This window comes from Dermacentor variabilis, chromosome 5, assembly GCF_050947875.1.
Source record: "Dermacentor variabilis isolate Ectoservices chromosome 5, ASM5094787v1, whole genome shotgun sequence".
Taxonomy (NCBI): domain Eukaryota; kingdom Metazoa; phylum Arthropoda; class Arachnida; order Ixodida; family Ixodidae; genus Dermacentor; species Dermacentor variabilis.
This window is the reverse complement of record NC_134572.1, coordinates 173,190,536-173,478,893: the sequence shown is the minus strand read 5'-3', so window position 1 is coordinate 173,478,893 and position 288,358 is coordinate 173,190,536. Positions and strand designations below refer to the sequence as shown.

General features: G+C 48.2%; 2 protein-coding genes across 2 annotated transcripts; one reads left to right on the top strand and one right to left on the bottom strand.

The window, feature by feature from the left end:
- The first annotated feature begins 118,418 nt into the window (after positions 1 to 118,418).
- Positions 118,419 to 240,836, top strand: LOC142583340 (phospholipid-transporting ATPase ABCA3-like). Its single transcript, XM_075693761.1, has 5 exons — positions 118,419 to 118,895; positions 134,377 to 134,564; positions 163,852 to 164,025; positions 168,335 to 168,548; positions 240,533 to 240,836. Exons 1-5 carry the CDS (start codon positions 118,503 to 118,505, stop codon positions 240,725 to 240,727), a joined length of 1,164 nt encoding a protein of 387 aa, XP_075549876.1. The 5' UTR covers positions 118,419 to 118,502; the 3' UTR covers positions 240,728 to 240,836.
- On the bottom strand, positions 135,877 to 136,572 carry LOC142582102 (uncharacterized; the record flags this gene model as incomplete). Its single annotated transcript, XM_075691508.1, has 1 exon — positions 135,877 to 136,572. A coding segment is annotated over exon 1 (696 nt), but the record flags the coding sequence as incomplete, so codon positions are not given.
- Positions 240,837 to 288,358: the final 47,522 nt, after the last annotated feature.

Genomic DNA, 288,358 nt, shown 5'->3' with positions numbered 1-288,358 from the left:
AAGGTGCAGTGCAATCGCTGGTGCCCGTGTGCCTTACAGAAACTGCGACACAATTCGCGTCGCAAATGCAATAAGGGGCGCTATAACGTAAAACTATTCCAAACCTTTCTATTCCAATTCTGCAATCAGCCCTCCGCGATTGGTAGGAAACTTTTTTGGACCACCCCCACTTCACCTGTTTGTCACGCGACGTCACGAAAACAGCGATAGCTCAACATCTGGTAAGACGAGCACACACTGATTATGCATGATTTGACCGCACGAAAGAAACATAGTTATATCTGATTCGATGCCTTTTCGCCATTAGCACTCGGCTATTGGTCAAAAGTTTTCGGGCTCCACCCACTTAACCTGCCTGTCACGCGACGTCACAAAATGGCAAAAACTCACTGCGTCGTAGTGACGTGTACGCGTTAAAGGTGCATTGGTATGCCGAAGAAAACTAAATTTTCTTCTGAACAGTCGCAGGCTATCCCTTTCCGAAAGGAATATAACATGTCTGCCGCCGATGGCTCAGGCACTGGCTACTCGCACCTGCCGCAGAGCATAGGTTTATTTGCGCGTAATAAAACTTCTTGCGTGGCCGTGTAACGTTTTCGAGCATTTTCAGCACGTTTACGATCTCGTTCTGCCAACTCTTCTTTACTGAGGATCCGTTTGAGCATCATTCTTAAGCTTCCGTTGCACGCCGCCCTGATTTGTCGACGAGCCACTGCAAGCTATGGAAGGGAAAGCGGACCAATCACAAACGCTGCCACTACCCTCTTCATCCGGCAACCAATTTCAGTGCAATGGCTCGGTCCCATGGAATCCCTCTCCACTTGAGCGTGCTCCTCGCCTCTTGTAAGCCAATTAGATAAGACAAGCCGCTCAGTGTAGGCAATGTTATTGGTTTTTCAAGCAAACAAAAGTGACCTCCAATGAACGAGGAGAGCGTTTGATTGCTCTGTTGAGACAACCTTCAGGGTGACCGCCCGATGCTTGAACCAGCGGTTACACAAATTTGACGTCAGGAGATTGGAATAAAAACACATTGGAATAGTTTTACGTTATAGGGCCCAAGGTACACAACGCTCGTTGAGGACAGAGAACGGATAGAACCATAGATTACGTATGAGAAACTTTCGGTACATGCAAGCGCGTCCTGCGCCCAACGATAACGCTTGATCATTTATCAGCCGCTTTAAAGCGGCTACCAATGACTGCTAAGTAAGTACACGTGTGAATGACTATGAACATAATGGCGCTCAGAATGAGTACTATTGATTTAATACTAAACAACGGCGCGCAAGATGCAGCAGGCCGTTTCTCAGAGATGGTGCCAGAATAATGGTTATAATCTAAGGCACTAGACAAAAGTTTAAACGTTTCCCTGAAGACACAAATATTGCTTGACAAGAAAGTGCATTTATCAGTATCAAAGTGAGTCATGGTTCATTTTTCCACATGGTGTTTACCTGATTATATGACATGTGAAGCTGAGGTCTTCCACGCCCAGGAATTGTTTACATTGACCCTTCGAAAACCTGCGGAAGTTGAACGGAATGCAGTCTGTGGGGAAAACATCCGGAATGCCTTTTAAGCCTGCAAACCACCGAGGGAGCTTGGAAGCCATCTCCACACGGGTACCTACGGTGGTGGTAGGGTAGCGGACTCCGTGGGGCCAAGGAATTTTCTTGGCAGGATGGATAGTGTACGCCGAGGATCCACAAGGACGCACGTCTTACACCCTACGGCTGTCCTTTTGACGACTGCGCCATTGTACTGGCCAGATAAAGGCACAAGCGACCGTCACTCCGAACACTTTGTTTACTTCTCATTCATCTGTCTTCGCGCACGCAGTTCGAGCGCATGAGCCTAAGGAGATTTCGTCTTTACAATATATATGACTTCGGATAGGCAGACGTACTTAACACACGTGTTCAATCCGTTTTACAGCTGACAATGAAAACTTTCCACACGTAAATCCTTCCAACAGAAGGCATTAATGAACACCCGCAGTTTTGCAGCGTGGTTGAATTAGTCTTTGATTACAGATATCCACAGTAAAAAGGAAGACGGACCATGTAACATACCTGATATACATACCAAAAGATACATGCTTCCCAACAGGCCACTTTCCGCAACCACCACATTCAGTAAACTTCTGGAACATATACTCCCAAAGCATATCACCGCATACCTGAAAGAAGAAAGCATCCGATCCCTTTGTCAATACGGATTTCGCAAAGTACTGTCAACTAATACTTATCTGCTACAACTAATCCATAATTTGTCGTTAAGTATTGTGAATGAAAAACTGATACATCTACCTTACCGGATTTGTCGAAAGCTTTTGACCGTGTCTAAATCTCAATACTAAAAGTGTTTTATTATTACTGTGATGTAACAGATTACGCAAATATCGGATGTTGCCTTGAATAATTCTCGAAGTCACAAGCCACTAAGAGCGACGTCACAGCAAAAACACAAGTACGCAGGCGCACTAATATGTCATTGCTCCGGCTTGGAGCGCTGCGCAAGCGAGGAGAAGGGCAAACGGCCTTTGGTTTGAATTTTCAGCGCTCTTCACGGCGCGTAGCGTTGTAATACATAGCAGACACGATCGTTAGCGCGTGTTGTACGCACAGTGAGTGTCAGCTCAAAATGACCAGACCTGGTGAGGGACCCTTTAACCCCTTCTATCAGTGCTAACCGACTCTGCAACTTTGTTTCCTACTTCGTATGGTATTTTTCAACACTGCATCTGCTTTAGTTTCCTGCGCTCGTGTTTGTCACATGGGGACGATGCTTCTTAAGAAGGGGGAATAGGCACGTGTACTCATTTTTAATTTTCCCGGGGATTGGATTTCACCCGCTAACAACCTACAGGTATCGCACAGCGGAAGACCTCCATGCATGACTTCGAACATGCTTTGAATGTTATCGTTGATTCTATATGTTGCGTATGTCCTCGCCGAACCTTGTATAATCAGATTGCATCCGCGACGCTAATTGTGTAGTAGGTTCTTGAAAACACGCGGGCACCAGTGATTACAGTGGAGCCTTGGACGAGTGATTTACAAAATCCGACGCGCTTGAGCAACAAATCAAATTGCGATGATCACCGACTGTGTCAGGCGCTATCTTTGTACGTTGAGCGTCACTTGCTTTTGTGGACCCAGGTTTGCGCAATAGAATTTTAGTTTCGTCATTCACACTTTTGCGACTTTTATTCGCCGTCAGTACCAGGTGACAATATCCTCGTGATCGGTTCTTTACATCTACTTGGTGTAACCATTTGGCTGCTTTGACATCACTGGGGATTACCATTATTTCTACATAAGTAATAAAATAACGTATGTGCGGCCACATACCCAATGGTACCTACTCAGTAAAACAATGCAGGCGTACTTCTAAACACCGTCACGTACCGAGAGCAGAGGGAGCGCAATTTGTGTTCCATAACGTTCCCAAGCAACACGATGAGAGTGACACCCCATGCTAGTGAAGCGTCGCACTATTACAACTGAAGCCTGCAGTCTTAATCAATGGTGCACGCCATTGACGCAAAATAAATTCTCAAGACGAGTAACCTGTCAGCTTTTCTGTCCTAAGTAATGTCTCTATTTAGCAAAAGGTGCATTGGTGTCCCGCTTGTCAATACTCGCAGCCTCTCAGCTTTTCTATCATAATTGATGTGCCTCTCATAATAGACTGTCAATTATGCAGTTGGACGCATTCTCTTTTGGGGCTCAACGCTTTCATTTAATTTGCACAGTAATATATGGTGACAACCGAAACCACGGTTTCCTATTCTTTGCTAGTTGCTTTTAACTGCCTGCTTCTTAAAAGAGGCCGGATAGCAAATACGTGACAGAAACTGGGTTTATTATAACAGAAATGCACCGTATAATGCTCCGCTGGGTTGGCACCAGTGGTCATGGGCAGACTGGTCTTCCTGGCTGCCTCACACCATCGAAGCGCCATCTTGTGGCCGCCAAGCATCGTACGCCCTTGTTACCGTAAGCACGTTGCCAGGAATTGTCTGGGTCAGGCTTGCGAGTATTTACACTGGTGGCCATTGGTGCGTCCTTAGTGCCGGTTCTCGGCCAAACAGCAGTATCCACGACACCCAATTACAATTTTATTTAATGGTACAGGTGTGTAACGATCTTTCATTGCACAGAAGGCACACCAGCAATAATTCCCTCCTGCGCCTTCTTTGCCCTCGCGCGTTGTGAATAATTTTGAGTTGTTCAGGTCAAATGAGGTTCTGCCATATATCTAGTAATTAGTCTCTACTTGAGCAGTCATTAGCACAAAACAAAAAAAAAACCACGGAGTGCATAGCCATGAAACGTGACTTATACCCGAATCAAATAAAAAGCTTTGTCATCTGGAAGTGCCTAGACCTGCGCGATTAACCATGAAATCAATGAACTTCTGGAGGGCTTGTTTTGCGTCCAATGCTATGTACCTTGCTCTAAACTTAGAGTTCATTAAGAGTTCATTGCGAGAGGAGCCAAAGGTTGCAATACGAAGTTTTTAATGCGATAGCATAGTTTCCCCATTACGCGAAAATCCGTCATAGTAGGCGGGGACGAAAGACGACACCACAAATGGGCAACCGCGTAATGACTGAAAGCACGTAACAATGCTCCGATTCACGTAAATTTTTTCAGGGGTGTTCCTTTAAACAAACTAAACTAACGGCTTTGAAAAGGAAATTCGGTATATTTTCGTCTGGATCGCATTCAAATTTGAGCCACTGGGGAGCGACACTAGCATGCTTCACCGACGTCACGGAGGCTGCACAGGTCTGTCTGATTTAGGGTATGACTAGTGCGCTTATTGACGTCTGTGGAAAGATTGACGCTGTACGTACGAAGCCAACTTGTCATAGACGAAGCCATCACGTGCCTTCTCTACTTCTACCACATGGTGACGGTGATAATGTTCATTCTAATGGAAGGTGTGCCTATTGCGCACATTGACATCTCTGGAGAAATTGGCTCTCTACGAGCGCAGCCATCTCCTCAGCGACGATCCCATGACGTGCGCTTTCTACTTTAACCATTTTGTTAGAATGACAATGTCCATTTTGTCCAAGAAGAATAATTCACTATTTGCGCCATACTATGCTGTCGAACATTTCAAGCGTATAGTTTCGTGCATGTTGGAAACATCGATGGAGGACATTTCATCAGAATCTGAATCGGTTTATTAATGACATAAACGGGGATAATTACGTGACAAGAATATACAGAAGGAGATCCCGCGGTTAGAAGCGGAAAGAATGGCGACTTTAACGCTTTCGCATTCTCACACGCAAGCATTCGTGACGCTACCGAATGTATCTATATTTTTTGCATTCTAGTCCATTCGGAACATTTAATTGCCTTACGGGTTGATAGAGCGAGCAATGCTACCTATTTGACGTATGAAATCTGAATTGGCGTCGGGTCAAAGCTATGTTAGGATTTGCGACTGAATGGGATAATAACGAGTGAACTTACATTAATCTGAACTCCCATTTTCATTCTTTCAGGATCTGCAAGAGATCATGGGTCTTTCGTCAAGCCTCTTTTGGCTGGGTCAATTCCTTTCCGCCTGGTATATTTCTGTGGTTGATGCAGCTTTCGCATATTTTGCGACCATGGCTCTAGTGGCGAAACAAAAAAAGGGATATTTGACGTGTGGACAAGAGTGGACAGAAAAATATGTTCAAGTCCACAAGTCCATCTCCATGCGCACTTCTTACATACGACATGCTGACGCCTCTCTTGTGATAGCGTCATTTACTGCCTTCTCGACTTGCCATACGCTACTGGCACTTCTGATTGCCTGCGCTTTCCCGCTGGGTGAGCTCGCATGTGTTTCTAACGGCTTAAGCGTAGTGCAAGGGTCACTAAATTGGGAATATTTTTCTGACATAGAAAACCAATTCTCACAGGCATGCGTATATAAAAGATTGTTGAAAGCATCCTGCCACAACCATCAGGTTGTCAAATATACGCAACCTTAGCGAGAGCATCAGAGGCCGCGAGAATGTAGTTCGAAACGCAGTTGCAGATTCCCAATATTTAGACGTGACCTTTTTTACCTTTTTCCGGATACCACCCTTTCACTAGATAAGAAGTGCAAAACTTGTCGCTCTACGCAGGGCGCGCCCGCAGGTGTCAAAAGATCCTCAATTTTCGTCACCGCAACTTGTGTAATCAGGCTCCATGTTTGACGCGAACAGTGTTTCAGATTCTACAAGGCGTGCTATCACTAAAGATGAGGCTGGAATATTCAACGAGTCTTTTATAAATAGCAGACGCTCTTAGCCCCCAGAGGACCTTTCCACAATCTACGCATGACTTCGTCGCTATTCTATCCGAGTGTGACTTGTTATTCTTTGCATAACTTCTCCCAATGAAGAATTGGTTTTGTTACTCTATCATTATGTCACAATTCACTTCACCGTTACATCAACGTGACATCTCGCGAAGGTGCACTTATCTTCATTTACCAGAAACCGCTTTCAAGCCATGAGCCAAGCTAAGACCCTAAAGACGGCGCCAACCTCAACGCGGGCCACCCATCTAGCCGCGGGCTACAAAACCTGACCCTGGAGCACAGACCCCTACCCGCGCAAGCCACAAATATCAAGGCAGTGTCCGCACCAACGATGACAGCCTAAGTGTCTTCAATCCTGATGCAATCTACAGAGCCATCCATCTTACGCAGATCATCGAGTGCAGACCCGGAAAGCCGGCGGGGGAATTAGAAAAGGACCGCAGTATCTAACAACTGTAAGTCCAAAGTCAAGCTGCGGCATGTTTTTTTTTTTCACATTGGAAGCTCCCGCCACGATTTGGCTAGAGAATTGAGAAGCCAACATAGCGTAGGAGCTGTTCCGCAGCAGCTTCCAATCGATGTTCAGAAACGTCGTGCGCAAGGGATCCGAAGCCCTTCTAGAAGCCAGGAAGCATCAAGGAAATGAGAACGACGCTATTTCACTTGAAAGATTACTCACTTATTTAGTCATACCGGTCCCGTAATCTCCAAAGATAATAGCTTCCTTTCCATAAAACAAGATATCTTCGCCGAACTAATGCACATCCTGCCGAACAGCGTAAAAGTATTCCTCACAGAGCCGTCGTCCATTGTGAAGACCCTGGAATGCGCACCAGAGAATAAAACCGCCGGTCGTTACGAGGCCGTGTAGTAGCCCAGGCACTCTCTTCCAACAACCTGCGGGAAACAATCAACGATGTAGTGCACAAAGAGCTACGGAAGATGTTCTTTTCGTCGCAGCCGATTACTGAGGTATGCTATATGTGTTTTTTATTGTATCATCTTTGGTGTGCATCGTTTTCGTATGTTTTCCCTCCTCAACACTTCTCCTTTACATTGGACTGCCACCTACTCCTGTAACGGGTCCGGTGTTATCAATTTCTTCCCAGCTGTTTTCTGTTCTTCACCAGTACTCTAAACGTCTCTTGTTTATTTCGACTGCTGACCACTTCATGGTTCACCGACTTTAAATTAAAGCGCTTCTAGAGGGTGTGGGTTACCGACGGGTTTCACTGGATCAATTCCTTCGATTTCATTATGCTGTACTGAGCCGTTTCCACAGTTTTGTTGCAGCATATTCATGCCTCGTCTAATCGCGAATATAAAGTCATGCTGCCGCCGGCGTTTGCCCTCTTCTGTGCCACCACAGGGGCCCCAGTAACACCGCAGTGGCGTCGCTAGAAGTTGTCACTGCTGCCAGCCCGAACACCGTTCCGAAAAAGCCGGATATATGGCGTGCCCCCATGCACTGCTTGCTCTGCTATCACTGCTGAGAAGCTGGCCATATCTACCCCCGTTGCCGGTAACACCAATATGTCACTCGCCGCGCCAGTGACATGGCGAACAACTATGTGAGATCGCCAACGTCATTGAAGCCATTGAAAGCAGAGCTCAACAGCCTGTAACGTTAGCCGATGCCAGGGCTCTGCATGCCGCCGCAGCGCCGCCATGCACTGGCTGAACTCCGGGCTGGTCGCTCAGCTTTAACTTGAAGAACTAAAAACAGCAATCGATTACGCTGCGGTTCCTGTACGTCACAATGACGAATAACCTCCGCCAAAGTTCTTGCGATGACGTTGCAAGAAGCACCACGACGCCGCAGCAACCACATGACACCAAACCAACAAAAACTCGAAGGAAACAAGATGCCACCGAGACAGAACATCACAACAGCGCCACATTGTGATGGCAGACATGATCAGACTCCGCTACCTAATTGGAATGCATGATTTAGAACTGCGAACCTCGACGTGCTCATTTACGACAACGAAATTACGGAGCATGCGGATAGAGATGCAGACTATAACAGAATCAGTAGGTCCTTTGCCGCCAACATTAGGAAGTTAAGACTGCATTGAATGGCCTTTAAGTCCGGACAGCTGGAGGATATTAATAACGCAGACTGGAATTTGCGTGGCACGAGTTTGAGTTAATGACAAGGCTTACACTTCGCCCTTCGTTATGCTCGTATGACTTCTCAAGTGATATTTTTTTGGCATTGACCTCCTGAGCCAGCATGAGGCAGTCACTGGGCTATAGTGTATGTCCATAGCAATGCCCAAGCATAAAGCGATACAGCAGGAGAAAACCCTGAGTAGCCTTGGCTTGTATGTGGTCGAAGATCAAGGTAGCATCCCAGGTCGCTCCAACATCATTGATTTCGTCAGCACCGAATAAACTGCAGCCGTAGAAGGTGTCGTTGAGAGTGATGAACATCTGCTGCTTGAGCATGAAATTTATGTTGCAAGGAGAATCGATTGACTGTACGAACAGAAAGCGAAGGTGCGACTGACGAACTTATGTGAGGAGTAAAAACACTTAAACAACAGACTATTGATCACCTCGACAGCCCTAACTCCGGAAGTAGCTCCAGAGAGCAGTGCAAGTATTCCATGCGTAAACAAAAAATGTCTCGAAGTCTTCTATAACAGTACACAGACTGTTTTTCGTTCGTCATCGAAGTTAGACAAATATCAAAATCAAGCATCGCATCACAACTGAATAATGTGCTCGACCACTTTGTCAGAATCGCCTCTAGATTGAGAGCAAGAACGGGAGACATAAAAGAACAAGATGATGAAATCTTGTGTGATGAAATCACTCAGCCGCCGAAGTACCCGTGCCGATATTCTGCAGTTATAGTGAAAAAGGAAGATGGCTCACTGAGTTTCTGCGGAAATGATTGTCGCTCGAAGAATATCACGCGGTCGTATACGCTCATCCACGGGTATATGACGCCTTGGATCAGCTCTAGAAATCTAAGTATTTTCCCTCAACGGATCTGCATTTTCGTTACTCGCAAATAGAAGTCGGCTTCAGGGTTTGCCAGAAGACCGCTTTAGTATGCCGGGCGGCGTCTTGGAAGTGAACGTCACGTCATCTGGCTTTTGCTCAGCGCCTGCGACGTTCCAGCGCTTGATAAAAACAGCGCTGCAGGCCTAACATGACAGACGTTTCTCGACTACTTGGAGCATGTGGTCGACTTTTCTGCAAACTTCTACTGTCACCTGATTCGAGTTGGACCGGAACTAGAAGAAATGAAATCACCCGGACTCATCCTGAAGACAGATGATAGCCGCTTTGAGTAAGAAAAGGTTATATTATTCAATTGTATGGACACTCTAGGCGCCTTTTGGAGCGCAGCTCTTAGGTACTCTTTCATGCTCAAGGGTTGCCGTACCTCAAAAACGAGCGAACGAGTACAACGAAGGAGTAAAGAGCGAAGGTTGAGCGCAGTCAGGGATGAAAGTCAGCGATAGCGAGGAGCGTGCGAGCAAAAAGCGGAGGAGAAGGGTGCAGCGATACCAAAAGACGGAAAGCTGAGGAGGCGAGTATGGCGATGGCGCGACGAGTAAAGCGTAACCCCCCGCAAGACGGGCTCTGCAGCAACGATGGCTAGGAGAGCGTGCCAGAGTAGCACGCGTCGTCAGTTACCAATAGAGAACCTATATTTAGATGTGTATTCTTTTTCAAATGAGCGCTTTTCACCGTCTAACAAATGTTATCGCTCAACGCGGTACGCGCTTGCATGTATCGGAAGTTTCTGAAATGTTATGAATTGTTCTATGCGCTGTCTGTAATCACCAAACCTTGGAAAATCAGATTGCATGTATGTGCGACGCGAATGGTCTAGAACATTCTGGAATACACGCGGACACCATCGACTGCTCTGGTCCATTCGATGGCGCGTGTATAAAAGCAGATGCTTCACCGGTGGATCAGATTTTGACATCGCCGACTTTGTTCGCCGCTTTAGTTATTACTTTAAGTGTAGCCTGTTTTTGTGGGCACAGGTTCGCCCAATAAAAGTTATTTTCATCATTCGCAATATTGCTGTTGTGTTCTTTACTTTCACTACCACGTGACATCTGGTGGATGTACCGGATGTACATGACATCTGGTCATGTACCGGACGCCCTTACAGTGCCGTGACACAAGCCCGAACACGGAAGACAGCACTACCATCGTCAAGAACCAGCGAGGTAGCCACAAGCTGCAAGGACTGCCCCCGGAGCACAGACTTTTGCCTGAGACTACCAGGAAGATCGCCGCCAAGTTAACCGCAATGGTGTGCCCAGCGTCGATCATCGTGCTGCAGCAGCCCAGGGATTCTCCGACGTTCCACGGTTCAACATTCGAGGTCCCAGAAAGCAGGCTTGAGACGTTTGAGAGCGTCGCTACCATTAACAGCTGGAATAGCGACGACAAACTTCGACATGTTTTTTCGCATTGGAAGACGCCACCAGGACGTGGTTGGAGAGCCGAGAAGCCGTTAACGACGTGGGACATGTTCCGAAGCGGTTTCCTGCAGACATCCGCAAACCGTCGTACGCCGAGCACAAGCTCAAGCTCCACTAGAAACCCGAGGGCAGCTGCCCATTGCGATCAACACATTCTTCACAGGGGAGATCATCAGTCTATTACGCCACGTCTATCCGGAAATGCCTGAAGAAAGTGCGCCTACTCATGCATGGTGTTAAGGAGGAACTTTTCGACTGAATAATACGAAGCCCACCGATGACCGTCGACGAGTAATTCGCGAGGCCACCAGCATCGATAAGACGCTCGAAATTCGGAACCGGCAATTCGACCACCTCACGAACTCTACAAACTACGCTGGAGTTTAATGATTGGCCACCGGCGATTTGCGCGAGACTACCAGGGCGGTCTTATGGGAAGATCTGCAGAAGTTGTGCCCAAGTCAGCAGCCTCAAGTGGCTTCAATCACCGAACTCGTCAAAGAAGATTATCAGCTGTCGCTTGGAGTTGTTGAGGTGGAACCACAGTCGCCGCAGCCCCAGCCGGAAGCGATGACCCACGCCGCCATTGTCCGCCGTAAAAATCCCCCTCCGCGATCGCGTCAGGGCCGTCTAACGCCGCGATTCCATCGCCCACCGGCGTCACCGCCAGCACGCCCACCCGTCGCCCAGCGCAGCTACGCGAGGGAGACGGACATTTCACGAGCCCCCGACCACCGCCCGCTCGGCCACCACTGCGGAGAAGCCGGCTTTGTGTACCGCGAATGCCCATACCGCGACTTGGGACTGCCAGGGTTCGCCGTCAACGCACCGCGACCACGGCTTGGGGAGCACCCTCGTGATATGGCCGACTATATCGCGGCTACTTAGTGGAGCCCCCGACGACCGTCCGATTCGCCGTCACCAGGGGACTATCTGTCCCCGCAGCGCCGCCCATACACATGCACAGCCGTGGGGAAGTACGTGAGCCAGCATCCGGAAAACTAAAAGCAGCAGCCGATGAACGTGCGATTGCTGTTCGTCTAAGACCATCCGCCGCCGAAGAATACGCCGGAGAGTATCTCGGCGACAAAACAACGGCACGCCTCCATCCCGACGAAGCCTGGAAGCAAAGAATGCACGGACCAAAGACCTGACGACACAACGTACCGACCGCACGGCAGCACGACGCAACCGCGATCCGACATCAAGACCTAACTGCAACGCAGGACAAAGAACAACCACCCTCGGCGTGCTTCTCGAGGGCCACGCAGTCACTGCCTCGGCGGAGACAGAAGCTGACTACTCCGTCATTATATTATCGCTCGCCGCCAAGCTGAAGAAAAGACTGCATGGGACAACCCAGAAATTCGGACAGCTGGAGAACACCTGATAACGCCGACGGCAATCTGCATAGCAAGAATTTGATTTCATGACAGGACCTATCCTGCCATGCTCGTTGTCCTCCAACAGTGCTCGCGTTATGTAATTGTTGGCATGGACTTACAAAAACAACATGGCGTCATCAATGACCTCAGGTCGAAGTCGATAACGCTCTGCACAGACCAGGCGATACTGATGGAAAGGCGTTCCAGTCAGCACCGTCAGTGTACTTGAGGACCAAGTCAATATCCCGCCTCGCTCCAGCATTGTCATTTCCGTCGGCAGCGAAACACCTGCAGACGTAGGAGGCGCCATCGAGGGCGAACAACGTCTACTGTTCGACCGTGAAACTTTCGTCACAAGAGGGATCGCTGAACTGCACAGATGGAAAGTGAAAGTGATGCTGACCAATTTCAGCAGGAGTTCAAACACATCAACAAGAGCACGACAATCGCAGCCATCGAAGAATTTATGGGAACCAGCAATGCGTTTGCCTTCTTGGATTCTGCCGCATCTACCCCATTACCACAGTTATCGAACCAGACTTCGACATGAATGCAAGTCTCGCCCTGTGTAACGACAACAGCTTCGGGAGACTTCTCCGATGAAACAAAGACTGCTTTTCGACGTCATCGAGGATTCGACAAGCTAGTTGCAATGGATCGCATAACAACCGAAGACTGCGCTCGATCATTCCGCCAGAGCCCTTATCAAGTTTCGACGCGAGAACGTGAAGCTATTAGGGGACAAGTCGACGAAATTTTCCGCGACGACGTCATCCGCCAATCGAAAAGCACAGTGACATCTCCTGCAGTCTTGGTGAAGAAAAACGACTCAACCCTACATTTCTGCGTCGATCATCGTCGACTGAACAAGGTGTCGAAGAAGGACATATACCTCCTGCGAATAGAAGACACGTTGAATCGGCTCTGCAACGGTAAATATTGACACGTGTACTTATATTTAACAGGCGACCACGTTTCGCCGCCTAACAAATGTTATCGCACAGCGCGGGACGCGTCTGCATGTATCCGAAGTTTCTGGAAAGTTATCGATGCTTCTATCCGCGGTCTGTTGTCGCCGAACCTTGTGTTATCTGATTTCATCGCGTGACTCGAATGTTGTAGAACTTTGTGGAAGGCATGCGGGTCCCAGCGATTAGTCTGGAACATTCGATGACTGCTGTATAAAAGCTGACGCACTTGAGCCGCTGATCAGATTTTCGACGATCGCCGAGCGTGTTCGCCGCTATCGTTGTGCTATAAGTGTAGCCTGTTTTGTGGGCACAGGTTCGCCCAATAAAAGTTAGTTTTGTCGTTCACAGTATTGCTACTGCGTTATTCAACGTCACCACCACGTGACATCTGGTGGAGGTGCATTTCGTTCATGTACCGGACGCCCCCGACAAGCCGTGATCCAAGCCCGGACCGCAAAGAGAACACCAACGTAGTCCCGGAGCAACGAGCAAGCCACCGTCTTTCAACAGCTGCCCCCGGAGCACGGACTTCTACCTGAGAAGACCAAAAAGATTGTGGACAAGGCAACCCCAATGGCAGCCCCAGCGTCCCCCATCATGCTGCAGCAGCCCAGGGACCCTCCGACGTTCCGCGGATCAACATTCGAGGACCCAGAAACCTGGCTCGAGACGTATGAGAGGGTCGCTACGTTTAACAGTTGGGACAGCGACGACAAGCTGCGGCATGTCTATTTCGCACTGGAAGACGCCGCCATTCCCTGGTTCGAGAATAGAGAAGCCACTTTAAAGACATGGGACCTGTTCCGAAGTAGCTTCTTACAAACGTTTACAAGCGTGGTACGAAAAGAGCGAGCCCAAGCATTACTAGAAACCAGAGTGCAGCTGCCAAACGAGACGATCGCGATCTGCACGGAGGAGATGGCCCGTCTTTTCCGGCACGCCGACCCGGAAATGTCAGAGGAGAAAAAAGTCCGCTTCCTGATGCGGGGCGTCAAGCAAGAACTTATTCGTCACCCGCCGAAGACCGTAGCTGAGTTTTCTGCAGAGGCATCGACGATCGAGAAAACTCTGGAGATGCGCACCCGGCAATATAACCGCCAGGGGCTCACGCCGCAGTACGCCATCCAAGGACTGGATTCCGGCGACCTTCAGGAGACCATCAGGGCCATTGTGCGCGAAGAACTGCGCAAGGTCCTGCCTTCGTCGCAGCCCCAAGTGGCTTCGATCGCCGACATCGTGAAAGAAGAAGTTCAGCGATCGCTTGGAGTTCTCGAGTTACAACCACAATCATCGCAGCCCCAGCCAGAAGCGATGACCTAGGCCCCGTCGCCCGCCGTCAAGGTCCCCCTCTACGACCGCGCCAGGGCCCTGTAACGCCGCAATTCCGTCGACCACCGCCGCCGCCGCCAGCACGCCCACCCGTCGCCCAGCGCAGCTACCCGAGGAAAACAGACATTTGGCGAGCCCCCGACCACCGCCCGCTCTGCTATCACTGCGGAGAAGCCGGCCATGTGTATCGCCGATGCCCATACCGCAACTTGGGACTGAGAGGGTTCGTCGTCAACGTGCCGCGTCCACAGCTTGGAGAGCGCCCACGTGACATCGCCGACTACCTTGCCGCTACTCAATGGAGCCCTCGACGACCGTCCCATTCGTCGTCACCAGGCCGCTACCTGTCGCCGCAGCGCCGACCATATACCGGCCCAGCCCGGGGCCGCTCTGCAAGCCCATATCCGGAAAACTAAAAGCAGCAACCGACGGAGGCGCGGTTGCTGTTCGTCGAGCTGACGAAGATCTTCCGCCGCCGACGAAGACGACAAAGAAACGATCTCGACGACCTAATGACGGCACGCCGCCGTCCCGACGAAGTCAGGAAGCCAAGACTACACCGACGAAAGACGGCTTGACGACGCGACGTTCCAGCTTCAGTTCAACACGACGCAGCCGTGATCCGACGCCAAGACCCAACTGCAACGCCAGACAAACAACCACCGACCTTGACGTACTTCTAGACGGCCACGCAGTCACTGCCTTAGTCGACACAGGGGCGGATTACTCCGTAATGAGTGGACACATCGCCGCCCAGTTGAAGAAGGTTAAGACTGCATGGGAGGGCTCCCAAATTCGGACCGCTGGAGGACACCTCATTACGCCGAATGGAATCTGCACGGCAAGAAGAACCGTTCATGACCGCACTTACCCTGCCACCTTCGTTATCCTCCAACAGTGTTCACGAGACGTCATTCTCGGCATGGACTTCCTGAACCATCATGGCGCAATCATAGACCTGAAGTCAAAAGTGATGACACTGTCGGAAGATCAAGCGATACCGCCGGAGAGCTTTCGCAGTCACCACGCCTTGAGTGTTCTCGAAGATCAAGTGAGCATCTCGCCTCGCTCGAGCATTGTTATTTCGGTCGGCACCGAAACACCCGCTGACGTAGAAGGCGTCATCGATGGCGACCAAGGTCTACTGCTAGACCGTGAAATTTGCGTCGCAAGAGGGATCGCTCGACTGCATGGAGGAAAACAGAAGTGTTGCTGACAAACTTCAGCCAAGAGTTCAAGCACATCAACAAGGGCACGACGATCGCGTACATCGAGGAAATTCTGGAAACCAGTAATGCGTTTGTCCTCTCAGACTCCGCCGCATCTACCCGGACGACGATGGTTCCCGAACCAGACTACGACATTATTCCAAGGCTCCCCGTGATTAAGCAACAGCAGCTGAGAAGTCTACTCCGACGATACAAAGGCTGCTTTTCGACGTCATCGAGGATTCGACAAACACCAGTCGCCAAGCATCGCATAATCAGCGAGGAGTGCGCTCCACCACTCCGCCAGAGCCCTTACCCAGTTTCGCCGCGAGAACGTGCAGCTATAAGAGAACAAGTCGACGAAATGCTGCGCAACGACATGATCCAGCCATCGAAAAGCCCGTGGGCATCCCATGCTGTCCTGGTAAAGAAAAAGGACGGAACCCTACGTTTCTGCGTCGATTATCGTCACCTGAACAAGGTCACGAAGAAGGACGTGTACCCCCTCCCACGAATAGACGACGCATTGGATCGGCTCTGCAACGCTAAATACTTCTCGTCGATGGACCTCAAGTCTGGCTATTGTCAAATAGAAGTCGACGAAAGAGATCGCGAAAAGACGGCCTTCATCACCCCAGAAGGCCTCTACGAGTTCAAGGTTATGCCATTCGGATTGTGCTCGGCGCCTGCAACGTTCCAGCGCGTCATGGACACGGTGTTAGCAGGATTGAAGTGGCAGACCTGTCTCGTTTATATGGATGACGTCATCGTCTTCGCTGGAAATTTCGACGATCACCTCAGGCGGCTTGAGACAGTACTAGAGGCCATCAAGTCGTCAGGGCTTACTCTGAAGCCGCAAAAATGCCGCTTCGCTTACGATGAGCTTCTGTTCCTAGGCCACGTAATCAGCAAATCTGGTGTCCGTCCAGACCCGCAAAAGGCAGCTGCCATCGCACAGTTCCCGCAACCCATCAACAAGAAGGCAGTGCGTAGATTCCTTGGCATGTGTGCCTACTGCAGGCGCTTTGTCAAGAACTTTTCACGCATCGCCGAGCCTTTGACACGTCTAACTAGATGTGATGTTGACTTCAAGTAGGAAACGCCGCAGGCCGACGCATTTGAAGAACTCAAACGACGCATGCAGTCGCCGCCGGTACTTGCGCACTTCGACGAGTACGCCGATACAGATGTCCATACTGACGCCAGTAGCCTAGGTCTCGGTGCCGTTCTAGTCCAGAGAAGAAACGGAGTCGAACAGGTGATAGCTTACGCTAGCCCGTCACTGCCAAAAGCGGAAGGCAACTATTCTATGACCGAAAAGGAATGCCTCGCCATCGTTAGGGCAACAGCTAAATTTCGCCCTTATCTTTATGGCAGGCCATTCAAAGTCGTCAGTGACCATCACGCGTTGTGTTGGCTAACGAATATAAAGGATCCTTCAGGACGACTGGCGTATGGAGCCTCAGACTACAAGAATACGACATCACTGTAACCTACAAGTACGAAAGAAAACACTCCGATGCCGATTGCCTATCACGCGCATCCATTGACCCGCCGCCGCAAGATGACGAGAATGACGACGCCTTCCTTGGAATTAAAAGCGCGGAAGACTTCGCTGAACGGCAACGGGGAGACCCGGAGCTAAAAGGTCTCGTCGAATATTTGGAAGGGCACACCGACGTTGTCCCCTGGGCATTTAAGCGCGGATTATCTTCCTTCATGCTTCAAAACAATCTACTCGTGAAGAAGGACTTCTCACCAGTCCGCGCCAATTATCTTCTTGTTGTTCCGTCAGGACTTCGTCCAGAAGTATTGCATGCCGTACATGACGATCCGACCGCTGGACACCTCGGATTTTCCCGGACACTATCGAGGATACAAGAAAAGTATTATTGGCCGCGCCTGACCGCCGACGTCACCCGTTATGTCAGAACATGCCGAGACTGTCAGCGGCGCAAGACACCGCCGACAAGGCCAGCCGGATTACTACAGCCAATCGAGCCTCCTTGCCGACCATTCCAGCAGATCGGGATGGACTTGCTGGGACCCTTTCCGACGTCAATAACCGGAAATAAGTGGATCGTCGCGGCGACGGACTACCTCACCCGCTTCGCTGAAACAAAAGCACTGCCGAAAGGTAGCGCAGCCGAAGTGGCGAAATTCTTTGTCGAAAACATCCTGCTGCGACATGGCACCCCAGAAGTCCTCATCACCGACAGAGGAAAGGCCTTTACAGCGGAGCTCACCCAAGCCATTCTGAAATACAGTCACACAAGGCACAGGAGGACAACGGCCTACCACCCGCAGAGGAATGGTCTTACGGAGCGGCTGAATAAGACCCTCGCCGGCATGCTAGCGATGTACGTCGACGTCGAACACAAGACCTGGGATGCCGTCCTGCCGTACGTAACATTCGCTTACAACACGGCGGTGCAAGAAACAACACAGATCACGCCGTTCAAGCTGGTCTACGGCAGGGACCCAAGGACGACGCTCGACGCCATGCTGCCGCACGTCACTGACGAGGAGAACCTTGACGTCCGTACCTACCTCCAGTGCGCCGAAGAAGCCCGACAGCTCGCCCGCCTGCGGATCAAGAATCAGCAGAGGACCGACAGCCGACACTACAACCTCCGACGACGCTTCGTCGAGTACCAGCCCGGCGACCGTGTTTGGGTGTGGACCCCGGTACGCCGACGAGGACTCATTGAAAAACTACTGCGACGATATTTCGGACCCTACAAGGTCATCCGATGTATTGGCGCGCTGGACTATGAGGTCGTGCCCGACGGCATTTCCCGTTCGCAGCGACGCCGCGCACGATCTGAGTAGTCCACGTGGTGCGTTTTAAACCCTTTTACGGACGCTGACAAACTTCCTTATTTTGTTGCTAAGAGTGCTTTTCTTTTATTACTTTTGTTTGTTTGCAGCATCGGGTCGATGCTTTTTAAGAGGGGGGTATTGACACGTGCACTTATATTTAACAGGCGACCATGTTTCGCCGCCTAACAAATGTTATCGCACAGCGCGGGACGCGTCTGCATGTATCCGAAGTTTCGGGAAAGTTATCGATGCTTCTATCCGCTGTCTGTTGTCCCCGAACCTTGTGTTATCTGATTTCATCGCGTGACTCGAATGTTGTAGAACTTTGTGGAAGGGATGCGGGTCCCAACGATTAGTCTGGAACATTCGATGACTGCTGTATAAAAGCCGACGCACTTGACCCGCTGATCAGATTTTCGACGATCGCCGAGCGTGTTCGCCGCTATCGTTGTGCTATAAGTGTAGCCTGTTTTGTGGGCACAGTTTCGCTCAATAAAAGTTAGTTTTGTCGTTCACAGTATTGCTACTGTGTTATTCAACGTCACCACTACGTGACAATATTTATCATCGATGGCCTGTGGCCCGACCAGCTTTCCGAATTATATATGTATGTATATATATAATTTCTTGGACTTGAAGAAACTACGTGTGACCACAAAGAACTGAGCGCTGAAGTGAGGGCGTTATATGAATATAAAGAAGACCTCAAAGTAGGAGACAGTTAAATTTAACAGTCTGAGTCCTGTCGGTGGTGTAATATTCCTTCGTCTAATTGTTGCATACTTGGCTATCACTAATACTTCTTCGCCTTTCCTGCGAAACTGCGGCCTCTCTCTCTCTATCTAGTTTTTTTTTTGCCGTGAGTCCGAGTACGAGCGCTGTGGCCCTTGACTGCTGATTCTGATTTCGACTGAACTCGGTTGGGCCTCATTTAGGTTACTGATTGAAATATACAGTGTTCGGCAACTATCATGCACCAAGCCTTTAACAAAGAGTATTTGCGTTACTTGAAGAAAACCTACTGCATATTTTTTCCAGTATAGTGGACCAGCCGCCAGGGATTATTTCGTTAATGAAATTTGAATCGGTAATTGGATTTAATCATCTACTGGAGACGTGCTGTCCTAGTTTTCAAAGGGCCAATGAGGCATTTGTAGGCACCCAAAATTACATCTAACTGCGATTTTTAGCGACACAATAATCACGTACTAATTTTTACCTACTGGTAAAGAAACCCCATGAAATATGAAAAATATCACGTGACTGGCGCTCCCACCCACTTCATAAAGCAGCGCCCTCAGATAAGCTGATTGAAAGCCACTCAATTGCCTGCCGCAAACCCGAAGAGACAGCGCATCACCTTGAGAATGGTATACGGAAGGGACAGCAACAGGGAGGTTTCGTGACATAGCAGTTATTCCTTCCTCTCATTTCTACGTCACACTTATTATCCGTCTCTGAAAGCTGATTGATCTCATTGATAACAAAAGCCCCTTGATAACGCGGCGCGAACGCCGCTCTCATCACGCACGAAATCCGAATAGCAATGCACCAAAGCACAAAAGTACCAAAGCGAAATTAAAGTGACCGTTTTATTTTTTCATGCAAGTGTATCCGTGCTGCAAAAACAGGTTCGTGTAAAAAAAGAAAAGCGACAAAAACAAACTGGGAAGCCACCAACGTGTATAGAGAGCATTCCACGGCAGACATCCGTGACCCTTGCTTTGAACTAATCTGACGTCCGTCTCGACCATGTAAGCACGATATTTGACATACCCCAAAGAAAGAAAATGAGTTGAGAGAGGTCAGGTGACGTAGCCGGCAATTTACAGGCCCGTGCCTTGCAATCTATTGCGCATAAAAAGGCGCATGAACTAGTTTCATGCTTGGCTCCTGCTGTGTGCTAGTGCTCCATCTTGCTGGTACCAGAGAAGTGGAAGACATGAAAGCGGGGCTTCACTGAGAAACTCATCCACCACTCCTTCAAGGATTTCTTTCATGTAATGCTGTGCAGTCAGTGCGTGATCGAAGAAGATGGGACCGATTATAGCATCGGATAAATACCGAACCACAAATTGAATGACCACTGGTACTAGTGCCGATCGCGCTTTACCCAGTGTGGATTTGAGTCCCTCCAATGGTGTGATTTATGCAAATTTGCCTAGGCGTTTTTGTGAAAATTGGATTCTTCTGTGCATATGTGATAACGCCCAAAAAGTCCAGTGACGCATCGGCTTTTGTGAGACCCAATTCGATCAATCTAGACGATTCTGCAAGGTCCCTCAAGCGCTGGTGCTGGTTAATGTACACCTGAAAGGCCGTCGTTTAGAATCCTCCAAACTGATGACTTCGAAATTGGTAAAGCAATGAACGGGGCTAGTTGGTGGACGTCCATTATTATATTGCGCTTAGTGTTACATTCACGAACGTGAAAGAGAGGACGCGGACGCACGTAGTGCAAACTACCAACTGTTTATTACTGTGAAAGAACGCACTTATATACAAGGAGATAAGGCGCGGGGGGGGGGAGATATAAAAAGCTACGACAAGGTGACATGCGATGATACTATGGGCCGGAAATACATCGTTCACTTGCACCCGTTCGCCCTAGCAAACTCGACCTCAGCTTCGATGAGTGCGATGGACGGAGTGCTTACGCACATTTCTTTTTTTTTGCTATCGCAAGTGCCTCCCATATTTCTCCCTCCGTGTTTGTTTTTGATATGCCAATGACTGTGGTGCTTTTTAGTAGCGGAGAGCATTGCATTGTTTGCAGTGCGCAGCCAAGTTGCTAGGTGCTGGCAGTAGCTGGCACGTGTATTTGTGCTCCCGTAACCGTGGCTGAGGAGTTCTATAGAGATTTATACAGTACCAGTGGCACCCACGACGATAATGGAAGAGAAAATAGTCTAGAGGAATTCGAATATCCCGAAGGTAACACCGGAAGAAGTAAAGAAAGCCTTAGGAGATATGCAAAGGGGGAAGGCAGCTGGGGAGGATCAGGTAACAGCAGATTTGTTGAAGGATGGTGGACAGATTATTCTAGAGAAACTGGCCACCTTGTATACGCAATGCCTCATGACCTCGAGCGTACCGGAATCTTGGAAGAACGCTAACATAATCCTAATCCATAAGAAAGGGGACGCCAAAGACTTGAAATATTATAGACCGATCAGCTTACTGTCCGTTGCCTACAAAGTATTGACTAAGGTAATTGCAAATAGAATCAGGAACACCTTAGACTTCTGTCAACCAAAGGACCAGGCAGGATTCCGTAAACGCTACTCAACAATAGACCATATTCACACTATCAATCAAGTGATAGAGAAATGTGCAGAATATAACCAACCCTTATATATAGCTTTCATTGATTACGAGAAAGCGTTTGATTCAGTCGAAACCTCAGCAGTCATGGAGGCATTACGGAATCAGGGTGTAGATGAGCCATATGTAAAAATACTGGAAGATATCTATAGCGGCTCCACAGCCACCGTAGTCCTCCATAAAGCAAGCAACAAAATCCCAATAAAGAAAGGCGTAAGGCAGGGAGATACGATATCTCCAATGCTATTCACAGCGTGTTTACAGGAGGTATTCAGAGACCTGGATTGGGAAGAATTGGGGATAAAAGTTAATGGAGAATACCTTAGTAACTTGCAATTCGCTGATGATATTGCCTTGCTTAGTAACTCAGAGGACCAATTGCAATGCATGCTCACTGACCTGGAGAGGCAAAGCAGAAGAGTGGGTCTAAAAATTAATATGCAGAAAACTAAAGTAATGCTTAACAGTCTCGGGAGAGAACAGCAATTTACAATAGGCAGCGAGGCACTGGAAGTCGTAAGGGAATACATCTACTTAGGACAGGTAGTGACGGCGGATCCGGATCATGAGACGGAAATAATCAGAAGAATAAGAATGGGCTGGAGTGCGTTTGGCAGGCAGTCCCAAATCATGAACAGCAGGTTGCCGTTATCCCTCAAGAGAAAAGTATATAATAGCTGTGCCTTACCAGTACTCACCTACGGGGCAGAAACCTGGAGGCTTACGAAAAGGGTTCTACTCAAATTGAGGACGACACAACGAGCTATGGAAAGAAGAATGATAGGTGTGACGTTAAGGGATAAGAAAAGAGCAGATTGGGTGAGAGAACAAACGTGAGTTAATGACATCTTAGTTGAAATCAAGAAAAAGAAATGGGCATGGGCAGGACATGTAATGAGGAGGGAAGATAACCGATGGTCATTAAGGGTTACGGACTGGATCCCAAGGGAAGGGAAGCGTAGCAGGGGGCGGCAGAAAGTTAGGTGGGCGGATGAGATTAAGAAGTTTGCAGGGACGGCATGGCCACAATTAGTACATGACCGGGGTTGTTGGAGAAGTATGGGAGAGGCCTTTGCCCTGCAGTGGGCGTAACCAGGCTGATGATGATGATGATGATGAACCTATCATTTAGACAGTGTCCAGTTTGCCCAACGTCCACTTTCGCGCACTATAGTGGGATTTGGTAAACCTTGAAATAGCACATCCCACGCACCATTTCACGTGCTTCGTCTGACATAATGTAACATCTTCTATTGCCTTCTTTGGATCCTGCGTTCACTCTCTTGCACATGCCTTTAGTTTTTGCGGAGCGAACAGTACTTCAACATCATGGCGTTGGGCTGTCTTTTTTATTCTGCGACAACCCATGCATGTAAGGCAACACAAGGCGTTCTTTCAATTTTTCTTTTTCCGGTGTTTTTTGCCTTTTCCTGTTGGCTCTGATTTCGGGCAACATGTTTTCACGGATTTGCAGCACCATACTGTTCGGGCACCCACTGTTTCTTGACCGGCTCACACGCAAATAAGTGCTCTCGCCCACAGCATGGCGGCATGATTTTTCGACTGCTGGACTGATGCGAGCCTTGGCTATTCCTCTTTTAGGATTTTAGAGTGACAAGAGTTATACCTCAGGATTTCTTTCTCTCCTCTAGTTTTGTAGTAACAGCACATGTGCGAGCCGCTGACTCTAATGTTTATTTCAAGGTACTGCAATCGAATTCGTTAGGAGTCTCGTACGTGAATTCTAGACCTTCATGCGCCTTATTCAACATGCTGATAAAAGTGTCTAGGCTAACTGGTTTGCTTTGGTTTTGTTCTATGCACACCAAATAATCATCAACATATCTAAAGCAGGTAGTTATGTTAGTTTCTTCAAACAAGACGGCAAGTTTTCTGTCTCCCACATTATAAAATAAGTCGGAAAGCATGGGAGCTATACAGTAACCAATAGCGATATCGTCCTTCTGCTAATACACACTATCACCATATTCGATAAAAGCAACCTGTAGATACAGGTTTAGCAAGTTCACAAAACTAGAAATACTGCACTTGCACACTTCCTGAAATTTGGTGTAGCCGAACATGTCGATGGCTTCTTCTATAGCTTGTACCATTAGTGGCCTCGGGACACTGTAGAACAGGTCCTTCACGTCTATTGAAAAACAAGAAGTTGCTGGGCTACTCTTTAGTGTTGCAATATCTTCGTCGGAGTTGCGGATCAAGAACGGGTCGTCGAAAGGTAAGGTGCTCGAACATGCCTGAAGGTGAAGCAGCGCATCTTTGCCATGTTCCGCGATCTTCAACGATCGTTCTAAAAGAAATTCCCTCTTTGTGGGTTTTTACTGGGAAGCCACGGCCCGCACTGTATCATGAAGCTTTGAAGCCATAAATTCTAGAACATCCGTGCGTAATGTATGACTCAAAGATAGTTCTCCGCCGCTGTTTCTAGAAGCTGCTGGCTTGTCTCAGGTTTTCACAATTTCTGATGATAGTCGGTGCGTTTGGTCTACCGCCACACTTCGATGTCCGATATGTATATGTGCGGCCTTCCTCTTCTTGCGATTTGCTGATTCCAAGACAAGAATCATGTCTACCTTTTGCTCATTAGAGATAGAGATGGTGACTGCGACGACCTTTAAGCTTTCCCACTGACGTTGTCAACTCACTTTTGTGGTAATAGTTTTTGCGGAAAAAAGTACCCATGCACTTCAACTGCGCTAAGACAACAGCTATCACAACTTGTTTCCAACTAATGCCAAATGCGGCGTGTTACTTCGGCCGGGGGGCAGCTGATAAGGAACAAGCTCGATCACGATGTTTTCCTTTATTTCCTTTATTTCATTCTGCATAACTCAGAGGAAGCCTGTTCGAGGACACTGCTTTATGATGTGAGTGGGAGCACAGTCACGTGGTATTTTTCATTTTTCGCGAAAAGAAAGCTACACAATTAGTACGTCGCTGAAAATACCACAGTTAGATATCCCTTGGTGTTGCCCTCAGATGCTTCATCGCCACTTTGATAATTAGGATACTACGTCTCGTGTTTGCGTCTCGAGTAAGAGGATTAATTACAATCACCTAATTCAATCTAAGTAACGAAATTTTACTGGCGGCTACTGAACTGCACTGTAAACACTATGCGCTACGTTTTCTTCGAGTGACGCACTGCTCTTTTTTACAATCTTGGTGCATTATATTTAATTGGGACACCCTGAACATATTTATAACTTTGCATGCAAATGACGATGTTTCCATGCCTAATATATGTTGTTAATTATTAGAAATGGCCTTTTTTTAGTCGTTACCATTGCTTACTGGAAAGAGAAGCAATACTGAGACACGCAATATTTACATGCACTTCACACGTCATTCATAAAAGACTCTGCCGATGAGGTAACTAAGTCTATAGGTTTTTTTCGGGGTCAAAAAAGCACGCAAAGCAATTTGAAGCGTGCTGAACATACAGCAACATACTCATTCTCTAGGCGTAGGCACCCATACCTTTAGAAATAATTTTTCATATCCTACCTCCATCTCATTCCAAAGTATAATAAACTTCGTCCTGTGTATGTGTAGATTTAAATATACTGTGTATGTGCATGATGTCTACAGCGGAAATTGAAAAAATTTTGAAGTGAGAAAATACGGATGAGGCAGCAGCCGTTAGTGCTTGTAACGTCCGTGTCCTCCTATTGTCAGAATTAGCAGAAATAAAACGAGAGCATGTATTAAAAGCCGTGCACGTCCGCGCCAGCGATGACGAGTAAGATATTAGCCCCAGTAAAATTTCAAGTGAGCAGGTGGAGGAAATTCAAAAGAAACCTTAAATTTTCTGGGTTGAAAATCTCTCGATCGTAATGGCACTTTAGGTGTGCGTGATCGTGTGTGTGTGGCGGGGGGGCAGGGGGAAGGGCTTCGGAGGGGGAGGGGGCATCGTCCGGAAAAGCCCCGAGGAGGCTCGAGCACCGGAGACCCGCCGTAGTCGGTGCCTATTCTAGAGACCATCAAGTCATCAGGGCTCACTCTGAAGCCGGAAAAGTGCCGTTTCGCTTACGATGAGTTGCTGTTCCTAGGGCACGTCATCAGCAAAGAAGTCCACCCCGACCCCCGCCTGGAGGCCGCCCCTATCCGCACAAGACGGCTGCCATCGCAAAGTTACCCACAAGCCGTCCACAAGGCAGTGCGTAGATTCCTTGGCATGAGTGTCTACTACAGGCACTTTGTCGGACTTTTCACGCATTGTTGAGCCACTGAGAAGTCTAAGTATATGTGATGTCTAGTTCCAGCGGGAAACACCGCTGGCCGACGCATTTCAAGAACACAATCGACGCATGCTGTCGCCATCGGTACTTGCGCACTTCGACGAGGACGCCGATACAGAAATCCACACTGACGCAGTAGCCTAGACCTCGGTGCCGTCCTAGTTCAGAGGAAAGATGGACTTGAACTAGTGATAGCTTACGCTAGCCGGTCGCTGTCAAAAGCGGAATGCAATTATCCTACGACGAAAATGGAACGCCTCGCCATCATTTGGGCTACAGGAAAATTTGGCCCTTAACTATATGTCAAACCATTCAAAGTCGTAAACTGGGATACATAGCGCAAGAAGGACACAAGGACGAATCAGGAACACGGGACGAGCGCTCGTCCCGTGTTCCTGCTTCGTCCTTGCGTCATTCTTGCGCTATGTATCCGAGTTTACGATTGGAACTACCAACACGCCCAAACTTCTTTCCTGCTAAAGTACATTCAAAGTCGTCAGCGACCATATCGCATTGTGTTCGCTAGCGAAATTAAAGGACCCTTCAGGACGGCTGGCGCTGTGGAGCCTCAGAGTGCAAGAATATGCCATTACTGTGATCTACAAGACCGGACGAAAACACACTCATGCAGATTGCCTATCACGTGCCCCCATTGACCCGCCGCCACATGATGATGAGGATGACGACGGATTCCTTGGAATTATAAGAGTGGAAGAATTCGCTTAACAGTGACGAGCAGACCTGGAGCTAAAAAGCCTCGTCGAGTATTTGAAAGAGAACATCGACATTGTCCATAGGACATTGAAACGAGGATTTTCTTCGTTCTCACTACACAACAACCTACTCTTAAAGAAGAACTTTTCACCAGTCCATGCCAACTACATTCTTGTTGTTCCCTGAGGGATACGTCCAGAAGTACTGCACGCCCTGCATGACGATCCTACTGCCGAGCATCTCCGAGTCTCCTTGATGCTAACGAGCCGCCTGACCGCCGACGTCGCCCATAATGTCAGGACATGCCGAGACTGTCAGCGACGCTAGACACCGCCGACAAGGCCCGCGGGATTACTACAGACGATTAAGCTTCCTTCGCAGCCATTTCCGCAGATTGGGAGGGACTTGTTGGGTCACTTTCCGACGTCAACAACCGGAAATAAGTGGATCGTCGTGGCGACGGACTACCTCATCTGCTTTGGTGAAACGAAAGCTGTGCCGAAAGGCAGTGCAGCCGATGTGGCGGAATTCTTCATCGAAAACATCCTGCTGCGTCATGGCGCCCCAGAAGTCTTCATCACCGACAATGTAACGGCATGTACAGCGGAGCTCACGCAAGAGATTCTGGAATACTGCCAGACAAGCCAGACGAGGATAACTGCCTACCACCCGCAGACGAATGGTCTTACGGAGTGCCTTAATAAGGCCCTCGCCGACATGCTAGCAATGTACGTGGACGTCGAACACAAGAGTTCGGATGCCATCCTGCCGTACATAACCTTCGCTTACAATACGGCGGTGCAAGAAACAACACAAATCCCGCCGTTTAAGCTGCTTTTCTGCACAAACCCGACGACGACTCTCGACGCCATGCTGCCCCGATGAAGAGAATCTTGGCGTCAGCACCTATCTCAAGCATGCCGAAGAAGACCGACAGCTTGCCCGTCTGTGAATCGAGAACAAGCAGAGGACCGATAGCCGACATTACAACCTTCCACGACGCTACGTCGAGTACAGGACGGCCCGGTAACCGTGTTTGGGTTTGGACCCAAACGCGCCGACGAGGACTTAGCAAGAAGTTTTTACGCTGCTATTTTGGACCCTGCAATATCATCCGACGCATTGGCCCACTCGACTGTCAAATCGTACCAGACGCCATTTCGCTACCTGAAATTGTCATGGGTGTGCGACTTTAGCCGTTCTAGCAGCGCTAATGAACTTTGGGACTTAGCGTAGCTGACCTTTGGACTTTCTTTTTTTCTTTCTTGGACAGTGTTACTTTGAATTTTGTGTCTTTGATAAGCATCCCTTTGTGTTCCGCTCTCCTCTAATGTTTGTAGCGTCCGGAAGACGCTACGATGTTGGAACGACTTAGCGTCGGGATGACGGGGCAATGGCACGTTTACTTATCTTTTTCGGTTGAGAACTTTGAATCGTCTAACAAATGTTATCGCTCAGCGTGGGGCGCTGCTGCATGTATCGGAACTTTGTGGAACGTTATGAATTGTTCGATCCGCTGTCTCTTGTCACTGAACTTTGTGTAATCTGATTCCCCGTATGCGCGACGTGAATGGTGTAGAACTTTCTGGAAGACACGCGGGCAACAGCGATTACTTTGGAATGTTAGATGGCTCGTGTATAAAAGCCGACTCGCTTAAGCAGTAGATGAGATTTCGACGGTCGCCCACTGAAATCACCGCTATCGTTTTGCTTTAAGTGTAGACTGTTTTTGTGGGCACAGGTTCGCTCAATAAAAGTTATTTTCCTATTTCACAGTATTGCTATTATGTTCTTTACCGTGACTACCACGTGACAATATATTATATGCACACAAAGTCCTGCATGAGCGGCAGTCTGTCTGCGGCGGTAGCTGTGAATGGCGCCTACACGCCACCCACGCGCTGCCTCCCGTGACCGTCTTGTTAGTGAGGCAGTCGCGCCTCACTTCACTGTGTTTCGAACATGGCGCACAATACATATTGTCCGCACCAGCGAAAATGTCGCGTAATGAATGTACCTATGGAGCTGCGCTCAAATGTCGCATTGGGGCGGTGAATTTTTTGCCGTCGCTATGGCCGTCGCCGGAATATTCAGCATAGTCCAAGGATGACAACACCGTCACTGCGCGTCGTATGCTGCATGAGTGAGGAAGAACGGACGAGGGCAGCCGACAATCGCGGCTCAATCCTGCGCGCACAAGGCAGGATTGCTGTTTGATTCTGCAACTCCTAAGGGCGTATGGCGAACCGTCGTCAGGTAAGAGAGTGTGAAGTGAAAGTGGAAGGCGAAAAAGGAGGATGGGGGAAATAGACTACGCCATGCGCGACAGGTGGCAGTTGTCAACAAAGAGGCGAGTTCTGTAGCGGGTACATGGTGGCGACCCCAGTTGAATCTACAAACTCCGGCAGGATTCGCAGCTTAGGGAGTTGCGGACGCACTTAGAACAGCAAGCCGTTGTGGCTGTTGGAAGACTGTAGCGTCTCTAAGTGGTGATTCCTTTCGAGAGAGCCTGTGCCAAGGGTGGACAGGCACAGAGAAGGCACTGTACCGCAGACCATGTACAGCCAGTCCGTGAGCACAGGATCGTGGAATGGTCTGTTCTGGACAGGCTGTTTTCTGGAAGCGGCTTCGGAGTCTTACCACTAGCCATTAGGGGTTCTGGGTGGAGGGAGCTGCGCAGGCACCTTAGCCGATGTCTGATGTAGTCCGAGGGCGCTACAGCTATGGTAACCCGAAGACCATCCTTGCAGGCAGCTTTGGCGTAGGTGCCCACTTCCTCATCACCGGCTCTCCCGACAGGTAAGGGCAGCCAGTGGAGAGATAGTCATTAGCTTGGCAAGCAGCAGCAGCCCTGTGGGCCCTGATCACCGTGCGTTGACCAAGACTTTGAGTGCTAGCTTATACTCGCACACTAGCCCCATAGCCTGCTGGGGAGGATCCTCAGCAGCAGGTCGACAACTTGATGTAGCCCCGTCAGCTCAGCTGCAGTGGAGCTCGCTGCAAAATGAAGCCGGCGCTGCCTGTGACTGGCGAGGGTTCTAACTGTGCGCGTCATTGCTGCTGACCAGTTCACGAGGAGCGAACCATCCGTGAACACCACGAGGTGTCCTTCCAACTGCTCCTGGAGCTTCCAGGCTGCCGCGTACTGCAGGACCGGGGCTCATGTTCGCCGTCTTGCTATGCCCGTGAGGGAGGGGTGCACGTCCGCAAGCCAGTGATGGGAGGAGGAAGGGTCACTGCTATAAGTAGTTGGGGAATTGTCGCCTCACAGAGGCGGTGCAATCTGGCCATGCCTGAAGCCCACAGGCTCCGGGTAGGGGCTAGGAGAGTTTGGCCTTCTGGTGCGCGGCGCAGCCTGGCTTTGTGTCCGAGTCCCTGATACAGCATGAGCAATGAGAGCGGCAATGCACCAGCTTCAGCCAGGGTTGCGGCGACCTTGGAGTCCTAGGAAATTCTTAGGAAATTTCTTATGGCTGTCCTGTGCAAGCCCTCTAGTTGTCTTTACGTGTCATGCATCAGGGAGACCAGCATCGGGGCATACAGCGCGGATGATGCTGCCGCAGCCTTTTTGAGGCGCAGCGCCCACCACGTGCATGGTACCAGGAGAGGCGAGTGAGGTGGCACTCCACCAGCAACTGCATATTGCGCGGCCGCGCGCTCTATCTTGAAAGCAATCTGCCTTGGGGGCAGAGTGTAGGGTGTCTAGGTACTTGCGCCAGCGGCTCATACCTTTGCGCGTGCTACGCTCCCGGCGGTCAGTTTGCGTTGAGGTGATAGGCAGCCAGAAGGTCCCTTCGCTCGCTGTTGCTGCCGCGCTTCCAAATACGAGGTTTTGACGAGTGCCCATGGTCGTCGAGTGTGATTGGCTCAAGTTTGCCTGTGCTCGTTGGCATTATGCTTGTTAATTTAGTTAGTATGCGAATGCTTGCAAGTTTATACAGCCAATAAGACTGCTGTGTCTACCTCCTATAGCTGTCTACTTATTTGCGATTGCAATCGACGCTTCGAAACTGCAGCTTCGTAGAACACAACAACTAGGCGCTCATTTTTGCGGCGAGCATCACCATCCTTCCGCGTAACCGAGTGGACAAGCACAGCGATGGATGAAAGAACGAACGCAGAGCGTAGCGGTGGACGAAAGACGGTGATAGCGAAGAGAGCGCGAGGAGGAGAGCGGAGGAGGAGTGTGCAGCGGAATCATGAAGCAAAAAGCGGATGAGGAGGGTATGGCGAAAGCGTGAGAAGAAAAGCATAGTGCCGCGCAAGACGGCCTCTAAGGCGACTATGGCTGCTAGATGGTAGCAGATTATCGCGCGTTGTGGTGCCAGATGAGTGCGCGTTGTCTTGTTTATGTGTTCATCGATGACACCACCAATACCATATATAAAAACAAACTGTGAATCGCGCCCACGAGTCAAGCACGCGCTGCTCTCATGATCACCTGATCAAAAGGGAGTCGCGCCTCACTTCGCAATGTGCTGCACGTGACAGATTGTCCGTGCCTGCGAATATATCCCGAAATGAGAACATTCAGTGAGCTTCGCTCAAATTTCGCAATAGCGTGTGTCGTACTCTTCGATGACTTTTTTCTAGCCGCGACATTAGCACGCCCGAAATACCTCTCGACTCGCAGAAGACAGCTGTGATAATAAAATTCCCGCACTCCACCTACAAGAACACATTGCCAAGATCATTCGTCTCCGTGCCTATTATAGATGTTTGTCAATGCTTTTGCCATTCACTCATCTCAAGAAATCAGACTTCAAGTGTAAGTGCGAAACGCCAAATATTCAAGCATTCGAACACATTCAACAACACCTGCAGTCACTACCCGTACTTGCGCACTTTGAAAAAGAGGCCGAGACAAAAGAGCCTGCCGAAACTCCAACGAGCTTGTCTAGGTATTCGTAAGCATTGTGCCACTTGCTCATTATCTTACGCCGAATGTGAAATGCGAAGCATACGCCCACTTAGCGAAGACCTGAAAATTGGTCAGATATCTATGTGATGAATATGTCAATGTCTTCAGTATGAAGAGCTTCAACGTGCAGACGTGTAGCGCGCGCACAGAGAAAATGCGGGAGATACGACTGCAAAGATGCTGAAAGCTCCCGTGACGCTTTGCTTCGACACGCCATCACCGCGTTGTGTTTCTCCGACGAAAAAATGTTCGTGGTAGAGAAACGTAGACAGACAAAAAATAAAAATAAAACCGTAACACGAAGCGCCACATGTCCCGTCGTCCAAAGCAAGTGATGGTCCATGCAGCCAGAATGTTTGGTGGAAAGTGACTTTTTTTTATGTCTCAGTGGGTAACCGTTAACAAGGAAATTTACATGCAAGTCATCCTTATACAGAAAATGAGCCTCTAAAACCACAGATCACTTTGTAAACACAACGGTTATCTTTCAACAAGTCTTTGCGCCCTCACGGAAAGACAGGGCAGAGCTCGAGGGAGGCAGAAACCCATCTGTTTGCTATGTCGCTGCACACTATTTGCCGTGAAACAAACGTGACTTTAATCGAAAGACTTAAGCTGTTTCAGGGTGCTTAGGAAGCAAGGCCTCTCTAAGCACCCTGTTTTCGTCTGTAGTGCGACCAAGAACGCGCTTGGTCAGGATACTTCAAGCATATTACGCGCACGAGCGCGGCGCGCAATAGAGCCCCTGCCTTCCCGGCATACCATTGTAGCCTCTGCCCCGCACCCACATCATTGGGCACGAGGGCCGGTATCGCATCGCACTTATAGAACGTCACACTGACGGCGGCAGCGAAAACTTGCTTGGAGGGATCATGCAATTACTGCAACAGCAAAATAAGACCCAAGTTTTCCTGTGTTCGGCTGGCCATTCATTGTTTTTCTTTGTTTCTGTCTGTGTACAACATTTTAAAATATTTTTTTGATTATGTAGTTTTATATTTTTGTGCCCATGTAGGCGTTAAATATAGGAGGACGTTGAAATAATTTATAGCGATTGACAATAACAACTGGCACATAGAACACATTTTGCGAATACTGCTATTGCGAAAACAGGAGAGGGGAATTGAGAACATGGCGCAGTGCATAATGGTAGAATGAGTATAGCAGTTCACATAGATCGGACACACAAGCAGCATAAACCCAAGAAATGATGCTAAATATCAGTAAGCTAAAACGTACATGTCTCAAAAAGAGCGCTTAGTTTTGAGGACATGAAAAGTGTGAAGTGCGCTGCACATGCAAATTCATTAAACAGAAAACCTAGACCGCATGTAGCAATGCCTTCACGCCCAGCTACAGATATCAAGAGAAAATATAGCAACTTCGTTGCATTTATGTTTACCTAGACATCCTTGCAACGAAAATCGGAATACGAATTTTGCACTGCGGAATTGCATCGATAATATTACAGGCTAACGGCCGCAGGTAAGCATACAGGTTTTAGGACTGCAAAGCAGGAACATATACCTCTACTGCAATTTCTATACACCCATAATGATCTGTTCGTTTTTTGTTTGTTTGTCCTTGCAGGACGGTGGGCGATGGTTATCGCATTTGGATCTTACTTTCTTCTCCCCTTAAGTGACGGCGAGAAGATTAATTATCTTATTGGTGGAGACTTGTGGGGATACCTAGCCACGTCAAAAGCAGAGAAACTACGTACAGCTTTTTACCCAAACGTGGCCTTGAGTAGAATCATAAAGATAATTGGAATCTTCGACGACTTCGAAAGTAAGACGGCGATTTTCTTAATGCATAAGTACCCAGCGGAAGAATTACCACATCGTGTGGACAACTGTGTGACTCAAAGAGGAAGTGGCGCACAATTTGACGTCAATATTACGAGTTCTGCAGCACACCTTTCACAAGTAAATTTATCCGTCTAGGCCAACACAAAGGCTTGAAAAGTATCCATAATACAGATTAGCGTATGAAGCTAAGTCAGAAACTGTTTCTTTTTGTGAAGCTCCATTTTTTTCCTATCTAGACGTACGTGTTGATGAAAAACGGTTGCGGCAAAAAATTATGCTTCTTTTTCTTTCCATTTTGAAAGTTTGCGACTGACGTGGCAACCCCTCCGAGCACCCGTAAACTCAAATTGAAGTTGCGAAGAAAAAGGAATTTCCGCTGGCTGGAGAAAGAGGCAGCCATTGGCATTCAAACCTATGCCACGAACCAAGTGACATACTGATGCGTGTTTTCGCGATTCACCGTGCTATTTTTTCATTTCACAAAATTTCACGAATTGCAATACGTAACAGGAGGTTGGCTTTCGAAGTTTTTGTACTTGTCATCAGGCTCCCTTCTAGTCGTTTTTTTTTCTCGTTCTTTCCTTCTGCCATTTCTAGCGCACACACCTGATACTTCCAGGTAGTTTTTGCAGTTGCGACGCGGGAGGCACTTAATGTGAAGGGGACAAACCTTTTCAATAATTTTTTTTTTGCGCAGAGACAAACAGAGCTCTGGTTGCTATTGGTTATTTGGGTGGACACATAAGAAAGCAGGACTGTATTTATTTTAATATTTAGTAAAGAACTTTAGTCGTTTTCAGTGTTCGCTGGAAGATGGGCGTCCAAAGTGCTAAAGCAATTTCATGCACGTCTTGTAGTGTATGGAAAGGCAATTTCGTTAGCCTCGTCTGTTTCTAAATGCCCTTGTCATGTATTGCGGCGCTTAGTTCGTCCAAGCTATCTGGATTCTGGTAGGGCAAGCTTCACAATTTTATGGCGCGGTGCTTCCGAGGTGGGTGTCATTGCTAGTTAGCATTCCTGTCATTTAAAGTCATTGACTTATGACCACCAGGTGATTGTTCCCTTCAGTTGCGGGTGCGCTAGCCGACGGGTGCGGAGTTCTTTTGGATGATGCATCCATCAATGAACACAACTTATTTCTTTAGTATGTAGCCAAAAATGAGATATGTGCTAGGTAAGCGCCAGGGTGTGATAGCGATGGCCTTACAGCTAGTGTATCACTGCACCATTTGTTCTGCAAGAAAAATGCAGAATTCCATGAAGCCATTAAGAGGAGTTACGAGACAGCTGAAATATATAGCAGAATCGTGGCGGTCGTGTAGGAACACGACCCAATTTCAAGCGAAATTCTTTCTCTCTAGTAGTTGCAGGTGGAATTTCAGTTGCCTCAAGCTAGGCTACATGTTTTTCAAACGTTCACACATCCCAATTACACATGTCAAGCTTAGCTAAAATATAACACTTTACCCGCCCTGGTTGCCCAGAGGCTATGGCGTTGGGCTACTGAGCGCGTCGTCGTGGGATCGAGTCCCGGCCACGGCGGCCGCGTTTCGATGGCGGCGAAATGTGAAAATACCCGTATACTTAGATTTAGGTGCACATTAAAGAACCCCAGGTGGTCGAAATTTCCGGAGTCCTCCACTACGGCGTGCCTCATAATCAGAAAGTGGTTTTCGCACGTAATACCCCATATTTTTTATAACACTTTCAAACACATTCATAAGCAACCTTATAAAAAGGCCGCATTCGGTTCACACACACTTGACCTCTCTGATAAACTTACTGTGTTTCCCGCCATTACTCTTGCTCAATTCTACATTGGTGAATGATTTATACTTCTCGCAAGGCAGCGAGCGAACGTATGCGCTGATCGTAAAATGTATTTATGACGTTGTGGTACTCTTGCATACGCAGTTATCGGCTCACGCCATAATTCACACCAAAGATCTGACTTTGAACTTTGTCCATGAATTATCAATAAGTTGGTTCTAATAGTAACCAAGTATGAAGAAAGCTGTTTTTTTCGGTAGAGTACGTTTGACGATGAATGCTGGTGTTAAGGTGATTCGCAGTGAAACACCACCGTGCCGCACCGTTTTGAGAAACCTGAGACCTGTATGCAACCGGGTTAATTACCTAGTGCTTCTCAATTAAAGTTCCGCAATATCATATGGAGACACGCGCCAATGTCGAAGCACCCTATTCTCAATGCCCACGTTGCCACACGTCGATGTCCCTGCATGGCACGTGTTTCATGCCATCGAGCAGCGAATACATATTACAGGACCTTTTATTGTGCGTTGGAACTCGAAGGTTACTTTACGCACTTGCCGAGGCCGTATACTTAACTTGATCCGTGTGTTTGCAACCATGTATGTTTCTATCTAACCGTTTTCCCGCCACCTGTGTCAGTTTGTAGTTCGCATCCGATGACGTAGCGCGTGCGGCTGCTGCGATGAGGGAAGAGGGTTCGAAAGGAAACACGCTTGCGTCATTGAGTATGAGGTAATGTGCACATAGATGTCATTATCCAACGGACCTCTTTCAAGCGTGCGTGGTTGATTGCAGACACGAGAGTGGGTAGGCACCACTGACTGAAGAAACTCTTTGACGCCGATTGGAGGCAGTGCGTATGTGCCACTCAGTTAGGGCGGGTCTTCAATGAAGCTCTCTATTCCCAAGTTGGGTCACGAGGTCAATGAATCTCTCTATTCCCAAGTTGGGTCACGGGGTATATAGGCGTGTGCCGCTAGCCAATGGACGTCATTTACGCCATCTTAGGTATCTAGGGATGTGCACCTTTGAATGTGTCGCTCAGAAACGGCGAAAAAGATCCCTTAAATTTCTCCTGTACAGAGAGGAATAGAACCCACATTACAAGGATTCCTCAAGGATGGCAACTTGGGGCTTTGACAGGCTGTGCCACAAATGCACTCGACATGCGTCAGTTTTGAATGAGCGCCTTTCGCGCCAAATATTCAGCGAGCTGCTTAATGATTGTACTGCGTATGTGCCGCTCTTCGTTAAACCTCTCGTCCACTTGTTGGTCACTGTATACATGGCACTGAGAGCGCGGAAAGCGAGGCAACATCTCTCAACGTTCGAAAGCATCGGTGCGCCATGCCTCTCGTCTTAGAGTTCACACGCGGACTTCACATACAGTGCCAACAGATGGTGCAGATTGTTTAGAAGCAAGCGGGACAGAAAAGCCCGGTTGCAACAACACGCGTTCCTCAGCATTCACACGCGCTGGCGCGCTATAGGTTTTCGAAGCTGCGAGGAGGTTTCGCGGTGGTGGAGATAGATGGCGCCGGTGTTTTAGGGACGCGAGAAAGAAAAATCTCGTTGCAGCACAGTAGCCATACATAACTAGTTTTAATGGTGGCAATACGTTGTGTTGCTGTATTGATTCAATGCTAAGCGCATTACCGTCAACAGACATCGTGGAATGGTTTCCTCTGATTTTTTTGGTGCTTTAGCTATCAGAGGCTATCCATCTATACAGTCGCGATCAATTTGAAAGTGATCGCTAGAGCGGCGACCAAAACTAGGAGCAGCGCCACGTTACGTCATCACCGTCGGTCGAGAGGGAAACATCAGATAGCTCCCCTCTCTCTCTTTTGGTGTTCCCTGAAAAGCTGCCACTCCCGTCACTGTTCACGGCATAACATGCGAATTCATTTCGATTGCGTTATCAGCTTTTGCACAGAGGCGTCATTGTTTGCCAAGATATGCATGAGGAAGCGACGCACGCAGATCATTGCCATGAAAGGGAAACAAACACAAAAATGTGGCGAGTTGGTCTTGGGGGTGATGGTTGCAGCCTGGAAGAGCATAATAGGGGAAGAAGGCAGCGCAACTTTTATCTTCGCAGTTCCGAAATCGGTCACTATGCTGCATGGAAGGCCCGCCGGTCGATGCTCGCGCGATCACCTTCAAATTGATCGCGACTGTACATATGTAGCCAGGTATCTAACCTCTTTCCCGCCTGTTTGGCTCAGTGGGCAGTCAGTGGTCGAAAGGTAAGTGCACTGGGCAGGTGTGCTGAGGCAACAGGGCTCGAAATCAACTATGGGACTAACTTAGTTCTCTATGCGACATTGTGCAGAAACAAGCCACTCTTCAATGACCCACGTTGACGTGGGTCATTGTAGACATGGGAGGGGATATCTCATCATCATCATCATCATCATCATCATCAGCAGCAGCAGCAGCAGCAGCAGCGGCAGCAGCGGCAGCGGCGGCGGCAGCGGCGGCGGCAGCGGCGGCGGCAGCGGCGGCGGCAGCGGCGGCGGCGGCGGCGGCAGCGGCGGCGGCGGCGGCGGCGGCAGCGGCGGCGGCGGCAGCGGCGGCGGCGGCGGCGGCGGCGGCGGCGGCGGCGGCGGCAGCGGCAGCGGCAGCGGCAGCGGCAGCGGCGGCAGCGGCAGCAGCGGCGGCAGCGGCGGCAGCGGCGGCAGCGGCAGCAGCGGCAGCAGCGGCAGCAGCGGCAGCAGCGGCAGCAGCGGCAGCAGCGGCAGCAGCAGCGGCAGCAGCGGCGGCAGCGGCAGCAGCGGCAGCAGCGGCAGCAGCAGCGGCAGCAGCAGCGGCAGCAGCGGCGGCAGCAGCGGCGGCAGCAGCGGCGGCAGCAGCGGCGGCAGCAGCGGCGGCAGCAGCAGCGGCAGCAGCAGCGGCGGCAGCAGCGGCGGCAGCGGCAGCAGCGGCAGCAGCGGCAGCAGCGGCAGCGGCAGTAGCGGCAGCAGCGGCAGCAGCGGCGGCAGCGGCGGCGGCGGCGGCGGCGGCGGCGGCGGCGGCGGCGGCGGCGGCGGCCGCAGCAGCAGCAGCAGCAGCAGCAGCAGCAGCAGCAGCAGCAGCAGCAGCAGCAGCAGCAGCAGCAGCAGCAGCAGCAGCAGCAGCAGCAGCAGCAGCAGCAGCAGCAGCAGCAGCAGCAGCAGCAGCAGCAGCAGCAGCAGCAGCAGCAGCAGCAGCAGCAGCAGCAGCAGCAGCAGCAGCAGCAGCAGCAGCAGCAGCAGCAGCAGCAGCAGCAGCAGCAGCAGCAGCAGCAGCAGCAGCAGCAGCAGCAGCAGCAGCAGCAGCAGCAGCAGCAGCAGCAGCAGCAGCAGCAGCAGCAGCAGCAGCAGCAGCAGCAGCAGCAGCAGCAGCAGCAGCAGCAGCAGCAGCAGCAGCAGCAGCAGCAGCAGCAGCAGCAGCAGCAGCAGCAGCAGCAGCAGCAGCAGCAGCAGCAGCAGCAGCAGCAGCAGCAGCAGCAGCAGCAGCAGCAGCAGCAGCAGCAGCAGCAGCAGCAGCAGCAGCAGCAGCAGCAGCAGCAGCAGCAGCAGCAGCAGCAGCAGCAGCAGCAGCAGCAGCAGCAGCAGCAGCAGCAGCAGCAGCAGCAGCAGCAGCAGCAGCAGCAGCAGCAGCAGCAGCAGCAGCAGCAGCAGCAGCAGCAGCAGCAGCAGCAGCAGCAGCAGCAGCAGCAGCAGCAGCAGCAGCAGCAGCAGCAGCAGCAGCAGCAGCAGCAGCAGCAGCAGCAGCAGCAGCAGCAGCAGCAGCAGCAGCAGCAGCAGCAGCAGCAGCAGCAGCAGCAGCAGCAGCAGCAGCAGCAGCAGCAGCAGCAGCAGCAGCAGCAGCAGCAGCAGCAGCAGCAGCAGCAGCAGCAGCAGCAGCAGCAGCAGCAGCAGCAGCAGCAGCAGCAGCAGCAGCAGCAGCAGCAGCAGCAGCAGCAGCAGCAGCAGCAGCAGCAGCAGCAGCAGCAGCAGCAGCAGCAGCAGCAGCAGCAGCAGCAGCAGCAGCAGCAGCAGCAGCAGCAGCAGCAGCAGCAGCAGCAGCAGCAGCAGCAGCAGCAGCAGCAGCAGCAGCAGCAGCAGCAGCAGCAGCAGCAGCAGCAGCAGCAGCAGCAGCAGCAGCAGCAGCAGCAGCAGCAGCAGCAGCAGCAGCAGCAGCAGCAGCAGCAGCAGCAGCAGCAGCAGCAGCAGCAGCAGCAGCAGCAGCAGCAGCAGCAGCAGCAGCAGCAGCAGCAGCAGCAGCAGCAGCAGCAGCAGCAGCAGCAGCAGCAGCAGCAGCAGCAGCAGCAGCAGCAGCAGCAGCAGCAGCAGCAGCAGCAGCAGCAGCAGCAGCAGCAGCAGCAGCAGCAGCAGCAGCAGCAGCAGCAGCAGCAGCAGCAGCAGCAGCAGCAGCAGCAGCAGCAGCAGCAGCAGCAGCAGCAGCAGCAGCAGCAGCAGCAGCAGCAGCAGCAGCAGCAGCAGCAGCAGCAGCAGCAGCAGCAGCAGCAGCAGCAGCAGCAGCAGCAGCAGCAGCAGCAGCAGCAGCAGCAGCAGCAGCAGCAGCAGCAGCAGCAGCAGCAGCAGCAGCAGCAGCAGCAGCAGCAGCAGCAGCAGCAGCAGCAGCAGCAGCAGCAGCAGCAGCAGCAGCAGCAGCAGCAGCAGCAGCAGCAGCAGCAGCAGCAGCAGCAGCAGCAGCAGCAGCAGCAGCAGCAGCAGCAGCAGCAGCAGCAGCAGCAGCAGCAGCAGCAGCAGCAGCAGCAGCAGCAGCAGCAGCAGCAGCAGCAGCAGCAGCAGCAGCAGCAGCAGCAGCAGCAGCAGCAGCAGCAGCAGCAGCAGCAGCAGCAGCAGCAGCAGCAGCAGCAGCAGCAGCAGCAGCAGCAGCAGCAGCAGCAGCAGCAGCAGCAGCAGCAGCAGCAGCAGCAGCAGCAGCAGCAGCAGCAGCAGCAGCAGCAGCAGCAGCAGCAGCAGCAGCAGCAGCAGCAGCAGCAGCAGCAGCAGCAGCAGCAGCAGCAGCAGCAGCAGCAGCAGCAGCAGCAGCAGCAGCAGCAGCAGCAGCAGCAGCAGCAGCAGCAGCAGCAGCAGCAGCAGCAGCAGCAGCAGCAGCAGCAGCAGCAGCAGCAGCAGCAGCAGCAGCAGCAGCAGCAGCAGCAGCAGCAGCAGCAGCAGCAGCAGCAGCAGCAGCAGCAGCAGCAGCAGCAGCAGCAGCAGCAGCAGCAGCAGCAGCAGCAGCAGCAGCAGCAGCAGCAGCAGCAGCAGCAGCAGCAGCAGCAGCAGCAGCAGCAGCAGCAGCAGCAGCAGCAGCAGCAGCAGCAGCAGCAGCAGCAGCAGCAGCAGCAGCAGCAGCAGCAGCAGCAGCAGCAGCAGCAGCAGCAGCAGCAGCAGCAGCAGCAGCAGCAGCAGCAGCAGCAGCAGCAGCAGCAGCAGCAGCAGCAGCAGCAGCAGCAGCAGCAGCAGCAGCAGCAGCAGCAGCAGCAGCAGCAGCAGCAGCAGCAGCAGCAGCAGCAGCAGCAGCAGCAGCAGCAGCAGCAGCAGCAGCAGCAGCAGCAGCAGCAGCAGCAGCAGCAGCAGCAGCAGCAGCAGCAGCAGCAGCAGCAGCAGCAGCAGCAGCAGCAGCAGCAGCAGCAGCAGCAGCAGCAGCAGCAGCAGCAGCAGCAGCAGCAGCAGCAGCAGCAGCAGCAGCAGCAGCAGCAGCAGCAGCAGCAGCAGCAGCAGCAGCAGCAGCAGCAGCAGCAGCAGCAGCAGCAGCAGCAGCAGCAGCAGCAGCAGCAGCAGCAGCAGCAGCAGCAGCAGCAGCAGCAGCAGCAGCAGCAGCAGCAGCAGCAGCAGCAGCAGCAGCAGCAGCAGCAGCAGCAGCAGCAGCAGCAGCAGCAGCAGCAGCAGCAGCAGCAGCAGCAGCAGCAGCAGCAGCAGCAGCAGCAGCAGCAGCAGCAGCAGCAGCAGCAGCAGCAGCAGCAGCAGCAGCAGCAGCAGCAGCAGCAGCAGCAGCAGCAGCAGCAGCAGCAGCAGCAGCAGCAGCAGCAGCAGCAGCAGCAGCAGCAGCAGCAGCAGCAGCAGCAGCAGCAGCAGCAGCAGCAGCAGCAGCAGCAGCAGCAGCAGCAGCAGCAGCAGCAGCAGCAGCAGCAGCAGCAGCAGCAGCAGCAGCAGCAGCAGCAGCAGCAGCAGCAGCAGCAGCAGCAGCAGCAGCAGCAGCAGCAGCAGCAGCAGCAGCAGCAGCAGCAGCAGCAGCAGCAGCAGCAGCAGCAGCAGCAGCAGCAGCAGCAGCAGCAGCAGCAGCAGCAGCAGCAGCAGCAGCAGCAGCAGCAGCAGCAGCAGCAGCAGCAGCAGCAGCAGCAGCAGCAGCAGCAGCAGCAGCAGCAGCAGCAGCAGCAGCAGCAGCAGCAGCAGCAGCAGCAGCAGCAGCAGCAGCAGCAGCAGCAGCAGCAGCAGCAGCAGCAGCAGCAGCAGCAGCAGCAGCAGCAGCAGCAGCAGCAGCAGCAGCAGCAGCAGCAGCAGCAGCAGCAGCAGCAGCAGCAGCAGCAGCAGCAGCAGCAGCAGCAGCAGCAGCAGCAGCAGCAGCAGCAGCAGCAGCAGCAGCAGCAGCAGCAGCAGCAGCAGCAGCAGCAGCAGCAGCAGCAGCAGCAGCAGCAGCAGCAGCAGCAGCAGCAGCAGCAGCAGCAGCAGCAGCAGCAGCAGCAGCAGCAGCAGCAGCAGCAGCAGCAGCAGCAGCAGCAGCAGCAGCAGCAGCAGCAGCAGCAGCAGCAGCAGCAGCAGCAGCAGCAGCAGCAGCAGCAGCAGCAGCAGCAGCAGCAGCAGCAGCAGCAGCAGCAGCAGCAGCAGCAGCAGCAGCAGCAGCAGCAGCAGCAGCAGCAGCAGCAGCAGCAGCAGCAGCAGCAGCAGCAGCAGCAGCAGCAGCAGCAGCAGCAGCAGCAGCAGCAGCAGCAGCAGCAGCAGCAGCAGCAGCAGCAGCAGCAGCAGCAGCAGCAGCAGCAGCAGCAGCAGCAGCAGCAGCAGCAGCAGCAGCAGCAGCAGCAGCAGCAGCAGCAGCAGCAGCAGCAGCAGCAGCAGCAGCAGCAGCAGCAGCAGCAGCAGCAGCAGCAGCAGCAGCAGCAGCAGCAGCAGCAGCAGCAGCAGCAGCAGCAGCAGCAGCAGCAGCAGCAGCAGCAGCAGCAGCAGCAGCAGCAGCAGCAGCAGCAGCAGCAGCAGCAGCAGCAGCAGCAGCAGCAGCAGCAGCAGCAGCAGCAGCAGCAGCAGCAGCAGCAGCAGCAGCAGCAGCAGCAGCAGCAGCAGCAGCAGCAGCAGCAGCAGCAGCAGCAGCAGCAGCAGCAGCAGCAGCAGCAGCAGCAGCAGCAGCAGCAGCAGCAGCAGCAGCAGCAGCAGCAGCAGCAGCAGCAGCAGCAGCAGCAGCAGCAGCAGCAGCAGCAGCAGCAGCAGCAGCAGCAGCAGCAGCAGCAGCAGCAGCAGCAGCAGCAGCAGCAGCAGCAGCAGCAGCAGCAGCAGCAGCAGCAGCAGCAGCAGCAGCAGCAGCAGCAGCAGCAGCAGCAGCAGCAGCAGCAGCAGCAGCAGCAGCAGCAGCAGCAGCAGCAGCAGCAGCAGCAGCAGCAGCAGCAGCAGCAGCAGCAGCAGCAGCAGCAGCAGCAGCAGCAGCAGCAGCAGCAGCAGCAGCAGCAGCAGCAGCAGCAGCAGCAGCAGCAGCAGCAGCAGCAGCAGCAGCAGCAGCAGCAGCAGCAGCAGCAGCAGCAGCAGCAGCAGCAGCAGCAGCAGCAGCAGCAGCAGCAGCAGCAGCAGCAGCAGCAGCAGCAGCAGCAGCAGCAGCAGCAGCAGCAGCAGCAGCAGCAGCAGCAGCAGCAGCAGCAGCAGCAGCAGCAGCAGCAGCAGCAGCAGCAGCAGCAGCAGCAGCAGCAGCAGCAGCAGCAGCCTGGCTACGTCCACTGTAGGGAAAAGGCATCTCCCATAGTTCTCCAACTGACCCGGTCATGTGCTAATTGTGGCCATGTTGTCCCGGCAAATTTCTTAATCACATCCGTCCACTTAACTTTCTGCCGCCCCCTGTTACGCTTCCCTTCTCTTGCAATCTATTCCCTTCGCACAACACGCCCTGCCCATGCTTATTTCTTTTTCTTGATTTCAGCTAAGATGTCATTAACTCGCGTTTGTCCCTTCAAAGAAGCACTTTTACGCCTGGTTGTAGCACTCGATATTTGAGCGTTGTAAAGCGCGAATGACGGGACAATGTAAGGCAAGAAAGACGGGACAAGCGCCACTAGAGCAGCAGAATGCGCACGTGAGCCCAAGGCACTCCGATAGAAGCAACAAACAGAGAAGGCGCAAGAACAAAGCGATACGGCAAAAGTTTCCAACAGTGCGTTCATAATCTCTTCATGAATATGTTCACTGAGAAGCATGTGTACTCTGATTACAGCGCAAAACTTCCACAAGAGGCATAACAAACAGAAACAGTAGTAATGGACCAGCTTAGCGTTGGCTACCCACGAATCGCGCTTCTTTGTTTCAAAGTTCCACCGAGGTGATGTTAACGCACATATCAGATCCAGAAATTTGTAACCTACAAAAGCTCGCGTTCTAATTGACTTTTCCCACGGCTTAAAAATTCCGCATTCTTCAATCGCCGATAGCAGTCACGACTTTTGAAGTGTCGACGAAGATTCACCGCTTCTGCTTTCAAGCACCGAAAGTGTGCTCACAGGCGATCGTTCAGGCACTGGCCGGTCTGTCCCAAGTAAACACGACCGCAACTTAAAGGAATTAAAAATGGAACGTATTGATACTCGTGCTTTGTCGTACAATACTGCCGTTCATGACTACCCGTTACGCGTTTGCACAGTTCTGCAAACTTGCACGGTGGAGAAAGCACAAGATCCACTCCATGCTTCCCTGCGATTTTCTTTAAGTTGTATGAAATCTTGGGCACATGTGGCACAGCATCAAATTACCGCCTCTTCTGCGAGGCACCTACTACGTCTACAGCAATCTGTTTGCGCAGCTGATTAAGGAGCGTTTCTGCGACAGCTTGAAGGAGTGGTGGCGGGAATCCAGCTTGGTGCGACACTTCTACTTGGTGACCCAAGCTTTTCGTTATTCTCTGTGGGCAGGCCTTCAAAAGAGCCGACCTTAAGAGGAATCTTGAGCTCGGGTGCTTCTATCTAAATTCATGTAAAATGACAATTCGTTATTCTCGGTGACCACTGCGTCAAACTTGACGAGGTTTGCTGGATTTGAAAAAAAAAAGAACTAAGATCTAGTAACTGTTGGTATCAAACTTTTGATTGAGGTCATCAATTGTTTACTAAAAATTGACAAAAATCACAAATTTTCAGAAAACGTAACTATTAAGTTTACAACTCCATAACTCAAGAATAAAAAATGATATCAAAATTCTGTGAATTGCACCTCATAGTCCATCAGAGGCGGCCAACATGAATATGTCACACATCATTGTAAGAAAGTTAGTAATGTGTATATGCAGCTCTTGCAAAACCCTTGTATGCAACGTAACAAATTGACATAATATAAAAATTTACATATCGAATTCGTCCGCTTTGAGTGATCTAATGGATGCCGTTTACTGATCCGCGACATCTGTTCTTGACGTAGAGCTATTAATTTGTAAACTTCATACTTTTATTTTTTTTCGAAATTTCAAATTTTGAAAATTCCTTCAATAAAATTCAGACCCTAAATCGATATGGCGCTTGCAACAGTCACTTGAATTTAACTATATCTCGCAAATGCAGCAAATTTCATTAAAATTTGTCGAGGTGTTATCTCAGAAGAGCATTTTTGCGTTCTACATGTATTTGAAAAGGCCGCGTCGGTGTTGGGCCCGAGCTAAAGCGTCCTCTTAAACATGATTTTCTGCTTCCCCTTTTATACAGTTTCGAATGTGAGGAATTGAAGGGTATAACAGCTTTCTTGGATCACGGCATGTAATGCAGCACATGTGCTCACTTTGGTTGTAGAGAGAGCGAAGGTCTTTAGAAGCTTATTAGGATAGACCTACTCCAACTTAAACGTAAACTTCAGTGATGAAGAACGCTTGCTAAACACTCCTATCAACGATATAGCCACCAAACTTAAACATGTCGGTGCGTCTAAATTTGAAATGACTGGAAAGTTGTATACGTATCTAAACACCTTTACTACGCATGGTGCAGCTGCTCCATGCAGCCTTTTCAGTAGACGGTCAAAGCTAGCCATAAAAACTTCACGCAGCACAGGGGCTACACAAGAGCCTATACAGATACCCTCCTTCTTAGTGTACGAGTATTTTCGAAAATAATTCAGATATCGGCACGGTAACACGTCAGCAGCTCGAGTAATTTCTCTTTGGACATACCGAATGAGTTTTGAAAGGCAACGAGGCCGGAATAGTCAGTGATGAGTTCACTCACATCTCGAAACAGCTCGTCGAGTTGGACAGACTAAAATATTTCCTTGATGTAATTGGACATACCGCACTTCGCGCTTCTGATGCCTTGCTGCAGAACAACTGATTCATTCGAGGGAAGTGACAACTTACGAGGGAAGTGGCAAGCTCCCGAACCTTGTCAGCATCAGGACGAATGCCATCTTTGCTCCCATTGTGGCCTAACACTTTGATGGTCTTCCTCGCAAAATGGCATTTCTTGGTGTTGAGCTGAAGTACAGCGTCGGCAAGGCAAGTGAGAACATTGTGGAGCCATTTCAGGTGCTGAGAGAAGGTTCACGAGAAAACAACAATATCGTCCAGATACCGAAAGCAAGTCTTCCACTTCAGGCCACGAAGAACGGTGTCAATGATGCGCTCGAACATTGTGGACCCATTGCAGAGCCCGAGTGGCATGGCATTAAACTCGTAGAGCCCATCTGGTGTTGAAAACGCTGCTTTCGCTTATCGTCCTCATGCATAGGTATCTGCCAGTAGCCGGAACGCAGAACTCGGCACCCTGCAGGGAATCCAAGGCATCATCTATTCGCGGCATAGGGTATACATCCTTGCGTGTGATCTTGTTAAGTGCTGGGTAGTCGAAACAAAAGCGAACATTTTTGAACCAAAACAACAGGGCATGACCAAAGGCTAGCACAGCGGCGTATTATGTTCCGTTGGAGCATCTCGGGGACTTTCTCGCCAGTGACTTTCCTCTCGGCTAGCGATACGCGATAAAGTCGACGGCATACGATAGACGTACTATCTGTGTCAATCCAACGCGTCTTAATCGAAGTCTCCCAACGAAGTGGAAGGCGCCTCAAACGAAGCTTCGCGTTTTTGGAACAAAGCAAGCAACTGTTGTCACTGTGAAGGTGTCAGGTCGGAAGTGATGGCAGCTGGAATAGAAGGAGGAGCTGCGGCAGAAGGAGGGCAAAAAGAGAGACAGACCCCGATTCAGTGGCGCGAGCCAATGTAGTGCCTCTAGGGGTGAGAATCTTTTGGATGTCGGTCCTGTAGAGTAGGGCAGTGCAGAGCCAATATCAAACCGAAGCAGCCCTGATGCAAAGGCAATCCCTCTTGCGAGACAGTGTGCAGATGGTACTACTAGCACGTCGCCGCTGTCAGTGGCGTCAGACGTGATAGTAACAATTCTCTAATTGCGAGGAGGCAGCGCGGTATCTTCTTGAGCAAGCAAGTGAATTGGTGTGTGAATATGTCGCGTCGGTCATGTGGAGAACGCATTGCCCGCAGCAGATGGAGGCGGAGGCCGTAGAAAGGATACCCCATCCCATTATGAGCTGCTGGGCACACGAACGTAGTACTGCAAATTGTACGTAATGCAGAAGTCCATCGATGGAAATACAAGCAGTGCATATGGCGGTAGGTCGAACGACAGCCCCTTGAGAGCGAGTAGTGTAGGTCCATCACATGGGGTCGTAACTTTCCGGAGTCGTGAGCACAATTCACGGTGAATATCTGAAACACTAGCGCCAGTGTCTATCAAAGCTTCCACTTGTACACTTTCAACTGCAATCAATACCATATTAAACAAACGCGATGGAGGAATTTCTGTCTTGTCGTTCGATGTAGCTTTTCCTCCAAAAGCGGCATATTTTTGTTTTCCGGACGCCGGCCGGTGAATTGAGAAGCATGTCTAAGTGGGGAAGTAGAGCGGCGAAGGGGTGACGGCGAGCGGCGTCTCACAGGACGGTACGTCTGAGCCGTCTCGGATGCTACAGTAGGCAAATGGAGAGCGACCTCGCAGTGGAGCATAAGGACGGCGTTGGTTATGTAAGTTCCCTAGACGTTGTAAAGTACCTGCGGCCGAAAAGTCATACCGTTCGTATATGTCATATCCGCGATGTTCGTCTTGCTGGCACTTGGGGCAAAAACGTGCCTTGTGGCCATGATAGCCGCAGTAGTAGCAGATTGGATGAGGAGGACACAACTGCGTATAGCTGGGTTGGGTAAATGCGCTGCTAGTCATGGAAGCTATATGGGCCGGCGTTGGTTATTCAGGCTTCGGTGGAATGATGACTGGAGAAACTGCGGCTACTTGTGCTTACGCTGGTGGGGTCCTCGGGGCTTGAGGAGGACGCTAGGTGACGGCGTGACGTGCGGACGTGTCTGGATCAGCTCCCCAACCGAAGTTGACCTACTTCTTCCAGTGTACTTTTCCTGAAAATTTCTACTGGAACGACTCCGGGAAGTTACAAGGAGCAGTTGGATAGCGCATCTATCACGGTAGGTCCACTGAAACCTTTTTTGTGGGTCCTTTCTCCGACACCAAGGGTTAAGCCTATTTTGGCTTAGCACGACATCGGTTCCGCCGTAGCGCGGGTAGGAGGGAAGGTGCGGCCGCTCGCTTAGCCGACCACCAAGAGCGTTCTAGAACATTCCGCCATGCCTTACAAGGCAATGGCAGAGGGCTAGCAAATCTCCAAAGAAGACGCCGAGTCCAACGGCTGGATTACCGCTTAAAGAAAGCGGAACGCGGTCAAAACCTGCGTCGAGAATGAGACGCGCAAGGCAAAGCAAGAAGGCGCCCGCGTTGGCGCCAAGCAAGCCAGCCAGCTAAGAAAGGTTGCCGCAGCCTCCAGGCTACCGCACCTGCCTAAACCCCACTTTCGGTTTGTCTTCCGCCCGGGGGGAGGGCTAGACGTGCGAAAGTGCAGTCAGATCAGAGTCACGAACGCCATTTTAATGGCGGCCAAACTTCCCCCGGTGGCAGCCGAGGAGGATATCGTGTGTGCAAATGCAATGCAGAATATCTTTGTTATAAGCACACCCTCCGAGTCAAACGCCAGTGCATACTCCCAAGTCCGGCAGATTATCTTGGCGGTGTTGCATCTGGGTCGCAAGCCCCAAGGGTAGCGTTGGCCTGGCGGCCTCGGGGCAGCTAGAAGCATCCGAAGGTCCTGGCAAAGGATGAGTAGACTGCTAACAGAACAACTTGTTTATTCTAGCATCGCGAAAGAGCGGCCGGTCAGGTCGACCGAAGTGGAGAAACGGGAGACCACGTTACTCGACTGAATAAATCGAAGCTTCTCTCTTGGCGTCCGGGGGCAGCTGCTTTAATACTCTCGGAGTCGAGGGCAAGAAGGAACGGCTCGGATGAGGCGCACGTGATGGCGGCGCACGGACACGTTGTGACAAGAAGTGACGTATCCGCCGGGTCGGCGATGGTCAGACCTCCTCGCTTCACAGTTGGGGAGCTCCTCTCCCCGGCTGCCGCACTTTGACAAGCGTGGGCACCAACAAGTACACACACGCACAGACTCACACACGAAGACACGTGGCATTGAAACATGCCTGGACGCGCTTGGCAGGAGGCGTTGCGGAAGCGCTGAACTGGCCAAAATGTCCGCCGCTTTGAACGAAGCCCCGGCGTCCTTGCATCCGCGCCGGCTATACCGCACGTTGGAGGCGAAACGTAACAAACCGCCCCGCCGGGAGAAGGAGATCCTGATAGTCAGGGGACTGCATCCGTTGTCCGGAGGGATGTCGATCGATGATGCTCATAACCGAAGTCGGTCATCCCTGAGCGTTTCTTGAGCGCAGCGCACTGAGAAGGCCTCGTTCTCACGTTCAGGTTCACACAGGACACTGCAATGTGACTTCGGGAGAGTCACCATTTTTTTCTCGTTCCCAGCAAGCGTTATAACTACGCCAAAACTCAACCGCTCAGTCAGCAAGCACGACGCAACCCTTACTAAGCCATGCCAGGCTCTATCCCCTTTTATACTACTGCCTAGTTCCTTACAGTAGTCTAGCAGCACTCAGAACGCGTCCACAAATTGGAAAATTGCACTAGAAAGCACGTCATGACTTTGAAACACTGAGCAAAAGCAATATATTAAAAATTCTTCCTAAGGAACAAAAACATCAGTAACAAACAACTTTGAGGCTGATTCATACGTTAGGTGCCTCGACTTAAGCCATCGGCGTTACCGTTGAGACTCCCCTTTTTGTGACGCACCTCAAAGGAATATTGTTGCAAAGCGTGGCTCCAGCGCAGGAGGCGGCCATTTTTGGAAGACATGGTCTGCAGCCATTGGAGAGGGCAGTGATCCGTCTCAATGATAAACCTCGAGCCGGCTAGGTAGCATGACAATTTCTGAACGGCCCACACGAGACACGCACACTCTATCTCGGTGGTGCTGTACGCCTGCTCACGACTGGTCAGCTTACGACTAGCATACAGGACGGTGTGTTCCACTTCTCAATTTTCCCGTTGGCACAGTACAACGCCCATGCGTCGCTCACTAGCATCGCACAGAACAACGGACCCTTTTGTGTAGTCTGGCGATCGTAGCACAGGCTGGCTTGTTAAGGCGCTCTTTAGGGCGCTAAAAGCTCTTTCCCTTGTCTCGTCCCAGACGACTGTTTGGGGCTCTGTTTTTCTTAGAGCATCCGTCAGGGGAGCCGCGATATCAGAGTACCTGGGGATGTACCTCTGATAGTAGCCGGCGACACCTAAGAACGACCGAATATCGGTCTTCATGCGCGGTTGCGGGAAGTCTCGCACACCGGCCACCTTTATCTCAGAGGGGCGGCGACGACCCCGTCCAATCAGGTGACCGAGGTAGACAACCTCGGCCTGTGGTAAATGGCACTTCGGAGCGTTGACTGTCAAGCCCGCTTCGCGCAGGCAGGTTAGCACTGCCCGCAAGTGTGCCATGTGCTCAGACCAGGATGCGGAGAATATCGCTACGTCGTCTAAATAGGGTAAAGCGAATTCTTCCTGTCCCCGCAACATTTTGTCCATGCGGCTTGAAAAGTAGTATGGCGCGTTCTTCAAACCAAAACTCAAAACTTTAGGACGGAATTTTCTCATTGGTGAAATGAACGCCGCATACCTACTAGCCTCTTCTGTAAGTGGAACCTGCCAATAACCCCTGACAAGATCTAGGGTGGAAATAAACTGAGCGCTACTAATTTTCTCAAGGCGCTCCTCGATGTTAGGGATCAGATAAATTTTATCCTTAGTGATGGACGGCCTGCGGTAGTCGACGCAAGGATGAGGTTCCTTGCCCGGTACCTCAACTAAAATCAAAGGGGACGTATAATCACTCTCACCCGCCTCAATAACACCGAGCTGTAGCATTTTCTTTACCTCAGCCTCCATAATATCGCGCTGGCGGGGTGACACCCGGTATGCCTTGGATCGTACTGGCTCTGGGGAGGTAAGTTCTATTTCATGAGTAAGGACAGAAGTCCCACCAGGCCTCTCAGAGAACTGACCTCGAAACTCTTGTAAGAGCTGGTGTAGTTCGGTTTTCTGCTCAGGCGACAGCGGTGCTTTACTGATTAAGTCGTTAATGACTTGATCGGTGTCTCCCCTGTTCGTCACTGAGCCTATTCCCGGAAGCTCGTCCGGAAGCTCTTCGGGAACGTTTACCATCATACATACCACTGCTTCCCGTTGTCTATAGGGTTTGAGCAGATTATACTGGTAAACTTGCTGTACTTTCCGTTTTCCTGGCAGACTCACCACGTAGGTAACGTCCGACAGTTTTTGAACAAGCCGTGCTGGGCCCTCCCACTGCACGTCGAGTTTGTTTTTTAGCGATGTGCGCAATATCATTACCTCATCGCCCCCCTCAAAACGACGGGCCCTGGCTGTCCGATCATAATAAACCTTGGTCCTCTGCTGGGCCTTTGCCATTGCTTCACCTGACAACTACTGTGCCCTTCTTAAGCGTTCGAGGATCCTAGGCACGTACTCCACCACGACTGGGTCGTCAACCCTGCCTTCCCACGAGTCTCGAAGCATGCAAAGCGGAGACCGCAGCGAGCGACCGTACACCAGCTCAGCTGGCGAAAACCCGTAGCCGCATGCGGCGCGGTCCTTAATGCAAACATCACCCCAGGCAGACACAGCTCCCAGTCAGTTTGTTGTTCAAAATACAATGCTCTCAACACGCCCTTCAAGACGGAGTGGAGCTTCTCAACGGAATTCGACTGTGGGTGGTACACTGAGCTGTGTAACAGCTTTACCGCGCACCTTTCGAGAAAGGCTGTCGTCAAAGCGCTAGTAAGCGCTGTGCCCTGATCTGACTGGATTTCCGCAGGAAAACCAACTCGCGCAAATATGGACAGTAGTGCGTTGACTATCTCAACTGAGCTGAGTTCTTTAAGCGGCACTGCTTCAGGGAACTTTGTCGCTGGGCAGATAACAGTCAAAATGTGTCTGTACCCCGTCGTTCTTCACGGCAGAGGTCCCACTGTATCAATAACGAGCCGTCTAAAAGGGTCCGTAATGATAGGTACCAACTTCATCGGAGCCCTCGATTTGTCCCCTGGTTTGCCCACGCGTTGACAGGTGGCACATGTCCTGACAAAGTGTTCTGCGTCACGAAAACACCCTGGCCAATAGTACTCTTGCAAGAGACGGTTCTTAGTCTTCTTAAATCCTACGTGTCCGGACCACGAACTTCCATGCCACAAGCGCAACAGATCCTGACGGTAGCACTGAGGCACGATCAGCTGATCTAACTCCACTCCCCTGCGGTTTATGTACTTCCGGTACAGGACCCCACTTCTTTCCACAAAACGAGCATTTTTCTTGGCGATACCTTCCTTGACATTGCAGCGCATGTTTTCTAGGCTGCCATCCTTTTTTTGCTCGGCTATCAAAGCCGACCGGCTGACTTTTAGCAACCTATTAAGTCCATCTGACGTAGGCGCGATGAGCATATCTGCAGATAGCTCTTCTAACTTTCCCGTGTCGGGCATTTCCTCTCCAGTATCTGGTGCCTTCAACGCTACAGGTTTAATTTTATTCAGTTCGGTCGTGCTCTGAATATCAGCTTGCTGCGCCTCCGACCCTTTCTCATTGTTCGACAACGTCGGCCCCGCAACTACCACCTTTGCAGCGAGCTCCCGAACTTTCGATCTGGTTACGGCCTGAACGCTAGCCTCACCAAACAAAAGCCCCTTCTCGCACAGTAGGTGATCGGACCTGTTCGAAAATAGGTAGGGGTACTGGGGGGGGGGCAGCATAGATGACACTGCGGCCTCCGTCTCAAGTGCTCCGAAAGGTCCTTCAATCAGACTTTTGCTACGGGCAGACACAAACTATGAACTTCCACGGCTTGCTTGATCCATGCGCACTCTCCCGTGAACATACCGGGTTCTACGTAAGAGGGGTGAACTACATCCGTTGTAGCTGCGGGATCACGAAGCACTCGGCACTCTTTCCCGTTCACGAGGAGGTCTCGCATGTAAGGCTCGAGAAGCTTCATGTTCTCGTCAGTGCTGCAGAATGACAAAAACACGACTTTTGTTTTTGTTTCTGGACACTGCACCGAAAAGTGACAGGGCTTGTGGCACGTAAAACACACACGTCCTTGCTTCGTCTCGAACCGCTTTCTGCGTTCGGCTTTGGCTGCCGCCGTCTGCTTACGTTCGGTCGGACTGCTTTCACTCGCATCCGCACTACGTGTGTCCCCCCTTGCTCTCATGGGTGTGAACTTCGGCCTCTGAAACTTGGAGCGAAATTCACCCTTTTGACCGTCCTTAGCTCCGCGAGCCCGACGCGTCACAATCTCCTCGGCCACCTCGGCGGCTTTAGCCACCGTACTAACGTCTGGCCTATCCAAGACCCAGTACCGCACGTTCTCAGGTAACCGACTATAAAACTGTCCCAGCCCGAAACACTGCAGAACTTTCTCGTGGTCACCAAACGCTCTCCCTTCCTTGAGCCACTCCTGCATGTTTGACATAAGCCTGTAGGCAAACTCTGTATATGACTCACTTCTGCCTTTCTCATTTTCCCGAAACTTCCGACGGAACGCCTCCGCTGACAGCCTGTACTTTTTTGCAGACTCGATTTCACTTGGTCGAAATCCTCTGCCTCCTCTCTCTTCAAGCGAGCGACTACGGCGGCCGCCTCGCCGGGAAACAAAGTGAGCAAGCGCTGTGGCCACGTTTCCTGAGAGAACCCCTGCTTCTCGCACGTTCGCTTAAAGTTACCCAGGAACAAACCAATGTCATCTCCAAGCTTAAACGGCCGCATCAGATCAGTCATTTTGAACGATACTCGTTCTCCTGCACCGTGTGCCTGACTTCCATTACGAGCGCGTTCAATCTCTACCTCGAGACGCTTCATTTCCAAAGCGTGTTGACGGTCACGCTCCTCTTTCTCTTGTTGCTCTCTCTCTTTCTCTTTTCGCTCTTTACGTTCGAGCTCCTGTTTCTCTTTTTTCTCTTCACGTTCGCGCTCCTGTCTTTTTGCCGTCTCCCTCTCCTCTATGGTCTCAAGGCATTCCACAGCTCGTCATCCTCAGCTTCTAACTCAAGAATAGCCCTTAGCAGTTCTGGTTTTCTGAGTTTGTCTGAGACATCCAGACCCAACTCTCTTGCAAGCTCCAGCAATTTCGGTTTCCGCAACGACTTCCAATCCATGGCTGCTCTGAATGCCGCTTTCTCTACTGCCTACTATTGTCTTGCCGCAAACTAACCCGGCAGCAACGACAACCACAATTACCAGCTCTGTTTCTGACGCTAACAAAAGCCTGGCAAAACTCAGAAGAAGAAAGTCCCGCACTCACCAACACTCGCAGCCAAGAATTCAGTGCAGTCGTCCCGCTGCAGGCAACCAGTAATTACACAGGGCTCGTTGCACTGCTCCCGGATGGTCGTTGTGCTGCTCAGCATACAGTCGACCGCATATCGTCGCTGTTGGCCTCCGTTGTCGCGATCTCACCGCTGGCAACCAGTTGTTGCATCTGGGTCGCAAGCCCCAAGGGTAGCGTTGGCCTGGCGGCCTGGTGACAGCTAGAAGCATTCGAAGGTCCTGGCAAAGGATGAGTCGACTGCTAACAGAACAACTTGTTTATTCTAGCATCGCAAAAGAGCGGCCGGTCAGGTCGACCGAAGTGGAGAAACGGGAGACCACGTTACTCGACTGAATAAATCGAAGCTTCTCTCTTGGCGTCCAGGGGCAGCTGCTTTTATACTCTCGGAGTCGAGGGCAAGAAGGAACGGCTCGGATGAGGCGCACGTGACGGCGGCGCACGGACCCGTTGTGACAAGAAGTGACGTTTCCACCGGGCCGGCGCCGGTCAGACCTCCTCGCTTCACAGTTAGGGAGCTCCTCTCCCCGGCTGCCGCGCTTTGACAAGCGTGGGCACCAACATGCACACACAAACACAGCACACACGAAGACACGTGGCATTGAAACATGCCTGGACGCGCTTGGCAGGAGGCGTTGCGTCAGCGCTGAACTGGCCAAAATGTCCGCCGCTTTGAACGAAGCCCCGGCGTCCGTTGCATCCGCGCCGGCTATATTGCACGTCGGAGGTGAAACGTAACAGCGAAGCAACGGCACCCTATCGCGGCTTACATTACGCCTCCGCGTAATACCTGCAGAGGCGTGGTCAGAGGCGTCGATGCCGATCTGCCCGAAGCTGCACTGCAAAGCCTTTTTGTCACACCCAGAATCCCTATGGTGCTCGGAGTCAGGCCCATAAAAGAGTCCACTACCGTGATCATACTGTTCAACGGCGTGAAAGTGCCCAACTATGTCCGCTGCGGCCCCACCATGGTACGCTGCACGCTGTACAAGAGGCAAATAGACACTTGTCGCAACTGCGGACGAGTCGGTCACAGGCAGGACGTTTGCCCCAGACCGAGCGGAAAAGTGGGTGATAAGTGCTGAAGGTTGCAAACCACAAACGGACACGAATGTGTGCAACCCAAGTGCGCGCTCTGCGGAGACGCTCACCTTACCAGCGACCGAACTTGCAAAAACAGGTATCAAATTCCTTATGACGTAAGGAGACGATGCAGAAGAGGAAGGAAACGCGGCAAAAGAAGAACGCAACGATCAACGCTGGGGGTCGAGGAATGCCAGTTCCAGCCACAACGCCAGCTACGAGCGCTCCCAGGAACGCCACCGCTGAGCGCTCTAGATTGAGATCCAGGAGCAGATCGTGGGTCCGGATCAACTCACAACCCACCTCTGCGGACAAGGCAGCCAAAACAGGTGAGACCCGTGCTCCGGCACAACAAGGGCAACTCCAAGAGCAAACGCTAGGCAAAATTCAATCACTCGAGCGTGAAAACGTGTCTCCTTAAAAGGAAGTATCTGAATTTAAGTCATTATTGCAGGAAATGCAGCAGAGAGAACGCGTAGATCGGCAGCCAAGCTGCCACATCAGGCGCCTCTCTCAACAGAGGCGCTAAACGCAGGGCGAGCTCCGAGCCCATGGACGAGGAGACGCTTAACGCCTCGGGCATCAAGCAACTGCTTGACCAGCTAAGGTCAGACATAGCTGCCGAAATTAGGCCCGTCAAGCTCCAACTGAACGAGCACACAGCGAGGCTACAAATTTTAGAATCCGACAGACAGCTTGCGCTGCTCGGTACGCCCCACTACGTAAGTAACATGGCTGCAATCAAGCAATCAAGCAATCTAGTTATCTGGCAATGGAATTGCGCCAGCTTCCGCAAAATGAAGGCTGTCTTGCAACAACTACTTAGCTCTGCTAACGAAAGGCCGTCAGTAATCCTCCTCCAGAAAACACTCACCGATGCGATCGCTCTTAACGACTACCATGCAGAAGCGCACTTTGCGGAGGGCAAAAGAGGAATAGCGACACTCGTCTCAAATAGTCTCGCCTATTTACGTCACGACGTTAGGCCGAACTTACCAGTCGAACACATCATGATCGAGCTCATCCAAAACGCTAACCTCAACGAATCGGTTTTCATTCTGAACGTGTGCAGCTCGCCAGCCGAGAGAAGGGAGATACTTAACGCTCTCTTCCAGAAGGCATGTCAAATTGCAGGCGATCATCCGCTTATCATAGCAGCGGACTTTAACGCACAACACCAAGATTGGGGTGACATCAAAGATACGGCCAAGGGCAAGGCCCTGGCGGCACAGATAGCAGCCTGCGGTCTCGCCTTGGTCACCGATCCAAAATACCCCACCAGAATTGGCAACTCGGTCAGTAGGGATACCACGCCAGACCTGGCCGTGGTTAGAAATGCGGAGGAACCGCTATGGACCAATTTACAAGAGAACCTCAGGAATGATGGCTATATCAGCAGCCTCGCGATAAGAGTCTCATCACCGCGTCTAAAAAAATAAAGTGTAACGAATTGGGACCTCTTTAGAGCTATCAGCAAGTGGGACGAGGCTAAATACAGCTCGTTAGAGGAATTATTCGCCCGCCTCCGAGAAGCTGTTGCTGCTTCCACAGAAGAAATAGAGACGGACAAAGAGGTAGAGCGCATGGACAGCAGATTAGCACACCTGCTAGAAGCTAAAAACGCGCTACAGGCACAATGGAAAACACAGAAGTTAAATAGACGCCTACGCAACAAGATTGCAGAACTTAAGAAGCAAATAGATGAACAAAGCCAAACCTTCGCTAGGCAACAATGGGACGAAGTATGTAATGCCGTCGACGGGCAAATGAGGAGCGAAGAAAAATGGAACATCCTCAAGCATCTGCTTGGGGACAAACAATTGATAGACTGATAAACAATATGGATAGACTCATCCACAACTTAAAAACTCTGGCATGACTGAGAAACAAATGACAGGCGAGCTGGCCTCGAGATACCGCTGTATCGAACCCGGATCAAACAATGACTACTCCTCTGCGACGCACGAGAACGAAACGTACCCTCTGGGCTTCCCCTTCACGTACGCGGAGGTAGGAGAGGTATTATGCGAACTCAATTGCAGATCAGCACCGTGTCCCGATTGGATCATAAATAAACTCATAAAGAATTTCGATGATGAGGCATCGAGCTCCTCACGAATAAAATCAACGAGGTTTGGGAGACAGGAGAGGTAGCACTGGAGTGGCGTAACGTGACTGTAATCCTCATCCGCAAGCCAGGGAAACCCTTACAGCTTGGCTCGCTTTGGCCGATTTCACTCACCTCCTGTGTCAGGAAGGTCGCCGAGCACGTCATTTTCAATAGGGCCAATAAATTCACAGAGGAACGTAATCTCTTTCTGTTTAATCAAATTGGATTCAGACCATCCACGTCCACACAGGACGTAATGCTGCTTCTAAAACACAAGATTGTTGACAAGGCCTCCAGAGACACCAGAGCCGTTCTGGCACTGGACCTACAAAAGGCCTTCGACAAGGTATCACACTCTCACATACTCGAATCGATTAAAGAAGTGGGTCTAGGAGAAAAATTCTACAAGTACGTCAGCTCCTTCCTAAAGGATAGAAAAGCCACTATTCGCCTAGGAGCTCTGGGCTCGAGAACATTCAATCTCGGACCCAGAGGCACCCCGCAAGGGGCAGTCCTCTCGCCGTTTTTATTCAACTTATCCATGAAAGCTCTTTCCCAAAAGCTGGCCGAGATTGAGGGTGTCGGTCACGCCTTCTACGCCGACGACATCGCAGTCTGGTGCGAGGGAGGTAGCAACGGGCACATCGAAGAGAAATTACAAACAGCGATCACAGTTGTTCAGGAGTTTCTTGCGAAGGCCGGACTCTGCCTGTCGGCTAAGAAATCGGAACTGCTACTATACCGACCCACAAGTGGTGCAAAGAAAGGGACACCTCCCGATATCTCTATCACCACCGAGACCGGATCCGTCATCCCGGAAATACAGAGAATCAGAATGCTAGGCATGTTCCTGAAGGAAGACGGCAGTAATGACTACACTTTAAAGCGCATCGCAACCAAAGCCGATTCCATGACAAAGTTAATCACGAGGGTGACCAACAAAAAAGGGGGCCTATCGGATGATAATCTTGGGCGACTCTTGCTCGCCTTCCTAATCAGCCACATTAACTACATAGTACTGGCCCACAAATAGAGCAGAAGGGACGCGGCTAGAGTAGAAACAATCATTCGCAAGTGCATTAAAAAGGAACTGGGTCTCCCACAGAGCACCAGCACCAAAAGACTCTTGGAGCTAGTTGTCCACAACACCTTTGAAGAGATAGTGGAGGCACAACAGATGGCACAAGTTGCAAGACTGGCTTCCACGGAAGCTGGCAGACAGCTACTAGCGCATATCGGTCTAGATTTGAGCATCACCAAACAGTGGGAGTGCGCGCTCCCCGTCAAGGTCGGCAAAGATTGAGGACAACGTCGCCTTCGTCGACGCTGCGCAATACGCTGCTTCCAATCATTTTGTTTCGGTGGCAACATCTCTGCGGGGGGAGCTGCTTACGTCGCCTACGCATCAAAGTGCGAACGCCGACAAATACGAACAGGTGGCTGTAGCCCTCGCCATGGCCACCACGAACCGTTCCACTATCTTCACAGACTAGCGAGCTGCCTTTAGAGCATTCATGAAAGGCTACCACGCCTCGGTCTGCAAGGAAGCCGCTCGCGTCCTCTCTGCAGCATCTTGGACAGGCAAAAAGCACTTAATCTGGTTCCCCGGTCACATGGGCAGCGATGCTCATGAAGCCATCCCCAACGCAAACGAACTTGCTCACTCCCAGGCGCGAGAACTCACCCGCCGCGCCGGAAGTCGACAATCGGAGGCCGGGGGATGGCAATGGCACAGGGACCCTCTCCTTCCTGTTAACGAGGTCTGCAAGCACTATCAACTACGGCGTCGGAAGTTTCCACTTCCACACCCACACCTAAACAGACCACATGCAATCACTCTGCGAATGCTTAAGACGGAGACGTCTCCGTCGCCATTTATTTGCTCAAAGTTTCTAGGTGGCATCAACCCGGGCTGTCCGCGCTGTGGACATCCCAGATGAACTCTTAAGCACATGCTCTGGCAGTGCCTCGACTTATGCGGGTGCTCACGGTTTCCTATTTCGGAGGAAGATTGGCTCCGGCTCGTCACCAGCTCCGCCAAGGAAGAGCAACTCAGGGCTGTCCAGAGAGCCCGCGATATCGCCGAGAGTCTCAACCTCCCGGCTTCGTCGTGGGTGCAGCCCGCCGACGCTGCCCCTTAACGGGGACAGTCATCGTCTTCTCAGGACCCAAATAAAAGTTCTTTGTCTGTCTGTCTGCCTAAGGAATTGAGGGTCCGTGTACGCTGCATCAGCCATGGATGCCAATTCTTCCTTGACAAAGTCTCGCAGATCGGTATCGGAGGCATGAGGAGGTACAGGCCCTTCTGCGAAGCCAAGGTAATGTAGTTTTTGAAGTACTGCGTGGATAATTCCTCGTAACGGGGGGTCGTCGGCGGTAGTCTTTGCAGTGGTGTCTGGCTGCAACCGTACTGATTCGAGTTCGTCAAGGCGCTGGCAAGTATTGACGATATCAGCGACGGTAGCAATGGTCCTGATGGCTAATGCATTGAAAGCCATATCGCCGATGCCTTTGAGTATGTGGCGAACCCTGTCTGATTCGGTCATGGCTGAGTTCACGCGTCGACAAAGAGCAAGCACATCCTCGATGTACGATGTATAAGATTTCCCTCGTTGTGGCTTACGAGTGTTGAACGTCTTTTTTACGAGGGCGGAACGAAACGCCGGTGGCCGAAGATTTATCGGAACTTCAGTTTGAAAGTAACGCAGTTCGTCAAATAAACCTCATATTTGAGACACCAAGTCTTCGCTACTCCTGTGAGATGAAAGGGGATGTAATGTAGCTTGGACGCATCGTTCCAACGGTTAGCCGAACTCACTCGGTCGTAGTCGTCCAGTCAATCTTCGACGTCTTCACCGCGAAGTCCAGCAAACAGATGGGGATCACGCTCGTGCCCATTGACGATCCAATACGTAGAGTCTGGAGTAGTCGATGCCGAGATGGTTAATGTATGGTGATGTATGGTGAGATGGTCATGATGATGGGGGGCTGTGCCTGTTGGTTCGTCCTGCGACATGCTCGCGGATAGCTGGCCCAATCGGCGACCTGATCGAAGCTCCAGGAGACTGAACGGGGAGTCAGAGGACGCAGGACCGAAGAGCACACTCCACCACTTGTGACGCGGCAGTTATCACTACGTTTATTAGGCGTCGGAGATGCGGCGAACCGATCGTGCCCAAAGCACAAATCACACTCAAGAGAAAGCCCCTGAAGCGATGGTGAAGAAGAAACCAATGTGAGCCCCACCTGATGAAGATTATGTACAGATGACAAGGAATATCTTAATAAATACCAACTTTATATATATATATATATATATATATATATATATATATATATATATATATATATATATATATATATATATATGCGAGAGCTTCAGCAGCTGAATCACCTCTTTCAGCACAGCACGCTAAAGGTTCCTCCCCTCGATATCCTCGTTATGAGCTTCACAGTCTGTGCCTCCCGCTAATGTAATAATTATATCTGTTAAAATGAGTTTCTAAGGCTAAGGCAGGTTGTAGAAAAATAATCCACAATTATCTACATGTAGATACGCCGAATACCTAGCTAGCTGTGTCTGTTGCTGTAAAGGATCTCCCTATCATTGTAAAACCAGCTTTGTCTGACATGTCTGAGTGCAATAAGTCTAGACGGGGATAATATACTAACAAGTGCTTCACTACAATTCACTCGAGTTGTGTTGAATCACTATGGTTCCTCCATTAAGAAATGCATGAACCAAGAAAGTCAAACGAGCGTAAACTTGTAATCTACCGAATCCGCCTCATTAGAGGCATTCGCATCCAAAAATAAAATCACCGAATTAAAAGACTAGGAGCTGTCCCGTGAGGGTGTTAAGTCCACTACTGCAAGCCAGGCTAAGGTATGCAATGTCGCCTTTTTCAAACCAAGCCTGTTCAAGCGCACTCTGCCACTTCGTCTTCATCCTATGTTAGGAAGTGTTCCCATCAAGAGCAGAACTATATTGTTAAAATGTCGTACATTCTAGTAACCGCTGATGAGTGCAGTGTTCTGCGCCGCGGCCTCAATTTTTCTCCGGTTACAGGCAGACACAGTAAATATCAACTGTTGTAAGGTTTGGATAATGTCGTCCTTACTTGCGCCTGCGCGAATACTTCCATGACTGGTCCCGTTTAAGCTATTCGAAAAACGCGTTACTTTCTGGCATGCACTGAGTCCGTACTTCAAAACGTGATGGATGCTTGGATATTAATATCAAAGCAGTACAACAAGACGTTTTGTGATTGTATGAAAAGCAAGCACCCTTCCGCCATAATTTGTCCAGCAGTGAAATGAAAGCACTAGATATTCAGTCCTCTGGGAATGACATCGTCATTCTGCCTTCTGACAAAGATGGTGCCGTTGTCATAATGAACAGGTCCAATTATACCGCAGAGGCCCACAGGAAGCTAGCATACGCGACACTTAAAACGCCTTGATCATGACCCCACTGAGCAATACACATTTATGGTCAAATGCATGGTGCTAGATCTCTCCAAGAAGAAAAAGGTGCCTGACCGTGCGATTCAGTCTCCAATTCCACTACGTGCTGTTGCCGGTCGCTTTTACGTTTCTCATAAAATACATAAGATAAACAAACCCGGTCGTCCCTTCTTTTCCGGTATAGGTATAGTTACAGAAAATTTCTCCATCTAAGCACATTTCCTGATCAGTAATACCCAGTTACAATTCCGTCTTACGTAAGGGACACTACCCACTTTCTGTCAGATATAATCGATCTGAATGTTCCTTAAGGCTCTCCTTTGGTCACACTTGATCTAGCATCCTTCTATACTAACATTGGGCATGCAGATGGCATCATGGAAGCGTCACATCCTACGAAGAAGCATTACCCGCTAAACTATTCGATTGCCACATATTGGCCACTTTGCTAACAGTTATTTTAGAACTAAGAACGCCGAATTTAATTGTCAACAATATATCCAAGTTTGTGGAACGTCAATGAGTACGCAGATTATACTCAACTACGCCAATAATATTGTCGATTAGATAGAAAATAATGTTTTTCTAACCCGGGCGCTAATACTCTTTTATTATTGATGTTACACTGACGAATATCTTATAGGGCCGCATGGTGAACAGCAGCTGCTTTCTTTCATATCCAACTTTAACAATGCCCATCCATCCACAGCATATTCTTACACGTATTCTGCATATAATATTAACTTCCTTGATCTCAGCGTTTCAGTGCTGAATGATAAATTATCCACTGCCCTATACTTAAAATCCGGCACAACGACATCAATATTTGCATTTCGATAGTAGGCACGTTAAAGATTGAAAGGTTTGCATTACTTATAGTTTTGCCTTACATTTCAATAAAATATGTTATGAACAATGCGACTTTCAAAAAAATTACGCAGCCAGTAAAACGCCTTAGTTGAACAAAATTACCCACAACCACTAATTGACGATGCAATCAAACCCATAATTTGACCGTAGGACGCTTGTTTGCATTGCGAAGAAACCGACTGCCACATAACACAAATCTTGTGCTAACCTATTCTGCCTCCATGTGGCGTGTCTCCGGTGTACTAAAGAGACAACATAATATTATAATACCAAGTGAACGCCTAAAAAACATCTTCGCTAATCCGCCTAAAATAGTATACCGTAAATTTAGAAGTATTCGTAAAATTTTATTATCATCCTCCCTGAATATATGCCCAGACGCCAGTGGCAGTCATCGTTGTCTAAAATCGTGACGCAAATTATGCCCCTACAAGTGCACATCTCAGCAGATGACCAGTAGGCTTACAACTTTTGTTTAAAAATTAAAGGCGGTGTCAGCTGCGGAAATAAAAACGTAATATATATGCTTGAATGTATGCTGCGCGAGAAAAAAACAGTACTTTGGACAAACACAATGGCCCTTTAGATTACATTTTCACAATCATCAATTCCATGCTAACACGTTGCCCATCCTGCCCATTTCCAAGCACGTGCTCCTCCGTGATCTCACATTTTATAAGCTGCTTCAATCTAGATTGCGATGAAATTAGCATAGAGAATCTAGTGAATCCTTTCTTATGTATAAGTTTGCTACCGTCGCGTCTGGTGTGAATGAAAGTGTAGACAAATTGAGTTCTCTGTCTTCATTGCCTTTCACAAAATCCCTCGTTTCCGTTCTTTTACACAGGAACTATTAGAAGCTCGCTGGGTTTCTCTTGAAGTTAACCGCTTTGCCGAGCTATGTATAAATATAGCACCGCGCAGTATAGCGACGCGACGAGGATCGGTGGAGCCTAGCGGGTGAGAAGGAGCGGCGGCGCTGGGACGCAGCTGGTGCGACGTCACTGCTGTCCGATACAAACCTACGGGCTCGCTTCGGCGGTCCTCTTTCTCGCAGTCAGAAAAAAAAAATGTGCGCGGCTCTGGTATCGCAAAAACCAGACACCAACAGAGCTGGGGGAAGCCCAGCAAAGGCTAGACTAAGTGTGCGGTTTGGAACTACTTTACTGGCCTTCCCCCAGCGCCGCTCTTCTATTGTGTTTGCGATAATAGAACCACTCATATTTTTTTACCAGCAGGCCTATATTTTATTTGTCTGAAATTTTTTTCTTAGTAATTTTTAGTTCAGACTTAATTGATTATGTATAGGGTTTTGTGGCGCAAGAGCCAGTCATGGCCAAAGAGCGCCAAGCAATGCTGTTATGTACAGGGTGATGAAGGTAACAACAAAGGAACAAGGTGGCTGTCTATGACAATATAGCGTGGCTGTACTGGGGCCTGAGACCAGAAGCAAAATATCAACATGTTAAAATAAGGACAAAGGTCTGTGAGATGTGCTGTGAACGTTTATGTTCACTGCACATCATATTAATATACCATATCATAATGTACCAGACGGTGTATTATAAAAGAGTGAAATACTAAAAACGTACCTATGCCAGTAGCACTACTGCTTCAACGAGGTCCTTAAGTGAAAAGGACGCGAGGCAAGTGCAACACATAGCGCCCCCTTTATCGCAGCAGGAGCCTCTGACGAGAGGCCGTGCTATGAAACTTTTGGGCCTGGAATTTGTGATGCGCCAACATCCTGTAAAATGTTTATAACTTATTCTCTGTTAGAAAGCGGGTCATCATCAAGGAACATACTTGGATGTAAAGGCATGTGCTTTCAGTAGGCTAGAGGAAAGTGTTTTTTTTTCCTTTGAGATTCCGCTTCCCGACCCTCCAGCTGGACGTGGAAGACGGTCAGTGTCTCGCCACATTTACAGCAGGTTGAAGCTTCGCTACCGGTCAAAAGATCAGAGGTGTGGCCTAGCCTAAGGTGGCAGAAAATAACCTCAGTTCACTGTATTTTTGTTAATGGTGCGTAAGTTCCTAAGCGTGGCTTAATTACATGGAATTTATTGGAGGTTTCAGCATCCCACATTTGCTGTCAATGCCTTCTGAGTCTTTTGCGCAAAATTGTTTTATGTCTGAGGGTGGGATGCATATCTTTTCACCGTACTAGGTTCTTTAACGTGCTCAGTAGAGACAGCCTTAGGAAATACAAAGCGTAGGCTCTCTGTCGCAAACACAAAACCGCTCTTTTATATGAATTTGACTACATATAACTGGTGACAACAGTTAACAAAGATCACTTAAAGTGTGAAGTCTCTAAACAGTCTTCATGCTAGAGAATCAAAGGATTAAAGTTCACAAATCACCATATTGTTCGATGTGGGGCGTCGGACGAGGTCACGGCTGTAATGGCGCAGACGACGAGTGGGCTGCCGCTGAGGTACCCCAGCTGGAGTCGAGAGGCGAGACGAGACGTGGCACGACGGGAAGAACTTAAGCCAGGAGGGAAGGCCGCAAGCACAGAAGCTGTGGTTGGTGCTCCGCTGGGCGGATCGCAGACAAACACCATGCTTCAGACGTGGGGCCGTAGGCTCAGGAACACCAGGCATAGGCAGGAGCCCAGACCCATGGGCCAACGGGCTGCTTCTTCCGCCGTGGGTCTCCTTCGCTCCAATTCCTATATCCCCGAGGCCCCCTCCCGCGTTCCACGCTCGCGCCACGAGGCTCTCCGGAGATTCTCTTTTTTTTCACCTCTTTCTGGTGCCATTGCACGATCATCATCACACCTTCGTCGTCATCGTTGTCGTCTTTGCCTTTCCTTTCCAACGCAGCACGTGCTCCTCATGAGATTACCCCATAGTTCAAGTTCTCCATTTTTAGAAAAAGAACAAACAAACAGAAAACAGAGGTCCGTATCACATTGATTTGGTAACGACTGACCGCATGAATAGTTGTTATCCACAGCTGGGACTGTTTAAGATGTTACACGTATATTCTACAAGACAACATAACACATGTTATACAAACACGAAAATTCACAGAATCTTTCAGCTAGCAAACACTGACAAATTATTGTAAATCTTATTCCAACGAAACCCCATCTACTACAACGAGTGGTTACACTCGGCTTACGTAGTACGCTCCCAAATTCTCAACAACCTTAATGCGTACAACTCTGAAGTCAAATGTTTGCATTATTAACGCCAACCGCAGTATGCGTGTGTTCTCCAACTTTGCTCTTGACAAATATTTGAATGGTTGTTGGTCTGTCTGTACTGTGAACCGTCCGCCGTATAAGTACGTGGAAAACTTGTGGATTGCCCACACAAGAGCTAAACATTCTGGCTCAATAGCACTATATTTTGGGTTCCGTTGGAGAAGTCCTTTACTAGCATGCGAGATAGGCTGTAGAATGCCTTCATGTTCTTGTATCAGTACAGCTCCCAGTGCAGTGTCCGATGCGTCTGTACGAAAGATAAACTCCTTTGAAAAGTGAGGTGCTTGGAGTATTGAATGCTGTGATAGCGCAATCTTGAGTTCGCAAGCGCTATCTCACATTCTGGCGTCCAGGGAACATTGTTTGGCACTTGTTTTCGGGCAAGTTCTGTCAATGGCTCGGCTATTAGAGAGTATTGCTCTATGAATTGGCGGTAATAACCAGGTATACCAAAGAAAGCCCGGACCTGTTTTTTGGTGCGAGGTCGTTCCGCCTCTATTTATAAAGAATTGTCGTCAGTGGTTCAATGACATCGGAACCTATCACGAGTCCCAGAGATGTCATTTTCCTTGCTCCGATCTGGCACTTCTCAGGTTTTATCGTGAACCCAGCCTCATATGGTTGTACCACTGCTAGTGCAACCACATGCTCATCCCACGTGTCAGTCGCCACTAGAACATCGTCAATAGAGTGCCAGACTTTTCGGATCACTTCCAGTACGTTTCTCATTAAACGACTGAAAATTGCCTATCCAGTTTTATGGCACCAGGCATGAAATGGAACTGATAGTGGCCTGACACTGTTGAAAATGCCGTTTTTTCCTTCGAATGCTCAGTGAGAGGGACTTGCCAATATATTTTGACAAGGTAGAATTTTGAGAAGTAGCGCTTTGCGCTCACTTCAGCGCAGTTCGTGGTATTGGCTCTGCACCTGGAATGAGCGTGTCATTCAACTGACAAAAGTCGGTACACGTCCTATATGAAGCATCTGACTTTTTCTTATACCAGAGGATAATTACAGGGAGATGGAGATCTTTCGATGACACCCGGTTTTGACATCTCCTGTATGTTCTTTTCAATCTCCTCCTTCAAAGCAGAAAGGATGGGATATTGTAGAGTGCTAAGAGGGACTGCTGTCGTCAATTGTAAGTTGCAATGAACCACAGTTGTCGCTCCGGGCATGCTTGCCGTTGTGAACTGGTCAATTCATTCGACAATCGCGCCCCGACGATATCACCGCACCCTGTTACTTCTAATGTTGGCATTCTGTCGGGGAATCCCAAATCTTTGACTGCTACACAGCTAGCTGCAAAAGCTGTTTCGTGTGTCAGCTCACTATTTCTGTATGGTTTCCGCATATTCACGTGGGACAAATGAAAACTACTTGGCTACTTACCACAGCTACTGCCACAGTGGTGGTAGGCTGCTATAATGTCACAGATCAGTGAGAAATAATTTGCGATAGAGGGAATAACAGGCAACTTTAAGGACAACGGCAACATCAGGGAGACGAAATTTGACTAATAAGCAATACACAAGAGACACTCTAAAGCTTGTAATTTATTTACCCGAAAATGAAATCCTGAATGCAGATGCGCGAAGGAAACAGCTTCGCTGGAAATTGGGCTGTGATTCTGCGAGGCTCCTCAAGACTGCAACTTTCTTTTTTTTCCTTTCCTGATGATGACAACAAGAAACAGAAATGGAAAACGAATTTCAAACGACCCAGTAGCTAAACTGATTTCCCTTTGACGTCCCGGCCTATTCCCATTACGTATATTTTTTTAACTTTCACGCAATTACTTCTGTGTGCCTGGATTGTTAGCGATATGGTCCCCAACTTTAGTACTCTTCCCTATTGAATATACTACCTTCAATACTGAATGTTTCTTCCACCGTTTAAGGTAAATCAGCGGGCTGGCACATCACTGGCAAGCGTGCTTTGAACATGGACAACGTCACCATTAATGAAATCTTCATCGTCGTCTTCGCCACAGCTTTTATACTAGCCGCCATGATTGCTTATCTATCAAACGTCTTGCCTTGGACTACTTCTAGACCCCAGCACCTCCTCTTTCCTGTAATGGTAAGTCGCACGGATAATAATAGATGGTGCGATGAAAGTTAGTATACCTGCCAACTCTCGCAAATTTTTCGTAACGCTTACGAATACAGGTTTGTTTCACCGTTTGACGAAAGTTGCATCAAATTTTACGTCGAGTGACGTTCGTGAAAATTTTCACTCTGACGTTTCAAAGATATTCCCGAAAATCTTCAGACGTTGAAACGACAACCGAGAGATACTGGCAAATGCAGGTATAGTCATGCAAGTTCAAAGGTCAAGTAAAATCGGCAGCATTAAAGTTGTTGCAAAAGCCATTGTTATCGCTGCTACACTTAGCTTCGATGCTACAGCCGAAGCTGTATAACTTTAGGAAATGTGTATATACCAAAAAATATGCATGCCCATTGCAAAATAAAAATAAAGCACTAATAGCCCCCCTCCACCCCATATTCGGGTCATGTATGGCTGATTTTATGAATTTTAATGCTCACGGGTAGGTAGGCATGCATTAGGCATGCCTTGTTATGAGCGTGCGAATTTTGTTGACCGAGCATGCACTTTGGGTGCCTGAAATGTTAATGTTTTTCCAATTCATTCTTATGCCTCAGTTTGCAAATAACGCTAATGTGGTAGCGTCTCGTGCTAAACTTTGTAGCTGTCAATATTCTCATTTGTTTTCACCCTTTCTTATTGGCGCGGACACCAGCCCAACTCCGTTGTCGCCGCATCGGCAACTTCTCAGGTCGGTTGATAAGAAAAGGAAAGAGGAAAACAATGTATAACCTTAGCGATCGTGCCGCCAAAGATCGCTGGCAGATTTTCCTAGTAGGTACTGCCATTGAAGGCCCTCATGGGCATTCTTCTACGTGCGAAGTTGCCATGGCACTCACTTCACAAACAATTCTTTTAATATCCAACACCAAGAATCTAGCTGACGCATGGAGTTGCACACTGTGGTATGATGGGGCCCCACAGTGATGATGGCCCCACAGTGAGTGATGAGGCCCCACAGAAACGCTTCTCAACGTTTGGATAGGATGACCTAACTTCGCCAAAGGCTGCCTTGTCATCATCGCTAGGATAGATTTAACAGGTTAGTAGAGTGACGTCAGTGCAGTGCCTGTCGGTCCACCGCACCAAGTCCTAACAACTGTCAGCGCATAGTCCACGCAGAAGGAATAACGTTTTTGCGCCAGTCCGGAATTTCGCTGGGTTTGGCTTGGCTTGGCAGACAAAGCTGGACGGATGGATAGATCAAGGCAAGGAAGGACGGAATGAGGGATAAAATTCATGACTGTGCATTTCAAAACAGTACGCAGCTTATCCCTACGCTATCTTTTCTGCTCTACTTCGTGTTATTGTCGGTATGCCGTGCCTTGTGTGAAGAAGCCAGGATATTTCGAACGATTTTAATTTCACGATAATTTGTTAATTTTTTATTCTGCATTTGTGTGTTTCAAACATTTGCTACACCAATCCTGCGGTCATCCTTCTCGTTTCGGTTCCTCGCTTCGGCTCTTTTCCATAACAACATTATTCACCACTGAATAAAAAAATACAAGCAAAACCTTCACCTGCTATTCACTTCAAAGGTTACCGTTTTAGTGATCGCTGAAGTTAGCTGTAGATTTAAACTTTCTGAGGCAAAGAAAATGAAAGCCAAAAGTTATTTTTTATATGACAATTGTGTATTTTTCTTGTAACTCGGCAGCCCAGTTACTGGTTTCCGAACCCGCTGAAAGTGGCTTCCATTGAAATAAACGAAACTGGCAGCACTAATCGGTTTGAAGCTGCGCCGAACCTCAAGGCCGTCATAGAGTGCAAGAATCTGGTTAAGGTAAGTTTGCTTACTTGTTGCACGATACAAGCATTTGACCTAAAAAATCCTGCTTGGAAAGTAGTCGTATACCAAGGGAAAAATTGCTTCTTGTGGAAAAAAAAGTGGAACGACCTGGAAAGGTGCTAGATAGAGCATTTGCTATCGCATGTATATTATAATTTCGGTTAATATCGTTCATGGTGGCATGTGACGCCATCCTAATGCAAGCAATGAGGTGCGGAGGAAGGAGATTCAAAATTGAAATGGGCAAGCTACTATTACACTGCTTGGGTGCAGACAGGGTTTTCAAATATATTCAGCATTTACTTCGCTTAGCAACATGCTTAAAGTGTAAGGGATTCGAGCAGTGTTATTTAAGCGGTTATAAAAATATTCAGTATATACAACTTTTTGCATATCTCTTTATTTCCGAAATTGGCAAGTGTCAAAATAAGAAACAAAGTTAAAATAGCAGGATCCGCCGGGGACATAACATGCATGACAATTTCTTTTTCCGTTTCTTCCCACTTTATGCGTAGTTCGCCATTCGCAGTCACAATAATGTCACGTGGTAGTGACGTTGAATAGCACAGTAACAATACTGTGAACGACAAAACTAACTTTTATTGGGCGAACCTGTGCCCACAAAACAGGCTACACTTATAGCACAATGATAGCGGCGAACACGGTCGGCGATCGTCGAAAATCTGATCAGCGGGTCAAGCGCGTCGGCTTTTATACAGCAGTCGTCGAATTTTCCACATTAATCGTTGGGACCCGCGTGCCTTCCACAAAGTTCTACACCATGCGCGGCAGGCGATGAAATCAGATAACATAAGGTTCGGCGACAACAGACAGCGAATAGAAGCATCGATAACTTTTCAGAAACTTCGGATACATGCAGGCGCGTCCCGCGCTGTGCGATAGCACTTGTTAGGCGGAGAAACATGGTCGACCGAGAAAGATAAGTACACGTGTCATTACTCTCCTCTTAAAAAGCATGGACCCGATGCTGCAAACAAACGAAAGTAATAAAGAAAAGCACTAGTAGCAAAGAAAACAACAAAATAAGGAAGTTCGTCAGCGTCCGTAAAAGGGTTTAAGGCTCACCACGTGGACCACTTCAGATCGTGCGCGGCGCCGCTGTGAATGCGAAATGCCGTCTGGCACGACCTCATAGTCCAGTGCGCCAATACGTCGAATGACCTTGTAGGGCCCGAAAGATCGCCGCAGTAGTTTTTCACTGAGTCCTCGTCGGCGTATCGGGGTCCATACCCAAACACGGTCACCGGGCTGGTACTCGACGAAGCGTCGTCGGAGGTTGTAGTGTCGGCTGTCGGTCCTCTGCTGGCTCTTGATCCGCAGGCGGGCGAGCTGTCGGGCTTCTTCGGCGCGCTGGAGATAGGTAGCGACGTCAAGATTTTCCTCGTCAGTTACGTGCGGCAGCATGGCGGAGCGTCGTCGTCGGGTTCATGCCGTAAACCAGCCGAAATGGCGCAATCTGCGTTGTTTCTTGCACCGCCATATTGTAAGCGAATGTTACGTACGGCAGGACCGCATCCCACGTCTTGTGCTCGACGTCGACGTTCATTGCTGGCATGTCGGCGAGGGTCTTGTTCAGGCGCTCCGTGAGACTATTCGTCTGCGGATGGTAGACAGTTGTCCTCCTGTGACTTGTCTGGCTGTATTGCGGAATGGCTTGCGTGAGCTCTGCTGTAAAAGCAGTTCCTATGTCGGTGGTGAGGACTTCTGGAGCACAATGTCGCAGCAGGATGTTCCCGATCTGTTGAAAAGGTCGGCAAGGAGGCTTGATGGGCTGTAGTAATCCCGCTGGCCTTGTCGGTGGTGTCTTGCGTCGCTGACAGTCTCGGCATGTCTTGACGTAACGGGCGACCTCGGCGGTTAGGTGCGGCCAGTAATACCTTTCTTGTATCCTCGATAGCGTCCGGGAGAAACCGAGGTGCCCAGCGATCGGATCGTCATGTTGGGCGTGCAGTACTTCTGGACGCACTGCCGACGGAACAACAAAAACGTAGCTGGTGCGGACTCGTGAGAAGTTCTTCTTCACGAGTAGGTTGTTTTGAAGCGCGAACGAAGACAATCCCCGCCTAAATGCCCTAGGGACAACGTCGATGTGCCCTTCCAAATACTCGACTAGGGCTTTTAGCTCCGGGTCTCCTCGTTGCTGTTCGGCGAAGTCTTCCGCGCTTATTAATCCAAGGAAGGCGTCCTCATCCTCGTCATCTCGCTGCGGCGGGTCAATGGGGTTGCGTGATGGGCAGTCGGCATCTGAGTGCTTTCGTCCGGACTAGTATGTTACAGTGATGTCGTATTCTTGCAGTCTGAGGCTCCACCGTGCCAGCCGTCCTGAAGGGTCCTTTAAGTTAGCTAGCCAACACAACGCGTGAAGGTCGCTGACCGCTTTGAATGGCCTGCCATATAGGTAAGGGCGAAATTATGCTGTAGCCCAAACGATGGCGAGGCATTCCTTTTCGGTTGTAGAATAATTGCCTTCCGCTTTTGACGAGGACCGGCTAGCGTAAGCTGTCACGTGTTCATGCCAATCTTTCCTCTGGGCTAGGACGGCACGGAGGCCTAAGCTACTGGCGTTAGTGTGGATTTCGGTATCGGTGTGCTCCTCGAAGGGCGCAAGTACGGCGTTTCCCATTTGAACTCCACGTCACATTTAGTTAGCTGTGTCAGCGGCTCAGCGATTCGTGAAAAGTCCTTGACAAAACGCTTGTAGTAGGCACACATGCCAAGAAATCTACGCACTGCCTTCTTTTCGATGGGTTGCGGGAACTCTGCGATGGCAGCTGTCTTTTGCGGGTCCGGACGGACACCTGATTTACTGATGACGTGGCCTTGGAACAGAAGCTCATCGTAAGCGATCCGGCACTTTTCTGGCTTCAGAGTGAGCCCTGATAACTTGATGGCCTCTAGTATTGTGGCAAGTCACCTAAGGTGATCGTCGAAATTTCCGGCAAAGACAACGACGTCATCCAAGTAAACGAGACAGGTCTGCCACTTCAATCCTGCTAAAACCGTGTCCATCACGCGTTGGAACATTGCAGGCGCCCAGCAAAGTCCAAATGGCATAACCTTGAACTCGTAGACACCGTCTGGGGTGAAGAAGGCGGTCTTTTCGCGATATCTTTCGTCGACTTCTATTTGCCAATAGCCAGACTTGAGGTGCTTCGACGAGAAGTATTTAGCGTCGGAGAGCCGATCCAATGCGTCGTCTATCCGTGGGAGGGGGTATACGTCCTTCTTCGTGATCTTGTTCACACGACGATATTCGACGCAGAAACACAGGATTCCATCCTTTTTCTTCACCAGGACAATAGGGGATGTCCATGGGCTTTTGGACGGCTGGAGGATGTCATCGCGCAGTATATCGTCGACTTGTTCTCTTATAGCTTCACGTTCTCGCGGCGAAACTCGGTAAGGGCTCTGGCGGAGTGGTCGCGCGCACTCCTCGGTGATTATGCGATGCTTGGCGACTGGTGTTTGTCGAATCCTCGATGACGTCGAAAAGCAGCCTTTGTATCGTCGGAGTAGACTTCTCAGCTGCTGTTGCTTAATCACGTGAAGATTTGGCTTAATGTCGTAGTCTCGTTTGGGAACCATGGTCGTCAGGGTAGGTGCGGCGGTATGCGAGAGGACAAACGCATTAGTGGTTTCCAGAATTTCCTCGATGTACGCGATCGTCGTACCCTTGTTGATGTGCTTGAACTCCTGGCTGAAGTTTTTCAGCAACACTTCAGTTTTCCCTCTATGCTGTCGAGCGGTCCCTCTTGCGACGCGAATTTCACGGTCAAGCAGTAGACGTTGGTCGCCTTCGATGACACCTTCTACGTCAGCGGGTATTTTGGTGCCGACCGAAATAACAATGCTGGAGCAAGGCGGGATGCTAACTTGATCCTCGAGCACACTCTAGGCGTGGTGACTACAAGGGCTCTCCGGCGGTATCGCTTTATTGTCCGACAGCGTTATTGACTTCGACTTCATGTCGATGATTGCGCCGTGTTGGTTCAGGAAGTCCATACCGAGAATGACGTCTCGTGAACACTGTTGGAGGATAACGAAGGTGGCTGGGTAAGTCCGGTCATGAATGGTTATTTTTGCCGTGCACATTCCAGTCGGCGTGATGAGGTGCCCTCCAGCGGTCCGAATTTGAGGGCCTTCCCATGTAGTCTTAACTTTCTTCAACTGGGCGGCGATGTGTCCACTCATGACGGAGTAATCAGCCCCTGTGTCCACTAAGGCGGTAACTGCGTGGCCGTCGAGAAGCTCGTCGAGGGCGGTGATTCTTCGTATGGCGTTGCAGTTAGGTCTTGGCGTCGGATCACGGCTGCGTCGTGTTGAACTGAAGTTGGAACGTCGCGTCGCCAAGTCTTTCGTCTGTCTAGTCTTGGCTTTCTGACTTCGTCGGGACGGCAGCGTGTCGTTATGTCGTCGAGGTAGTTCCTTCGGCGTCTTCGTCGGCGGTGGAGGATCTTCGTCAGTTTGACGAACAGCAACCGCACCTCCATCGGTTGCTGCTTTTAGTTTTCCGGATATGGGCTCACTGACCGGCCCCGGGCTGGGCCAGTGTATGGTCGGCGCGGCGGCGACAGGTAACGACCTGGTGATGGCGAACACGACGGTCGTCGAGAGCTCCACTGAGTAGCGGAGAGGTTGTCGGCGATATCGCGGGGCGTTCACCTTGCTGCGGGCGCGGAGCGTTGACGGCGAAACCTCGCAGTCCCATCTCCCGGTATAGGCATCGTCGGTAGACGTGACCCGCTTCTCCGCAGTGGTGGCAGAGCGGGCGGTGGTCAGGAGCGCGCCAAACGTCTGTCTTCCTCGGGTAGCTGCGCTGAGCGACGGGTGGGCGTGCTGACGGCGACGGTGGTGGTCGACGAAATTGCGGCGTTACGGGGCCCCGGCACGGTCGTGGAGGGGTACCTTGACGGCGGGCGACGGCGGCATGGGTCATCGCTTGCGGCTGAGGCTGCGGCGATTCAGGGGCTACTCCGAGTTGTTCTTGGAGCTGCTCACGCACGGCGTCGGCAATCGAAGCCACTTCAGGCTGTGATGATGGCAACAGCTTCTGTAGCTCCTCCCGCACGACCGCTGGGATAGTCTCGCGTAGGTCGTCAGTTGCCAGTGACTGAACTCCGGCGTAGTTTCTCGAGTTCGTGCGGCGGTCGAATTGGCGGTTTCGCATCTCGAGTGTCTCGAGATTAGGAAAAGAATTTGATTCTGTTGAGATACTAGCAGTCACACAGGAATTACGTAATCAAGGGGTACAGGAGGCATACGTAAACATTGTGGAAAATATCCGCAGAGATTCCATAAGTGCCTTAATTGTCCACAAGAAAAGTAGAAAGATACCTATAAGAAAGGTGGTCAAACAAGAAGACACAATCTCTCCAATGCTGTTCACTGCATGCTTGGAAGAAGTATTCAAGCTATTAAACTTGTAAGCTTAGGAGTAAGGACCAACGGCGAATATCTCAGCAACCTCTGGCTGGCAGATGACGTTGCCTCTACAGCAACATGGGGCCTAATTACAACAAATGATTGAGGACGTTAAAAGGGAGAGAGTAATAGTGGGGTTCAAGATTATTATGCAGAAAACAAAGATAATAATCAATAGCCTGGCAAGGGAACTAGAGCTCATGATCGCCAGTCAGCCTCTAAAGTCAGTAAAGGAATATGTTTACCTAGGTCAATTACTCACAAAGCACGCTGATCATAAGAAAGGAACTTACAGAAGAATAAAAATGTGTTGGAGCACATACAGCAGACATTGCCGGATCCATACTGGAAGCTTACCATTATCATTTAAAAGAAATGCGTACAATCAGTGCATTATACCAGTGCTAGCATATGGGGCAGAGACTTGGAGATTGAGAAAGAAGCCCAACAAAAGGTTAAGAACTGCACAATGAGCGATGGAACGAAGAATGGTAATCGTAACATTAGGAGACATGAACACAGTGGTCTGGATTAGAGAGCAAGCGGGGATAGCCGATATTATACTTGATATCAACAGAAAAAAATGGATCTGCGCAGGTCACGTTATGCCTAGGTTAGATAACCGTTGGAACATTAGGGTTACAAAATGGGTGCCAAGAAAAGGTAAGCTCAGTCGAGGACGGTAGCAGCCTAGGTGGAATGATTAAATTTACAAATTCGCAGGCCCTTGTTGGAATTGGCTGGCGCCGGGCAGGGGTAATTGGAGGTCACCAGGAGAGGCCTTCGTCCTGCAGTGGACATAGAATAGGCTTATGATGGTGAAGGTGATGATGATTACGGATGTACTTTTTAAAGTTATGAGAATGAGATCAACAGCCAAGCAGTGCCAGGACTTCACGTTTCTTTGTGCTAAACCGCACACAGCCTAAATGTTTAGAGTTATGTTTGAATGTGCTGCTGAAACCATGGCGTTACAGCGTTTCGTGTGCTTATTCCATTTGCCTTTTCCTATGCGCTGTTATAATACAATCTGTAACAACAATCCGAAGTGCGCTCAACAGAACTGTAATGAAGTCTCTTATTAGGCGCGGGCAGTAATGATGGCGAGTCATCACCTAGAAAAACACACTCATTACTCGGTCAGACGAATGTCATATTGAGTCAGACATGAAGCAGCATCAGTATCACCACACTTAAATGAACACACGGGCAAGATAAAACCATGAAAGAGGCACATGCCCTTCGTGTGCCGACGTTCATAATGTTATGCTAATACGCCGAAAATACAGAAATAAGGCCTCCAGTCATTTCGGAACCTCTCAACAGACCCGGCGCTTTGCGGGTGAAATATCGATGCACTTCAAATGCACTGAGCTGACACTGATACACGTTCGTCGAAAAAGTGCGTCGTTCGCGCTTTTCTTTTTTTTAAAATAGGCGCCGCTGTGAGGCTTTTGCACTGATTTTCCGACCTCTCAAAAAGCAAGCAACAACAGACAACAATAATGACGATGATGATTCTCATGACTTATTGGCATCCCTCTTGAAACTGGGCGGTGACAAATAGTCACCTCGCCTGCCTGAGATACTTAGGTATGCTATGCATGCTTTTCATTCTATCATTTTGTATACACCTAATTTTTTTTCTTCCTCGAAACGTATCTATATACCTTGTACCGCTATCGATACCTCGAAACGATCCGTTCGTATCAATTCTTTCCCTGCTTTTTTCCCCTCCAATACTCAAAAGTGTTTTGCTTATCTCTACTGATGATCGGTTGATACGTCCTTTATATCAACTTGCACTTTATATCCAAACTCTCCTGGAAGTTGTAGGTTACCTACGGATCTGAGTGGGTGAATTCCTTCGCATTCCATTAGGATATGCTGAGCGAGCACCACATTTTCACTGCAGCATGCACATGTCCAATTCTATTGGGAATATTTGTTCCGGTATGTTTGTTTTTTAGCTTAGAAAACCAGCTGGAGCCTCAAATCGCAAGGCACTTCCCGTCGTGCTTTCTTACAAATTCTATCTTCTAATTTCGTTCTTCTCGTTCTTTTAAATATCCATGGTATTTTCTTGTTTCGATTTTTACATCCAGTTCATTGGGTCTGTTTCTCTCACTTTCTTCTTGATGATTACCGGTTGCCCATTACACTTTCAATTACCCTTTACTTGGTTGCCAACTTTCTTGACCTCTTCCTGCATTCTGTGTCCATGCTTTTCAGGTACATATACCTGTGCACTTTAGCCACCCATTTATTTTGATCCATGTTCCTGAGTTTTCTTCGAAGTAGATGTGCTGCATTAAACACCATGTATTGGTGAGAAGTACGTGCAAGCCACGCAGGTCATGATCTTCATGAGGTGGCACGGATACATGTTTCAAGATCCAGGTACTAATATTTCACGACACTAATTAGTCATGAATGGCCTTCGTGCAACGACTATATAGTTTTGCGCTCATTTTCGATGCCTGACGATTATTAAACAGGCACGTATTCTGTGTTTGCTTGCACAAAGCGGCCTTGGCAAAGTGTTTGCGTAAAGCTATAATTTATGCAATCTTGCTTCTAATCGAGATATACATACATTCTCGTGATACGGCGAGCATTAAATCATGTTCTTGACCACACGCGGCTTTCTAGCTGACTTTGGGTTAGAAAAACACTACAAAACTAATACACAGGTAAAGAAAGAAGAAAAGAGACAAAGAAAGAAAAGACAGTAGGCAATGCTTTGAGAAAGTCAATGGAAGGAAATGGTGGTGTTGTCGGCTCACTCGCAATTTTCTGGTATATTTGGCCCTGTTTCCGGGCATTCTAACAATATTTTGGGCAATAATATAGAATATTGCATTGAAGCCTTGGCCGCCAAGATGAGGAGAGTGAAGACTGTGTGGGAAGACGCGCAAACCACAAAGCTGCAGGGCACCTCTTTACGCCGAACGGAAGCTGACCGAAAAGAGCTGCAGTTTATGAGCGGACTAATCCTGCGCCCTTCGCTATCCTACAGCAACGCTCACCGGATGTAATCCTCGGCATGATCTTCCCGAACCAGCACGGTCCAGTCATCGATTTAAAATGTATGTCAATTTTTCTGGCCACAGATCAGGCGTTACCGCCGGAGAGGATTCAGAGTCATCGTGCCCTTAGTGTTCTTGAAGATCAAGTCAGTATCGCGCCTGGCGCGTCTATCATGATTTCCGGCACCGCAGAAGGAGGTGCATACATCGAATCCATCACCAAAAAGGACCAACAGCTGCTGCTCGATTGTGAAAGCGGCGTTGCAAGGGGTATCGTGCAGTTAGGCTGCGGAAAACCACCAGTAATTGTGCCATCTACCTCGAGGGCCGTGGTTCCTGAACCAGCCTTCGATATCAATCCAAGTCTCGCCATGAATAGGCAGCCACAGCTAAGATGACTTCTCCTGAAATAGAAGGACTGCTCTTCCAGTGCCTCAGGATTCGATGAATACCAATTGCTAAGCATCGCATAATAGCCGCAGCAACCAGTCGACCACTCCGTCATAGCCCATACCCAGTTATGGCAAGTTAGTAAGATGCCATAAACCAATAAGCTAATGAAATGCTGCGCAACGAAATCATCGAGCTGTCGAATAGCTCGTGCCTATCTCCTGGGGCGTCAGTGAAGAAAGATGGAACTCTGGCTTCGCATCGACTGTTGTCGCCTGAATAATTACGCAGAAGGGCGCATACCCGCTTCAGCGGATAGACGATGCGCTGGACCAACTCTGCAACCCAAGGTTTTTTTCGTCGAAGGACCTCAAGACGGGCTATTGGCAAATTGAAATCGACGACAGAGATAGAAGGAAGACCACTCTTGTCGCGTCATACGATGTTAGTGAATTCAAGGTCGAGCCATTTGGTGTTTGTTCGGCACCCACACCTTTCCAGCGTATAATCTACATGGTATTGACTGCCTTGAAATGGCGTACCTGTTGTAGTCTAGCTCAATGATGTAGTATTTGTCTCAAGCTTCCACGATCACATTATCACCTTCCGACAGCACTAGACACCATCAAGTCATCGGCGCTGACCCTGAAGGAGGAGAAATACCGCTTCTCTTGGGAAGCGGTATTTCTCTTCCTTCTCTTCCTGCATCATGTCATCAACAAATGTGCAGTCCTTCCTGTACCGCGGAAGACAGCTGTCATTGCGAGCTTTCCGCAGCCCGTCGAAAAAAAGCCAGTGTGCACTTTCTTCGTCTCTGTGTCTACTACAGGGGCTTCTTCAATAACTTCTCTGGGAAAGTCGCTTCTGACGCTCCTCGGGAAATCAGGCGTGCGAAACATTCGAAGTGCAAGCATTTGTAGGGCTAACACGACGCCTGCAGTCTCCACCAGTACACACCCATGGCCTCAATACCTTGTTGACAGCGTCATTCGTGAACAGACCATGCTCCCTACCCTGGCGCCACCTCGTAGCAATCGTCGCCGCAGAACACATCTGGCGAGTCACAACACTTTTCTTTTCACGCTTTCACCATACGTTCCTCCTCCACTTTCAGCCTCGTGCTCTCTTCGCTCTTGCCATTTTTCCTCCCCCACTGTGCTCCGCGTTCGCTCTTTCAGTCATCGCTGTACTTCGCTATTCATACCGAGGGACGCTGACGCTCGAAGCAGAAACGGGCGTCGAAGAGCTGTGCTTTCATTTGGGAAATATCGCCCTTATTTTAAAGGCCATTCAAAATTGTAGGCGTCCATCTCGCAATGTGTTGGCTAGCCGATTAAAAACACCCCTCAGGAAACCTACCACGCTAAAGACTCCAACTGCTAGAATTGTAAATGACGGCCATATACAAGTCTGGATGAAAAGGCTGTGATGCCGACTGCCCTTCCCACACTCCTTGGACCCCCTGCTACCAGACGAATAGGACGCTGACTCTTCCCTCCGGACAATAAGTGCTAAAGACTTCGCCGAACAATAACGACAGCAGCCATAGCTAAGAAGCCTAGTAGAGTTCTGATAAGGGAAACTCACCTTGGTCCCAAGGATTCCTAAGGCCGGAGTGTCATCTTTTTATTTTTTGAAAAACGACGTCCTCGTGAAGAAAATAATCTCGCCAATTCTACACGCCTTAGATTTTGAACCAATGGCAGGGTACCTCGGAGATTCGCGAGGATTCTAGAGAAGTATTACTGGCTAAATCTGAACGCCGACCTCGCCCATTACATGAAGACGTTTCGAAAATGTCAACGTCAGAATACAGCACCGACAAGGCCAGTGCGATATGTACAGCAGCTCGAGCCTTTTTTCCTATCGTTTTAGCACATCAGAATGGACTTGCTGGGGCCCTTTCCGAAGTTAACATCCGGCAACAAGTGTATCGTCGTGGTCAAAGAATACTTTACCCGCTACGCCAACCCTAAGATAGTGCGCCGGAAGTAGCCGGTTTCTTCGTGCTTCTGCTGCGTGGTTTGCCGCAAGTCCTCATAAGTGACAGTGGAAGGACTTTTACAGGTTAGCTTACTCAAAATATATTGCAGTATGGCCAGACAAGCCACCGGAGGAAAACAGCATGCCACTCGATGATGAATGGTGTAACGAAGCACCTGATCATTACGCTCACCGAAATGTTAGCAATGTATGTCGACGTCGAGCACAAGACATCGGATTCTCTCCTTACGCATGTGATGTTTGCTTAGAAGACGACGTGCAAGAGGTAACCTTGATGACGTTATTCAACCTGGTTTGCGGAATAGACCCAGGTAACCACACTGGACGCCATACCGCCGTACGCAATGGACGAAGACAACCTCGACGTTCAAGTTGAAGGACACCGACGCCACTGCCGACGAAGGCTCAATGTGTGGACAAAAAGTCAATACACAAGATCACGTCATACGCGCACAGCTCAGACACAAGAAACAGAGAAATTGTCGGATGGCCAGATATAGTGACGCGGGTAGTGGACGTTGCAACCGCGGTAAGTGTGCTTCCATTGGCGACTCTTATTGTACGTTGCATGACAAGTGTCAGGACATCCTGGAGTTTATGAAGAAGACTAGCACCCATCACCTAGATTTGTGTGCCGGTATCGATAAGGGCGTTAATAGTAAAACCGTCGACTTGAACCTCTAGGAAATAGTCAGACGAGGATTTCAAAGCCGGGTAAAGAATGCAGCGTCACCTCCGGGTGCGACACTCGTTAGCTTTCCGATGCGCAGCGGGCGCAGCGTTGAGGCTTGACAAGCGACGGGAAACGGCAAGCTTGCGCCTAACGGAATCGGTGGGCTTGCGGCGAGCGATATCGGCTGTGGTGCGGTGATGGTGGTCTCCCATACAAATTCGTGTGAGTGTCGATATCGGCGTGGCAGTTGTTAGAGAACCCGACGATGCTGCATGGGTGTGGCCTTCAGGAAGAGGGTCCTGGGCGATGCAGCCAGCCGGTGAGGCTGTCGGCTGGCTGCCTGCCGTGCAATACGGCCTACAAGAGAGCACACCAAACATACCGGATGATCATTCGGCGTCCTCCACTCAGCGGGATTGCGGTATCGCTAGAGCAAAATGTCTGGACCGTCGGTGCGACTGGTGGAATCCACACGGTGCAGACACAGTCCCAAATTAGCGATTTCCTCTCGAACCACGGCTTGCATGAAGGAAATCATAGGCTGGTTGGCAGTTGTGACATTGCTTCTATTTGACGATGAACAGTACGTGTCAAAGTGTCCGAAGCAAGCGATTGCGAATCCGGCGGTGGTTGTTCGCATCATGGTGATGCGGCAGTATTGGGAAGCCCGGTGAAGTGCTGGGTGATACGGTGGGATTTAGCTTGTTCGATTCGCCAGAACTCTGTCCCAATAGTATTCACGGTAACACAGTTCCCGAATACTAAGTTGATTGCGTCATCGGCGTTACCTGTGGGTATGTGCCCAAGGACTGCATGGCGGTTCAATTATGCCTTTACCAAGCATTTTGTCGGCTTACCCCTGCATGACAGCACTCTCCAGCACTCTTGTCGGCTATACAGGAAAGTATAGCCGACAGAGCGGTCGGCAAAGTCAACGATATCCTGGTAGGAAACCAGCACTGGATGATGGGCAACAGCCTGTGCCATGGAGAAGTCTCTCTTATCATACGTGTGAAGTGGTCGCAGGACGAACCTTACTGCAATGACGGTGATGAAAAATCTTGTGGATGTTCTGTGGTCAGTGCAGTCATATGCGCGAGTCATATGCCACGAGGAATAACTTGCGTCTAGAAGTCAAATTAGGGGAGGGTAAAAGAGATTCGGTTGTTTGTAACTTACCAGCGTATCGGGATGCAAGATGTCATTATGGCGATCTTAGGAATCAAGAAAGCAACGCAGTCGCCATTGGTTAGGGGTGGAAAGGATGAAATCTGGAAGCATACTGCGGCAAGCGGTGGCAGTCGAAGAAAATTGATGGAGCGTACGCTGTGTGGGCCGTCAGAGATGTCGGAATGCGAAAGGAGTTCTAGCTAGAGATGTACCGTCGAGCACTCGGAAAGGGCAGCAAATGCGAGCACAAAATCAATTCCAACAACTGGGGAAATCGGCTTGGTCTTTGCATTGCCTTTATTAGAGGCGGGCAAAGTGCCCATATTCCGGACCTCATGGCAAACCATGGCCTGAAATGTAAAATAATAGCCAAGTTGATATCTTGTATACCGTCATGACGAGTCATGCCGTTCATGCCGTCATGCCTTCCAGTACGTGTCCGACTTTGTCTCCTTCTGACCTTGCAGCACAGTGCCAACACGTCCTAGGAGATGTACAGCTCTGTGGACGTCAGACCGCGAGTTGCGAGTTCTTACTTGGCCGCTAGTTGGCGTGTGACAGGCTTCTGGAGTAGATAGTGTAATTTGAGCTGATAGACGTCCCAACTTGTCAAATGTTCCTAATACGTCTCGAACCAGAGTCGTGCAGTGTCCCTGTTATAGAAGATGACATTCGCAACCACTGTCGTCGAATCGCACTGTTCACTGTTGCTTGCGCGCTCATACACCGTCAGCCATTTATCGACGTGCACATCGCTTTTGCCGCTGAATGTCCCGGGATAACGAGGGTGCAAGAGAATGACCGGTGGCGGGCGTTGTTCACACTGTATTGCATGTTGGGTCATTATAGTAGCAGCGTCGCCTCGTCTGCTTCGAAGGTTTAGTTCCGGGTGTTATAACGAGTTGATGCTGCACTTCCACGAACGATGTTATGGGGAGAATCTATATACAGAGGTTATACTTAACAGGGAAGGAGAACAGCGATGTAGCAGTGGTAGTGCTTGCGCTTGTAAACCCACCATCATCATCCAGTCACCGACCAAAAGATCGCCGCCCGTGACAATAACTTTTCTTCGGCTAATGAAGCATAACCAGTTGTTCCCTGTGGCACGTTTTCTGGTTGATAAGCAAAGAGTGAGTTCTTCGAAAAGCAGCTGCTAAAAGAGGGATTGCTTAATGTCAGTTTTGCAGGGCGCCAATGACCTAATTTATTGTCCTATTTATTTACCATAGGTTTACAGTGGCAGTACAGTTTTAAAGAACGTGAGCATGACGATCTACCAGTCCCAAGTGACGATACTTCTAGGACACAACGGAGCGGGAAAAACGACGCTCATGAGCATACTTACAGGTAACGCGTGTTTTGTAGGATGGCAAGTTTTCTATATACGTGCTCATGAAATTTGGCAAACGTAGCGAAATAGTGACGGCTTCAAGTTTTCGCATGCGTGGGTGCCTCAAAATGAATCGTTCACCGATAGGTTTATAAAAAAGCGTTTCATAAGATTGCGTGAGCTTGAGTATAGTGAAATCGTTTTCGCTTTTATTCCAGCACCAACTCTGACACGTGATCAAACATATTGAACGCAAGTTTCATTTATCGCCATGATTACGTGTCGCAGTGGAGCAGTGCCTATATGTCGTGCTGCTGCTGAGCATGAGGTCTCGGGTTCGACTCTCATGTGGTGGTGGCTTCATTTCAGGGAGGGTTAAATGCAATAAACGCTGATGCACTTAGAGTAAAGTACACCTTAAAGAACGATTGGCGGTCCTGATTATTCTAGAGCCCTCTAGTACACAGCGTCTCTCCCTTTACCGGTGAATTGTATTCTGGCAGTTTTGGGCAATCAATCAATCCTCACTTTACTTAAGTGGAAAAAATACAGTAGAAAATTGTTGATTTGAAGTCAATATAGGCACAATTAGGTGACTGGCCTAATTAAATTGTTGCTGGTGCCTTGGCGATACGCAAGAATTACTTATCTGAGAGCTTCATAACGAGCCGTAGGACAAAACTACTCATGAATTACATTTCAAGCAGAACGCTAACGTGAAAGCATTGAATGGAGCATCAACAATGTGGCCTGCCAATAACTGTTACATCTTCATCAGTTTGTTCATGCAAGCAAAAGCGGCCTCTAGAATTACACCAATGAGCTCACGTAAATTATTACATAAGGAAAACCCTAATGTGCAAATATTCTATTAGGATGAACATTGAAATTCCCAGTTTCGTAACATGACTACGGTTTGAAGCGACTGACTTGAGAAGCCATGGTGTCACTGGGTACGTTTATCTATTATTACAATAACACACGGCGCACAGTATTGTTTACAAAGAGCAGGTTCACAAGGGAAACAGGTAAATGTAGACCCGTATACCAGCTTCCTGTAATGCTGCGCTCGGCATCACATGTAAATCATAGTAGGAAAGTATTGTTTTAGTACTTGAGCAAGCGCCAATCAGACTGTGCTTATACAGAGTGTCCTAATCATCATGCACCAAGATTTGAAATGTATGCATATGGCACGTAGCTGTACAGAACCAAGGTACAGTTTTTTGCCGTCCACTTCGAGATAATCAGATTACTTTTCTTTTTTTTTACCGCCTAATGACATAATTAGACATACTTACTAAATCAACTTCTGAAATATTTATTTATTTTTATTTATTTTCATATACTGTTGGCCATCTTGGCCGTAACAGGGTGGGTACAGCAAGTTTGCACATAGCGTAAAAATGTAAACACCTTACAAACGTAAATAGGACATGAAGCAATGAATGTTGGAAATACAATGCAAACCAAATAACGAAATACAAATACAATATTTTGGCTAAGAAAAACATGTTTGTAACATTGTGACAGTGATATCGGAAGCAGCATAAAAGAAAGGCTATTGTATGTATTTCTAGAATAGTGTGACAATGTTTGCAGGGTACCACCAAGATTCAATTTCATAAAAGGTTTTTAATGAGTTCCTCAAAGATTTTAATGTTACTCGACTGCAAAACAGACTGTTCCATTCCTTAATCGTTCGCGAAAACAAATGAATAACCGTACATGTCCAGATATGCTTTTGGAATTGAGAACATGCAATGATTGCTTGCCCTGACGTTTCTAGCCTGCCTGGGAGCAAGATAGGGTGTGGCTTCAATATTGAAGTGGCCTTTTGATAACAAAAAAAGAAATTCAAGTCTAGCCAACTTCCGCCGTTGAGCCAATGGAGGCAAATCAAGCAACCGAAGCATTTCGGAAACAGAGTCAGTATTATAATACCGGGAAAGAATGAGCCTTGCAGATTTTCTCTGTATCTTCTCAATGCGGTTTATTAATCCTGATTGAAACGGATCCCAAATGACACTGGCATACTCTAACGTCGGTCTAATGTAAGTAAAATATGCAAGTAGTTTGACAGCTGTCGTTGCTAGCTTTAAATTTCGGCGAAGGAACCATTATCTTTTTTCTGCAGCTCCACAAATTCTGTCTATGTGTGACTTCCAACTTAAGTCTTTCCAAATTGTTAAGCCTAGTTATTTTATCGTTTCAGCTTCAGTTAGAATTGTTGTGTTCATCTGATAATTACACTCAATAACATGCTTTGTTTTGTTTGTAACTCTGAGCATGACTGATTTAGATTCGTTAATTTTCATTTTACTTTTTGCGGCCCAGACTTCTACAGCTTCAAGGGCTTGACTAAGTGATACCTGATCGTTTTGGTTATTGATTTCACGATATAATAAACAATAGTCTGCAAATAACCGGACCGTTATGTCGTTACTTATGTGATGAGCAATATCATTTATGTTAGCTAGAAAAAGAAGTGGTCCTAAAGCGGATCGCTGTGGAACGCCTGAGGTTATTTTTAATTGGTTAGATCTGTTGCCATTTATTTCAACGTATTGTGCCCGATCTGTAAGATATGAGCGGATCCACATAAGATCATAAATTATATTCATTTCCATCAGTTTTTAATTTATTCGTTATGTATGACCAGATCGAAAGCCTTCGAGTAATCCAAAGAGATAGCTTCGACTTGCTTTCTGTTGTTCAAGGAAGTTCAAAAATCATTGATGGTTTCTATCAACTGTGTGACAGTCGAAAGGTGCTGTCGAAATCCGTTCTGGGGTGCTATGCAGGATGCGCCGAGTTGGGCGAAACTCGGGACCTTCCCGAGTTCTGGCGACACTCCAAGATGAAAGCACAAATGGTACCGAGACACAGTTTATCATTCGGGAAGCCTCCAGTTTCATTGGTGTTTCTTGATTCACTCTGGGTGGCTATCATTCCTTGGGCATTGCCTTCTGGGCAGTCGACAAACTGGGGCTCACGTGATCATACCGTCGGTGCATGGTCGTGCCTTCTTTCACTTGTTTATAGTTCCACCGAGTGCATTACATGCACAAGCAAGTTATAAAACAAATGCATTTAGTCCAATTTTATTAGTTACTTTAACGTGGCTTAGAAGCATATTAAAGCTTACAAGATGTACACTGAATGTGTATTAGACTAATTTATAATTTAGTACGCATGACATTATAACATGAGGGAACGCTGTGGTGGCGTCATCACATCCACCATTCACCGGGCGAGGATGGCGGCTACACATCGAAGAGGCGCAGTGTAAACAAACTCGTACAACGAGCTTGCAGTGCGCGACGTAGTGATCAGGCTCGACGATGACCACTATTTCTTGGATAGTTCTGTTCCTCCGTGAGCAATCTTTCCGTGCACCCCGTAAGAGTGCCAATAGCTTCGGCGATTTTACAGATCGCAACGCGCACCTACTGTTCACCGTGCAATGCTGAAGAAACAACTTGTCATGTGCTGCTTCTGCGAGTGCGCTGAGTTCCTCCACTCTGCGCGACTGCGAGCGTCATGAATATTGCATAGGGTGTGCAAAAGGCAGACAGCCTATATAGCTACGGTGCTACAAGGAGGTGGTGCCGACGATGCATCTCGCTACAACCACAATGAAGGAGACATCGACAAACTGCAGATAAGTATATTTCTACTGTTTCATATTTAGCATAATAATAGTGCACGGATTAAGTCACTTTCGTAGTAACGAACTAAATGTCCAGCAGTTTAAGAAGGACAATGAGGACCAATCAGGGTTCGTGATTTTACATGCACGAGGGCCCGCGAAAATATGGAAAAGATGAAGGTAACCTTCACTAACTAAGCGAGAGAACAGAAATTCATGAGTGACATTAAGCCCGCAGAACCTGTCGAATAGTATCCTTATCCAGGTGACATATCAATAGCAGGTACTGATATAAAGCAGCAAACTTATGCAAATATTTCATGGGTTAAACAGCACATGGAATACATTACCGAATCGTGATCACCACGTTACCGATATCCTTGAAAAAAGTTTATAATCATTGCATTCTACCGGTTATGCAATGTGGCACATAAACCTTGAGATTAACAAAAGAACTTGAGAAGTCGAGGACTGTGCAGAAAGCGAAGAAACAAAAATTGTTGGAGATAACATAAGGCAGGAAGAGAGTGGCGTAGTAAACCGTGGCAACTGATATGCTAGTTGAGATTAAGAAAAAAAATGGGATCGGCAGGCAGGCCATGCACGTCTTCAATCACTTGTTGCCAATTCATAACACGTGATTACATAAGCGTGACAGAATTAATCTCAAGGAGAGAGAACTGCAGCCGAGGATGGTAGAAAATTGCGTAATGGGACAAAAATATGATGTTTGTAGGCATAGGATGCAATGGGCTCGTATAAGACGGTATTGTAGGGAGAGGCATTTGTGTTGCAGTGAACAAACAGGGGTTTGTGGTGCTGACAATAGAGACTGGTGAAGGTGCGGGGACACCTGAGCTGCTGGCACACTAATCAACATGACAATTGGCTTTGAAAAAGACATCCCCAGTTATGAAAAATAAAGCAACGTTGTCCCGACACATTGTTTTATTATGCATACCACACTAAAGGTTTCCACAGTTGAAGGCACTTAGTACCAATAGTGCAACGAGCATTTTTCTTTCTAAATAATGGTTTATATGCGGTTGATTCATTGCAATAGTCCACTTTTTTTGCAGCAGGACATTCTGCTGCTGTAGGCACTGAACCGCTTGGTGGCAGTATGCGAGTGCCAGGCATGTGCTATTGAGAGTGTGGCGGAGGTCCAGAGGACTGCTGTGTAACAGTAGTATCGGCGCCCTCACTGCTCTCCACTCGAGCCCCCAGAAGACACCTCACAAAGGAGCTTTCAGTTTATTATTTTGTTTATTATTCAAGAACATGAATAAAATTATTGCAGTAAACTTTGTGCTGTGCATATTAGAACACTTGTAACATGCACTTGTTGTCTCTTCAAAATAGGCAAAAACGTAAGACAACCTGTGCCACTCTTGGACCATGTAAATGAAAAATACACTAATGCGGCATACACATCATTGTACTGTTTGTTCTTTTTATGAGCAAGAATACAGTGCGTGTTGATTAGCCACAAGATGAATCGTGTGTGTAATTCACAATGAAAAGACAGGAAACAGCAGGAGCTTAATAATGCTATCTATCACCTATAAACTGTGCATATGATCGCAACACTCCCCAATTCAAACATGCCATTACATGCATGTTTGATACCACATATTCTTTAACAATGTCATATATTTGCATGTACTAATTTTCACACAGCTTAAGCCCCTGCATAGCTCACTTCTGTATCCATTTCATAAGCCAAATAATTGTACACTTTGTTCTTTTGTGTTGTATGAAAAGCGGCATCTTCTACAGTCGGATAAAACTTCAGGAGGAGAGGCCCCGCCGAGATGTCCAAAGTGCAGCAGCCGATTGCCTCCACGTCTAAACAAACAGTCTCTCTCCAATGAGCGGGCATTAGTGCATCCGGCGGTACGACGTCAGTCTAGAGTGCGTGCCCATTGGTGCAGGCTTGTGTTCACCTGCCTTTAAAGTGCAGATTCCACGGCCTCCTAAAGTTGTATCCGACTGTAGAATCACGTAATGCCTTGCACCAGTTGCATAGACTTTAGAAACTTGATAGCGCACAATGATCAGGAACAGAAATCTATAAAGGCATCCAGGCAAAGCTGGCTGGCCACACTTCCATTATCAGGGGCTCTAAAAAGGTCTCGCCAAACATTATGACTTCCTTGAACATGAGGTGGTGTTTGGCATTTCATTAGAATCAAAAACAGATTACAGTGAATGTTGTGTGCCACGTCAAAACTGAGCTTGGTTATCTGCACAGCACGTAATGGAAGCTTGTGCTTCAAATAGGAGCAAACAGCTCTGTCTAGTACAACTTTGAGGCCGGTATGGCACCTATTATGTCAACAGTGTCAATATACAAATTACACTTATCACGGGCCATTGATTTCACCATTATTTTTGTATGACGGTTCTTTCAATCAGTGCTTGTATTACATGAGCAGGTGGATTTGAAAGCAAAGCTTTGTCTAGAAACCTTCAGACTTCCGTAATTGTGTGACAAGGCACTGGCATGTTGTCGAATAGCTCACACCTCCTCGGTCCTGCACCAAAGAAACCCAATGCTCTATTTAAAGTTGGAACGCACAACAATTCGACGGCACACAAAGAAGAGTAATACACACAGCAGAGCGTTCTGCAGTGTGTATTTCTCTTCTTTGTGTCCCGCCGAATTGTTGTGCAATTCCACTTGAAGCTTCTATACCAATACACCCAGTGTTCAACCTCACCAATGCTCTAGTTATTAGGCCACAATGGCGCACATCTTTGAAATGTCCCAAAACAAATTAGCTCTCCAAAAAATCGCAAGTGTTAAATTTTGCAGCGAGGGTGTATGCACGTGCCATATTCTTTACCACTAAACTCACAGGATCAAAGATGCAAGCATTAACCAGCCTTAGTGCTGCCGTTACCATCATCATCATGACACCAATGGAAAGACAGTGCCACGTTTCAGTAAAGGGGTGCCGGAGGGAAAGGTGTGACAGCAAGGCTTGAAATAAAAATAGCGGTTACAAGACATGTTAAATGCCAAAATATGCTACATGTCACTCATCCTACATTGGCATTGCGACAGGCTCTGACTCGTTTGAGGATATTACGTTTTGTGTAATCATTGATCTAAAGCTGTACAAAAGGTCGATGTGCTCTGCAATTTTTATTTTTATCATGGAGGGTTAAAGACCCACTTTTCATTGGCATCTGCACATTTCTCCCGATGTGTAATTTTGTCTTGGTGCTGCATGATATCTTCACGCACACCGAGTTCTGCAGAGCATTGGATCTGCATTGTTTTTATGCTTAAGAATTACAGCCCCATGATGAGACAAAGATATATGATTTATCCATCCAGAATAATGCTGCCCCCCCCCCCCCAAAAAAAAGGTACACTGAACCTCTGGCACATGCACCAGCAGTGAACACAGCAAACACTCAAGTATTTTCTTCATACAAACCAGCCCACTAAGATTCTCAATGCATTTTCATTTCGCCACAAATGCATAGGCACAACCATCTTGGCGCAACAACCACATCTCGCGCTGCAACAAATTGTGCAGTGCCTCGCTGTTTCACAGTGCGGCCGATAGATGACGCATCACAAAAATTCAGCATTATGCATACTAAGTAACATCACCAATGAAGAACCCCAAGTTCTTGATGAGATTAGCATTCATAGATTACTTCACATAATTTGTGATATCTATTTATCTATTTATACTTAATTAACCTCTTTCCCAAGAAAGTGAGCCGTCTGGAAGACACCCTGACAGATAAGTGCAACAATCGGCAAAACGTCAGCAGCCAGCGAAAAAGCCAGTATCATAGGCAGTATCATAGGCAGCCGCATGTGAGAACACAAAATTAGGTCGGCTACACAGAAGTGACAAGTTTGACAATACATCGTGTCTAGGTATCGCTTAAATGCTAATCACAGTGACGCTAACATTGAAGGTGCCTTAATTCCTACGTACGTTCCGTCGAGACACATGGCTACGTTCGTAACGTTCCTGCGTAGTAGGAAGCATTAGGCTGGATGCAATGTATGCCCGCTCAGCCGCAGTCTTCGGGAAAGCTAGCCACAGCTTACGCACTGCCGCATCGATAAGCGCGTCAGACACATCTCTGCACAGCGGCTAACAGTAGTTTGATGACGTCCAATGTAACGCTCGGCGCCGGCGCTTGTGTGAAAAATCCCAGTCCCGTAGAAACGGAGGGCGCAGAGGACTCGCTCTACGACGGTGAGCGAATGAAGCCCGCCACGCTGTCTCCGCAGATGGGAGTCGTCGCCTAGCTCGTTACACAGGCAGCGCACGGATGTCTTCGACAGGCGAAAATGACGCTTAACCTCCACGTCGGTCATGTAGGTGAACGGGTCCAGACGGTCATACTGACGCTTGCTGCCGCTGGATGCAATGACACAGGCTGCTGCTGCCGCCGCCATGTTCCCGAGTTGAACTCTGAGGGGGTTTCGCGATGTACGACTTTAGCACGAGTTCGCCTGTCAATCAAAACCAAAGGTCACGCCCCGCGCGAGGCATGGAACTCTTGTGCGCGCACCAACCACGGTTGGGCCACGCCCAACTTCTCTTTCAGAAACAGCGACGCGGTGTCGAGCTGAGAGGCATCAGCAATATTGACCGCCGACATTAAACACGCACAACGCACTGTCATCGATGATGTACTGAGCACCACTATCAAAAACAAAGCGTTGACTGTCGCTGGCTTATGCATGCATCTTCTCGGGCTCAGATGGCCCCACAACACGGTTTCGTTACTTGCATTGTGGCGACGTAGGGCAAAGTAAATAATTATCGGCACGTCACTGTAGCTCCTTGCAAGGCGTCGATGCGCCGAGGGGCACGACGATGCTGAGGAGTGCGTATCGCAGCAGTCCTTTGAGATGGCTGCTATGTCATCGGTGATGTATCGGAGCCACAGCGTCGTAAACACGATCAGCGTCCCAGAATCGCTCGTTCTTCTAGAGCCACTGCAATGGCATTTCTTCGCACTCAACAGTTCCAACGCCTTTCTCCGTTCGAAGTCTCGTTTCATAACTGCACACAGAAGCCCTCACCTGCCAAAATGCGATTGCTGCGGTGTCGTTACGATATCCATCTGCGATCGCTGCTGGCTCCAGCAGAGGTAATCCGCAAGCACCTTGGACTGCACGACACACTGAAATACTGTGTACATGAGCTCAGAGGCACCTTCGTTGGGCAAGCGATGATAATAAGCGATGAATTGTGTCGCTGGGAAGCACGCACTTCTTCGCAATGTATCGAAGAGGCTTCGCGCACTAAGGTAAACTGGTACATTTTCATTCAATTGCGTCACTATGGACCCTAAATTAACGTACGGTAATTTTGCAGCGACAGCCGTTGCTCCCGTATCTATGGCTAATGTGTCGTTTTTAGTTGGTCAAGCGGGGGCCTTAATAGCCTAGTGAAGCGCCTGCGATGAACAGCCGTACCGCGGCGCTGCGTTTCTATTCCAATAATAGAGAAAGCGTGCTCATGACCCTCCATGGGTCATGACAGACTTTGTTGAGAATAGCACTGCAGCGCCCCTACGCGACTTCTCGCCGTATGAACTCCCTCGTGCGTGCGACCCGCTTCCGGGTCGCACGCACGAGGGAGTTCGAAGAGCACGAAATGTGTCCGTTTCTAAGCTTTCGCCTCACTGTTGCCACTCGCGGCAAGAAGTGCAAAATTTAATAATTTGCGCGATCTCTGTTCGTCATCAGAAATTTCTAGCATTCAAAACAAAAAGCAGATACATAATAAAATAAATATGTTCGTTATATCATTTGTTGTATTTTGACCTATTCGTTTGAGTGAAAGTGTAGGTGCAAGAAAGCACCGCATGTACCCTGTTCGCATTCGATGGAGGATAGAAAGATAGTGCCCGAAAGAGGAGGCACGCCCTTGACGCGCCCAGGAAAGGCGTGGCAAACGGCTTACGGCAAGTGTGCAGACAGACAGCGGCGCAGCGACGGTATTGCCAAGTTGCGATAATGCGTTGATAACAATACGCGGCGCTGGAGCGTTTCGTTGTGCAGCCTTCTACACTTTGAACGTGGAAGCAGCGTGCCGTGCATGGTGCGCTCATGTTGTCATACGCAGCTTTTTGTCTACATATTTTTTTGCCTGTAGCTTTTGCGCGTTCCACGCTATCTCCGTTCACTGACTGCCGTCGAGCAAACTCGGATAAAACTCGGCTGAACGAGAAACTCGGGGCATCCTGCATAGCACCCTGGAAAAAAAAAGCTTTCTTGTCTTCATGGTAGGTGTAGATTGACTTTGAGACTATGTGTTGAAGTAGTTTGCAGCAATTAAAATTTGGAATTAAAATTCCACGAAAGGTGTCAATTAGAAAATTATAGAGCGAAATGGAAAATTCTAGATGCAGTATTCTGCTACTCATTGCCTAATTGAACAAAAAGTAAAAAGAGCATCAAAAACTACGTAAGGATTTCTACTTTCCTTGCCCCTTTTCATCTGATGGCCAGAGTTAAGAGTTCCTGCATAAACCCCCTTAGGGAATCATAGTTGCGCTCAAGTATGCCAATTTGGTTTCCAACTTATGCATGAAAATGACTCTCCATACACCTAGGAGCTGCGATCGCGCGGCAGTACCAGTAGCAGCTTTAATTCTTTTTTTTCTTTTTTCAAATATGTTTCTAGTGAAACTCGAGTTCTCACTTCACATATACGTGCCTGAATTTTACGCTTACGTCCCTTGGTATGTAATCATTGCTTATAATGCAGCGCATACGTCGGCGCGAAATTCTCATATGGAACTTTCCATCTTCGCACTTGGGTGACTCATGTGCCATCGCGGCGAGCGATTGCTGCAAAACTTGAACGCGCAATTCAACAGCGCTGTCGCGTCAAACATTTCTCGTGTTTCAGGCATCAAAGCTGAATTCAATTCAGGTGAATAATGCAAGCAAATGCATGCGCTTTTAGATTGATTGCATTCCGTAAGCGACCATGTTGATTCTAATGATTTCAATATAGCTTCCTTGTTGCATTTACACGTCACGAACAAACAGAGATCTGTTGTGGGGCACACGCGCTAAGGCTGCTTGCATTAGGTATGCATTGTAAGTGTATTAATCTTGTGGCTACAATAACTTGTGCAAATTGTGCGGTGCCGCGGTTGAATAAAAAACAAACCACGCTTCCATTTCTTACTTACTGAATGCACTACAATCTTTATTCCTATGGCAACACCAGCTGCACAGGATGCGCTTGCATAGCAATTCCACAGTGACAAAGTGCAACTGGCGCTTTGTAGATTATACTTCGCCTTGTACAATGTTTATGCACAAGGAAATTTCTGTCCTCATGGATATTTCAGTGAGTTTATAACATGTACAAGAATAAACACAAGCAAACATAGAAATATCTATTGCACGTGCATAACAATATGTTATCATTTTTAGCAATACCTTAAGAGGATATTTATACACTTGCAGAGATCCCAGCTGATAACGTGAATCAGAATGCGTACCAATTTCCGGTAAAGCTACACTACTATTGATAATTGCCAACGCGCTAGGCAATAAGATGCATTTTACCGCAATTTCCGGTTTCAAATGCAGCTACCTCAGCTAATTAAGACAAAGAAGCACACTAAAAAATCGGCTGAAACGGCTGGTCTGAAAACTTAGTACAAGCAGAAAAACGCTCATCCTAGACAGATGCGCAGATTGAACCTTGATACAGGCGCTTCTACCTTTAGGAATACAAGAACGACATTCATATGACGCCAGTGGCATTTAGCTTTCATAGTCTAGCTCCTTCTTGGCCGGCCTGTCACGGTGCATACGCAGCAGCCAGTGTAGTCGGCACTGGATAACAGATTTCATTCGTGGTAACGGGGGGGGGGGGGGCTTATGGGGCTTCAGCCCCCCGCGAAATGTTTTCGGGTTGCCATGCGCTGCAACCAGAAGAGACCTCGGGGCGCCGGAAATCCTTCTGGATTTTGTCTGGGATGTCTATTTCACGCTCGAAAAGACATTCCAGCGCGAACGCTGTGAACTCGGGCAGAATTTCGCGGCAACGCCCATGCACCGGGGGCAACATGACTCAAGGAGCACCCTCCGAGCACAACGTTTTAAGGGTGTTTTCATGGCGAGCGGGCTTGTGGCGGCATCTCGCCATGGAGCGCATGGATTGCAATTCCCAAGCTTTGTGGATATAAAGTTCTCAGAAACTTCTAATGCAAAAGGTAGAGCCACATTTCCAATGTCATGCTTTATATTTTCAATTCCGGAACTTTGCGTGTTTAATGTTGTTAGAAACATTTCACGCCAAAGGCGCATTGACTTCTCAAAAGTCGAGGATCGAACCATACCACGCGAAAAGCCAAATCAACACGCTATCAGACAAGTTGACAAAACACGCTGCGATGTGCGATGAGACGAAGCGTTGTGGTGGTTAATTAGTGCCGTCATGTCACGGAAAAGAATATCAACATGATTTTTTCCTGTGTCAAAGCATCCATGTCAAGACACTAAAGCCAGTAAAGGTAACTTCTTATTTATTTTTCTACTTTGACTTTTATTAGCGGGGACACGCTGAGGGTCTTAAATTTTCTTGTTCTCGCTTCCCGCGGCCTGCCACAGCCAGCCAAAGCGCATGCGTTTTCCCCGTGTTGCCCTGACCACCGCGCTGCGGACTTCGGTGTGCGTTTGTTTTTCTCTGGCCGAGTTGATTTTTGCCTGGCAGAGTTCTGCACAATTTCTGGCCAGCAGACGAGAAAAAGAAACAATGCTTGCTCGCCGGCATCAATATGGGGACTCGATGGATTGCCAAGCGTTCGATTGAGCGCGACCACTCTGGAAAGTTTTGTCTCGTCAGTGTAAGATACTAAGCAGACGCGCTATAACGTAAAACTATTCCAAACCTTTTTATTCCAATTCTGCAATCAGCCCTCACCGATTGGTCAAAAGCTTTTTTGGACCACCACCACTTTACCTGCCTGTCACGCGGCGACACAAAAACTGCGATAGCTCCCCATCTGATATGACGTGATCACAATGATTATGCATGATTTGACCCAACAAAAGAAAAATTGTTATTTCTGATTCGGCACCTTTTGACCATTAGCCCTCGGCTATTGGTCAAATGTTTTCGGGCTGCACCCACTTCACCTGCCTGTCACGCGACGTCACAAAACCACAAAGGCTCACCACGTCAAAGTGACGTGTACGCGTTAAAGATGCATTATTAGGCCGAACAAAACTGAATTTTCTGCTGAATAGCCCCAGGCTGCCCCGTTCCAAAATGAATAAAAGATGGCTGCCGCCGATCGCTTAGGAACTGGCTACACGCACCTGCCGCAGAGCATGGGTTTTTTGCGTTTAATAAAACCTTTTCCGTGGCCGTGTAACGTTTTCAAGCACTTTCGGCATGTTTACGACCTCGTTTTGCCAACTATTCTTTGCTGAGGATCCGTTCTAGCGTCATTCTTAAGCTTCCGTTGCGTGCCGCCGTGATTTTCGACCAGCCACCACAAGCTAAGTGAGGGAAAGCGGAGTAATCGCAGACGCCAGCACCGCCCTCTTCATCCGGTTATCGATTTTCAGTGCCCTGGCTCGGCCCATCGAATCCCTCTCCACTTGAGCGTGTTCCTATCCTCTTTTCAGCCAATTAGATAAGACAAACCACTCAGTGTAGGTAATGTTATTCGTTTTTCAAGCAAACAAAAGTGACCTCCTATGAACGAGGACTGCGTTTGATTGGTCTGTTCATGCAACTCTGCGGGTGACCGCCCGATGCTTGCGTCGTCAGTGACGCAAATTTGACAGCAGGAGATTGGAATAAAAGCATATTGGAATAGTTTTACGTTATAGGGCCCCAGTATGCGTATGCTTTTCTGTGGGCCAAGCATCTCACGCTTTCTTCGCTATTCCTTCGGTAGCCACACTATAGGTGCCAAAAGTAGGTGTTCCATTGTGGCCAACATGCTTTGTGTTTTTTTTTCTTTCGGTGACCCCACCCCATGCAAGGAAAAAAGACATTGTTTAGGCGCAGTGAATTGCCTCATGGTAAAAGATCGACTTTGTTACTATTTCTTTTGCGGCAAGTAATTTTCCACAGGATGTCTCAGTTGCCGTATACTCTTATTATAATATTGCGATAGAAATTGTATGGACACTCAAGGCGCATTCGTGCCGTCGCCGTCGCCGTCGCCCTCATTATCGGTATAAAATCCTATGCGATAACATTGCTACTGCGCGCCACATGGTGTATGCGCGAGTGAAAGCGTAAGGGGGTGTTGGTGGCATATGTGGGCATACGATGGTGGCTAAGTCTTGTGTGGCGCAAGGAAGAAAAGAGAGAAAGAAGCGCGCCGGCTTCCCTCGCGTGCGATACATCAGTGGAAGTGGAGGGGGGGGGGCTAGGATTCTGTGATCTGTGAATCTGTGATTCGCCAACATGTTTTTTTGCCTTGTTTGACGCATTATATACAACTACCTCTTCTTAGATACGTAGATTTCTTGGAGACTTATACGTATATTTAAATATTTTGTTTCCAGTGACACATTTTGCCCTTTATCAAGCTGTACCTTCGCATTTGTATATTCCACTGCATCTTCGCATTTCTAATGCACAAGGGCGAGTGAAATGAAAGTGAGCCAACCCACCCCGTGCAATAATTGTTCGGTTCATTATCTGCGAGGCATACGCGTAGTACACAGGCATCTCTTATTTACAAAAGTAACGCGCAGGCGTGAGGATAAATGTCCTTTAATTGTTTCATACACAGAGTTGAACATAGTTGCGTGACATAATGAACGCTCCAAAAGTTGAACAGCGTGGCGTCATGAATTTTCAGGCAGCTGAAGGTGTTCCCAAAAAGAAATTAGTCGCGATATGGCTGCCGTGTACATTGAACATTGCATTTCATCGACTACTGTGAAGCGTTGGAGCAAACTGTTCAAAGAAGGACGTGATAGTGGCAAAAGCAACCCAAGACCAGGCCAAAGCCATTGAGCAATCACCCCCAACAGAATTGTAGAGGTTGATGAGCTGATTGGACAAGAAAGGGGCATAAGTATAGATGAACTGGCAGAGCGTGTGAACATCAGTCCTGGTTCGGTTCACATCATAATACATGAGTATCTTGGTCATGGGCTCTTGTGTGCGCAATGGATGCCCAAGATTTTGAACCACCGCCAGAAGATAGTAGTACTGTGCTGCCTTGACTCATATGATCCAGTATCACAACGAGGATGACTTCTTGTCTGCAATTGTGACCGGCGACACACCATGGTGTCACTACGACGAGCCTCAAACACAGCGGCAAGGCTTATTGGGGAAACTTTCGAATTCACCAGCTTCAAAGAAAGCAAAGGCCTTCATTTCAGCTGGAAAGGTGTTGAATTTTTTTTCGATGGTCAGGGAAAGTTACTGATCGAATTTGCTAAACCTGGAGAGACTATCAATCGTTTCTGATATTGTGAAACCCCAGGTGAAGAATAAACGACGTGGGAATTTGATGAATGGGATCATTTTGCTCCATCACAAGTCCCGTCCCCATGACGCTGATGTGATTAACACAAAACTGGCAAAGTTTCAAGTGGGAAACGCTGAACGTCCGCCATACATCCCAAACTATCGCTTGAAATTTCCGCATTTTGGGGTAACTGAAAAAAAAAAGGGCTCCAGGGAACCAGAGTGGTGTCTAACGATGACTTGAAAAGGTCAGTTTTTTGAAGCAGCCAAAGGGGGCAGAGGTCCAACTCTTGATGGCAACCCAGGCAGTTTTATGAGACGGGAAATACGCGACTCGTTAGGCAGTGGGACTAATGTCTAAATGCTCACGGAGAATACTTGTAAATAAAGTTCCCCGTTTGTCATATATTTGCATTTGCTCACTTTCATTTGTGTCACCCTCATATACTCTGGAGAACTCCTGCTTTTTATATGTGTTCTCTGTTGCGACTATAAGATCGGTGCCATTACAATACACGACCGGTGACAGCTGCTCCTGCTCATTACATTGGATAAAAGGACAGCGTCCTTAAGATTCTTCCCTGATTGTTACACATGTACAAAAATGTAAACAAGGTTCTTGAATGACAAAGTTTTAGTGAAATATTCGTCCTCAAGTTGTTAATGTCATGTCCTTTACATTTTTCATATTAGCGGCATGCACTGCCTTGCTGGTTTCGAGCTGATATAGTTCTAACGGTCGCGTAAGACTTTTTTTTACTTATTAAATAGACAAAACAGATGGAAGTATTGATATCAGTTATTTCAGGCACAATGTTTGGTATATACAAGTATATTATTGTATGAAAAATACACCTTTTACTTGTTTTGACATTGTGTTGCGTTTAACGATTCGTTTGCAGCATTTTTGGCAATGGCAACGCAGGCATTATTCATGTATTTGACACGTTGACAAATTTCATGAGGCGGAGGCCGAGCTGCAAGGAGAGCCTCCACCCCCCGCTCCCCCCCCCCCCCCGAACGAAATTTGTGGCTACGCCACTGGTTTCAGCACTGCTTTGAACGCGACTGAACGAGGACGTTCACTCACGCTTCCAGTCTACAGAATAAAGTACGAATGGGGACCTTGAAGTGTTTTTCTCAGCAAAAACGCACAAGCCGGGATGTTTTTACAAAATCACTTAAAGCTCCTACCAACTGACGACCCATTTTTGGTATCTAAGTCTGAACAAGTGGGTGAATTCTTTAAAGACTGCCAAGACAGGAACATTGTCGCTTTTTCCATTGACGTATAGGACCTCTCCCGCAGAATGACGTGATGAAATGTGTAACTGACTGCATTGACAAGTGTGGAGCGGTTCGATTTCAAAACGCTTGTGGTTTGACTTGAGATATGTTTTTTCAACTTCTTCGTCTTTATGTTAACTCATCTTACGAGACTTGGGAAGGTAATGTTGTCAAACAAAGAGATGGCATATGCAATGGGTCATGTATTGCTCCCTGCTTAAGTGACATATCTAGCTAACCATGACCAGGTTATCGATGAAAGCCTGAAAAATGACACCGATGGCGTGAAAGTGTTCAGATTCGTTGACAATTTTCAAATTATTTTGTATAACGAATCGGACAATTTTGACTCCGTGGTTTCAAAAACAATAACCTCGTTCACTGAAGTGTTGTCCCGTCTATCGTTGACAAATGAAGTCCGCATAGGCAATTTCATGAGGTTTTTAGACTTGCGATTGTACTTTTCTCCACAAATGAGCTGCTGGAGTTATCAGCCGAGCGGTAATAGGACAGTCCTGCCATTTCATTCCGCTCATTCAAAACTTGTAAAACGTGCAGTAGTAACATCGTGTTTTAACAATTCTCTGACTAATTCATGTGACCACAAAGTAGAAGCCAGTTTCAGAGATCAGGCCAAGCGCCTGGCAGATTCTGGTTACCCGAAGCGTATGCTCACCTCTGTAGCAGAAGTCTTAAGCAGGAATGGGGAAAATGCGTCAAATAGAAGCAGTGCCGATGCTAGAGCAAAGAAAGTTGCTGTGGTACCATACATTCATCGCATTTCGCATAATCTCAGAAGAATAGCAGCGAAATAGGGGTGCACGTGGTTTTCTCTGCCCCTGAGCGTCTACAAAAGCTATGCTTAATACAGAGACTAACAAAAGGCACGCATGTTCTACTCAGCTTCGCAAACAATTTGTAACCTGCACTCATAACGCTGTCTATGCCATCCCACTTTGATGCCGAAGAACTGATATTGGTCAAACTGGCAGATACGTCAATGAGAGATTAAAAGACCATCGATATAACGTCACTAGGATAATCTCGGGTCATTTGGGTATTCCCTGCCGAGATTGTTCCTGCAAGCCCATGTTTGAAAGTACTTGCACTCTGTATAGGGCTCATAGAAGGATGACGAGGGAGATTGTGGAGGCCTACGAGATTGCAAAATTAGAGGTAAAGTGCGTAAGCAAGACTTCGGTATCGCTATCTGAAAAGGAGATACGATTTCTCGGTTTATCTTTGTAACCATGGCAGTACATTTTTTCACCATGCTTCGCACACGTGTACGGTTCATCGAAATGCACCACTGAATGTTCTTTTTTGCTGTCACATTTGTTTCCGCTCGTACCGTATATATTTATCGATGCAGGCGAAAATAAAATCTATAGTTAAAAGTGAAGCGCTGTGTGTGTATGTTTCTTTCTACGTCCTCGTTTAGTCGCGCTTCTACACTCTACCATAGATTCTACTCAACTAGCCCGCCAACGTGTTTTAACCAAAGAGGGCTGCCAAATTTCGGGACAAATAGATTGGCTGTTTAAGCATTCAACCCGAAAGCCAATAATGCGAAATACGGCGAGAATGTCGGCAAGTGTTGAAGCGAGGTCACGTAGGTCCTGTGGCCGACGCCAGCGCCCAGCAGCTGTGAGGCGACTGCACATATAAGCGAGATGCCTGGTCCTCAGTCGTTACAGTGTCAGTCGGGTATGAAATTTTATACGAGGGCTCCAGACAATTAAATACAATGCACACAGTCATGTACATGGGTGGCAGTCTTCGACGGCTCGTACCCATTCTTGCGCAATGAGGATGAGCATCAATTGTCTCGCGTGCCAGCATTCGAACTGCCAACATTCCTTACCCGCCTAGTTGTTTAGTGGCTGTGTTGTTCGGCTCCTAAGCACGATGTCGCCTGATGGAATCCCAGCCAGGGCAGCCCTATTTCGATGGATGTGAAAAGCCAAAATGCCCCTGTACTTAGGTTTCGGCGCACAATAAAGAGCCCCAGGTGGCCCATACTTTTCCGGAATCCCTCACCACGGCGTGCCTCCTAATGAAATCGTGGTCTTGGCAGGTAAAATCCCATATTTCATTATTTAACATTCCTTAACGATGTCATTGGCAGTCGCACAACTCCTGAATACATGTAAGTGTCAGGACTTGTGCGCGAGGTATTTATGGGGCAAGCATTCATGGTGTTCGATACCTGCTAGTCTGCTTTGCGGCTATATTATAAAGGCGGAACGGCAACACGGTAGAAAATACCGAGAAAAGCTAATCCCACATATATTGCGGCACAATAATTTCAAATAACGGTCTACCTTCACGCGTGTAGATAACCGTGACCAAAGACTACTTTGGGAACTAACTCCAAGTACTATATATTTCATACCCAAAGGTGTTCCATGCCCGGTGGTCAGTAAATGTGACGTAATATTGCGACCAGCTTCAGCCATAGCAGGCTCACTGACGACCTTATATCTTAATACTTCAGCACATCTCGATGTGCAGCTACTGCGGTAGCTCATGAGTGCAGATAACAAAGTCGTTAGGGTAACAACTGGGGCCACCGTAACGAAATCAATGGCCAAAAGGAAAAGCTATCCACGACGGTGTCTCTCGTAGACGCAGTGCGACGTTACACGTTAAGAATGTGTGACAACTGGAGGAAGAGGAGGAGGAATAAACATTTATTTATGAGGAAAAAGAAAATGGCGGAAGGGAGCGGTGCAGGTTGGGTTCCTATTCCAAGACTCCAGTGGCCATCGCGACCTGCCCAGCTTGGTCCAGGAGGCCCTTCTGGGCCTCGAGGTCAGCTAGAGCGAGAATGGCCTCCCAGGGCTCCCTTAGTAAGGTGAGTACCAAAGGTGACTTAATGGCATGAGGTCTTTTGACGCACTCCCATTTTACGTGAGGCAATGAAGGCCATGACCCGCACCACGGGCAAGAGTTAGTGTACAAGGTTGGGTTTATTTATTTTATGGTATACCCAAATGTAGGTAGGTATGAGTGTGTATTTTTCTATATTTCTGCGCCTCCTCTACATTGAGTAGTTTGTGTGGCGGGGCGTACTGTTGCCGGGTTCTTCGCTGGTGCTCCAGTATATCGCGGACCAGTAGGCGATCGTCTTTTTCATCGTTGTGCGTATCTCCGGCTCGGTTAGTAAAGCCTCGAGCTAGAGTGTGTGCCTGTTCGTTTCCCGAGATACCCTCGTGGCCAGGACCCCATAAAATTGCATGATCTTCTTTCAATGTGTCGCCTATGATCTTAAGGGCGACTTGTGGTATGTTGCCTTGTAGATACATTCTGCATGCCACTTGTGAGTCGGACATTATTAAAGCTGAGCTGTTTTGCTTTTACTTGTATGCGATAGCGAGAGCAATCGCCGCTGCTTCCGCTGTAGCAGTGCACCTAGTACGTATCGAGGCTGATGTGTGAAGCGTTCCGTGGCGTGTGGGTTGAACTGCCACTATTACATGTCCTTTGCTAAATCTAGCTGCATCAATATACATTACGTCTTGATTACTGCCGAAGGTTCTCTGAAGATATTTAGCTCTCGCTTGTCTTCTCGCTGTGTGTTAAGTTTTGTTCATGTTGCGTGGGATTGGGGAGACCACTATGCGCTCGCGTATCGGATCCGGCATTGCGGTCGTTTGTTCCTTGGAGTACTGCGGTCGCAATGGGTAGCCTAAACGCGACAGAACGTTTCTACCTGTGCTTGTAAGGCATAGTCGTTATCTTCGTGTCATAAGAACGGCTGCTCTTAACTCTTCAAATGTGTTGTATATGCCTAGAGCTTGTACCCTCTCGTTTGCCGCATCCTTAGGAAGCCCAAGCGCTGCCTTATACGCGCCACGTATTAGTAGGTCGATTTCTTTGATTTCCGACGGGGTTAAGTCTTGATATGGTAGTCCGTATGTTATTTTGCTAAGAATAAAAGCCTGGACTAGTGTTATGGTTTCGTTTTCGTGGAGCCCTTTACCTTTCTTTGTAATTCTGCTTATTAGTCTAGCGATGCTTCTCGTGCTTGACTTGAGAGTCGCAATAGTGTGAGTGGCTCTTTTGTTGCTTTGTAACCATAGTCCTACTATTCTGATCATATTTCTTTCTGGTAACGTCTGGTCACCCATCGTTAGGTGGATGCTCGGTTTGTTTCTGTAGTTACGCCCGTGGATCCGGATAAACTCAGATTTTTCCGGAGCGCATTGCATGCCGTTTGGTTCTGCGAAGTCCTTCACCGAGTCGATAGCCTCCTGGATAGCTTGTTCTTTTTGCTCTAACGAGCCTTTGCATGCCCATAAGGTGATGTCGTCTGCGTAAACGCGAAGTTGAGGTCGTTAATTTTCTCTAGTTGTCGTGCTAAGCGGTTCATTGCGACATTAAATACAAGTGTTGAGAGGATGGCGCCCTGTGGTGTGCCTCTGTTAGGCATGGGGAGTTTGGAAGATCGAATATTTTCCATACCTATTGTGGCTTTAGGTCCAGTAAGGAAAGAGCAGATGTAATTGTGGATCTTAATTCCACAGCCCATTCTTTCGAGCTCTTCAAGTATGAAGGTATGGAAGATCGTATCAAAAGTGCTTTTTAAGTCAAGCGCTGCTATGATGTTCTCTCCCCCTGTAGGGATATATTGCAGCACGTCATCTCGTAGCCTTAGGAATATGCCTTGTGTAGAAAGATGTTGTCTGAAGCCGTACATGTTGTGCGAGAGAAGTTCGTGCCCTTCGATATAGCTGGTAAGCCTGACATGAAGGACCTTTTCGAAAAGTTTGCCTAAGCAGGAGGATAGAGATACTGGCCTGAGATTCTGCAGTGTTCTTGCTTTCCCCGGTTTAGGTATTAAGATGATGGTCGCTTCTTTCCATTGATTAGGAAGCTCTCCCGTTTCCCAGATTTTCTCATTGAAGTATCGGGTTAGGCGTTCCAGTTGCTGATCATTCATATTTCTTAACATAGCATTCGTGATGCCGTCCTCGCCTGGGGCTGAGTTACGTTTTAACGCTAGAGCGGCGGCATATACTTCTTGTTTCGTTATGGGTGCATCAAGCTTGGGATTGTCCATGCCTTTGTACTCTATCTTATCGATGTTATGTCCTCCTGTCCCGATGTATCTGTCTGCTAGGGTTTGTATCAAGGATGCGTCATCCCCCTTAACTCCTCCTACCAATGTGCGTAATGCTCTAGTAGTGACTGTTTTTGTATTGTATGGGTCACGCATGCTCCGCAAAATTGCCCATGTCTTGGTTGTTGAGAGCGTTCCTCGTAACGAGTCACAAAATTGTATCCAGTTGTTCGGTTGTAGTTCTCTAGCATACTCATTTGCTTTTTCTGTCAGTTCTGTTCTAGTTCTGAGCTTTCTGTTTAAGCGCTGTCTCTCCCATCGTTTAGTAAGACTTCGCCTGCCTTCCCACATATGGATGAGGTGGGGATCCACTACCGGTGTTTTTTCGCTTAGCGCGACGTGCTTTGTGTTAGTTTGGTATGCCTGCATCATTTCGTCTACCCATTCTTCTATTGTATTTATCGGATCCTGAGGGGTCGGGTAACGTCTATATGCAGCCCAGACTGTAACTATCGCGTTTCTGAAAGGCTTTTTTAATTTGGGAGTCGTAGTGGAGTAACTAATAATGTAATGATCACTTCCCAGATTTTCATCCAGGTTCCTCCACTGTCCCTTTTTACGTTATATGTAAAGATGAGGTCTGGGTACGTGTCTCCGCAGACGCTATTTCCCAGTCTCGTTGGGGCGAGGGGTAAGGTCTCTAGTTGCATGTTATATTTTTCTACTGCTTCTACTAGGTTTCTGCCCTTTTTTGTACTTGTCCTTTAACCCCAATTGGTGTGGGGAGCATTAAAATCCCCGACTAAAATAAACCTGTCTTTTTTTTTCCACATGCCCAAGTGCCCAGTCAAGCATCTCGGGAAACGCAGTCTGCCGTTCTTTCGGCGGGCTGTATACATTGCCAATAAACGTTTTGGTTTTACTCCTTTTTGTAGTGTGTAATTCAATCAATTGGTGCTCCGTTGAGCATTGGGGATAATAGTGGTCACTGGCCGCGATATTCTTGTGTACCAGCGTCGCCACTCTAGGATACATGGGATTTTGAAAGGTGTAGTAGTCTCTAAGTTTAACTACTCCCTTTCCAACTTCCTGAAGACAGATGACATCCGGTTGAATAATGGCGGCATCTAAATAAGCTTGTAGCGCTGCCGCTCTTTTCTGAAAAGAGCGGCAGTTCCATTGCCATATCTCAGCGGTGTCCGTGGTTCGGGTTCTTTTACTGGCCATGGTTAGCTACGATTTCGGTATCCGTCGAATCGCAAACAGCCCCGTTTTAACGCGACAGCGTTAAGGAGCTCGTGTCGCAGAAAAGCCGGTGTCGTCGGCGTCGGCGTCGGCGGCGTTGGCCGTGAGAGATAAATCCCAGCAGGCACTTCATCAATAAAAAACAACTTGCAAGATGGGCTGGGTGGGAATCGAACCAGAGTCTCCGGAGTGTGACTGAGACGTTACCACTGAGCCACGAGTTCGATCCTTCAAAGCGGTACAAAAGCGCCTCTAGTGAACGCGGTGTTGCCTTAGAAACGAGCTGTTTCTAAGGCTCAGGCGTGCGTCGCTTGCTCAGGCGCGCATTTCGTTGTCGCGCCGAACGCTGCGTTGCTCGACGCTCACCGCTGCGCTGCGCCGTAGCGCGTCTGACACCCCTTGGCGGGTCGACGGGAACGCTGTCGCGTTCCTCTCTTGAAGGCGAAGCGTAAGCGTCCTCCAATTTTTTTACCTTTCTCGCCGACGGTGTTCCGGGGTTACTGCTGGCTCTTTTACGTGATGTTTGCTGCAGTTTAGACATTTGTTCGTCCACATAAACTTTGTGGTTCTGCCCCTCAGCAAATAATTGCTGTTGAAACGTTTGCAGAGCCTTAATTTCTTCTACTACCTGATTCATCATTGTTTCAATGTTGCTAATTGCTGTTTGTTGAGTGGCAGGTATATCCCCCTGTGCTGGTTTGGCTTGCCCAATTTTGGTATTCTGAAACTGTGCCTTCAGCATTGCCATCTCGATTTTAAGTTCTTCTACTGTTTGTTTAAGCTGACAATTTTCAGAAAGGATTCTTTGGTACTCAGGGTTGGCGGTTATTGGAGCCCCTTTTCGTGCCATCCCCGCCCAGCTCACCTTGTGTTGGGTTGAGTCCCCTACTGCCACTGAAGTCCTGGATGGGGTAGGGGATCTGGAGGACATTCGGTGGTGTCTGGAGGCGGAGTGGTCAGATAGCCCTTGGTCTCGATTCTTCTGTCGTTCTTGTGATCTTGATTTTCGAATTGGGGGTTGCGAGTTTGGAATGTCCCCCTGAGTCCGCAGTGGAGGCCAGTCGTCATCGTCCGTATCGTCTGTGTCAGACCATCTCCGTTTTGGTGACGATGACTTGATCGTCTTGACCGGCGTTTGCCGGCCATCCGGTTTAGTGATTTTGGCTGCGGTCGCTGTGGTGGCAGCTTGAAACGACGTTTACACTCCTTGGATTCCATGAGATGCTTTTCTCCGCAGGTGTCGCAAACAGGGTTGCAGTCGTGGTCTGGCTGTTGCTCCTGAGTGCCGCAGTTGTGAAATACCGGCAGGTGGGGGTTCGGGCAGACGTCCGTTCTGTGACCCGTTTGCTTGCAAGTCTTGCAGAATTGTATGGTATTCTTGTATGGGAAGCAGGGAAGCTCCCCTCCCATATAATAGACGTATCGTGGTATGATGGGGCCAAAGAAGGTAATTACCGCTGTTTTCGTTTCACCCAACATCCTAGCTCTCAGTATATCGACACCTTGCGTACGAACACGTAGGTTGGCTAGCAGGGTTTCAGGGCTTGTGTGAGGAGCGATGCCATGTATCACTCCCTTCTTTGTGTCGTCGCCTACTGCTGCGTACGCACTCACTGCGTGCAGGCGACCGTTTAAGGGGAGGCCTGTAATTCTTCTTGTAATATCCGCCACCTCTTCGGTAGGGGTTGAGATAATAAAAATGTTTGATCCTGGTTTCAATCTCAGCAGGAACTGGTTTCCATTCACTTTTCCTTGGCAGGCGTTTATAACTGCTTCTGCGATGTGCGGCGCCGTGAGTTCCCTGGTAGGGAGACCTTGGTGAGGGCGCACGATCACTTTAAAGTCGTCCTTAGGAAGTGGTGGAAGTCGCCTTGTCTTAGATTTCTTTTTCTGCGCTGGTTGCACTGGGGACTTGGACGATGGACCCGATCATTCGTAGCCCCCCTCGTGGAAAATGGCCTTTTTGCCCGCTCGTGCGAGTGCCTTCTTTTGGCGCACGGTCAAAACCGTTTGCCAATCTCCGTCGTCGTCTTGGCGTCCATGGGGTCCGCGAGTTTCTTGGGTACTCTGGAGGACAATGCAATCTTCATTAGCGGTTTCTTGGTATTCCATGTCATCTCGGTCCACGTCCGAGGAGGTGAGTTGCGCGTTGGGTATTCTCGGCGCCTCCGTAGCTGGAGTCGGCGTAAGCGTCGCCATCTGTCGCGTCCGCGTCGCCGACGCGTTCCGCGTACCAGCGGCCGCCGCCTCACCGCCGCCGTTAGCGTTCACACTTCACACACGTTTTGGCCCATCACAAAGGTTCGGCGAGGTGCTCACCGGAATGTTTGGTATCCACAGTGTCCCCACAGGTTGCCGAGCCTCGTGAAGTCGTCGAAATTCAGGTCACAGCAAACGATCACTCTCAAAAGGCGAAAAGAGATGGAAGCCCATCCCGAGCTGACCGCTCTAGTCAACGCCACCTAGCGGTCCCTGACAACTGGAGAAAGGCTGTCCCGGAGTGCTTCTGACGATTACCCTAGCTTGTTTACTCCGTAGCATCAAAAAGAAAAAATGCAAAACAGACAAAGAAAGAACCGTATCGAAAGCCCAGAATCAATCATCGCGCGTCGCGAATGAACGCTCTTGGGATGATCGATTAACGAAAAGAAAGGGGGTTAACCGAGGGCCCGTTTTTTATTAGTCATACCAAGCCAACAAACACTGACACCAAGGACAACAAAGGCGAAATTACTTGTGCTTAATAAATGAAATTAAGAAACGATAAATTAGTCAAAATGAAAGTGGATGAAAAAACACCTTGTCGCAGGTGGGGAACGATCCCGCAACCTTTGCATTTCGCGCGCGATGTTCTACCCCTTGAGCTACGGCGGCGCCGTTTCCCCATTAACTTTCTTGGCTATTTGATTCCTAGTAGAACCCTGGGAGTGCTAGCTAGCGCCACCACTGGCAGACCTTGGCGGCTGATGTGGAACTACCTTTCTACCGCAGGCATCACGAGAACGTGATCTTTTTGGGTGAATGCAACCGGTCAATAAACCCTCACATGGCTCCTGAAGGCATCAATGTTGCCTGATTGGAGACCCTCGTTATGTAATAAACGAGAAGCAAGGGAGTTAACCCAGCGGCCCCATTTTTATTAGTCCTATCATAAGAAGCTAACAAGCACTGACACCTAGGGCCACATAGGGGGAATTACTTGTGCTTAATAAATGGAATGAAGAAACAATAAATTAATGGAAATGAAAGTAGATCAAAAACATCTTGGCGCAGGTGGAAAACGATTCCACAACCTTCGCATTTCGCGTGCGATGCTCTACCACTTGAGCTACGGCAGCGCCGTTTCCCCAATAACTTTCTTGGCTATTTATGTTTCTTAGTGGAACCCTGGGAGTGTTAGCCAGTGGCACCACTCGCAGACCTTCGCGGCGGATGTGGAACAACCTTTCTGCCGCAGGCGTCACGAGAACGCGGTCTTTTTAGGTGAAGTCAACTGGTTAGTTGTCAAAGTCAACTGTCAAACTCAACTGGTCAACTGAAGGCATCAATGTTGCCGGATCATCGACCTTCATTTCCATTAATTTATTGTTTCTTTATTTCATTTATTAAGCAGAAGTAATTTCCCCTTTGTCGCCCCTGGTGTCAATATTGGTTGGCTTCTTATGATATTACTTAGGATGATTAGTCATTTCTAGGCGACGAGCGGCTACGCTTTATCATTGTGGTGGAGTTCAATGTGCAGAGATAGGTTTATTTATATTACTTTTGTTTTTTTGTCATCACCGCGCCACGGCGGGAAGCTTGAAAAGCATAAGGTCAGTACGCCATGTGGTGGCACTCACGCGAACTAAACCCTCGTGTCTAGAAAAGCTGAATATGTTGCGCAGGAAAATGAGCCTTCAATTTCCTTTGTAGAAAACTTGACAAAATACCACAGCGAATTGCTCTGGGCGACGAAGTCTAAGGCTAAAGAAGTGAACGTCAAGTTCGCGTGGGTGAAACATGGCAAAACTTATGTTGAATTCCAATGGCGGAGTCGGAGCAGCCGACGGACTCCGCGAGCGAGCACTCGACTCTGGCGTAAAGCAACGCCTCCAGATCCGCCAGTGGAACACAACCTGCGCCGCCGGAGCAAGGCGGAAGCGGAACTTCTATCGCCGAGTTACCCAGGATACCTTGCGTGTTGTCATTTCCTTCCGCTGTTTGCTCCTAGCACCGCCGCAGCGGTCACTTGTGTCTTCAGCGCCGTTCACCTATTGTTCTTTTTAGAAGTGCGGAATAAATATCTCGCCAAGCGTGCAGCAGCTTTTGCTTCCTCGCGAGCCGTTACCTCTGGCGCCTCCCAGCAGACAAACGTGGTGAAGGAAATACGTCACGCAGAGTTCCGGCCCACTCCACCGATTTTGGCGCAGCATCTTTTTCTGCTCCACGGAGTGACTCCCGCTCTGAATCCACACCAACTCTATCATTGGAACCCTTTACTCCCGCCCTCACTCTGTCACTGGAACAAACTTGCTCCGAAACGAGCAGAAAAACTTGCTCCCACTCCGCCATTGGAATTCAACATTAAGGTCGGAGGAGGCAGGGTGACCCGATTTTGCGTATAATGGGTCCTTCTGATTTGACTCAAAGACTGACCGCTTCTTTTTTGTTTTTATTTTTGTGCTAAGTCTGTTGCAGTTTGGTCTGTGTTTATTGGCTATAGGCAAACAATTCCGTGGTTTACCGTCTGTAACTATTATCTTTTCAAAGCTGGCGGAAGTGCTTTCGCTGTTTTTTGTGTAAAAGTGCGCAGTATTCGCAAGCACTGGGAAGAATGTTGTTTGCATAAATATTAGGCAATAACCTTATTGGTCTATTTTCCGTCCAAGATCACAATCCATAATAACTTTTTTACGCGATAGAATGACCGTGGCGGTGGAATTGATGTTTTTATGAAGGACCGCTGTATTTTGAGTCCTCTGTGCATAAGCTTGAACCCTGCTGAATCACGGCACTTCATATTCACGCACAATACCTTGCCTTCACTTTTGTCGGTATCTATAGGCCTCGAAACCAAAGCGTGAGAATGCTTATGGGCGAGTTGCGTCTCCTTACTTTTCCATCTGGTTAAGTATGCATGATAGAAGACGTTAAAATTGACGTGCTGAAGAAGGAACGGCACATCGTAGCTGAATACTTCAACACGCTTGCCACCCACCATGGTTCCTCAGTGGCTATGGTGTTAGGCTGCTGAGCACGAGTTCGTAGAATCCAATCCCGGCCACGCCGGCCGCATTTCGGTGGGGATAAAATGCGAAAACACCTGCGTACGTAGATTTATTTGCACGTTAAAAAATCCCAGGGGGTCACAATTTCGGGAGTCCTAAACTACGGCGTGCCTCATAATCCGCGCGTAGTTTTGGCACGTAAAACCCCATAATTTAATTGAACACGCTTGCTGACTTTGGTATTGGACCTGTTATCAACCTTCTAACACGTGTCGAAGAGTTGTGCGCATCAGTCGTGCCTTCAAGTGCAGATCACGTGAATGTGCGTACCGAGAACGACCAGGTCTTTCAGTTTATTCTTTAGCAAAATGTTTCCGATTCCTTCTTTGTAGGTTTTATGTTTTAATCATTACCGTATATTACTGTCCAGAAACCGATATCGGAAATAGAGGTTGTTCATAACAGAAAGCTTGACTTCTCGCTACAGCCAGGCGATTGGCGATCTTTTTTTGCGGAAAGTCCCGCAAGTAAACTGCATGAATATTTTGCGGCTGTCTACGCACCGAGAGTGCACACATGTAAAAGCGTGGTCGTCATAAAACAAAGAAAACCTGGTTGGCCATGCACAAATGGAAACGTTTCTTCCGTGATTGAAGAAAAAATATCAGCTTGGGTGCGTTATCATTGTTCGCCTAAAAATAAGTTCCTCCGTGTCGCTTATAATATGCCTCGCAATAAAGTTACTACCGTGCTTAGATTTGCAAGGAGAAAACACTTCCAAAATAACTTTTTTGCATCTAGAAATAACCCAACTAAAACATCGTCTGTTGTCAGCGAATTAACGAGTGGTCCCCGTAACGGTGTGTATGCAACTAATGCTAAAAAATTGGAACCGTCGTTCCTTCTTCTAGCGCATCAGTCTGATCATTTTGTCTCGTCTGCTGCAAGAAACCTATATGTTAATACGACCAGTCATCTTGTGCCGGAATCCGTGGCTGAGTCTGCCTTTCTTCCACAGTGCACTGAAGACGATATTCATCATATCCTATTCGACTTCAAACAGTGCAAGTCAGCGGGATTAGGTTGCGTGGTTGCGGAAGTTCTTCGCAGAAACATTGAGGCCCTGAATAGTGTTCTGTTAGCAGCTATAAAGGACATTATATCAACACAAATCATGCCACCATGCCTCAAGGAAACTCTTGTAGTTACCCTTTTCAAAAGCGAACAAGTTAATACCTCTGTTACACGGGCGACCTTAACCGCGGTTACCGTTACCGCGGTCATCGCTAAACGCGGTTAGTGCGGTTACACGGCAGCAGGAACTGCAGTTAGGCGGCAAACCGCGGTTGACCACCAACCGAGCTTGGCAACCTCAGTCTAGTGTAACCGACGTTTTGAAAACGGGCAAAATGGCGGACGGTACTTCTCAGGAATACAGCGCTGGCGCTTCCCAAATATCTTCCAAAAAGCGCATTATTTGGCCTGACGCGACAACCGAGGCACTGATAGGCATTTGGGAAGTTAATATGGCCGCTCTGCGCTCAAGTTGTCGAAACGCGCGCCTCTACACAGAGATAATGGCTGTGCACAAACTTCAAAATTTCTGAACAGCGCACTCAAACTGTACAAGTGAGGCACACACGAACGCTGTGTGTTTGTGTGCGTCTCACTTTCTTGCCCAGTTTGATGGCGCTGGTTTTTAACTTATAACTTCAGTATTTCTAACATGTACATTTTGTGACAATTTGTGCAATGGGAAAATTGCAGTGTACATACATTGATACCTCGAAGCACTGCCTTTTCTTCCTTTTTTTTTGTAAATGCAAGTGTGTAATTCCAAATTGCATTGGCGTAAAGTTTTACTCACTTTAATGATGTAACCAATGATTGTTATTTGAAACATTCATTTGTTGATTAAGATTTTTTTTTTGCCTTTTCGTTCAGTGGACCTAATTTTATTATATATTTACCCATTCCTGATCCTCAATTCTGACTTCTTATGTAGTTGTATGCCCACCAGGCATGCTCACAACTGAGAGCAGGAGTATCGAAAATAAACAACCTACACGTGCAAAATGCAGTCTCACAAGTCAAAACTCTCAAATATGACAATTGTTTTGCTGAAAAATAACATCTTTATACCACTGTAATCAAATGTCGAAAAAAATTATTCAAAATGAAGCCTGTACGCAAGAGGTCACGTGACGCGTCATCAGATCATTAGCCGTGATCGGGATAGCCCGTGTAACTCTTGCGGACTACGGTTCGCGTTAACCACGGTTGAGCGAGTTAATCACGGTTAAGTTTAACCGCGGTTAAGCTGCTCGTATAAGTAGGGTATAATTATGTCATAAACGACAGACCTATTTCGATATTTTCCTGCATTGCTCTGATACTGGAAAAGCATATTTTTCATGTGATGCAAAGCTTAACTGACGCATAATTTCCTTTCGCCCCACGAATATGAAATTCTCTGCGGCCACGGCACTAGGTTACCGCTAGATGAACTGATTTTCTTAATAATGCACTTGAAAATAATGGATTTCCTTGTGCATTAGTTTTAGACGTATCAAACGCTTTTGATCCCGCGCATCATGATGTTATACTTACTAAACTTCATAGCTGTCGCTTCCGAGGGCCTTTCTTATCTTTCCTTAACAGTTGCTTGTATCGGCGACCTCAAGTTGTAGTAATCGGAAATATCAAAACTAGGCCCCCATACTTGTCCAGCGGAGTTCCTCGGGGATCGATTTTAACAAATCCTTTTATTTAACTTTCATGTTAACGATCTCACTCACTCCATTTCTCATTGCCGAAGTTTTTCAGTATGCTGACGGCACGCTTCTATTATGCCATCATGCTAATTATGATCAAGCCGTAGCCGAATTACCAATTGACGCTGTAAATATAATGAGCTGGTAGTGTAATAACCTAATTTCTATCAATAAAAATAAAACTAAACTCGTATGTTTTCAAATTCCGTTGGAACGTATTCCTGTCATCATTCCTTTGGTTCTTCATTATCCTCAGTGTAATGATTGCGTCTACTCTCCTATTCCATACTTTCAAGTGTCAAATATGTTGGTTTTCATTTTGACTGCAGCATGTCTTGCGACAATCATTTGGCGAACGTTTGTCAACTGATACGCAATTTGGCGTGTCCGCTATACTCTATCAAGGCAATTTGCCCAACTTATGTAAGAAAAATGATAGTGCATGCATTAGGATACACTGTGCTGCGCTATAGAATTTGTTCTTTCTACTTTTTTTTTCAGTGTTTTGGTGCAGTAAGGTTGACTGCTTACTAAAATCTACAATTCGTGCCGTGATCTATGATGTTCCTACTCCCAACATTTCTAGTCTGTTTCTTTGCTCACGTGTGCCTTCATTCCAGTTGTTATATTAAAGAAGAGTTATTCGCACGTATCCGTGGAATAATTAATTTGGCCTCCCTTATATCCCTGTTCGAACATTGCGCCCACGAGATCATTTCATTTTGCCCAGAATTTGGACTAAATATGGGGAACGTGTTCGTGTATACTATATTCCAATATTCTGAATGACCTCGCAATTAGTGTGCTCTTTTTAGGTAGCCAAAAAGATGTAGAATTTGTTATCTTTGATTTGCATGCTTGCATTTCTTTTTCCTTTTCTTCCTGCTCAGTCCAGTTATTTTCGTAATGCAAACCGACTGTGTTGTGCGCTCTCACTTGTCCCTTACTGCCGAGTACGGCTCCACAAGCGATTTGTTGGCTTACGGAGGGCCATATTTGTAAAATGATTGAGGACCTTAAAAGAGAGAGTGTAAGAGTTGGGTTGAAGATTAATATGTAGAAGACAAAGATATTGATGAATAGCCGGACAAGGGAGCAAGAGTTCGGTATCGCCAGTCAGCCTCTAGAGTCTGTGAGGGAGTACTTTTATTTAGGTTAACATAATCACAGGAAACTCTAATCATGAGAAGGAAATTCATAGAACAAAAATCGGTTGGATCGTTTACGGCAGACATTGTCAGCTCCTGACTTCAAGCTTACCATTGTTATTGAAAAGGAAGGTGTACAATGAGTGCATTTTACCGTTGCTGACATATGGTGCAGATATTTGGAGACTGACAGAAAAAGCTTGATATCAAGTTAAAGGACGCACAAAGCGAGATGGAACGAAGAATGCTAGGCGTTAATAACGTGAAGAGACAGAAAGAGAGCGGTTTGGATCAGAGAGCAAACACGTATAGCCGATATTCTAATTGACATTAGGAGGAAAAAAATTGAGCTAGGTATGTCATGTAATACGCAGGTTAGTTGACCGTTGGACCATTATGGTTACAGAATGGGTACAAAGAGAAGGGAAACGCAGTCGAGGATGGCAGAAGACTAGGTAAAGCGATGAAATTAGGAAATTTGCGGGCGCTGGTAGGAATTGGTTGGCGCAGGACGGGGATAATTGGAAATCGCAGGGAGAGACCTTCGTCGTGTAGTGGACTTAAAATGCGCTGCTGCTGCTGCTGCTGCTGCTGATGATGAAGATTATATTTGTACCCTCTATATCAATTAATAAATAATTTATTTAATTATTGGTTAAAATTACATGGGTCGCATTGTAATCCATGTTCTTGCGATCATATCGACTACACATCATCCGTTAAATACGTTGGTGTGCGTTTTCACAGCGAGCTCTCATCGAATTCGCATCTTTAATAAATGCATTCGTTGTTTCTAGTCATATATCACTTTTTTATGCCATGCAGACTAATCATGTGGCAAATTGCGCGCGCCAAATGTGCTTCTCAAGACAAGTACGTGTGTATATACGTACATGTATTTTAATGGTGTAGATAATGTTCCCATCAGTGCAATATACAGATTGATCGGGTTTTCTTGTACATTTTTTTGCCAGGTTTAGTTTTTTCACTATTGCTACTGTCATGTGGAGCGAGCGACGTATGAAGAACACCGTAGCACTACTGTGAAAGACGAACGTAACTTTTATTGGGCGAACCTGTGCCCACAAAAACAGGCTAGACTTAAAGAACGGCGAAAACGGCGAACACGGTCGGCGATCGTCAAAATCTGATCAGCGGGTCAAGTGCGTCGGCTTTTATACATCAGTCGTCGAATGTTCCAAAATAACCGCTAGGACCCGCGTGACTTCCACAAAGTTCTACACCATTCGCGTGGCGCATATATGCAATCAGATTAGGTTAGGCGACAACAGACAGCGGATAGAAGCATCGATAACATTCTAGAAACTTCCGATACACGTAGACGCGTCCTGCGCTGAGCGATAGCATTTCTTAGACGTTAAAAGCGCTTACCCGTAAAGGATAAACGAGTTCGCATGTCGCTGTTGTCTTGTAGCAGTTCGTAAACTGTAAGCCCAATGTACCTTTGGCAGGCCTGATGAATGTATTCATACTCGAACAATAAAAATTATTATTATTATTATTATTATTATTATTATTATTATTATTATTATTATTATTATTATTATTATTATTATTATTATTATTATCGTAAAAGTGTTTTTCTTAGCGTCAAAGGCGCCCGTTAATAGACGCAATATTGCCACGTGACTGACCGTTCGGGACACTCTGCGTCTTCGCGGGCTTCTGCACACATGCTCTGGGAATGTGCCGACAACAACGGTAATGAAACCACCTCCGTTCGCGACGCGTCCATAATCGCGGCCGTTGCCAGAGTACGGGAAGCTCGAGCTCGCTTCTTCCCGACGCCGGCGCGGCTGCGGGAGCCGACCGAGATCTTCTCCATCGGCGTCGCCGCCGCTGGAAGGTGGCTCTCAAAAGTTCAGAGTTGGCAGACCAGCTCTGGGCCCTCCGGCAAGCCGAAGATGACGCCCGAGTCCAAGGACGGCGAGCCGCCACCTGAGGCCACCACAACAAAAACTGTCGAAGCATTCATTAATAAAGTTTCGTCTTCTTCTAAAGACAGTGAATTAAAGCTGTGCAGTAGTACTAGTAGGGTGCAGTAGTGCTATATGCATTTGAAATTTTTCTGATCAAGTCAAGTGAGTCCATCCAGGAACTACACGTGTATCAACATTGGACTGAGTAGAAGTAAACAATGCTTGCGAGGAGTGTGCTCCAGAAATTTAAAGCTGTATTCTGAGGAATGGCTCACGACAGGATTTAGATTTCACGTAATCACCAATGTATGAGTGGCGGAAATAAATGCAGCTAATCCTGCTTATCTTGTGCGGTGTTCTCTGCTACGCCTGCTTCGTAAGTAAAGTACCGGTAAATAAACACACATATTTGTGTGGTCCAAAAGTTAGTGGAGCAAATAATTGCGAGTAATGTTTCTCAATAACGCTTTATTTCAGTGTATTGAAGTTTCTGAAAAGCGAGAAGTTTCTTGACATCCTAGCTATAAGCAACACCTTTTTGGGAACTTCTTACTATGAGGTGTAGACACCCATGCAAGCGCTCATATCTCGAACTGTAATGTTAGCGTAGTGTGTCTTTGAAATTGAGATGCAATTTCGTAATACTTCATCTCTAATACCTGGCTTCACTTCACTCATATTTGCAGTACTTCTAAACAGAACAGAAGAACCATGGTACGAGGTTCAAGCTCTCTCCGATTCACCACACGGAATTCTTTACGACGTCTTGTTCATGCTCGTTTTCGGCGGCGTGATCTTTATCTACCTTCTCTACCGCGTGTCGGGAGGTTGTTCGCTAGGCCTACTGAGCACATTTCCACCGGGAAAGGCAGCCATGTCCGAAGACGAAGACGTGGCTGCCGAGTGGACCGCCGTGGAAAGAATCTGCGAGACTGGTAACTTTGGCGATAGCACCCTGGTGGCCCAAAGGCTGCACAAAACCTTCGGTGAGCTGCAGTCTGTGAGAGAACTCTCGTTCGCCCTACGACCGGCTGAATGCTTCGGCCTGCTGGGAGTCAACGGAGCCGGAAAGACCACAACGTTCCGAATGCTGACCGGCCTCACCCGCATGACGTACGGGGAAGCCTTCATGAGGGATGCAGTGTTGTCCAAGGATCCTCGGAAGGTGATGTATTTTGCGCATGCCAGCAGCTTCGAAACACACGTTTGCAAACTAAGGGAAATGCGTTGATGTTGCAATCGACACCTATGAAGACTGCAATGAAATCAGGTGGTTTTAATACCATTCTTGTATTGCGGACCACCTATTTCAGCAAACATAGCTTGTAACAGCTAATAATATAAACTCAGTTTATTTAGACGTTTTCTTTGGGGTCCCACTAGGCTGAATTCTGAGTCCGCTGCTTTTTTTGATATAGGTAAACAATATTTATTCTTATGTAAAAACTGGCATATCTGCCATACCATCAAGGACTTTGTAGATCGCTCCATTATCTCTAGCTAAGGGGAAGATATTGAGCATCATGTAACGCTAAGCACCTCAATTTATAATCTTTTACAATAGTGTGACTTGATGGGATGCAAATAACATCATAAAGAGGATTTTCATTTCTGCAACCAAATAAATTTTTCTAATGTACAATAAGTTATCAAAACAATAAGTAAAATTGAAACAAAAACATGTCCTGGCTGTATAATCTGAGCATTACAACATAAAATTTGAGGGCACTAATCTCAGAGCTGGAGCACAGAAGAGACTGTCTGCTTGGTTACCACCCTCATTTGAATAATCATTACTGACATTAGGACATCAGTATTGCTTGAGTTCAATTCTACAATTCCGAAGCGTGTCATAGTGGGAATAACTACGTGGTTGATTAGTCACACTGAGAATTAGACAACATCGCACTAGTGTTCGTTCCGCGGTTAACGCTTGCCCCTTTAAGTTATACATCTGATGTGACAGAATTGTGCCATCGCCCATAGATGCTTTTCACGGGACCTATTTCCTCTAAACACTCGCGAAGAAGATGGAGAGGTCAGGAGAAGCCAAAAAGCCTTGTATTTCAACTTCCAGTTTCCTAGTTCCTGGAATTCTTCGCGTATCTCGCCATCGCCCGCGTTACTGCACATTCCGCAAAATCGACTGTCACCGGCCTAAGCGAAGGGGGTTACTTTTACGGCATGATTGTGAGATATCCTGTAGAGCGCGGTACGGTAGACCACTGGTAAATGTATTATGCGAAAGTTAAAATGAACCAAATCGACAAACTACGTATGTTTCGCAAACAGTAACTTTCAAAGCAAACGCGTCCTCAGCGATTTACTTGATCAAAATGATGTTTGTGAAAGACGAATCCGAAATTGCTTGCTCAGTAGAACAAGATGCTGTGAGGACAAATTGAATTCACAAGCCTTTCTGCACAGGATTTCGTATTGTAAGCCGTCTTGCCGCCGCTATTGTCATCGTCGCCTTCCTGATATGGCTATAAGCGTAAGAAAATGACAAGGCAAACCTGTTTAACGCAGGTAGTTTTACAGCGAAGCTCTACATGCCTAGACGAAACGCTCGCTGTCCGACTACACAAGCACCCTTAAGCTCATTCCGCCTAGAACAATGGCTTATATGCGGCAGGAGAGAAGTGAAATTCTGCGCTGGAATGATGAGCGTCAAAGAAGCTAGGCGTGGAAGACGACGACGTTCGAGCCATCGCTGATGATGACAGTTCTTTTGCGTAACGGAGCCAGCTGTGGAAGAAGATGACGACGACGACGAACGTGCGAGCAGTGGCACAAACGCGTTCGCACGCTTGGCGCCGAGAATTTATATGGCGAAGCTGCATTGAGGGCGAGCTCCACCATTGGTAAAGCTGGCGCTGCCATTGGCGTCACGTGGTATAACGGATCACGTGGACACAGGGGCCGCGTCGGCTGCTTCGGAAGCGCCGAAGCCAGCTAAAAACGAAAGCTCAATTCCCATCTGCGCTGCGGTTCTGAATTATTCGGGAGGTTTTTCCGCTTCGAGTGTCTACTTGAGAACACGTGACAGCACTATAATAGGTAGTGGTTGCGTCTGAAAGCGTCCGACATGGTAGGCTGCTGCTAGGTGCCGCAGTGCCGAACGTACGCAACCCAGTCAGGTGTTAGCCTTCACGCGTACCAGCGGGACAAAGAGTTGCGTGAAGCTGAATTGGGAAACTCAGAACCGGCAAGCAGCCACGGGCTACAACTCTGGTGTGCAGAAAACACTTCCGCAAGGAAGATCTCTGCTATGGCGTCGGAGCTGCGATGTTCGGTGTGTAGGAGGAAGCGCGCAAGGAGAAGCTCGCCCGCGCGCTCTGCCCCGCTAATGTCATGAAGCTTTGACCTACGAACTTGTTGATTCTAGATATTGACAAGTTCACTGGAATGGAAGGGAAACGGTAAAAAGCACATTAAAGAAAAGCATGGCATATGGTCATGTTTGTGTTAGTACCAAACAATGAATCTATATCGTATTAAGAAAAGCAACGGTAAATTGCTCGCTGAGAAGACCGATAACCATAAAGTGTGATGCAACCTTAGAAATAATGAAACGTCCAATGATTTAGAAGAAACAATAAAAATGAAGATTGGCTCCTCAGGGCGGCACATCACAAGTCGCCGTAGGCCGTAGGCGTAGAGTCAGTAGTTATAATGACATTATGTTTCAGCACATATGATAGCTTCCATGTAACACTGGTGCTTGTGCACTGTGATATGCTAATATTCTTCTGTAGAAAGCTCACGGCACAGTTCGAAAACGTTCTCCCAGCGAAAGCGAAACTGTGTGCGGACATGCAAGCAGACGTGCAGTACGTGGTTGCGAGCCCGTGCGATCACACAATTCAGGCGTTATTCTGTTATGCTCTCTTTCATTATACTGACAGGTCACTGTAACACATTGTTTTATATACTTTGCTTTCAGCAATTACCTACTTTTCACGCAAGAAACCGGTTAGGGGGACTCCTTAGCGCCCACCGCGCGTAGTGGGCGTTCACTGTGCGTAATAGCTAGAGAGATAGCTTCTGTACACCATTCAGTGTTTTCTGTTTACTCAAGCTTATTATTTTTTTACAGTAAAGAACGTATATAATCTCGAGAGTGCTTAAAGAAATCCCCAGGAGTGGTTCCGCGCCATGGTTTGATTGCGTGCCGGCAGTCAAACCTGTGAGGTACGCGTCGCGTTATCCCTCATACTACGCAATCGAAGCCCTTCCGGCAGAGGGTGAGTCTGTAAGTCCTTGCCACCAATCTTTCTAGAGGAAACGCTCGTGGTCCGACCACAGAATCACTAAGACGGAAATGTGGCGCTCCATTGGCTACGCAGACAGCGACGTTGTTTGTCTCTCGTGGCAGAGCGCGCGCAGCAGTCTCTCTCCGACTTCGCAAAGGGATGTCCAGGCGCAGTTCGTTTCTCCAGAGGAGCAGCTGGCCTGCGAGCAACAGAGCCGAAAGTAGGAGCAGGAGACATCTCTTCGGCGTCGTACCAACGGCTCGGCAAAAGATCGAGCCCGCGATGCGGAGTACAAGCAGCACTGTTGACCCGGTCGGACGGCTCATGCAACCGAGCTGCTTCGCGAAGCGGAGCTAAAGCGGCAACGTCACGCCACCGACGCCGCGGCCAAGCGGGATTGCCAGCGCGACGTCAGGCCGAGGATTCGGTGGTTTGGACCCACGAGGCAAAGGAGCGGCAACGTCAACATAAACACAGGGGCGGCACATTTCAGCTTCGCCGGTTTTCCATCTTTATAGCGTGCATGGGCGGTGTTTCTTTCGGGGTTCGGGATGATATTACCGCTTTCCCGCCCCGTTTCCTATATTTTTGAGGCACGAATCTGTCTCAGAACGGGTTGTAATCGCTGACTTTCTCCTGAGCAATTGTTGCTTCACTGCTGCTCTTGCTCTATTACACAGTGAAGTAATTCAAGAATGTTTAATTTTGGTAACTTCTATATAATGATTTATCATACAAGCAACTTTCTCTTCTTCCAATGCCCCCCCCCCCCCCCCCTGTCAGGAAGTAACTGCGTCATACTTTACAAATGGTTCATAAATATTCCTCGAAATATCTGAGGAAGAGTTAGTAGGGTTTTCATATCCAACGAGCCATCTAAATATTTGCAGCATCAGCTTTTGACCTCGATGTTTCAATTGTTAGCCAGCTTGGATAACATTTCACGGGCTCATTTGAAGAGATCAGATGCCTCACTGCTTCTTCCGAGAATTCGAGCTGTAGAGGTTTCTTCGGTCTGCTCACTGCTCAGACTTCCCAATCATAATACCATCTCACATCGATACGGACTTGCCACTATACACGGGAGGCAAACTTCACGACCAGGAAGGAGTTTATTAATTTCGGCACTGTCATCTGTACATGGAGCGACGTTAGCTTCTACCAATAACGTAGGGCTGACGTACGTGAGGACGATCCTTTCATTCTCAAAGGACGTCATAGCCCCATAATTTTTTTCCGTTCATATTGTTAGGAGCTCAGACTAAATTGGTCACTGTTCTGCTCTCACTTAGAAACCCCACTCATGAAATTTTTGAGCGCAGTGATTCCTGCGCTGTACGTCGGCATCCCTCGGCATAACCAAACTAACAAGCACAGCTAAAAATAAAAGAGCGAGCGCGGAGTTCAGCGGGGGATGAAATACTGAGAGTGAATAGAGCGTAAGGAGGATAGCCGAGGGGGAGGGCGCAGTGGAAGCATGGGAAGGAAAGCTGAGCAGGTGAGTATGGCAATGGACAAGAACGGCACCGAGAGTGGCGCTGCTCCGCCGGCGTTGAGAGCGCCGCATGTGAAGCAAAATTCTATTAGCGGGTGGCACCCCTCTCCCACATCTCGTTCGCATCGCCTTGATTGCCTCCTGCACTGCGCGTGTTTGGGCACGTTTCGTGCCGCGCGCGGTGTGTGCCTACGTGTGTGCGCGTGGACATTTCATTCGAAGGGCGATGTAGTCTGTTTCACATTTAGGGGAAAACTCGGAGCGCATTGCATCGCGATGCGGCGAGCGCTTGAGTCAGGCGGCGGCAGCAGCTCGCGCAGGTGCTCGAGGGGTGGGATCTTCAACGGCGTCGTCTGGTACGGCGGCGCGCGCTGGCCGCATTGTCGGCCGCACTGTGTGAAATGAGCCGGTATTCTTGACTAAGCGTTGTGCGACGCCCACTGACACGCCTCGAAGGTAAGTTCATCGCTTCAGGGCAGCCATAGACGACGTACTGATTCCATACATTCTTGACAGCCTGTTTCTGGGAGGCGACTATATATTCTAACGCGATAGGTCGCCGATCCACACTGCTCGTGTTGTGCAAGAACTGCTGGAAGAGCGCGCAGTCACTCTCTTGGAGTGGCCGCCTCAATCCCCGGGTGCCAACATCTTTTAAGATGTCTGGGGCTCGTTGAAAGTATCGCTGCCGCACCATCCCCTCTATCTGCAGTCGCCCGAGGATAGGCTTCGATCCACCATCTTCAGCAACTGAGACGTGCTGCGAATGAACACATCCCTGATCAAGTCATTCTACACTTCACTGCCTTCCAGGATGAGCGCTGTCATCGCTGCCGCTGGGGACATGACGAGATACTGACTGAAGTTCCGAGCGTGACGTGTCCAATTCCCCGCCTGCGGGCAGGGTCTGTCTGGTGTTGTGAATGATTGTCGAGTAAAATCACTTCCAGCTCATTGTCTTAACCTACAACATTCCTTTAATAGTATCCGTTTGTTTCATAGTGTTCGACCCCCATAGTTGTCATTGTTGAGTGCTTTGTTTTCCTTTCGAGTCAAACAAAGACTGAGCACGTTGCGCGCACGTCTTGGTGCGTTTTGTCGCTGCTCATTACGGTAGCACACACAGTGAAGAAATATACGTGCACGCGCTCAGTACCTCGGCCTTTCGAAAGAACAAACGAAGCATGTTGTCAAAAGAAGTGTGTGGAACTCCATTATCGCCAATGAAGGCTCAGAGTTTGGCGACGCACAACGTTTAGTAAAGAATGTCAGCTCAGTTCCCGCAGTACCTATGAAATCGGTGCACTGCCCCTGACAGTAGCACGCTTCCCGAATATGCGGCGAGAGAGCGCCGCCGTAGCAGACGACGCAGATCACGACTCCACCCATCGAGCGTCTGCGCCTGCTCGAGGTGCTGCCGCCGCACGACTCCATTGCTTGCCGCATCGCGATGCAATACGTTTCCAGTTTTCCCCTAAGTGTGAAACAGACTGTACAGTGCTCACGGAATGAAATGCGACACGGAGCATTTAGTAGAACCCTGCATACGTGCAAAGTACGCGGCAGCACCGTGTCATGTCGCAAGGAATTTGGTCACAAAAGTTGGCGAGGACTCCGATGTAAGTGTATGGGCCAAAATTAACGTCGATGTGACACGAACTGCAGCCGGTGGAAACGAAGGTATGCGCATTACTTAGCCCTACCTCGACGCGTTTCATTCCGTGAGCACTGTACACGCTTCTATTTGCCTTTAAGAAAATCGGTACGCTTGACGATTATTTTTAGGGCTGCAATGCGGCGAAAGAGCAGCGTATGTTTAACCAGGTAGGTGACGCTTAGCAGGTAATCGGAAACGACATCGTATGTGCCGCCGGAAAAATCGTCAGCACATACGATGCGGCACGTGCATACGACACATACGAGCTAAAGTCATTTTTGCAGTTTCTCACAATATGTTTGCTACAAATCCATGTTGTCTCTGATGGCGACAACGGACTTCCATCGACACTGTGCGGAAATAAACAAAATATGTCGCTGCATAGCACAAGTACGACATGCGCACACAATTTTAACTAGTACGTCCCCTACAATATATAACAGAGGCAGTAATGTAGAGAGCTTGGCCATTTTTTAACAGTACTCAAGAGTCCGAAGTTGAAAGTATTAGTAATCCTTCCCGCTTCAGCAATTCCGGCGCGACCAAGACGCGGGCGTGTATCGTCCAGTAACTCGATCGATCGGTGCAGTGGTGAAGCGGGAATGAACTACGGTGATCTTCAATGCATCGGGCACATATTCAATTTCTCGGCACGCGTGAACTTCGGCCACTGCTATGCATACAACAGAAGTGGTTTCCATTCTTGGGCAGCGCACACACAAACAAAACACGAGAAAGAAGACAGGACAAGTTTCTATGTGAATGAAATGATTATGTACCGAGTAATCATTAAATTCATGTGGGTTACATATAAAAACCGTCGTACACTCAGAAGTGATCAGTGAACGAGCTCGCTTCGTTTGCCAGTTGTTTAGTTCCCTCGGCGCACCGCAGTAATCAATGTCTGTCGTCTACTTTTTTCGTACGATTTTCTTGTCAATCGGCACAATTTAACTGGTAGCATCAACCCTTTCGTGTTTACATTGCTGTCGTGACAGTTAACACAATAATTATTTCCGGTCATCCGAAGAGGCGCCGTCGCAAACAAGAGACGTTTCGCGCTGCGCGAACTGAACGCGAGCGCGATCGTGAAGGGAAGCGGCGGCGCAAGCCTACACCCGGTGGAGATTAAAGCGTTCCGCCAGAGGAGAAGCGAGCGCTGGCGTCTAGGATGAAACTTGGCATGCGGTCGTCCTACGAGGAGAAAGGCGAAGTGCCGCACGAGACGTGCTCCACGGCCGCGACCCGGCATTCGGCGAGCGCTTCCCCCGATACCATATATGGGAACAAAGCGCCGGCGTATGCTTTGAGCCCACTGCGCATGCGCAACTTCGCCTGCGCCGCCGCCGCCGCCGGTGAACGCGTTCCACGCGAGCCACGCGTTGCCGTGTTGGCGCACTCTTTTTAAACAATTAGTGACGCAACCAATGGCAATGCTCCGTCTGCCGCTGCTGCTGAACGAGCTGCCTGAGCAGAGGATCAGCGCTGCCACTGAGCGTACCCTGTCTTTCAGAATCAAATTATTTGCCTCCATATATATCACACAATTGAATATACAGAAACAGCTGCGCTCCAAGTTTGCATTAGGGAGTATCATAATTGTCCGTGAATTTTTAAACCAGAACCTTCGAGCTTGCGGCCTAACTAGATGTGCTGTTATAGAGAAGTTTCTAGCAATAGAAAGGTTCTTGTGTGAAGTTCCTGAGGCGTACGCATGACTTTCTCTACCTTCGTCCTGATATAACCAGCGGGAAAGGTCAGCTGCGGCTGCATAGCTAGAAGAAATGTACGTAGTTTGTCGACCTGGGGTGCTATGCAGGATGCACCGAGTTTGGCGAAACTCGGGATCTTCACGAGCTCTGGCGACACCCCAAGATGAAAGCACAAATGGTACCCAGACACAGTTTATCTTTCGACAAGCCTACAATTTCATTGGTTTATCTAGATTAACTCTGGGTGGCTATCATTCCTTGGGCGTTGCCTTCTGGGCGGTTGACAAACTGGGGCTCACGTGATCATACCGTCGGTGCATGGTCGCGCCTTCTTTCACTTGTTTGTCGTTCCACCGAGTGCATTACACGCACAAGCGAGTTATAAAACAAATGCATTTAATACTTTATTATTAGTTAGTTAACGTGGTTTAACATCATTTTAAAGCTTACAAGATGTACACTGAATGTGTATTAGACTAATCTGTAATTTAGCACCCTTCGCATTATACCACGAGGGAACGCTGTGGTGGCCTCATCCCATACATTCATCGGGCGAGCATGGCGGATAAACATCGAAGAAGCCCAGTGTAAACAAACTCGTACAACGAGCTTGCAGTGCGCGACGTAGTGATCAGGCTCGACTCTGACCACTATTTCTTGGATAGTTCTGTTCCTTCGTGAGCAATCTTTCCGTGCACCCAGAAAGACTGCGAATAGCTTAGACGATTTTACAGATCTCAACGCGTACCTACTGTTCACGGCACAATCCTGAACAAACAACTTATCCGGTGATGCTTCTGTTAATGCGCTGAGTTCCTCCACTCTGCGTGACTGCGAGCGTCACGAATATTGCATAGTGTGTGCAAAAGGAAGACAGCCGATATAGCTACGATGCGGCAAGGAGGTGGTGCCGACGATGGATCTCGCAACCAACACAGTGACGGAGGCATCGGCAAATTGCAGATATGTATATTTCTACTGTTTCATATTTAGCATAATAATAGTGCACGGATTAAGTCACTTTCGTAGTAACGAACTGAATGTCCAGCAGTTTAAAAAAGGCATTGAGAGCCAATGAGTGTTCGTGCTTTTACATGTACGTGGGCCCGCGAAAATATTGAAAAGATAAAGGTAACCTTCACTAACTTCGCTGCTGAGCACGAGGTCGCGGGATCGAATCCCGGCCACGGCGGCCGCATTTCGATGGGGGCGAAATGCGAAAACACCCGTGTGCTTAGATTTAGGTGCACGTTAAAGAACCCCAGGTGGTCAAAATTTCCGGAGTCCTACACTACGGCGTGCCTCATAATCAGAAAGTGGTTTTGGCACGTAAAACCCCAAATATTATTATTATTATTATTATTATTATTATTATTCACTAACTTCGTGATGTAACAGAAATTCATCAGTGACATTCAGCCCGCAGAATCTATGGAAGAGTATCTTTATCCAGGTGAAATATCAATAGCAGGTACTGATATAAAGCAAGAAACTTATACAAAAATTTCATGGGTTGAACAGCACATGGGAGGCATTCCCGAATCGTGATCGCCACGTCACCGATATCCTTGAAAAATGTTTAGAATCGTTGCATTCTACCGGTTATGCAATAAGGGGCATAAACCTGGAGGTTAACAAAGAAACTTCAGAAGTCGAGGACTGTGCAGAAAGCGAAGTAACAAAAATTGTTGGAGATAGCATTAAGGCAGGAAGACAGTCGCGTAGTAAACCGTGGCAACTGATATGCTAGTTGAGATTACGAAAAAAAATGGAATCGGTGGGCAGGCCATGCACGTCTTCAATCACTTGTTGCCAATTTATAACAGGTGATTACATAAGCGTGACAGAATGGATGTCAAGGAGAGAGAACTGCAGCCGAAGATGCTAGAAAATTGCGTAATGGGACAAAAATATCATGTTTGTAGACATAGGAGGCAATCAGCTCGCATAAGACGGGATTGTAGGGAGCACCATTGATTCTGCAGTGAACAAAAATAGGTTTGTGGTGCTGACAGTAGAGACTGGTGAAGGTTTGAGGACACCTCAGCTGTTGGCACACTAATAAACATTACAATTGGCTCTGAAAAAAACAACCCGTAATGAAAAATAAAGCAAAGTTGTCCCGACAAATTGTTTTATTATGCATACACTAAAGGCTTCCACAGTTAAGGGCAGTTAGTACCAATAGTGCAATGAGCATTTTTATTTGTAAATAATGGTTTATATGCGGTTGATTCATTCCACCAATCCACTTTTTTGCAGCAAAACATTCTGCTGCTGGAGGCACTCAACCGCCTGGTGGCAGTAGGCGAGCGCCAGGCACATGCTCTTGAGAGTGTCGCAAGGTCCAGAGGGCTGCTCTGCAACAGTAGGATCAGTGCACTCACTGCTTTCCAGTCGAGCCCCCAGAACACACCTTATAAAGGAGCTTTCAGTTTATTATTTTGTTTATTATTCAAGAGCATGAATAAAATTATTGCAGTAACCATTGTGCTGTGCATATTGGGACACTTGTAACATGCACTTGTTGTCTCTTCAAAATAGGCGAAAACGTAAGACAACCTGGACCGTGTAAATGAAAAAGACACTAATGCAGCATATACGTCATTGTGCTGTTTGTTCTTTCTATGTGCAAGAATACAGTGGGTGTTGATTAGCCACAAGATGAACGGTGTGTGTATTTCACAATGAAAAGACAGGAAACGGCCCGACCTTAATAATGCTATCACCTATAGACTGTGCACATGAATGCAACACTCCCCGATTTAAACTTGCCATTACATGCATGTTCGATACCACATATTCTTTAACAATGTCATATAGTTGCATGTACTAATTTTCACACAGCTTAAGCCCATGCATAGCTCACTTGTGATGTATCCATTTCATAGGCCAAATAATTGTACACTTTGTCCTGTTGTGTTGTCTGAAAAGCGGCATCCGCTAGCCGGATACACCTTCAGAAGACAGGAGAGGCCCCGCCCAGATGACCAAAGCGCAGCAGCCTATAGCCTCCATGTCTAAAGAAATAGTCCCTCTCCAATGAGCGGGTATTAGTGCGTCCAGCGGCACGACGTCAGTGTAGAGTGTGTGCCCATTGGTGCAGGCTTGTGTTCACCTGCCGTTGAAGTGCAGATTCTGCAGCCTCCTAAAGTTGTATCCGACTTTAGAATCCCGTAATGTCTTGCACTGGTTGCATAGACTTTAGCAACTTGAGAGCACACAATGATCAGGAACGGAAATCTATGAAGGCACCCAAGCAAAGCTGGCTGGCCACACTTCCATTATGAGGGGCTGTAAACAGTTCTCGCCAAATATTCCCATGACATCCTTGAAAAAGAGGTGGTGTTTGGCACTTTAGAATCAAAAACAGATTACAGTGAATGTTGTGTACCACGTTAAAACAAACTGAGCTTGGTTATCTGCACAGCATGTAATGAAAGCTTGTGCTTCACATAGGGAACAAAGTGCTCTGTCCAGTACATTTGTCGAGTTCGCTGTGGCACCTATTATGTCATTAGTGTCAACATACAAATTTTCAAAGGCCATTCATTTCACCATTATTTTTGTATGATGGTTCTTTCAATCTGTGCTTGTATTACATGAGCAGGTACATTTGAAAGCAAAGCTTTGTTTGCAAACCTTCAGACTTCCATAATTGTGTGGCAAGGCACTGGCATGATGTCGAATAGCTCACACTTCCTCGGTCCTGCACCAAAGAGGCCCAATGCTCTATTTGAAGTTGGATCGTGCAACAATTCGACGGCACACAAAGAAGAGTAACACACACAGCAGAGCGCTCTGTTGTGTGTATTTCTCTTCTTTGTGTCCCGTCGAATGTAGTGCAATTCAGCTTCAAGCTTCTATACTAATAAACACCAGTCTTCAACCTCACCAATGCTCTAGTTATTAAGCCACAATGGCGCACATCTTTGAAATGGCCCAACACAAATTAGCTCTCCAAAAAATCACCGCAAGCATAAAATTTTGCTGCACAGGAGTATGCACGTGCTATATTCTGTACCACTAAACTCGCAGGAATCAAAGGGGCAAGCATTAACCAGCCTTACTGCTGCCGTTACCATCATCATCATGACACCGATAGAAAGACAGTGCTGTGTTTCAGTAAAGGGAGTGCCGGGGGGAAAGGCGTGACAGCGAGGCTTGAGGCTTACAATAAAAATAGCATTTACAAGACATGTTCAATGCCAAAATATGCTGCATATCGCTCAGCCTACTTTGGCATTGCGGCAAGCTTTTACACGTTTGAGCTTGTCACAGTTTGTGTAATCATTGCTCTAAAGCTGTACAAAAGGTCTATTCGGTCTGCGATCTTTATTTTTATCATGGCGGGTTAAAGACCCACTTTTCATTGGCATCTGCACCACATTTCTCCCAATACGTAATTTTGCCTTGGTGGTTCACGACATCTTCACGCACACCGAGTTCTGCAGAGCATTGGATCTGCATTGTTCTACTGCTGAAGAATTAGAGCCCCATTATGAGACGAAAATATACGATTTGCCCATACAGAATAACGCTGCCCCCCCCCCCCAAAAGAAAATACACTGAACCACTGGCACATGCACCAACAGTGAACACAGCAAACACTCTGAAGTATTTTCTTCATGCAAGCCAGCACACTAAGATTTTCAATGTATTTTCATTTTGCCGTAAATGCATAGGCACAACCGGTTTGGCGCGACATTCGCATCTCGCACTGCAACGAATTGTGCAATGCCTTGCTGTTTCATAGTGCGGCCGATAGATGACGCATGACCAAAATTCAGTATTATGCATACTAAGTAACTTGTACTAAGTACTAAGTAATCTCATAAAAAACCCCAAGTTCTTTATGAGATTAGCATTCACAGGGTATTTCACACAATTTGTGATATCCATTTATCTATTTATACTTCATTAACCTCTTTCCCCAAAAAGTGAGCCATTTGGAAGGCACCCTGTTAGACAAGTAGAACAATCGGTAAAAAGTCAGCAACCAGCGAAAAAATCAGTATCATAGGCTGCCGCATGTGTGACGTCGGTAACGCAAAATTTAAGTCGGCTACACAGATGTGACAAATTTGGCAATATGGTGCGTCTAGAAATTGCTTCAATGCTAATCACAGTAACGCTGACATTGAAGGCACCTTAATTCCTACGTACGTTCCGTCGACACACCTTACTACGTTCGTAATGTTTCCGCGAAGTAAGAAGCGTTCTTTTATAAATGCCCGCTCAGCCGCAGTCTTCGGGAAAGCCAGCCACCGCTTCCGCACTGCCGCATCAATAAGCGCATCAGACATCTCTGACACCAAGGCTCACAGTAGTTTGATGACCTCCAATGTAACGCTCGGCGCCGACGCTTCCCTGAAAACTCCCAGTCCCATAGAAACGGAGGGCGCAGAGGACTTTCTCTTCAACAGTGAGCGAATGAAGCCCGCCACGCTGTCTCCACAGACGAGAGTCTTCGCGTAGCTCGTCACACAGCCAGAGCACTGACGTCTTCGACAGGCCAAAATGACGCTGAAGCTCCACGGCGGTCATGTACGCGAACGGGTCCAGACGGTCATACTGACGCTTGCTGCCGCTGGCTGCAATAACACAGGCTGCTGCTGCCGCCGCCGCCATGTTCCAGAGTTGAACGCGGAGGGGGTTTCGCAATGTACGAGTTTAGCACGAGTTCGCCTGTCAATCAAAGCCAGAGGTCACGCCCAGTGCGAGGCATGTAACTCTTGTGTGCGCACCCACCATGGTTGGGCCACGCCCAACTTATCTTTCGGCAAGAGCTACGTGGTGCCGAGCTGAGAGGCATCAACAATGTTCACCACCGACATAAAACACGCACAACACACTGTCATCGGTGATGTACTGTGCACTACTATCAAAAACAAAGCATTGACTGCCGTTGCCTTATGCAAAGATCTTCTCGGGCTGAGATGGCCCCACAGCATGGTTTCATTGCCTGCATTGTGGCGACGTAGCGCACAGTAAATAATTATCGGCACGTCACTGTAGCTGCTTGCAAGGCGTCGATGCGCCGAAGGTGACGGCGATGCTGAGGAGTGCGTATCACAGCAGTCGTTTGAGATGGCTGCTCTGTCATCGGTGATGTATCGGAGCCACAACGTCGTAAACACGATCAGCGTCCAAGAATCGCTCGCTCCTCTAGACCCAGTGCAATGGCATTTCTTCATCACAAGCACTGCGCACTCAATTCCAACACCTTCCTCAGTTCGAAGTCTCATTTCATAACCGCACACAACAGCCCTCACCTGCCAAAATGCGATTGCTGCGGTGTCGTTACGATATCTTTCTGCGATCGCTGCTGGCTCCAGCATAAGTAATCCGCAATCACCTTGGTGCGCACAAACCACTCAAATACTGCGTACATGCGCTCAGAGGCACTTTCACTGGGCAAGCGATGACAAGCGATGAATTCTGTCGACGGGAAGCACACACTTCTTCGCAATGCATCGCTGAGGCTTCGCGCACAAAGATAAACTGGTACATGTTCACTAAACTGCGTCACTACGGGCACTACGGACCGCCGTTTTGCAGCGACGGCCGTTGCTCCCTTATTTATGACTAGTGTGTCGTTTTTAGTTGGTAAAGTGGGGCCCTTAAGGCGCCTGTGATGAACAGCAGTACCACGGCGCTGCGTTTCTATTCCCCTAATAGAGAAAGAGTGGTGATCACTTGCATTATTGAGAATAGCACTGTAGCGCCCCTAGGCGACTTCTCACCGTATGAACTGCCTCGTGCGTGCGGCCCGCTTCAATGTTTCCGCTTCTAAGCTTTCGCCTCACTGTCGCCACTCGCGACAAGAAGTGCAAAATTTAATAATTTGCTCGATCTTCGTTTGTCATCGGAAATTTCTAGCATTCAAAACGAAAAACAGACACCTAAAGAAATAAAAATGTTCGTTATTTTATTTGTTGTATTTTAACGTATTCGTCTGAGCGAAAGCGTAGCTGCAAGAATGCGCCGCATGTACCCTGTTCGCATTCGATGGAGGATAGAAAGATAGTTGCCGAAAGAGGAGGCACGCCCTTGACGCGCCCGCGATAGGCGTGGCAAGCGGCTCACGGCAAGTGTGCAGACAGACAGCGGGACAGTCACGGTATTGCTAAGTTGCGATAATCCGTTGACAACAATACGCGGCGCTGGCGCGTTTCGTTGTGGAGCCTTCTGCGCTTGAAACGTGGAAGCAGCGTGCCGCGCAGGGGGCGCTCATGTTGTCATACGCGGCTTTTTGTCTGCATATTTTTTTGGCTGCAGTCTATGCGCGTTTCACGCCATCTCCGTTCACTGACTGCCGTCGAGCAAACTCGGGTAAATCTCGGGTGAACGAGAAACTCAGCGCATCCTGCATAGAACCCCTGTACTAACATTTCCTAACTTTGTCAATATTAGCTTCATTGTAACAGACGGCTTTTGTAGAAACTACCGGCATATAAGGATAATTTCTTTATATCCATTTACCAGATTTGTCAAGTCGAACTATGATCCTATGATCCCTGCAGTGGCAATCCAGGATTGGCTACTGCCCTCAAGGTAACGCATTGCTAGGAAAGCTGACCGCTTACGAGAGCCTCTACCTGTTCGGTCGGCTGCGAGGTGTACCTGAAGAGACCTTGCCAGATACAGTAGAGAGCGTCATTGACTCGGCAGACCTACGTGAACATGCGGCCAAGAGGTGCGAGTATTACAGGTACGTCTTGCCAGGATTTATGTTGAAGACACTGAACGCAGATTGAGATAATTACGAAAAAGTGCGTCAGCGTTCCATCTGAGAAGCGTTGTTTTACAAGAATAAAACTTGGTGCTGGGCTAGTTGGTGATGCATTCTTTAAAACTGATGGTAGCGCTAAAAAGGACGGACACACGATGAAAAGACGACACGACCACGCGGTAAGCGTTGCCTCGTCGTCGTGTCGTCTTTTCATCGTGTGTCTGTCCTTTTTAGCGCTACCATCAGTTTTAAAGAATTGTTTCACAAGCGATGCGCAACTTAAGGCCAGACAAGCTTCGACGCTGTTGGAAGTGCAAAAAATGCTTTTCTGTGCTTACTTTTGTCTGTCTAAGGCATTGTTTTGTTTTCAGACATGCAACCTGACGCGCATATTTTGGATTTTCCTCCTATATATATATATATATATATATATATATATATATATATATATATATATATATATGAGGGAAGCCCACCATGCCCAAATACCGGTGCAGGCTCTTGACGTCTGTTGGTGGTGGAAGCTGCAGTATGGCCTGGAGTTTCTCCTCGTCAGGCACTTTTGACACGATCGCCGAAAACGGAAACAGCAGCGCCGGTGTCTAAAATAGCAGGTACTTCTATGCCGGCCATTCTAACCGCCAGCAATGGTGTTTTCTCAAGGTGGGCGTCAAGAAGACTGAACGTGGACGGCAAAGCCCTCACCATTTGTCCGAGATCCTGGGCCTTCGATCTGGGGGGGTGACACCTTTCCGGTACAGCCACTACCGTTGATGCCGGTGGTGATTCGAGTGTGAGGAGCCGTTTCTCTCCCCCTCTCTGCAGCCGAGATTGTCCGCGGCTCAGCGCCGTGGCCGCAGGATGGTGAGACGACCAAAACACCCTGCTTTTCGTAGTCTCGGAAACGCCAGCCCCCGCTCGGTGCTTGACGGCCGTGCAAGATGCTTCGATGTTGCAAGTGACACCGCGTAATGGTAGGCTGCTGCCGGAGAGGTCGTTCCAGAGCCTGCATGTTGCGAGGGGGCGTCGGGGCGCGGTAGGTCGTTGGCCGGTGAGGGGTAGCTGCTCACCACCGCCGGCCCTCGTCGTTTCCCTTCTGGAGGAAGCCCGGCGGGCTCGGGCACTGGCTCTTGTAGTGGCCTCGCCCTCCGTACTGGAAGCAGACTGGAATGCCCCTGCGTGTATCTTCTGCGCCTGACTGGGCGGCAGCCGCTACAGGCCTGCTGCGGCCCCGAGTGCCTGGCAACGTTGTTGCAGGTTCCCGGACCGGAGGCCGGAAAGGTACCTGGGTGGCAAAGGTGCGGTGAATGAATGGGTCCAGCGCCCTTGTAGGCGGTACCATATTCCCCGGGCCTGCAATTTCAGAACCGTGCCACGCGCAAGACGGCTCGATGGAGGCTTGAGGCGGGGGTGGAGGCTGGTAAGTAAGCTCTGCCAACATCGCCGCCTGAATATCGGACGCCGCTTTAGCGAGATCGTCATGCGAAGAGAAGGTACGGCCCCTTAGATAAGCCTGAAAGCGTGGGGGAGATTGCCGGATTGCCCGGGTGACTCTTTCCGTTTCGGCTGCTGAAGGATCTGCGCGCTCGTAAAGCTCCTGAAAGGACCGTATGTATTCTTGGAGGCTTTCCTCCTCCGCCTGACTACGGGCGCGAAGCTCGTCTTTCATGCGGACGACGTAGTCTGGGGGGAGGAATTCTGCTCGCAGTAGCTGCTCAAAGTGCGTCCAACTTTGGAATGACTGGCGACGACGCCAGCGGGCGCCGGACCCCGTCAGGGCAACGGGCAAAACGCGCTGAAGAACGTCATCCGTAATGGCTTGCGCGTCGCGGTAATCTTGCATTTCCTGAAGGAAGTCCGCCACCGATTTCTTATCTTTGTGGCCTTCATATGTAGGCACAGCGAGCTGCAAACGGAAACTGGCTGCTGGAGTTGTCTTTGTCTGATGCACGAGCAGCGCGGTGAGCTGGGCAATAATGCTGGACATATCTTGTCAGGGCGCGCCCTGGTCCTTTTTATCAGATATTGTACTAGTGGTTTGGCGAGTATGATTTTCAACCGCGCCCTTGTTGACTTTACGCGAACGTAGGTGCATTAAAATGCCGGCGGTGCACCTTTGGTGCTGAAAGTGGACGGGAAAAGCGGTCCGACGGAATGGTGAAGCAATGTCAAGCGGTTCTGCGGAGGCAGGATGGCGCGGAATAGCGGAGCGCAAGGACAGCGAGAGGTAGAATGAAAACGTTCATTGAGCTTACGCGGGTCAGAGCGGTTGGGTACAGATGCAGGACCTGTGGGACCCAATGTCGGAGCGAAACGAGTAGGCCTAGGGGGAATTGCCAGCTGCCTCGAGATGGGGGCGGTTCCCTTGTTCCCGTGCTCGTGGTCCCTGCGGTGCGGAAGCGTACTCCAGAAGAAACAGAAAAAGAAACGAAAAAGAAGAAAACCACGTTGGGCTCCAAATGAAGGCCTCTCGCCTTCGCTCAGGGGGTCCGCGAGCCGCGACCAGCACGACAAAGGACCAATGGCGCGAGGAACAAAAACCGCTTTAATTTACGATATAATGAAACACTCAATTACCGCAGCCTCGTGGCCAATAGCAAAAAAGAACAAGGCAAAGAAGCAAGCAGCAGCACAGCGAGGCAACAAAAGCAGCATACAAGCAGCGAGGCATACAAGCCAAAACAAGCGACGAAAGAACGGCCGTTACAAACCGTCAACCAACACAATCTTTCGGTCGATAACCGAATGCATAAAGCGCAGAAAGCAAGCAAGCACCGAACCAGGCACGCAGACACAGTCCCAAAAGCGAAAAAGAAGAGCACTCGTTCACGCGGACACAATACAAAAACACCCTTACCCCTGGTCTGCAGCACGCTCGGAAAGAAACCTAGACGCGCCACGCCCCACCAGCACCTCCCCAGGCCCGCGCCCCGGAGAAAAAAGCCCCGAGTGCCGTTTAGAGTTGTAGGGCTTGAGTCGGGTGACGTGGACGATGTCACTGGTTGTCACAGTGAAGGACGTAGTGGGCGTGGGTACAACAATTTCTTAAGTTAGATCGGTCACTTTGCGGAGCACGCGATATGGGCCTTTATAACAGGAAAGCATTTTCTCACAAAGGCCAACTTTACGCGATGGTGACCAAAGCAACACGACGGTGCCGGGCACAAAATAGAGATCACGGTGACGGAGGTCGCAGCGTTGCTTCTATTTGTCTTGAGACACTTCTATTTGTCTTGATTTCACGAGCATGGTCAGCACGGGGGCTTGCATCACGGGCATAACCGCTAGTTGAAACTGTGGTGGACGGAAGCACAGTGTCTAGTAGTAGCGTCGATTCTTGGCCATACAAGAGGTAAAACTGGGAAAAGCCAGCAGTTTCAAGATGGGAAGAGTTGTACGCAAAGGTAATGTAAGTAGAGCCAGGTCCCACTCACGGCGGTCGTCTTAAACGTATTTCGATAGAATATCTGTAAGGGTGCGGTTCAAACGCTCTGTGAGGCTGTTCGTTTGGGGGTGGTAGGAGGTGGTTAATTTATGCCGTAGGTAGCCGGCCCGCATGATGTCGTCAATGACTTTGGCCAAAACGTACGGCCATGGTCTGTTAGAAATTGACGCGGAGCACCATACATCAAAATGATATCATGTAAGGAGGAAGTCCACAACATGAGTTACGCAACTGGTCGGAAGAGCGCGAGTTACGGCGTTGCGGGTTGCGTAGTCAGCCGCGACTGCAACACACTTGCTTCCTGATATAGATTCCGGAAATGGGCCAAGAAGGTCTAAGCCAACACGGTGGAAGGGCTCGGCAGGGATGTCGAGCTGCTGCAGGTAACCATAGGGGAGCTGGGGAGGCTTCTTGCTTCGTTGGCAAAGTTCACAAGCGGCGACGTAACGTCATGCGGAACGGGCAAGGCCTGGCCAGAAAAAACGGCGACGTACACGGTCATAGGTTCGAAATACGCCAAACTGTCCTGCCATTGGTGCGTCGTGACAAGTAGGAACTCAGAGCCGTCCGGATGAAGGTTACCACGGTACAGAGTACCGTCGCGGAGGACGAAGAGGCGTAGAATGACATCGGCCGGAGAGTGTTCAAAACGGTCGATGAGTGCTCAGATCTAGGTGTCACGACGTTGCTCGTCGGCGAAATGAAGCAGCCGGCCTGTAGGATCTTTTAGCGAGGAGAGCCAGCAGCGAGCATGATGGTCAGTGACTACGGAAAAAGGGCGACCGTAAAGGTAAGGACGGAACATCGCAACCACCCAGACAACAGCAAGGCATTCTCGTTCCGTAATGGAATAGTTGCGCTCCAGTCGTGCTAGAAGGCGGCTCGCATAAGCATTAACGCGATCTTGGCAACGCTGAAGCTGGGTGCCATAACCACTGGCCTCTGTACGCAATTCTGTAGGGGCATCAGGGTCGAAGTGGGCGAGAATGGGTGGTGAGGTTAGAAGAGTGACGAGGCGAGAGAAGGCGGTGGCTTCTGATCTGCCCCACGAGAATTGTACACCTTTCTTCAAATGATTAGTGAGGGGTCTAGCAATTGTCGCAAAATCAGGAACAAGACGACGAAAGTACGAGCCTAGTCGTACAAAACTTCGGACGTCTGCGGCTGTCTTCGAAACTGCAAAGTTTTGGACAGGGCCGGTTTTGTCGGCATCAGGCTGTACTCCGGAAACATGAACGAAATGGCTCAGAAAAGTAATTTGGTGGTGGCCAAAACGACATTTGGAAGAGTTAAGTTGCAGCTTCGCCTTCAGAAATGCATCAGGTATAGTTGTTAGACGCTATAGGTGAGTGCCGAACGTTGGCGAGAAGACGATGACGTCGTCAAGGTAGCAGAGGCATGTGGACCATTTGAAACCTTGGAGCAAGGAGTCCATCATAAGCTCAAAGGTGGCAGGGGCGTTGCATAATCGGAACGGCATTACCTTAAATGGGCCATTTGAAACCTTGGACCAAGGAGTCCATCATACGCTCAAAGGTGGCAGGGGCGTTGCATAATCCAAACGGCATTACTTTAAATTGTTATAGGCCATCAGGTGGGATGAACGCGGTTTTTTCTCTGTCCAGGAATCTGCAAGTATCCAGACATAGATCAACAGAAGAGAAATAGCTGCAACCATGGAGGCAGTCGAGGGAATTATCTATACGTGGGAGCGGGTAGACATACTTCTTAGTAATGTTGTTCAGATGACTGTAGTCTGCACAGAAGCGCCATGTGCCGTCCTTCTTCTTAACCAACACCACAGGTGACGCCCATGGGCTCGAAGAAGGCTCAATCATGTTTTCATCTAGCATTTTGTTCACTTCACTTTGAATTACTCGGCGTTCTGATGCAGAAACTCGGTATGGTCGTCGGTGAATAGGTGTAGCATCGCCAGTAAGAATCAGATGCTTGACCGCGAGCGTCCGGCCTAAAGGGCGATCGTCGAAGTCGAAAATATCTCGGTAGGACGATAATGCTTGGCAAAAGTCTTCTGCCTGCGCAGAGGACAGGTACGTCGCAACCATTTTAGTTATGTTGAGATCGGCGCATGAGGCTGGCGCGAGGGGCCTGCGAAGCTCGCAAGAACCATCGGTTGATAACACTGCCACGTGAGGCTCACCGAGACAATCAACGTTGGCAAGGCGGTAGAATTTGCTTTGCCAATCATAAGTTAGAAAACAGTAAGTGTAGTGTGAGGCACGGTAACGTCATAATGCAGTGGAATGTCGGGCAGAGGAGTGACGAGGTACTCGCCATCAGGAACTGGTGGAAGACAACAGTTCAATAAAGGCTATTGACTTAGGCGGCACGCGAAGAAAGCCCGTGGGGCGTAAGCGGCACTGGGGTGCGTCAGAAGGTTCTGACAGAATCAGCAACTCAAGGCGAAGGGTACTGGTAGAGCAGACAATAAGGGCAGAATGCGCGGAGAGAAAGTCGAGGCCGAGAATTAGGTGGTGGGAGCAGTGAGCAATCACAGTGAAGAGAATAGGAGTGTGGCGGCCGGCGATGCTGACACGTACCTTACAGATGCCAACGATAGGCACAGTACCGCCATCCGCAACGCGGACGACACGTGCGGACGCTGGGGGGAGGAGCTTTTTGAGTCGTCGTCGGAAGGCATCACTCATAATAGAAAGATGTGCGCTTCTATCGATGAGTGCAGTGACAGGATAGCAGTCAACGTCAAGAAGGTTTTGGTTCGTAGGTAACGTGAGCAGAGGATTTGAAGGCAGGGTCGACAGCGAAGCTTCACCTTCAGAAGCTGCAGTGCCTAGTTTTCCGGCTGGGTCCGGGAGGCGATAGGCGGCGAACAGAAGCGGCGGTGTTGGGGCGAACGAGACTGATGGCATCGAGGTGAGGGCGAGCGGCTGTAGAGAAGGTTCGGAGCAGGAGCATCAGCGGCAGTGGGTTCATGGCAAGTGGCATAGGGAACAGAAGGTCCAAAGGTGCGGGAATAAGTGGTGGCGTATGTCCGAGGACGTGGTCGCCATCGGTTGCGGCAGTTACGAGCGACGTGGCCGATGCGACAGCAGCAAAAAAGGAGCAAAAAGGCAGAAAAAAAGGCAGAAAAGGACTGCCGGTGACGAGGAGGACTGATAGACAACTGGGGAACGCTGGTTTGAGACGTTGAACACACGGAGCTCAGAGCCATCTTCTCAAATTCCTGTCTGACTACGGCCTGAATCATCGCAATCGGGGTTGCTGGCGGATCGCGCGGCGTCGCGGAGAAAGCTGGCGAACATGCGTCCTCGAGATCACGGCGAACAATACGGGTGACATCGTCACAGGAGGTGGTCGGGCGCGGTCGACCCTCATATGTCGACGTAGCAGCAGTGTTGGGTAGCCGTGTGATGTGGTTTGAGACATGGCGGCTCTTAGCTTGTTCAAGGCAACGTCATTCTTTAATCATGACGCCGATAGTCGAGACGTTGCCGAAAACAAGCAAATTGAAAGCGTCGTTGGCGATGCCTTTCAGAACATGCGACACTTTATCTGCTTCAGACATAGTATCGTCAGCTTTGCGGCATAGAGCCAAGACGCCGAGGATGTATGAAACATACGGCTATGTTGATGTCTGAACACGAGATGCAACAGCCTGTCTCGCAGGAGCCTTGCGGCCAATGGGGTCGCCGAACAGTTCCCGTAGCTCTTCTTTGAAACTGTCCCAAATGGTTATCTCGTCGTCATGCGTCTGGTGACACACGCGTGGGGTGCCACCGAGATAAAAGATGACATTGGCTAGCATAATGCTTGGGTCCCACCTCTTATTAGCGCTAGCATGTTCATATGGATTGATCCATTCGTCAACATCCCCTCCCTCCAGGCCAGAGAACACACCAGGGTCGCGATGTTGGGCAACCGTGATGATTGGAGCAGTCGGACAAGCCGAAGCTGTTACAGAGGTGGTCTCGTCACCGGGAGGCATGGTGACAAGTTCGATGTACCGACCACTTCGGAGTTCTGTGGCGGGGACGGGGATCGCTCACCTCCACCAGATTGTTACGTGTAGAAAGCCACAGACGGAAGAGGTTATTTATAGGCTATTTACACTGGATTAGAGCCAGAGCGCCAGGCCGACATTCGTTCGCGCCAAGGGTACAGACCCACTTCGTCGTCGTTCTCGCGGCGGCTCGTCTCTGGAGCATCGCCCGATCATATCGTAGTAATAACAAAATATATATATATATTGTCAGGTGGTAGTGACGTTAAATAACACAGTAGCAGTAGTGTGAAAGGCAAAACTAGCTTTTATTGGGCGAACCTGTGCCCACAAAACATGGTACACTTAAAGCACAACGATAGCGGCGAACACAGTCGGCGATCGTCGAAAATCTGATCAGCGGGTCAAGCGCGTCGGCTTTTATACTGCAGTCGTCGAATGTTCCAGACTAATCGTTCGGACCCGCGTGCCTTCCACAAAGTTCTACACCATTCGCGTCACGCGATGAAATCAGATAAGACAGGGTTCGGCAACAACAGACAGCCGGATATAGAAGCATGGATAACTTTCCAGAAACTTCGGATACATGCAGGCGCATCCCGCGCTGTGCGATTACATTTGTTAGGTGGCGAAACGTGGTCGCCCGATAAAGATAAGTACACGCGTCAATGTATATATATATATATATATATATATGTATGCTTCATGCTGTCTATCTCTTCCACGCAAACTGAGCGGCGAGAACACAGCACGCACGAAGGCATATGAGCCGTCTGCAGATCGCTTTCGAGATACGGCGCCCGTGACCACGCAAAGTACGCAGTATATATATATATATATATATATATATATATATATATATATATATATATATATATATATATATATATATATATATATATATATATATATATATATATATATATATATATATATATATATATATTTATTTATTTATTTATTTATTTATTTATTTATATATATGGGTGTCATTTCAAAAACTGTGAGATGCGCGGGATACAGAGATACATCAAGACAGCTGTGAGGAACTTTCACATAATCAAGAGTGACAAAAGTACCAAAATTCCTTCCTTTTCGTTCCTTTGTCTTGTGTGGCGCTGTTACACACCTTACGATAAATTGTTGGTGGACATGCGCAATATTGTTACGAGCACGGAGAAAAGGGTTGTTTAGGCCTTGAGCAGCAGGTATAGAAGACTACCAGCAGCACGAATGGCCGTTGCACAGTTGTCGCTCTGCTCTTCCGCTTCCACTCATCCCCCTGTCTCTTTTGGTCACTTGTATGCAACATACCACTCTTTGCAGACAAAGCCCACTGCGCGAGTCATTGGTTTGTCGGGGCATGCGTGATTTCAGTGTGGCGACATGCGCAACTTCTGTCCTAGCATAGCGTTTAGCAGTGTTCGTGCGGCGCACGAGAGTATTGTTCAATTCGTTTATCTTGTGGATGACAACATACAGTCCATTGTAGTTGATTAGCAGCTTTTGGCATAAACCGCACTTTCTTGTGGAAGTCAAAAGCCAAGAGAGACCATCCAGTGATATCCAACAATCAGGTGTCGAGCACTTTAGCCTCTTTTGGAGCTTTCTTGCAAAGCCGAATTCTGCAGACGTGAGAGTCGCTGACCATTTTCAGCGAGCCATAGAGTACTAACGACCGTATGATTGCGGTGATGGCAAAAAGGAACGAGAGTGTCAAGCGTGTTGCGGTGAGGGCGAGCATATACCAAGTGTCCCAGTTGGACAAACATTTACAAAAAAGGCCCAAGAGCTCCAGAGAAATCGCACCCACTGCATAGCAGCCGCTAAGGAACAAAATAAATCCAACCAATGTTTAAAAAAACAGCATGCAAACAACACGAAAAATGAAAAAAGGCAGCTCTCGGAAGAAATAAAAGGAGCTTCTCAGGAGTTTAAGTAAAAAATAAACCACTAGCGCTAAGGCCTCTCAGCCGCCCACAAAAAAAAAACATCCAAAGGTACAACTGGCTAAGCCATTTACAGATTCTCTCTTTTCAACTCCGCAAAAGAGGAAACACAAAGCTGTTCTTAAGTGCGGAGCACTTTAGGGGCAGGGGATGTCGTCCATCCAATGTCGTTGGGCTTCACGCACTTAGGCTGATACCAAAACTAGTCAAAACAGGGCGCGACAGCCTCTTGAGCGTCACGTACCCAGGCTGATACCAAAACTACTCAAGAGAGGGCGCCGCAGCACCCAGGCTGATACCGAAATTATTCAAGAGAGGCCGCCACAGCACACAGGCTCATTCCGACACTAGTCAAGGGAGGGCGTAACAGCACTCAGGCTGATACCTAAACTAGTCCAGAGAGGGCGCCACAGCACCCAGGCTGATACCGAAACTAGTCAAGAGAGGCCATAGCACCCAGGCTGATACCGAAACTTGTCAAAAGAGGGCATAGCAGCACCCAGGAAAACACCGAAACTAGTCAACAGAGGCCTCTACAGCACCCAAGCTGATACCAAACTAGTCAAGAGAGAGCGCCATAGCACCCAGGCTGATACCAAAACTAGTCAAGAGCGGGCGCCACAGCACCCAGGCTGATACAAAAAGTAGCCAAGAGAGGTCCTGGCAGCACCCAGGCTGATACCGAAACTAGTGAAGGGAGGCCACCAGAGCACCCAGGCTCATACAGAAACTAGTCAATAGAGGGCGTAACAGCAGCCAGGCTGATACCAAAAGTAGTCGAGAGAGGGCGCCACAGCCTCTTAGGCGACACGCACCCGGGCTGATGCCCAAACTAATCAAGAGAGGGCGCCACAGCACCCAAGCTGATACGGAATGTTGTCAAGAGAGGGCGCCACAGCCTAGTGGGCGTCTTGTACCAATGTTGATACCGAAACTAGTCAAAAGTGGGTGCCACAGCACCGAGGTTGACACCAAAACTAGTGGCGGGAGGGCGCCCCAGCCTCCTCGGCGTCTTCCCTTACCAAGGAAGCTTACCAAAAAGTATGCGGCCCGTAGGGTGGGCTACTCAGCAAGAAGGGACGTCCAACAGAAAGTCAGACAGGCTGAAATAATCTCATGGGTGGCGGCAATGGAAAAGAAAGCTGCCATGAGTAACTACTTACGAGAAAAAAACGACATCGGGAAAGAAACAATTGATGAGAAGTCAAAGGGAAGCTCACTACTTTTCGAAGCGAGATTGGGATGCATTAGAACACGCACCTATCATCATCATCATCAGCCTGGTTACGCCCACTGCAGGGCAAAGGCCTCTCCCATACTTCTCCTACAACCCCGGTCATGTATAAAGGTCATGTACACGCACCTATAAAGCTAGATATAAGAAGGAAGAAGAAGCATGTGCTTGCTGCGGTAAAGCTAGGGAAACTATGGAGCACGGTTTATTAGAATGTGAAGACGTCTACCCAGCGGTCGATTGAGGCACCACTGGCCTCCTTGAAGCCCTTGGATTCAGTGGGAGCAGTGGAAAAGTAAACATGTGCGCAGTAGGCATTAGTAAGAGTCGATTGGAGGATTGGTGGACGAAAAGTAGGGAAACGCCAAAAAACGGAGACGTACAAAACACAGTTAGCAATAGGGGATAAGAAAATGTGGGTGTGGGAGTTCATAGTGTTTATTTTTTTTATTGTTTAACCTAGGTAGGACATTAGGCAGTATAACAGCGAGAGCTTGGTGGCGCAACCCACCGCCCTGTCCTAAAGGGGACGCTCATAACATCCATCCATCCATCCATCTATCCATCGACGGGACTATAAAAGTGATCTTCACTGCGGCATTCAACACAGGGTATGGCAGCGACGCGATGATGCCGTTTTCAAACCCCTTGATGCTTCTTGTATAGGTTCTGGTGGGATGGCTGCTGGCTCCTGCGATAATATCACCAAATAACAATGTCCCGTTATGGCCGCCTCTGTTCTTTGTCAACGATCAATAAATGTTGATGCCTATAATCTTTCATCACCTAAAAACTGCCCCTGGAGGAGCAACGATGTCGTCATCGGAACCACCAGGGGTATGGGCGGCAGCACGTATCAACAGGACTATAAAAGTGATCTTCACTACGGCGCTCAGCAGTGGGCGTGGCAGCGACGCCATGATGTAGCCTTCGAACCCGTTCATGCTTCTTGTACAGGTGGGCGAACGATACGGAAAATGTTACCGTAGCAATAATGCTTACCTAATTTTGCTGTCATTCCCATGGTAATTGTTCGTAGCGCTTACTAAAGTGACCATTTCTTTGTGCTCCCTGTTGCTAGTGAGTGGCGATATAGAAACCAATCCGGGGCCGAGGGAAGGCGATTGGTCAAAGAAACTAAAAGCAATTGCGGATGACATACAGGAAATGAAGAAAAAAAAGACGTCACAAACCAGGAACTTAGTGCAATCGACAAGAAAGCCGAAAAGATAGCGAGCTGGAAAAGCAAGTTTTCGATTGCTTAAAGTGAATACCGGAACTCGAAAACAATATCAATGATATGAACAGAAAAAGTGATGAACAGGAAAAAATAAGTCGGCGGTGAAACCTGATTGTCCATAGCATTCAGGAGCAACAAAATGAGTCATTTCTAGATGTGACGATGTCGAAGGTGGCGTGTGGTGCTGACAAGACCAGCTTGTAATGATGATTGTGTTGTCGTAAAAACAAGAAGAGAATTGGTGATGGTGATTGCGGAGGAGGGCCACTGCCACCAACAAGGAAGTGGCGTGCAGAGCGCGCAGAGCGTGAGAGCGAGCGGATGTCTCCAACAGCAGCTGGCAGAACGGCGCTTGAAGGCTCGATGACCGGGGACCGGGTGTCCTGCTACCGTGCGGACCTGCTCGGACATCCCGCTCGTGGCTGGGCTCTCCCGCGTACCAGTGGCCTGCTGTTATAGCGGCCTGGTGCAGTGCTTCTTGCTGGGCAGCGGGATGCCTGAGCTACCTGTCTGCCTACCGAACCCGACGTTCTAGCGGCCGAGGCGTTACAGGTGTGGCGTTACGTGCCAGCTAAAGCATTGACGTGGTGTTCTGCCGGTTTTCGGTTCTTCTGCTTCAACATCACGGCAAGGAGCAGCGTGATCATGATGGCGTAAGACGTGGCCGTCGCAAGCAAAACGCCAGCTGTCTTGATGTGTCAGACGACGCAGCGACGCACTACGCAACTACAACCGTCATGTTATCCGACACACTGACGCACGCCGGCGAGTCCTGATGCATTAGTGCGAGGTACATCCTTATACAGAAGGGCAAACGACTTCCCAATTCTAGTCCGCGTGTGTGTAAATCGTCTGTATTGTGTTAGCGTGTCTGTATTGTCTGCGTTGCTTGTAAAAAGCTCCCGTCGGCCGTGACCTTATTAGAAGGATCCTGGGCCCAAAGGAAACAGCAAGTTTGTCTCCATCACAATCTGGCGAGCCTGCCATTTCCGCCAGTAATATGCCAAACGTGGAGACCAGCATTGGGGTGTATACACGCAACACTATACGACCGATATGGATTTAGACAAGTTAGCCGCCACTGCAATAGTCATGTTTGGCGCCAAATTTCGTGAGTTGATGGAAAGAGAAAAGGATAGGCAGCGGGATGACCGAGCAGCTGAGCACGAAGAAGCCAGAGGAGCAGCAGAAAGTCAGTGGCTAGCTGACGAAAGACGGCTACAAATCTTGCAGCTGAAGCTCAAGCATCAGGAAGGAGCGGAGAGGCAGACATCGGCCCCAACCGCGCTGGTAACGTCACCAAGCCTTCGCTGCTTCAATCCACAGATATTACTGCCGCTGTTCGATGAACGACACGACGATCTCCACGCGTATCTGCAGAGGTTTAACCGCGTAGCCACTGGCGAGCACTGGCCTAGAGATAAATGCGCTTTCGCCACAAACGTGTGCTTGACTGGCGAGGCATTAACTGTGATTGGGCGTATGACTGCTGCTGACTCCCTAGCTTACGAGAAGGTGAAGAGGGCGCTTCTTTAACGTTTCAGATTTAGAGCCCAAGGGTACAAAGAATAATTTCGTAAAGTACGACCAGAAGATGGCGAAACGGGAAAACAGTTTGCCGCACGCATTGCAAGCTACTTCGACAACTGGATCGCGATTGCTGACGTTAGTGAAACGTTTGAAGACCTCCGCGATCACGTTATCGCTGAGAAGTTCTTGCGTTGCTGCCACCCCGAGCTTGCCATCTTCCTCAAGAAAAGGGAATGCAAAACCCTAACATCTCTTGCGCACACAGCCGACCGTTTCGTTGAAGCCCAGGGTATCAATAATATTGGGAGAGTAGCAGATGACGTCAAGAGGGTCAAGCAACCCAGTGATGTACCCCAGAACAAACAGCAGCAGACTTGTTTTCTTTGCTACCGCAAAAGACATACGGCGCCTGATTGTCGAAGCGCTTCAAGAGACGCTGAGAAATGCAAGTCATGCGGGCCGATTGGACACAAAACAGCTGACTGCAAGACTAAGGCGAAGGAGAAGCACGTATCTTGCGTCATAGCAGACAATGCGGAAAATCGAGGTTCTGGTTCGCTGGCTGAATCCATGGAACGAACATGCGCTACAATTCAATGCGGCAAAACAATCGAGAAGCCGCCTGCAGTCGTGGTGGATACTGTGCAGTTGTAGAAGGACGAGTACTAGGACAAGTAGCACGCGGTCTGCGAGATACAGGCAGGAACACAACCATTGTGCTGCGTGATTTGGTTTCCGATGAGTGCCTAACTGGTAAAAGCAGGAAAGTTGTACTGTTGGATGGCAATGGCAAGGACGAACCCGAAACCCACATCCGGATTCATACACTTTACTCCATTTGGGACGTAAATGCACTATGCATGAGTAATCCTCTATATGACCTCGTACTTGGCAATATTCCAGGAGTCAGGTAGCCACATGAACCAGATCGTGATCGAGAATGTCTAGAGGTGCCTCCCGAAGCAAATAATTCGAATCCACCGCCGGCATCTGGAGGAATGTCGGACATAGTGTCTGCCGTCGCAAGGGCGCAGAAGAAAACGGACTTAGTGATAAAAGTGCCGTTCGCTGATTCGTCAGAAATTACGCCAGCACAACTAGCTGAGGAACAGGAAAAGGACACAAGTCTTAAGACTAGCTTCAGTAAGATTGTCACGCGAATTTGTTCGAAGAAAGACACGGAGTGATCTTATCCTGAAGACGCAGGTCTTTTGTACCGTCACTGCAGTCTACCTAGGGGACGAACTTTCAAACAAGTAGTCGTCCCAAAAATGTTTCGACTCTATATTCTGAAAGTTGCTCACGAAACCATCATGGCTGGTCACCAGGCCGTTCGACGTACTACCGACCGTTTCCTCGGAGATTTATACTGGCCTGGGATGCATTAAGACACCAAGCGTTTTGTCCGGTCTTGCGATGTGTGCCAGAGCACAACCCGAAAATGAAAAGTTGGTGTCGCCCCTTTGGGCAACATGCCTCTTATACAGTCACCGTTCCAAAGAGTCGCGGTTGATCTGATCGGACCATTATCCCGAAGATCGGATAAAGGAAATCGCTACGCCCTGACTCTTATTGACTTTGTGACACGCTATCCTGATGCCTTAGTGCTCGCTAATACTGATTCTGTCAGTGTCGCCGAAGCACTACTTGAAATTTTTTCCTGAGTGGTATTGTCGCGAGAGGTATTCATGGATGAAGGTACAAGTTTCGCTTCTGAGCTCATGCAGGAAGTCAGTCGACTGCTTTCGGTCAAGTTTTTTCGGACCACTCCGTACCACGCCATGGCCAAAAGTTTGGTTGAAAAGTTCAACGGCACTCTAGAAGCCATGCTCAAAAGAATGTGCCAAGAAAAGCAACGCTGATGGGATCGATACCTAGCACCTCTTATTTTCGCGTATGGAGAGGTGCCGCAAGCCAGTTTGGGCTTCTCACTGTTTCAATTAATCTACGGCAGGCACGTGCGCGAAATTATAAGCTATTTCAAAGAGCTGTGGACAAAGATTACATCGACGATGAGGTACACACAACCTACACCTATCTTCTGGACTTCAGTAACCGAGTCCACGAGACATGTCACCTTGTCCACGAAGAGCTTAGTAAGGCGCATAAAAAACAGAAGTTTGATTATCATCGCAATAGCACAGAAATAAGACTACTACATGGAGACAAGGTCCTCATCCTATTACCGAATGACTCGAAAAAGCTTCTCATGAAATTGAAAGGCCCATTTACGGTCTCTGAAGTCAGGAAGGATGCCGACTATGTCATTGACACAGGTGGAAAGATAAAGGTCTTCCGTGTTAACATGTTGAAGAAGTACGAGGAGCGGGAAGTACCGCACAACCGAGTGCCTACAGCCGCTGTTGTCAACGACCAAAACACGATATCAGAAGTTACTGAAGGCAATCATTCGGAAGATAGTATCCCTTCTCTGAGCCATCGCCAAACCCAGACCACCGCAGACGTCAAGGTATCACCAAGCTTACATCCAAAGCAGGAAGAGCAAGTTCAAGGATTGTGCAACGAGTTCGCAGAGATATATTCAGATTGCCCAGGCAAAACAAAACTCGTTGAATGTTCGCTGGAGCTCATATCCGAGAAACCTGTTCACGGTACTCTAATTCCCTGGCTCTGCGCGAGAGGATGGAGAGCGAGGTACAAGAGATGCTGCTATTAGGCATAATTGAGAAGTCAATGTCCCCGTATTACGCACCGATCGTTGTCGTTAAGAAACCCGACAACACTACTCTTTTGTCAATCGATTTCCGCGAACTGAACAAAAAGTTGGTTTTGGACAGTGAGCCAATCGCAAGGATTTACATTGTCCTTGTCGCTTGCAGGAAAACAGAAGTATTTTTCAAAATTTGACTTTAAAAATGGCTACTGTCAAGTACCCGTGGCTGCAAACAGCCTCAAAAAAAGAACGCTTTTTTAAGCACGTAGGAACTCTATCACTTCAAGCACATGCCTTTTGGAATCAAGACTGCCCCAGCTGACATCGCATGCCTAATGAGGGCAGTTTTAGGAGACTGACCCAGCGTATAGACTACTTTGAAGACCTGGTAATCGCCACCACTACCTGGCAAGAACACGTCGATGCCCTGCGACGCGTTTGCCAAAAGATAGGCAAAGCGACCCTCACAATCAAACCTAGCAAGTGTGAGATCAGGCGAAATACTATTACTTTCCTCGGAAATTGCATTGGAGATGCGAAAGTAGAACTAATGCTAAAAACACTGGACAGGATCTTAACCGCTAAGAGGCCAACCACGAAGAAAGCCGTACAGTCGTTTCTTGGCTTAACCAGACACTGCAGAAAAGTTATCCCCAACAACCCCGAGACCGCCCAGCCCCTGACTGACCTTACGAAAAAGGGCCAAAACATTATCATATCTTGGGCACCGACGCAAGAAAACGCCTTCACCATCTTCAAGGACAAGCTCGCCGCAAGTCCAATAATTCAAGCCCTGGACCTCACGAAGCTTTTCGTGCTCCGCACGGATGCCTCGAGTACGAGTCTAGGCGCTGTACTTCTACAGACCAGCGAAGACAATGTTTTACACCTCGTTGCTTATGGTAGTCACTACCTGCGGCCAAGAGAAACCCGTATTGCATCATTGAACGTGAGTGTTTAGCGCTTGTCTAAGGTGTCCAGGAGTTCCACACTTACATTTGCTGGAAACCTTTCATTATCCAGTGCGACCATCAGCCACTGCAGTACTTGCAGTCAGCCAAGCACATAAACATCCGTGTTTTACGGGTGTTTGCAGGAGTATTCGTTTACTCTGGAACACATCAAAGGGTCGAACAATGTAGATGCAGATTACTTAGGGCTTATCTGAACTTCGTGACCTCTCTGGGGCAGCACTTGCTAGAACTTTGGCCTATGTTCCGAAATGTCAAGTGTTTGGTGATCAGCGCGTGTTCGTAAATTGTTTCTATGGACCACGTACTTTCTTACAACTATCTGCACGTGCCTGCGCTCATGCACATCCGCCTCCTATGTATCGGAATAGTTGCGGGCAGCTATCTTAAGTGGGGGCACTTTTTATGATGTGGATAGTGGCGTGTGGAAGTGGCAAGAGCAGCTCGGAATGATGATTGTGTTGCGGTAATAACAAGAAGAGAAGTGGTGATGGTGATTGCCGAGGAAGACCACGTGCCACCAACAAGGAAGCGGCGTGCAGAGCGAGCGGAAGTCTCGAACGTCAGCTGGCAGAACGGTGGTTCAAGACTCGATGACCGGCCCGATGACCGGTGCCCTGCTACCGTGCGGACCTGCTCGAAGATCTCGCTCTTGGCTGGGCTCTCCTGCGTACCAGCGGCCTGCTGTTATAGCTGTCTGGTGCAGTGCTTCCTGCTTGGCACCGGGACGCCTGAGCTGCCTGCCTGCTGAGCGATCCCGATGACTGGCGACCGGGTGTCCTACTACCGTGCGGACCTTATCGCAGATCCCGCTCGCGGCTGAACTGTCCTGTGCACCAGCGGCCTGCTGTTGTAGCGGCCTAGTGCAGTGCTTCGGGCTGGGCACCGGGGCGCCTGAGCTACCTGTCTGCCGATCGAGCTCGATGTTCTAGCGGCCGAGGCGTTACAGGCAAGGCATTATGGGCGAGTTACAGCAGTGGCTTGGTGTTCTGCCGGCCTGCTGTTCTTCTGCTTCAACGTCCCGACAAGGTGCGGCGTGATGATGATGGCTTAAGACGCGGCCTTAGCAAGCAAAATACCAGTCGTCTTCAAGTGTCAGACGACGCAGCGACGCACTACGCAACGACAACCGTCATGGTCACCGCATCGACGACGCACACCGGCGAGTCGTGCTGCATTAGTGCGAGGCACGTCTTTATATAGGAGAAATGACTTCCGAATTCTAGTCCGCGTGTATGTAAATTGTCTGTACCGTGTTACCGTGTCTGTATAAAGTATGTGTTGCATGCAAAAAAGCTCCCGTCTGCCGTGTAGCTATTAAATGATGCTGGGCCCAACGGAGACAGCAAGTTTGTTCGATCACACAAAAGCTCCACGACCTGGTATCAAAGAAAATATTTCAAGATACTCACGAAAAAATGACTTCGAGTATTGAACGTATTCACCGACTTGGTTAAATTAAGGAAGGTGAATCTAGAGAACGGCCAATTATACTTAAGTTACTTGATTATCGCGACGAAGTTAACATAGTCCGATCTTTTTCCAGGCTAAGCGGGATCAGTTGCTCCCCTAAGCGAAGACTACTCGCTCAGAGTTCGTGAAACTAGAAGAAAATGGTGGAACTTCACGAAAAAAAAAACGGTTACAGAGGAGAAAGGGCAAGACTTATCTACAACAGAGTACAAATAAATGGTCGTCTTTTCCCCTGGGATGAGAGACGTAAGAATATCGTTGAAGCGAAAAAAATGAGGTAGAACTACCAACATAGCAGCTTTCCTGGCAATGGCGGTTAACCCTTCTGAAGGCTAACGGCCGAAGCCTTGCGAAGTTCGACGACATTTTGTTGGCTCTAAAACCCGATATTGTCACTAAGGGAAACGTGGCTGCACTCAGCCCTTAGGGATCATGAATTCGTACCGCCAAGTTACACTATTGTTCGCAAAGATAGAGATACTAGAGGCGGAGGCATAGCAATTGTTTTACGGCAGTGCATTGGCGTGCATGGTCATGTCTGCGGTGATGGATGTTGAGGCAGTTTGTTGTAAGCTTCACCAGAATGACGATGTCGTGTACGTGGGTGCTGTTTACAGGCTGCCGAATGCGGAAGCAGCGTGCCTAAATTCTCTTGTCGAGAACATTAACTCGTGAGTGCTTGGTGGCAGGATTATCATAGTGGGGACTTTAGCCTACCTTATGTGAAGTGGCCTTGCTTGAGCCCAGGTTCCCTATCGAACAGTATTGTAAATGACCTTTTATTTACTTTCAATCACACTCATCTTGTTTTGAGCCTACGGGCATGCAAGGCGGTTCCCACTGAGTGTTAGACCTTTCATTTGTAAGCGATCATTGTTCCACCGACCACGCAAGTATTAAAGCAGTAGACGGCATATCGGACCACCGAATAGCTCTGTGCATCTTTCATTTGTCAGCTCCTATACGACAACCTCGTATAGTAAAATTTGTACTTTCGTATAGTAAATTTGTAGCCGATGATGCGGCAATAATGACTTTCCTCTTTCACGCGTATCCTGACTTCCCAGATCTTTGTGCCGTTAATAACGCAAGCGTAGATGAAGTGTGGGCACAGTTTAAATGTAACATCATGAATTGTTTATCAAACTTAGTGCCTACATGAAAGCAGGTTACAAAAAAGCCCAGTTCATTGATTAACTGCGACATGATTCACTTAAAGAGCGAGATCAATCTTGTTAGAAAGACCAAAACGACGTTAGGAAGTGCTGGCTTCGAGGTTGCACCGTTGACGTCGACCCTGAAAGGCAAACTAGGAAACGTGAAGCAGAACTTTTTCGGTCACACCATACAAAGGTGGAGAAAGAAAAAACATTATTTTACAAAGGAATTTGGGACCTCCCAGGCCTCCTGGGTCCCAACACGACCCCGCTGAACTCAAACGTTCATGTTTGCCATGTCCATGACGCTGGCAGCCCTGCTGGCAGCGATCTTCTGCCTTGCCAGGTCCGTGGAGCGTAGTGAGACCTCCCAGTCCTCCCAGGTTTGGAGTGGTTGCGGCCCGCCGAGTGGAGGATAAGCAGGGCAGGCAAGGAGTATATGGGTGAGGTTTGCTTTCGGCACATTGCACAGAGGGTAAGAAGGTGGAATGGGTCGGTAGGGGGATAGGAAGGATGGAGGACAAGAAAAGACGAATAATTTCAATTCATACTTTCACTCTGTTTTTAGCACCGATAAGAATGTAAAGATTGCTGCAAGTTAGTTACGTAGGTTGAGATAAACCACTTTCATCTTTAAGCATCACAGCACCTTGCATTGTTTCGCTGCTCTTATAGCTTGATGAAAAGAAAGGTAGTGGTGCGGACAGCATACCAAACAGCTTCCTGAATGGGTATGCTGAACCGATTAGCGGATATCTTCATCTCATATTGAGAAAATTAATTCGCGGTGGCCATATTCCCGCGGACTGGAAAATCGCGAACGTAGTACCGGTACATAAATCTTGTGGCACTTCACCCCCATCCGAACTACAGGCACATCTCTCTGACATGCATTAGCTGTGAAATTCTTGAGCACATTATCTTAAAATCACTACCTAAGCACGTGGAAGAGAACGTTCTGATCTCGCCTTCTCAGTACGGAGCAAGAAGTAGATTATCTACCATCACTCAACTCGTAGAGGCTTCACCTGACTTTGGGCTAGCAATAAATGAACAATCACAAACGTATTTTGTGTAGATCTTTCTAAAGCTTTTGACCGTGTGTCTCACTGTAAAATAATCAGTAAATTTCCAGAAAAAAATTGCAATGGTCCAATAATTGACTGCATAAGCCACTTCCTTTTAAATCGCTACCAGTTCCTGCACTACAACGGACATAACCCAAACACTGTCAAGGCCTTTGCGGGTGTCCCACAGCGATCTGTTCTGGCCCCTCTCTTGTTTTTGTTATTCATAGATGATATTGTTGAAACAGTATACGTTATCGTTACCTTATTCGCAGACGATTGAATGCTTTACAGAGAGATTAAAGACATTAGCCTCCAAATCGCCCTTAAATATTGCCTGCACAATGTAGCCCAGTGGTGGCCAGACTAACAGATGGTAGTTAATTCTGAACAAAGCGTCGCAATGAACGTAAGCAAAAAAGTTAACTAATATTTACATTTACCGTTGACGGTGTGTCCCTTCGTACAGTGACTCAGTACAAATATTTCGGGGTTTTGATTTCCTCTGATCTCAATTGCAATAAAAAAGCTGTTTTTCCTGAAATGAACACTACGTTACGCCACCGCAGGTATAATGCGTGTATATTACATCACTTTTGTTTGGCCGATGCTGCAATATGCGAATATAGTGTGGTTCCCCTGCACAAAAGCCAACATTTGTGTGCTGCGTACAGCGCAAGGCAGGAAGATTTATCTTTAACAGGTACAAGCGCAGTGATTCCCTCACTGAGCTACTGCACCGAGCAGAGTTGTCTACACTTTTTAACAGAGCCAAAATACATCTTCAGAAATTCTTTTATCAATTGTTAAACGGCCACTTTAAACCAATGCCGCATTATTCGCTACTGCTAAAGAAAAAGTGAAAACTCACCAGAAACATGAACAAATGTTTAAAGAATATTTTTACGCCAACAATACATCCCTTTTTTTCATTTTTCTCTCAAGTAATAAGGGAATGGAATGCGCTTGACCCACCCACTGTTGCCCAAACAACACTGGAAAAGTTTCTAGAAAGAATTGAAAGCATCATCCCGGAGCTCAGGAGCTCCTAATACTAAGCCACTTACGTCCATCTGTGGGCTTCTCATTTAATGTTTCTTTTCTTCGTCCGTTCCTGTGTTCTCCTCATTTGAAATTTGTTATTGCATACGCCAGCCATCTTCTCTCCAAATCTCAACGGGACTATTCCATCACAGAACGCGAGTGCCTTGCTTTGGTATAGGCTGTCGTGAAATTTTGCCCGTATTTGTAGGCCGCGCATTTTTGGTTCTTGCCGACCACCACCCTCTTTGTTGGCTGTCATCGCTCAAGGAACCAACTGGTCGCCTTGGTCGCTGGGCTCTCAAGGCTATAGAAATATATATTTGAGGAAATTTAAAAGGCGGACCCTGCTAGCCTCGCTGGTCATGACTTCGATTCCTGGGTGCTTGCCATATCTGATTAGGTGATATCGGAGCCGAACAGCGTCGGGATGAATCCCTAAAGCTGACCATTCAGCAGCTCTCTTCCACACATTCCGCCCTTTCCCTACGTGAGTATGTCCTACGCAATGAAGTTGTACATGAACATGAAACCTTACGGGCCGGAATTTTTGCTAGTTATCCCCGCGCCCCTGTGTGCCACCATTCTTCAACACCTACACGATGCTTCAACTGCGGGACACCTCGGCGTCTCACGCACTTATGACCGCATGTGGCAGTGGTTCTTCTGGCCTGGCTTGTGTCGCTCTGTGCGACGATACGTTGCCGCCTTTGAGAGCTGCCAACGGCGCAAACGTCCTGATCTTCCAAAGGCTGGCCTGTTTAACTTGTCGACATTCCCCCGGAGCCCTTCTTTCGCGTGGGCCTTGACTTTGTTGGACCTTTCTCTACGTCCATATCCGGCAACAAATGGATTGCCATCGCAACTGACTATTTCACCAGATATACCATCACGCGCACCATGCCCAGTAGCTGTGAAACAGACTTTGCAGATTTCCTGCTCAATGACGTCATCCTTTGAAGGGGGATCCGCGCCAGCTTCTTACAGATCGTGGCCGCTGTTTGCTAGCAAAGGTGATTGACGAAGTTCTTCGTAGCTGCTCTACTGAACATCGCTTTACGACAGCCTACCATCCACAGACCAATGGTCTTACCGCCCGCCTTTAGTGAACTCTCACGGTTATGCTGTCTATGTACATTACTGATCACCGCGATCGGGACGCCACCATATCCTACGTTATTTTTGCCTACAACTCGTCCCGACCTGACACCGCATGTTGTTTGTCATTCATTCAGTCCTGTACGGCCCTGCGCTGCCCTTCGAAACACTCCTCAATGCTGGTCCCTCCGTACCCACCGCATATGCTAGGGACGTCATCTCAAGAGCCAGAATAGCACGTCAGTTTACTCACACTAGGTTATGTGTGTCACAGGCCTCCCAAAAATAACACTATGATAACAGGCACCGCGCAGTCGAATACTCTCGTGAATCTATGGTTCTACTTCCTCCTCATTACATGTCCTGCCCATGCCTATTTCTTTTTCTTGGTTTCAACTAAGATGTCATTAAGTCACCTTTGTTGCCTCACTCAATCTGCTCTTTTCTCATCCCTTAACGTTACACCCATTATTCTACTTTCCATAGCTCGTTGCGTCGTCCTCAATTTAAGTAGAACCTTTTTCGTAAGCCTCCAGGTTTCCGCACCGTACGTGAGTACTGGCAAGACAAAGGTGTTTTACACTTTACTTTTGAGGGAGAATGGCAACCGGCTGTTCATGATCTGAGAATGCCTGCCGAACGCACCCCAGCCAATTCTTATTCTTGTCATTATTTCGGCCTCATGATCCGGATCCGCGGTAGCTACCTGTCCTAAGTAGATGTATTCCCTTACCACTTCCAGTGCCTCGCTACCTATCGTAAACTGCTGTTCTCTTCCGTGACTGTTAAACATTACTTTGGTTTTTAGAGATTAATTTTTAGACCCACCCTTGTGCTTTGCCTCTCCAAGTCAGTGAGCATGCATTGCAATTGGTCCCCTGAGTTAATAAGCTAGGAAATACCATCAGCGAATTGCAAGTTACTAAGGTATTCTCCATTAACTCTTATCCCCAATTCTTCCTAATCCAGGTCTCTGAATATCTCCTGTAAACATGCTGTTAATAGCATTGGGGAGATTGTATCTTTCTTTATTGGGATTTTTATTGGAGTTCTTCTTTTACGCCTACTACTAAAGTTGTCCATGTGTCAAGGCTAAAACCCTACTTCACGAGCAGCGCTGCCTGATTTTAGAAGACGTCGGCACGGCGCTCGGTCGGCTGCGAGTAATGTTACGAGGAATCGCGCATGAGTATGCCGTTAAAGGACCGCTTCATTCCGCGAAGAGAAAGAAGATGGGACATGCCGCGTGTGATGCTGTCAGCCATTCTGTGGTAGACCCCGCTCTAGCGGGGTCTTTCACTGTTATCACAATACTCCCTCATGTTATAAATACTGCAAAGTTTCATTAGCAGTCATTCCACTCATTTGCTGTATGTGATGTAACCCCTGATAAAAAATTGTAGGAAATAAAAGTATTCGGGCGGCCACGCTACGGGCTTTCTCCTTAATTTACCGCGCTAGGTCTCTAAGTCACGTAGATTGGTTCTCCACGTATATATGGGGAAAACAAACAATATGGGATTGTTCCAATGAGTGAGTAGTCATCTTGGTGCTCTACCAGAACAGATTTTAATAATTGATCTTGCTGTAGGGCGAAATGAATCCATAACCAACACAGACTACTGCAGGTAAGAAGGTTATTTAGTTGTTGTAAAATAAATTAAGTTCGTGTAATTGCATTCATACAAACGCTGTTCTACATTTACGGTAGCACAACCTATATATGGAAATTCGCTCATACATAGCACAATATCAGTCTAGAAGCCGAAGACGGTAGAAAGCGCGCCAACGTTGTAACTGGTTCTACAATTACAGTGACAAAATACCATTAATCAAATTGTGCCCGCCGAACGAAGACTAGTGCAGTCAACAAAGCCATGGTAACATTCTTATGCAAAATAGCTGCAAGCGCAAGAGGAGTTGAAGGACTCCAGTTCAAAGTGAAGCATGTAGCACTGACAGATACAGGGTGTCCCAAGTGTCATGCACCAATATTTAAAAATATCCAGATGCCACGCAGCTGGACAGAACAAAGGTAATGTTTGCCGTCGCTTCGAGATACTCAGATTATCTTTTGCATTCTGGCTAATTGCATAATTAGACCTAATTATTGATCTTCTCAAATTTTTGAATTAGGTGAAAACTGTCTGTGCGAAAATTGAAGTGCAGCATGAAAAACACTCGTTACAGCTTTCTGTTTCTCAATGCGTGCTTGTCATGGTGCGGCCTTATTCAATTGGGCGAAACATCGATCAACGCGCGAAAAGGTCGTACGAAGAGGAATCGGCGAGCAAGACGATTATTGCCGGCCACTTAGGCAACCTGCCGAAAGAAGTCGAAGGCACGCTTAAAGATTATTGTCTTTTTGTTATCGGCACGACGACCGTGACGCCCCGACTGGTTTTTGTAGGAATCCCTGTGTATTTTCTGCCCCACGCGCGCATTCAGAAGCTTCTTGAGAGGGCAGGAGTGCTAGTACTCCGAAATATGTGTTGTCTCTGTGCAATCCTGTGTCCACGAATTGCTGACAGTGTATGTGTACCAACAGTGCCGTATGGCCGGCTGCCTTCATTTTTCCTGTGTTTGTGAATGAACAATGGAGGGCCGCCACGGACTCAAGGGTGTGCGTGAGTGGCGAAATACAAGTGCGCGACCTCTAACAACATAGGAGAAATCACCCGTTTCCTCGCCCCTTATTAAAGCGGGCGCGACAGAGACCTTGGGAGGAGCCGGGATACAATTTTGTGAACTTGATTGGATTGTCACCAATATGTGCTCTTCCCCAACGCAGGGAACTAAGGAAATCAGAACTTATTTAACGCAGGGTGTAGACCGAGCTAGGCAGTCTAGAAGCTGAGCCTATAATCTGCTGAGAGGCATCAAGGAACTAGTGCCATCCAGTATCGCCTGGGCTGCATAGCCATGTCTGAACTGCACCTTACTAGTTGACGTTATCATCATCATCATCAGCCTGGCTACGCCCACTGTAAGGCAAAGGCCTCTCCGATACTTCTCCAACTACCCCGGTCATGTGCTAATTGTGGTCATGTTGTCCCTGCAAACTTCTTAATCTCATCCGCCCAACTAACTTTGTGCCGCCCCCTGCTACGCTTCCCTTCTCTTGGAATCCAGTCCGTAACCCTTAATGACCATCGGTAATCTTCCCTCCTCGTTACGTGTCCTGCCCAAGCCCATTTCTTTTCCTTGATTTCAACTAAGATGTAATTAACTCGCGTTTGCTCCCTCACCCAATCTGCTCTTTTCTTATCCATTCACGTTACACCCATCATTCTTTCCATAGGTCGTTGCGTCGTCCTCAATTTAAGTAGAACCCTTTTCGTAAGCCTCCAGGTTTCCGCCCCTTAGGTGAGCGCAGGTAAGACACAGCTGTTATGCACCTTTCTCTTGAGGGATATTGGCAACCTGCTTTTCATGATCTGAGAATACCTGCCAAACGCACCCGAGCCCATTCTTATTCTTCTGATTATTTCAATCTCATGATCGGATCCGCGGCCACTACCTTCCCTAAGCAGATGTATTCCCTTACCACTTCCAGTGTCTCGCTACCTATCGTAGACTGCTGTGCTCTTCCGAAAATGTTAAACATTACTTTAGTTTCTTGCAAATTACTTTTTAGACGCACCTATCTACTTTGGCTCTCCAGGTCAGTGAGCATGTATCGCAATTGGTCCCCTAAGTTAGTAAGCAAAGCAATATAATCAGCGAATCGCAAGTTGCTAAGGTATTCTCCATTAACTCTTATCCCGATTCTTCCCAATACAGGCCTCTGAATACCTCCTGTAAACACGCTGTAAACAGTATTGGATAGATCGCATCTCCCTGTCTGACGCCCATGTTTATTGGGATTTTGTTGCTTTCTTTATGGAGGACTACGGTGGCTATGGAGCCGCTGTAGATATCTTTCAGTATTTTTACGTACGGCTCGTCTACACCCTGATTCAGCAATGCCTACATGACTGCTGAGGTTTCGGCTCAATCAAACGCTTTCTCGTAATCCATGAAAGGTATATATAAGGGTTAGTTATATTCCGTATATTTCTCTATTCCCTGATTGATAGTGTGAATATGGTCTAGTGTTGAGTAGCCTTTACGAAATCCTGCCTGCTTCTTTGGTTTATAGAAGTCTAAAGTGTTCCTGATTCTATTTGCGATTACCTGAGTAAATGCTTTGTAGGTAACGGACAGTAAGCTGATGGGTCTATAATTTTTCAAGTCTTTGGCGTCCCCTTTCTTAGAGATTAAGAATATGTTGGCGTTCTTCCAAGATTCCGGTACGTTCGAGTTAATGAGGTATTGCGCATACATGGTGGCCAGTTTCTCTGGAACAATCTTCCCACCATCCTTGACGTAACCGACGACAAACCAACGTCTCCCACGAAGCTCACGGTAGTTCTCCTCAAGTTAGCTCAACCTGCTGTAAGAAAGACATGAGACCTAGACTCCCGGGAAACCCAGCCCAGCAATCGCATCCACCGCAACGAGATAGGCTTGCCAGCATTCTTCGGCAAAGCTCTGCCATCGAGTCCATGCTTCATGGACTTGCTGCTGGTGCTCGGCCATGCGTATGTCATCATTTGTTCTCATGAAGTCTGTTTAGTTGACCACCGTTAAGTGTGTTTTGTGTAGTGTTAATTTCTATAATGAGTGTTAACCGTCGTTTTATTTCTTTCGTCTTCGTGATTGATCTAGATTAAGTGCATGTGTGTTAGTTTTGTTGTGTTTTTTGTGTTTCGTTTAAATTTGTCTATCGTCGGCAGTCGATAAATGAATTTTTTTTCCTTCCTTTCTTTTGACTCTGACCCTCGGCTCTGATTGCTTGAGTACGGAACGACCAACTGGCTCGTATACCCCGTCAACGGCTTCACAACGACTGCGAACGGGTGACAAGCCGTGACAGTGCTACATAAAAGTGTTTTTCCGAGCGCGAAAGCAGCCCTCGAAAACACGCAAAATTCCCGCGTAACTGGCAGCTCGAGGAACTTTGCGTGTATGAGCGGGCTTCTTTCAAGGGTAGCGGTAACAGGGTTCGAAACCAACCATTGAACCCACTTGCGTCCCTTAGTCTGTAGCAATGTGTACATACAGGGCACATGTCGCCCTTCAATGAACTTCCTTGGCGCTGGAACTGTAGATGCGGTTGTGGGTAGGTACCGCCTTTCGAACAAACTCTTTGACGCCATCTGCAGTGCTGGATATGTGCGACTCAGTTTGTGCTGGTAATGTGCTGCTCTCCGATGACGAAAACTATCCCTAAGGTGTATTTTATGGTGAGCGGAAGCCAAACCACGTCACAAGGTTCCCTTAGGACAGCAATCGGACGCTTTAACCGGCCACGCCACAAATGCACCATGGGTATGTGCCGCTTTTCAGCGAACGTATTCCACACCAACGCTTTAGCTAGCTATGCCTTTAATACACTGGGTATGCTGCGCGCTTCAATGAATCTTTCCCCAACTTGGTTCACTGAATATGTGCCACTGAGTATACGGCAAGCAAAGGAACTATTCTCATCATTCACAGAGGCCGGCGCTCCGCACTTCTGGCCTCGAAGTACACGCGCAGACTTTCCGACGGTGCCACTAGCGGCGCATCACGTCAAGAAAAAAAGACGTGAGGGAGACGTCCTTGTCTGATGACACGTTTCTCGGCGCTCACACGCTCCGACGCGCTTTACATTTCAAGGACCACGCGCAAGCTTCGCGCTGGCGTGCGAGATGGCACTGAGTGTTCATAGGGAAGCACGAAAGAGGCGTCCTGTTGCAGTATATGCCTCGTACATAACTCGTTTCGATGGTGGAAGCGCATTGTCTAGCTATATTGATTCCACTCTAATGCATTGCCGTTGACAGTCGTCGTGAGATTGGTGCTGCCGCAATTTTGTGTTTCCTTATGTTTGCTGTGACGTTCGACTGATGACCGAAGAGGTGTTCGAAATTCCAGCCCTACACCATTAAAAAAATTGTGGGGTTTTACGTCTCAAAATCACTTTTGGATTATGAGGCACGCTGTAGTGGGGGACTGCGGAAATTTGGACCACCTGGGGTTCTTTAACATGCACCTAAATCTAAGTACATGGGTGTTTTCGCATTTCGGCCCCATCGAAATGCGACCGTCGTGGCCGGGATTCAATCGCGCGACCTAGCGCTGAGCAGCCCCATACCATAGCCACTAAGCAACCACTGCGGCTGCCCTAATGCATTAAGCCCTTTGAAAATAATAAGAGCGAAATGGAAATCAATCAAGCTGAATCTTTCTTCAGATGTGGCTCGAGGGTAAATATACGTTATAGGATCGCGCTAACGCTTGACGCCTACATTTGAGCTCACCTCACTGCCATTCTTTCTTCGCATGCCCTTCATCGCCCTTTCTTACCACTATTTTAAGTGGGGGAAATATGCGCAAGCTCTCTATCGCGGTGGCGTTGGTCGGCTTGCCTGAAGTCCTGTTCCTGGACGAACCGTACGCCGGCGTCGACGTGCTGGCCAGGACGCGCATCCACGAGAAGCTCAACCGCATCAAGGACAGCACGGAATGCAGCATCGTGCTTACTTCTCACAGGTATCACTTGGCTACTTGTCGACATGATCCAGGTTGCATGAACGGAAACATGTCTTGAATTTAAACATTGTAAAAGCGTCGGCTGAAAACAAGGAAGGAATGGTTAGTTTCCAATTCATTAGGCTTATTATGTGCACTTTCCATGGTGTTTGCACGTTTGGTTCTTGTTTATGTTGGTCTTAATCGTTCATTACTCCGCATGTAAATGTACTTGTTTTCATACAAAACGTGTTCGCCTTTGTTTTATTTTTTTTACTGCTGGTGGCTTTGCTTTCCGGAAAAAACTACGTAACTCAAGGAATTTGAATAGAAAAGGGATTTGGTGAGCGATGAGAGCAATATACAGGCAAATTTCTAATGTTGTGTGAATTAGGCATGAATGAGACCAGTTTTTATCGAAGTAGAGAAGTCCACTTGAAGGCATAATAGACTGTGCAACAAAACTTACTTCAATGCGTTTGCCAGAAGCGGAGTTATTGGCAGTAAGAGATCGGCTTTCATCTCCTTAGCGGTGCTCCCGCTCCTTGTTCAGTGCCTCGCACTGCGAAGAGCAAACCACGTCACAAGGGTTCCTTAAGGACAGCAAACCGACGCTTTAACAGGCCACGTCACAAATGCACCATGGGCATGTGCCGCTTTTCAGTACAGTGGGACGTGTCATGTCCACGACATGTCGGTGGTGAAACTTGATTTTGGATATTCATGTCGGCGCCGCAACTTCCGATCTGGGCTCCTACGACGCGCCATACTTCGAGGCTAACCCTCAACTTACAGTTGAGTTCAGGATGCCTCGGCCCTTAGCTGCGCCACACACTACTAGACAACTACGCAGGGTTGTTTCCTCTTGCACCGAGTGTGAAGTAGCACTTCTCGTTTCGCACTCATCTCTACTGCAATTATACCATATTGACACGTGTACTTATCAGATGAAGCGTCATTATTACTTTCGCTAATGCGAGTAAGTAGGCAGCACCCACATCGGGTAAGCGATGGAAGCCGCACAGCGCATTCTCATTGAGAGTATCCCTGACGTAAGGAGCTTCGACCATGGTGGCGACACAGCTCGATTGAGTGCAACACGGGAAGCAGATGACCTATTCGAATCGGATGGTGGCGCTCTGGCTGGCTCGCCACACGCCAGGAGCCTCGTGTCACGCAGACACCACTTGATGCCCGCTGATGCCCTCAGCGAGCCCCAGCGCACACAGCCAGCGTGCTCGTCGCGGCTTCCTTTGGCGGCCGCGCTATCTATGCTATGCAGCAGACGCAGCTACCTGTAACTGTTTGCTATGTGCACAGCAGGACTCCTGCTCATGTGCTTCAGTCTTGTCATGGAACATGATGCGGGCCGGCTTTCTGCCGCACCAGCTTGACCAAAACGACACCCAAATTGCGCATTATGAAGTTCTGACCATTGCTGAACACGAAGCTATGTCGCCCAACACGTTCATCCACGAGAGGCTATGAGTGAGCGTGTGCTAGCCTGACCTGTGGGTCTTGCGCGTTGCCTGAGCTAATGTTTCGCGTGATTCGATGCTGGTTGTGCGTTGAAAAGTAATTGAAATCAGGGAGACCCGACGGCTACAAGACCGATAAATTGTCTGGGCAAAGGTTGATTCCAACGCGGGTGGCCACGGTTAAGCGCGAGCAGATAATAGTTTTCTTCCGCATATACGTTTTTTTATAGAAATTCGAAACGCAGATTTTTGTTTTCTTTAACCAATTTAGAAAACTGCGCGAATAAGTATACAAAGTAACAGTAGGAAGGCTGTTACTGTCTATATTTCTTCAAGTACCATTCTTGATTGCCGTCATGCAGCTCTCAGCCAATAGCAGCCGTCTATCGGAATCTGCTAAATGACGAAATACGGCAGCCATTAGTGGCTTCGAAGACGGTGTGGAGAAGATTTCGTTTGAAAAGAGAGTGTTTTAGACAAAGGCGACTGCGCCCTCTGCTTGTTAGCTACACGCACCGCGTGCAGGCTATTTTCACAGCCGTGTAAGCCATCCGTAAATAGTGTGTTTCGATCAGCCCGAATGGTAGTTGGGGCCATAATAAGGAAAAATTGCTAAATCTTCGTTGCTAAACCAAATGTTCAGGCGAAGTAAACATGTGTGGATGACATACGGCCTTTGTAAAATTTGATTAACCTTTTAACAGCTTCCGCGGCCCTTGGTATGTGATTCTGCATGATGACGCAAGTCTGCTTTCTGTTTCTTCTTTTTTCCGATGACAATTATATCAACACTCCAGTCGCATCTGTAATAGATGTCGCCAAGAGGTTTCTGATCAAATCCAGCGGCCATATAATCGTCGGCGCGCGCCCTAGGCTATTGTGCGAGTTAATAAAGCACGCGAGCGATGCCGACGATCGTGGCTCAATGTGGCGCGCTTAGGAACTAAGCGGAGAGCAAGCGCGCCGTCTTCCGTCATGCGAAACGCCGTGAGGGGACAGGAGGGAGGGAGCGACGGAGGGGGGAGGGCTACGTGGAACTCCGTAAAACCCCTTAAACTTCATAAAGTAGCGCCACGCTTTGAAGAATGCCGCATCCTCCCCGTGCGCTCTGGCCGAGGCCGATGCCACGCCGCTTTTGGTCTGATGGCATCACGTGGGCCCTCGCGCCCGCTTCGTTTGTTTACAGTCGCGCCTCAGTGCCATTTTCGCTTGAGAAGCGCCTACTGTGAGGGGCTGTTCGCACTTACGTACAACGTAGCTTTAGACCTTTAGTTCGTTTTACAGCGTCTCAAACTTTAAAACAAAATGCATTAATTTGAATTTCGCTTTCTCTCCGAAATACAATAAAATTCCTTCAAGTTGGTGCAGCGGTTGTCATAAAAATAATTTCTACGTGTTACACGTGTTTCAACAGGCCACATTGCAGTTGTTTCCGAGATATAGCTCCCTCTTAAGAGTGTGTTTAGAACTGCCAAGGTCTCTGCGGCCGGACAAGCGCCAGCAGCGCTCCTAGAGAGAGTCGAGAGTGTCGGAGGCTTCGAGGAGAGACATGAAGTTCTTTAGGACTTGGTAACAATATATTATTTGGGTAGTTTAGCGGAAAATATTACACAGGCACAAACGAACTAAGTGGACAAGGACGGGCGCTTAGTAATCTCGTCACGGATACTTGAGCTTACGAAAAAGGACATGGGCGAAAGCGTTAGTGGCGCTGTCATCACACGACCTGGTAATCGCGCCAGATACAGTTAAATCTCGTTATAACGAAATGGCTTATAACGAAATAACACATTAATTTCCTTTCATTTCATTTACTTATGGAAGTGCAGGTGGGAGTTCAATCAATAAAACATGGAATCAAATACAAAGATACAAAGCCTCAAGGCCGGGTTCTACGCCATCTAGGTAACGCCTTTACCCCACCTTCCGTGTTGATGCTCACCTTTTCGCTCCATTGTCGCCATTCTCCTCCTCTTTACGGATCGTCTTTTTTTGTTTAGTATTTAGCGAACAGTGCACGCGGCGCCGGCAAACCAGAACTGTGATCGTGATGACCTCCGCTCAGCGACCCCGCTTCCTATGACTGATATTCACAGTCTCTGCTTCGCACAAATGACACGTGAAAACATTCACGCGACTAAGAAAATGACGATTCGACCTTGCGGATTGCGTACCACGTGATTACACGTAAGGCATCCGTGCCCGGTGGTGCTCCCTCGATCCGCCCAAAGCGCTTCGCGATCTGACGGGGTCACGTTTGCTCCAGCACCATTGCCCGCTCGAGGGCTGTTTCGTCCGCGCCGTCATCATTTGTCGTGCGAATGCTAGCTATGAAGTGATCCCATTGACGTCACATGTGATGTGCCTGATTCGTCCGGGATCACGTCCGTTGTGTGCATCCAGTTTTATCGGCACCACCGAAGTGTGAGGGAGGATGAGTCGCTGGCCGAGTATACCACGTGGACGGGTCGCGCATCCCCGAATGGAGACTTTTGCTTAAATTTTAACAAACAGCACTAAAGTTAAGCGACTTGGGCAGCACGCCCAACAAACTTCACACAGAGCAAATGTAGCACACAGGTATTTAGTTTTTTGAGCGCGCTGCAGTTTCATAATTCATATAATTTTAGCGTTCTGTTATGCAGTTATTTGCGCGGGCAATACGCGCCAATTTTTTTTCTTCCAGGGCTGTTGTAATTCATGGTGTGGGTTATAGGCGGTGGAGGGTTGTACGTGGAAAGTACAGCATCTGTCACTTAGGTGTGGTCAGCAGCAGTTCTCAAATGCGCATTTACTGAACTTAGAAATCGCGAATATTTTGTAACGCATCCTCTTTAAACGTATCATTGCAGCTTGGAAGAATGCGAGGCCGCCTGTGACCGGTTATGCATTATGGTTCAAGGAACGATGGCCTGCCTGGGCACATTACAGCACCTTAAGGATAAGTTCGGCAAAGGTTGCCGAATCCAATTCACGCTTCCCGACGATACCAAGGTCAAGTCACAGGAACTGATAAAGAACGTCGGTAATGCATTCCCAGGCATGATGGTCTTGAATACAAGTCCAGTAAGTACTTCCGTTACGTTATCGCTGAAATCGTGGTTCGCAAACACTGCGCTAGCACCGCTACTACACACGGCTAATACGAAACAATTCTAAATGTGCTTGGTTAACTTACTCGTATATGGTGTGCCTAACAGCCAACCAAATATTCAAGTCTTATCAAAGTTTCCATTATATTCTGCCAACGCTATTGGAAAATGTTTGTTTCCAGTATGGTCTCACACCAATACAGGCGATCCTATTTCCAACTTCCGCTCTTACAGATGACTCTGACGTTGCACAAACACCTTCGTACAATTATGAACCATGAAATGCTGTAAGCTCACGTTGTCGCCGACCTTCGAATGGCGTTGGGGCAAAAGCCTGAGCCGTTATAAGGGCACTCAAACAAGAACATCCGGGCCAGTTGCGAGAACAAAACAAGATCATCCGGGCAACCAGTCAGGACCGCATTACAATACGCTATTTGCTTCCCAAACAAGTTAAAAAAATATTGCTTTCGAGTTCTTCCAAATAATTGTTCACAATATCACTCAAGCTGTAACTGCTAGTACGCTGAAGCTTTATTTGTCAATTCCAATACGGGCGACGTTGAACAGGCAGAACAGGGCACTATATGCGTGATTGTCATCTTTTGGCCATGAGACAGAGTTGCCTCTGGTCTTTTCCATGCCAGCGGTTCGCAAGGTCCGCGGCGCGTCCGGTGAGGCGGCAGCGCCGGTGTCGTCCGGCAGCATCCGGCGCACCGCGGATGTCTGTTTGACAAAGACGGGACATACAATGAGGTTCTGTGTGTGAGAGGAAAATATTGCTCCTATAAGGACCAGTGCACAGTATCCTATAGTATCCTATAGTATCCTATAGCGTGGTGCGGTGTTGTGTGTTGAGGTGTGCCTGTTGTGAACGTGCGCTACACCCATTTTAATATTGTGGCTAGTATCCTCTCCAACCACTCTGCTTTTCATCACCAACCAACCTGCTTGGCCGGTAGCCATTTCCTGCTTCATCTACTCTAGATTATGGGGGAGCCGCCATTTCTTTGTAACAATCACACTTAGAGTTTTGGCTTACAACAAACTAGCAATTCATCAGTTTGGTTGTAACAAATCCAAATAACTGTGGACTGATTCAGGTGAAAGACGACCTTGAATGCGCTCAGTGCCGTGGAAAGACACCCCACACAAGTACCCCGAGAGCGAACTGCTAGCACTGCGATTCGTTGGAGTGTAGTGTCGTGACACTGATCTGCAGACTGAATCAGTGATACGTCGCGCCGTGTGAACCCAAGAATGAGCGATGGCTGTAGACCTTGGAGCACTAATTTCCACGTTTAGTGGATCCCGCCTGACGACAACTGTGAATTCATTGAGCTTCTTTCCTGAGACTTGAACAATTGGATGCCACGCTGTGCCTCCGATGCCTCGAATACAGAGGTAGGACGCATAAAAAAATAAATTTACAGCAATCGTGAACATAGTTTTTAATGTAAGCAAATAGCCTGACCAATGAGTAAACAAAAGAAGGAGATAGAGATAGATAGATAGATAGATAGATAGATAGATAGATAGATAGATAGATAGATAGATAGATAGATAGATAGATAGATAGATAGATAGATAGATAGAGAGAGAGAGAGAGAGAGAGCGAGATAGGGAGACGTTTTCCTCGTCGAGTACGACCACCAACCATCGACGTAACATTCGAGCACCTACGAACCACAATACAGCCGAGAGACCCAAAGACATCCATGCGCTTTAATGGCCCCTCACCAGGCTACATATGAAATTTCCGTTATACGCAGAAAATCGTTGCGTGCCCTCTAGGCAGCGTTCTACCACAAGGAGTTTTCAAATTGGTTCATTATTAGCAGATTTAAAAATGTTTGAAGTGTCGCAAACCCATCATTGCAGGAGGCGAGCTTCACTGCCAGTATAGGTATTCTCGCCAGTTGACCCCGTCTAGCCTCCGCCAGCAAAATTCGTTGCCTGCGTTCTCTCAGAGAGAAGCCGTATGGATCACTTGACGTACGAGTGACGGTCGCCGCCTCTTTTTCCCTCACTTGTATACTCCACGGCGCACTTCCGGTGATGGTTTTGCACGCGAGCCTGCGAGATGTTGCGCTTGCTTCGCTTCGCTCTGTGCACGATCCTGCAAGCTGTGCACGAGAACACCTGCGTTGTTGTCTGGCTGCTTCTGCGAAATGGATCCCTTATTGCGCGCATGTTTGGAGAGGCTCGCCTGGTTCATGGATCCTTATCACGATACACCAAGTTTTCGTGCCGCTCGCACCCAACTAGCGCTATGATAAGCCAACGCCCCATGAACACCCAGGTACACGCGAGCAGATCCAAGAGCATGATCGCGAACATGAACAGGGTAAGAAATTGCATAGTTTCGTTCTGTGCGTGCACGACTGCACTACGTGGGAAAAAGCAGGCGGAAAGGAAGTATATCTCTGTTGATACGGTACGAAGTAAAACAGGCACACAGACATTCGAGTTCTAGGTCTTAATATTTCTCTAAACTTGAATTCGTCTATTGAAGCAATCGATCAAACGAGTAACTGCCCTTGCCTCGAATAATACTCAAAGTCAAGAGCCATTGCGATTGTCATCACAGCACTGGGAATTCGCTAGGCGCACTTGTGCGTCTGACGTCGACTCTCCGGCTCGAAGCGCTGTGACCGCGCACAGGCGCATGGAGTTTGGTTTTATCTTTAAGCCGTTTTCGCGGCATGTAGTGGTGTAATACTTTGGAGAAACGATTGTTAGCGCGCATGTTAAGCACTGCGCTTGTCAACTCAATATGGCCAAACCTGGGGGCGGGCCCTTTAGCATGAGGGGTAACAGCCGGCCTAAAACGGAACACTGCTGTGGCTTGCTTGACGCTGGAAGGGTGCAATGCCCCATTCGCTTTTTCCCGGCAGATGCTGTTCTGGTGCAATAGCGACATCTCTCATTGTGAGCGCTGCACCCAGTTTTCCTGCCTTTCAGCGTGCACCTGGCCTTTTTGCGCACTTAGCCAACGGCACCATTGTTGCTTTCACAAACAGAGGTTACGTGATGAAGGAGGTGGAGCTTTTCGGCAAAACTTAGCATCACGGAACAAAACGCATCTGCGCCTGGCGCTCTGCGTTGACGCGTGCTGTCCACGACCAAAAGAGTTATAGAAAAGGTATGCATGTAACGGACAAATACCGTTAATACAAATACTTTAAGAAAGACGTTCGAGAATGGGAGGGTTCTCTTTTTGAATGCCTCGACAATACAAAAGAAGCGATGGCTCTGATGATGCTCCACTTAGGTTTTGAATTTTTTTGCGAATGGAATAATTAGCCGACTAAATTCAGACGATATCTTGAATAGGCTGCAAGAACGTGTATGCCACAATTTGCAAGGAATGATTGCGAAAGGGCTTGCTATAATTGTGTGAAACCTAAGGTTTTTACTATTACGGCACCGTGAATTACACTGCGCCTTTAACTGGAGCTTGCAGGCCCAAGTCGGCACGTCGTGAAATTTCAACCTCGCTGGTTTTAACGATTCGCTTGCGTCGTTGTAATTGCAAGCTTTTATCACAAATTTATTTCTCTTAATTTACGTGCCGAAAGAAAAATCTCATTATGAGGCATGCCATACTGGGGGCACCGGAATAATTTTGACCACCCGGGGCTCCTCCACGTGAAGCCACGTCTTAATACACCAGCGTATTTGCATATCGCCGTAGTGCAGATGAGAGTGCTACGGTTGGGAATCACATCCACGACCTCGTGCTCAGCAGCGCAATGCCATAGCCGCTAGGTCAACGCAGTAGGTCGTGATTTTCTTACAGAATATGCCAGCCAGACTCTACGTAGGGTAAGGAAACCACTGCCTGAACCCATTGCTTATTTACAGTGCCTTTCGTCACATCCGGAAGATATCATCATACTATATTTGAATAACTTTTTTGCCATCCTCACGTTTCGCGCCCTATTTCAATTAGGTGTTCCGGCTACATCTCCCGAAACCCTCTTTATATGCCTCATTGGTGGCATTACGTTGTTTTTAGTAGTTCTGCTATTGAAACTTAGGGTATAAAGGTAAGGTATTATGGTATTCAACGATAACAATGAACAGACAGTGTCAATACAGGGCCAGGAAATACTCCAGATAAAAGAACGAAATACTTTGATGTATGGAAGGTAATATATACATGGAAGCACAGGAAAATAAAATATGATACGAGAACAGAAATGCGGCTCAATCTGTTCTCCGTTCCTTTTCATTACCCCTTTCACCTTCCTTTTTGGTTCGTTCTGAGCTGCGCTACAAGCCTAAAAAGGAAATGCGAACATAATGAAACACAGAGCCCTATGGGGATACAATAGGTACGAGGTGCTCCGGGGTATGTGGAAAGGTGTAATGGTTTTAGGACTTACACTTGGAAATGTAGTTGTTTACTTGAAATAAGGGGTACAATCAGGACTCGATGGCACCCAAAGATCAGCGTGGCCGACTCGCATTGGGCGCTCATGAGAAGCTTACAAAGGAAGCTGTGCTGGGTGATATAGGCTGGATAAGTTTTCATTTGAGGCAACCTCAGAGTGAAATTGATTTTGAAGAATAACTAAGGAATATGGAAGAAAGTAAATAGGTTGCGAGAGTGTTCAGGTATTTGTAACGGAAAAGCAGTGGCTCACAATGGAGGAAAAGAACAAGGAAGCTTTCCAGCTGGCACGCAACCAGTATTGTAAGCAGCATGGCCAGAAAGAAAATCAAACGCGATGTCGGAGAAGAGAGGCTGATACAGTCTCGTGGCTAGCGGCAACGGAAAATAAGCCTTCTATGAGTAACTATGAGTAAGCAGGCTAACCCCGCCTGCGTCAACATCACCACTACCACCACCACCACCTTCTATGAGTAACTATGAGTAAGCAGGCTAACCTCGCCTGCTTCAACACCACCACCACCACCACCTGAGAAGTAAAACGAAATGATGACACCAACAATTGATGGTAACACAAGGATAAGCTCTTTTTGAAGCGAGAGCAGGATGCCTTAGAACGTGGAGCTGTAAGCGAGGCACATGAAGGAAGAAGAAGCAAGTGATTACTTCTGTAAAAGCTAGGAAAACGATGGAACATGCTTCATTAGAATGGGAAGATACCCAGCTCTCGGTTTAGGCTCCTCTGGCCTCCTGAGGCCCTTGGTTTCAGAGAAAACAGGGGGAAAGTAAACATGTCGGCAATAAAGATTAGAAAAAGGAGATTGGATGTTTGGTCCCAGAAAAGTAGGGAGACAACAAGTACGAAGGCGTAAAAAGGTAAAGTTCCCGACAGTGGTAAAGAAAGTTTCATGCTGAGAATTCATCTTTTTTTAAAGTATAGGTAGGACGTTAGGCAAGATATTGTCACAAGCTGTCATGAACCACGCCTGCCGCGCAGACAACCAGATGAAAAAAGAACGACGTTAGCCTAGCTGCCGCGAGGCCGCTCTTCAGCAACCACGCCTATCGACCAGATTCATCTGGTTCTGCATTAAACACCTCGTGTGTAACATTTGGTGGAGCTGTGCGGAGTAACTCGCACGACCTGCAACGGAGCCACCAGCACAAGAGCTACGCAGAAGCCATCGCGTCGCCGGACTTTCGCCATCGCACTCAATCATGGCCACAGAGCAAAATGCCCTCACCAGCAGTGCCTCGGCGAGCCCAGTCCCTATCCAGCACTACCGAGAGCCACGCGCGTTCTCGGCGAAGGCAGAGGAAGATGTGGATGAGTGGCTAACCCATTACGAAAGGGTAAGCCAATACAATAACTGGAACGCTGCCAGTCAGCTTAGGAACGTTGTTTTCTGCTTGTCTGGCACGGCGTTTGTATGGTATGACAACCACGCGGACATGCTAACTACATGGACATGCTTCGTTGAGGAATCAAAAAGTGTTTCCGTGGCTCAGACGCAAAGAGGAAACGTGCGGAACTCACATTAGCCCCGAGAGCTCAGGTACCCGGCGAGATTTGCACTACGTATATCGAAGAAAGTTTGAAGCTGTGCCGAACCGTCAACCCTTAAATGACAGAGGAAGATAAATTGGGGAACATGGTAAAGGAATAGCGGAAGACGTGTACAACTTCCTCATTGGTACAGAGAACTTGAACACTCTATCAGAACTGATACGGCACTGCCGTAGGTTCGAGGCGCTGAAGACTCGCCGAATTACACCAAAGTTTTCACGGTTGGCCAATGTAACGACTGTAGCAAGTGTTGACACGAGTCCTCGCTCCCAGACCTTTCATCCGCCATCCGCCAGATAGTCCGCGAGGAGCTCCAGACACATGACGAACAGGTACGTTATGCGGCGCCATGTTGCAGCTCCTCCGTTCTCCGACACACTCTTTGGGAACCCCCTTCGGCTACTTGGAACCACTCGGGGAACGTCGCGGATCTTAACGGCTCCAGAGACGAACCGCATTACATTACGACCGAACCACCACGCAATGATTCGCCCACGCAACTTTCGTCCACGAAGACTCGCCGCTACCTACGACTTTCAAGGGGAAGAGCCTCGTTACTCTCAACCGATGTCTTCGGCAGAATACTTCAATCCGCATTCTGAAGTTCGCCCTTCGCCAGTGTGTTACTGCTGCGGCATGCCTGGCCATATAGCTAGGTACTGTAGCCGACGCCGAGCAACAAACTACGGATCGTCAGCTCCGACTATGCGGTCTAGCGGTCGTACACTGCGCACTCATTGGCCAGGAGACTCCATTTCAGGAAGCCACTTTTGAGAGGACCGATGCACTGCCCAGGAGACCTACTTTGGAGAAGAAAGAACCCGGAACCGCTACCGCTCCCCTGCCTCCGACCGCACTTTGACCAGCCTTCCGAGCCTTCCGATAACCATCCCCTGGGCAGCGATTCACGTCACCATCGCCTCAGCGCCGTTTTGTGCCCTCCCCGCCGGGAAACTAGCCAGCGCGGCCAGTGGAGGTGAGGTCGCTGGAAAATGTGTGCTGCCGACTCAACTGCCTCCAACGATTTTCATGCTAAAGAATAAGGTTCATGTACTGATTGATGGGGTCTCTACAATGGCTTTAGTCGACACGGGAGCAACTGTCTCGGCCATGGGTGTGGGGTTAAAGGCCTTCTGGGACGCAAGGTTACGTTTCGTTGGAACCAGTGCACAAGTTTCCGTGGAGTCAGTGGTGAATCATTAAACCCGGTTTGTGTGCGTAACGTGGATGTGTCTTTGGGTGGGAAAGTTCTTAATGCAGAGTTTACTGTTCTTCCTCACTCCTCGCATGACGTGATTCTGGGGAATGACTTTTTGCAATTGTGTGGTGCGAATGTTGACTGCCGGACGGGAGAACTCAGTGTCGACACCAGTGTCTCACCTGTGCTCTTTGAATGTGAAGCTTGCCCGGAGAGTGTGTTGTACGTGTCTGAGGATACACTTGTGCCCGCTTTATCCGCGATGCGTGTTGCCGTCGCCTGTTCATCTCCGACTCCTATCTCGTTCGATGCTGCAGTGGAACCTGTACATCGGAACTGCCTCAAGAAAAATGTGTCAGTTCCGCACATCGTGGTCTCAGTGACCAATGGATGCGCGGGGCTGTGGGCGCTAAACTGTTTCACTGAAGTGGCAGTGCTACCTCAAGGCCTAAAGATTGCCACGTTTCAGGAAGACTCGGTGGCAGTACTTACAGAGCTCTCCAATGGAGGAGCAACGAATGTCTCAATCCCCGGGAGCTCGAAGATACTTTCCATGATTGATAAGTCACTCAGCGATCACGAGCGTCGACTTTTGAGGGCCCTGCTTACGAAACATACCTCGGTATTCGACTTTGCGCAACACGATGGCCCGCCATCAATTCCTGCGTCCAGAACTCGTCACCGCATCAACACAGGAGCCGCCCAGCCAATCCGACAAATACCCTATCGTGTATCCCCGTCAGGACGCAAGATAATCAGCGATCAGGTCCAAGAAATGCTATGCAAAGGCATCATTCGAGAATCATCTAGTCCTTGGGCAGCCCCCGTGATATTGGTGAAGAAGGAAGACGGTACGTGGCAGTTCTGTGTTGATTACCGCGTCGCCTAAATTCCGTTACTAAAAAAGATGTCTTTCCGCTCCCACGAATTGACGACGCCATCGACTGTCTCTTCGCGGCATCTTATTTTTCCTCTATTGATTTACGGTCAGGTTACTGGCAAATTCCTATACACAAGGACAACAGAGAAAAGACAGCATTTGTAACACCCGATGGACTATTCGAGTTTAACGTGATGCCTTTCGGGTTGTGTAACGCGCCCGCAACGTTCAAAAGGATCATGGACACAATATTACGCGGCTTAAAATGGGAAGTTTGCATGTGCTACTTAGACGACGTTGTGATCTTCGGGCGAACGTTTACTGAGCACAACAAACGTTTGGATTTGGTCTTGAACTGCTTGGAGAAAGCGGGTCTTGTGCTCAATTAATAAAAAATGCCGCTTTGGGGAACGACAAACTCTTGTGCTAGTAGGCCATCTGGTCGCTAAAGAAGGCATCCGTCCAGATCCACAAAAGAGTGCGGCCGTAGAAGCATTTAGAAGCAACTCTGTAGAAGCAACCGTAGAAGCAACTCTGTCAAGCAGGTAAGAAGTTTCTTGGGCTTGTGCTCCTGTTTTCGCCGATTCATTCTCCGGTTTCCTGACATGGCTCATCCCCTTACACGCCTTCTCCAAAAAGGCGTTCCCTTAGAGTGGACTGCAGATTGCGACTCATTATTTCGCCGGCTCAAGTTCCTGTTGACATCCCAACCAATTCTTCGCCACTTTGATCCTTCATCACCAACTAGATTCACACCGATGCCAGCGGCGTAGGCATCGGTGCTGTGCTAGTTCAGCGTGTTGGCGACAGTGAGCACGTGATCTCTTACGCTAGCCGGTCCTTGAGCCGCTCCGAGCTCAACTACACAGTCACCGAACAAGACTGTCTGGCGGTCATCTTCGCCGTGCAACGGTTTGGTTCGTATCTCTATGGGCACCCCTTCACTGTGATAACAGATCATCATTCGCTATGCTGGTTTGTGAATCTGCGGGATCCCTCAGGACGACTAGCGCGCTGGGCCCTCCGTCTACAGTAATACTCTTTCGTTATTTGCTACAAAAGTTGCCGGCGACATGCTGACGCTGATTGTCTCTCTCGGATGCAACTTCAAACAACCGAATGTGATGCGGACAATTTTGACGAATACATCGCTTTTGTGTCCCCGGAATTTCCAGATATGGGTACCGTCATATCTGAGTAGCACAAGGACGAGAGCTTACAACCGCTCTTCGCGGCAGCACAGGAGTCACCTGCAGGCAGTCGCTTTTACCTACGTGATGGTGGCGCGCTGTATAAGAGCTACTCGACCACCGGTGCACGCTATCTTTTAGTTGTCCCCAAGAACCTTCGCCACCAAGTATTACACGCCATGCACGATGACCCAACTTCCGGTCATCTTGGTTCCACACGTACACTCTACCGGGCTCAAGAACGCTTTTACTGGCCTAAGATGCGGAAAGATATCGAACGGTACGTCGCCAGCTGCTCTCAATGCCAGCGCTACAAGCGTCCGTCACAATCACCACACGGCCAGCTTCAACTAGTTCTCCCTTCTAGCGTCCCCTTTGAGCAAGTTGGTATAGATCTTCTGGGCCCTTTCCCGCGATCCTCCAAGGGTAATCGTTAGGTTATCGATTGCGTAGATCACCTTACCCGCTATTGTGAGACCGCCGCATTGCCGTCGACCACACCTACAGAAGTTTCTTCTTCTTGCTGGCTAACGTTATACTCCGACATGGACCTCCTCGCATAGTGATCAGCGATCGTAGGCGACAGCTTACCGCGGACGTGGTTGAAGAAATCCTTCGTCTGTGTTCATGTAGCTTCCGCCATTCTACGCCCTACCATCCGAAAACTAATGGTCTGGTCGAGTGCACAAACAGAACGCTTGCCAACATGCTGTCCATGTATGTCGATTCAGCACACAAGAATTGGGACAGTATCTAGCCTTTCATTACCTATGCCTTCAATACCGCGAGATACGAGACCACTGGTTACTCATCATTTTTCCTTCTTTATGCTCGTCCGCCGCGCTACACCCTCGACACCATATTTCCCTACTTCGCTCATGACAACGAATCAACTGATGAGATCCTATGTCGAGCAGAAGAACCGCGACGCCTCGCTAGGCTACGCACCCTAGCATAACAGGACCGGTCCAAGATACGCATGACGGGCGTCACCACCACGTTTACTTCGATCCTGGTGACCTTGTGTGGCTCTGGATACCGTTGAGGAAGCGTGGCTTGTGCCAGAAGTTTCTCGCCCACTACGTCGGCCCTTACGTTATTCTGGAGCGCCTCAGCGAAGTAAACTACCGCATTGCGCGTCTCACGAGCAGTGGACGACGCTCGGTCAAAGCTGAAGTGACACACGTCGCGCGTCTGAGGCGTTACAACCCACGAGATGACTGACTCGCCCGGCTGGCTTCGTCTGCCAGCGGGGAAAAATGTTACACACGATGTGTTTAATGCAGAACCCGATGAATCTGGTCGATAGGCGCGGTTGTTGAAGAGCGGCCTCGCGGCAGGTTGGCTAACGTCGTTCTTTCTTTCATCTGGTTGTCTGCGCGGCAGGCGTGGTTCATGACAGCTTGTGACAATATGAACAAGAATGTTTAAAGAGGAAAAAAAAACCGCTGCTTCTGAGGGGACCTAAGGCGAAGCAGTAGACAGGATGAGCGGTAACTAGCAACAGAGGTTTATAACCATGAAAGACAAAGCAGCAAAATGTCGCATCTGCGCGCAATGTGCCTTGACATGCTGAAGAAGAAGATGAAACACACGTTGCAGAAAGCACCCTAGATGACCATGCAAATTGCCAAGGGGCAAAAAACAACTATCACAGGTTAATGAAAAACTGGTTTCTTTATCTAGGAGTGCCACCTAAGGCTCACTAACACACGTGCCTAGGCCAAGTCTGCACGTGTGTGCCGCTTCCCTAATTTCTCGCTCAAGTCTAGTCCCCCCATCCTACAATGATGGCTAGATTGAATTTCCTGTGATAATCGAACCTGTGATGGTCGCGTTTTTTGCCCCTTGGCACTTTTCTTCGTCATCTATAGTGCTTTCTGCCACGTTTCTTTCATCTTGTTTCTCAGTATGTCAAGAGACGCGGCCCGCAGATGCGACATTTTGCTGCTATGTGTTTCGTGGTAATAAACCTCAGTTCCTAGTTACCGCTCGTCTTGTCAACTCCTTCGTCTGAAGTCGGGGTTCTTTTTCTTTAAATATGTCCGACCATCTGGCCCAAAGTTCCCCCCTCTTGAACATGGACAAGAGCTTGGTGGCGCAACCAACCGACTGGTTTCAAAGGCGATGCCATATCATCCATACAGTATATGCTGCGCTGACCTCCATTCAGAATTTTTGTTTCACATAATCGACATTTTGCTGCACAATGAAGTCACTTACTTTCGTGCTGGAATGTACATATCAGGAACACGATGCATGATAGAAGGTATAACTATCTGTCCTTCTGCTCTCAGGCCTATGTTTATGTCCACTGCAGTATATACTCCCTGTGATCTTCGATTACCCCTGTCTTGTGCCGGTGCGCTAACGCTGACACACGCGCGCGTCTTGGCTCACTATTTTCCGCCTTGGTAGACATCGTTTCGTATAATTATGAGGCAGCCAGAGCAGCGATAGTTGTCTAGAGGTGTTTTCTATGCTCGTGCCGCACTTCGACTTGTACGATCTATCGTGAACCGTTTGCGCATGCGCGAGGCGCGTGGTGACGAGCTTTCGGGCACCGGCACGCGTACGTGTAGTTTGGCCTTTATTGCGGCAAATTTCCTCATTTCATCGCGCCACGTACAGTTCTATGCCGTCCACGACTACACTTCCCTTTCCGCGGCACCCCTCTGTAACTCATTATAATAGACCACCAGTTCTTTATGCCCTGCGCAGCACCTAGCCCAACTAGTTTAATTTTCTGTTCTTGAAGGGGTCCTGAACCACCTCTTGGTATTGGTGAAAAAAAAAGCATGCGTGATGCATCAGTCTGCGAATAGCGTACGCTGCTGTGAACATCTCAAATTTTGCAGTCGAGGGTGGTTCGTGGAGCTCGCAAGCGGAACGCGACCTCAACTTTTTCTGAAATGCTCTTTTTTCAACAGAAGCCAGCTCCTCACTTTCTTCTGGACGATTTATTTCGTAATATGGCAGATTCCCGTACGCGGCTCTTACTAGCCAATAGCTGACATCAATCAAGAAGGGTGTTTAGATGAGCGCGCTTCTTCATACTGTTACTCTGAATATTTATTTACATATTTAATGAAACAGGTTGAAGTAAGCGAAGTTCTGCTTTCGAATTTTCATAAATTGAAATTCCATCGGTCATGATTGGCCACACTCGGCCGCGTTCGCTTACGTAGGAATTAAAGTTCGGCCACCCTGCTTATCAGTGTCACAGACATCGGGTCTCACTAGTTCTGACTTGCTTTGCACACTCAAACATCCTTGAACCACGCATAACTGAAAGGAAATGATAAAATGCCAGAATGTGTTGTCAGATGTTCATGGGAATGAAGCGTCCATGATTTATGGTTATATAATCCACATGCTTTTGGTGGTTTGAGTAGACACTATAATTTTAAATTGTCAAAGAAAATCTCAATAACCAGAAAGCGGTGCTGCCTGGCGGTGAAATCTGGTTACTTGGAATGTTGTGTTTATTTGTAAGTCGGCTGCTATTAAATACAGCCTACCTATTGTTTAATATTGCACTTCGTATATTATTGCACGCTTGCGGCGCTCGCGTTTCACAGTGCCTGGAGCAGCACATGCTTTTGTATGATTGCGAAATTGGGAGTAAGTATTCAGAGTTGTCTCGTCTCCCTGTGAGATGTAAAAGGCCATTGACTAGTGCCGTAGGTGAGCGGCAGCCCTACAATTTTATCATGCGTGTGGCTACGGCAACAGGTTGAACCCTATGATAAGTAAAAGCGTCGTTTTACTTTCGAGAACTGAAGTTGGCTTGGCTAAAACCACTCTTGAGCGATTTTTCGCCAAGGCGGTTGGTCAAGAGCCACGTAGTAACGTAGCTATTATTGTAGAAATAATCCTATTTTCCGGAAAAAAATGAATCGCATCAACATCCGGCTTAATAAGCGCAATAAACACTTTCACTCAGCTACGGCAGCACTTGTCGTCTGCCTCCCACAAATCCTGGCGTATGATCGCTATCGCGCTCTCTTATCGCTGTGTTAGCATGATTTCACTGCAGATGGAAAAATGCTGATAAATATACGTTCCACGGCGTTTTTCGCGGAATCAGTGCATGATTGTTACCACTACCGGTAAGCTTAGCATTGCATGAAAAAAGAATGGTTACAATGAAAATTGCTAGTCAGTCTCTTTAAGATGAGGCCACCTGAATGGTTGCCAGCGCGCGCTCACTCCAGGCCGCTCCTGGTCTTGGTTTACATTGCTTCGCATGGAGCCTTTGGTAGCGCTTCATATTGTGCAAGTTGGATGGGGCTGCTATCTGTCGGTCAAGCTGGTGCAGGATGAAACTAGTCCGCACCACGCAGCACGGACAGACAGGAACATTTCAGCGCGAGCGGGCACTGAAGCCCTGAGGTGCACGATGCAAACGCTGCTCATACGCACTACAGTCGCATGTAGCTGTGGTCTGCAGCGTAGCGTAGATACCAATGCCGCCTCAGGGTGCCGCGTCGAGTCCGCGAGCTGAGAGCATTGCGGCTCGGTGATGACAACAGCTTTTGGCGCATCGTAGGCACCAAAATCGGAAGTAGCAGCGTATGCTTCATCCAAAATCAAAATTTTGCGGCACGCCACGGTGACGTTCAGTCGGCGGAGCGTTGTGGGCACACCCCGCTCCGCCGTAGCCTTCGCAGTGCAAGTCATTGAAGCAGGAGCGGAAGCACCGCGTAAAGGACGTTTTACTGCCAATAAATCCTCTCCTGCTGAACCCATGGAAGTACATTTTGCGGCAAGGTATTCCTGAACTAGTCTATTTTGACGTCAAATGCATTGCTCTAGTTCGATAAGAAGTGGTTCCGGGAGCCCTTTAGTGTCACCTTGAATGTAGGCTACACCAGTTTGCACACTAATTCACACTGCTGTAGTCCTGTCTCTTAACATCCCGCCTACATTTTGAGGCGAAACCATCAAATGGCTCATTGAGCGAAAAACCCGCGACCGGCGTCTTAGCAGCCCAATTGCCTATTGGCTGCAACGCTACATCAGTGCGCTACGGAGTTCCAATTGGCTGCGACGCCAAGGCATGAGCTTGCCTCGAAGGCACACATCGGACGAAACAGAACATCAGTGCGCCGGCTCTTGCGTGAGGGGAGAGATAATCGCCGCGACGCTACGTTACCCTTTCTATCGCTCTCTCGCTGAACACGCCTTTGTTATTGGCGCGTTTCTTGTGTGCGCAAGCTCTTTCCTGCGTTTTAATTGAGCGTCGGCCACGGAGCAAGAAAGCGGCCTTGTCAAGGCCAAATCGAAATGCGCCAAGCGTGTCCATGCGCTCGATTGCCCGCGAGGAGATAACTCGAAGGATCACTCCGCGGCGTTTCATTGGACAATAGTGCATTAATGCTTTCGCATTCACAACTCATAAGAAGTGCTTTAGTGTTCTCGCTGTTCTTCTAAAGCTAAAGCTTTACTACGGCAGCCAGCGCGCATTTTGGCTCGTCGCGCCGTATGCCGTGGCCACGATCGCCCTTGAGCCGTCGTAGCCTAGCAACTCCGCAGCAACAGATGGGGCCGCCGTCGGCACTGCTACCGTCGCCGCTCGCTTCACCAGATATACCTCCGCTGCGATAGAGGGAGAGGAGGTGTCGCCTGGTAGGGATATATATATATATATATATATATGTATGCGCGCTTCGCATCAGTATAGTTAGTCGTTCTGGCGAGCGCGACAGAGACGCAACAACGCAGAACGAAGCGATGAAGCGACAACGCGCTCAAGAGACGCCAGAAGAACGCGCCGCATGACTCGAGAAGCCTCTTAACGAAGACGCGGCTAGAAGTCGTGCCACGTCCCGGAGTGACTCTTCACCTGCGGAAGAGACCGCGTTCTTTGAGTTCTCGAGAGCGTCGGAATGAGGCGCTACGTAGACGACGTGCCGAGGAAACGGAGGAAGAACGTGCAAGAAGACTCGAGACCACAAGCGTAGCCATGCAGTTCTTGCTTTCGCAATTCAACTAGAGTTAGCCAGGGCTAAACCACAGGCAATTTTAACGCGACAGCGTTAAGGAGCTCGTGTCGCAGAAAAGCCGGTGCGTTGGCATCGGTGTCGGCGTCGGCGGCGTTGGCCATGAGCGGTAAATCCCAGCAGGCACTTGAATAAACAACAACTTGCAAGATGGGCTGAGTGAGAATTGAACCAGGGTCTCCGGAGTGTGAGACGGAGACACTACCACTGAGCCATGAGCTTTTACTTTCTTTATTGTCTCAGCCACGAGTTCGATGCTTCAACGGTACAAAAGCGCCTCTAGTGAATGCGGTGTTGCCTTAGAAACTAGCTGTTTCTAAGGCTCAGGCGTGCGCCGCTTGCTCAGGCGCACGTTTCGTGGCCGCGCCGAACGCTGTGTTGCTCGACGGTCACCGCGTCCGATGCGGGGCGCCTCGTAAGTGATCGCTGCGCCGTAGCCCATTGTCTTACACCCCTTGGTGGGTCGACGGGAACGCTGTCGCGTTCCACTCTTGAAGGCGAAGCTTAAGCGTCCTCCAATTTTTTTTTTATTCCATCGCTCGCTGCACGCTCCTTAACGTCTTCTAAAGCTTCTATGTTAAACTCCAACTTTCTGCCCTAACCCCCGTATCCAGAAATGTATCTTAACTTGAAGCCCACGCTTAACTTCATTTAAAGGACGCCTGTCGTGACGACCAAGGAAACGCTATGAGCGTCTTGGGCAAGTTCACGCGAGGCGTCATTTATATCAAGTCAAGCATGGGCTTCAAGTTAAGATGCATTTCTGAATACGGGGGTAAATGTCAGTGCAGGCAGAATCCAAGGAGTGTAGAATTTTCATTATCGATCATATATATAGCGGTAAGCTGCAGGGCATGAGTTGCTAATGCGGGCCGTGTGCGCTCAAACCCATGTTTATGCTTCTGTATATATAGTTCTTCTGATCAGGATGCCCTGCACGTAAATAACCTAAATACAATTACTCTTGCACGAACTGCAGAGGCTGACGGCCAAGAATGAATCCTTGTTCTCTCGCAAGGCTATTGGACATAACCTTTGTCCCTCTGCATGATATTGTCACGTGGTCGTGACGTCAAAGAACACAGTAGCAATACTGTGAAACACAAAACTAACTTTTATTGGGCGAACCTGTGCCCACAAAAGAGGCTACACTTATAGCACAACGATAGCGGCGAACACGGTCGGCGATCGTCGAAAATCTGATCAGCGGGTAAAGCGCGTCGGCTTTTATAGATCAGCCGTCGAATGTTCCAGATTAACCGATGAGACCCGCGTGTCTTCCACAAAGTTCTACACTATTCGCGTAACGCGATAAAATCAGATAACACAAAGTTCGGCGACAACAGACAGCGGATAGAAGCATCGAAAACTTTCCAGAAACTTCTTTTACATGCAGGCGCGTCCTGCGCTGCACGATAACATTTGTTAGGCGGCCAAACGTGGCCGCCCGATAAAGATAAGTACACGTGTCATTACCCCCCCCCCCCCTTAAAAAGCATCGACCCGATGCTGCAAACAAACGAAAGTAATAAATAAGCACTCGTAGCAAAGAAAACAACAAAATAAGGGAAGTTCGTTAGCGTCCGTAAAACGGTTTAAGACGCACCACGTGGACCACTTCAGGTCGTGCGCGGCGCCGCTGTGAATGCGAAATGCCGTCTGGCACGACCTCATAGTCCAATGCGCCAATACGTCGGATGACCTTGTAGGGTCCGAAATAGCGTCGCAGTAGTTTCTCACTCAGTCCTCGTCGGCGTATCGGGGTCCATACCCAAACACGGTCGCCGGGCTGGTACTCCACGAAGCGTCGTCGGAGGTTGTGGTGTCGGCTGTCGGTACGCTGCTGGTTTTTGATCCGTAGGCGGGCGAGTTGTCGGGCTTCTTCGGCGCGCTGGAGATAGGTAGCGACGTGAAGATTCTCTTCGTCAGTGACGTGCGGCAACATGGCGTCGAGCGTCGTCGTCGGGTTCCTGCCGTAAACCAACTTGAACGGCGTGATCTGTGTTGTTTCTTGCACCGCCGTGTTGTAAGCGAATGTTACGTACGGCAGGACGGCATCCCACGTCTTGTGTTCGACGTCGACGTACATCGCTAGCATGTCGGCGAGGTTCTTATTCAGCCGCTCCGTAAGACCATTCGTCTGCGGGTGGTAGGCCGTTGTCCTCCTGTGCCTTGTCTGACTGTAGTTCAGAATGGCTTGAGTGAGCTCCGCTGTAAAGGCCGTTCCTCTGTCGGTGATGAGGACTTCTGGGGCGCCATGTCGCAGCAGGATGTTTTCGACAAAGAATTTTGCGACTTCGGCTGCGCTACCTTTCGGCAATGCTTTAGTTTCAGCGAAGCGGGTGAGGTAGTCCGTCGCCACGACGATCCACTTATTTCCGGTTGTTGACGTCGGAAAGGGTCCCAGCAAGTCCATCCCGATCTGCTGGAATGGTCGGCAAGGAGGCTCAATTGGCTGTAGTAATCCGGCTGGCTTTGTCGGCGGTGTCTTGCGTCGCTGACAGTCTCGGCATGTTCTGACATAACGGGCGACGTCGGCGGTCAGGTGCGGCCAATAATACTTTTCTTGTATCCTCGATAGTGTCCGGGAAAATCCTAGGTGTCCAGAGGTCGGATCGTCATGTAGGGCGTGCAATACTTCTGGACGAAGTCCTGACGGGACAACAAGAAGGTAGTTGGCGCGGACTGGTGAAAAGTTCTTCTTCACGAGTAGATTGTTTTGAAGCGTGAAGGAAGATAATCCGCGCTTAAACGCCCTGGGGACAACGTCGGTGTGCCCTTCCAAATATTCGACGAGGCCTTTTAGCTCCGCGTCTGCCCGTTGCTGTGCAGCGAAGTCTTCCGCGCTTATCATTCCAAGGAATGCGTCGTCATTCTCGTCGTCTTGCGGCGGCGGGTCAATGGGGGCGCGTGATAGGCAGTCGGCATCGGAGTGTTTTCGTCCGGACTTGTAGGTTACAGTGATGTCGTATTCTTGTAGGCTGAGGCTCCACCGCGCCAGTCGTCCCGAAGGATCCTTTATATTCGCTAGCCAACATAACGCGTGATGGTCACTGACAACTTTGAATGGCCTGCCATAAAGATAAGGGCGAAATTTAGCTGTAGCCCAAATGATGGCGAGGCATTCCTTTTCGGTCGTAGAATAGTTGCCTTCCGCTTTTGACAGCGACCGGCTAGCGTAAGCTATCACCTGTTCGACTGCGTTTCTCCTCTGGACTAGAACGGCACCGAGGCCTAGGCTACTGGCGTCAGTATGGATTTCTGTATCGGCGTACTCGTCGAAGTGCGCAAGTACCGGCGGCGACTGCATGCGTCGTTTGAGTTCTTCAAATGCGTCGGCCTGCGGCGTTCCCCACTTGAACTCAACATCACATTTAGTTAGACGTGTCAACGGCTCGGCGATGCGTGAAAAGTCCTTGACAAAGCGCCTGTAGTAGGCACACATGCCAAGGAATCTACGCACTGCTTTCTTGTCGATGGGTTGCGGGAACTGTGCGATTGCAGCTGTCTTTTGCGGGTCTGGACGGACACCAGATTTGCTGATTACGTGGCCTAGGAACAGAAGCTCATCGTAAGCGAAGCGGCATTTTTCCGGCTTCAGAGTAAGCCCTGACGACTTGATGGCTTCTAGTACTGTCGCAAGCCGCTTGAGGTGGTCGTCGAAATTTCCGGCGAAGACGACGACGTCATCGAAGTAAACGAGACAGGTCTGCCACTTCAATCCTGCTAATACCGTGTCCATGACGCGCTGGAACGTTGCAGGCGCCGAGCACAGTCCGAATGGCATAACCTTGAACTCGTAGAGGCCGTCTGGCGTGATGAAGGCGGTCTTTTCGCGATCTCTTTCGTCGACTTCTATTGGCCAGTAGCCAGACTTGAGGTCCATCGATGAGAAGTATTTAGCATTGCAGAGCCGATCCAATGCTTCGTCTATCCGTGGGAGGGGGTATACGTCTTTCTTCGTGATTTTGTTCAATGACGATAATCGACGCAGAAACGTAGGGTTCCGTCCTTTTTCTTAACTAAAACTACTGGAGAAGCCCACGGGCTTTTCGACGGCTGGATGATGTCGTCGCGCAGCATTTCGTCGACTTGGTGTCTTATAGCTTCGCGTTCTCGCGTCGAAACTCTGTAAGGGCTTTGGCGGAGTGGTCGAGCGCACTCTTCGGTTATTATGCGATGCTTTGCGACTGGGGTTTGTCGAATCCTCGATGACGTCGAAAAGCAGTCTTTGTATCGTCGAAGCAGACTTCTGAGCTGCTGTTGCTTCTTAATCACGGGGAGACTTGGATTTATGTCGAAGTCTGGCTCGGGAACTACGGTCGTCGGGGTAGATGCGACAGAATCGGAGAGGACAAACGCATCGCTGGTTTTCTGGATTTCCTCGATGTATGCGATCGTCGTGCCCTTGTTGATGTGCTTGAACTCCTGGCTGAAGTTTGTCAGCAACACCTTCGTGTTTCCTCCGTGCAGTCGAGCGATCCCTCTTGCGACGCAAATTTCACGGTCGAGCAGTAGACGTTGGTCGCCTTCGATGACGCCTTCTACGTCAGCGGGTGTTTCGGTGCCGACCGAAATGACAATGCTGTAGCGAGGCGGCATGCTCACTTGATCTTCGAGCACCCTCAAGGCGTGGTGACTACGAGGGCTCTCCGGCGGTATCGCTTGATCTTCCGACAGCGTTATTGACTTCGACTTCAGGTCGATGATTGCGCCGTGTTGGTTCAGGAAGTCCATGCCGACAATGACGTCTCGTGAACACTGTTGGAGGATAACGAAGGTGGCAGGGTAAGTCCGGTCATGAACGGTAATTCTTGCCGTGCAGACTCCAGTCGGCGTAATGAGGTGTCCTCCAGCGGTTCGAATTTGAGGGCCTTCCCATGCAGTTTTAACTTTCTTCAAATGGGCGGCGATGTGTCCACTCATTACGGAGTAATCGGCCCCTGTGTCCACTAAGGCGGTAACTGCGTGGCCGTCGAGAAGCACGTCGAGGTCGGTGGTTCTTTGTCTGGCGTTGCAGTTACGTCTTGGCGTCGGATCACGGCTGCGTCGTGTTGAACTAAAGCTGGAACGGTGCGTCGCCAAGTCGTCTTTCGTCGGTGTAGTCTTGGCTTCCCGACTTCGTCGGGACGGCGGCGTGTCGTTATTATGTCGTCGAGATGGTCTCTTCGTCGTCTTCGTCGGCGGCGGAGGATCTTCGTCAGTTCGACGAACAGCAACCGCACCTCCATCGGTTGCTGCTTTTAGTTTTCCGGGTATGGGCTCGCACAGCGGCCCCGGGCTGGGCCAGTGTATGGTCGGCGCCGCGGCGACAGGTAGCGGCCTGGTGATGGCGAACGCTACGGTCGTCGAGAGCTCCACTGAGTAGCGCCGAGGTAATCGGCGATATCGCGGGGGCGTTCACCTTGCTGCGGGCGCGGAGCGTTCACGGCGAAACCTCGCAGTCCCATCTCCCGGTATGGACATCGTCGGTAGACGTGACCCGCTTCTCCGCAGTGGTAGCAGAGCGGGCGGTGGTCAGGAGTGCGCCAAATGTCCGTCTTCCTCGCGTAGGTGCGCTGGGCGACGGGTGGTCGTGCTGGCGGTGGCGGCGGCGCACGACGGAACTGCGGCGTGATAGGGCCCTGGTGCGGTCGCGGAGGGGGACCTTGACGGCGTGCGACGGCGGCGTAGGTCATCGCTTGCGGCTCAGGCTGGGGTGATTCAGGGGCTACTCCAAGTTGTTGTTGGAGCTCCTCACGCACGGCGTTGGCAATCGAAGCCACTTGAGGCTGTGATGATGGGAACAGCTTTTGTAGCTCCTCCCGCACGACAGCGCGGATAGTCTCGCGTAGGTCGTCGGTGGCCAGTGACTGAACTCCGGCGTAGTTTGTAGAGTTCGTGCCGCGGTCGAATTGCCGATTTCGCATCTCGAGTGTCTTCTCGATGCTGGTGGCATCGCGAAGAAACTCCTCGACGGTCTTCGGTGGGTTTCGTACCATTCCGGCAAAAAGTTCCTCTTTCACACCACGCATCAGCAGGCGGACTTTCTTCTCCTCGGGCATTTCAGGGTCGGCGTGGCGGAAGAGACGGCTCATTTCTTCCGTGTAGATCGCGGTCGTCTCATTAGGTAGCTGCACCCGCGTTTCTAATAGCGCTTGCGCTCGTTCTCGACGTATGACGCTTGCGAATGTCTGCAGGAAGCCGCTTCGGAAGAGTTCCCAGGTCGTTAAGGTGGCTTCTCGGTTCTCGAACCACGTCCTGGCCGCGTCTTCCAAAGCGAAGAAGACATATCGCAGTTTGTCGTCGCTGTTCCAGTTGTTAAACGTAGCGACTCTCTCGTACGTCTGAAGCCAGCTTTCCAGGTCCTCGAAAGTTGAACCGCGGAACGTCGGGGGCTCCCTGGGCTGCTGCAGCACGACGGGCGACGCTGGGGATGCCATTGGGGTGGCCTTGGTGGCAATCTTCCTGCTCGTCTCAGGTAGAAGTCCGTGCTCTGGGGGCAGTCCTTGCAGTCGGCGGCTAGCACGCTGGTCTTGGGTGATGTGGGTTTTATCCTCGGGCTTCGGGCTTGGGTCGCATCTTTGCGGGGGCGTTCGGTACATGAACGCACAAGCACCTCCACCAGATGTCACGTGGTCGTGACGTCAAAGAACACAGTAGCAATACTGTGAAACACAAAACTAACTTTTATTGGGCGAACCTGTGCCCACAAAAGAGGCTACACTTATAGCACAACGATAGCGGCGAACACGGTCGGCGATCGTCGAAAATCTGATCAGCGGGTAAAGCGCGTCGGCTTTTATAGATCAGCCGTCGAATGTTCCAGATTAACCGATGAGACCCGCGTGTCTTCCACAAAGTTCTACACTATTCGCGTAACGCGATAAAATAAGATAACACAAAGTTCGGCGACAACAGACAGCGGATAGAAGCATCGAAAACTTTCCAGAAACTTCTTTTACATGCAGGCGCGTCCTGCGCTGCACGATAACATTTGTTAGGCGGCCAAACGTGGCCGCCCGATAAAGATAAGTACACGTGTCAATATTCTTCAATCATAGGTGTATAACTTCTCGTTTAAGGCATCGAATCATTTGTTTCAATTCATCGCAAGCGTTGTTGAACAAGAGAGAGCGCAAACTTTATAGAAAAGTACACATGAGCGCAGGTTGCTGTGCAGTGGGTCGTCCCCTCAGTCCCAGGAGTCCAGCAGTCTTGGCTGCCCTTCTCGCTCGGTTGACCAGGTTGAGCTGGGTCGTCTAGTCTGAGCTAGACAACGCTTCCTCCCATTGTCGTGTGGTGGCGTGTGTTATGGGTGTGAGCTGTGGTGTGCTTGCGCAACCCCATACCATGTGATAAAGCATTGCGCATTGATCGCAGTGTGGGCATTTATAGCAATACAGCGCAGGGTGCATGGCGCTGTAGAGACTCAAGTGAGGTTATGTGTTTGTTTTGAGTTTTTGCCAAATTACAGCTTCCTCTTGCGTCAGGGCATTAGGAGGCGGCGGTAGTGTTTTTCGTGAAAGGCGATAGTGTTGCAGGATGTGCGTCTAGGTTAATTGTATGGGCTCGGTGTGGAACTGCTCGGCGTGACCCTCTTGTGACTCCCGGTGTGCATGCGCCTGGGCCTAGGCGTGTACCTGCTGATTGCCGCGTAAAGAGTCATGCCTCGGAGTCCACACGTCTTGTATGTATGGCGCGAGCGGGTGCGCCTCAATCAGAATGCGGTGTCATCTATAAATCGTAGGACGCATACAGATACGCCCATGATCCTCACTTCTAAACATTATTAGTCTTATTGTTTCGATACTTCTTCTAAGAATGCTGTAAACACTATAGGAATTGCGTCTCCTCACCCATCCCCTTCCTCGATAGGTATTTTTGCCCTTTTCTGACAGAGAATTATGGTAGCAGTAGAGTCTGCACATATTTGTCAAGATATTCTCATGTGCCTCCTGCACTCGGTTATTACGCAATACTCTTATGACCACTGGTACTTGCACTGAATCAAGTGCTTTTTCGTAAGCTATGAAAACAATCTACAAAGATTGGTTGTATTTTGCACATTTCTTAATTTACCTTATTGACGACATGTTTGTGATCCACTGTAGGATACCCCCTCCTGAATCCAGCCTGTTCTCCTAGCAGATACTCTTCTTTGAATGAAGTGTTGTGCTGATTCTACTTCAAAATACATTAGAGAATATTTTCTACATTGTGAAAGGCAAGACTATGAGCCTAGAACTCCTCAATTCTTGAATTTCTTCTTTCTTATCGATTAGCACATTGTTGGCATTCGTAGAAGTCTCTCGTGCACTTGAAGGCGTGAGACATAGTGTCTGAAGTGCCGCAACCTTTTGAAGGATAGCATTTCCTGAATTTATCGTTAAATCTTGTGCTTTTCCATCTGCTCCTGGCACTGTTCCGCGGAACATGTATTGCACAGCACTTTTAACCTCATCGCTAGTAACTCATGGAGCCATAGGGGGAGAGTTTTAATTGTTCTGGGTTGGGGGTGGAGGCGGGGAGTGCGACCAGCTTTTCTAATCTCACCTATATATATATATGAGAAGAAAGGAGGTTAACCGAGGTGCCCCTTGGCCATATATATATATATGTTCCACACAAACGTCCAATAAAAAAACTTGCCAATCTGACCATTAATTCGAATGTTATTTTTTGGTTTAAAAATTGTATGGCCAAGCGCTGCAAATCAGCCTTGGTTATTGGTCATTCATCAACCCTCTCCCACGTTAAATCTGGAGTACTACAAGGGTCTGTACTCGGACCTATCTTATTCTTAGTTTATATTAATGACATAAGCAATAACATGAGTTCTACTGTCACATTCTTTGCAGATGATTGCGTAATATACCAACAAATAATTGAGCCTCCTGATTCAGTTCAGTTACAATCGGACTTAGACAAAATTACCAATTGGTTCACGCAATGGCAAATGGAAATTAATACCTCCAAAACAAAAGTCGTGACATTTACCACAAAAACTGACTCTGAATCTTGCCATTACACTCTAAACAGCATGACCGTAGAATCGGTACCTGTCATAAAATATTTAGGGATCCATTTAGCATCCGACCTTTCATGGAACATTCACATAGATACGGTCATTAACAAGGCTTCTAAAACACTCGGATTTCTGAGACGCAATCTGCGTTTAGCTAATGCACACACTAAGTTTTTAGCATACACCATATTAGTGCTCTCGCAGTTGGATTAGGTCTCTTTAATTTGGAAGGCGCACCAAGCATACTTGATAACATATTTGGAGTCTCTTCAAAATAAAGCCGCTCCATTCATATCGAAGAACTACTCGCGTACGGCAAGCGTGACTGAAATAAAGAAAGCTCTCAACTTACCTCATCTTGAAAAACGTAGAACGCTTTCCATTATGTTCCATTTTTCCATTTTTCCATTTATGTTCCATTTATGTTCCATTTATTTCCATTTTATGTTCCGCTTTCCATTTTTCCCGAAATTATGTCACAGCCACTCTTCCTTTGCTATGTCCCGTCTCACGCCAGCGGATCGCATATTCCCACGCATTGACCACCAACTCAAAGTCGAACCCATCTTTCCTCGCACTGACCTCTTCTTTCATTTGCCGCTCGTCCTAGCCATCCGTCAATGGAATCTTCTGCCTGGCACCATTGCATCTGTCATTGATTACGAAGCGTTTGTCACCAGCATGAAACGTCACCTTGAGCTGTAACCTTCATCCTTCCCCTGTCCAAATTTTATACATGTGTGTATATATAACGCTACTCTATGTAACAAATGATGTTTGTTGATGATTTTTGCTATGTGTCTTTAAATATTAAGTTTTACTTTTCAACATGCTGTTAATGGTCAGCGACTTCCGTATACATCGTAGTACTGCGTTGCTTTGTACTTACAGTTGTCCCCCCCCCGCCTATGTATTGCCTGCCGGTCTTTAGTGTACTTGAATAAGATAACTAACTAACTATATATATATATATATATATATATATATATATATATGTGTGTGTGTGTTCCCTTTATAAACAGTTGCACTTGAAGCAACTTCGTGTGATATCGAAGAACCGCAGACTGGAGTGACGGGCCTCATATGAGTATTTGCACGACCTCTTACTTGCAGACAGTTAAATTTCAGAGCACGGGTCCCCTTGCCCCACCAAGGGACTTGTGTCTCTCAGATGAGCCTTGCGACAATTAGATTTCCTAAGACACATTAGCGGGATATAGCCGTTCTATTGAGATAACAATTATACGGACACTACAGGCGCATTTCTGTCGTCGCCATCGCCGTTGCCGTGAGTTTGCGTATGAGTGAAAGCGTGTGCGGGTGAGCCGGCGAAGGCGGTTGAGTCTTGCGTGCGTGAGTGACCAACGCATGCTGGATGCGTACCCTCTCCTGCGGCGCGCAAGGCAGGGGATTGAGGCGAAGGAGGAGGGGTGTTCATTCCCAGCGGCTGCTACGGTGCTCGTTGTCCTCCTTCCTCCTTGCCCAACGCTCCGTACACAGTGAAGACAACCGCGGCGTCTACTACGGCGTTGCCACGTGAATCGCAGGCGCCGTAGTAGACGTTTTGGCGGACGACGCAGGGAAGTATTGCCGGCGCTCGTGCGTCTTGAAAGCGATCTGCGACGTGACTAAAGAGCGCGCCTGCGCGGGCCTCATCTTCAAAGCGATCTGTGATGTTTGCAAAGTATGCGTAGTGCCGGTAGCTTCGTATGCACTGTGCTTTCGACGTTTCGTTCGCGCTGAAGCGAGACATGCATGAGGATCAATTCGCTTGCTGCTGCCACGATTCCTAACTCCACAATTTTCACAGTGAGTTACCGCGCTCATCCAGCGACATGTCTTCATGCTTACCTGTGCGTGCGTGACACCGTATCTGTTAATTTAGTTAAAACACGTTGATGGGCTAGCTGGTTTGAATCCGTGATAGAATGTGTAAGCGCGACTGAACAAAGACGCAGAATGAACCAGATACACAAAGACAACGCTGTCTCTGTGTGTCTATTTGAGTCACGCTTACACATTACATCGTTGTTAATTTTGTTAGTAAGCGAAAATCAAAAAATTTATACGGCCGTTAAAGCTATTATGATTACTTCGTACAACTATCTAGTAATTTGCTATCGAAATCGGTGCTTCGTCTGTCGGGTGGCTCTGCGAATTTTTTTGCGTATTAAGTTGAACAATTGCACATCAATCAAAAACGATATGTAACGCCTCGTGCGCTGTATCCGCGCGCGCCTAGTGTTGTGTTCCGTCTCGTGATTATACGGTTCAAAATATGCTTCGTTCTCATGTTCAGACAGGTTCTGGCGAAGTACCGATAAACGAGATGCCCACTGTAGGCTTTATCGCTGGTGCTGATGCTGCGTTTGTAGCCGGTGCGCATTGCGACGTCCGTAGCCACGGAAGTAGCGATCTCAATACGCGTTTTCTATTCCTCTGTTTATTGCGATATCAATTATGCCGACACTAGAGGAAAATTTTTGCTCTTGTTGCCGACGTGATCTTCCGTATAAATCCGGAAAGGCATATGAATGAGCCGTCCATACGCTGTGGCTGCGAAAGAAAACACGTAGCAGTGAACTGAAAAGGATGGCTTCAATCATGGGCATTACCTTCCCACGCGCTCAATATTCGGGTTACTTGGAGGTCACGTGACCAAATGCGCGCTTGGAAAAGAGAGCACGCGTCTTTCATCAAGCCTTGCCATAGCTGCGAATCACTGTGCGCTGTTGACACTTAGGCACGGCGGCTATCGCCGTACCAGTTTTTGGTAATCATTGGTGGGTGCAATGATAAAGGGCGAGCAAGGATGGCTGCTAACTTTATGAGTGCTGTCTTACTTCCAGGGCCGTCTTTCCGCACCTGCAGTGCTGCAGAACGTGTATTCTAAATTAAGTGAGAGGGCTAATTGGATATCGCTAAATGAGGCCGTCCTGTAGTCGACATAAACATAGGAAGATGATGAGGATGAACCTAATTGTCGGAGTCGCGCTGTTGAACGAACCATTTGTCCCGCTGCCGGAGTTGTTCATAATGCCAGTGTTGCGAGAACAAGTGTTCACGGTTATTCATAGAGATACTTGCAAGTTTGCGTGATCAGTGAATTACGCTACGCTTGTTATTTTAATTAGTAAGTGAAGGTCTACTGCAGTATATGTGGCTGAGATAACTCAAGTATACACTCGCGTAAGGGGCATACTTCTTTGTCGCGGTTTTGACGAACCTTACATTGGACAGGAGTATTGGATATAATTTCTTTAACTACGAGTATGAAATCCGCCGTCAACGGCCGCCAGTGCCTTCTCTCATTTTCCAGTAGAGGCACGCGTAAATTCGCTGCTGAGCGCGAGAGGGAACAGCGCACGGAACGCAATTGCTTCTTGGTTGGGTTTCTTTTAAATTTTGGCAACGAAGTTGGGGGGGGGCGATCTTACACGGGCGCGGCTTTTAGACGAATTCATACCGTACGAATTTTCTTTGTGTAATTGCCCTATACTTCGCTATAAATAATACTGCTTCGCATTCCCGGCGAAACTGCGGTTTCTTTTTTTTTTCTAGTTCGAGTCTGTGTATAAGCACTCGTGTGCATGAGTGCTATTGATACTCATTTCGAGTGAAGCCGGTTTCCGTCAATTTCGGTTAATTAGGGAATTTCTCTCTCTCTCTCTCTCTCTCTCTATATATATATATATATATATATATATATATATATATATATATATATATATATATATATATATATATATATTACCCATGCAGCGAAGTGGCAATGTTTCCATTCCTAATAATGTTGTGAACTATTACAACTGTCTTTTTCATGAGTAGTTACCATGGCCTGCTATATAGAGAATCTATACTGGGACACATAATTCACATGCATTTCACACACTGTTGATGAAAGACTCCGAAGGGGCTTAAGAAGCCTGCAGGGTTTTTCCAGGGTCAAAAAGCACGTAAAGGTATTTGATGTGATGTGAACATAGAGCAACATATTCATTCTGTAGGCACCAGCTATTCAAACTATTAGAAATATTTTTAAGCTGGCTACATCCTCCTCTTTAAAAAATATAACGACATTGTCCTGTGTGTACAAATATATTGCGTCTATTCACGGCATTCACCGTGGAAATAAAAAAGATGAAGTGATAAATACAAGTGAGGTCGCCGCCACTGGTGCTTCTAATGCGCTTGTCCACATATTACCAGGATTTGCAGGAATAAAGGGCAAGTATGAATTAAAAGCCATGCTCCTCCGTAACAACAAAGATGCAGTAAGGTTTTAGCCACAATAAAATGTTATGTCAAAAGCTGGAGGCAACTCAAAAGGAACCTGAAATGGTGTGTGTAACAGAACGCTGGGAATGAGACTACATGAAATAAGAGGGGGGGGGGAGCTTGGACCCTGCCGGTAAATTTTGGAGGCTTGGGCCCCGGATTTGTGGACCGACCAGCGGGTCCGTCGACAACCTACGGACGTCTTCTCATGACCAGCGCGGCTTCTCTTCACGGCCCAGCCGCCATCGCTCTACCCGGAGCCGTCTCTGCTGGCGAAATTCTGAAGCTCGCATATTTGCTGGTACCAACGCACTTTCCAGCACCGCGCCCGCCATTGCAAGTCCCCATGCCAGTGTTCAGGAAATGCATTACGAGACCGCTCACGGCGGCCTGTGATCTCGTCTAACAACCCGGCCACTTCTTCATCGTCATAGATTGCATTTCCGGCCTGCGCGTCCTTGTAGACTCGGGTGCCGGGGTCACCGTACTGCCATCCTGTAAGCGTGACCGCACTTCTAAGTGACTTGACATTACGGTTGAGGATTGGGCGAGTTGGTATTGCATTCTAAAACTGGTACAGCGCAACACAGAAAGGAAAAAACCAGCCGAGCAGGCCTACACTCCTCACCACCAGCTCTACCTCAATTGCCACGCAGGCCTACCGTCCCTCACTCTTGACTTTGGCCTTCGGCACGCGTTATGGTGGTTCTTTGTCGTTGCCAACGTAAATAAGCGTATCCTACACTTCGACTTACTGTCCTATTTAAAATGCGACATCAGCATGCGTCGCCATCACCTGATTAACCGCAAGACGTTCCTTTCCACCGCTAACACTCTATCGGTTGTCGCTCCCACTTGAATTCGTACGCAGATCCCGCCATGCCCTTACGCTAGAATCCTTGAGTAACTTCCTCAAGTCAAAAAACCCTGCAATTGAAATCAGTCACCCAAGCACATCGTAAGCCACCACATTGTCAAGCGTCGCCCACCCGTAAAGTCTTGTCCTCGACACCTTTTCATTGAACGTCTGACGATTGCTAAACGTGAATTCGATCACAGGCACCAGGTGGATTTTATTCGCCCTTCGCCCAGAACTTGAGCCTCGCCACTCCATCTGGTGCCCAAGATAGAACCTTGTGACTGGCGTCGGTGTGGTGGGTAACGGGCGTTCAATGCTCACAATGTCGATGATAGCTGTCCTCTTCCATACATGCAAGATAGGACAAGCCACTTCGAAGCATGCAACACTTTAGCGAAGTGGACATTATGAAGTCATATCACCAAATCTCTGTTGAGCCTGCTGTTATCCCGAAGTCGGCCATTACTACAACCTTCCGCCTATTTGAGTCAGTGCGCATGCCCTTTAGGCTACGCAATGCCACTCAAACTTTCTAAAGGTTAATTGCCGAGGTAACAAGCGGATTCCCGGCTTTATTTGCCTACATCGACGACATCCTCTTCGCGAGTGCCACACCACGACATCATCAGCGTCACCTCTGTGAACTCTTCCAACGCCTTCAACAATATGGCATCATTGTCAACTCCCAGAAATGCGTCTTCGGGTCTTCCGAGCTCGAGTTACTGGGCCACCACATCTCCGCGCTGAGAATTCGTCCGTTACCCTTTCACGAACAAGCCGTGCAAGACTTCCCAGCATCCGCTACCCTTCGCCAGCTGCTTGAGTTCCTGAGCCTAGTGAATTTCTCCCTACGATCTATTGTGCACTGCGCTGAGCCTCTAAACCCACAGGCGGACGTTCTTCGTAGCACCAAGGGCACCTCATCCGCGATTATCTGGTCTGCAGAAATTCAAGCTGCTTTCAAGCTGCGAAACAAGCCGTCGCCAATTCGGTACTTCTCATCCACCCGAGGTTTAACGTGCCTTCTCTTATTAAGGAGGATGCTTCCAGCGTTACCATCGGTGGTGTTCTCCAACAGAGAATTGGCTACCAGGGGCACGCATTGGGTTTCTTTTCTCAAAAATTCCAACCTGCCGAAAGCCGCTACAGCGTTTCTGGCCCGCGTACTGCTCGCTGTCTACTCCACCATCCAGCACTTCTGGCACTTCTTAGAGGGAAGGCATTTTAGATTCTAACCGATCATAAGCCTCTATTGTATGTATTCCGTACAAGATCTTCTATGTACGTCGCACGTGAACTCCATCAATTGGCCTAATATCGGGGTTCACGAGAGATATGCGGCACATGAAAGGAACAGACAACGAGGCAGCTGACGCGTTTTCATGCATCACCTTCCTCGGAATTTATACATCGGCTATGGACTCGGACCGTCCAGCTCGGGCGCAGATGGCAGACGCTGAGCTGCAAGCGCTGCGTGACCATCCCCGCTCACTCCGTTTGCAAATCGTTGCTCACCCGTTTGTGCCTGGCTTACTCTGGTGTGACATGTCAACGGCTGCGCCTCGCCCCTTTATTTTTGCTGCCTTCTGTCGTGCAGTGTACTATTCCCTTCACGACATCTGCTATCTTAGCATCCGACCCACACAGCGCTACGTATGGCCAAGCATTAACACCAATGTTCACCAGTGCATATGTTCGTGCCTCGTGAGCCAGAACACTAAAGTGACCCGCCACACGAAGACTCCCACGCAGTCTTCTTGCCATCTGGCTGTCGCTTTAACCACGTTCATCTTGATTCGGTTGGATCACTTTCTTCCTCTCAGGACTTCCGGTACATTCTAACAATGATTTACCGATTCACCCGTTGGCTTGAAGCCGTGCCCGTTAAATATTAAAAAAGGAATATGGAGGTTTTACGTGCCAAAACCACTTTCTGATTATGAGGCACGCCTAGTGGAGGACTCCGAAAATTTTTAACACCTGGGGTTCTTAAACGTGCACCTAAATCTAAGTACACGGGTGTTTTCGCATTTCGCCCCCATCGAAATGCGGCCGCCGTGGCCGGGATTCGATCCCGCGACCTCGTGCTCAGCAGCCCAACACCATAGCCACTGAGCAACCACGGCGGGTCCGCCGTGTCCATTCTGTACACCACTGCGGAAACGGTCCCCGAAGCTTTCTTTTCAGCATGGGTTTCCCGCTTCAGCTTCCCTGCCATTGTTACAACTGCTCGCCGGCCGGCACTTCTGTACTCTTCTCCTTGAGCCGCCTGCTTGGCACTAAGCACTGCCGTACCACTGCATATGATTCCTATCGTAACGGCATGGCTGAGCGGCTCCATAGCCAGCTCAAGGCTGCCCTCACTTAACGCTTTGATCGAGAGCACTAGGGCGGGGAGAAGGGGGGAGGACTTAGGTTTCACTGCATACATGTTAACCTTTTCGAATGCAACCTTCGTTCTCGCGGATTTGATGCTGCCCCAATTTTCTACTGCTTCCTCTGCGTTTACGACGTTATAATTTCGAATATGAGTCGTATTTACCTTGAAGCAATCCTTAGCGTGTTCATCGTTTTAATGCGTTGTAGTTTATTTGTTAGGTAATTGCTTACTTGTCAGATCTTCGAGACCTCTTAATTTTAAGGCTTCTTGTGAACTTATTCTAGTTACAGTTTCATTAATTATACTTAAGTTACCTTCATCGTCCTGTTCCAAAGATGAATATTTGCTTGCGAGATCCGATCTGAATTAATATGATTTTACCCTTACTGCGTCTAAGGTGGCCTTTTTCTTCTTGAGAAATATTGTTCTTCCTCTCTTCAAGTTGAAGCTAGTCATCCACCTCATTAACCTCTGCTCACTTCCTTTGACCCTACCTAGCACTTTTACGTCTTCAACTATACCAGAGTCCACACAAAGACTTAACAAACTTCATTTTTTCTTTCCCGTTAGAGGCTTTCGAGCGTGCACTTCCTGTAATTCTGCTTCCGGAAGATAGCATTCATTATTCTCAGTTGCTTCTTTTGCTCGTATAGCATTTCTCCTCTAATATTCCTAGAGCTAAACGCCGTAGTTGAAAGTAACCAGTGCCCCAGCCTGTTCACTCATCATTTCGCAGTGAGGTCGGTAGTGACAGCGGTATACTGAGTTGACAGTTTTCTCATTGCTAAATAAACATCCTCATAGAATTGTATTAGTTTTTCATCATCATGACGTCACGTTGCAGTTTTTTCGCTTGTTTGATCAACAACGTTGGATTGTTGATGTTCTTGCTGCCTCTCAGGCTATGAATGGAGATAATTTTTTTCACGTTTTGTGCGCCGCCAGCCTAAACACTAATTGTGAAGGAAAGTACTCATGGCCGGAAGTCGATGGCGCTCCATGGGTCGAAGTCACGGTGGCAGCAGGAGAGAATAGTCATTATTCAATGACGAGAAGCTTTAAGAAGGAAAAAGCCAGTTCAGTTCAGTTCACCTTTAAAAAATTATGTTATGCGGATTTACGTGTCAAAACCACGATCTGATTATGAGGCACGCCATAGTCTGGTACTGCAGAAATGTGGATCGCCTGTGGGTTTTTAACGTGCACCTAATTGTATTTACGCGCGTGTTTTCTCATTTTGAAATGGGGCCGCATTTCGCATCGAGGTGCGTGCGTGGAGGCCGGAGTTCACCTCCAAAATCCTTCAGACAAAACCGTGTCGGTGGCATGAAATCTTCCAGGTGAGCTAAAGGCAGTTAGAGCGCACCAAAGCGTGACTAGGCATGAGCGGACGACTACGCGAATTAAGAGGACTCAAAGCGAGTTAAGAGAGATGAGTAAGTGAATTAGGAGAAATTAAAGCGAATAAGACGAATCAAGGTGCATTCGGAGTAATCAAACAATTAAAAGTAACCAAAGCAAATTAAGATGCATGATAACGTGAACTAAAAACGATGACAAAGCGAAGAAGACTTCAAGCAAATCAAGAGGCTATAAAGCGAAATAAGGTGATGTATCAACGAATAAGGAGGGATGATTCAGCGAATTATTATGATGGCTCTTACTGCGTCAGCTGGTGTTTGGTGTGTTGCAACACCACGTACCCCATCACACCAGGGTTGGACCTTCCTGCGTCTAACCGTGCGCGGCTTAGCCGTGTCTGGGAAAAGGGGGCTCGTGGGGGTTGAGCCGATGCCGGGTGTTTGGACCTTTACTGCCCCTCGGCGGAGGCAACTCACATCTTTGTCCTCGGCTTCACGCAGATGGCACCACGGACTGGCCCACCCGGGGGAAATCGGTAGTTGCCTTTTTTTGTCCCACCCTCCATTCTGCGTCTGCCGCTTTTCCTTTCAGTCTTTCCAGTCTTTTCTTCTCTTCTATTTACTTGTGTGGGTGGCCAGCCTTGGGTACTCCAGATTGGGTTATATTAGCACCGCACAACTGGCGAGGGTTGTCTTACTCGTAAGATTTGCTCTGTCCGCTTATTGGGCTCGGTGGGGGGGGGGGGTGCGGTTGGTGCTGCTGCTGAACTGAATATTCGTACATTATGGCTTCTAGTAAACAGATTTCACTTGATCGTCCTCTATATAGAGGGCGCGCCGATGCAACCTTTCAATTCTTTTCGAAGAACACTGAACACATCCCTATTGTCCACCGGGAAGGCAGCACCAGCGTTCATAAATTTTCCCCCTTCTTCGTGGCGAAATGCCTCGCAAAAATGATAGGACCTGGCTACAAAGCCACAAAAATGTCCACTGGAGACCTGCTCCTTGAATTGAAGGATAAAACCCAATATGATAAAATGAATGACTTTAAATGCCTTGGCGATGTAGCAGTCACTGTGTCGGCACATCGAACCATGAACACGCGCCGTGGGGTAACCTCTGAACACGACCTCTTCGAACTTAATAACGAAGAGCTGCTTGAAGGTTTTTAGGACGAAAATGTCATCAAGGTAGAAAGAATCCTAATCAGCAGGAATAATGAACTTCGAACAAAGCACATTGTATTAACCTTTCGTACAAGTGTGCTGCCCAGTGCACTGGATGCAGGCTACATCAAAAGAGGCCGTACATCCCAAATCCTCGACGGTGCTTTAAGTGTCAGAGGTATGCCCATGGATGTCAGGCATGCCGAGCAAGGCAGACTTGCGCGAAATGCAGCTCGAATGATCATCCATCAGACACTTGCGACCCATTCCCACATTGCTTGAACTGTGATGGAAGCCATCGAGCCTGCTCCAGGATGTGTCCTAAATGAAAGAAAGAAAAAGAAATCATTGCACTAAAGGTCAAAGAAAATATAACATTTCACGATGCAAGGAAACGTCTTTCGTACTTAGATCACACAAGCTTTTCCGAGGTGGCGTGACGCGGGCCAGCGTAACAAATGCACCGGGAGTCTACCACGGTCCCTGAAAGTTGTCCGATAATCACACCGCCTGGCTCCCTGGTGGCAGCAGCAAGTGCTGCTCTATCGTCATTGAAGGTGGGCCTGCAGACGTCGGTTCTGCAGGTCCCAAAGCTAAACCGTACTCCTCGGCCTGGGACGCAAGTTTCAGCGCCTAGTTCACGACCCTCCAGCGCCTTATAGAAGGTTACGGAGGTCGACCAAACAACCCCGGCGTCATCGACGCCGAAAGATCAGCGCTCTCAGGAGCGCGCTAGGGGGGATAAAATTTTTATAACTACTCTGAAAAACGGACCGGTAACCTAAATGGTTACCGTCCTTGTATACATATCTTTATCACGTGCTCTTGAAAACAGACATCAAAATCCCTCCTCGATAAGGCTACACAAATAATTCAGTGGAAGGCCAGGGGCCTATTTCGCAATCTAGATGATGTCAAATATCTACTAGAGGAATATCAGCCACGACTGTTCTGTGTTCAAGAAACACATATAAAGTCGACACACAAGAACTTCTTAAGACAGTACATGGTTTTCCGTAAAGGCCGAAATAATGGTAATTCTTTTTCAGGTGGTGTGGCAATCATAGCCCAAAAGTCAGTCGCATGCTAGCATTTATCCCTCCAGAGTTTATTTGAAGCAGTGGCTGTTCGGGCTATGTGGTTCAATCAACGTATAACTGTTTATTCCACATATATATCGCCTAATGAAGGGTTTGACGCAGCAGAATTTCAAAACCTGATTAACTAGCTTCCTGAACCTCATATGGTAATGGGAGGTTTTAATGCTCACAGCCCATTCTGGGGTGACTCAAGATGTGATGTGAGAGGACGGGCAATAGAAACATTTCTTCTTTGATCTGGAGCCTGTCTAGTTAACAAGAGAGAGCGAACTTTTTACAGTTCTACACAAAACACGTGTTCATGTATAGCTTTAGCAGTAGGGTCAGCATCACTTCTTCCATACCTGGAATGGAGAGTTACTAGTAATTCGTATGGGAGAGATCACTTCCCAACACTCCTAGAAACAACAAAAGGGCACGTTCGACCTGCTTACCCCAAAGAATGGTGACCTCATAGTACAGACTGGTCGAAATCTTGAACCATATGTAAACTGTGTCTGGAAGATGTGGACCATCCAGATTTAGAGGAACTGACCAGCTACATCACTGAACACATCCTCTGTTTTGCTCGAAACTGCATACCTGAGTCCTGCAAAGATAAAGTTAAACCAATACTGCGGTGGAACAAAGACTGTGAAATTGTAATGAAACGCCAGAATAAAGCATGAAGCAGATTTTCACGCTACCCCCCCCCCAACAACAGAAAGTCTAATAAATTTTAAGCGGTGCAAAGCAAATGACCGCCGTATCCGCCGAATATCCAAAGGGAAAGCTGGACACGCTACCTATCCTAAATAAACTCATACGCAGATGTTAGCAACGTATACAAAGACTAAGAGGACAAAGTCCAAATCCTTTTCCTCTCGTCACTGGCTCTGTGATACAACAGAAGATCAAGCGAACACTTCAGATGAGCTCTTTGAGCTCATATAAAGCTCATTTTTCATACGTCATCAGAAGGATACAACAAACAACTAACATTCCATGAACTCAAGCTTGCCCTAGGCTCTTGTGGCAGCTTGGCTCCAGGTTCTGGCACAGTAACATAAAATAATCAAGAATCTGCCTTGTGAGACCATAAACTGCATCTTAGGTCGTTACAATGACATTTTTGCAACTGGTCATATACCTTCATCTTGGAAGGAGGCAATAGTCTTGCCAATACTCAAACATGGCAAAGACCCCTCCTTAGTTAACAGTTACAGACCAGTTGTACTCACTGGCTGTTTACTTAAATAATTTGAAGAAATGATTAACCGTCAGCCTTGTTTACGTTTTGGAATATAATGGTATATTGGACCCTCACCAATCTGGCTTCCTAAGAGCCAGGTCTACAACCGATAATCTTGTTCTCCTTGAGTCGTATATACGCGATGCATTTGTGCACAGCCAATACTGTCTAACTGTATTCTTTTATCTTGAGAAGGCATATGATACTGCCTGGCGATACGGCATTCTGCAAGACCTGTCGTCCTATGGAATTTGTGATAGTATGCTGAACATGTTGCAAAATTGCCTATTTGAAAGGAAGTTCCGCGTAAGAATTGGCAATGTAGTATCGCACAGTTTTGTTCAAGAAAACCGTGTACCACAGGGAGGAGTGCTTAGTTGCACACTTTTTATAATAAAATGGACTCTCTCCGCTCTGTTATACCATCCATGGTGTCTCATTCTAGCTATGTGGACAATATGCAAATCAGGAACCACAGCATGGTTGCTAATAGATTGTTGGCTTGGATTTGTTTGGCATGAGGCCCAAGACGGCACGCTGTCTTCTAATGCGCTTTTATGTTTTCGTTGGCGTCTTTGAGCCACTTGGTACAGCGGGCCAGCATAGACGCCACTGTGCATATTGTACCATGCATGGCCACTGGCGTCTACACTAGTCCACTGGGCACACTGTATCGCAAGCTGACTGAGTGGAGAACTGCGGACGATCAGCCGATATGTTTTACCTATCGCCACATAGGTCATGTCGCCCAATACTGTCGCAACTCGCGGCCCTCAACACCTTGCATCCTGAGCCGTTTTGCTGGAAATCATCATCATCATCATCATCATCATCAGCCTGGTTATGCCCACTGCAGGGCAAAGGCCTCTCCCATACTTCTCCAACTACCCCGGTCATGTACTAATTGTGGCCATGTTGTCCCTGCAAACTTCTTAATCTCATCCGCCCACCTAACTTTCTGCCGCCCTCTACTACGCTTTCCTTCATTTGGAATCCATTCCGTAACTCTTAATGACCATCGGTTATCTTCCCTCCTCATTACGTGTGCTGCCCATGCCCATTTCTTTTTCTTGATTTCAACTAAGATATCATTCACTCGCGTTTGTTCCCTCACCCAATCTGCTCTTTTCATATCCCTTAACGTTACACCTATCATTCTTCTTTCCATAGCTCGTTGCGTCGTCCTCAATTTAAGTAGAACCCTTTTCGTAAGCCTCCAGGTTTCTGCCCCGTACGTGAGTACTGGTAAGACACAGCTGTTGTAAACTTTTCTCTTGAGGGATAATGGCAACCTGCTGTTCATGATCTGAGAATGCCTGCCAAACGCACCCCAGCCCATTCTTATTCTTCTGATTATTTCAGTCTCATGATCCGGATCCGCAGTCACTACCTGTCCTAAGAAGATGTATTCCCTTACCACTTCCTGTGCCTCACTACCTATTGCTGGAAATACCCGAAATGTTTTGCCCATCGCGGAGTCTAACAGCGCCGCCAACTCTGCTCGGAACACGTGGTACAACCACTCACCATTGCCGCGCGGACGGACACCGTTCTCGTTCACCGCAAACACGTCGCCCATCTTCCCGTTTACCGCAGCCACGTCGCCTTTCGTCCCCCGTGGCTTTTGGCAGCACAATTTCGGAAAACTAAGAAATGCAGCCCTCGGAGGTGGTGTTGCGTTGTCGACTACTGCAGCAAATTCTCGTGTCTGTGCCCACAAGGAGAAGTATAATTCACGTTAAAATATACAACGTACCTTTCCAAGCAGTTGTCGACACTGGAGCCCACGTCTCTCTGAGGAGTGCTAGCCTATGTAAAGGTTTAAGGAAGGTCCTAATCCCAGCAGCTGCCCGAGTGCTTCGCGTGGCCGACAGCGGCGTGCTGGTTGTTCTTGGAATATATACTGCGCGTTTCATTATAGCCGGCCGCCATACTTATGTTCTCTTTGTTGTGATAGACAACTGCCCTCACGACATTATCCTTGGATTGGACTTTTTATCCGCTCATTTCGCTCTCAACGACTTCGCGACCGGCGTTCTTCCGTTAGAACAGCCTCAACTCGCCGATGCTCCGAGTACCGCCCCACCGCGCTTGTGCTCGCTTCAAGGTGTGCGTCTGTCTCCCGGGGCAGTTACTTACGTCCCTTTCCTCGTCCAGCCACAAGTTCCTGACGCTCAATATGCGCTTCGCCCCATCATCGACGTGCATTTGAACCGGAACGTTGCTGTTCCGCATACGTTGGTCACTGTTACTAATAAAGGTGTTCTTCTACTGCTTGTTAATTTCAGCCTGTGCCCTCAAGTGCTTCTGGCCGGCATATTCTTCGCCAGCGTTTCTAGTGGTTGCGAATTTGATATTGAGAGTCTGAATGCCGAGAGTGGCTTTTTGGTGCCAATTGCAGCAGACAGCTCTGGTTACTTAACGGATCACCTTGGGAAAATGATTGTACTGGACATCACCTCTGCACAGGCCATGGACATATTTATTTATTTATTTCATACGACATGCGATACCTGCTTGAATCATACAGTGACATACTTGATTTCGACGACGGGCCTTTAGGCCAAACTTCGGTTGTTCACCACCGTATAAACACTGGAGATACGAATGCTATTCGTCGGCGTCCGTATCGGGTATCGGATGCTGGATGTCGTGTCATCCAATGAGAAGTGGAAAACATGTTCTGCAGAGGGTTCATCGAGCCATCGGCCAGCCCTTGGGCTTCGCCTGTCATCTTAGTGAAAAAGGAAGATGGTACATGGCGTTTTTGATTCGATTATTCGCCACTTAAACAAGATCCCACAAGAAGACGTCCACCCGCTACCACGCATCGATGACGCCTTGTACTGCTTGCACGGAGGTACATACTTGTCGTCCATCGATCTTCGATCCGGCTACTGGCAGATTTCAATTGATGAAATGGACCGCGAGAAGACGGCCTTGACCACGCCGGATGGTTTATATCAGTTCAAAGTCATGCCCTTTGGCCTATGGGAGGCTCCTGTGACATTTGACATTTTAACGTATGATGGACTGTTTTCTCCGGCGCTGAAATCGACCACCTCTCTTTGTTACCTTAACGACGTTATTGTTTTTTCTCCCATGTTTGGCAGCCACCTTACCCAAATCGCTGCAATTATTGCGGTCTTCAGAAAAGCCGGTCTTTAATTGAACTCCACGAAGTGTCGATTCGGGCGCTGTCAGAGCACCGTGTTGGGACACCCATTTACGCATCTGGTGTCCAACCAGATCCGGAAAAATTTCGCGCCGTACGCAGTTTCCCTGCGCCACATTCTGTCTCTGACGTGCGCTGCTTCGTCGGCCTGTGTTATTACTTTCGCCGTTTCGTCAAATACTTCGCCGACGTTGCTCGGCCTCTGACAAATTTCTCAACAAGAACACGACATTCTCATGGGACCCGGAGCATGATCGCGTGTTTGCTACTCTCATCGGGTTTCAGGCCACATTTCCCATACTTGCCCACTTTGAGCCATCTGCACCGCCTGAAGGCCACACTGACGGAAGCGGCTATGGCATCGGCGCTGTTCTCGCCCAACGCCAGAATGGTACCAAGTTCGTGATAGCTTACGCCAGCCGCCTGCTGTCACCTGCCGAGAGAAATTACTCCATCACTGAGCGCGAGTGCTTGGCTTTAGGTTGGCCTGTCGCCAAGTTCCGGCCATATTTGTACGGCCGCACGTTTTCGGTCGTGACAGACGACCACGCACTCTGCTCGCTGCCTTCCCTATAGGAGCCGACTTGACGGCTTGGTCGCTGGGCTTTGCGGCTCCAGGAATTTTCATATAGTGTCCATTACAAGACTGTGCGCCTCCGCAAGGACGCTGACTGCCTGTCGCGTCATCCAGTGGATCATTCCGATCCTGTTACGCGTGAACCGGTGACCTGCGCGATGACTTTGACTGACATGACCGACATGCGCGCTGAACAACAACGCGACGCATCCTTACAGTCCGTCATCGCCAGAGTGCAATCTGGCAGCACCGACGGCACGTGCCACATGTTTGTGCTGCATGACGGCATCCTCTAGCGCTGCAATATCAACCCTGATGACCCTTATTTGCTGCTTGTCCTTCCTCGTCATCTGCCACCCGTCGTTTTTGAACAACTTCATGATGCACCGACAGCAAGATATCTTTGAGTTTCGCGTACATACGACCGCGTACGATGCCGGTTCTTCTGGCCGGGTCTCTACCGCTCTGTGCATCGTTATCTCGCAACTTGCGAATTGTGTCAGCGCCGGAAGAAACCTCCTCTGGCACCGGTCGAACGATTCTATCCCATTGAAGTTCCCTCTGAACCCTTCTTTCACGTAGGCCTTGCCCTGCTTAGCCCTTTTCCAGCGACTTGAGGGAACAAGTGTATCGCCGTGGCTACTTATTACGCAACACGCTACGCGATAACAAAGGCGTTGCCGAGTAGTTGCACAGCTGACGTCACCGACTTTCTCCTCCACGATGTCATTCTCCCCTACGGTGCACCTCGACAGTTACTCACAGACCGCGGCCGCTCCTTCTTGTCTCGCATTGTGGACGACCTCCTCCGCTCTTGTGCCGCTGGGCACAAGCTGTCCACCGCGTATCACCCACAAACGAATGTTCTTACGGAACGACTCAACCGAACAATTAAAGAGATGATGTCGATGTACGCCTCCAACGATCATCGCAACAGGCACTCCACGCTGGCTTACGTGACGACCGCGTATAACTAGTCCCGACATTTCACCGCAGGATATTTACCCTTTTATCTCTTGTATGGTCGCGACCCCACACTACCGTTTGACACCTTGCTCCCTTCTGTGCCACGTGTTGCAACTGAGTACGCTCGGGAAGTGATCGATCGCGCGCACATGGCACATCAAGTCGCCCAATCTCGTTTATTAGACTCACAGCATATATAGAAAGAGCGTTACGACCACGCCCATCGCTATGTTAAGTTCGCACCACGTGTTTGGGTGCTCCTCTAGTCACCCCATCGGTGGGTGGGCCTCTCCCAGAAGCTGCTCTCTCGCTACACAGGGCCTTATGGAGTCCTACGAGAAGTTAACGACGTCAATTACGAGATTTCGCCACTACATTTTGATGCATCTTCAAGGAAGACACCTGTCAATGTCGGGCAGGTTTCGCGGCTGAAGCCATACTTCGCTCGCAATTCTTCGCCGGCTATACGCCGAGACGGCGCATCGTCACCCTGGGGTAATGTTACGGAAGGATGAAATAAGAGATAGGAAGAAGGAGATCGGAGACGCTGGCTGCTGGGTGTTGTTGTTGGTCGGCATACGAACTATTCTGACTCATCCTGTACAAATATTGTAAATGTAGTTTTTATATACTCGCAACATCCCCGTAACAATGTGACTAATAAAAATCGGGCCCCTCGTCTAAACCCTTTTTTTCGCTTTACCACATTATTTGAGGCTTCTTATGAGTTTCCTCATGCTTTTCACTTAAAATTTTATACTGGCCAGAATCTTAATGCATCAATGTTGGCGCGGATGAGCATGGCTTTTAATTCATACTTTAGTTTTTTTACGCAAATCCTAGCAATATGAGGACAAGCGCATTAGATGCACCAACGGCGGCTACCTCATCCGTATTTTTTCACTTCAACAATTTTTTTGAAGTTCCATTATGACCACCATGCACAGGCACAAAATATTTAAACATACAGGCAGGACACAGTTGTTTGTATTTTTTTAAACAGAATAAGTTAGCCAACTAAAAATCATTTCTAATGATATGGATAGCCTTTGCCTAGAGAACGAATATGTTATTGTAAGTTCTCCTGACTTTAACTTCCTTTGTGTGTTTTTTGACGCTGAAGAAGACCTGCCGGCTTCAGAGACCCCATCTGCGCAGTATTTTATCGATGGCGTATGAAATGCACGGGAATGATATTTGTCGCAGAATTGCTTCTGTTACCAGTAAGCAATGTTAAGAACTCCTGGAAAAGAAAAGCTCTCCAACTATTTGACATTTAGTAGAAACGGAAACATCGCCACTTGCGTGCGTATATATATATATATAAATATATATATATATATATATATATATATATTGTAATGACATGGGATCGACGAGTATGCGTAGCAGCACCGCCAAGAAACACACTTTATCAGTCGTCCAAGGAAACAACAACGTCTTCTTCGTTTTCCCCGCTTCACCTAAAACCCGCGCTACTTCAGCGTCGTCCTCACTGGCGCATACCCGCTGAATAAGTGTTGTGCTAAATATAGTTGTGTCATTTGCTCCCCCTTTCGAAAAGATCATCGTCCCGATGATAGAGGCTTGGAAAGCAGCGGTAAAGAACTGCGCAGTCTTGTCAGTCCTCATAGTACGGTTTCATACGAAGCACGTGAACGACCTCAGGTAAATGCCGTCGGCGCTTTGAAAAGTGCGAGCTGTCTGGAATGACTTCGTAGTTGATGTCACTCATGCGTCGGAGAACTATGTAGGGCCCGAAGTATTTGCGTAGGAGCTTTTCAGAGAGCCCACGCTGTCGAATAGGTGGCCAGACCCACACTTTTTCGCCGATGTTGTATGTTACGGCTTTGTGCCGAAGATTGTAGCGTCTGGCGTCACAGTCCTGTTGTTCTTGGATTCGCAGACGCGCAAGCTGCCTAGCTGCCTCTGCTCGGTGTGTTATCTTTTCAGCACCCGTCTCGTTGTCAAATTCATGAGGGAGCATTGCGTCTAATGTTGTTGTAGCCTCACGGCCGTATACGAGACTGAAGGGCGTCTTGCGAGTGGTAACTTGACGAGCCGTATTGTACGCGAAGGTGACATAAGGTAAAACCTCGTCCTAGTTCCTATGCTCTACATCTACGTACATGCTTATCATATCAGCCAATGTCCTATTGAGTCGTTCTGTCAGTCCGTTCGTTTGAGGGTGATACGCTGTTGTCTTCCGGTGGGCGGTACCACTTAGACGTAGAACGATATCTAAAAACTGGGCCATGAACGCAGTACCGCTGTCCGTGATGACTACTGCGGGAGCGCCATGCCTTAAAACGATGGATTCCAGAAAAAATCATGCCGCTTCATCTGCTGTCGCCCGTTGCAGAGCACTTGTCTCGGCATATCTAGTGAGATAATCCGTGGCAACGATTATCCACCTATTACCAGCAGTAGACGTTGGGAAGGGGTCCAGAAAGTACATGCCTACTTGTGCAAATGGTGTGGCCGATACGTCAACAGGGTGCAGTAAGCCGGCTGGTTTGATGGTTGGCGGTTTACGACGTTGGCAATCCAGACATGTCTGAACGTAACGTTTAACGACCGCAGTAAGTTTAGGCCAGTAGTAATTCTGCCGAATCCGTGCCAATGTGCGAGTGCAGCCCAAGTGCCCAGCAGTCGGCTCGTTGTGGCAGGCGTATAAGATTTCACGTCGAAGCGGTGATGGAACAACAAGTAAGTAGTTGCTGCCGCTAGGCGAGCAGTTCTTCTTGTATAGGACGTTGCGAGGCAAGCAGTATGATGCCACCCCTCTTGCAAAGAGCCTCGGCACGCTGTTGGTTCGTCCTTCGAGGTAATCAATAAGCGGCAGCAGTTCAATGTCATCCCGTTGCTGGCGTGAAAGATCGGCAGTATCCACGAGTCCCAGAAAAACCGTGTCGTCATCGTCTTGTGCTGCCGGCTCAACAGGAGACCGATAAAGGCAGTCGGCGTCTGCGTGCCGTTTTCCCGACTTGTATGTAACAACAAAGTCGAACTCTTGGAGTCGAAGACTCCAGCGTGGGAATCGGCCGGAAGGATCTTTCAAATTAATGAGCCAGCAGAGGGAATGGTGATCACTAACGAAGGTGAAAGACCGACCATACAAATACGGACGAAATTTCAGAACTGCCCATACCATTGCGTGGCATTCTGTGTCAGTGGTGGAGTAGTTAGCTTCGGCTCGGGATAGTGTTCTACTGGTGTAAGCAATCACTTTTTCGCTGTCGCCCTGCCATTGTACTAGCACCGCCCCTAGACCGACATTACGAGCGTCTGTATGCAATATCGTCGGGGCTTCCTCATCGAAGTGTGCTAATACGGGAGGCGATTGCATGCGTTGCCAGAGCTCGTGGAATGCCCGCTGCTGGTCTTCGCCCCAAGTAAAAGGCATATCTTCTCGAGTGAGCTGTGTTAACGGTCATGCGATACGCGAGAAATTCGCAATAAATCGCCGGTAATATGCACAGAGTCCTAGAAAACGTCGCACGGCTTTTTTGTGTGATGGAATCGGGAAATTAGCAACGGCAGCAATTTTATCCGGATCAGGTCGGACTCCTTGGCTACTGACGACGTGACCGAGGAACTGGAGCTCATGAAAACCAAAATGGCACTTCTCAGGCTTCAAAGCGAGACCGGCAGAGCGTATCGCTTCAAAAACAGTTTTCAGCCTTCGTAAGTGTTCGTCGAACGTTGCGGAAAAGACAATCACGTCATCCAAGTACACCAGGCATGTTTGCCATTTGAGTCCGGAGAGCACAGTGTCCATTAGACGCTGAAATGTTGCTGGCGCCGAACACAAACCGAAAGAAAGTACCTGAAATTCATAAAGTGCGTCAGGCGTCACAAAGGCTGTTTTCTCACGGTCTCTCTCATCCACTTCGATCTGCCAATAACCGCTTTTCAAGTCCATTGAGGGAAAGTAGCACGCGTTTCGCAACCTATCCAAGGAATCATCAATACGTGGCAGCGCATAAACGTCCTTCTTTGTAACCTGATTGAGCTTCCGATAGTCGACGCAGAAGCGCAGGCTACCGTCCTTCTTAACTAAAACTACAGGTGATGCCCAAGGACTATTAGACGGTCGAATAACGCCATCTTCCAGCATCGTCTTCACTTGTTTTTGTATTGCTTCGCGATGCTTTGGGGCCACACGGTAAGGGTTTTGTCGGATGGGTCTGGCGTTGACATCAGTAATGATGCGGTGTTTGGTAAGTGTCGTTTTAACAACTCTTGACGCAGAGGAGAAACAGCCCTGGTACTGATTGATGAGCTCAAGAAGACCGTTCCGCTCAACAGCCGTTAACATCGGATTAACGTCTACAATAGGCGCATTTGTGTGGATTGTAGAGGCTGACTCCTGCGCTAAGTGGCAGTCTTGTATTTCTGTCACTTCGTCGAAAAAGGTGACAGCAGTGCCTCTAACGATGTGTCGGCGCTCCTTACTAAAATTCGTCAGCAAGAGTTCGGCGCTTCTGTCGATTACATTGATAAGCGCTCTGGCAATGGAGACACCGCCATTCAGTGCTAGCGCACTGATGTGTTCAGCTACTCCAGTCCCATTTTGCAGGTTGTCACAGCGCACCTGTACGACGGAGCAACTCCGCGGCAAAAGTATGACGTCGTCAGCGGCAATACGTAAGCGAGGTTGTTGCGGCTTCTCACGGGTGACATTATCGGAACTCGTGGCAAATGTGACGCTTCTGTCACGGATGTTAATCATGGCGCCGTACTCCCGTAGAAAATCCATGCCCAATATAAGTTCTTTACAACACTCAGTAAAGATGACGAGGGTGACGACAAAGGTTGAACCGGCGATTAAGAGTCAGGCCGTGCGTTTCCCGACAAGTGTCATCAACTGACCTCCGGCGGTTTTTATGTTGGGCCCGTGCCATGGTGTCTTCACCTTCCTTAGTTTGTCAGCGACCTGTAAGCTTAGGATTGAAAAATTGGAGCCAGTGTCAACCAGAGCGGCTATTTTGTGACCGTCAATGCAAACGATGAGCTCGGCGCTGACGATGTCAGTTACGTCTTTTGTACTTCTATCCGTCGTATTCGTCGTTGTGCGTTAATGTAGTCTTCAAGTCGTCGTTCGTCGATAACGGGGGATGTGGAGCAGTTCGAGTATTGGCAACCTCACCCCCGGAGGTCGCTGCGGCTAGTTTCCCCGTCGAGGGCTAGGCGATCTGCCCCTAGTGACGTCGGCAAAACTGCGACGAGTCGGCGAATTGTAGCGCGCCGGAGATGGACAAGGAGAACGTGGTCGGGACGTCGTCGTATGTTGTGGCTGACGGTTCACAGGAGCGTCGTTGTAAGCGCGTCAACCGTCGTACGGAGACTAAGCATAGTTGGCAGGAAAGCTTGGGTGTTGAGCGGCGCGATAGTTGTTGCATTTGTGGCAAACTCTATAGACGTGTCCAGCTTCACCACAATGGTAGCACACTGGTCGACGGTCGACGGTGCGCCACAAATCGGTTTTCTGACGCTGATAGTTCGGAGGTAACTTTCCATGGAGCCAAGGAGTGGCGTGCGCATGTCGAAAATACGGCGTTGTTTGTGCTGGCATTATCGGCGGGGTCGGCAGAGTCAACGAGGGGGACGATGTCGGCTCTGTTTGTGGCGTAGGTGGTGTTGTAGTTATGGGTGTCAACGGCGTTGAAGTCGCGTTGAGTGGACGGCGAACAGCCTCCGCATAAGTGAGGCGCCGCGGTACGTTCCCACAGTCTGTCGCTGGAAAAGCTTGCCGGACTTCCTCCCGGACTACATCAGCAACAAAAGATAACGCTGGCGTCGGTTCCGTAGGCGCAACCACAAAGCCGAGCTGCCGAAGCTCTTCTCGCACCACCTCTCGGACAACTTCACGCAGAGACATGTCGTTACTCGCAGCCAGTGCGGAAGTGTTCGCCGCCGAGTTGCTCATGCCATCCTGGCGGTATCGTTGATGCAGGGCCCGTTCAATGGCTGTAGCCTCTTTTGTGAACTGTGCCACTGTTGTCGGTGGATTTCTCACAAGGCCGGCAAACAGTTGCTCCTTCACTCCTCGCAAGAAATATCGCAGCATTCTTTCCTTTGGCATGTCTGGGTCTGCCCTACGGAAAAGACGGGCCATGTCTTCCGAGAACATAGTAACACTCTCATTGGGCTTTTGAACACGGATTTCAAGGAGACGCTGCGCGTTTTCCCTCCTGTCGATGCTTGAAAAGGTATCGAGCAGCTGTGCGCGGAAGTCGTCCCACGTGGCAAAGCTCCTCTCCCGGTTTACGTACCACGTATGAGCTTTGTCCTTCAAATAGAAATAGACACTCGAGAGTTTGTCCGCCGAGCTGGTCTTATGGTTATACTGGGCGACGCGCTCAAACTCGTCTAGCCAATCTTGGACGTCTTCAAAGGCATCACCATGAAAGCTCTCCGGGACCATAGGATTCTGTAGTGTTACTTGTGATGGAGCTGCTGTGGCCATGTTATTAATTGGAGGCATACGATTTCTCGAAGTTTCTTGTAGGGGACTGGACTCACGCGCTAAGCCTAGCAGGCGACGACTGAACCGGTGGACCGGTGCTTCGATGCGCGGTGGTGATTCCGGGCTTGATCGTCGGCTCCGAGAAGGGGTGCCAAGCATGAATACCCAGCACCTCCACTAGTGTAACGACGTGGGATCGACGAGGATGCGTAGCAGCACCGCCAAGAAACGCACTTTATCAGTCGTCCTAGGGAACAACAACGTCTTCTTCGTTTTCCCCGCTCCACCTAAAAACCCGCGCTACTGCAGCGTCGTCCCCACTGGCGCATACCCACTGCATTATGGTTGTGCTAAATATAGTTGTGTCAACACACATATATATATATATATATATATATATATATATATATATATATATATATATATATATATATATATATATATATATATATATATATATATATATATATATTGACTCAGTAACCAAACTAAGGCCCACCTGGTTTCACTAGCAATCACAGTCAATAGCAGTCATGCTCAGCAGCGCATTTTCGTGCGGAGCGTACTTTTGCGCATCACTACTACAGAGTGAGAGGAAACGATCGCAACGGTTTCCAGCGCATTTCATGCTCGTAGTTGAACGAATTAGATCAAACAGTCTGGTGCAATGTAAGGCTCGTGAAAATCGCGAAAAAAAATTTCGGACCTCGTACGAGTCTATACTTCAGTTAAGTTGGCCACATAAATTGCAGTAGAGCTTCACTTACCTATTAAAGTGAGAAACATAGTCTAATGCACAAACCGCAAGCACTCGCTTTTACAATGATGGCATTATGAAGAACGCAGGCAGCTGGGGCGAACGCCTTCTACAGGGTGGTCCTTTATGAAAAGAAGCACGCCAGTGCGTGGCCTGTCCTCTGCGGAGGCTGCTGAGAGCGCCAGCAACAGGCAGCAAGGGGACGCACATCGGCTTGTAGCATCATCTATTGGCGGTCGGAATAATCAGACGCGGCTGATAGGCGAGCGGTTGCTGGACTGCCTCCCATGCCAGGTGGATGCGCAACAGGTGGGACTTGCAACGCAGCGTCTGCTGCAAGCACACCGCACTCGGTACGCGAGCACACTCAAAACGTTTAAGGACCAATCTATGCCTGCTTGTTAATAGGCACTCCCAGTGCATTTTGTTGCGTAAGCATTTTTCGGCGACTACCAAGCAAGATCTGTCCGCCACGCGAAAAGAGTATTTGCACAAAAATGCGTAATGTTGGACGTTACGACATTTAATGATTATAATAGAGTAAATGTACATGATTGGCGTCTTAATGAGCCATGAGGAATAATTATAGAGATAGAACAACTATAGAGATACATAGGATCCATAGAAAATGCATGGGGAAGCCGATAGTAGGATTGATAGCAGGAAATTTGAGGGTTGGCCAAATTAAAATTTGGGGGTGGCCAACTTGAAATTTGAGGGTGGGCTAATTTGAAATTTTAGGGTAGGCTTATGCGCACTTTCACAACCTCATTAGAGCTTCTGCATACTTTTTGGCAGTACGGAGCTGTGGCTCCCCACTCCCCCGAGAGCTTGAATAAACCTCACTTGATTCGGAGCGGTTTAGGAGAGAACTGCACTCAGGTGAAACTTTAGCTTATGTAAATAAACGTAATTAGTGCACTAAATATTCAGGCATAGTTATTTTTATAATGATCTCATTTGCTTAATTGCTTAATTAGCCTTAGTAACGTTATGACGGACACGTCTGTGTCTAAGTCATAATTGAGATTACCTAACTAGGTCTAGCTAATTCTAGCTGGCGCTTGCCCATCGGCCATGCCTGGTTATTCTGGCCGCCAATTGATGACGCCACAAGCGTACGTGCTTCTCTTTCCTGCCACTTGCTGGCGCTCTAAGCAGCCTCGGCAGAGCACGGGCCAGACACTCGCGTGGTCCCTTTCATAAAGGAGCACCTTGTACAGCGGCGCAATTCACCGCGACTCCAAAAATTAGATTGATCCTCATCATCTGCGCATGTTTATGTCGACTACAGAACAGTCTCTGTCAGCGATCTCCAATTACCCCTGCCTATTAATTTAGGCTACGCGATCTGCAACACTAGAATCGCGTAAAGAAAGCCCGGGAAGAAAGGCAGCGCGCATGAAGTTACAGCCATCCATGCTCGCCCTTTCTCATTGCACCCACCTATAATTACCAACAAATGGTACGGCAGGCGGGCCGCTTAAGGGTCAACAGCACGCAGTCATTCGCAGCTACGGCAGAGCTAGAGTAGAAGACGCGTACACTCTTTTCCAAGCGCGCGTTTGATCACGTGACCTCAAACCAACCCGAGTATTGACCATGTGGAAAGATAATGGTCAAACATGCCGCCATCTTCTTGGCTCAATTTTACCTGCTTTCTCTCGCACACAGGTCGCTTATTCTCATTAATTTTAGAATTGATACGACGACGACAGGGAAAGCTTACCTTGGGTGTCGATATAATTGCTATCACAATAAACTGAGAAATAGAACACGTCGAGCTCGTTTCCACCGCGGCTACGGACGTCGCAATGTGCACCGGCTGCAAACTCAGCATGAGTGCTAGCGAAGAAGCCAACAGTGCTCACGTCGCTTACCGGTACTTCGCCAGAATCCGTCTCAACCTGAGAAGGAAGTGTATTTTGCACAGCATATTCACCAGCGAAAATATAACCCTAGGATCGCGCGGAGGCAGTGCACAAGGCGCTACATGGCATTTTCGTTGATGTGCATTTCTCCGACTTAATACGCAAAAACCCGCATATATTTCCCTAACGTGTTTAACTGAATTCCCCTTGTCGCATGGCTCATCCGAGAGACACCAGTCTCTTGGCTGTGCTAAGGGACTCAGGGCGTGAAATTGAACTGTCTCCTAATAAGAGGTCTTAAATAAGCACATAAGGCCGTCACTTACGTGAACAATTCATCGATGTCACACGAAGTTTTTTCGAGTGCAACTTTTATTAAAGGTCACCCCTCCCCCCGCTGCTTCCCGGAAGAATGAACACTATCCTCGTGTACATCACAGCACAGATTATGACAGAGCATCTCATCAATGGCGGCCCAGCACAATGTCCCGCAAGGTAAAATATTGACGTTTGCGCAATGGCTTTTCCTGTGACGATATTCACGTAATATTCTTTTAGCGAATCGACCAGCTGACACGGCGGCTGTCTTGGTCCGCCATCACGTAGTTTCGAAAATTGCAGATGCTTTGCGCAGGTTTGTGCACGCTATCGTTAACTTTCTTTTTAGACCGCTAACATCGCAATATAGCTACCGAGAGCAAAAAGAAGTATTATTCTGAAACATCTGCACTCCACGTTATGTTTCTGCGCCTTAATCAAAATTCAGTGCATTTTGCAAAACTTCCGCTTTCCGTCACAAATATAAAAACGTGTGGCTTCTCAACAGCCAATCAAAGAAATAGCATGATGGAAAAGGGGGGCCACCTAGCCGCCATGCAAGTCAAGAATACATGCTCCCGTCACATGCTTCCCCACAGAACAAAGATGCTTTAAAGGCACGGCTGTCGCTTTTGTGGACAACGCTGTCGAAATCCGCGCCGCGTTTATCTTGACAGACTCTTTAGTAGAGCCCGTGGCCCCGAAACTGGAGCGTAGCTTTGACATCAATCGCGCACTGTCAATGAAGGGACAAAAACAACCTGATCTACTTGCTTCAGGGTGGAAAGCCGCTGTTCGTCGTTGTCGAAGACTCAGCAAAGGGCAATTGTTAAAAGAGCCCCGAACCACCCCTTGGGGTTGATAAAGCAAGAAAGTCCGCTGGTAGCATACCCTGCTGTGAACAGTAAGCCAAGATTTGCTGTCGTACGCGGAGCGAGGAGGTCGAAAGCGGATGGTGAAGTCACCTTCCTCTCAAGCGCTCTCTTTTCAGCAGAAGGCCCTATGCTCACTCTCTTCTGGAAACTTTATTTCGTCATTCTTTAGACGGCTGCTATTGACCCATAGCTGATATGAAGTGGCGGTCGGCTACCTGGCGTGGATAACGCGGCCGCCGAGTGGTGCCCCACGAGTCCGCTGGCTAAGCGCACTGCAGCTCGCTGTGGACAGAGTCGTGGCGTCTACGCCAACATCCAAAATAATAATTGAACTGCGCGCCACGGTGACAATTAGAAGGCGTGATGTTCTGGGCACTCCCCACTGCGCCGTAACCTTCGCAGCGGAAGGCCTTGAAGAAGAAGGAACGGGAGCACAGCGGAGCCCGTGCTTGATTACCAATAACTCCGCTTCGGCTGAATGCATTAAAGTACTTTTTGCGGCAAAGTATTCCTTAAATAGCATATCTTACGCTCAACTGCCTTCCTCTACATCAATAAAAAGTGGTTCAGGGCCGCTTTAAGCGCGAATTGTAACTGATGCAAGCACGCACCCTGTTACGATTATGTGTCGATTATCATTGGTTGAATGTCCTTACGAGAAAAGACATCTGCTCATTACAAGGCATATATGACACCATCGATAGGCTCAGTCATGCTAAGTGGTTCTCGTTAATATGTTAAACGGATATTGGTAAACTGAGGTCGACCAATTGGATGGGAAAAGACTGTTGCATCACCCTGGATGGCCACTGTGAATACAAAGTTATGCCACTCGGAATTAGCTCCTTGCCAGCAATGTACCAGAGAGTTATGGACGTGGTTCTGACTGGCCTTATATAAGACGTGCCTTTTCTACCTATATGACGTCGTTGATTTTGCGGAAAATTCCTATGAACATTTCAGAAGGCTGAAAATTTTACTTGAGGTAATATAATCTTCATGATGGGCTCTGAAACCGGAGAATGTCGGTGACGTCATCGGAAAGTATGGGGTACCCCCGGATCCTCGGAAAACATCCGCCATTGCCGGCTAGCCATAGCGGAAACGAAAACTTTCTAGAGGTTTTGTGGATTGTTCGCGTATTGCACGCGGTGCGTACAGAATTTCCCCAACATTGATGAACTGTTGAATTGACGAATCAAACCAGGCGTTGAATTTACGCAGTAATCTCCGCAAGTTGAAGCATTTGTGCTTCAACTTGTGGAGCATTTGTGCTTCAACTACGCCCCCACCGCGACCGTGACGGTCGCGGTGGGGGCGTAGCCCTAGTAATAAAAATAGCGTTATATTTCAAGAACACGAGGGCATACCTGGTCATGAAAGCATCTGGTGTACCGTTAACGCGTGCGGAATGTCTGTTCTGATAGGTGGCGTGTACAGGCGTCCTAACGCTTCCGTCGAATACATGATGCAATTGCACGATTTCCTCCACACCAAGGTAAATGCCAGAACCAAGCTGATATTAACCGGCGATTTCAATCTGGCAGGGATAGACTGGGATAACCTAACGTTTGGGGCTAGGGAAAAGGAAAGCTGTGACCAACTGCTGAAAATAATGTTTAGCTTCTCATTATCGCAGCTAGTTAACCATCCAACAAGGCAGCAGGGAGGCGTCGCATCAGTGCTAGACCTGGCATTTGTCTCGAGCACTATCAAACCAGAAATTAGCATAGAAGATGGTATTTCTGATCACAAAATGATTTTGTTGACCTTTTCTGGGCTGACGTCACAGGCAGGTCACCAAGATCATCCTTACACCGATTTTAAAGATTATAGAAGAGCAGATGACGTCAGCATCATAGATTATTTAGAAACTGTGCTTGAGGATTTCACACTACTGCCTTCATATGAAGTTAACGGATTGTGGGAGAAATTTAAGGGTGCCATAAAACATTGTGAAGAAAATTTTATCCCCACAATACGTAAACGAACAAATAGAAAAACACCCTGGATTACCCGCAGTATCATCCACTTGAAAAGAAAATTGCGAAGGATGCGCAGGAAAAAACATAACCCAGTGGAAATCGCGCATCTTTCGGCTGCGTTGAAGTTTGAATTAAAAAAGGCGAGAGATAACTTTTTCTCGAATACTCTGACGAACTTCATGCACAGTCAGCCGCACAAATTCTGGCGCTATCTGTCAAAACCTGAAAACCCAATAGTACAAATTGAAATCGCTGGTGTTCCTACCCATGATGCACACACCATTGCTAACGCTTTTAATGCCCATTTTCAATCCGTGTTCACACGCTCTTCCCGTCTAAGTGATGTTTCGTTTGCATCTGATTCAGCGATGCTTGACGTAGTTATAGCTGAGCCAGGCATACTGAACCTGCTCTTGAACATTGACACAAAGAAAACGCCCGGCCCCGATAATATTTCCAATACGTTTCTAAAAAGATTTGCTGCCTAACTGGCTCCGTTCTTACACAGGATTTTTACGGCGTCTCTTCAAGCAGCTGCATTACCTTCAGACTGGCTCGTCGCAAAAGTAATCCCGATTCACAAAGGTGGCAATAGGTTGCACATAGACACATACCGACAAATTTCTTTAACAAGCTGTTGTTGCAAATTAATGGAGCACATTATTAACAAATCCATTATTAGTTACTTGGAAAACAATAACCTGATATACACTAAACAGCATGGCTTCAGGAAGGGCCTTTCTACAGTGACACAGCTATTGGAAATTTCGCATGACTTTGCAGAGATAATTAATTCCGGATTACAAGGAGACGCCATATTCGTCGATTTCTCCAAAGCCTTCGATCGCGTGCCTCACTGTGAACTGATCGAAAAACTTAAACTTATTGGAATTGCATCTAACACTGTTGCATGGATAGCATCTTACCTCGCACACAGATCACAATATGTATCAGTAAACAATAATGAGTCAGAGAGCCTTGAAGTCTTTTCCGGTGTGCCACAGGGGTCCGTGCTGGGGCCATTGCTCTTCCTTGTGTATGTCAACGACATCCCATCATGTGTTGAGCCTAACGTAACCGTACGCCTTTTTGCAGATGATTGTGTTGTCTACACAACTGTTCGGTCTGTAGATGATCAAATTAAGCTAAACACCTCACTAAACAGCATTGCCAACTGGTGTGATAGGTGGGGAATGAAGTTCAACATCAGTAAAACAACATGCATCACTTTTACACATAAAAAGATACCTAACATGTTCACTTACAACATAAGAGGTACGGCTATAATAAGATCAGATACTGTAAAATATTTGGGTGTGACATTCTCGAGCTCGCTCAAATGGGACACTCATATTGACATCACATGTGCAAAGGCATTTAAGCAGCTCAATTTCTTACGTCGGAAATTGGCAACAGCACCATCCGATGTCAAATTAACTGCGTATAAAACCCTCGTTCAGCCAATACTTGAGTATGCCAGCATTGTATGGTCCCCGCAGCAGTCTTACCTCATTGATAAACTTGATAGAATACAGCGCATGGCATCCGTTTCATTTATTCCAGATACTCTCCGTACGACAGCGTCACTGCTTTACGTGAACAAGCACATATCCCGACTCTAATATCAGGACCGCGTATCGCTGCCTTGAAGTTTCTTTTCCTTCTTTATCACGGGCACATAAATATTGATAAAACAAAGTACATTAGGCCACCCTTCCAACATTCGGAAAGAACAAATCACCGTAAGTGCATCAGACAGTTTTCTGCGCGTTGCAACACATTTAAATATTCATTTTTTCCATCTGCAATTGAAGCCTGGAACCACCTGCCGGAACCAATTGCACATGTTGACTCCATCGAAGTATTTGCAACCAAGATACGTGCACTTTTTTATGATTAGGTCTGTTTCCGATTATGTACTGCTTTCCTACAACGTTGCGTTGTGCAACTGTGTTTTGGCCGTTTCCCACCACATCTGAATTGTTCGTAGCTCTTACCACTTCCCTGTATTATATGCCTAGTACTAATTGCTTTGGTCTGTCGTTTTGTTTGCGTGTTATATCTTTGAATTGTAATAATTGGCGTGTTTCATTGCTTTCTTCTGTTTTGACCAACAATGTTTCGTTGTTTTGATTGTGACCCACTCCTGTATGAGCCTGTAAATGGCTTACAGTATTGCTAAATACAAAATACAAATACATTTCAAAATATTCAACGCAGCCTTCAGTCGCGGGCCAGTCCTTCAGCACTTCAACGAAGATGCTAAAACTGCGATTCACACCGACTCAAACAGCGTTGGCCTCCGAGCGGTGCTCGCCCGAAGACTCATAAAACGACCATCGTCTATGCCAGGTCGTCGTCGTAAAACTCGAGGCCATTTGTTGCAGGATGGAGATGGAATGCCTCACCATAATCTGGGCAACTGCTGAGTCGCCCCGCCCCCCTATAGGGGTTATGCACTAAGCTCAATCCGCCAAGCGGTGACCGCGCCGCCGGGCAGCAGCGCCATGTTTACGGTCGCACCAGTCGCGGACATCCGTTAAAACCCAGTGGTCTTTCTCGCGCGAACGTGTTATCCCTATACTTGGGCCCGCCGTTCATGTTGTGGACTTAACCAGTCGCCGGCATATAAACACGGGCATTTGAGTGTTTCGTGCGCATTGCTGTTGGTATTTGTTTAATTGAACAGCTCTACGTATAGTGTTTGCGCATCCAGACAGGCTACGCATTGTGGCCGTGCCTCAACTAAGCTTGAGACTTCGAGAATTGTGCGTTAGTGTTGTTTACAAATCTGGACGCAAGCCCTGAAACATTCCCCGCCTTACCCCCGCTCCCATCAACCCAGCAGCAATCAGGGCCACTCGTTCCGCCGACCACCAACGACGCCACTTCGACATGGGCATACTTCAATGAGTACCTGGAAGGTTAAGACGGGGTCTGTTGCACAAGCCTACAAGTGCAGGTAGTCTTCATTCTGCCTGCCTGCGTCTTTCTCGTGAACTCGTTCGAAGAATTGAACCGGTATTTCGCATGGGTGTCCTTTCTCTCATTGATGTTGTCAGTGTTCATATAATTATTAACTAATTTTATCTAATTGTTCCACATGTTATTTGTCTAATTACTTCTCATTTTTAGCTCACTTTATAAGGACAGATTTACGTACAATAATACATGACTATTTTATTTCACCGTCCATTCGCTAAGATACGTTAATTCCAAGCGTCAATACTGACCTGATTACTTGCCTCTCTAAGTCGCAAAGTTCGTTGAGAACATCGTCCTACGAGACGGTGAACCAGAAGTGCTCATCACTGAAGGAGGAACGACGTCTTCAGCCGACCACACTCAAACAATCCTGCACTACATCCCGATAAGCCACCGCAAGACAATGGCTTACTATGGTTGAGGAGCTTGCGAAAGAATGCTTACGCATTAACAGGAACGATGAACAAAACTTGAACGTAGCCGCCTCTAGCAGCGAGCAGTAGAGGCCATGCAAATATCCCGTATATGTAATAAAGACCAGAAAAGGCCTGACGCCACAATCTTTGCCGATGTGACCAGCCGTATCATCCCGTTAGCCGTCTGTAGGCTTGAGCACCCATTTGGATACGAGGGCTTAGTGAAAAACTCCTACGTCGCGACTTTTCACCACACATGATTTTACGACGAATGGGTGCGCTGCATTAGGAGGGTTGCGCCGACGACCTAACAAGGTCCCATTAGTGTCGCATACGCTCTGAGGTGGTTAAAGTCGTCCGCTTGAAGCCTTACCACGGATGCTGACTCTGATACTGACTTACTGTATGTTCCATTATTATGTTTGTATTTGTATTTTATTTGTATTTGGTATTGGTATTTTTGTTTGCTTGTTCCTGTTAAACACGTACTATTTTTGTAAGTATGCGCTCAATAATTGGTGTAAACTTTAGGACGATAACAGTTTAAACGGTAGCATGGCCGGATCATGTCGATCGTTTGCTGCTGTTTTGTTAAAAACCGCAGACGCGTTGTCTTATCGTTTGTGGCACCGGATCATATTGCTGCATACGAGCAGCTATGCGCCTGGTGATTTCAAGCGAATGATGATACCGCGGTTTTTACAAGGAGGAACGTGTCCGTTTCTATACGGAGCGCAAGCGCAGGAGATTGAGGCACACGCAAATGCCCGAACCATCTAGAGATGCGGTGGACTAGACCGGAGCAGGGCTTTCTCACGCATCACCAGTAGGGAATTTCCTTAGCCTAGTGCCCAACCACCCTCGGCAAATGAAGCGGACTTATTACAAATAAGGGCCGAGCGCGATTGGACAATTCGACAGCAATATCCCCACTAGCTGAAGCATAAGTTAGACATACTTTCATTTAAGTGTTACAAAAAGAGACAAGGTGCCTGAGAAAGGCTGGCTTACGTTCCGATAGGTTCCGGTCTGCGTCTCAAAGAAGGTAGGTTCACCTATGGAAACGTGGGCCAGTCTTTCTGAGACACCTGAGCTCTGTTTGTAACATTTATTCCACTGAGTGCTACTCCATGCGTTGGCCCCTTTCTTGGTGTTTAAGTAAAACACGTAACGTTTTTAATGCGTGAATAATTCTAACTTGTGTATTTGGTTACGTCATTAGTGTACCGTAATACCTGCGCACCGTTTTGAGCAGGCACAAGAGGGTTCACGGGCTTCACTGAGGCAGCATCCCTGACAAAAGCTGCTCGACTCATTCTTAACCCGTATATCGCACCAGTTTTTGTTTCATAACGGGCGTGCACCTAGGTGGATCGATGCCCGGACCAGAGCGCGCAATAATGAGACAGGACACATAGTATAGGGTGAGCGAAGTGCGCTTATGAACAAAAACGGGAAGTTGTTCAAAGGCACCTCGCCTTTTTAAGACCAGGGTTTCGAACCGAAGCTTCTTCCAATTTAATTTTTATATTGGTTCACGGAAAACGGTTGAGTTCCGGTTCTATTCCAGAACGAGAAATAGTGGTTCAGTCAGGTTCGAACCAGTTCAAGTTCATCTGAATACCATAAGAATTATTACAGAAAAACGGCAGTAACTTATATTGTACAACACCTCGACGCTGCTGCCAGGTATCACTAAAAGATCACGCCTGTGGTTTGTTCTTCAGGCTACACGTAGTTACAAGAAAAATATATAGATCCAACATCAATGCTGGAATGTATGTGAAGCGAATCTTTCTGAGGCACAGAGAAAGGGTGGATCAAATATCCTGGAAATACAGAGAGTCCTAGAGCCTACTACTCTCCTCCGGAGGAAAAGAAATACGCGGTAAATAGGCAGCTGAGGAGTAATAGTGAGACAATAAGTAGGACGCGGTTATATACACGTGCGTGTTTGCAGGGTTCGTTCACAGCCTTGAATCTAAGCCTGTATTAACTAAACATTCTGAGAGCCTTCACGGCTGACTTCATTTATATATGCAGTCGATTTCTTTATTTTATAATATGAATATGGTCCAAGAGAGCAGCAGGCAGCGTGTCTTAACCAGAGCAGCTCAGGAAATCTCGAGCTCGCGCCTTCCGGACGACTGGCTATGTGCCTGCAGCGCTTGGCATTCTTCTTCACTACAATCGACCCCCATAGGAAAAGGAGCCATCCTGTCGACTCATGGTGAACACAGAATCATGCGGTCTTAATACGGCTTCAGGCGTCTACGTGGACGGTTTCACGACTACGACAGCGTTGGTGCGTAGGGGGCGTGATAGGCTAGTTCACAGGCAATGTCTGCGCTACAACATGGTAGGATCCTTGACACTTGGATACAAGCTTGGATGAGAGTCCAGCAGGAACTGCGGGAACCCAAAGCCACACAAAGGAGTCCGGAAGAAAGTGACAGTGCCGGTGGTCATCGTAACGTCGAGACTTTTGTTGCCAGTGGTCGACGGCTGTAAAGGAACGGTCGAGCTGACGGCATTCCTCGGTGTGGCGGGCAGCTTCAGAGATGGGCGTACATTCGGATGAGTTGGGTCTGTACGGAAGAAACGAGTCGAGGGTAGTCGAAGGTTCGAGGCCATATAAGAGGAAGAATTCAGAGAAGTTTGTGGTCGCCTATGGTGCAGTGTTGTAGGAGAACGTCATGAATGGCAAAATGAGGTCCCAATGAGTGTGATAAGAGGCGACGTATTTGGAAAGCATGTCGCCAAGGGTGCGGTTAAATCTTTCCGTCAGACAATTAGCTTGAGGATGCTAGGTGGTGGTGGTGCGATGAACGATGCGACATTCAGCAAGGAGCGCGTTTACGACTTCGAAGAGGAAGACGCGTACTCTATCACTCAAAAGTTCGCGAGGTGTACCGTGACGGAGAATAAAGTTTTTCAGGAGGAAGTATGGTACACCATGAGTGGTGGCAGCAGGCAGAGCGGCTGTGTCTGCGTATTGAGTCAAATGATCGATGGCGACGACTATCCAGCGTTTCCCGGAAGCCGTGTTCGGAAGGGCTCCATGCAGGTCAATGACAATGCGATCGGAAGGACTGGCAGGACACGGGATTGGCTGCAGTGGAATAGAGACATGCTGAGCAGGAACCTTGCGGCGTTGGCACTGAGGGCACAACCGAATGTACTTGCACACAAAGGTGTACATGCCACGCCAATAAAACCTGGAGCGAAGCCGGGTGTACGTCTTGAAGACACCGGGATGTGCTTACTGCGGGTCAATATGGAAGGCAGAACATATTTCACCCCGAAGATGTCGAGGTATGACCAGGAGCCCCTCGCGGACGTCAGAGACGTAATTCCGGCGATAGAGAAGTCCATGCCGAATTTCGAAGCGAGATGCTTGACGGCGCAAAGCTCGAGAAGGTGAATGAATATTCGATGGATTTGAAAGTAAGCGGATAAGAGTACTAATCCAGGCACCGTTGCATTGCTCCGAAGCCATGTCGCAGACAGCTGGGACCGAAAGTACTTGATCAACTGCAGAGGGAGAGGCATCGCTTTCGGTTATGACGGGCGAAAGGGAAAGCGCGTCGGCATCGGTGTGGCGGCGGCCAGACCTGTAGACAACGCGCACGTTGAAATCTTCCAACCGCAAAGCCCAGCGAGCTAATCGACCTGAGGGGTCCTTCAACGTGGACAGCCAATGAAGAGCATGGTGGTCTGTAATCGCGTCGAATGGGCGGCCGTAGAGGCAGGGTCGAAATTTACCAAGTGCCCAGATTATGGCCAAGCATTCCTTCTCCGTAACGAAATAATTCTTCTCGGCTTTCGTGAGGGTGCGGCTTGCGTATGCAACGACGTACGCGTCAAATCCAGATTTTCGCTGCGCAACCACAGCGCCGAGTCCCACACCGCTGGCGTCGGTGTGTACTTCAGTCACACCTGTCGAGTCGAAGTGACGCAGTATAGGCGGCCAGTTCAGTAGACGACGCAACTCTTGCAAGGAATCGTCACAAGCGGACAACCAGGTGTAGTCGTTCAAGTCCCTCCGTAGAAGCTGATTCAAGGGAGCGGTGATGGATGAAAAATTGCGAATGAAGCGGCGAAAGTAAGAGCACAGGCCAAGGAAGCTGTACAGTTCTCTTACGGAGGAAGGTTTGGGAAAATCAGCAACTGCACGGATCTTGGCGGCGTGAGGAAGAATACCGTGTTTAGATACTACATTGCCAAGGATGGTCAGCTGACTTGCGCCAAAGTGGCATTTCTTCAGGTTGAGTTGAAGGCCAGCGGCAGTTAGGCAGTGTAACACTTCCTCCAGCCTACAGAGATGAGTGGGAAAATCGGGCGAAAAAATAACCACATCATCTAAGTAGGACAGGCACGTTTTCCTCTTGAGACCACGCAAAAGGTTGTCCATCATACGCTCAAATGCTGCGGGGGCGTTGCAAAGCACGAAAGGCGTGACGCGAAATTCATATATGCCATCAGGTGTCACAAAGGCCGTTTTAAGTTGGTCTTAGGGTGCCATGGAGACTTGCCTATAGCCGCTACGTAGGTCGATAGAAGAGAAGAACTCCGCGCCTTGGAGACAGTGAAGGGCGTCGTCAATTCTCGGAAGAGGAAAAACATCTTTACGAGTTATTTTGTTAAGACGACGGTAATCGACACAGAGTCGAATCGATCCATCCTTCTTCCTAACAAGATCAACGGGAGATGCCCAGGGACTTTCCGGAGGCTGAATGACGCTGCGCTTGAGCATGTCAGCTACTTGGTCGTCGATAGCACGGTGCTCTGTCGCGGATACACGATATGGTCTTAGTCGTAGTGCTGCGCTGGTACCCGTGTCGATGCGATGACAAATAGTTGACGTGCGGCCCAAGGGAACATGCTGGCAGCCGAAAGACGAACGTAACTTGTCGAGAAGGTGTAGAAGCTGGGCGCGTTGAGAAACAGTCAACGTGTCGGCGTTGGATCTATGTAAAACATCGCGCGAAGTCGGCTCCTGTGCAGCGTTACAGGTCACTCCGGCGACCTCATGAGTGGCGATGGAACATGTTGGCATGTCAATGATGGCAGCAGGGTCCACACACTGGGCATGGCCAACGCACTCCTCACGAAGCAAAGTGAGAGGAGAGGGCAATCAATTGGCGACGAGCAGTCTGCTGACGCATGCATGAACACCCAAAAGAGCGAAAGGCAGCGGGGAAAATTTGCGACGAGCGAAAATTGCAGATGGCTTAATAAGTACGCTGGCATCATCAACAATGTTGCATGACACTGTGGCAAAGGCAGAAGAGTGTGATGGAATTGTAACGTCTTCGGCAAGAAATACTTTATCTTCAGGTTCACGAGCATCACGGAGTGGGGCATTACACAGCGTTTGAAATTCCACTTCAGCACGAGAACAGTCGATGACGGCCTTAGTGGCGGAAAGGAATTCCCAGCCCAAAAGAAGATCGTGGGAACAAGAACATGGCACCACAAATTCGACGGTGTAGAGGAGGCCGTTGATCACAACGTGAGCAGTACACGCAGCTGCAGGTGTGATGCGGTCTGCGCTGGCAGTACGAAGTGACACGTTGGACAGTGGCGTCGTAACTTTTCTGATCGAACGGCAAAGTTTGTCACTAATAACTGGAACTGCGGCACCAGTGTCAACGAGGGCGAGTGTAGCGACGCCGCCCACATATACGGCAATAACATTAGTTGGAGAAGGGAGAGGCCTTGGCCTGTTCGTGGGTGACGCAGTTCTTGCCTCTGGATTGCGACGATTAGTTTTCCCGTTCCGGCAAAGAAGGAAGACGACGCGTCGGCCAGAGCGAGCGGCGTCGAGGCGATGGCGAACGGCGGCCAACAAGAGGGCGGTGGTCCGAGTAGGAAGACATCTGGCCAGGGTTCTGAGAGGCGGACGAGGACGGGTATGGGGAAACATATGTGGCGGCGTCGAAGCTACGGCGGTAGGACGTTGCGTGGCGACGACAGAATCGTGCAACGTGACCAGGTTGACCACAGGCAAGGCCCATTGGCTGGTTGTCAGGAGTGCGCCATTGTACACTGCTGTGTTGGTACCGCGGCTGAACGAAGTGAGGAGCTGGACCCAGTGGCACGACTGATGGGGATGGCGCAAAGGTGGGAGGTGGCGGCCGCGCGAGTGCCTCGGACTAGCTGAGAGGTGCAGTTACCTCGGGAAGAGCAACGGGAGACGGCACCGGCGGAGTCTCGCGGGCAGAAGGTAGAGCTGCACACACTTGCTCGTGGATGACCTGGCAAAGGCTGGCCGGCAAAGGCGAATGTGGTGGCGTGGCTGACGACAGCAGCGAAAGCAGACGAGCGAGCACAACATGGACGAACTATTTTCTCTGGCAAAGCAGGGAGTTTATCTCAAGAGCCACGGTCATGCTCTCGAGGGTTTCGTCGGACGCAGGGGGGCGCCGCGTGAGAAGACGCTGTATGCAGAGCTCGTCGAAACTACGCCAAAGCTCAACGACCTGAGAAACAGTGCCTGAGTTTTTGGACAGCAGCATATGAAAGGCATCGTCGGAAATACCCTTCATGATGTGACGTACCTTGTCCGCCTCCGCCATCGTCGGGTTGACACGCCGGCAGAGGTCGACGATATCTTCTATGTAGCTGGTGAACGTTTCACCAGTTTACTGGGATTGGCTTCGTAGGCGTTGTTCAGCGCGAAGTTTGCGCATCTCCGGGCGGCAGAAAATTTCTGCGATGGCGGTTTTGAAGCTAGTCCACGTGCGGAGATCGGCTTCGTGGTTTTTGAACCACAGCTTGGCGACGCCCGATAAATAGAAGGTCGCGTTGCGGAGCTTGAGGGGATCGCCCTATTTGTTGGTGTTGTTGGCGCGTTAATACGATTCCAGCCAATCTTCAACGTCTTTCTTTCTCATCGGTGCCGCTGAAGATATCAGGATCGAGCTGACGCTGGGCACTGGCACATACGATGGCTGGAGTAACCAGTGGGGATGTTGGGCCGGGGTCGTCTGGCCTAACGGATGGCAGATTTCGGGTGCGTAATTCCAGATTAGGGGAAAACCGCAGCACCTCCACCAGAATCTAATATGAATACGGTCCAAGAGAGCAGCAGGCAGCGTGTCTTAACCAGAGCAGCTCAGGCAATCTCGAGCTCGCGCCTCCCGGACGACTGGCGATGTGTCTGCAGCGCTTGGCATTACTCTTCACTGCAATTTATTTATTTATTTATTCATTTATTTATTTCTTTTATATATACTCACAGACCCACTAGGGCGCTTCAGAGAGGAGCGATTATCACTGGAATGACAGCGTAGAAATAGCGATCTTCCATGAATACTCGTCGGGATTGCTGGCGATGGAAGCGGGGAGGTGGTTCCACTGAGAGGCAGCCTTCGGTATGAAGGAACGGGCCCACTGGTGTGGGGCCGCAACTAGGGATATGGACTTTCAGATCGTGATTAGTGCGCGAGGAAATGTATGAAGGGGCAGTGACAAGTTTACGTTCTAGCTCTGAAATATGATCAACTATTTTATGATAAAGGCACAGCCGAGCACCTTTGCGTCTAATTTCTAAGTCAGGCAATTTGAGAGAATGCTTTATTGCGGACACGTTTTCGTTACGGTCGTAGTTCCACACAATAAAACGCGCAGATCGACTTTGAATTGATTCAAGGGAAGAAAACATGTTAGAACAGGGATCCCAAACACATGGCCCGGTACCACTTTTTCGTTGCTACATCATTTCAGAATTCTACTCACTGCAATATTTACCTTTGAAGTAAGAGCAGCCATAGATTTTATCACATTAAGGTATGGGTGTGTCATCTGCGTATAAAACGCAACGAGCTTACTTGGAGGACTTAACAGAATCAGGAAGATTGTTACTATATAGAACGAAAAGCAAAGGACCTAGAATTGATCCCTGTTGTACAGCCAGGTCAATACGCTTTCTTAGAGAGAAAGTATTTGCTACATTTACTGTGTATGGGTCTGGTCAAGTAATTTTTTAAGAACGTTAGCGCAGGACCGCTCATACCATAGGAGTCAAGTTTATTAAAATAAAACTTGATGGTTAACCATGTAATGAGTGTTACTGTTCTAAAGATATAGATCCAACTAAGTTTCCCGAATCGATACATTTTTTTATGCAGTCAATTATAGACAGCACAGCTACGAGTAGATTAGTGGAACTTCCAAGGTGGAAACCAAATGGGTTGTTTTTTAGCAACTTAAAGTTGGTTAAGTGGGTATTAGGACATTGAACAAAAAATTCCTAGTGAGAATACTAAGGCACCAAAGAATTGCATTTGGTTGGTAGTTAGTAAGTGTTTGTTGCCTTTTTAAAGAGAGGAATATACTTAGGCTTTGTTTAAAAAAATCAAGGGAATGCACCTTCTTTAAACATAAGGTTGATAATATTACAGAGCGTGTCGGAAACTAAATGCGCAACCAGATTTAAATTCCTGACCCAAATTTTATCTAAGCCAGGCCCTGTATCTTTAAGATTAGCAATCGTGGAGCCACAGACTTGATTTGGTGTAGTTGTTAGCAAGAATCATGATTTTGTCGTACGGGTTAATGTGTTACGCAAATGCACATGTAAGTCTTTATTTATTTATTTAAAAATACATTACAGGTTCAAAGTGAGGCATTGAGTAAGGGGGGCAGTACATAGAAAATACATAAAATACAAGACATCTATAAAGCGTATCTGTTTACAACCTACAACCTCTTGTGCAACCGAGATGAAAAAAGAATTATTTAGTTCACGATTCACTAGGGAAAAGAAGAACAAAATATAATAGCAAGGAATAAATCACACAGATTGTTTTCAGTGAAGTCGTGTAATTAACAAGATCAGAGTGTTAAACAGTAAAGATGAAAAAAATTACAGAAAAGTTACTGACGCGACACTCCAGCGAAACGGTAAACATAGCGACATAACGGTAATAATGCGACAATAAGCTGTAAAAGATAGTGCAAGTATAGAAAGCATTGTGCGACAAACGTAAAACTTCACATTTCTTTAGTTATGCATTCAGTCAAGGCAGCATGGAATGAATCTTAGTTTAACTGGCATTCAATACTGTCCGGGAGCGAATTCCATATTCTGAGAGCACGAGGAAGAGCAGAGTAATGGAATGCTTTTGTATAATTTATATATTGAATACTACCAACCAATTACTATTGCTTCATTGCATTGCCTTTGGTTCGCGCTTTAAGGTCTGCTTCATTCCATCAACTTTTTCCCAGTCCTTCGCATGCACTCTCTAAGGAAGTTAAGATTCGGAGACCAAACTGACAAAACTGTTTACCATTGACTGTCAACTTGGGCTAATCTTACCTCCAACACTCTAAAAACAAAGAGAGTTCCGGGCACTCTATGAGGGAGTAACTGCTCGTCCCATATTTCACTCTCCTTTCGAGAGTATATCGACCTTCCTTGCGAGAGGGTTGGGGAACTCCTCCTGACAGAGTTTTGTTACTCCACCACAAGGGAGTGCTAGTACTCTTCCGGAGAGGGCCAATACTCTCCCCACAGGGGTAATAGTACTCCTCCAAACCGAGTACTTCTAATCCAAGCCGAGTGTTTCTGCTCCCCTACTCCTTCAGAACACTGTCCTAGTACTCTTCCCAATAGTGTCAAAGCACGATGTAGATCCATAGTCATGTTAGAAGGGATTTGCAATACTTACATATGGGGAATATTTGATTCTTTCATAAGCAGCTCCTGCACATTTGCTTGATCAATTGGATGTAATCTGTAGTCGTCGAGTTACTCAAATGAAACATTTTCTCTTAAAAGGTCAAAATCTTTATTGATCAGTGACAAGACGAATTGAATATATTTGAGAAACATACTGACAAACACACAAAATCAGATCACAATGATGCCCATGAACTTTAGAACATATCTTGTCATAAACATAAGTATCTTCTCTAAAGTTTCATCAGTATTACAGTGTAGAAATATCCTTTAATTTCAATTGGATCCTTGTTTTAAAAAATAAAGTATACAATGGAAAGTTAAACATACAACAAACATGGGCATACTCACAAAGTATTGACGCTATGATCGAAGAGAAATATGCGCCGCATTACTGGCCAGCAAACGCATTTCTGGCACAAAACGCGTGCGCTTATATGGCAGAGGTTACCAGATGAACTGCTAAGCATGGGGCTAGTAATGTAGATAAATTGTGCCAAAAGCGTTTTTGTATGCCATATTACAAGACAGCAGCTCATTTGATAAGGTCCTGTACAGTGTATGGATATTCCTGATTGAGAGCATAGTGCATTTAGAAATGTCTTGTATATTCTCATGTGAGGCCGCAGGTCTAGATAGCTTTACTTATATTTCACATAAAATAATTCATGTATGGACTGCACCCCATGGTTTCTAAGTGGGGCTTGTCGGTTCTCTACAGCAATATCCTGCTCGCTCTCAAAGCAGTGCAGAGGCGTATCATATTTCCCATTCGGTTGGCATCCTCGCGAATGTAGTTTCCTGGTGCTGTTGGGATTGATCGTTACACTTTCTCACAAATAAATAAAATAAAATTTACAATATTATCTCGTGTTCACCAAATGAGTAGAAATGCAAGGAGCATTGTCATTAAAATCTTGTGCATCAAATTTCTTGTCATATATGGTAGCTTTTCATTCCCTATACGGTAAGAATACTATACTTCTGAGGAGCAGCTTGCATATTCACATGATGAGTTATTTTGATTCGTTCAATATGCAATCTACTAAAGTATAGCATAGCTTCAGATGTGAACAAAAATCAGATCTGATGAATATGATGCATCAAAGACGACATAAGCATGAGTACAGCCAGGGAAGTGCATAAAAAGACAAAGAAGCAAAACATAACTTGAGAATGGCGCCATGCTGTTTGCCATATCCTTCCAAGCACATGGATTTTGCATGGGACTATGCATATATTTGCACAATGAAGCAACTACCTGAAACCAAAGCATTTTTGCTACAGAAGTGGATTAGATGCAATAAATTAAGGAAATTTGTCGCACTTCACAGAACCTTCGTCTCAAAACAACAAAACAAGTAGATATGTGCCTGGCAAGATTAATACATCGCCTCACTGTGTACTCTATCTTATGTCCAGAAATTTACCATGTGCAAAAATGCTTGAATTTTATTTTGCCTTATAAAGTTATGTCCACAGAAGCCATGAAACTAAGGGGCTTTTGTTTAACACCATATATTCACATCCGCCAAATGACGAACGAGTGTTCTACTCAGATGCTCTCCGTTCTTTGCATTGAACACATCTCTACCTCCACTAGCATACTTGGTTGGCAAGTAGATTGAGTGACCCCAATCAAAATATTTAATACCTGCCAGAAGCTTTAAAATGACTATTTCACAGTAAGAAAAAGCACATTTTTAAATTTTTAAAATAATTTTCAATTTCAAGTGACTCTCCGGCTTCAAAGACGGAAGGTGTGCATCACGGTGTACACAGTTAAAGCCTGGCTTTCGCTTCGGTAGGCACGAGCGGTTCCAATGAACTGGTTTCGGGAGCATGCATGTAAACGATGACTTCTTAAACATGTTGACTCTGTTCCGCCAATGCTTCCCCTGTCTGGAACCTAAAAGGAAACCATACTTCTAAAATTAGGTGTAAAATATACATAAAACGGAAGACATGAAAATATGTCTGCTTCATGTCAGCATTTAAAATACAGAATCGCAGTGATTTGTATTTGCACCCTTGCATTCACGTGCTCTTAAATGTAAGCTATTAAAGCTGTTAAATGTATGTAAGCATCTAGCCATGCATGAGCTGTTGCTTTTTATTGTGAACACAGGCACCGTGCTTATTGCATGTATCATGTCACTAAGCAAATATGCAATTTCCTTGTGCAGCTATTTTGTTATCACATGGATATATCTCTTGAGAGGCAACACAAAAAGCAGTCACTTCTCACAAAACTAATCACCTTTTTTAAAAACATTTCTAACTTTTCAATGACACTTGCTCCTATGTGTTTATATCCAGAGAGCATACTGATTTTGACTTTCCCATTAGAGACAATACATAAATATATTATGTTGAGATGACTGCCTAGAGCACATGAGAATTTTCATCTTGGTGTGACATACTGTATTTTGATTTTGTTGACATTTAGTCAAATGATACACCCAATATACCCACATCCTAGTTTTCTCGTCCAAATTTCACGGCGATGTATTTTGATTCCTTGGCGTGCGCTCGTCTGCACTACGTGGAGTCGTGCTGGGCTGGCTCTCTGACATCCTTGTGTACTTGCAGCTGCCTTCTTGCCTTAGATAAAGCGGGTGCCTGAAAAATATTGTGTACAGAAGTCAACACGAGGATATGGTGTAAAACAACATCAAGACAGTCAAGGTCATGGCACTAAAAGAAAGTCTTTGCTCTTAGTCTTCCTACTGAAACGCATGTAAACATCTAAAGGACTGCAACAGTCCACTGCTGAACTAACATCAATATTTAGATTTAAACAGAAAAGAAATGATCGAAAGTTCATTCTCCTTGAGCACCAATGGCAAAATACTCCTGCTAATAAATGGAATACTGGTCATTGTCAGATGTCATAAGTCTGTCATTAGTCTGGTGTGTTGCTAACAGCACTTGTGACACATCCTAAGCACGCGCCCAGTGTGCCCCCCACACCATCTCTGGTTGTGCCACTGCTCAAGCCATATATTGAGGAGCATATCTGCAAACATAATGCTCAGCAGAGATGAAAACATGGTCTTTCAGTTCAAGGGATATGAGTGGATGTGCCTATAAGAAGGGCAAGAACACTTATTATGGCAAGCTTACCCACATTTCAATAATAACAAGAACGTACACTGTGGCGTTTGATCTACCATTTTGATCGGCCATGTAATAGCAAGATGTACACATTACGCTTGTAACCCCCAGAGGAAGGGTGATTTAGCTGTTCATGTGACATAATTCTGAAACACCAACTCATATTAGAAAATGCACAAGCATGTCCAAAAGAATAAGCTTGTGCAAAGTGCCCCTGCAATTGTAATTCCACAAAGCAGCCGTAACATTCGATGTCGATGCATAACTAGCTGCTTGACAATTCACTGAGTTCGTAGACATAAGCACCTTTTCAGATTCGCGCTGTGCTCGAAAACCGCGTCAGGAGACATAATATCAGACATATAATCACACCATTTCAATACATGAGCAAAAACAGTTCAGTCTTAGTGCTAAACCCCATCAGAGCGATCTAGTGCGGGACGGCGACGAGCAACGGCTTCGAGCGACAAAACGGGCCATAGCTTGAACAGATCGCTCGGCTTTCAATATCTGGAATTCGTCAATCGTCGCCGGGAAGTGCTATGAGCGACTAGCCAATAGCGCGAAGCCGGAGCTGGATGTACATTACTGAAATACTCCCGATTGTCGCGCGGAAGGAGCAAACGATTGAATTTCTTTATGTGCAAGGGTAAGCACCTACTGCAAGACCTTCGGAACTATTTCATGCTACTTTTTACAGTAAAATACGCCAACTTAAATTACTAAAGCACGCGTCACGCTAGTTTTGACGCGTCTTTGCAGCCTTCATACCGGCAACACCGGGGAGACGTCGCTCAAAACCGTCGCTCGCACGGAGTACAACTTGTAGGCGACGAGCGAACGCAACAACCATCTCCATCGCATCGCTTGCAGCTGTCGCACGTAAGATTGCTTATATGGGGTTTACACTTTATTCAGCATAAAACATGAATTCCCCGTGCGTTTTCAGCAAGTTCAAGATAACGCGCCGAACTGACCTCTTGCAGCATGCAGCTGAATGCCTGCGGCAAAGTTTCTAACTAGCACTGGCGCTGCACGTTACTTCAGTGGTCGCGCGGCTTACTTATAACGAAAGCATGCCGCCACCGAAATGACGCCTTCTAATATGTGCCTCCTTATTTCAACGGCGTTCCGTACACAGTAGACTGCCAAACAGAATAAATTCAAACACGCAAAACGCAGGCTAAGCACGCTCCGCATAGGCTTGGAATCGTGGGCTGGTGAACAAACCATATTAAGCGCACTCTCGCCACACGTCTTATTAAACATACCATGGTTCTCGGAGCGTTTGCGATTTTCAAAGCTCTTACGGATAGCGGCCAGTGATAAAATCACATGCACTTATCACTTGCTTTTTCGATTCACATAGTGAGACCCAGCGCGCTAGCATGTCATATACGAGGAATGTGCACCTAAGTGAGAATTCACTTAGCGTGTAGAATCTGTAGTTATATCCAATGAATGTCGAACGACTGTCATGTTTTCGCGGTGACGCGAGATGGCTGACACACGATCTTCCTAGAATGGCCTGCGTTGCTGCTCGGTGGACGGATCACCTTTCTCCGGTGCTTTCATTTTCCGCGCTGTTGAACGCGCTCACGGTGGAGCAACTCCGAGTGAAAAAGTAGAGCGCTCGCTCCGCGTTCATTTGAACTGTGGCTGCGTGTTCTCACAAAAGCAGAATGGTGTGTTCTTTGCTCAGCGTGCATGAGTGATAGATTGCCATGTTCGGGGCCAGCATCCTACAGTTGAAGCAGAAGATTACGCTACGTTTTGTTCTCTATTGCCGCAAGAGTAGAACGGGGATTCTACTCTGTCTCAGAAGGACAGAATGAAAAGCACACTTCACTATTTCCTTGGTGACGGAGTGAACAGTGCATTTTACTCCACTCGACATTTTGCGAGAGTGAAACAATGCTTTGAAGAGTAAATCGGCCGCTTCACTCCTGCGATAGCCTCCCTAGTTTTTAGAGTGAACATAACGACTGGGTGGCACTTTCTCATGACACTGTTTGTCTGAATACGGGCATAGTTCTTTTGTTTTGGAACAGCAGAAATATTTAATGTCTTTACCGCTTCTCTTTCACAAATTCCTAACTTTTTCTTATTCGTTTCTTTTTCCTTCGCAGCAACTCCTCGAAATCCGTATCGAGGAAAAGCTTCCATGGAGCACAATTTTTCAAAGAATTGCATCGCTGGAGAAGGACATCGATTTCGAGCATGTACTCGTTTCAGACAACACCTTGGAGCAATTATTCATTGAGTTTGCTAAGGAAGGTAAAAGGAAAGAAAATATTGCTGCCACTCATCCACCCACAGCCTAACCTCGACGGCTTTCTTTGGAAGCCATAACAGAATATCTGACTGTGACCTGTTGAGTTCCGACTTGTGTGAATCATTAAACGCAATAGCATTCGTTACTTTTTTGAATAAAATGACTACGGCCACTTTGTATCACCTATGCGCCGCTTTCTAAAGCGAAGCCTTCTGTACACGGATACTGCCGCAGGATGTGGATGGGAAGGTTGATCTTCCGGTGGATATGCTTGTAGGAATACGAATATCATATACACACAAAGTTAGGTTCGAGGAAGTGGGCTTATATACAGAGAATTGTACTTATTTGAAAATTTTTCCTGAGATAGCATTTCACCCCCTATACTGTAGCGACCCGCAGACCAGACTTTCGACAATCGACAAGTGTGATTGCTCATTTCCTTGTGCTTAGTGTCAGTTGCTTTCCTGGGCACATACTAGCTCAATAGAGAATTAAATTCATAATTCAGCTGTGACATTCAGTTTTTCTTCATTGTCACTACAATATGGCATATGGTGGAGGTAGTATTGCGTTCATCTACAGGACGCCCCCGTCCAACCCACACCCCGAAGACAACACCAGTGACCTCTCTGACAACTTAAAAAGCAGAAGGCTACAAAACTTACCACCGGAGGACGACCTTCTACCTAATACAACCAGGATGATTGTGACCAAGTCAACTACCACAATGCCGGAGCGAGCATCGCCTGCAGCCATCATATTGCAAGAACCCAGCAGCCGATCTATCCTCTGTGGAATTTCATCTGACGACGCAGAATCCTGGCACGGGACATTCGAAAGGATTTCAACCTTCAACAATTGGAACTCTGAGGACAAGCAGCGCCATATGTACTGTTCTTTATAGTATGCCCTAACGACGTGCTTCGAGAATCGGGAGTCCACACTTACAACGTGGGACATGTTTCGCAGCATCTTATTTAAGACCTTCACAAGTGTTGTCCGAAAGCAAGGCCCTAAGTTCAACTGGAAGCTTGTGTCCGGCTACCTAGATATAGTACTGCCATCCTTACGAAAGAGATGAGCCGTCTCTTGTGCCACGTCTACCAGAAAATGTCCGATGTGCTAGAAGGGAGTTCGCCTACTTATGCGCGGCGTGAAAGAAGTACTTCTTGCCTGAATGATGCGGAACCCACCGAAGACCATCGAATAGTTTCTTTGTAAGGCGAGCAACATCGAGAAAACTCGACATGAGATGCCGACAATACAACCTACACACGCTCACGCCAAACTACGGTGAAGTTAAATCACTGGGCACCGCCGACCTGCGCGAGGCCATCAAGTGGTTGCGCGAACGGAGCTTCAGTAGTTGATCGCTTAATGGCAGCCTCAAATAGCTTCGATTGTCATCATTGGGCGGAACGAAATCGAGCCGTCACCAGGAGCCCCTGAACCACCGCAGCCTCAGCCAGAAGCGATGAGCTACGCCGCTGCCCCTCGCCGACCCATCCGCCCTCCGCGATCACGTTAGGCCTCGCCGCAATTTTGTCGCCAGACGCAGCCACCGCCACGTCCGCGAGCCCACCCGCCCGTCGGTCTACGCAACGCCTCAAGGAAGACGGATATGCGACGCACCCCCGACCAATCAGTCAATCAATTACGGGGTTTTACGTGCCAAAACCACTTTCTGATTATGAGGCACGCCGTAGTGGAGGACTTCGGAAATTTCGCCCACCTGGGCTTCTTTACCGTGCACCTAAATCTAAAGACATGGGTGTTTTAGCATTTCGCCCCCATCGAAATGCGGCCGCCGTTGCCGGGACTCGATCGCGCGACCTCGTGCTCAGCAGCCCAACACCATAGCCACTGGGTAAACACGGCGGGTACGCCCCCGACCATCGCCCGGCCTGCTCTCTTTGCGGAGAAGCGTGCCACGCCTACCGCCGGGGCCCATACCACGGGATGAGTTACGAAGGTTAGTAGTTAACGCGCACGTCGACAAGGTGAACGACCATGTGAAATCGCCGACTACCTCGCCGCAATGCAGTGTGGAGACGACGCTACCTGTCACCTCAGCGCCGCACATACACTGGTCCAGCCCTGAGCTGGTTGTAAGCCTATATTCAGAATACTAAAAGCAGCAACCGATGGAGGTACATTTCCTGTTTGTTGAACTGCTGAAGATCCACTGCGGCCGCCGACGTCAACGTTGCATTAACGACCTCGATGACACAGCCGCCATCTAGACGCTGCATCGAAAGCAAGCAAATGTCGCCTCAAGAAAACCTTACTACGCGACATCAGACTACCGGGACAACGCGATGCAGTCGTGATCGGACACCACGGCCTAACCGCACCAGAAGGCCAATAACCACCTACATCGCCCTCTTATCGATGGCCAAAACGCCACGACCCCAGTCGACGTATGAGTCGACTACTCGTCCGTCAATGCAGAAGTCGCCAGCGTACTCTGGAAAGTGAAGACTGCTTGGGAAGCTGGAATCTGCATGCATGGAGACTGCTTGGAATGCCTGCTGGAATCTGCATGCCAAGAATTAGCGTTAATGACCGGACCTACCCTGTGACCTTCGTTATCCTCGAACACTGCCAGCGAGACGTAATTCTTGGCATGCACTCCATGAACCAAGACGGCGCGATCACCGGCCGAAGTCCTAGTCGATAACGGTATCCGAAGCTAATGTTTATGTTACACGTCCAAAGGCACCAATAAACCCGTTGTGTGTTTGTTATCGTTATTATATACGTTTTCACTAACCGTGCTCGTTTATAATTACGTTATTAGTGAGCTATTTGAAGACCAAGAAATACCGCCGGAGAGCTCTCTGAGTCACCATGCGTTGGATGTGCTCCATGATCAAATCACCGCAACATCTCGCTCCGGTATCACTATTTTTTTTCCGGCACAGAAACGTACGCGCAGACGTAGAAGGCATCGTCGAGATTCAGGGAGATTTACTGCTCGACAGGGAAATTCCCGTCGCAAGAGAAATCGCATGAATGCACGCTGGAGAAGTGGAAGTAGTGCTGACAAATTTCAGTCAGAAATTTGAACACCTGAACAAGGGCACTAAGATTGCACGCATGGGAGAAGTTACAGCATTCAGAGATAGGTTGGTCCTCTCGGATTCAGCCGAACCTACTACGACGGTCCATGTTACTGAACCAGCCTTCGATATTAATCCGAGCGTTCCAAGGCACAAGTAAGCAGAGCTGAAAGGTCTCCTCAAGCAATGCAAGGAGTACTTCTAGTCGGCATCAAGGATGTGACCCCGGAGCTGGAGAAATGCCGCTTTGCTGAAGAAAAACTTCCGTTCCTGTGCCACATCGTCAGCAAGCCTGGAGTCCTTCCTGACCCACAGAAAACCGCCACCATTGCGAACTTTCCAGAGACCGTCCAGGTGAAATCACTGCACAGGTTGCTTGGCCTGTGTGCCAAACATAGGCACTTTGTAAAGAAGTTCTCTCGCATCGCCGCGTGCCTTACCCTGCTGAGGTAATCCAAAGCCTAATTTCAGTGGAAAACACCACAAGTCGAGGTATTTGAGCAGGTATAACGATGCCTGCAATATAAGTAGTAAAATAAGACATTTATCAGGCCTGAAAACAGGCCGATCACACCGACCACCTGGGCGGCCAGTCGCCGCTGTTCTTCCCTTTCAGTGCCAAAGCCAGGTCGTGGTGTAAATGGTTGGGGGAGGGTAGAGCCCAATTGGCGAGCAGCCTATCAGTAGAAGAGGCAATGGGATAGGTCCGCATAAGTAGAGAGTGTGGGGATGCGCGACCCTCGCGCGTCCCCTGATATGTTTTTCCCGCATAGCGCGTCTCCTGTAATCCGGCTTCGCTGCGTGGCCTGGCGCCCGCGGCGGTCGGAGTGGTTGGGGCGCAGTGCGAGAGATGGCGCGAGTGTTGTGCTGCTAACGCCGCCTTAAGGCATGGTTACTTGGGGGCGCAGGGGAGAACAGGCTGCCTCTTCGGTGGCGGCTCGGCGAACGCGGTTGACGTGCCGCGCGTGAGCCGATCCATGCTTCTGCGAGACCGTCTCGCGTGGCCGCCTTCGAGCGCGCCACCGTTCGCGTGACCGTACGCGTGAACGACCAGGCGTTGGGATCCAGCATGGGGCGAACATATTCGCTCGTTATCCGGTAGCGGGGAGTCGGACTTCTAGATTTGTCGCGCGCCCATCGGCATGTTTTGTGGGTCGCAACTCGGCTAGCAGGCATTGATCTATGAAAGGTGCAATAAATGCTCTTGTGATTGTTTGCTCTACTGTGTTGTCGTTCCTTTGTCCCAAGAGCACGGGAGGAGAACCCCACAAGAGGCACTCGAGATAGGAGTCATGGTAAACATAGTGATGCAGAAAGAGACGGGAGAGGGTAATCAGTGTATTCTTTAGGATGTGGCGCAGAAGGCGAGATAGGAAGATAAGAAGACGATAGGTTCCGGCGGAACGAGTGATGGGTAAGGAGGAAGCTAGAGGCGCTTATCGAGACAGAGCTGGAGGTAAAGGTACTTGATTGTGCGGCCCACGAAGGGTCTCCCACAGCCCTCCGAGGTCCTGGGCCAGGCGATGAACGGTGCTCGGTTAAAAGCGTCACGGGCGAGCTGATGCACTAGCTTGTTCCCGTCTGGCCAATGCCCAGGGACCCAGGGGAGAAAAACGGTGGAGGCTGCAGTGCGGAGGTGACTCGTTCGACCTCTTGTTGGAGTGAATGGGATGGGTTGCGGTTCTGTATATGGTGGACGACGCAACGAGCTATGGAAAGAATAATGATAGGCGTAACGTTAAGGGATAAGAAAAAAACAGATTGGGTGAGGGAACAAACGCGAGTTAATAATATCTTAGTTGAAATCAAGAAAAAGAAATGGGCATGGGCAGGACACGTAATATGGAGAGAAGATAACCGATGGCCATTAAGAGTTACGGAATGGATTCCAAGGGAAGGAAAGCGTAGCAGAGGGCGGCAGAGAGTTAGGTGGGCTGACGAGATTAAGAAGTTTGCAGGGACAACATGGACTCAATTAGCACATGAACGGGGTAGTTGGAGAGGTATGGGAGAGGCCTTAGCCCTGCAGTGGGCATAACCAGGCTGATGATGATGTGGTGGTGGATAACGGCTTGGGAATCGGAGTACATCGTATACTCTGTCAGAGAGGGGAGGAAAATAATGGTAGTGCATGGGCATTGACAAGGACCTCGAGACAGAATGCATCCGGAAGGTATGCGTACGGCCCGATGGTGTGGGTTTCAAGTGCCGCGAGGTGGAGATGATGGATAGTGTAGCCGCAGGCACCTCGAAAGAGGCACTCGTGTAGAGACACGAAAGAGGCTCTCGTGTGGACAATCAAAGTGTGGATAATCAAAGCGCGTGCCGCATATCACCAAAATCAGCAAATGAGCACGTAGGCCCCGGGGCATCTTCGACAGAGGAAGAGAGCGCATACGCCTCTGACAACCGACGCGATCAATGAAAACTAGAAGCTGTGACATGCTTACCGAACGTTACGGTATACAGAAAGAGGAGAGAGAGAGTCAGTGCAACTAAACGCCCTCTATGACCCCGACACAGAGTGAGCAGAACGAGAGAAGGAGGGCGACAGCTCGAGCGTGCGCCGGCGGATGAGCCACTACCCTCCTCGAAGATGTTTTTGCGGCCGCGGCCGACAGCGCGAGCAATGTCTACAAAATTACTAGGCTTTGTTTATGGTACGGTAGGACGGCTCTTGCAGAAAGTTCGAGAAATGCCGGCGAGGGCTATAAAAGCGCCGTGTGGTAATTGCCGAAAATCAGACCGTGGGCTTGAAGAGATCTGCCATCGGACTCGGTCTTTGGAGAACAACTCACGTTCTCTTAAATAACAGAAGGCCTCTCAAATAAGTGTCCGTGCTTTCGTTGGTTTACGTTTTGAAGCCGATAAGACGGCTTTGGAATTTGGCCCAGTGTGTGACAATATTTCTGGCGTCCGCTACAGGACCACCACCACCACCACCATCATCATCATCATCATCATCATAAACAGCAGCAGCAGCAGCGGCCTGGTTACGCCCACTGCAGGGAAAAGGCCTCTCCCATACTTCTCTACCCACCCCGCTCATGTAGTAATTGTGCCCATGTCGTCTCTCCAAACTTCTTCATCTCATCGCCCCACCTAACTTTCTGCCGCCCCCTGCTACGCTTCCCTTCCCTTGGAATCCAGCCTGTAACCCTTAATGACCATCGGTTATCTTCCCTCCTCATTACATGTCCTGCCCATGCCCATTTCTTTTTCTTGATTTCAACTAAGATGTCATTACCTCGCGTTGGTTCCCTCACCCAATCTGCTGTTTTCTTATCCCTTAACGTTACACCCATCATTCTTCTTTCCATAGCTCGGTGCGTCGTCCTCAATTTAAGTAGAACCCTTTTCGTAAGCCTCCAGGTTTCTGCCCCGTAGGTGAGTACTGGTAAGACACAGCTATTATACACTTTTCTCTTGAGGGATAATGGCAGCCTGCTGTTCATGATCTGAGAATACTTGCCAAACGCACCCCAGCCCATTCTTATTCTTCTAATTATTTCCGTCTCATGATCCGGATCCGCAGTCACTACCTGCCCTAAGTAGACGTATTCCTTTACCACTTAGAGTGTCTCGCTACCTATTGTAAGTTGCTGTTCTCTTCGCGAGAATGTTAAACATTACTTTAGTTTTCTGCAGATTAAGTTTTAGACCCACTCTTGTGATTCGCCTCTCCAGGTCAGTGAGCATGCATTGCAATTGGTCCACAGAGTTACTAAGCAAGGCAATATCATCAGCGAATCGCAAGTTACTAAGGTATTCTCAATTAACTCTTATCCCCAATTCTTCCTAATCCAGGTCTCTGAATACGTCCTGTAAATACGCTGTGAATAGCATTTGAGAGATGGTATCTCGCTGCCTGACGCCTTTCTTTATTGGGATTTTGTTGCTTTCTTTATGGAGGACTACTGTGGCTGTGGAGCCGCTATAGATATCTTTCAGTATTTTTACATTCGGCTCGTCTGCAGGACCGTTCCGGTGCAAATGGTGTGTTCATAGTAGGGACAAAGAGCCTAGGGTCGTTTACATTGCCATTGTAAACAATTTTGAGTGTTGCAGCACTTTTCGCTGCCTTCACTGCAGAAAGCCGTTCGACAGTTGACATCTAGGCAGTCACTTTTTATGCGCAGGTTGAGTTTGGAAAGCCATCATAGATGTTGAAAAATTAATAGCCCTCGGTGAAAAGATGGGTTTTCCGGACCTGTACTACGGAAGTGGGTTACCCAGAAGGAAAAATAAACTGTAGAAAGAGAGAGAGAGAGAAGCTGCCGGCAAAAAGGGCCAAAGAAGAAAGACAAAGGAGCGACAAATAATAGAAGAAAGATTGGCGAAGGAGCGAAAAGAACACAAAGAGGCGAAGCAGCGACAGATAAAAGAAAGTGATACTGAGATAGCTGAGAGAGAAAGGCAAAGACTGCCCGAGATAGAATTCGAACGACTCCGTTTGCAGCAGTGCACAGGTGTTGCCTTTCAAGAAAGAGTAAATAGCACTGAAAGGGAAGACACTATGAGTAGATTCCGTCTGAATAGAAGCAAGCTGCTTGTGGCAGCAGCTGAAAGAAAAGGTGACCTGAATGCTTACTTGCAGAAGCTTGAGACAGTTGCTAAAAGCCAGAATTGGCCCGAGGATCAACGGGCTACTGATCTGAGCGCCTGCTTGAGTGTCGAACCACTTGTTTGTATCGTAAGCTGACGTCAACGGATGCCTATTATTATGGAATGGTGAAAGGAGCTGTACTAAAGAGATTTAGGTTGACCGCAGAAAGCTTCCGAGATAAGCTGAGGACCGGAAAGAACGCCGATGGTGAGGATGCTTCGTAATTTGCCGCGCAGCATCGGCACAATTTTGATTGGTGGATTGACCTTTCAGACACTGCACAGGAATACGGTATGCTTAGAGAGCCTCTGATCGAGTAGCCATTCCTCCTCAGTTACCACACTAGCCTGTCACCCTATCTGAAAGAAAGGAAAGCTAAGTCACTCCATGATATGCTGAAATTGGCAGACCAACTTTTGGAAGGGCAGCGAGGCATCAATCTCTCTAAGATCAAGAAAGAGGCGCGAGAGCACCCAAAGAACCGGCATCGGACGAAAGGATAAATCTTCAGATGCTTGTTCCTAGGTGTTACCTTTGTAACCGACTCGGCCACCAACTAGCCATTGCCGCAACAATTTTTTGTGCCCCAATGAAAGCAAATAATTTAAATGTGGGCGAACTGGTCAAAAAGCCGAGACATATCGCAACAGAGGAAAAGAAGCTGTTCTCGCATCATGTGTGTTTGCCCCGCGAAAACACCAAGTAGAAGTCAAACACAGGCCTTGTAGAAGTCCGAAATGGGAGAATTCGGGTCGATATTGCTGTCTTGATACCACGTCTAGAGTTTATCGTTAGGGGAATGTCTGTACTTGTCGCAAAAATGGCAGTAAAACCAATCATGGTGCTAAGAGATACCGGCAGCAGGACACTGATTGTGCGAACGGACTTGGCCAACGAAGATGAGCTCATGGGCGAAGCCAGTTCAGTTTACCTGGTGAATGGCGCGGCTAAAAAGCTTCACGGAGCCAAGATCGAGGTCGGGACTCCCTATTATGACAGGTATCACTGCTATTTATATGGACAGTCCACTGTGTGACCTAACCTAGGAAACATGGACGTAGTTCGAGTCCCAGGCAATCCGAAACCTTCGGAGGAAGAGCCGGAGATCGACCCATCGATAAACAAAGAACCTCACTGAAAACCATCGTCAGCCGACGAGGACACTGCGGCAGCTGTCATCCGAGCCCAAGCAAATACTCAGGCAAGAACATTCAAGCCCCTGTCCAAGCCCGCTGTCAAGAGGAACCCGACTCATAATTACGCCAAAGACCAGGACGAGTCCTTAAATATATGTTTCTCGCAAGTCGGCAAGGAACTTGAATGCCGCAACAGCAATTGCACGGTGGAGTTCCGGCGTGAGAATGAGTTTTTGTACAGGTACTACATGCAGAAGAATAGACGTCAGATCCGACAGTACCGAAGAGTCGCGGAGAAACCGTAATAAAGCTGGCTAACGACGCAATCATGGTTGGACACCTAGGTGCAGAGAAAACGACAGTCTTAATTCAGGAAGAATCTTTTTGGCCCGACACCACCGCCAATTTGAAGTGATTTGTGGCATCACGCAATATTTGCCAGCGTACCGTTCCTATTGGCAGGGTGCCGCATGTGCCTGCTGGCAAGGTCTCTATCATTTATGCACCCTTCAAGCGAGTGGCCATTGATACAGTAGGCTATATCCACAGACCATCAGGGAGCGGGAACCGATATATTCTGATGCTCGTGGACCACGCCACACGCTATCCCGACGCTGTAGCACTCCCGAGCATCGAGACCGAGTGAGTCGCACGAGCTGTCGTTCACACGCTGTCGCTTTTTGGTGTGACGAGAGAAGTCCTGAGTGATAGAGGCACTAATTTTACCTCACAACTAGTGAGAGAAGAGGCATGACTTCTATCAGTGTGCCAACTCCACACAACTCCCTGTCACCCAATGACCAACGGGATTGTATAAAAGTCTAACGGCACCTTTAAAATGATGCTGAAGCGCATGTGCACAGAGAAAAAAACAAAAAAGACTGAGAACGTTGCCCAGGGTTGTTGCTTTTTGAGTACAAATAGGACCCCAAGGCGAACCTCAGATTTTCACTCTTTGAGCTACTATACGGCCGACATATCTGAGGATTTCTGGCGATCCTTAAGGAAATATAAACCAACCAAGAGCATGGCGTAGACCTAAAGACAACCTACCAATACGTAGTGGACCTCCGAAACTGACTGGAAGCAACGTGCTGGGCGGCCCACGGGAACATCAAAAGGCGGGAGCACACTACGTGAAACAATACAATCAGAAATCCAAGGATTGGAACTTCAAGCCAGGTGATAAAGCCCTTATCTTGCTTCCAACTGACAACAACAAGCACGTAATTAATAGGAAGGGGCCATTCAAAATTTATGTAACAATCGGGGACCTCGACTATATGGCGAGAACGCCGAGCGCGGCAAAAATCTTCCACGCTAAGTTACTTCCGAAATACACAGAGCGGGAAGCAACCCGAAACACGCCGATTCAGCGTCGGGTCATCGTAGGAGTAAGCAACATGGAAGAACAAGAAATCGCCGTCCCAGAATACCTAAACACAGAAGCGATAGAAGACGTAAAAATCTCCCCCAAATTGACCGGCCAACAAAAGGAGAAACTGGAGGGAGCAATGTCAATGTATTCCAACATCTTTTCCAGTGTTCCAGGGTAGCCGGACTGGATGAAAGCCACCTGGAGCTAAAAATGGACACCCCGATTCACGTCATGCCGTACCCTTTACCATTTGCTACTTCTAAGGACATCGAAGCAGAGGTACGGGAGATGAAGGCTCTCAACGAAATTGTGGTCTTGAGGTCGCCCTGAAATTTGCCAGCATTACTCGTGGATACTCCTGACGAAACCAAATGCTTTGTGGTAGATTTGCGGTATCTGAGTTACGTACTAATTACGCATTCAGTTTTTGCCAGTGCCAAGAACAAGACATACATCTCCACGTTAGATTTTGGGAAGGGATACTGGCAAATCCCACTTTCCGAAGAGTCTAAACCCAAAGCGGCTTTTTTGATGAAATCCGGCCTATACCAGTTGCCCTATGTGCCCTTCTGCAAACCTACGGCACGCGCGGTCTTCGCCAGGTTGATGCGCCAGATTGCCCTGGGAATTACATTAGTCGAACGCTACTACGACGACGTGCTCATAGCGAGCGCAACCTAAGAGGAGAATATCTATTCCCGAAGGCACCTCCTCGCTCGAATTGAAACGGCGGGACTGACCGTGCGCCGAAGCAAGTTAAAATTCGAAACGGAAGAAATCTATTGCTTGGGACACCGAATCCGGACGAACAAGTTAACAGCACTGGTGAAAACCCTGGATAAAATCCAAGCCGCAAACACACCGAATACAAAGTATCAGGGGCGAGCATTTCTCTGTTTGACCAGGTATTACCGATAATTCATTTCGAATTATGCCGAGATCAGCGCCCCACTCACCAAGCTGACTAGAAAGAACGAGAACCATACCGTTGTTAGGGTTCCACGTGCAGAAAGGAATTTCAACCGCCCATGTCTCACCCTGTCTCGTCGAAATGAGGCGTGACTTCGCCTGCTATGGTTGGCATCCCGCACCTCGTGCAGAAAGAACTTTCTCTCACCCGACCTTCTTCCACCAGGCCTCGTCGAAAGCAAGCGCGACTTCCTAATTCGCCATGACTATTTCGAGTGTCTGCCGGTCTGGCGGAAGCCCCGCAGTGTACAGGCCTCTTTTGCGTGTGTGTGTGTGTGTGTGTACAACTTTAGATGGACCCATTCCTCGAACGGCCAAAAGGAGAACTTCCACGAACCAGCAACACGCAAGGGGGACGGACAAGCGTCTACAATTCCAGGAGGCGGGACGGCCTTCATCTTCTAGCATACTTCTTGTGCCGCTCACGTGACGTCGACGGAAGCAAGATCCATCGCAGGATTGTAGAGGCCCAATTTAAGGGGCTCCGAAATGTACTTTTGAACACTTCATTCTCTTCTCTTCATTTTTCATCAACCTTTGAATGAACCGTGCAAGTTTCGCACTAGAAATCGTATCGCCCTTGCTTGGTGCCATGGTTTACCGGATGCCGGCAGCCCGCCGAAAACGTCACGCTACCCAATAAGTAACGTCGGTCAAGCTTCAATAGGCAGGCGTCACTACAACTCGGGAGCAGTACGATACACCGCCCTGGAGTACGCAACACCGTCCAATGGACAGCGACACACGAGGAGACGTTTAAGAAGCTCAAACAAAGCATCTCCAGCTTCGCCTTCCCGACTTGTCGAAGATGTTTGTACTGTGGACCGACATTTCCGACACCAGACTCGGTACCGTGGTCATGCAGTCTTATGAAGCGACGGGCCAGCCGATAGCTTATTCCAGTCGCAAACTACTTCCCCGAGAGACTTCCTACAGCACCATCGAAAGGCAATGATTCGCTCTCGTTTGGGCAATCCAGAAATTGAACATGTATTTCTACGGAGCACCACCTTTAGTCCAGACAGACCCTCTGCTATTCCGCTACATTAAACAAGCCAAACTTCTTAACAGTAGGATTTTACGATAGAGCATACTGCTCCAAGAATATCAGTTCCAAGTCGAGCACATCAATGTAGTGATAACTTTGTCGCCGATTACCGTAATCGAAATTAAAGGCGTTAACGACGATGTGTGGTGCTTTGATCAATGAAACGAGTGTTTATTGATGCGTCATGAACGGAGTAATGGTTTATTTGTGCTATGTAAGCTACCCTGCCACAGTTTTGTATACTTGTTGTATCAAACTGTTTCATATTAGGTAGAGTTTGTACACGATGTATCGCGAGGGAAATGACATTTGAGTTGCGGTGGACTGATTCATGGACCAAAGGACTCGTGCGTAGTGGACTTGGTATACATTTATCTTCAGATATTTATTTATTTATTTATTTATTTATTCAAAAAACTCACAGGCTCTAAATAGGAGTACTGTGTGAGGGAGGCATGTACAGAAAATGAAGGACACAAAATAAGCAGCTCATGCATCTTAAAACACTGGGTAACAGTTTCACAGGACGCACAGAAGTAATGACAAGTATAAAGCTACAAATATAAGGCAAGCAAAATATTGCATAGTATATGTAATCTCTGAAGGAACATTGAAATGACGGCTAAAAGGGTGACTAACAAAGTACAAGGCAGTGAATAAAACAGCTTAGAAAACTAGAGCTGCACTTGGTCTTTGAAGACTGCAGAGTAATGAATGGCAACGATGCGATCAGGCAGATCATTAGAGTAGCTTATGGCACGCGGAAGCGCTGGTGAATTAAAAGCCGTGGTTCGGCCAAATATGTGCCCAAAGCTGTGGCTATTACAATGATGACGGGATGTAGGATCTGGTTCGGTAAGGGGAAGGGTAGTAGGATGCTGACTATGAATTATTTTGTGAAAAAGACCGAGCAAAGCGGCCTTCTTTCGCAGCTCTAGTGTGGGGAGTGATAGGGAGAACTCCAGACTAGTAACGCTAGACTGTTGGTCATATTTCCTGGTTATAAAACATACCACGCGGTTCTGAATTTGTTCGAGAGGTCGTATTAGATAAGCATGATTCGGTGACCACATGGACGAGGCGAATTCAAGTCGAGGACAAACAAAAGTCTCATAGGCTAGTTTTCGAGTTGTTAATGGGGCAATTTAAAGATTACGTTTCAGATAGTCAAGAGTACGCGATGCTTTGGCGGTCATGTTAATAATTTGAGTCTTCCAGCAAAGATTTACAGTGAGATATACGCCAAGGTGCTTCTATGAAGTCGCATGCGCACAAGGCTTAAAATTTGGTGAGTAGTGGAAGGCTGAATCGTCCTTTTGCGGGTAAAAGTAACAGTTCTGCATTTCTCAGGATTCAGCGTCCTTTGCCATGATGTGCACCAGTTAGTGATTTGATCTAAGTCGTTCTGAAGTTCACGGTGTTCAGAGGGTGAGCTAATATTCCGATATATTGACATGTGTACATGTTTATCTTTCTCAGGTGACCACGTTTCACCACTTAACAAATGTTGTCATGCAGCGCAGGACGCGCCTGCATGTATAGGAAGTTTCTGGAATGTTATCGATGGTTCCATCCGCTGTCTGTCACCGAACCTTGTGTAATCGGATTACATGTATGTGCGACGCGAATAGTTTGGAACTTTGTGGAAACCCGCCGTGGTTGCTCAGTGGCTATAGTGTTGGGCTGCTGAGCACGAGGTCGCGGGATCGAATCCCGGCCATGGCGGCCGCATTCCGATGGGGGCGAAATGCGAAAACACCCGTGTGCTTAGATTTAGGTGCACGTTAAAGAACCCCAGGTGGTCGAAATTTCCGGAGCCCTCCACTACGGCGTGCCTCATAATCAGAATGTGGTTTTGGCACGTAAAACCCCATAATTATATTATATTTACTATGTGGAAGACACGCAGGTCCCAGCGATTAGTCTGGAACGTTCAACGATTGATGTATAAAAGTCGACGCGCTTGACCCGTTGATCAGTTTTTCGACGATCGCCCACCATGCCGCTTCGCTTACGATGAGCTTCTGTTCCTAGGCCACGCCATCAGCAAATCTGCAGTACGCCCCGACCCGCAGAAGACAGCTGCTATCGCAAAATGCCCGCAGCCAACCGACAAGAAAGCAGTGCACAGATTTCTTGGCATGTGTGCCTACTATAGGCGCTTTGTCAAGGACTTTTCACGCATCGCGGAGCCGCTAACTCGTGTAACCAAATGTGATGTCGAGTTCAAGTGGCAAACGCCACAGACCGACGCATTTCAAGAACTCAAACGACGCACGCAGTCGCCGCCGGTACTTGCACTTTTCGACGAGGACGCCGATACCGAAATCCACTCTGACACCAGTAGCCTAGGCCTCGGTGCCGTTCTAGTGCAGAGGAAAGACGGACTTGAACGGGTGATATCTTATGCTAGCCGGTCGCTGTCAAAAGCGGAAGGTATTTATTCTACGACTGTAAAGGAATGCCTCGCCATCATTTGCGCTACATCAAAATTCCGACCTTACCTCTATGGCAGGCCCTTCAAAGTCGTCAGCGACCATCGCGCGTTGTGTTGGCTAGTTAACTTAAAGCACCCTTCAGGACGGTTGGCATGGTGTAGCCTCGGACTACAAGAACACGACATCACTGTAACCTACAAGTCCGGACGAAAACACTCGGATGCCGATTGCCTATCACGCGCCCCGATTGACCCGCTGCCGCAAGATGACGAGCATGACGACGCCTTCCTTGGAATAATAAGCGCGGAAGACTTCACTAAACACCAACGAACAGACCCGGAGCTAAAAGGTCGTCGAACGTTTGGATGGGAACACCGACGTTGTCCCTAGGGCATTTAAGCGCGGGTTGCCTTCGTTCACGCTACAAAACAACCTGCTCGTGAAGAATAACTTCTCACCAGTCCGCGCTAACTATCTTCTTGCTGTTCCGTCGGCGCTGCGTCCAGAAGTACTGCACGCCCTACATGACGATCCTACCGCTGGACACCTCGGTTTCTCCCGGACGCTATCGAGGATACAAGAAAGGTACTACTGGCCGCACCTAACCGCCGATGTCGCCCATTACGTAAAGACATGCCGAGACTGTCAGCGACGCAAGACACCGCCGACAAGGCCAGCAGGATTACTACAGCCGATCGAACCTCCTCGCCGACCATTCCAGCAGATTGGGATGGATTTGTTGGGGCTGTTTCCGACGTCAACATCTGGGAATTAGTGGATAATCGTGGCGGCAAACTATATCACTCGCTTCGCTGAAACTAAAGCTCTATCAAAATGCAGCACAGCCGATGTGGCGAATTTTTTCGTTGAGAATATGCTGCTGCGACATGGTGCCGCAGAAGTCCTCATCACCGACAGAGGAACGGCTTTTACAGCAGAGCTCATGCAAGCCATTCTGCAGACAAGCCACAGGAGGACAACTGCCTACCATCCGCAAACGAGTGGTCTCACAGAGCGCCTGAACAAGACCCTCGCCGACATGCTAGCAATGTACGTCGGCGTCGAGCACAAGACGTGTGACGCGGTCCTGCAGTATGTAACCTTCGCTTACAACACGGCGGTGCAAGAGACGACACAGATCACGCCGTTCAAGTTGGTTTACGGCAGGAGCCCGACAACGACGCTCGACGCCATGCTTCCGCACGTCACTGACGAAGAGAATGTTAACGTCGCTACCTGACTCCAGCGCGCCGAAGAAGCCCGACAGCTCGCCCTCCTATTGATCAAGAACCAACAGCGTACCGACAGCCGACACTAAAACATCCAACGACGCTAGGTCGAGTACGAGCCCGGCGACCATGCTCGGGTTTGGACCTCGATACGCCGACGAGGACTCGGTGAGAAACTATTGCGACGCCATTTCGGGCCCTACAAAGTCATCTGACGTATGCCGCACTGGGCTATGAGGTCTTGGCAGACGGCATTTCGCATTCACAGCGGCGCCGCGCACGATCTGAACTGGTCCACGGGGTGCGTCTTAAACCATTTTACTGACTCTGACGAACTTCCTTATTTTGTTCTCTTTGCTATGGGTGTTTTCATTTATTTCTTTCCTTTGCAGCATCGGGTCGATGCTATTTAAAAGGGGGGGGGGGTATTGACACGTGTACATGTTTATCTTTCTCGGGTGACCACGTTTCACCGCTTAATAAATGTTGTCATGTAGCGCAGGACGCGCCTGCATGTGTAGGAAGTTTCTGAAATGTTATCTATGCTTCCATCCGCTGTCTGTCACCGAAGCTTGCGTAATCTGATTGCATGTATGCGCGACGCAAATAGTGCAGAACTTTGTGGAAGACACGCGGGTCCCAGCGCTTAGTCTAAAACATTCGACGATTAATGTATAAAAGCCGACGCGCTTTACCCGTTGATCAGATTTTCGACGATCGCCGACCGTGTTCGCCGCTATCGTTGTGTACAAGTGTAGCCTGTTTTTGTGGGAACAGGTTCACCCAATAAAAGTTAGTTTTGTCTTTCACAGTATTGCTAGTGTGTTCTTCAACGTAACCACCACGTGACAATATTATGCAGTCATCTGGCAAAAGTCTAATGGCTGAAATAATGTTCGACGGCAAGTCATTCATGTAGATTAAAAACAGTAAGAGACCCAGGACGCCGCCCTGGGGAACACCGGAGGAGACGTCAGGTAAATCGGATGAATATCCGTCAACGACGCTGAACTGCTTACGAAATGACAGGAAAATCGCAACAAAATTATTGTATAATATTCATATGCATAATAGCATCGTCGCGTATCACCCGAGCCAGCAAAGAAGCACGTCGGCCCCGTGGGAGCTTCGACAGAGAGAGAGAGCACATGCGCCATAGACAAGCGAAGTGATCAATAGAGGCTAGGAGCCTCCGCATGATATGTGAAGGTTGCATTATCGAAAGAGAGGAGAGAGAGGGCGAGCGCCCAAATACCTTCTCAGACCCCGACACATGGTGAGCTGAGCGAGAGAAGGAGGGTGACAGCTCGAGCGTGCATCAACGGATAAGTCTCTACCCTCCTCGAAGACGTTTCAGCGGCCGCGGCCGAAAACGCGAGAAATCTATAGAAAATTCTCAGGCTTTATTTATGCTATGGCCGCACTCCTCCAGCAGAAAGTTGGAGAAATGCTGGCAAAGGCGATAAAAGTGCCGTGCGGGATTCAGTCGGGAGAACCCGCAAGCCAGCCGATGAGTTCCTCGTGCGTCTGCACTTCCGGAAGAAGTCCTTTCGAGATTTCTTCAATTTAAGCCGAGAACATCTGGCTCAAGATCAGCACTGGTGAACACGAGTGGACACATGGCACTCCTGTTCATTCTGTCCGTTGTATGTTGAACTCTTAGTGTTTGTCGTCGCATAAATATTACATTACGTTCTTTTAGGGTATAATTTGCAAAACGTAGTAACTAAATAACTCAAGAATGGATTATATTGTTTCGAATTCTGCAGGTGTAGACATTTACATACGTCCGCGGAGTTTTGTTAAGACCCATCCGAATTGCATTGTGATTTGCCTAGTGGAAGTATGCCAGTGTGCATATAACCGCCTCACTTGAGGAATATATTTCGCAGTGTTGCGCCAACTCTCGGCTCTGACATGGTCTTTTGGCTACAACGGGCGTGCGCTTGCGCACTAGGAGACCTCTCATTAATTGGCCGTACTTTCGTGAGGTTATTTTCTGAAGGTGATAAGACAGCTTCGGAATTTGGTCCGGCGCTAGCACCTTGTTCACGAGGTACGTAACAGTAGTAAAGAGGGGGAATGGTGCGGCGCGGTCGCGTGATGCTTACCAGCATGCAGGACGGGGGACATATCAGACGGCAGCGGGAGGTTACGAAGGCGTTGTGCTGTGTGGATATTGGAGCGGTAAAGGCGGAAACGGCAATGGGAGAGATACCGGCCTGGGACAATAATCCGTGATCATGAAAGTACGGGAAAGGCGTACAAGATGGAAGCCACGGTGGACACAGAGAAGAGAACTGAGATGATGGAAGAAGTTTGTGGCAAAGAGCTTAGCAGTAGAGGTAGTGACAGGGAGGTTGAGAGATGCCATGTAGGGGCCCACAATGGCAGTTTCGAGGGTGCTAAGTGTGGGTGAAGTAAACGTAAAGTACAAACTAAAAGAACTTGTTGAGGGTGAGCGCATGGGTAACTCGGCACGCACGATCCTCGTGGAGCGACGAGTGATCACGTGTCGCAGGACGTGAGTTACAGAGTGGCATTTCACGACTGCATGCAACGGGAAGCCAAGCAGTTTGCGTTGGGAGACAAGAGGAATGGCAGAGTCAGGAAGATGGATGAAGATGAGGGCGTTGTGGGAGCGCTAGTACGAGCAGTGGTTAAGAAGGTGGGATTTCTCTGGAGCAGGAGACACGCCAGACGTGGTGAGAAATTAGTCGATGAGACGTATGCCACGTTGCCAGGTGTCCTGTACGTGACCGGCAGAGCCAGAACACCACAGAGTGATGCGGTTGGCATAGAAGATGTGGAGGAGGTCAGGAATTAGGGCTAGCTGGGACGTGAGAGGGCTCATCGCAAGATTGAAAAAGGTAGGGGAGAGAACAGCACCTTGAGGAGTGCCGGTGAGGCGGTGATGGTCGTAGAGATGAGTGCCTACTAGAAGGCGAACCACTCGGTTAGAAAGGAAGGAGCGGAGATACGATTACATGCGGTTGCTGCAGACCAGGGTGGACTGTTGAGACAGGATGTGGTCGTGGCACACACCGTCGAAAACCTTGCGGACATCAACGTCCACAAAGGCGTGGATCTGGCTGTAGGTGGGTGAGACGAAGTTGTGCTGGAGGATCAAGAACGTGTCCTGCGCCCAGACCCGGCGTCAGAAGTGGCTAAGAGAATGGGGGAAGGACTCTCGCGTAAAGAAAATCAGGGAGGCGAGTCATAACCATTCCCCCAAGGGTCTTGCCAATGTGCGACGTCAGGGAGCTAGCGGGAAGTTTAGAAAGGGAGGGCAGTTTTCCCGGCTTCGAAACCAAAGAAATGAGGGAGGATGTCCAGGAGCTGGGCAGGCAGCCGCTGTCCCAGGCTTTGTTGAAAATCTGCATGAGGAATTCCTTGGCGTGGTCAGGAAAGTTGCCGAGTGTGGTGTATGCGATGGCGTCCTCACCGGAAGCCCAGCTAGTAGCATTAGCAGCCAGGGTAGATTCGAGCTCCCCGAGATGTAAAGGATGGTACAGCTGTGGGTTAGGCCCACCCGAGAAGCCTGGATGGAAAGGTGTGAGAGGGGGCGGCAGATACAGAGAGGTGAGCAGGTCAAAGATATCGGAGGGAGTCGCCTTAGTGAGGACTTCAGCTAGAGTGGGAGCAAGGGCAATCTTAGTACCTAAGGGAGATTTGAAAAGGGACTATGTAGATTGCGAGTATAGTGCGGAGTCGAGGCCGTTACAAAGCGCGCTTGAACGAGAATGCTCTAGGAACGCGCAGTGGGCGACTATGTGGACCCGCGCAACAACGATCTGTGAGGAAAGTTGGGTATCTTAGGGCTGGGAGTGGAAGGAACTTGGAAACGCTTACACTGACACCATAAATGGAGAAAGAGAGGACCCGGGTCTGGGACGGGGTGACGTTAGCGAACGCGATGGCTACTGGTCGAAAGCGCTGCAGAGATGCGCGGCGTCAGGTCTTCGTAAGATTCAAGGGAGGCGAAAATGAGATTGGCACGAAATGCATGGCAGTCAGTGTGAGTGAGGGGGCGCCATCGAATGATGTGGGAAGGAGAGGATGTAATATGAATCAGAAAATGGTTCCTGAGCAGTGTTTCGGCTGGGACCTGCCAGTGAAAGGAAAGGGAAACACAGTAGGAAGGTGAGTTAGGGTGTCGTGGATGGCTGTGAGAGAGTACCCGCTGAAGTAGGGGAGCCAGGAGTACTATGAAGCTTCAGCTACCGTTCCTGGGCAAGGCAACGGAAAAGTAAGCCGGGTTTGAGGGTCCGGGGTTAGGCCCAGAGCGCGTCATGGGCGGTAAAGTTGCCCCCAAGGAAGAGATGTGTGGCGAAAAGAAGTAAATTAAGGAACTAGCCCAGGGCTATGAATAATGAGGATGTGGCAGGGGGATCGTAGGAAGACATAAGGGTGATGGAGATGCGGGGACGCGGTAGATAATACAGGACACCAGCTTAATATGTAAGGAGGCTGGAGGGGATGTCAAATGGCTCGACGAAAACGTCACGTGTATGCAATTCGACTTAAGTAGCGTGCCTGTTGTCGCATGGTAGGCGCGGTAACCTCGGACAGTGCAGGCCGTCCGAGTCTCCTGGAGAAGAAAATGGGACAGGGAAGGGCAGGTGAGGAGATACTGGTGGATGGGGGTCTTATTATGGCGAAGGCATCGGCAGTTACGCTGCACAATCCCGAGGTCCTTTCCACGCGCTGAGATGAGGTAGAGGTGGAAGTGTTTGCGGGGACACGTTCCTTCTGTTTGGTCGGAGGGGATGGGTGGTGCAGGAAGTGGGGCATGGAGCAAAGGCTTCCAGATGTTTGGATTTGGCTTGGAGGGTGGTGAGAATTTGGATAATCGAAGTTTCTAACTGAACCAAGCGAGTGTGGTGTACGGTGGTGGCGGTTTCCAACAGGCCAGCCATTGGGGTAGAATGGGCGTTGAAAGACGGCGTTGATGAGCGTGGCGAAATGCTCATTTAGCTTAGCTATCATGTAAGAGAGGAGGTGGTTGTCTAGACGGTTTGCGTCAATGCGTGGACTAGGTATTGAAAATCATGGGATATACGTTGCTGCTCGTATTGGTGGTATTCCATTATTGTGAGCCAGAGATCGAATTAGCGGTTCCCGTCATTCAGCGCGGTGAGGTTTTAGCAGTAGAAGAAAAGGATGCTGGCGCACAGGGCCCTTTTACTGTAGCTGCGTAGGAGCCCCGTGGTGATGCTGCCGGAGGTGAAAGGGTTCCTGATTTGCGGAGGAAGAGGCTGAGGAAAGGGGGGGGGGGTGCGCGGCGCGTGGGAAAACTGTACGACGGAGAAACGCGGCTTTGGCACACTCGCGTTGCTTAGCAAGGAGGAAGGAAGGGGCAGGTTGGGTTGATGGAGGGATGAGTGTTTACTTGGCAATGAATGTACCAGGGTTGGACATACACATGAGTGGTAGAATATGCGGGTAGAGCAGCAGCACAGCGAGGGCGCTTGACAGGAACACTGTGCTGAGAGCATTGGCGAGCACGGTGCCCCAGAGGGAGACAGCGAGTACATGTGGGAGGGGGGCTTAGGCTTATGAGGGCTCCATTCGAATGTGACATGCTCAAAATATACGAAATGGAGTATGACGGTGCCAGCGAAGGATGTGAGCACCGTTTCAGGGATGCCTATCATACTAGCAGTGAGAATATATGTCGGGAATTATTCAAGGTCATGAGATGAGCAGGAGTGCAGTAACTGCCGACTTTATGGTAGACGCCGCGGCATGAGATGGGAAGATTGGGGCATATGTTTTGACGTTGACCGGCTCACCGTGGAGCTGAAAACGTGTGATAGAGAGTAGAAGGTTGGCGGGGAGAGGGGAGCGTGTTTTCAGAAATACAAGGCGCTGAGCTGGCTTGGCCTCAAGGGGGATCTCTGCATTAGTTTTGGCGGAGAGATGTGCGGCGCAGATGATGGCGGCGAGCAAGTCGTAGAGAGGCAGTTTTGGACTGACGGTACCGCTGGCAAGTTCCCACAGAGATGAGCTCGGCGCGGGGTCGGGCAGCGGAAGCAGGTTTAAGGCTTGTACTGATGGTGCTCCAGCCGCTTTCGGTGAATAGAGTATTTTGGTCGTTTGCTGGGTTGTTGTGAAATCCCTCTCCGCTTAAGAGTCGTAAGATGGAGACGGTGGGCAAGAAGGTGAGGAGGGGCAAAGAGGTGCGGCAGAAACACAGCTCGAAAAATTGAGTGTCATCGGTGGGCATCGGCGGGCATAGTGTCCAGCACGGAAGTCATAGATCCTGTTCAAGCGGCTGCAAAGAGTGCTGCCGGCGCTGATGTAAATGTTTAGCTGCAGCTCTTTGGTTGGAATAGGCGCGGCGGCACCCGTGGCGGCGACGGCGTACGCAGCTGGCGGTTTCACGGCTAAGGGGTCCGAGGCTCTTGGCGTTCCTTACAGCGTGGAGCTGGGTCGTGGTTGACACTGCTGCGACGAAGGCTGGCTGAGATGCGGCTGTCGACCTTGAACTTCCAGCGGCGCTCGCAGCGTTGAATGTGGCTGGAATGTGCATGGAGGCGTGCGCGGAGTTAAGCAATGCAGCCGGTTGAGACAGAGCTGCCCGTCTGGAATTCTTTGGCTCTAGTAGCGCTGTGCGTTGATAGAGTAGACAAGGCGGCGCAGGCGACGGCAGAAGAGGAGGTCGCCGGGGCGTCTGTGTATGTCGGCTTTAGGGGGTTGGTGAGACGCAGGGGCTTGGGTTAGCGCGGCGCCGCGCCGCTTCGGAGTTTTGGAGAGGACTGGAGGGCCAGGCTGGCGTCGGAGCGGGATGTGAATGGTGTCCACGTGTACGGAAGCCTTACTGAAAAGATGGAGACTAAATGGACGGGTGGGAGAGCTCCTGAACCGGGCTACGCAGGTGAAACGGAGCACGATGTGCCGCCCGATAGATGTATCTATGCATGGATATATGGATCGATGCTATGAGCGTCCCCTTTCGACGATGCGGTGGGTTCCGACACCAAACGGTTGGTATTATATTGCATAATATGCCACCTATGTTAAAAAGGGAAATGATAGAAAAATCCACGATGAATTCCCATAACCAACGTGTTGAACCCTATTGGGAAATTTGTTTTTGCATGCTTCGGATGTTTGTCGTTTTCCTACTTTTCTTCCACCTATCTTCCAATCGCCTTTTACTAATCTTTATTGAGGATATATTTAAAATCCTGATGCTCTCGCTGAACCCAAAGGCTTCAAGGGGGACGGCAGTACCTAAATCGACCCCTGGCCAGATATCTTCACATTCTAATAAAGCCTGCTACATCGTTTCCCTAACTTTAACGCAGCAAGCACATGCTTCTGCTTCCTTCTTATATCTGGCTTTATAAGTGCGTGTTCTAAGGTATCCTGATCACGCTTCGCAAAGTTGTGAGCTTCCCTTTGAGTGATCATAAATTGTTGCCTAATTTCATTTCTTCCTCTTAAGTAATTCTTCATATAAGCTTTCTTTTGCATTGCCGTAACCTATGAGATTATCTCAGCCTCTCTCACTTCCCGCTTGACGTTCTTCATTGCCGTGTTGCTCATTATACAGGCCGCATACTTGCTTGTATGCTTCCTGATTCTTTTCCTGCACTGTGAAGCAATGTTTTTTCTGTACAAATCCATGAACACTCTCCCAGCCCATGTACTTCCTACCATATTAATCAGTCGTTCTTCGTAAACAATTCCCCTGTGAGTTTCCATCACTTCAAAACTTCTCCAGCCCATATTACGCTGCAGAGCTTCATTTGTAGTCTCCCCAGGAATGCCCAATGCGAGACGTCCTACTGACCTTGGGTTGCCGTCGAGTCCTGCTTGTACGCATGATGTCAAGCAAACAACCGTACTTCGAAAAGTCCTGGAACCATTATACACCCTTCCACATACCCCTTAGCACTTTTACCTATTGTGTCCGTTTGGCGCTCTGCGTTTTATTATGGCCGCAACTCTCTTGCCCTTTACTGTTACAGTTTTTTTCTTGTATTTCCATGTACCGATTGCCTTCGTTAGGTCATATACCAAGGTATCTACATTCTTTTACGCGAGAAATACTCTGCATTGAAACTTTCTGTTCACTGTTTCCGTTAAAAACCATAACACCTGAGTTTAAATGCTAAATTTCAGGCCTAAATTCTCGTCTTCCTGTCCAGAGATATTAGCCATACGTTGCATATCACTTTGCTTCTAAGCTAGCAACACAATTTCGTCTGCTTAAAACAAACCGGGAAGCTGTTGATTTAATACTGTACCCGCCTGTTTGTATGATACATTATACCCGATATAAGTTTCTTCATGCGCACTTTCCATCCTCATCATGTACATCCTCCCATTCATCCCTTCCCATTCAACGCAAACGGCATTTCTAGGTAAATCTCTCTCAAACGCTGTAGATAATCGTAGCCTAAGCTTTCTCCTTCCAGAATATCCCGTAAAATGTTGTGGTCTACGTGGTCATACACCCCCCTAAGGCCTAAAAAGACCACATATAACGGTCTCCTTCTATTCTTTATATTTCAACATACTGAGTAAGAACAAATTAGTTATCATCCAGAGGCCTACCTATTATGAAGCCGTTCTGAAGTTCTCCCGTACTGTCATTATTCTTTATCTATGCTTGTCGCTTTAACTTAAGTACTCGCATTGCTATCCTGTATATTACCGATGTAATGGTCAATGGTCAATGGCATTCTGTCTTTCTCATCCAACTTTTAAAATTAAATTCATTCTTCTTTCCCTCTAATTGTATGGCATTCGCCTCTCTTTTAGAATGTTTGCTACTGCTTTCAACAGAGATTACCCACTTTTGGCACCTAGTTCTGTAATGAGCCTAATGGGAACCTCGTCTAGTCCAATGGCTGTGCTCTTCAGAATTTTCTCCTTGGCTTCCTTCCAGTTGAAATTTGTCAGCAGCAGCTCCTTTTCCATCTAGTTCTCTTTCGTGCTCTTTTTTTCCTCAACTGCAACCTCTTCAGTGCCTTGGAAAGATCAGGGTGTTATTTTTCGGATGTAATCTAATGCTGCGTTCGCTTCCAGTTTGTACCAATGTTCGTCTAGGATGTGGTGTTGTATTGCTCCAGACTTCTTGGCTATTGGAGGTGCGAACTTCTTTTTATAAAGTATTTCTGACAACAAGCGTGCACTTACACCTTTTATCGTTGCTTGCACAAGTATTTGAACCATATATTTTTTCTTTCGGTATATTTCCTATTTTTCTGGCTACTTCATTCTGCAGCAATAGCGCTTTTTTCCCTGCCAGTGCTCTCGGGATTCTTTCTGTCTCCCCGCAATCGCTTCTCGTATCTGCCTGTTGTACGAGCTTTTCGGTTTCTTTTATTGCGAAGCAATACTACTTTAGGTCGCACTTCAGCCCGTTCCGTGGCGAGGCGGCGGTAGACACCATTGACCTTTAGCGTGACGTCACACCACGTGACCTAGAGTGACGTCACACCAGCTGTGTAAAAACGGGGCCCCATCTCACGCCGTCGTGAGGCGAGGCGGTAGCCACCAACAGCGGCCTAACTTCCGCTCCTCTCACCAGGGGCGCTACGGTTGGTGTGACGTCACACCAGCTGTGTAAAAACGGGGCCCCATCTCACGCCGTCGCGAGGCGAGGCGGTAGCCGCCAACGGCGGCCTAACTCCCGCTCCTCTCAGGCATTATTGAGTATATTTACTCAATTACTACCAGCTGATCCGAGAATAACACACTATTGCTTCGTAATCACCAGGCTTAACCAAGCTAAGCCACGGCCGTTTTTGTTCCTTTCCAACGAACACGTTGCTTCTCTTTCCGTATTTTCGTCGTTATTAGACCTAAAAGCTTATTATAATCCTACTCTTTGCTTGACAATTTGCCAAGTTCTTCCTCAACTCTTGTGGCAATGTCTCGGTCGAGCCATCGCGTTGGGCAGACCCCGTACGGCGGGTGGCTTTCCGTTGGCGTGTCAGGCAGATACTTGGCTTCCAGGCTTTCGATAACGGCGTGTTGTCCTTGTTTGGTGGTGTGCATGAGGCGAGCCAGGCAGTCACGCTGATGTAACTTGGGCTTAGTTTTGTTTAGTAGGTGCCGAAATAGATTCCTGGTTCAATCGAGATGCAGTTGCCTGTCAGCTCGGTTGCAGATTTCGTGTCACTGCTGACAGCACAGGACCTTGCAGTGGTGTTCAATGGTCCCGTTTATGTCGGCCACCTTCTTTCTTAATTCGCGATTCAGCCGTTGCCGCTTCCATCGCGCCTGTATCGAACGTTATGCTTCGATCAGATGGGCCAAGCGGCTGTCGATGGCGACGACGTCCTCGTCCGTTTGGATGGTCTTGGTGGCCGAGTGCACTGCATCGCGGAGCTATGCAGTCCAGGTTTCGATGTCTGTGATGTCTTGTGCTGTGGTGGGGCGTGCCTTACGGTAAGCGTCCCTGTCCGTCCACTTGCGTATAAAGGTGTTGTCCCAGAAGTGGTTGGGTATAGCAATATCGAGCATGCAGTGGTCGCTGCCCCGTCGACCAATCAATGATCGATTGCCTGTTTTCCACTTCCCACGCGGTCTACCCTTCACATTTGGGCCTTATATTCAAAATAACGAGGTTATGTTGCTCTAAAAGATCTAGCATAGACTTGTCATCGTTGTCGGTATAGCCATCTAGATTCGGTCTGTAGTGGTCATGTCAACTAATAGTATAATTTCGGCATCAGTCCCGAAACCCTTAATACCAGCACACTGCTTTAACGGGGCAGCGCCACCTAGTGGTTCTCCCTGCACTCACTACCAATACTCGAGCATTTCGACGAAGACGCCGACACCGAATTGCACACCGACACTAGCAGCTTAGGCCTCAGTGCTGTCCCAGCCTAGAGAAAACACGGAACTTAAAGAGCCATATCTTACGCTGACCGGTCATTGTCGAAAGCGGAATCCGATCATTTTATCGCGGAAAAGGAATGTTTTGCCATCATTTGTGCTACTACAAAATTTCGCCCTTACCTATAGGGAAGGCGGGTAGTAAGCGATGTCACCCAGTGTATTGGCTAGCTGATTTAAATTACCCTTGAGGACACCTAGCACGCTGGAGCCTCCGACTTCAAGAATTGGACATCACCGTGATGTAAAAGTTACGATGAAAACACTCTGATGCGGACTGCCTCTCCCACGCTTCTAAGGACCCGCCGCCGCACGACGACTCCATGGTAGGGACAATTAGTGCCGACAAATTTAACGGAAAGCAGCAAGCAGCTACAGAGCTAGGGAGTCTTGTCAAGTACAAGGAAGAAAGACAAACTTTATCGCAATGGTATTGTAGCAAGCTTTTCTTCTTATGGCGTCGCTGGTTATAGACATGAGCAAGTAGTGGGATGTGGTTTAAAAGATGAGGGAGAGGAGGAGAAATGAAATCATAAGACAGAAGCTATTACTTTCAACCTCCAGAGTGGGTATGAGCCACTAACATCTAGGGTTCTACATATATATGTACCTCAAGTGTAGACGTATAAATAAAACCCTTGTGTTCTTAACTGCGATTGATGGCTCCACAGTAACTGGTGACCCGAACTATGAATGCGACCTTCAATGGATCAATACAAGATTTCAGACGACCTAAACTCAGCTCCTGCTACCTATGCAACCCCTCAGGTACCTTCTATGGGTGTTATCGAAGCTGCACCTACCATTACGCTACGGCAACTATGGCTGGTCGATCCCATGTTATTGTTATTACAAGCTGAGAACAAGTCACGCAATTATCGTATTACCTTGGAGTTTCGCAATAATGAACTCCTGCTGGGAACTTTGCCGCTACCAGTCATGGCAGAGATGTGCGACATCCTCGTCGAGTCACATCAGCAAAACGTCACACACAACAATCAAAGAGGCTCTTCTTCGCAGTCTCGTACCGCCTGCCCACCAGCCTATTCAGCAGCTTCTAAACAACGAAGAGCTCGGCGACTGGCGTCCAACACAGTCTCTACATGACCTGCAACACCTCATGCGTGACCAAGTTGAGACCTTAGACACGGCCATATTACGGGAGTTGTTTCTACAACGTCTTTGAGCCAACGTACACATGGGTCTCGTCACAGCTAAACATAAGCCCTTATTTGAACTCGAAGAACTGGCCGACGATTTGATGGACTTACCTGCGCCAGTCATCAATGCTTTCCGTTGCTCTCTACTTCCTGGAGGGCATTGTCTTCGGGAAACAGTAACTAACATCTCAAGTCACCGACATGCGTCAGGAATTGCGCAACACTCGCAAAATCAGCGGCTGAGCCTATGCAACTCATCAGCCTCTTAAGCCGCCTTCTTTGCAATGGCCCGAATCCCGGCCACGGCGGCCGCATTTCGATGGGGGTGAAATGCGAAAACACCCGTGTGCTTAGACTTAGGTGCACGTTAAAGAACCCCAGGTGGTCAAAATTTCCGGAGTCCTCCACTACGGCGTACCTCATAATCAGAAAGTGGTTTTGGCACGTAAAACCCCAAATATTATTATTAATATTCTTTGCAATGGCCGTTTCAACAACCCGAACATATTTTGTCATCAATTGGCCTGTGCTACTACGACCGACGTTTTCGCGCCGCAGCTCGTCGATGTGTGTCACCCTGTTCGTGGCAGGCGGGAAGCTATCAGACCGGTCGTCAATAACAGCGGCGACCAATCCTGGTAATACATCAAGATCGCTTTTCCATATAACTAACCGAACCACAGGACTGTGTTTGCTGGTAGACACTGGTGCGGAGGTCATCATAATTCCTGCGTCCAAAGCTGACCACCTTCTCCGCGCCAGCTCAATCGCCCTACCAGCTATCAACTCTTCCGTCATCGCAACGTAGGAAAAGAAGTCTCCTATCCTCAATTTCGGCCTTACGAGAACGTTTCCGTGGCTATTTTGGATAGCAGAGATCCGCTAACCACCTTAGGGGCTGATTTCTAGAATTATTTTTATCTCCTCGTGGATATCAGCCGCTGTCACTTGGTGAATAACATCATGGTTCTGTCAGTCCACGGTTGTCTGTCGTACGTTACAACTCTCAAAGCTACTTTCATCAAACTGCCTATCTCACCATACGCAGCTCCACTCAACGAGTTTCTGGAGATTACTACGCAGTCTCCGAGGATAAAACCCCGAAACACACTGTAACATATTGTATTGTCATCAGATGCCCGCCCGTTCACTTCCGCCACCGACGACTGGGTCCTGATAAGCTTCGAGTTGCCGGCTGTGAATTCGAGCTCATTTTGCAATTAAAAATTATTCGTTCGTCATCAAGGTCATGGTCGTCAGCACTACACATGGTGCCTAAGAAGAACAATGTCTGGCGGCCCTGTGGTGATTATTGCGCACAGAAGGCGGTCACTGTTCCCGACCGCTGCCGCTACCCAATATTCTGGATAGCAGTGTATTTTAACCGGCGTAAAATTATATTCGAAAATCAATCTTGTGAAAGAATATCACCTGATGCCCGTTGAGCCAGCCTACAATATAAAAACTGGTTTAACTACCCCGTTTGGCTTTTTTCATCATTTACGCACGCGTTTCGGTTTGCTCAATGCAGCCCCAACCTTTCAGCGTATTATAGACCAAGTAAAAAGAGCTTTACTGTTTTGTTTTGGCTGCGTAGACGATGTTCTCTTCCCCATCAGCGATACTGAAATCCACAAAGCCCATCTTCGTCAACTTTTTACTCGACGTTGTGATTACGAGCTCGTCATCAATATCGACAAATTTCAAATTGGGGTTCCGGAGGTCGATATTCTCAGACATCACATCCCCAATCACGGCATCATTCCGCTGCCTGACGAGGTTCAGCTCATCATTGACAACCCGCCACCAGTTCAAACGTAGCTCGCCACATTTTCTCGGACACACAAATATTTATCGCCGTTTAATCTCTGTATGCGCTAAGTTGTTGCGGCCTCTTGAAGCCCCATTTTTTATTTCGAAAGCTGCGCCTTTGGTTTGGTGGTTGGTCAAGCTTTCGCTACCGTTAAGACCGTACTTGCAGAAGCCGCCCTCCTGCATCACGTTTCAGAGACCACTCCCACTAGCCTTGTGGTAGATACTTCTTCGGAAGCCGTGTCAGCCACTATTCAGTGTATTTATGGTGCATGGGCTCCCATTCCCTTCTTTTCCCGCAAGTTGTGCAACACTGAACTCTGATACAGTATTTTCGGACGGGAGCTACTCGTGGCCTACCTTGCAGTGAAGCATTACAAGTATTTCCTGGAATTATATCGTTCCACGCACAGCTATAGAGTTTCACTCGTTATATCGTGCTACACGCAACTATAGAGTTTCTCTTATTCTTTCGTGCCATGTACAGCTATAGAGTTTCTCTCAATATATCGTTCTATACACAACTATAGAGTTTCTCTCATTTTTCGTGCCACGCACCAACTATAGACTTTCTCTTATTCTTTCGTGCCACGCACAACTATGGAGTTTCACTCATTTTATCATGCAACACATGAGTATAGAGTTTCTCTCATTCTACCGCCCTACAAGAAGCTATAGAGTTTCTCTCCTTCTTTCATGCCAAGCACAATTATAGTCTTTCTCTCATTCTTTCTTCCTACACACAACTGTTGAGTTTCTCTCATTCTTTCGTTCCACAAATAACTATAGAGTTTCTCTCATGCTTTCGTGCCACGCACAACTAAAGAGCTTCTCTCATGCTTTCGTGCCACGCACAACTAAGGAGTTTCTCTCATGCTTTCGTGCCCCGTACAAGTATACAATTTCTCTCATTCTTTCGTACGACGCCCAACTATGGAGTTTACCCCATTATATCGTGCCACGCACAAGCATATAGTTTCCCCTCATTCTATCCTGCCACCCACAACTACAGAGTTTCGCTCACGCTTTCGTGCCACACGCAACTATAGAGTTTCTCTCATTCTTTCGTGGCACGAACAACTATAGAGTTTCTCTCATTCTATCGTGCTACATCTAACTATAGAGTTTTTCTCATTCTATCGTTCCACGAACAACTATAGAGCTTCTCTCATTCTATTCTGCTACATGGAACCATAGAGTTTCTCTCATTCTTTCGTGCCATGTACAGCTATAGAGTTTCTCTCAATATATCGTTCTATACACAACTATAGAGTTTCTCTCATTTTTCGTGCCACGCACCAACTATAGACTTTCTCTTATTCTTTCGTGCCACGCACAACTATGGAGTTTCACTCATTTTATCATGCAACACATGAGTATAGAGTTTCTCTCATTCTACCGCCCTACAAGAAGCTATAGAGTTTCTCTCCTTCTTTCATGCCAAGCACAATTATAGTCTTTCTCTCATTCTTTCTTCCTACACACAACTGTTGAGTTTCTCTCATTCTTTCGTTCCACAAATAACTATAGAGTTTCTCTCATGCTTTCGTGCCACGCACAACTAAAGAGCTTCTCTCATGCTTTCGTGCCACGCACAACTAAAGAGTTTCTCTCATGCTTTCGTGCCCCGTACAAGTATACAATTTCTCTCATTCTTTCGTACGACGCCCAACTATGGAGTTTACCCCATTATATCGTGCCACGCACAAGCATATAGTTTCCCCTCATTCTATCCTGCCACCCACAACTACAGAGTTTCGCTCACGCTTTCGTGCCACACGCAACTATAGAGTTTCTCTCATTCTTTCGTGGCACGAACAACTATAGAGTTTCTCTCATTCTATCGTGCTACATCTAACTATAGAGTTTTTCTCATTCTATCGTTCCACGAACAACTATAGAGCTTCTCTCATTCTATTCTGCTACATGGAACCATAGAGTTTCTCTCATTCTTTCGTGCCACGCACAACTATAGAGGTTCTCTCATTAAATCGTGCTATACGCAACTATAGAGTTTGTCTCCTCCTTTCGTGCCACGCACAACTATAGAGTTTCTCTCATTCTTTCGTGTCACCGCACAAAGATGGAATTTCACCCATTCTATCGTTCCACGCAAAACTATAGAGGTTCTCTCATTCTATTGTGCTCCACGCCACCATAGAGTTTCTCTTATACTTTCGTGCAACGCACAACTATAGAGTATCTCACATGCTTTCGTGCCACGCACAACTATAGGGTTTCTCTCATTCATTCGTGCCACGCTGAACTACAGAGTTTCTCTCATGCTTTCGTTCCACGCACAACTATAGGGTTTCTCTCATCCTTTTGTACGACGTACAACTATGGAGTTTACCGCATTCTATCGTGCCATGCACAAGTATAAAGTTTCATTCTATAGTGCTACACGCAACTATAGAGTTTCTCTCATTCTTTGTGCTACGCACAAATATAGAGTTTCTTTGATGCTCTCGTGCCATGCACAACTATAGCGTTTCTCTCATTCTTTCGTGTCACGCACTACGATGGAGCTGCCCCGATTCTATAGTTCCACGTGCAACTATAGAGTTTCTCTCATTCCATTGTGCTACATGCAACCATAGAGTTACTCTCATTCTTTCGTGCCGCTCACAACTATTGAGTTTCTCTCATTCTTTCGTGCCAGGCACAACTATGGAGTTTCTCTCATGCTTCCGTGCGACGCAAAAATCTAGAGCTTGATGATATGTGGTGTTTAATGGCGCAAGGGCCAGGTGTGGCCAAAGAGCGCCATGACAAGTGCTGATGTTGACGATGTATTATGAAGATGTGACTTGGCTGTAAAGTGGCCTAAAATAGTTGCTGTAAAGTGCATAAAATCTACGTGATATAAAATTATTGCGATGACTAATGACGAATACTGTGAACATTAAAATCTATAGTAAAAGGATGAAATAGCATTGAAAATATATGAGATGGTAAAAATGGCTGGAGCACTGTTGCCTCGCCGGAGCCCTTGAAACACAAGGGCCTAGAGGCACGTGCTATATGAAAGGGCTATCACAGCGGTATCCTCTGAAGAGAGGACCCGCTATGAACATGTGGGGCTAATAACATGCACGACAACATCTTTCAGGAAACTTAGGACTCCGTTGGTATCAAATAGCGGTTCTGGGCCGAGTAACATTGCGGGATGAAGGGGGATCTGCTGCCGGTATGCTAGGGGAAAATGCTTCTTTCTCTCAGATTCGGCTGCCCGACACTCCAGGAGGACGTGGAGGACGGTCAGCCTCGCCCCGCATCTACCGCAGGTCGGAGGATCATTTTCATGGAGTAAAAAATTATGTGTGCCAAATGTGTGTCCTATTCTGAGGCGACAGAATAGGACATCTGTTCGCCGTGATTTTGTTACGGAGGGCCAAGAACCTACTTGTGGCTTTATCACGTGCAGTTTGTTATGTACTTCTGCATCCCACTTACGTTGCCAGTGGTTTCGCAGTTTCCTTCTTAAAAAAGGCTTCAGGTCTGTGACAGGGACCGAAGCAGTAGGATTAGCTGCATGCAATGAAATTGATGTGGCCATCTGGTCTGCTAGAACGTTACCCTCAATGCCCCTATGCCCGGGCACCCAGCATATAATGACATGCTGGTTAGACATGTATGCTCTACAGAGAATGGAATAGAGCTCGATTATTACGGGGTTTCTGTGTTTACAGTGTGACTTCAAGGCTTTAACGACACTTAAGGAGTCTGTAAATAAAATTGTTTTTTGAATATTTGATTTTCTGATATGTTTCACAGCCGACAATAGTGCATGGGCCTCAGCCGTAAATATACTTGTTTCAGGGTGCAGTACACCGGATTCCGAGAAGGACGGACCAATGGCTGCGTAGGACACCCCGGCATGCGACTTAGAAGCATCTGTGCAAAACTCTGTGCACGAGTACTTGTACTGGAGCTCCAAGAAATGCATTTTGATATGTGTCTCTGGCGCATGTTTAGTGACCTCTACAAAGGATGTGTCACACTCTATCAGCTGCCACTCCCAGGGCGGTACTAGCTTAGCTGGAGGCATTAGGCGTTGTTCGAGAACTGGGACATCCATTTCCGTGCTAAGTTCTCTTGCACGCAGTGAGAAAGGAAGTCTCACAGAGGGTCTGTTATGAAAAAGTGTTTCACACGTCAAGTCGTTAGCGATTGTGAAACACGGATGTTCCTTATTAGAGCGAACCTTGAGAAAATACGTTAAACTGATGTTTGCTCTCTGAAGATGGAGTGGCCACTCATCTGACTCTAGATATAGGCTTTCAACAGGGCTTGTCCTAAATGCGCCAGTGGCCAGACGGATACCCAGATGGTGAACGGGGTCTAACATCTTAAGTGCGCTCGGTGCGGCAGAGTGATACACTACGGCACCATAATCTAACCGTGATCGAACTAGGCTCTTGTAAATATTCAATAAACACTGTCTGTCGCTACCCCACGTTGTGTGGGATAGGATTTTAAGTAAGTTCATTGTTCTAAGACATTTTTCTTTAAGATGTTTTATGTGAGGTATGAAAGTGAGCCTGGAGTCAAGAATAACACCAAGGAATTTGTGTTCTTTGTTGACTGGGATTTGTTGTCCGCCCAGTTCTACACAAGGATCTGGGACCAGGCCTCTCTTTCTTGTGAAGAGAACACAAGAACTTTTGTGGGGGTTGACCTTAAATCCGTTTTCGTCTGCCCACTTGGAAACCTTGTTCAAGCCCTGCTGTATCTGTCTTTCGCATACTGTGAGGTTGCAGGATTTGAAGCCTATTTGTATATCGTCTACGTATACGGAATAAAAAATGGCAGGTGGTAGTGAAGCACGTAGCGTGTTCATCTTAACGATAAAGAGAGTGCAGCTGAGCACGTCTCCCTGGGGTACACCAGTTTCCTGCGTAAAGGGACGTGACAGTGCATTGCCGACTTTTACTCGGAAGGTACGATTTGACAAATAGCTTTCAATTGTGTTCAGCATAATTCCACGGATGCCAATTTCCGACAGGTCTCGCAAGATACCGTAACGCCATGCCGTATCATATGCCTTCTCCATATCGAGAAATATCGATAGGAAAGACTGTTTATGTATAAAGGCATCGCGGATATTTCCTTCCATGCGCACAAGATGATCGGTCGTCGACCGCCCTTCTCGGAATCCACCCTCATAAGGATCGAGCATATTGTTGACCTCGAGGAAATGTATAAGTCTGCGATTTACCATTTTTTCAAAAAGCTTACACAGACAATTAGTTAGAGCTATCGGACGGTAACTTGCCGCCAAGGAGGGGTCTTTTCCGTGCTTCAGAACAGGGACTACAATCGCTTCTTTCCATGTGGATGGGAGGTATCCGGAAGCCCAAATAGTGTTGAATAGTGTAAGTAGTGTAACTTGTGTGTCAGTATGTAGGTTTCTGATCATGTCATACATGACTCTGTCAGGTCCCGGTGCAGTGCTTTTGCATGTGTTCAAGGCAGCTTTTAACTCGGCAATACTGAAAGGCCGGTTATACGGTTCATTCTGCCTGGATTTTCGTATGATTGGCTTACGTTCTATTATTTCTTTATGTTTAAGAAAGGACTGGGAAATATTGATTGAGCTCGACACACGCTCAAAGTGCTCCCCAAGTGAATCTGCCTGGTCTTGCAGAGTTTCGCCTTGTGTGTTTACCAAAGGGAGGGAGTATGTTTGTCGCCCTCTTATCCTACTAACCCTGTTCCAGACTTTCGCCTCATCTGTGTACGAGTTGATGCCCGATAAAAAGTTCTGCCAGCTTTCTCTTCTAGCCTGTCGGCGGGTTCGCCTGCCTTCGGATTTTACTTTTTTAAAGTTGATAAGATTTTCTGCAGTGGGAGAAGCGCGTAGCAAACCCTACGCTTTGTTCTGTTTTTTACGTGCGATCCTACAATCGTCGGTCCACCACGGGACACGCCGTTTGCACGAGAGGCCATTTACTTGTGATATGCATTTAGATGCGGCATCTATTATAAAGGCTGTAAAATACTCCACAGCAGCATCAATTTCTAACGAGGAGATGTTATGCCATGCGATACCAGTAAGAGTTCGAAATTTGTCCCAATCAGCTGTCTCAATCTTCCACCAAGGTGCCTGTGGTGGATATTCGTTTTCTTGAGGTGTTTTTAGTAGTATGGGGAAGTGATCGCTTCCGTAAGGGTTCTTTGTAACTTCCCATTCAAGTTCAGGCAGAATAGAAGGAGAAACTATGCTGAGATCTATTGAAGAAAAGGTTCTGTTTGCTAGAGAGTAGTATGTGGGTTTCTTTTTATTCAAAAGGCACGCACCACAAGAAAAAAGGAACTGTTCAACAAGACGACCTCGCGCATCTATATGAGAGTCGCCCCACAGGGAGCTGTGCGCATTGAAGTCGCCAAGAACAACATAGGGTTCTGGCAGTTCATCCATAAAGGACTGAAATTCATGTTTAGTTAAATTTTAATGCGGGGGTATATAAAGCGAGCAAATAGTGATGAGTTTGTTTAGCAGAACAACTCGCACCGCCACTGCTTCAAGGGGCGTTCGAAGCTGTAAAGGTTGACATGCTATACTTTTATGAGTGAGAATCGCAACACCACCCGATGATGCGATGGCATCATCGCGATCTTTGCGAAACGTAACATACGTACTGAGAAAGTTTGCGTGTCTGGATTTTAAATGTGTTTCCTGTAAACACAGCACTTTTGGATTATGTTTGTGGATGAGTTCTTGCAAATCATCAAGGTTTGTAAGGAGACCTCTAATGTTCCATTGAATGATTTGTGTATCCATATTTAAAATGAATTGGTGCTGTGTTTACGGAAACGGACGGGATGCCTTAGATTACAGAACCATTTTGAGGCCCTGTAATAGGGGTTTTGTTCTTTCTGGAGCGTTCGAGGGAACCTCGCCGCTCCTTAGGCGCTTGGTGCGCCTTGAGGATGCGCCTTGGTGCGCCTTGGGTGTAGTGTCCATTGCCTCTTGTGAGGCGCCGGACACGTGCTCTTGCGAGCGGGAAGTTTTCAGAGGGAGTCCCGCCTTGGAGGGCAAGACCCCTGCGCCCACCAGTCCGGAGGTTGATGGGGCTCCCAGAGGGATTTGGCTACGCCGGCCGTTGCCAGCGCAGGAAGGGACCTGGGAAGTTGAGGCAGCCTCGGCTGCGCCCACCTTCGGGGTCGATGGTTCCTTCTCCTCGGTTGACGGAGCAGCGCTAGCTGCAACCGTCGCGGGGGCAGATGGCGTGACTGCCGACTCACTGCTTGTGGGTCGGACAGCCGCCGGAGGCCGTTGTGACGCTGCCCCCTTACGCGCCACTTCGGCAAAGCTTTTCTTTGGCAGGTATGCTACCCGCCTTCGTGCCTCTTTGAACGATATATTCTCTTTTACTTTTATGGTTACAATTTCTTTTTCCTTCTTCCAGGAGGGGCACGACCGTGAGTACGCGGCGTGATCCCCATCACAGTTTACACAGTGTAGAGAGTTCTTACATTCTTCAGTTGCGTGTTCAAGGGCACTGCATTTCGCACATGTTTGGCGGCCTCGGCAGCTCTGCGAGCTGTGGCCAAAACGTTGGCATTTGAAACATCTCAAGGGATTTGGCACATACGGTCTTACACGGAGCTTGATGTACCCGGCCTCGATTGATTCGGGCAGGACACTTGAATTGAAGGTGAGGATTAGGTGCTTGGTCGCAATTTCTTTACCCTCGCGCCTTATCTTGATTCTTTTGACATTTATGACATTTTGTTCGCTGAAGCCCTCCAAGAGTTCAGCCTCAGTGAGCTCAAGCAAATCATCATCTGACACAACACCACGGGTGGTGTTCATTGTACGGTGCGGGGTTACTGTTATGGGGGTCTCTCCAAATGATACTAGTTGCGGTAGTTTCTCATACTGTTTTACATCGCGGAGCTCCAAGAGGAGGTCGCCGCTTGCCATCCTCGACACTTTGTAACCTGGACCAAAAATATCAGTTAGGGACTTTGAAACAAGGAATGGTGAGATGTTTCGCACTGCTTTGTTTGGCTTTTCGGAATGAATAACATGGAAGCGGGGAAAGTTCTGGGTTTGGCGTCCAAAAAACTTGAAGACATCTTCGGTGAGCCCTCGTTTCTGAGGGCGATCAGTAAGGGAGGGGAAAGAAGTTTCCATGAAAAAATGTATGCATTCGGCAACAGCGCCGACCGCCCACCACGGAGCCCAACGAGGGGACGCGGCAGAGCTTGCGTACAAGTCTGCACGACGCCAGTCGTACGCCGTCACTATAACCGAATATGGTGTACCCAAGGTTGGATAGCCACACAGGGCTAACCCTTGCCGCCAGGAGAAAGGAAGTAAAAAAAGAAGAGAGAAGGAGACAGGAAAGGTCAAAAAGTGAGAGATAAAGACGAAGGTTCGAGGAGGGAGAGACAGGAAAAGGCGACTGCCGATTTCCCCCCGGGTGGGTCAGTCCGGGGGTGCCGTCTACGCGAAGCCGAGGCCAAAGAGGTGTGTTGCCTCCGCCGGGGGGCCTTAAAGGTCCGAACACCCGGCATCGGCTCAACCCCCAGGATCCCCCTTTCCCCGGACACGGCTAAGCCGCGCACGGCTACACGCGGGAGGGTCCAACCCTCGTGTGCTCGGGTCCGTGGTGTCGCAACACATCAAACGTCTGCTGACGCAGACGCCCCTGCGGGTAATCTAGAGCTTCTCTCATTCATTCGTGCCACGTACAACTATAGAGTTTCTCTTTTGCTTTCGTTCCACGCACAACTACAGAGTTTCTCTCATTCTTTTGTACGACGCACAACAATGGAGTTTACCTCATTTTATTGTGCCACGCACAAGTATAGTCTTTCTCTCAATCTATCGTGGTACACGTAACTATAGAGTTTCTCTCACTCTTTCGTGCCACACGCAGCTATAGAGTTTCTCTCATTCTGCCGTGCCACGAACAACTATAGAGTTTCTCTTAATCCTTCGTGATATGCAGAACTATAGAGTTTCTCTCATTCTTTCGTGCCACGCAGAACTATAGAGTTTCCTGATTCTTTTCTGCCACGCACAACTAAAGAATTTCTCTCATTCTTTCGTGCCACACACAACTATGGACTATCTCTCATTCTTTTGTGCCACGCAAATTCTAGAGTTTCTGTCATTCTTTCGTGCCACGCGCAACCATAACGTTTCTCTCACGCTTTCGTGCCTCGCACTACTATAGTTTCTCTCATGCTTTCGTTCCACGCACAACGATCGATTTTCCCCCATTCTTATGTTCCACGCACAACTATAGAGTTTCTCTCATTCTTTTGTGCTACATGCAATCATAGAGTTTCTCTCATTCTTTCGTGCCACGCACAATTATAGAGTTTCACTAATTAAATTGTGCTATACGCACCTATAGTGTTTCTCTCCTTTCGTATAACGCACAACTATAGTGTTTCTCTCAATCTTTCGTGCCACGCAGAACTGTAGAGTTTCTCTCATTCTTTTGTAGGACGCACAACTATGGAGTTTCTCTCATTCTTTAGTGCCACGCACAACTATAGAGTTTCTCTCATTCTTTCCTGCCACGCAAACTATAGAGTTTCTGTCATGCTTTCGTGCCACGCACAACTATAGAGTTTCTCTCATTCTATCATGCTACATGCAACTATAGAGTTTTTCTCACTCTATTGGTCCACGAACAACTATAGAGCTTCTCTCATTCTATTGTGCTACATGCAACCATAGAGTTTCTCTCATTCTTTCGCGCCACGCACAACTATAGAGTTTCTCTCATTAAATCGTGCTATACGCAACTATGGAGTTTGTCTCCTTCTTTCGTGCCACGCACAACTATAGAGTTTCTCTCATTCTTTCGTGTCAACGCACAACGATGGAGTTTCCCCCATTCTATCGTTCCACGCACAACTAAAGAGGTTCTCTCATTCTGTTGTGCTACACGCCACCATAGAGTTTCTCTTATACTTTCGTGCAATGCACAACTATAGAGTATCTCACATGCTTTCGTGCCAAGCACAACTATAGAGTTTCTCCCATTCATTCGTGCCACCCACAACTACAGAGTTTCTCTCATGGTTTCGTTCCACACACAAGTATGGAGTTTCTCTCATTCCTTTGTACGACGCAGAACTATGCAGTTTACCCCATTCTACTGTGCAACGCACAAGTATATAGTTTCTCTCATTCTATCCTGCTATACCCAACTATAGAGTTTATCTCATTCTTTCCTGCCACGCACAACTAAAGAGTTTCTCTCATGCTTTCGTGCAACACACAACTATAGAGTTTCTGTCATTCTATTGTGCTACATGCAATCACAAAGTATCTCTCATACTTACGTGCCACGCACAATTATAGAGTTTCTCCCATTAAATCTTGCTTTACGCAACAATACAGTTTCTCTCTTTCTTTCGTTTCACACACAACTATAGAGTTTCTCTGATTCTTTCGTGCCAAGCACAACTATAGCGTTTCTCTCATTCTTTCGTACCACACACAACTATAGAGTTTCTCTCATGGTTTGGTGCCACGCACAACTATAGAGTTTGTCTCATTCATTCGTGCCACGCACAACTTTAGAGTTTCTCTCAAGCTTTCGTTCCACGCACAACTATAGGGTTTCTCTCATTCTTTTGTACGAAGCACAACTATGGAGTTTACCCCATTTTATTGTGCCACGCACAAGTATAGAGTTTCTCTCATACTATCGTGGTAAACGTAACTATAGAGTTGCTCTCATTGTTTCGTGCCACACGCAACTATAGAGTTTCTCTCATTCTTCCGTGCCACGCACAACTATACAGTTTCTCTCATTAAATCGTGCTACAAGCAACTATAGAGTTTCTCTTAATCTTTCGTGATATGCAAAACTATAGAGTTTCTCTCATTCTTTCATGCCACGCAGAAGTATAGTTTCTCTGAGTCTTTTGTGCCACGCAAAACTATAGAATTTCCCCCATTCTCTTGTTCCACGCTAAACAATAGAGTTTCCCTCATTCTATTGTGCTACACGCAATCATAGAGTATCTCTCATACTTACGTGCCACGTACAATTATACTGTTTCTCCCATTAAATCTATACGCAACTACAGAGTTACTCTCTTTCTTTCGTTTCACGCACAACTCTAGAGTTTTTATCATTCTTTCGTGCCACGCACAACTATAGAGCTTCTCGCAGTCATTCGTGCCACGTACAACCATAGAGTTTCTATCATTCTTTTGTACGACGCACAACTATGGAGTAGACCTTGTTTTATTGTGCCACGCACAAGTATAGAGTTTCTCTCATTCTTTCCTGCCACGCACAACTATAGAGTTTCTCTCATTGTTTCGTGTCACGAACAACGATGGAGTTGCCCCCATTCTATCGTTCCACGCGCAACCGTAGAGTTTCTCTCATTCTATTGTGCTACATGCAACCATAGAGTTTCTCTCATTCTTCGTGCCGCACACAACTCTAGAGTTTCTGTCATTATTTCGTGCGAAGAACAACTATAGAGTTTCTCTCATTCTTTCGCGCCACGCACAACTATAGAGTTTCTCTTAATATTTCGTGATATGCACTATTATAGAGTGTCTCTCCTTGTATCGTACCAAGCGGAACTATAGAGTTTCTCTTATTTTTTTCGTGCCACGCGCAACTATAGCGTTTCTCTCATGCTTTCTTGCCTCGCACAACTATAGAGTTTCTCTCGTTCTTTTTTAAGACGCAAAACTATGGAGTTTACCCAATTCCAACGTTCCACGCAGAAGTACAGAGTTACTCTAATTCTATCGTGCGACACGCAATTAGAGTTTCTCTCATTCTTTCCTGCCACGCACTACTATAGAGTTTCTCATTCTTTCTTGCCGCACACAATTTTAGAGTTTCTCTCATCCTTTAGTGCTTTGCACAACTAGCGAGTTGCTCTCATGCTTTCGTGCCACATGCAACTATAGAGCTTCTCTCATTCTTTAGTGCCACGTACAACCATAGAGTTTCTCTCATGCTTTTGTTCCACGCACAACTATAGAGTTTCTCTCATTTTTTGTACGACGCACAACTATGGAGTTCACCCCATTCTATCGTGCCACGAACAAGTAGAGAGTTTCTCTCATTCTATCGTGGTACACGTAACTACAGAGTTTCTCACACTCTTTCGTGCCACACGCAACTGTAGAGTTTCTCTCATTCTTCCGTGCCACGCACAACTATAGTTTCTCTCATTAAGTCGTGCTACATGCAACCATAGAGTTTCTCTCATTCTTTCGTGCCACGCACAAATATAGAGTTTCTCTCATGCTCTGGTGCCATGCAGAATCATAGGGGTTCTCTCAATCTATCTTGTCACGCAAACGATGGAGCTGCACCCATTCTATCGTTCCACGTGCAACTATAGAGTTTCTCTGATTCCATTGTGCTACAAGCAACCATATCGTTTCTCTCATTCTTTCGTGCCACTCACAACAATAGAGTTTCTCTCATTCTTTCGTGCCACCCATAACCGCAGAGTTTCTCTCATGCTTGCGTGCCGCGCACAACAATAGAGTTTCTCACATACTTTCGTGGAACGAACAACTATAGAGTTTCTCTCATTCTATCGTGCTACATGCAACTATAGAGTTTTTCTCAATCTATCATTCCACGAACAACTATAGAGCTTCTCTCTTTCTATTGTGCTACATGCAACCATAGAATTTCCCTCATTCTTTCGCGCCACGCACAACTATAGAGTTTCTCTCATTAAATCGTGCTATATGCAACTATAGAGTTTGTCTCCTTCTTTCGTGCCACGCACAACTATAGAGTTTCTCTTATTCTTTCGTGACACCACACAACGATGGAGTTTCCCCCATTCTATGGTTCCACGCACAACTATAGAGGTTCTCTCATTCTATTGTGCTACACGCCACCATAGAGTTTCTCTTATACTTTCGTGCAATGCACAGCTATAGAGTATCTCACATGCTTTCGTGCCAAGCACAACTATAGAGTTTCTCTCATTCATTCGTGACACGCACAACTACAGAGTTTCTCTCATGCTTTCGTTGCACGCACAACTATAGGGTTTCTCTCATTCTTTTGTACGACGCACAACTATGGAGTTTACACCATTCTATCGTGCCATACACAAGTATAAAGTTTCATTCTATGTGCTACACGCAACTATAGAGTTTCTCTCATTCTTTCGTTCAACGCACAAATATAGGGTTTCTCTCATGGTCTCGTGCCACGCACAACTATAGCGTTTCTCTCATTCTTTCGTGTCACGCAGAACGATGGAGCTGCCCCCATTCTATCGTTCCACGTGCAACTATAGAGTTTCTCTCATTCTATTGTGCTTCATGCAACCATAGAGTTACTGTCTATCTTTCGTGCCACTCACAACTATTGAGTTTCTCTCATTCTTTCGTGCCAGGCACAACTGTAAAGTTCTGTCATGCTTTCGTGCCACGCACAAATATAGAGCTTCGCTCATTCATTCGTGCCACGTAGAACTATAGAGTTTCTCTTATGCTTTCGTTCCACACACAACTATAGATTTTCTCTCATTTTTTGTACGACGCACATCTATGGAGTTTACCCGATTCTGTCGTGCCACGCACAAGTATAGAGGTTCTCTCATTCTATCGTGGTACACCTAACTATAGAGTTTCTCTCACTCTTTCGTGCCACATGCAACTATAGAGTTTCTCTTATTCTTCCGTGCCACGCACAACTATAGTTTCTCTCATTAAATTGTGCTACACGCAATTATAGAGTTTCTCTCATTCTATCGTGCCAAGCACAAAATAGAGTTTCTCTCCTTCTTTCGTGCCACGCACAACTATTCAGTTTTTCTCATTCTTTCGTGCCACGCACAACTATGGAGCTTCTCGCAGTCATTCGTGCCACGTACAACCATAGAGTTTCTCTCAATCTTTTGTACGACGCACAACTATGGAGTTGACCCCTTTTTATTGTGCCACGCACAAGTATAAAGTTTCTGTCATTCTTTCGTGTCACGCACAACGATGGAGTTGGGCCCATTCTATCGTTCCACGCGCAACCATAGAGTTTCTCTCAATCTATTGTGCTACATGCAACCATAGAGTTTCTCTCATTCTTTCGTGCCGCACACAACTCTAGAGTTTCTGTCATTATTTCGTGCGAAGAACAACTATAGAGTTTCTCTCATTCTTTCGTGCCACGCACAGCTATAGAGATTCTCCTAATATTTCATGATATGCACAACTATAGAGTGTCTCTCCTTGTTTTGTACCACGTGGAACTACAGAGTTTCTCTTATTTTTTCGTGCCATGCGCAACTATAGCGTTTCTCTGATGCTTTCTTGCCTCGCACAACTATAGAGTTTCTCTCATGGTTTCGTTCCACGCAGAACTATAGAGTTTCTCTCGTTCTCTTCTAAGACGCACAACTATGGGGTTTGCCCCATTCCAACGATCCACGCAGAAGTACAGAGTTTCTCTAATTGTATCGTGCGACACGCAATTATAGAGTTTCTCTCATTCTTTCCTGCCACGCACTACTATAGAGTTTCTCTCATTCTTTCGTGCCGCACACAATTTTATAGTTTCTCTCATTCTTTAGTGCCACATACAACTATAGAGTTTCTCTCATGCTTTTGTTCCACGCACAACTATAGAGTTTCTCTCATTTTTTGTACGACGCACATATATGGAGTTTACCCCATTCTATCGTGCCACGAACAGGTATAGAGTTTCTGTCATTCTATCGTTTTACACGTAACTATAGAGTTTCTCTCACTCTTCCGTGCCACTCACAACTATAGTTTCTCTCATTAAATGGTGCTACATGCAACCATAGAGTTTCTCTCATTCTTTCGTGCCGAGCACAACTATAGAGTATCTCATTTTTTAATGCCACACACAACTATAGAGTTTCTCTCATTCTTTCATGCCACGCTCAACTATATAGTTTCTCTCATTCTTTCGTGCCATGCACAACTATAGAGTTTCTCACATTCTTTCGTGCCACGCACAACTATAGAGTTTCTCTCATGCTTTTGTGCCTCGCGCAACTATAGAGTTTCTCTCATGGTTTCGTTCCACACACAAGGATAGAGTTTCTCTCATTCCTTTGTACGATGCACAACTATGAAGTTTACCCCATTCTACTGTGCAACGCACAAGTATAGAGTTTCTCTCATTCTATCCTGCTATACCCAACTATAGAGTTTATCTCATTCTTTCCTGCCACGCACAACTATAGAGTTCCTCTCATGCTTTCGTGCAACGCACAACTACAGAGTTTCTCTCATTCTTCCGTGTCACGCACAACGATGGATTTTCTCTCATTCATTCGTGCCAAGCACAACTATAGAGTTTATCTCATGCTTTCGTTCCACACACAACTATAGAGTTTCTCTCATGCTTTCGTGCAACGCAAAACTATATAGTTTCTCTCATTCCTTCGTGTCACGCACAACGATGGAGTTTCCCCCATTCTATTGTTCCACGCGCAACTATAGAGTTTCTCTCATTCTATTGTGCTACATGCAATCATAGAGTATCTCTCATACTTACGTGCCACGTACAATTATGCAGTTTCTCCCAATAAATCTTGCTATACGCAACTACAGAGTTTCTCTCTTTCTTTCGTTACACGCACAACTATAGAGTTTTTATCATTCTTTCGTGCCACGCACAACTATAGAGCTTCTCGCAGTCATTCGTGCCACGTACAGCCATAGAATTTCTCTCATTTTTTTGTACGACGCACAACTATGAAGTAGACCTTGTTTTATTGTGCCACGCACGAGTATAGCGTTTCTCTCATTCTTTCCTGCCACGCACAACTATAGAGTTTCTCTCATTCTTTCGTTCCACGCGCAACCGTAAAGTTTCTCTCATTCTATTGTGCTACATGCAACCATAGAGTTTCTCTCATTCTTTCGTGCCGCACACAACTCTAGAGTTTCTGTCATTATTTCGTGCGAAGAACAACTATAGAGTTTCTCTCATTCTTTCGCGCCACGCACAACATTAGAGTGTCTCTCCTTGTTTCGTACCAAGCGGAACTATAGAGTTTCTCTTATTTTTTTCGTGCCACGCGCAACTATAGAGTTTCTCTCATGGTTTCGTTCCACGCAGAACTATATAGTTTCTCTCGTTCTTTTTTACGACGCACAACTATGGAGTTTACCCCATTCCAACGTTCCACGCAGAAGTACAGAGTTTCTCTAATTCTATCGTGCGACACGCAACTATAGAGTTTCTCTCATTCTTTTCTGCCGCACACAATTTTAGAGTTTCTCTCATTCTTTAGAGCTAGGCACAACTATCGAGTTTCTCTCATGCTTTCGTGCCACGTGCAACTATAGAGCTTCTCTCATTCTTTAGTGCCACGTACAACAATAGAGTTTCTCTTATTTTTTGTACGACGCACAACTATGGAATTTACCCCATTCTATCGTGCCACGAACAAGTATAGAGTTTCTCTCATTCTATCGTGGTACACGTAGCTATAGAGTTTCTCTCACTCTTTCGTGCCACACGCAACTGTAGAGTTTCTCTCATTCTTCTGTGCCACGCACAACTATAGTTTCTCTCATTAAATCGTGCTACATGCAACCATAGAGTTTCTCTCGTTCTTTCGTGCCGGGCACAACTATAGAGTATCTCATTTTTTCATGCCACGAACAACTATAGAGTTTCTTTTCTTCTTTCGTGATATGCACAACTATAGAGTTTCTCTCATTCATTCGTGCCACGCACAACTTTAGAGTTTCTCTCATGCTTTCCTTCCACGCACAACTATAGGGTTTCTCTCATTCTTTTGTACGAAGCACAATTATGGAGTTTACCCCATTTTATTGTGCCACGCACAAGTGTAGAGTTTCTCTCATTCTATCGTGGTACACGTAACTAAACAGTTTCTCTCACTCTTTCGTGCCACACGGAACTATAGAGTTTCTCTAATTCTTCCGTGTCACGCACAACTATACAGTTTCTCTCATTAAATCGTGCTTCACGCAACTATTGAGTTTCTCTTAATCTTTCGTGATATGCACAACTATAGATTTTCTCTCATTCTCTCATGCCAAGAAGATCTATAGAGTTTCTCTGAGTCTTTTGTGCCACGCAAAACTATAGAATTTCTCTCATTCTTCCGTGCCACGCACAACTATGGAGTTTCTCTCATTCTATTGTGCTACATGCAATCATAGAGTATCTCTCATACTTAGGTGCCACGTACAATTATAGAGTTTCTCCCATTAAATCTTGCTATACGCAACTATGGAGTTTCGCTCTTTCTTTCGTTTCACGCACAACTATAGAGTTTTTATCATTCTTTCGTGCCACGCTCAACTATAGAGCTTCTCGCAGTCATTCGTGCCACGTACAACCATAGAGTTTCTCTCATTCTTTTGTACGATGCACAACTATGGAGTAGACCTTGTTTTATCGTGCCACGCACAAGTATAGAGTCTCTCTCATTCTTTCCTGCCATGCACAACTATAGAGTTTCTCTCATTCTTTCGTGTCACACACAACGATGGAGTTGCCCCCATTCTATCGTTCCACGCGCAACCATAGAGTTTCTCTCATGCTATTGTGCTACATGCAACCATAGAGTTTCTCTCATTCTTTCGTGCCGCACACAACTCTAGAGTTTCTGTCACTATTTCGTGCGATGAACAACTATAGAGTTTCTCTCATTCTTTCGCGCCACGCACAACTATAGAGTGTCTCTTAATATTGCGTGATATGCACAACTATAGAGTGTCTCTCCTTGTATCGTACCAAGCGGAACTATAGAGTTTCTCTTATTTTTTTCGTGCCACACGCAACTAAAGCGTTTCTCTCATGCTTTCTTGTCTCGCACAACTATAGAGTTTCTGTCATGGTTTCGTTCCACGCAGAACTATAGTTTCTCTCGTTCTTTTTTACGACGCACAACTATGGAGTTTAACCCATTCGAACGTTCCACGCAGAAGTACAGAGTTTCTCTAATTCTATCGTGCGACACGCAACTATAGAGTTTCTCTCATTC

What these genes read in the sequence shown, in the direction of transcription:
- LOC142583340 (XM_075693761.1), top strand. Translation starts at nt 118,503, where the DNA reads ATGCTCGTTTTCGGCGGCGTGATCTTTATCTACCTTCTCTACCGCGTG. An exon ending in TGTCCAAGGATCCTCGGAAG is followed by an intron (nt 118,896 to 134,376) that starts GTGATGTATTTT and finishes TGATCCCTGCAG; the next exon opens with TGGCAATCCAGGATTGGCTA. An exon ending in ATCGTGCTTACTTCTCACAG is followed by an intron (nt 164,026 to 168,334) that starts GTATCACTTGGC and finishes GTATCATTGCAG; the next exon opens with CTTGGAAGAATGCGAGGCCG.